Here is a 207,899-nt window from a genome sequence, read left to right on the forward strand (position 1 = left end):
ACGCAGCACAGGCCTGGGGTATTCTCTGGTCGGGGGTCGCATGATCGGACGGGAAAGCGTTGAGGCTTCGGAATGCTACTTCTAGGGAGGTAGCTAATTTTATCATCTCTTCTAGGTCAATGGGGCCTTTCTCGAGCAAGTGCTGTCTGACGTAGTTGGATCTGACTCCAGCCACGTAGGCATCCCGGACGGCGAGTTCCATATATTGAGAGGCCGTGACAGCCTGGTAGTTGCAGCTTCGCTCGAGGACATGGAGGTCGCGTAGGTACTCCTCCAGCGATTCCCCGGGGCGTTGGCGGCGAGTGGTGAGTAGATGCCACACGTACACTTTGTTCACCGGCCTCACGTATAAACGCTTCAGCATCGCGAGGGCGTCTGCGTATGTGGCCGCTTCCTCGAGTTGTACGGAGATTCGATGGCTCACACGGGCGTGGAGGAGGCTCAGCTTCTGTTCGTTGGTGACGGTGGGCGAGGAGAAGGCGACGAGGTAGGCCTCAAAACATCAGAGCCAGTGTGAAAAAATCCCTTTGGCTTCCGTGACCTGTGGGTCAAGTTCCAGTCGGTCAGGTTTGAGGGCTATTTCCATAGCGATGTTGTAGTTGATTAAATTGATGCAACCATCAATTCACACGAGACAGAGTTGAAGTGAACAGTGGCTTTAATCAACTAGAACAGTGCCTGTCTGCAACTGCTCTGCAATGAGAGCCGCCTACAGGGCAGCTGCTCTTTATACCTCCCCTCAAGGGGGCGGAGCCCACAAGTTCACCAACATGATACAATCAGTGTAGTACAGTAAAATGGTCCATAGGTGGAGCCCACATGGGCAACAGCGTGATACATTGTAGTACAGTGGTGAATGGTTACTTAAATGCATTCACCACAGGCCACCGCCCTTGTTCTAGTGCCGAAACATGAGTGAATGTTTCTCCTCCCCTGTCCTTCCTTACCTGTTGTGGGTTTCTCTCTCTCAGGTGTGATTCCTGCAGGAAGGCTATGTCCACCCTCAGACTCTTGAGAAGGGCAAGGACTCAGATCGGTTCACCGTCCCATTGATGCCCCTCATGTTCCATATAACTATCTGGATGAAGGGGGCAGTTATTCACCCCCCTCCCTCACCCTCCCCCCTCCCTCACCCCCCCCTCACCCCCCCTCACCGCCCCCCTCACCCCCCTCCCTCACCCCCCCCCTCCCTCACCCCCCCCCCCCCCCCCCCCCTCCTGTGATGTTAACCATTCAGACATTGTGGGCCCAGTCCTGTTTGATCGGGCCTGTTCTCGATTACGGGCCACCAATTACTTCCTCTTTGCCATCTCCACGTGTTGTCTGTGCAACCAGGGCTCTCCCCTTCCCCTCCCCCTATCTCGCTCTGTTTCTCCCCCTGTACCACCTTACCTTTGTGCTTCCTCCTCTTGGTCCCCCCTTTCTTTTGCCCTTTGTTTCCCCTGAATTTCTGTCTTTCCGCTCCCTTCTGCCAGACACACTCTCCCCTGGGAGGCACACTGCAGCCTCCTCCTTCACTGTACACCAGCTTATTCGCTAGTGTAGCGGCTCCCCTCTTGGTCAGGTTCCTCAATTGAACTCCTGTCTGCCATTTTTCCCCCACCCCACCCCAGCCATCTCCGCATCTCCGCCCACATTCATTCCTGTCACTCTGTGCTCTCGCAATTCGCATTCTCGCCTTTGTGTGCTCTCACTGCTTTCCCAGGCCATTATTCTTGACAAATTCCTTGGCCTCCTCCGGGATGTCGACAAATACTCTTTTTTCCTCTGGTGTGTGACCCACAACTTAGCAGTGCAAAGCAGACCAAATGGATGAGGTGGTTAAGAATTAACCTGGGAAGATTAAGGTGAAATGGGAAGCGGAGTTGGGAGGGGAGATCAATTGGGGAGTATGGAGTGAGGTACTGCGTACGGTAAACGGGAACTCCTCTTGTGCAAGGATGAGCCTGATACAGTTTAAGGTGGTTCACAGGGTGCATATGACTGGGGCGAGAATGAGTGGGTTCATTCAGGGGGTAGCAGGTCAGTGTGAGAGGTGTGGGCGGGGGCCAGCGAATCACGCGCACGTGTTTTGGGGTTGCGAAAAATTGGGAAGATTCTGGGCGGGAGTATTCGCGGTCTTAGCCAGGATAGTTGAGGAGGAGGTGCACCCGGACCCTTTGGTGGCAATATTTGGGGTCTCAGAGAAGCCGGAGCTCATGGAGAGGAGGAAGGCCGATGTAGTGGCCTTCGCCTCTCTGACTGCATGGCGGCAAATTTTGCTGGAGTGGTGGTCAGGGGTACCGGGTTGGTTGGGTGACCTGTACGACTTCCTGTGGTTAGAGAAGATAAAGTATGAGTTAAGCTGCTCTGCAGGGGGGGTTTTTAGAAAAGGTGGGGGTTGTTTTTGACCATGTTTGAGGGGCTGTTCGTCGAGGGGGGGGGGGGGGGGGGGGGGTAAAAAAAGAAGGAAAAATCTATACAGACAGTATAGTTAATTGCTGGGAAGCATGTTTCCCAGGGTGTTTATTTGCTGTATCCTGTTTTGATAGATGTTTGTAATAAATACATTTTTTAAAAAAGAATGAACCTGGGAGACTTTATCATAGATTATCATAGAATTTACAGTGCAGAAGGAGGCCATTCGGCCCATCAGTCTGCACTGACCCTTGGAAAGTGCACCTAACTTAAGCCCACACCTCCACCCTATCCCCGTAACCCAGTAACCTCACCTCACCTTTTTTGACACTAAGGGCATTTTATCATGGCCAATCCACCTAACCTACACATCCTTGGACTGTGGGAGGAAATCGGAGCATCCGGAGGAAACCTACGCAGACACGGGGAGAATGTGAAGACTCCGCGCAGACAGTGACCCAAGCCGGGAATTGAACCTGAGACCCTGGAGCTGTGAAGCAACTGTGCTAACCACTATTCTATTGTGCTTTTTTTTAAGTCAAGGCATAAAACGTAAGGCAGAGAGGTGATGTTTCAGCTGCAGAAAATTTTAGTTGTGCCACAGCTGGAGTACTTTGCACAGTTCTTGTCACCACTAATGGAGAGTAGCTACAGAATGCTGTGGTAAAAAGCAATCTGGGTGTCCTCTTACAGGATCACAAAATGGTAGTATGCAGGTACACCAAGTTATTAGGAAGCCAAATGGGATTCCAAAAGGGATAGATTACCAAATTAGGGTGGTTACAACCGTACAGCGTGTTGGTGAGACCATACCTAGAGTACTGTATATAGTTCAGGTCTCCTTACTTGAAAAATGATATACTTACTTTGGAAGCATAGAAGAATGTTCACGTGACCGATTCCTGGAATGGAAGATTGGGCTCTGAGGAAAGGTTGAGCAGGTAGGGTCTATACTCATTAGAGATTGGAAGAATGAGGCACAATCTTACTGAAACACAAAAGATTCTGAAGGAATCAAAACAGAAAATGCTGTAAAACCTCAGCAGGTCTGGCAGCATTTCTGGAAAGAGAAACAGAGTTAATATGTTCTATGGACGATAAGGGAATCGTGTAGAGGGACTTTAGAAGGGTATCATAGGACGGTGCAACATCGTGGGCCGAAGGGCCTGTACTGCGCTGTAATGTTCTATGACTGTTCTTCCTCATTCTGAAATAGAGTAATGTGATTCAAAATGGTAGCTCTGTTTGACCCTGCACAAATGCTGCCAGATCTGCTGCGTTTTTCCTGCCATTTCCTGTTTTTATTTTGGATCTGTCAGTCCACATGAATCCACCAGGACATTGGGGGCGACCAGGCCAAACGTCGAGTGGGCTTTAACAAGGCCAAGCCGACGCCCTTTAGGAGCAAAGTTCGATTTGGGACGCTCTACCCGGCAAAACTATGGGTTACATTCAAGAAAAGTGAACACCATTTTAATAAGCTGGAGGAGGTGAATGACTTTGTGAGAAAGACTGATCTGTGGGAGAATTAATGGCAATAGAACATAGAACATAGAACAGTACAGCACAGAACAGGCCCTTCGGCCCTCAATGTTGTGCCGAGCCATGATCACCCTACTCAAACCCCCATATCCACGTAACCCAACAACCCCCCCCCTTAACCTTACTTTTTATTAGCACACTACGGGCAATTTAGCATGGCCAATCCACCTAACCCGCACATCTTTGGACTGTGGGAGGAAACCGGAGCACCCGGAGGAAACCCACGCACACAGGGGGAGGACGTGCAGACTCCACACAGACAGTGACCCAGCCGGGAATCGAACCTGGGACCCTGGAGCTGTGAAGCATTTATGCTAACCACCATGCTACCCTGCTGCCCCTGTACAATGATGTACAGTTTTGGTGTTATTGTTATTTGGAGGTTTTACATGTTCATGTGTTGGTTCTTCACCATAGTTGTTGTTGGGATTGTTTTGAGGTGTGCATTTTTCTCTTGTAATAATAATCTTTATTAGTGTCACAAGTAGGCTTACATTAACACTGCAATGAATTTACTGTGAAAATCCCCTAGTTGCCACACTCCGGCACCTATTCGGGTACACTGAGGGAGAATTAAGAATGCCCAATTCACCGAACAGCACGTCTTTCAGGACTTGTGGGAGGAAACCGGAGACCCCGGAGGAAACCCCATGAAGACAGGGAGAACGTGCAGACTCCGTACAGACAGTGAATCAAGCCAGGAATCGAACCCGGGTCTCTGGCACCGTGAAGCAACAGTGCGAACCACTATGCTACCGTGCTGTACAGAAGTTTAGGGTATTGATCACCGTCAAGGGGAGTATGGGTTCGTTCTTCCCCATTTCTACTAGTTTGAAATGAACATTCTGCCAAGGTTCCTATTTGTTTCCATTCCCTCCCGATCTTTGTATGGGCAGATATTAATGTTCTACAAATTTAATGTGGTGAATATTAAGAAGGTGGGAGGAGTAGGGTGGGGGCAAATGGAAGAAATCTCCTGTGTTTGGTCTTGTTTAAGGGGACTGGTCACTGTCCCTTTCCTGTTTTCCCTGGACAAATTCACAACAAATACAGTAGTGGTGGCATTCCTTGACATCTGGAATCAGTTTAGGTGGCACTTTAGATTGAGGGGCATGTCGGTATTGTCCCCAATCTGCTGAAACCATAGATTTGCACTGTCAGTGATAGGCACAATCTACAGGATTTGGATTTGATTTGGATTTAATTTATTTTCACGTGTACCGAGATACAGTGAAAAGTATTGTTCTGCGTACAGTCCAGACAGGCCATTCCGTCCATGAAAAACGAAGGATAGATATTGGGTGAAGCATACGGAGTGTAGTACTACGCGGTGGAGAAGATGTGTGAAGAGATTAGTTCAGTGCATAAGAGGGTCATTCAGGAGTCTGACAACAGCAGGGAAGAAGCTATTTTTGAATTCGTTAGTGCGTGTTCTCAGATTTTTGTATCTCCTGCCCGATGGAAGAGGTTGGAAGAGAAAATAACCCAGATGGGAGGGGTCTTTGATTATGCAGCCAGCTTTCCCAAGGCAGCGGGTGGTGTAGACAGTCAATGGATGGTTGGCGGTTTTCTGTGATGGACTGGGCTATGCTCACGACTCTGTGTAGTTTGTTACGGTCTTGAGCTGAGCAGCTGCCATGCCACGCTGAAATACAGCCAGATAGGATGCTTACTACGATGCACCTGTAAAGATTGGTAAGAGTCAATGTGGACATGCCAAATTTCCTTAGTTTCCTAAGGAGGAGTGGAGGGGGTCAAGAGGTTTAGGGATCTGTTTGTGGAGGATAGGTTTGTGGGACTGGAAGAGATGACGGAAAAATATCAACTCCCGAGGGGGAGTGAATTTAGATATCTCCAGGTGTGGGACTTTGTTCGGCAGCACCTCTCTTAGTTCCCCCAGTTAATGAATCACACATTGATGGATAGGATTTTATCTTGTGATGAGTTGGGGGAAGGGAGGATCTCAGAAATATATGGGTGGTTGTTGGAGCTGGGGAAGGCTCCTTTAGAAAAGATAAAGGGGAAGAAGAATTGGGCCTGGTATTGGAGGGAAGGGCCTGGAGTGAGGTATTATATAAGGTAAAGTCTATTTCCTTTTGTGCTGGGCTGAATCTTATACAATTTAAAGTTGCCATAGGGTGCACATGACTGGAGCACATATGAATGGATTCTTCCCGATGTGGAGGATAGGTGTGAGAGGTGTTTAAGGAGGCCAGTGAACCACTGACACATGCTCTGGTCCTGTCCAAACCTGGTTGAATTCTGGGCATCAGTCTTTGAGCCCATATCAGTGATTGTGGGGGTGAGGTTGGAGCCATGCCCATTGGTGGCGATTTTTGGGGTGTCAGATTTGCTGGAGCTTTCAGAGGGAAAGAGGGACGATGTCTTGGCCTTCGCCTTTCTGATTGCCCAGTGACGAATACTGCTTGGATGGAGACGTGGCAGAATTTCTGTGACTGGAAAAGATTAGGTTTGCCCTTGGAAGTCAGAAGGAGGCTACTCAAGGTGGAGACCATTCACCATTGTCTTTAAGGATCTGTTTGTTGCCAGCAATGGGGGGGGGGGGGGGGGGGGGGGGGGGGGGGGGGAATGGGGCGGGGATTAGGTTGGGGGGGCTAGGGGTTCCAGGATTATAATAGATAGTCTGCAAAAACAAAAAATGACAAAAGTGTGATTAATACTGACATCTGGGATCAGAAAAGCAATGGGGATCACAGATCAAGGGAGGGAATTTAACCTGAAAAATGGGTGAGTTGGGGCTGAGTGGAATGTAAACCACTTGTTTAAAATCGCAAATCCAACTTCAACACATCTGCTTCCAGGTTTACCAGCAGGGTAGAGATTGGACAGCTAACTTACTCTAGCGCCTGTATTGTGATGAAACTCAAACATGTAACTTAATCTGAGTAACTCCAGTTCCCAGCGAGTCTCTGGCCTTTTGATCACGCGTCGGTCGTGACATGGCAGTACATGCCTTGTTCGCGGTTTTCAGGCTGAGAGCCGGTTGTACATGCCTGCACAGAAAAAAAATAAAGTGGCATGAAATGCTGGTCAAGTGACTTGAACTGGAGCATCATTCCAGAAAAGGTGTCCCAAGGTGCAGGACACTGGGAGGGGAATAGGGAGAGGTCCCCGAAGAAAGTCCCAGGCATGGACAAAGACAGAGGCCAGGTGATGATCCTGGAAGTCAAGCTGAAAGAAAAGAGCAGAGCAGTTGGCTCCGAATTAAAGAGAGTTGTGTGGGGAGGATTTTGGAGGGGGATGAGGTTCTCTATGGAGGGAGTTAAGGCTAAGTGGGAGGAAGAGCTGGAGGAGGGTCTGTAGTGTGAGATACTGCGGTGGGTGAATGCCTCGACTTTGTGTGCGAGGCTGGGGTTGATGCAGCTGAAGGTCGTGTACAGGGTGCACTTGACAAAGTCAAGATGAGCTAGCTGTTTGAGGGAGTAGAGGATGACTGTGAGAGGTGTGAGAGGGGCCCTGCGAACCATGTACAAATGTCTTGGTCTTGCTTGAAGCTGGAAATGCTCTGGAGGGTAATTTTCAGCACCATTCTGCATGTCTATGAGAAGCCCGGTCTCCTGGAAGACATATTCGGGATATTGGACCAGCTGGAGCTGCAGGCAGGTGCGGGGGCAGGGGTAGATGTTTTAGCCTTGGCCTTGCTAATTGCTCGTAGGCGGGTCTTGTTGGGGTGGAGTTCAGCTTCTCCACCCTGTACTTCAGCATGGCGGGGGGACCTTCTGGAGTTTCTAGTCCTGAAGAAGGTGAAATTTGTTCTGAGGGGAGTGAGTAATGCGTTCTACAATAGTTGGGATTTGTCTATTTTGCATTTTGGAGAGTTGGTTGCTGTTGGCTGCTGAGCGAGGGGGAAGGGAGAGAAGGGGAAGGTGGGGTTAATGTGTTGGGTGTGTTTTGTTACTGTTGTAAATTGTAAAAATATTGAAAATTTGGAATAAAAATACTTTTTTAAATAAAGAGAGTTGAATGGACAGACCTGAAGTGAAATGAGTGTGCTACAGTAGTAGCCTTGAAAATCTGCGAAGGCAGCTGAAGATTGGACCTTATGTGGGCCTTTTGGTATTCTATTTGGCATGGCCAAGGGTCCAAACTTCTGCTTGGAAGGTGAAGTCTGAATGTATCAGAGGTCCAGGGAAAAGGAATCTTGGAAGGCAATATCAAAACCCTGTGACGTGGGACATTGTTGTAGCCATCCAAGTGATTTTTGGAGAGAATCCCAAAGTGAGTTCCTCAAAAGTGAAGGTTATCTTTCTAGGAACGTTTTCCAAATTTTCATTGAGAATGATTGGCTCACAATATGACAAACATCTGGGTGGGTTGGCACAAAATCCAGGGGGCTGGATTCTCCACCCAGCTATGCCACATTTCTGCCCCGACCCGCCGGCGGGATTCTCTGTTACGCCAGCCGGTCAATGGGGTTTCCCATTGTGGGGCAGCCCCACGCCGTCGGGAAACGCCGGACGCCGGCAAAACGGAAAATCCCGCCGGCAGAGAATCCGGCCCATGGAATCTGTTTTGGTCATATCTGTCATTTACTTTGGAGTGTTGTGTGTCTGGTCACAGTTTGTCTGTTAATTCACATGTGCCTCATACTTGCCTTGAATATTAGAGCATAAAATAGATATTGCAAGTGGTGTTATCAATCTGCATGTGTCTGTGAAGATATTGCTGGGATAAAAGGAATAGTGTGAGGTTTGAATCAGTATCTTGTGTTTGTAATGAGGGGCTGGATTCTCCCCTACCCGGTGGGGCGGGGGGTCCCCGCGGGATGGAGTGGCGTGAACCACTCCGGCGTCGGGCCGCCCCAAAGGTGCGGAATGCTCCGCATCTTTAGGAGCCAAGCCCTCAACTTTAGGGGCTAGGCCCGTGCCGGAGTGGTTGGCGTGCTGCCAGCCGGTGGGAAAGGCCTTTGGCGCCAGGCCAGCCGGGGCCGAAGGGACTCCGCCAGCCGGCGGAAGTCCACGCATGCGTGGGAGCGTTAGTGGCTGTTGACGTCATCCCCATGCATGCACGGGGGGGGTCACCTCCACGTCGGCCATCGCGGAGGCTGATGCTCGACGCGGAAGGAAAACAGCACAGGCCCGCCCACGGATCGGTGGGCCCCGATCGCGACCAGCTCCAGATCTTTCCAACTTTTTGTCTTATGGTTCATTTTTTATTGTTTAATAAATGTTATTCTTTGTTAAAAATCCATCAGCTGACTCCTGTGAATTTGTTCTGTAACTTTCCTCCTCTGTTTCTTACAAAAAGTCTGGGATCTACCTTGTCCAGTATTAACATCAGCTGGGATCATAACAATACTGAAGCTGGGAGCCTCACACTTATCTAGTTTTATAGCTTTAAACTTGGCTGGCTGGATTTCTTAGGCCACGGGACAAAGAAGGTGAGAGAACCTGATGAAAACATAACTGCCCTTACAGCACTGTTAATGGGCTAGAAGGTGCTTGACTGGGAACACCACCCAATCCACCTTTCCTGCCATTGGAGCTTTCCACCCAATCCAAAGAGTCTGGTTCCGGACCCATGCTCACATTAATGCTTTTCCTACTTTTTTCCTATTCAGCAGGTCCAGCCTCCTCCAAAGGATTCCCCACTTGACAGGGAAGGCCATCGAGTTTCTGCTAATTATACCTTTTTGAGCACCTTCCAGGAGGCTCTTGAAATGGTGCTTGAGGGCACTAATAGGCATATTCCTAAAGGTTTTTAAATATATATTTAATATGGTGGTAAACTGACTACGGGATATGAAAATCTCTTACATTCTTTAAGTCCCTTTTTTAAAATCAAAATCCAGTTACTCACAGGTGGTGGACGAGACACTTATCAAAAATGCATACATTTTTGTCATAAATTGATTTCTAAACGGTATTCATGCACTTAAAAAAAATATTTCAATATTCTTTTCAAAAAAAATAGCCAGAGGGATAAAATTACATCGTGAAACGCTGCCTTGGTTGCACTGGTTCATGGAAGATTTTACACTTCGTGATATGAAAATACATTTGAGCAAAAACTACAGTAAAAAGTTGTACTTGTTAAAAGTAGCCCAATTTTACGAATTTACGGCTGCATTGCTGATTGCACTTAAAGCGGAAACTCGACCAAGTATTTTAAGAATACTGTAAACTTGCTTTTCCTGCTTTTGTCACTGTTTCCATGGTGCAGTATTGTTGTCCAAATGAGTGCTGAGCATTTTGCATATCGAATTCTTTTAAACCCCTTGAGCTAGAATCTTTAACAGTTTTGAGTTTTAGAATGATAAAAAAAATAACAATGTGGATCTTCACACGCTTGAATAATCCCTGCAGGGCAAGGTTGTTTTGTTTTTAATGCCCGTGAGTTTAATTCTCGAGAGGTCTTGGTAACTTCTGTCTTTTTTGATTTGATATCACATGTGAGTGGACTTTCAGCTTTATTTCCAGTTATTAAGTTTAGCATTTGGACCATGTGATGGATTATACTGTTAACATTGCCCTTTTGAGTCCTGGCGCGTTGGAACTTCACATGTTGCAAGAAAGATGCGCTTTAAATTGAACTCTCTACTGCTTCATTAGTTTCTCGGCCAAGTAACAATTAGATTACAATCCCCCGATTGCATCTCAGCCAATACTGTCAGTGTTTGCATCACAGTTAATGTTGGGCCTGGAAATTATTGTACGGTCATGCAAATTGCGTGCTAGTCTGGGCAGGGAGGTCATTTGATTTATATAAACACCAGGAAGTAACACACACAAAAAAAACCCCTCAGCAGTTAGTTCCTTAATTTGAGCTGTGTGCAGGGAGTGGATAAGGCAGCTGTAAATTTTCTCCGACCTGCTTTCCGTTCGATGTGCAAAACACTTAGGCGTGTGTCTTAAACGTTCAGGAATCTACATGTAGAACTTTCCCCTTTGGATTGATAAAACGTTGGTAAAGCAAAAATACCAATTCTATCTGATTCCCGTTTGGATACTGGGAAAGGTAAGTGATTTCAAGTCCCGGAACTGTGTTTGAGTGAATGAAATGGACGGGGGTGTTGAAATTTGTTCTTTGTGCATATTGTTCTGTATTTTTTAATTTTAAGAATTAATAGCCATGTCAACGTAGTCCAGAAGTAGTTGGGAATGTGTTTACCAGAGGTAATAAAATGCCTTGGTGCTTTTTGAAATGGCGAAGTAGTCTGGATACGAGGTTACAGGATGTTTTCCCTGCCAGTGACCAAATTCTTCTTTTACTTGGTGGATTTTCCTTTAAAATGTGCAACACTGTAAATATTTGCCAGCATGTAGCACTCCGAACTAAATGGGTCTATTGAATTGCAAACAAGACTGAAGATGGTATCACTTTTCAAAGTGTCTACTTAGTTTTATCTTAATCTACATCTTGTGTACCAGTAAAGTGCATTGGGATGTCTTGCCATATTAAGGTAAAGTCGCCAGAGTCCCAGATGACTATAGGTTGCTTTCCTCCTTTGAGGGGCGAGCTGATTGGGGTTGGTTTACCCTCCCGATCACCACACCTCCGGTAAGGGGAGGGATTCAGAAGGGATATTAAGGATGCTGTATAAATAGAGTTCTTTGGTGGTGACCAAGTGCTGCACTTTGTTTTGTAAATCAGTGGATTTCCCTTTAAAAGGTGGATGAAAATGCAACTATTCTGCTTCTATTTACTCCTCTTCTAGGTTCATATTTAATTTCTTGTCTTATTACTGCTGCATGTATTGTCATACCTTTTAATCTTTCCTCCTTTCCAGCCTGAAGATGTTCCTTTTGTCCTTGCCTCCATATTACATCTCAAATCTTTTTTCAGTTTTAATAAAGAATCATCAACCTGAAATGTTAACTTGGTCCCCCTGGCACGTGTTGGCAGATCTGCTGAGAACTTCTTGCATGTTTTATTTACGATTCCCAACATCTGCCGAATTTTCCTTTTTCATTATTTATTCATGGGCCAGCATTTATTGTCCGTCTGTAATTGCACTTGCGAAGGTGGGGCCAGCGTCCTCCTTGAACCACTGCAGTCCATGTGGTGTAGGTACACCCACAGTGCTTTTAGGGAGGGAGTTCCAGGATTTTGACCCAATAACTTTGAAGGAACACTGATATATTTCCAACTTGGGATGGTGAGTGCCTTGGAACAAAACGTTTAGGTGGTGATGTTCCTATGTATCTGGTCCCCCGTCCTTCTAGATGGTAGAGGGTGTGGGTTCGGAAGATGCTGTTGAAGGAGCCTTGGTGAATTGCTGCAGTTTACATTGTAGATGGTACATAGGGCAGCACGGTAGCATGGTGGTTAGCATAAATGCTTCACAGCTCCAGGGTCCCAGGTTCGATTCCCGGCTGGGTCACTGTCTGTGCGGAGTCTGCACGTCCTCCCCGTGTGTGCGTGGGTTTCCTCCGGGTGCTCCGGTTTCCTCCCACAGTCCAAAGATGTGCGGGTTAGGTGGATTGGCCATGCTAAATTGCCCGTATTGCCCTAAAAACAAGTAAGGTTAAGGGGGGGGGGGGTTGTTGGGTTACGGGTATAGGGTGGATACGTGGGTTTGAGTAGGGTGATCATTGCTCGGCACAACATCGAGGGCCGAAGGGCCTGTTCTGTGCTGTACTGTTCTCTATGTTCTCTCTCTCTATATACTGTTTCCACTGTTGGTGATTGAGGGAAGGAATATTTAAAGTAGTGGATGGGTGCCAATCCAGTGGGCTGTTTTGTCCTGCATGGTGTCAGGCAGTGTTGTTAGAGCTGCACTCTAGAGCTGCAGGGAAATGGGAGAGTATTACATTGCACTCCTGGCTAGTTCCTTGTAGATGGTGGACAGGCTTTAGGGAGTCAGGAGGTGAGTTACCTCCCATGGAATTTCCAGCCTCTGACCTTGCCTAACCACAACACTTGTGGCTGGTTCAGTTCTGCCTCTGGTCAATGATGATGCTCAGGATGTTGATAGTGGGGGATTTGATGGTGGAAATGCCATTGAATGTTATGGGAAGATAGTTAGATACTCTTGTTGGAGATGATCATTACTTGGCTCTTTTGTGGCAAGAATGTCACTTGATTCAGGCCCAAGCCTGAATGTTGTCTGATTCTTTCTGTATATGGACACAGACTGACACAGTATCTGTGTCATGAGTCACAATAGTGCTGAACAGTGGTGGTCATCAACAAGCATTCCCAATTCCTGACCTGTGATAGAGGGACGGTATTTGGTTGGACCTGTGACATTATCCTAAGGTACCCCTGCTTTGATGTCCTGGGACTGAAAGGATTGATCTTCAACAAACATTACCATCTTTCTTTGTGCAGTTAGGTTTTTCCCCTGATTCCCATTGACTTACATTTCACTAGGGTTCTCTTCTGAATCCCCCCCCCCCCCCCCCCCCCCCCCTTACTCAGTCAAATATTTTCTATATAAATGCAAGTTGTTTGTGATTCAGATCATGTCAATTAATCATGAAACACCTTGCTTTGTGTAAACTTTCATTTGATGCTGTCATCGGTAAAGTTGTCCAAATGTAATAACTTTAACATTTGGGATTAAAGTGAAATCAGTCACCTTATACTCTTACTGTTATCATCTTAGATCAACATTTTCAACACTACTCTGCTATCTTGAACTGACAACTGTGAAAATGACAACTTTCATTAAATTATTTTGTTCCTCTAATTAACAATTAACCACATTGACCTATATCCTTGTTTTGGGGAAGAGTGGAATGCATCATCTCCAATAATGTCTTAGATGATTTCAGTGCTGCTCTTGGGTGGTACAGGAAGGAATCTCCTGGCAAGCATTTCCATCCTTGATGGGCAGTTTGAGATTGGCAAATATATTCATTCTTTTTTTTTAAAAATGTATTCAGGAATTTATAAATAAACATCAAACAAAACCACAACCAGGATGCAAAAAGATAATCAACAGATAACAAACAGGAGAACAAGGCATAACTCAACAAATAGCCAACAACTGCACCCCACCCTCCCACTCTGCCTCCACGTTTTCTAGTTAACACTATCTCTCTTTCTCTTTTCCCCCCGACCTTCCCTGCTGACTTAATTGTCCTTCCATCTACCCCCTTGAGGTGAATTTAATTTTTTCCAATCAAAGTAAATCTGTGCGTTTGCTCACCCATACCCCTGGCTTCGGAGGCTCAGAGTCCCTCCACCCCAACAAGATCCGTCACCAGAGAGGCAAAGGCCAGGACATTGGCCTTTCTTCCCCCTGGACTCCCAGGTCTTCTGACACTCAAAACACAGCCAATTCTGGACTCAGAACCACCTTCACCCTCCATACCTCTGACATCACATCAGTAACCTGCCAAAATCCCTGCAACTTTGGGCAGCCCAAAACATGTGACCGTGATTTGCGAGCCCACGCACTGCCCACGCCTATCCTCCACCCCCTCAAAGAACCTACACATTCTGGCCACCATCGTATGTGTCCTATGAACTACCTTAAATTGAATGAGACTCAGCCTGGCACACAAAGAGGACCCATTCACCCGCAAGGCTTCCTCCCATAATCCAGCCTTCAGCTCTCCCCCAGCTCCTTCTCCCACTTTCGCTTAAATACTCTTATGGGGTGCCCTCCAAGTCCATCAATTCCTTGTACATCTCTGACACCCTGCTCTCTCCTACTCCCTACTTTCGACAGCACCTTGTCCTATAACCCCGGGTGCGGCAGATCAGGAATGGCAATTGTACTCTGAAGAAGAGAATGTGAATCATTGACAAATTGAAATTGGGTTTTTATCCTGCTATCCAATTTGAGAGGCTGGTGCACTAAATGTGCATGGCTTCCTTTAAAATTAGAGATGGCGAAAATGTGAGGAGGCTGCAAAAAAGCAAGATGGAGGTAGTCTGCTCAGAGTTTTAGATTAGTTTGAATTTAAGTTGTGGAACAACAAAACCACCTCCATTTTTATTTATTAAATTGATAATATGAACTATTTCTTTCTAAAATATTTTTATTCTCTTTTTTTCACATTTACATCAAATATACGCCCCCAACAAATAACCACCAATAACAAATAGAATGGCAATCCCCTGGCCAACAACCCCCAACACCTTAAATACAGAACGAGAAAGAAAAAAATAAATCAAAAATCCAAAACCCATAATCATCCTAAACATAATCACCAATAACCTAGTCCCCCAGCCATGCGAGGCACAGGGCGGAGAAGCTGACCTCCACCCCAACAGGATCCGCCTTCGGGCGATCAGCGAGGTGAAGGCTAAGACATTTGCCTCCAACCCTGGCTGATCCGACACTCTGCGCACGAGGTTGAGGTGTTCACTCTCTGGAGCACCTCGCACCACATCTCCCTCCTCCATGCCCTCCCCCAACTCTTCTCCCCACTTCGCCTTAACCCCTCAAATGATGCCTTGTCCTCTCCCAGAATCACCCCATAGATCACTGACACCGCCCCCCTCTCCATTCCCCCTGCCATCAATGTGGGGGCTGGCACCATCAGAAAGCTCTGTACCTCCTTCCTGGCAAAATCTTGGACCTGCATACATCACTTTTTTTTAATTGAGTACCCAATTCATTTTTCCAATTTAGGGTGGCAATCCACCTACCCTGCACACCTTTGGGTTGTGGAGGCGAAACCCAGGCAAACACTGGGTGAATGTACAAACTCCACAGGGACAGTGACCCAGAGCTGGGATCGAACCTGGGACCACGGTGCCATGAGGCTGCATTGCTCCCCACTGCACCACTGTGCTGCCCCGACCTGCATATATCTAAACAACTCCCTACTACGCCTAGTCATATTGCTCCTTCAGCCTTGCAAACCGGCCCCCCAGAAACAGATCCTTTAATACCCTCGGTCCCATCTCCGATACCTCCCATCCCACTTCCCTGGTTCAAACCCGGGATTCCCCCGAATTAGCATCTTCCTTGACCCCGCCGCCAACTTAAAGTAATGCCTCCAAATCTTCAACTTCGCCACCACCACCGGACTCCCCGAATATTTTCTTGAGGCCATCGGGGGCGGCACTGTTGCCAATGCCCTCAGCCCCGACCCCCTGCATGGGCTCCTCCATTCTAATCCACTAGGAGTCTACGCCCTCCCTCACCCAGCTCCTCGCCTTCAGCATTCGTCACCCAGTAATAATATAGTAAATTCTGGAGACCCAACTCCCCTCTGACTGGTGTCTTCTCTGCAGAAGCACCTTCCTATCCTAGCCACCTTTTACACCCATCCCCGGGCAGGACACCACTAAATATTCTCTTGTGTCCAAATTGAGCTTATACCCAAAAGGATCCTAACACTCGGAGCATTTCAAGTATTCCTCCTATAGACGCACTAAAATGAAATGAAAATCGCTTATTGTCACGAGTAGGCTTCAATGAAGTTACTGTGAAAAGCCCCTAGTCGCCACAATCTGGCGCGTGTCTGGGAAGGCTGGTACGAGAATTCCATCATGTACAATAACAAATCATCCGTTTATAAAGATACCCTATGTTCCAACTCCTCAATGCGATGGCCAAAGGTTCAATCGCAAGTGCAAACAACAGGGGGAACATAGGACACCCCTGCTTGGTCCATCGGTGCAGAGCAAAGTATCCCACACTCAAACAATTCAAGCGGACACTCTTCTTCGGCACCCTGTATAATAATTGTACCGACTCCACAAATCGCAGTCCAATCCCAAACCACTATAAAATTGCCATCAAATCCCCCGACCCTACCTGGTTCAATGCCTTCTCGGCATCTAACGCCACCACCACCTCTGTCTCCCTCTCGTCGGCCGGTGCCATAACTACATTCATTACCCTGCTAATATTCAAAGAGCTGCCTCCCTTTCACAAACCCTGCCTGATCTTCCCCTATCACCTTCGGAAAGCACTCCTCCAACCTACCTGTCAATACCTTCGCCAACACCTTAACACCCACATTAGAATTGTGATATGTGCCTACTAGACCCACACTCTTGTTGGATACTTACCCTTCTTGAGCAACAAGGAAATTGATGCCTGTCCCAAAGTCTATGGCAACACCTCCCCTATCGCCTCCTCAAACATCCCCACCATCAGCGTCACCAACCTATCTTTAAATTTCTTGCATACTCCACTGGAAACCCATCCGACCCTGCTACCTTCCCGACTGCATCCTCCCAATTGCATCCTTTATCTCCTTCTCTCCTATCGCCCCTCCATCCCAGTTAGGGCCATGCATGCTTGCCAATGCCACCAACCTCCCCTCCAATGCCCTGTCCTTCTCCCTCAACCTTGGGTATTCCAAACCATTCAGGAATTGCTGCATCTCCTGATCCTCCCTGGTGGCTGTGAGTTATACAACGTCTCATAAAACTCCTCAAACACCCCATTAATCTGGTCTGGGGCCACCACCAACTATCCTGTCCTATCCTGCACCTGAACAATTTCCCTCACTGCTGCCTCCCTCTGAAGTTGGCCTGCCAGCATGCACCCCGCCTTCTCCCCATAATGATGGACTGCTCTCCTCACCTGCCTCAATTGGCACACTACCTTCTTTGTGGACAGCTGATCAAAGCTAGCCTGCGACTTCTTCCTCTTTTCCAACAGTGTTGGATCCACATCCTCTGCATACCTCCTATCTACCTCCAACATCTCGTCTATCAACATTTGCCACTCCACCCTCCTGTTTTGTCCATCTTTTCCTTAAACGATATCACCTCCTCCCTCAACACTGCTTTCCGAGCTTCCCATACCACCACCTGTGAGACCTCACCCATACAATTAAACTGCACATATTCCTCAATTACTTTTCCAATGTTATCACAAAGCCCTCCGGCCCCAACAGCCCCAAATCTAATCTCTACCCTGGCCTCTTCACTACCCCCTTCTCTACTACCATGTCCACCCAATGCGGTGCATGATCCAATGTTGCAATTGCCGAATATTCAGATCCGTTAACCCCGGCCAACAGCGCTAGCCCCACCGACTGGACAAGCAACCGTGACCTGTCCAATGTTGGTTCCTGCACCAAGTTCGAGTCACCACCCACTGTCAACTCGTGTGAATCCAAGATGGGGATGGCCCCACATACCTTTTTCATGAACCTGACATCATCCCAGTTGGGACCGTACATGCTTGCCAATGCCACCAACCTCCCCTCCAATACTCCCGTCACTATCACATGCCTACCTCCCTTATCCGTCAACATTTTCTCTATTTGGAACCTCTCTTTTATTAACCAGGACCACTACCCCAAGCGCCTTGCCTTCAAAACCTGAGTGAAACACCTGACTAGCCCAGCCCTTCCTAAGCCTCATCCAATCCTTCACCCTGAAATGAGTCTCCTGCAGCATCGGCATTCAAACTCTTCAGGGGCGCAAGCACCCTCTACCTCTTCACTGACCCTCCCATAATATGAACTGTTCCATCCATGAATAATTTTGATTTATTACTTTTTTTTATAGCAGTTATATCCATGAAAAGTTGTTATTGTAACCAACAGTAAGCTTTTGTTATGGTATCCTAGAATAGATTGAATCTGATGAGTTTCTAACACTTGTAAAGAAACTCCTAAACATTGGCACAGATATTGGGATGTCCTTGTGCAAGAAACACAAACATTCAGGTAAACGAGTGGGGGAGGAGGAGTATCTGGACATAGTTGGCAGCTCCTGAAAGAGCCAGTATGTGGTTCCAGAGCAGACTGACCACATTCCGAAGTGTGACATCATAGGGAGACAGGTAATTATTGGTGAGTATTTATCTTTCACAACTCTGGCAACATAAGGTTTCATTAGTTGTGGTAATGTTTACTAATGGTAGTAGATCATTAGATTGGCTGGTGAACTTTTAAGTAGAACATTTATGGAAAGAATGCAGGACTCGAGACCTTCTATTTGACTTGAAATCAATAAAATATTAATTAAACACCATTAAGGTGGCTGGGCAGGTATATGTGGCAGTAGTGGGAGCTCCAATATCTCCATAGTCATAAATCTTTGCAGCACAGATAGAGGCTCTTCGGCCCATTGTGTCTGTGCTGGCCATCGGCCATCAAGCACCTATCTATTCTAGTCTCATTCCCCAGCACTTGGTCTGTTGCTTTGTATGCTATGGTGTTTCAAATGCTTCTTAAATGGTTGGGGGTTCCTGCTTCTGCCACTCTTTCAGGCAGTGAGATTCAAGGCAAACATGCTTACACTAAGTGTCTGCGGCTGGGTGAACTGAAAGCCAAGTTACTGAGCAGGAGATGGGGATGCTGTCACTGCGGCACATCAGAGAGTGGGAAGGTCACCCAGATACTTTGTTGCAGGAAGAAGTCACATAAGATAGGCTTGTCTGATTTGGTTCATGGTCAGGGAAAGGAGGGTGTAACTGAGCATGAGGCAGGACTGGGGATAGAGAGGTAGAAGTGGAGAAGACTTGGCCTTTGACATTGTCCAACTGGTTTGAGGTTCTTGCAGCCTGTGTGTGGGGAAAATGGGGCCTATAGGAAGGGACTGAGCATGCAAACATGCATGCCAGAATACAAGACTGGTGGTTGTGAAAATAATTTTTAAGAAACAGGACTAAAAGCACTCTATATATTGTGAGGTTGGGATGGCATCAAATGGGAAATGTGCAGTAAGGGTATAGCAGTTGTTGTGGGTGACTTCAATCTGCGTATTGATTGGGCTAATCAAACTGGTAATAATGTGATCGAGGATTTCCTGCAATGTATAAGGTATGGTTTTCCCAACCAATATGTCGAGGAACCAACTAGAGAGCAGGCCATCCTAGAAGGGGTATTGTGCAATGAGATGAGGATTAATTAGCAATGTTGTGGTGCAAAATCCTTTTGGAAAGAGTGACCATAATATGGTAGAATTCTTCATTCAAGATGAGTGACATGGTTAAGTCTGAGACTAGGGTCTTGAACTTAAAGACAGCTAACTTTGGTGGTATGAGATGTGCATTGGCTAGGATAAGTTGGCAAAGGATACTTAAGGGGTTGATGGTGGTTAGGCAATGGCAGACATTTAAAGAACACCTGGATGATCTTCAACGATTGTGCATCCCTGTCTGGCGCAAGACTGGAAGGTGGCTCAACCATGGCTAGCAAGGGGAATCAGGGATAGTGTTAAAGCCAAAGAGAAGGCATATACATTGGCCAGAAAAGGCAGCACGCCCGAGGACTGGGAGAAATTTAAAACTCACCAGAGGAGGACAAAGGGTTTAATTCGGAAGGGGAAAATAGAAAGAATGTGAGTAAGCTTGCAGAATACATAAAAAACTAACTGCACAAGCTTCGATAGATATGTGAAGAGAGTTGTGGAATTCTCTACCACAGAAAGCTGTTGGGACCAGTTTGTTGGATATATTCAAGAGGGGGCTAGATGTGGCCCTTGCTGTTAAAGGGCTCAAGGGGTGCGGAGAGAAAGCAGGAGTGGGGTACTGAATTTGCATGATCAGCCTTGATCCTATTGAATACAGGCTTGAAGGGCCAAATGGCCAAATCCACCTATTTTCTATGTCTTAAAAATTAGGAAGGATGGGCAAAAAGGTAGTGGGGTAGCACTGTTAATAAAGGATAAGATCAGTACATTAGTGAACGAGAATCTTCAATTGAAGGAACAGATGGAATTAGTTTGGATAGAGCTAAGAGCAGCACATTGGCACAGTGGGTAGCATAGTTGCTTCACAGCTCCAGGGTCTCTGGTTCGATTCCTGGTTTGGGTCACTATCTGTGCGGAGTCTGCATGTTCTCCCTGTGTCTGTGTAGGTTTCCTCCGGGTGCTTTGGTTTCCTCCCACAGTCCAAAGATGTGTGGGTTAGGTGGATTGGCCATGATAAATTGCCCTTGGGTGTTCAAACAAAAAAAAGTTAGGTGGGGTTACTGGGTTACAGGGATAGGGTGGGCTTAAGTGGGATGCCCTTTCCAAGGGCCGGTGCAGACTCGATGGGCCGAATGGCCTCCTTCTGCACATAAATTCTATGAACAGCAAGGAGCAGCAAACATTGATGGGAATTGTTTGCAGGCTGCCAAGCAGTAGGTCTAGTGAAGGGCATGGTATAAATCAGGAAATTAGAGGTACATGAACAAAGGTCATTACAATAATCCATGGGGGACTTCATTAGCACTAAGGCTGTGGAGCACAAATTCCTGGGATATATACAAGATGGTATTGAATGGAGGGTATTGGGCAATGAGAAAAGGCTAATTGGTAATATTGTAAAGGAGCCTTTAGGGAGGAGTGACCATTAGTTGAAAGAAGTTCTTAGTTCAACTTTAGATTTATCAGGAGCAAATTTGGAAACACATTAAAAGGATTGATGGTAGACAGACAATGGCTAGCATTTAAAATTAATACATGGTTTACAACAAATTTGTTACTTTTTTGAGGCACAAATCCCAGCAGGAAAACTGGTTAACAAGAGAAGTTAAAGATTTTATTCGATCAAGGGAAAAGGCCTATAAAGTTGGCAAGAAAAGCAGTAAGCCTGAGTATTGAGAGCATTTTAGAATCTAGCAGGAAACAACCAAGAAACTGATGAAGAAAGCAAAATGGGAAAGTAAACCAGAAAGAAACAAAGATGTAATGCTTATGTAAAAAGGAAAATATGGCAAAATCCAATGTAGGCCCATTATATACACAGGAATTTATAATGGTAGGATTGGGCAAAGTAACATGAATTTGTGAAAAGGAAATACTGCTTGACAAACCCGTTGGAAGTTTTCTTTTGAGGATAGCTAAGGGGGAATAGGTGGATGTGGTGTATTTGAATTTCCAGAAGCTTTTGATAAGATCCCAAACAGGGGGTTGATCAGGAGAATTGGAGCCCATGGATTTAGGGATAATATACTGACATGGATTGAGAATTTGTTAATGGACAGAAAACTGAGTAGGAAATAGCAGGTCATTCTCGGGTTGGTGGGCTGGGACTAATGGGGTACTGCAAGGTACTGGTCCCCAGTTTATCACAATCTATGCAGATGATTTGGAAGTGGGGACCAAATGTAATATTTGGAAGTTTGCTGATGAGACAAAACTAGCTGGAAATGTGAGCTGTGATGCTTTGAGGGGATTTAAACAGGCTTGTTGAGTGGGTAAGAACATGGCAGATGGCGTATAATTGAGAAATGTTGCATCTATGACATTATAAATAAATGCCCAAGTCACCCTCCATGTGTTTGGAGGATGTGTGTGTCTGTATATTTTCTTGCCTGCAGAGTAAGAAGTTCAATTATTAACCTAGCAGCAAAGCCTGTTTTTTAAAAAGTTGTTTATTTTGCTGTATTAGCTCTAAATATATACTAGTTACAGATGAGATTTTAAAAATTGGATCAGTTCAGTCCCCCTCTCGTTCGGTACAGGTCTGATGCAAGTTGTGTTCCCTGAAGTGTAGGCTGACTAGACAAATTCTGGGAAGAGAGGGTTGTTTGAGAAATGTGGGTCAAGTTGTCAGAATAAGGCCATCTCGGACTGAGATGGGGAGACGTTTCTTGATTTGGGGCTATGAATCTTTGGTATTAACTCCTCCATAAAGATTGTGGCTATGCATCAATTGAATGTGCAAGGTTGAGCTTGATAAATGGTACAGGAAGTGAAGACCAGATCAGGTATTATGCTATAATGGTAGGGCAGGCGTGACGTCTTATCGCTTTGATCCTTCTTATGCTCTTGGGAGTTTCTGTCTACTGTGAAAGGCAACTGTTGGCATACTACCAGACCTTTGTTTCGGCACAATCTAAGATGTATACAAGGAAGATTGCTCACAAATGCAATGACGTACACAAAGGATGCTACATTAGTTAAGGCATGGGGAGTGAATGACAGGAGGTTAGGGTTAGAGGGCTGCTTTTTTTGGTTTGATTTACTCTTTTGCTTGCAAGTACCAGAGAACCAAGACTGGCCTTTCACATAGCCAGACTCTGCATACTGCAGCCCTGTGGCTGCTTCCAAACTCAGATTTTTCCCCAACTCTGTGCTCCCAACCCTGGAATGACAAATGTCAATTCCAGACACTGAACTGCGTTATTAAGAAAGGTCAATAGTAAATATCCCAGACAGAAGGCCTCTAGCATGTTCAGAGACAACTGGAAGAACGGCTATGCCAGCGTTTACATGTTAACAATTTACGAAAGACTTAATCTTTTCACAAATCTATATTTCAAATTGCCCCAAGACAGAATGTGGCCAGTTGCACTGGACTTTTGTAAGTTGTTACACTTCAAATGTCCTTGGCTCAATGGTCAGCTCTACTGTAAGTTCATGTGTAATGCCGAAAAAGGGCTACATTGCCAGATCTGGTGGATTTTGGTAGCAACGTTGAAGTTTTCATCTACCTGAAAATATCCCATCTCACTTAACAAAAGAATTCTTTGGTAGTCGTTCTTCCAACATGCATCACATAACTGGTTGTCTTGTCATTCATCTCATTGCTATTTGTGGGACCCTGTGGTATAAAAATTGGCTTTTCATGCAAACAGTTCATAACAACATAGTACGGGGCAGCACGGTGGTGCAGTGGTTAGCACTACAGTCTCACGGCGCCGAGGTCCCAGGTTCGATCCCGGCTCTGGGTCACTGTGTGGAGTTTGCACGTTCTCCCCGTATTTGCGTGGGTTTTGCCCCACAACATAAACATGTGCAGGATAGGTGGATTGGTTCTAAATTGCTCCTTAATTGGAAAAAATTAATTGGGTACTCGAAATTTAATTAAATCTTTTGAGGAGCTAACTCGCTAATCTTTGCCTTCTGCTGCCCCGAGTCCTCCCAGAAGTATGGCGCTTGAATTGAATATGATACTTAACTCACTTTTTTTACTACTTTAAATTTGTTTGTTTGGCATAGGATACAAAAGCAAAGGTAGCACAAGTGGATAGCACTGTGGCTTCACAGCGCCAGGGTCCCAGGTTCGATTCCCCGCTAGGTCACTGTCTGTGCGGAATCTGCATGTTCTCCCCGTGTCTGCGTGGGTTTCGTCTGGGTGCTGTGGTTTCCTCCCACAGTCCAAAGATGTGCAGGTTAGGTGGATTGGCCATGATAAATTGTCCTTAGTGTCGAAAAAGGTTAGGAGGGGTTATTGTGTTACGGGGATAGGATGGAAGTGAGGACTTAAGTGGTTCGGTGCAGACTCGATGGGCTGAGTGGCCTCCTTCTACACTATGTTCTATGTAATCTAATTTATGTAATTCAAGACTGTATATATTTAAGATTTCTCAATTTGTCCTGCCACCTTCAATTATGTATATCTACCCCCAGGTCTCTTTGCTCCAATACCTTTTTTTAGAATTGAGCCTTACGTTTATGTTGCCTTTCCTCATAATACCCACAAAAATTCATTATATCGTACTCCTTTTATTTCAAACTGTCCATACCCTCGGTCTGTAACTATTCACATTGTTTACTAAATTTCTCAGTTTTCTGCAATCTTTGCACTTGTGTCCTGTAAGTCCAGGTCATTAATATATATCAAAAAGAAGAATAATCTGGGGTGAACAGCACTGCATATACTTCTCTCCAATTCGGAAAAGAACCACTGCTCTCTGATTTCTATCCCCTAGCCAATTTTGTACCCATTGTGCTGCTGGTCCTTTCCCAGGGCCTCTAATTTTGAGAACTTTATTATGTGGTACTTAAACTTTCAAAAGGCGATTTTTAAAATATATTATACACCAACCATTTCCTCCCATCAGTCCTCTCTGTCACTTCACACAAGTTACTCAAATAGAACTTGCATTTAACAACTCTTTTTGGAGCCCACATCCATACATTATCAAGTTTCAATTTTGCTCTAGATTATTGTCAGTAAAAGCTTCTCCAATGCCCTGAACTGCCAAATTTTCCCCTCCTTTTTTGTTGCAACATTTCCATTCCACTGGCACTGCCCCCACATCTAAGATGGAGACTCTGACTAATATTTTCTAATCATCAGTTTCCACCCTGACTTCTCCCACTAACCCAGAATGTAACTTGACTTTTCTTACTTTGAGCACCTCCCCTTTTTGAAGTTGGAGGAATGTCTGTGATGGTGAAAGCCTTATTTTCAGCAGCCTGTCTCTGTTCTCACTCTGATCACTGTCAAATAAAGAACAGCAATTTATCTTTTGGTTAGGCACTTTTATGGCTTTCTGAACTCAACATTGATTCAGAGTTTCTGTTCACAAGCATTGCCCTCTTGTCAATGCTTTTTTTCCATTTGCACCATCTTTAGACCCACTCTTTCTTTGTGGCTTACATTGCGATCTTCTTTTGCCTTGCACCATCATCCCTTTTATCTGTTAATCTCTCCTGCCTTCCACCTCATCAAATACCTTCAGTGTGCTATCCCTTCTGTATGTGACTAACTCTTTGAAGAAGGAAATTAATGGCAGCTAATCTGTGGTAGAACCCCTCAACTGATCCTCTGATGGTGCACATATAATTTCTCCAGATGCAGAAATTCATAAGGTCAGCCAATCACACTTGAGGCACTGGATGGTATATAGAGGACCTCCAACCCAACAGAGCTCCCCTCTGCACTACTACACGGCAATGGTGAGGAAACCCTCCTTCAGCCCTGACACTCCAAAAATGCCACAGAAGGACAAGGCTCCAGATCGATGTTAAGAATCACTGACATAGTGTTAAATAAGGAGTCCCAGAAACTTGCCATGACCAGAACGTATGGGTGTGATTAGCTGGCCCCCAAGAACACCACTCACTCTTATCTTCTACCCCAGAAAGAAACCACTCAATCTGGCTTTAATTGGGTGAATCCTATGTACCACTTTCAGCTGGATCAGGCTGAACCCTGCACAGCAGGATATGGACTTTACCCTGTGAAGGGCTTGACTCATTACTTCCTTATCCAAATTGGGTCCCAATTCCCTCTCCCATTTAGCCTTCACGCCATCCACAGAGGCTGACTCCACTGATGGGATCTGCTGTAGATGCCTGAAATGCTCCCACCACCAGATACTGCTTAAAAATAAAATCTTCCTCAGCAGGGACGACAGTGGTTCCGTGGGAAATGACAGAAAAGCCTTTCGCACAAATTAACAAACTGTATCTGAACACCGTTCCAGTGAGTAGTAACTTCATCGACAGCTCCTTCAAACCTGCAAATTGTTCTCCCACGAATAAATCCCTAAATCTCTTCAGACTCTTCTCTTTATCTCGACCCCCCCCCCCCCCCCCCCCCCTCCCCATATGACCTAAACATAGAATCCCTACAGTGCAGGAGGAGGCCACTCGGCCCATCGCATCTGACCCATCGAAGGCCATTTTTACCCATGTCCACTCTGCCCTATTCCCATAACCTACCCTGCATCTCCCTGGCCACTAAGGGGCAAATTATCATGACCAATCCACCTAACCCGCACATCTTTGGATTGAGGGAGAAAACCGGATCACCCGGAGGAAACGCACGCAGACATGGGGGGAACATACAAACTCCACGCAGAGAGTGACCCAAGGTTGTAATTGAACCCAAGTCCATGGTGCTGTGAGGCAGCAGTGCTAACCACTGTGCCACTGTATTGTAAACCTATCAAAGGGGGCAACAATAACATGGATCTAAGCCCAAAATGATGGAATAGGCAAGAAATTGATGCTTCTCTTCCTGGGGGTAGTTTGGTTGGCAGGCAGGAGGATGATGTGAAATTGAGAAACTTGTTAGTAGTATCATCTGTGGCAGGGAGACATCAATTGGATTGCATACCTGTGTGCCAATTGAGGTCCTTGTGGCCAATTAAAGGACACCTCCCACTGGTATCTTTATGGGGGAGGCCATCACCATGTGCACAGGCCACCCAGTTAAATGACTAGCATTGTGGCTAGGTGGTGTCTGGCTGGATTCCAGAGATGGAAGATTCTATTTGCTTGGAAATCTTCCTCCTTATCTGAGACTGAACTTTGGATTTCGGCAGGGATCATCTTTTAAGAACAACTAGACTAAGTTGATCTGTTGGTTGGCTTAACCAAAAGAGAGACCTCCGTTTACATCCCGTGATGTTGTGAACGCATTTCATTTCCGCTTAGACTTTCATTTCCCCATCTCCACACTATTTAAAGATTGACTGCAGTGAACGTTACTTCTCTGGAGATTAAAGTATATATGACATCCTTTTTTAATTTTCTTAATAAAACAAATAGCTCATATTTACTTTGACTTGTATGTTGTTAACTGTGGAGCTACCATTGTTTTAATTGTATTATGTTTCTGCTCTTCTAATATGATTCACTGTTTTATATTAAATCACATGGCTTTTTTTCCCCAAAATTCTCCCCTTTCCTTAAACCTCCTTTTAGTGCCATACAATTTGTTTTGGCAGAGGAGCTAGGAGGCAAGGTGTTCTTGTGGTGAGGTTTGAGGTGGCGTGTGGAGTCTATATTTTTTTTGCCTTCACCCATCTCCACCATATTACTCCTGAAGCATGTTGTTTAAATAGTATGAAAGACTGGCAAGGGCCGAATTAGCACTTACAGAATTTTTTTTGTTTATCTGTGTTATGCAAGGAGCTGTTGAGTTCCATCAACTGGGGACAAAAGCACCCATTAAAGACTGGGTTGTTTGTCAGTTTTCCAAATGATCCCGGTTCAGCAAGCACATTTTCATTTTTATTTATTCATCAAATTTTCAACAGTTTTACAATATAAGCCCCCCCCCCCCCCCCCCCCCCCCCCCCCCCCCCCCCCCCCCCCCAACAGTCAACAGTAACCAACTCTCCCCAAAAAACAGTAATAACTCCCAAAAATGAATGATGAACAAACCCCAACAATTGTACAACCCATCACTCTCTGCCCTCCAAGCAAACATCACCTTTTCCAGGATAAGAAACTCCAGCCGGTCTGACATCCCGAATATGGCTTCTAAGGGAGCAGGCTCCACGTCCACCTGTAGAATCGTCTAGATGGTGCTAAACACCATCCCAAATCTTTCCTGCTTCAGGCAGGACCAAAACATATGTATATGGTTTGCAGGGCCCCTCCCACATCACTCACAGACATCCTCCACCCCTTTTAAAAGCTGGCTCAGCATAGACTTTGTGAGGTGTGACCTCTACACTACCTTCAGCTGCATCAGCCCCAGCCTCGTGCACAGCCTCGTGCACAAAGTCGAGGCATTTGCCCTCCGCAGCACCACAAACCCTCCTCCAGCACCACCCCAATTCTTCTTCGCACTTTGCCTTAACATCTTCCATGGACACTCTGTCATCCTCCAAGATCCTCCCTGTAAATTGCCGAGACAACCCCCTGCCGACAGAACCACCTCCCAACAACAAGGAGGCAGGTGTGGTCGGGAAGACCTTCCTTGTAAAGTCCTGCACCTGCATATACCGAAAGCTTTCGCCCTATTCCCGCCCAACTCCTTCAAACTCTCAAATCATTCTCCCAGAAATTAATCCTTAATTTCCTTAATCTCGATGCCTGAAACCTTGCATCCATACTCCTCGGCTCAAACCCATGAATCCCCCTGATGGCATACTTACCCAGCTCCCAACCTATAAACTGCTTCCAGATCTTCAACGTGGCCACCACCACCGGACCCGCCATATACTTCTCTGCAGCCGTTGTCAGTGTTGCAGTCCTGACCCCCTACAAGAGTCTGCCTCCATCCTCACCCACATAACCCCTCCCTGCTCCAACCTTGAACCTTCTCTGCATTTGCTGGCCAACAATAATACAACAAATTTGGGAGGCCTAACCCTCTTGCCTGCTGTCCCCTCTGCAGTATCACCTTCCTTATCCTGGCCATCTTCCCCACCCAAACAAAAAAGACCAGCCTGTCCACTCCCCCTAAAAAATGCCTTGGGCAAAAAGATCGACAGGCGTCAAAACAAGAACAGGAATCGCAGCAAACATTCATCTTTACTGCCTGCACCTGGCCCGTCAATGACAGAGGGAGATTGTCCCATCTCAGCAAATCGGCCTTCACCCTCCCCAACAAGTTAGCGCAGTTAAACCTCTGAAGCCCTGCCCAATAGCAGGCTATCTGCACCCCCCAATGACCTAAAATGAGATGCAGCCAGGTGAAATGGCAGCGCCCACCCCACTCCCACTCCTGGAGGGGAGAACACCAAATATTCAATTTATACCCCAAAATGTCCCAATTCTCTGGAGCAATCCCTTTATACTCTCCCACTGAAGAGCTCGGCACCGAGCAACAAATCTGCATATAAGGACCCTTGTGTACCCTCACTATTCCCTTCCAGAACCCTGAGCTCCTCAGCACAGTAGCGAAGGGATTATGCACAGGCCAGGAATTTCCTTGGAGCTACTCCTGCCTCATCATGGTCATTTTAGTGACTAATTTACGGTCGCAAAGCAGAAACAGCTCTGAGGAAATTATTTTTTAAATAAATATTTTTATTCTGATTTCATTTGATATAAAACATAGGCCTCCCCCTCTCCCCACCACACTTCACACATTATTTTCTTTTGGCTGGTAATAGCGTTGTTACATTTAAGTGCTTAAACATACAAAAAACAAGTATATAAGTAACACAGGATCTATTAGTGTTCAGTACAAAATATAGTGCAAACTGGGAATTAACTTAGTTTGTTGCCAATACCTGAAAAACTTAGTGCCGGTTTGGGCGGGGTGCATTTTTCCTTTGGGCCCCTGGTGGTCGGGTATCCAATCACTATTCTACTATTTATTTGTGACACCCTGGTATTGAAACATTCCAATGGCATGCTTATGGTCCCCCAGGTATGCCCTTCCTGTTGCTATTTTAAGGTTTTCTTCCCGGGCTGTCCTCCTTGTGCTCTTTTGGCCCCTCTGCCCTATGTCCCCTCTGTTGCAACTGAAGTTCCTCAGTTGCACGTGTCACAACTCTCTGCCTTTTGGGAGCTGTAGCTGGTCAGTCAGTTCCATCCCGGGTCGCTCGCCTGCCATATATTTACAGGACTGTCCATGTCTCCACGTCCTGTCTCCAGCTTCTGAAAGTGGCAGTAGTCCAGTGTCGCCAGGGTGAATTTGGGTTCTTACAGTCTGGGGCCATGGTCGACATTACTACCTATCTGTCGTGTTGTCTTATTTGGTTCCACACAGCGTGGCCACTACCACTGAATTTTTGAGTATTTGGCTGGGTGAATGGGAGCGCGTGCTTGGAGGGATGTCTCTGTGAAGGAGCTTTCTTCCATTTTGCTCCTGGGCCTTTGGCCCAGCCTTGTGCTGTCTCTCTGGTAGCTTCCCAGTGGTAGAACTGGAAGCTCGGGAGGGCTAGCCCAGTCTGCCATGGTCTTCCTTGCTGTAACGGTAAAGTTCATGCTCTTTATTGAGCAATATTGACACCCCCCCCCCCTAGCCCTCATGCCATAACACACTTGGTAGGTCTGCCCTGTCCATCCCTTCCTTACCCTAGGTTGGTCCTTCTTCCTCAGGTGTGTCTCTTGGAGGAAGATTACATTGGCCTTCAGGCATTTCAGATGGGCCAGACACTGGTACAATTTGAATGAAGAAAGCACTTCAGACCATTTGGTATCTCCAGTCTACCTATACCAATATTTCTTCAGATGCAAGGCCTGCTCTGGGGCTGACTCCTGCCTGAGTCCGCCTCGACCAACGCCCACATGTCTAATATGGGCAATCTCCTTCAACCAAGGCCGGTGATGTCACACATCTCGGAGGCCAGAGTTACTGGGTGTTTGGTCCGGACCATGGGGATACCAGGCAAGGGGCGATGCCCCATAACCTCCTGGACCTCTCCACTGAATTAATACAGTACCATTAAACCGATTATGTGGCATAAGCTGGTTGAACAATTGTCTGGCACCACCGGGTGGGTATGAGAGATTCCGGATCATCCTAAACTTGTGCTCTCTGCAGGCCAGCATGAGTATGACCGTTTGGTGCTTGTTTTTAATGATGTTGCCCCAGAAGAAATATCACATCCTTTCTGCGTATTGGTTCTAGTCTTCAACACTGGTGTTGATGTACCATCAATTGAACGCGAGACAAATTGCTGTACAAAAGTAAGGCTTTAATAAGCTAGATGTTAGCCCTGCGGTCGACTACAGTAAATGGACGACCGCCGGGTGTACTGGGTATTTATACCCTGCCCTGGAGGCGGGGTTAACTCAGCCTCTCAACCAATCGGGGAGCCGTCACATGACTGGTCTCAACCAATCGGTTGAGAGGCACATGACCGACCAGGGCCAATGGTAAGCCGGTGTTCTGCACCAATGGCAGGCAGCTATGTTAATCATCCCACCACAGGTGTCAAATGCATTTTACTGCCAAAACCAAGGCATTGCGAAGTGGGTACAGAAAATCATAGGTGAGTAGGTCGGAGCAGGTCCAGAAAATCACCGCCAAGCAGGTCACAGTATTGACAGCAAACCAGTTTACTCCACATCGCTAGTCTTCACTCTATGCTCTCACCTGATCTACCCAGGGCTTTAGGATCTTAACCCCTTTGTCTCAGAAACCTTGGGTGAGCACTGTTCAGTGCTGGTCCCCACAAACTGGGATCGCACCCCTGCAGGTGGGTGGCACCATGGTATGGCTGGTGCCACCCAGTCACCTTGTCCCTGGTACCATAGCAGTGCCACCAGGGTACTAGCCTGGCATGAAGTGTGCCCAGGTGGCACTTGTAGGGGAACTAGGGTCCTGTGCTGACATTTTGTTTGCACCATGGATTGGGCTCGGGGGTGCCCTGCCCATGGGTGTAGGGTGGCCTGAGGACCCCCTTGTAGGTTTTGGGGCATTAGGAGATCCGGGGGTCACTTCAGGAGTCTAGAGATCGATGCACCACATAATGAAAACATCCCAATCTCCTAACTGAGGAGCTCCTCAGTGCAGGAAATGTGACGGCAGTCTCTGGGGGGCTTTCTCCACTGGGCCACAAGAGTGCCGATACATAGTGGGGTCATTCCTGCCGCTACAAGTGCCCAGAACAACCCTCGCTTCCTGCTCAGAAAGGACTTTTTTTTTTGTTAGATCGCACTTTATTCCATGATAGTCGATATGGGAGAAATGTGTTTAAAATTTGATGCCCAAACAAGATCTAGTAAGCAGTTCGGACTAAAAGTCTTAGGAAAACCTAAGCAGCTTTTAGTGTTTCCCATATAAGAGCAGAGAATACATGAGTAAATAAGTAAGTAATGAAGAATCTGTAGAAAACCTTGATTAACTGTAAGTTGTTACTGACACTTGCAGAATTCTCGGACAAAGCCTTCATGCCAGCTGACCAGTGGGTGCATTGCAAGTAGCTGTTAGCTGTCAAGGTGGCTATCACTTACAGCCCTCTGTTTACTACCTCTTGCTGGAGTGAGCCTTTGGCCCATTGTTTGTGTTGGTCAAAAACAACCACCTAACTCTTCTAATCTATTTCCAACATTTGGCCCATAACCTTGTATGCCTTGGCACCGCAAGTGCGTATCTAAATACTTCCTAAATGTTCCTCTGCCTCCAACACCCTTTCAGGCAGTGAGTTCCAAACTTCTCCACCCTCTGGGTGAAAAAACAGTTCCTCACATCCCCTTCGCTTAAATCAATATCTCCTGGTCATTTCTTCCTATCAGTGTCCTTAATTTTATATATCTCAAATCGTGCCCCCCACACCCCCTCCATCTCCTCTGTTCCAAGGAGTGAGTAATGCTTGCTCTTCTGTAAGGAAAGAAAGCAGAGTTGTGACAAAGGGACTGTGCAGAATGACGGAAGTTTGAGACAATCACTCTGAACATGGCTGCAAGATGACACCAACCATGAGTGCACGTGCCTGTTAATTGTCTCAGTGGGAATGTGAGGTTTCCGGCAAGAGAGGAATGTAGCAGTCAGCCAATCTGAACCCAGCTGGGCTCTCCAGGGCCTCTTAATTCAGAAGTGGGATGTTGGTGCTGTAGTTGACCCACTACCAGCTTTCTCACAGCATGAAGGTCTGTCCAAAATACAATTTAAGCCCATGAAGCACATAAAGAATGAACAATTGAAAGGAAAGGACAAAATTCAAACTATTTTTACTGGATGAAAAAAGTTAACTCTGTTACTCAATAGGGAAAGACTATTTCCTCTGGTTGAGATATCAGTGATAATGAGTTATTCGTTTACAATCAACACCCTAGTGTAAGCCCAGTTAACTCATTTCAGCTTATTATGTTCCCCATCCACAGTGCACTTCCTCCATTCTCACATATGTTCTTTCGTGTTAGGGCAGGAAAGGTCCCAGAGTAATTTGATCCCTCTAGCATACATTGTCTTACTGTTTCCTTTCACTTGGCTATTTGTTAAACTGCATTTGTGTTGTTAACTGCATGCCTTGATTTGTAATGGAGTCTTTCATTTAAAATTTTCAAAAACCAGTTTGTAAAGTCTAAAAATGCTGTCACGTGGCTCTGTTACGTCACAGACTTCCCTCGGTCAATGTGAAATATCATTTCCTCAAAATAAAATCCACAGTCGTGTCTGCGTGGGTTTCACCCCCACAACTCTTAAGCATAGGTGGGTTGGCCATGCTAAATTGCCCCTTAATTGAGGGGGAAAAATGGAATTGGGCGCTCGAAATTTATATTTAAAAAAAATCCAATTAGTCAAACTAGAGTACAAGCTTTTTGTTTTACACTGATTACATAACTAACAAAATGCCATCAAAACTGAGGTTATGGCTGGAATTCTTGTGTTCTCGCCGATAGCACCCAGTGTAGGGCAACTTGCTGGCAGCGGACAATAAGCAGGTCACTGCCTGAGCCACCTCCAGTTGAGGACAACTGACCACTCCTGATCCGTGATCAAGTAGTTTAGATTGTGCAATCCATAGAGGTGAATCATCGAATTTACAGTGCAGAAGGAGGACATTGAGCCTGCGCCAGCCTTTGGAAAGAGCACCCTTCCCAAGCCCACGTCTCCACCCTATCCCTGTAACCCAGTAATCCCACCTAACCTTTTTTTTGGGCACTAAGGGCAATTTAGCATGGCCAATCCGCCTAACCTGCACATCTTTGGACTGTGGGAGGAAACCGGAGGAAACGCGTGCAGACTCCGCACGGACAGTGACCCAAGCCGGGACTCTAACCTGGGATCCTGGAGCTGTAAAGCACCAGTGCGAACCACTGTACTACCGTGCTGCAGATGGCTACTACTAAGGCTGCAGGAAGAAGGGGGGGGTGAGTTTATTTTTCATCTAATGGGGCGGGGGGCACTGTACACCCTCCAATGGCAATGCAGTAGGAAGATGTGCCCCTTCTCCTTCGGGAATCAGCTTGGAGGCTGCCAGGGGTTGCCTCGTGGTCTCTCCATTAGATGGCAGCCCTTCCCAATGTCAGTAAAATGCTGATGGGGGTCAAAAGCTATTTTAATTAGCCTTCCGCCTCCAGTCAGCAGGTGAAACTTCTTGGTCTCCTTCGTGAAAATCCAAATTCCTCCAGGAGGTCTACATTCCTCCAATTCTGGCTTATGACCAATGTCTTTCACCCCAGCATAAGTGGCCATGTAGAGGTTCCCACTGCTGTGAATATCAAGGTGACAGGAAGATGTTTGACTCTCCAACTGCAACCTTCTGCCACTATTTAGAGGTCTCTAAATGGCTGGTAAAATCAAGCCCAATAACTTAATTTGAAATGTACCTGGTTAAATAATTGGATCTGAAGAAGACAAAGATGGAATGGGTATGAAATAACACCATCTAAAAAGATCTCATTGGTACAGCACAACTGGTTGTGTGGTTTTAGTCATGATTCCTGATGGACTCCCATGACCTGAGTCCAGAGATCCCAAATGTAAGCTGCTTCTGTATATCCTGAAGCTAGTCTGTATTGCCGAATGATTGCTAGAAAATTAAACCAAACCATGTCTGCATTAAGTCTTTCCATTTTTTTCTTTATATTTTTGTTATAGCTCTGATCCGTCGCAATTTAATGTTTTGGAACTATTGGCTTCATTTTTATGTAGCATCTGTAATACAACCACTTCCCAAGGTGCATTTCAGGAATATCATCAGATTAGATTTGACATTCAACCAACTTTTGAGGAGATGTTAGAATGGGTGACTGGTAGCTTGGTCAAATATGTACATTTTGAACAGGAAGTTAGGGGATTAGAGACTAGTTATAATGTGGAGAGGTCTTGGGGAGTGAATTCCATTACTTGGGGCCTAGAAACCTGATGGCATGGCCACTTATGCTGGGGTGAAAGAGATTGGTCATAAGCCAGAATTGGAGGAATGTAGAACTCCTGGAGGAGGTTTGCAATGACAGATTTGGATTTTCATGAAGGAGACCAATATTGGGAGACTGGAAAGTTTCAGAATTCACAAACTCTCTCTGCTAAGGCAGTCCTGCCGACCATTTTTTCATATCGGGGGGGGGACGGTATGGAGTCAAGTCGGCCACCTCTGGAAAGGTCCGAAGTCGCAATGGCGGTGAGCAGATGGTGAGGCCAGAAGGTTGGAACATCTGCCTCCATTTACTGGAACGTCAGCTCAATCGCAAGTTGCATTTCTTTCTCTTTGTCCCCAATTATCCAACCTTCATGAGCCATTAATATTCCCTAAGCCTCATCAGTAAGGGTTATGGGGGGGGGGGGGGGGGGGGGGGCAAAAGTGGAGTTGAGACCACAATTGGGTCAGTCATGAATTAAATGACTAAGCAGATTAGAGGGACAAAAAGAATCAGTCCTGCTCCTAATTATTGTGTTCTTGTGAAATGATCCTGAAACTGGCAAAGTTATCTAAGGCTTTGAAAATATATTTTTGGGGGGGAAGAAATGTCCCAGCTGTGGAGAGAACATTTTGTTTCATGTCCCTTGTTACCTTTAAGCTGTGGTCTGTTTTTTCACTGCTTGTGTTTCGTTGCACAAGATTGAGGTCTGAAATAGATTATTAAAACTCTGACATTGTATGATTGATATACCTTCAATTCACAGCGAGGAAGAGAGAGTGAGTGAACATAAGGCTTTATTAGTCATGAACTTGCCTAGCCAGAGTCGGTAGTACAGATGAATGCTGCCCAAGAGGCTGCCCTAAATATGCCCCGATGTGGGCAGAGGCAGAGCCATACCGGGTTTACAGGACAGTACCTGGAAGCAGTTCATATCACCACTTCCAGGTCATAGGTCACAGGTTATGGTATCATTCATGCATTATGGTGAATACATTCACCCCCTGTTTTAAAAAAAAAAATAAATAAAAAATAAATAAATCAAGACCAGCGGGGGTGACGTGGGGTAATTACATAGTCAGTCTATCTGGAGGCCGGATCGTTCTCTTTGACCTCTGCAGCTCTGGCGTTTGCGGCCGGCACAGTTGTCGCAGGTAGTGACTCCAGGGGCGTTGTGTCTGGAGCTTGTGCCTCAGTCTGGGGTGTCTGAGGCAGTTGGGGTGGGGGGTGATGGGTGGCGGCAGTGTCAGCACAGGACAATACAGGAGACCCGGGGGGGGGGGGGGGGGGGGGGGGCTATGGGGCACTGTGAGTGGCGGCAGGGAGGGGGGGTGGGATGTTGGCAGGGGAACCAGCTGGCACCAGGTCCCGTAGGGAGACCGTATCTTGACGTCCGTCCTGGTGCGCGATGTAAGCGTACTGGGGGTTAGCGTGGAGCAGCTGGATGCTCTCGACCAGGGGGTCGGTCTTATGGCTCCTATTGTGCCTCCGGAGAAGGACTGGTCCCGGAGTTTTCAGCCAAGATGGAAGCGAGACCCCGGAGATGGACTTCCTGGGGAAGATAAACAAACGGTCGTGAGGGGTCTTGTTCGTGGCTGTGCAGAGGAGCGATCTGATAGAGTGGAGGGTGTCAGGGAGGACCTCCTGCCAGCGGGGGATCGGGAGACTTCTAGACCTAAGGGCCAGAAGAGCGGCCTTCCATACCGTCGCGTTCTCCCTCTCCACCTGCCCGTTTCCCTGCGGGTTATAGCTTGTAGTCCTGCTCGAGGCGATGCCTTTGTTGAGCAGGTACTGACGCAGCTCATCGCTTATGAACGATGTGCCCTGGTCACCGTGGTCATAGGCAGGGAAACCGAACAGCGCGAAGATGCTGTGCAGTGCCTTTATTACGGTGGCTGAGGTCATTTTGTGGCAGGGAATGGCAAAGGGGAAGTGTGAGTACTCATCGATGACGATGATAAAGTATATATTCCGGTTGGTGGAAGGGAGGGGCCCTTTGAAGTCTATGCTTAGGCGCTCAAAGAGCCGGGAGGCCTTTACTAGGTGGGCCTTGTCCGGCTGGTAGTAGTGTGGTTTGCACTCCACGCAGACTTGGCAGTTCCTGGTCATGGCCTTGACCTCCTCGGTGGAGAAGGCCAGATTGCGGGCCTTAATTAAGTGGGTAAGCCAGGTGACCCCTGGGTGGCAGAGATCATCGTGGATAGCCCGAAGTTGGTCATCTTGTGTGCTGGCGCCGCGGAACAGGGCATCTGGGGGCTCGTTGAGCTTCCCAGGACGATTCTTAATATCGTAGTTGTAAGTGGAGAGTTCGATCCTCCACCTCAAGATTTTATCATTTTTTAATTTTGCACCGCTGTGCATTGTCAAACATGAAGGCTACCGATCGTTGGTCGGTGACCAGGGTGAACCTCCTACCAGCGAGGTAGTGCCTCCAGTGCCCCATGGCTTCCACTATGGCTTGCGCTTCCTTCTCGACCGAGGGGTGTTGAATTTCGGAAGTGTGGAGGGTCCTAGAGAAAAATGCTACTGGCCTGCCCGCCTGGTTGAGTGTGGTGGCCAGCGCGATGTCTGATGCATCGCTCTCTACCTGAAAAGGGATGGATACATCCACCACGTGCATTGCAGCCTTGGTGATATCGGCCTTGATGCGGCTGAAGGCCGAGCGGGCCTAATCCGTCGGAGGGAAGATGGTGTTTTGAATCAGTGGGCGGGCTTTGTCCGCATAGTTGGGGACCCACTGGGCATAGTATGAGAACAGCCCCAGGCATCGTTTCAGGGCCTTGAGGCTGTGGGGAGTTCTGTGAGGGGGCGCATGCGGTCGGGGTTGGGCCCAAGGACTCCGTTCTCCACGACGTAGCCGAGGATGGCCAGCCGGGTAGTACGGAAGACACACTTTTTTTTTTTCTTCGTTGTATGTAAGATTGAGGGATTGGGCGGCTTGGAGGAACCTCTGAAGGTTAACGTCATGGTGCTGCTGATTATGGGGGGGGGGGGGGGAATTGTGAGATGGGGTAGGTGTGGAGGGAGCAGCGCCTTGCCGTGTTGGGGTGGACAAAGTTCTCTGTGCTCCCGGAGTCGAAGAGGCAGGGGGTCTTGTGCCCGTTGACCCAGACTACCATCATGAAGTTCCTCCATGGTTTTGGCTGCGACTGGTTGAGGGTCACCGCACCCAGCTGTGGGTAGTCTGCGTGGTCGATGGAGTTGCAAGATGATGGCCCCATGTGTCACATGTGTCGGTCGGGGTTGAAGATGGCCGCCCCCATTGTCGCATGTGTCGGTCCTCGTTGGGGCCGGCGGCCAAGATGGTGGCCCCCACGATTCGCACGATGCCGAAGACTCATCGGGGGGAACGGAGCATTCCGGGCAGGCACGCAGCCACATTGTGGGGCTGAGTCCATGGGTCGGGCCTGGTGCGCTTTCAATTTCTGGGCGCTAGGTCGGCCCAGGCAGACTCGCGTGTAGATCATGGATCATAGAATTTACAGTGCAGAAGGAGGCCATTCAGCCCATTGAGTCTGCCCCGGCTCTTGGAAAGAGCACCCTACCCAAGGTTAACACCTTCACCCTATACCCATAACCCAGTAACCCCACCCAACACTAAGGGCAATTTTGGACACTAAGGGCAATTTATCTTGACCAATCTACCTAACCTGCACATCTTTGGACTGTAGGAGGAAACCGGAGCACCCGGAGGAAACCCACGCACACACTGGGAGGATATGCAGACTCAGCACAGACAATGACCCAAGCCGGAATCGAACCGGGGACCCTGGAGCTGTGAAGCGATTGTGCTATCCACAATGCTACTGTGCTGCACATGTAGTGCCCCTTTTTCCTGCAGTTGCAGGGTGTGTTGGCTGCAGAAGTAGCGTTCCGGTTCTCCGGGCTGGGCTGGCAGACACGCGGCGCAGGCCTGCGGCATAGGTGGGTCTGACGGAGGCCGTGACGGTAGTGACCAGGAGGGGGCTGCCGGGCCTGTGGGGGCTGAGGTTCTGGTAGGCCACCTCTCGTGAGGTAGCTAGCTTTACTGTGTCCTGCAGGTCGGAGGCCCAGTTTTCCAGCAGGCGCTGCCTGATATAGTTCGAGCGGACCCCGACATGCAAGTGTCCCGGATCTGTGAGTTCATATGCTCCTCCTGTCACATCTCTATAGCTGCAGTTTCTTGTGAGCAGGGTCGGGGTCTCCAGAAACTCGTTCAGTGATTCTCCTGCGTGTTGACGGTGAGTAGTGAGGAGGTGCCTAGCGAACACCGGCTTCACAAAATGCGCCTTGAGGGTTGAGGGTTGCAACCACTTTCGGAGACATGGCCACTTTCTCAATCTCTTACCGAGATTTGATGGCTCACCTGAGCATGGAGGAGTCGCAGTTTGAGGGTCTCCGAGGGAGCCGTTGCTGAGGAGGTGTGCGTGTGCGCTCACTGTTATCGATATTGACCAATGAAGGGGTGGGTGCCTTGATGACTGGGCGTCTCTTAGGTGGCCGTTGGCCTGGCGCTACTCATCGTTTAATTCTTCTTTTATCCTGTTTTACATGGCACATAGTTCTTATGGAGTATTAATTCCCTAATCCCATGTCCCTAGAAGACTATTGGTTGGGTGTTGGAAGAAAGAAATATTGAGGAATCCCAAGAGTTGATTTAAAAGGGAGCACTCTGATGCAACTGGGGTGAAGCTGACTCCTCCAATATGGTGACTTAACTCAAGCGGGATCTCAACCCAACGCGTCCTAAGACACTGCAGACGACTCATAATGCCGACTGGAATATTAGTGCTCCTGAGATAGAGTTGCATAATACTAATAAAAGGCTCTGACACTTAAGGAAAGAATCCTGAACATAAAAATGTTGCTTCCTGTGCTGAGGTCCACATTCAGTCTTTAGAAAACCAGTTACGTGATGTGTCATAAATCCTGGAGAACGAAGGCCGGAAGTAAAATGTCATGGAGGTTGGTTTGCCAGGAGGAATGGAGGGTAAGAACTCTTTTTTTTTTTTTTTTTAGAGCTCTCTACAATGCTTTCTTAAGCTGGATGCGAAGGCTGGGCATAAATTGGAAAGGGCCCAGGGACTAACTTCATAGATTGCCAGAAAATACTGGAAACAGAAAGGTGTGGTGGGACCTGGCTCCATGAGGGGCAACGGTCTCATTTTTCCAAGATTTTTCAGCAGTGACGCAACAGATGTGAAAGAGGCTTCGATCAAGTTTGAAAATGGCGAAAGGCACCTGGAGTGAATTATGCCTCTTTATCCTGCTACTGAGTGTGATATCCGAAAACTCGACATTCAATAATATGGCTAGAGCTTTGGCTTTTGTAAAGTCCATAGAAGGCAATAATTTGGTGTAATAGTCTGCAACTCATTGAAATATCTGGACTTTCTCCCTGTCATAATGCCTCTTGTCTGATCTTTGTTGCTATTTATCATTTTTGCCTGGAGGTGTTAAAAATTGAGCTCTTTACTGAATGTTTTATCCTTTTTGGAGGACCTCCATTTACTAAATGGAAAATGCTCTTCAGCGTGCTTCTTCTAGCTAAGGTGTGCGCTGTGTATGGTAATTGGATCACGTGATAGATACCCGTCTCTTCACCACCTTATCATGTTTTTATGATAGTAATACTGGTTGTTTAATATCCTTACTTTATTGGTGTGGGTGAGAGGTTGAATCTTAATGTGACGCTTGGCTCCCATTCTCTTTCTGGTTTATCTTTTCTCTTTTTTTTTTATGGAGTCTCTGGTGTGACTAGAGATGCGGGAGGTCTGTTTTGGCGCACAGCAATAGCGGTAGCTAATTTAAAACTGTTTCTGGAATGTGCAGGGAGTTCATCCTATTTAAAAAAGAAAAATCCTTCTTTCCTTGAAAAAGTGGATGGGGTGGGGCAGTTTTTATTTTGTCTAGTTTGCCCATCAATAGTGGAGGGATGGGGAAGGCAGTGTAGCAATGTTCCTTTTTTAAAGTAGGGAAGTGTAAGGGGTTGATGTGATTGTTAAGGGACTTTTTATATGGAGAATCTGTTTACAGCCCACCAAATCATTGCCTGCAGTTTGTTACTAAAGTCTTTCATGGATTTTGCAGAGTTGTTGTTGACTAATTCCTTTGTTGGTAGGGACTTCAATTGTCACCTTAAACCCCTTGGTGGATGAACTCCCAGTAACCAGAAATCCAATTTTTGATGGATCCTTCGGAAAAAATCCATTACTATGTGCTTTTAAGAAGGAATTTAAACTCTTTACGCGGTCAATGCTCCCTCCATTTTATGGGAAACATGTAAGGCTTATGTTGGGTGCTAGTTAATTCGGGCACAGCCAACAAAAAGAGTAGAATGCAGGAACGTCAGCTCTGGCATTGGTTGGGCAGAGGGGATTATGGGAGGAACCCTAACACCCAATGTTTGAGAAAAATTAACCCCTCCTGTGCATCTCAATTCATTGCTACTCAATGTGCTGAGGGGTTCGTAAGTTGGCGAACAGGAACGAGCAGAGTAGATACCTAGCCCTACTAGGAGGAGGGCCGACGCTATGGCTATCCTCTCAGTGCTAGGTTCTAAGGGAAATAGAATAATTTAAAACTGTGAATGTTAATATACATTTGAGGTCATTCATGCGGAGTTATACAAGATGGGGCAGTTTGGGGATGCATTAACACTTGGTGGAGCATTTCTTCTCCTCTCTTCCCTTGGCTTTGAAGGACACCAAGGTTGGTCCTAAATGCTCTCATCTCCAAGGAAATAGATTTGGCCATTCTGGAGCTCCAACCTGGGTAAGGCCCCAGGGCCTGATGGTTTTGGTTGTGAATTTAAGGACTTGCCATAAATTTGACTTGTCATTTATAGTCATTCATTCAAAGCAGGTCTGCTGCCATGAACGCCCAGAAGCAAATGTTTCTTTGGAATGCGGCACGACATCTTATAGGCCAATCTCTCTTTGTCTGAAGTGTTGGCAGAGTGCTTAGAGGGAAATCTCTTCCTGATCATCTGGTTATAAGACTGGGATCCTATAAGGCCGGAACTCTTTCAGCAATGTTGGGACATTCCTAAATGTTTTTTCGGGTCTTTCAAAAATGGGTGTCAGCTGTGTTGGTGATTTCCTTAGACATGGAGAAAGCTTTTAACTGGGTGGAATGGAATTGGTTAATATGCTGCAGAGATTTGAGTGGGAGAGGAATGTTGAATGGATACAGATACAGGTGCTGTATTGAAGTCCTCTGGCATCCATGTTTACAAATAGTTATGAATTTGAGCAATAACCATAGAGCCATTGGAAGAGGTAATTAGACAAGCAGAATCATTTGAGTTTTGGGCAATACTTTGGAGGGATGCTGCCTAAAATCATGCTTTACATGGACAACATGCTGCTATATCCAAGCTGGACGTTTCAGTTGCCACATTGATGTAGTAGATTGAGTATTTTCTCGGGTTACAAAGCCAATTTTACAAAGTCTAAGGCTATGCCAGTGGGTAGTCTTACGAGGTGGTTCCCCCTCTTGAGTTTACTTACCTGGGTGTTGTAGTTACCCCATTCTTTAAGCAATTGTATGGGGGAAATTGCCATTGCCCGGTCAGAAGGGTAAATTGAAGTTATCAAGAAAAAATTGCAAATGCAGAAACCCATGCGATGTGACCTTGGGCAGAATTGGTGACTTGGGGTTTCGCCTGCTGATTGGCGAAACAGCAGGAGCCCTGCATTTCCTGCATTGGGGATGGTCCAGCAGAATGAAGATCCCATCATGCACTTAACTGGTCCTTTGCCAGGATTTAGGATGACTCCCCACTGGCCATCAGAGCCTGCAGAGGTGGAGGCTGCTTCCAGCAATGCACTCACCAGAGCCCTTGTATCAATGACGGACCCAGGTCATTGGCGCATGAATGTGGGATAGGGGTATGGGAAGATTTCACTGGCTTGGGGGTCAAAAGAAATGGAAGGGAGGTGGCTCTTGGTGGCTTCCCCTTTCCAAATGCCAGGTCCTTGATCAGGCACTGCCTGACGATGAGGGACAGCACCACTCCCCACCCTTGGGAGCCGAGCAAACGCAAGCAAAGTTTAGTTTCTTTGGGTTCCCTAGACAACCCCTGATTGAATATAAGCAAGAAAGGCCCTTAAGTGAACACACATGTTCTGTTTAAGGGCCTCAATTAGCATCTGGACAAAAGTCCGATTACAAAATTGCTGGGGTACAGGAGAGGCCCATTCATCTTGTTAAATCTGCACTGACTCTACGAATGGGTAATTCTTGCCATTCTCCTGCCTTCTCCCTATAACCTTGCACATTCTTCCTTCTTAGAACATGGGAACATAAGAATTGGGCATAGGCCCTCAAGTTGCTCCCCCCTTTATCTAGATTTTTAACTGACTGATCATCTAACTCAATACCCTGCTATCCCCATATCCCTTGACCGCTTTAAGATCTATCTGGCTGAGCCTCTAGCTTTCTGGGATAATTTACCTGAGTATAGAATTCCCCATCATCTCCGTCTCTGAATAAGAGGTAGGCTATTCAGGACTGCCCCCTGGTTCTGGGAGATGCAAAACTATACTAAATACACTCAAGTGCAACATCACCGAGGTTCCATATAATTGCAGTAAGACTTCTTTATTCCTGTACTTTAATCTTATTGAAATAAAGGCCAACTTGCCATTAGCTTTCCTAATTGCTGCTGTCCCTGAATGTTGGCTTTCAGTGATGCATGAACAAGGGCCTTCCGTTCTGCCTTTGGACATCACTTGTCAATCTCTCGCCATTTAAGAAATGCTCTGTATTTTAATTGTTTCTTACCAGAGTGGATAACTTCATACTTTTCCACAATATATTCCATCTTGTGTGTAGAAAGGGGTTATATTTTTTAAATAATTTTTGGTCTACTGTGGTAATCTCTGAAGTTGGCTTGTGGGGGCTGCTGTGTGTGCATGACTAATATAATTAAACTGGAGACTGAATATCTATAAAGCTGGGTAGGAAAGGCAGGCACTTGGAAGCGAATATGGGCAATGTAAATGTTCTGCCGGTAAATAAGACATGGGTAGGGATTTGTATTGGGAGATAAAAAAACCTTTTAATATATAAAGGGGTTTATACGTTTTGTGGGATGTGGGCATTTTTGGAAGGGGCAGTCCATGAACTGCTTACTAGGCAATTTCAGAGTGGGTCTGGAGTCACCAGGTCAGGGTGCCAGATTTCCTTCCCTGAACGGCATCAGTGAACCCGATGGGTTTTTGCAACAATATATGTTGGCTTCATCGATTACACCACCTGCCCTAATCCCCGGAGCATTACCCTTGGTCTGTGGATTACTAGTCCAGTCACAATACCTTGCGACCCAGAACATTACTGTCCCAGGAGAGGTAATCAGAAAATGTTGGAAATACTCTACACCAGGCTTCATCTGTGGGGAGAAAAAATAGTTAAATGGCTCGCTGTCTTCTGTTCATTTAAGCAATTCTCAATCCATGCCAGTATATTACCAAAGTCTCACGAGTGTCCAGCTTCATAATAAGTTTATACTTTTATACTGGATTCTAGCATTTCCCTGTTACTGATGTCAGGCTAACCAGCCTGTAGTTCCCTGTTTTCTCTCTCAACACTACAATCGGTCAAAGGGATTTATTAACTTCCAGATCCATTAATTAATTCAGTATTTCTTTTTTTTAAATTTATTTCAGTTCTAAATCTCGCCATCCCTTGGGTCTTTAGTACTTTGGGGAGCTTTTTTGTATCTTCCTCTCATGAAGACAGACAGAAATGTGTTTAGTTTCTCTACCATTTCCTTCCCCATTATAAATTCCCTGTCCCGTGTGCAATGGGCCCACATTGTGCTTGCTTATTCTATTTTCTCTTCCTGACTAAATTTCATGCCCCCACCCCTGCTCAATTCTAAAATATTCCCAATCCTCACCCGTACTATTTGGCAACTTTAAGCCTCTTCCTTTTGATCTAATTCAATCCTTAACATCACTTGATAGTCATGATTGGATCACCTTTACTGCTGGGTTTTTGCACATCAAAGGGATGTAAATTTGTTGTAAGACATGTATGTATTCTTTAAATCCCTGTCTGCCATACCATTTCAATGTTGTTTACTAATCTACCGCAGCCAACTTGCCCCCCATACCTTCATAGTTTCCTTAGTTTAGAGTTAAGGCCCTCGTTTTGGATTGAACTACATTACTTTAATTGGTTCCCTACAGGCTCCTTTTACAACAAAATTATTAGTTAGCCCTTTTCTCATTGCACAATGCTAAATTAAAGTAGCCCATTCTCCAGTTGGTTACTCGACATACTGTTCTAGAAAGCTATCGCCATTACGCCCCAGGAATTTGGCTCCAAAGCCTCACTGCCAATTGGGTTAACCCAAAGTACATGATGATTGTGGTCTGCCATGATTATTGTATTTCCCTTGATACATATCCCTCTGTGTAGCCGAACAGGCGCCAGAAATTGGCGACTAGGGGATTTTCACAGTAACTTTATTGCCGTGTTAATGTAAGCCTACTTATGACAATAAATATTACTGTGTAAAACAAACATTTTTAACACCAGATTAAGCTACAGTGGGAAATGGTGGCATAGTGGTATTGTCACTCGACTAGTAAACCAGAGACCCAGAGTAATGCTCCGGGGACCCAGGTTCAAATCCTGCCACTGCAGAAGGTGAAACTTGAATTCAATAAAAATCTGCAATTAAAATTGTAATGACCATGAATCTATTGTCTTAAAAACCCATCTGGTTCACTAATGTACTTTAGGGAAGGAAATCTGCCATCCTTAACCTGGTCTGGCCTACATGTGCCTCCAGGCCCACAGCAATGTGGCTGGTTTTCAAGGGCATTTGGGATGGGCAATAAATGCTGGCTCAGCCTGCGATGCCCACATCCCATGAATGAATTAAAAAACAAATTAACATTAAAAATAGTTTACAATTAACATTAAACAATTAATAATATATCTTCTCTATCTCCAATTAAACAAACCCCAACACAAGGCAAATGTTAGCAAACACAGGGATATTTGCTGTTCTCTGGATAGAGACTATTTGAAATACTGCTTGAAGAGTGAGCCATCCTGTCGGGGAACAGCCCGCAGATTCTTTTTATTATAAAAGCGTTTTAATTGGGTTTTCGCATTTTGTATTTCACACAAATTACATATTGCATAACAGTGCAAAAAGGAAAATAAAAAGAAAGACAAATACAAATCCGATATATTTACAAGCAATTGTCTTTCCTCCCACTGTGGCCATGGTCCCCCTTTTAGTTGGTGCATATCTGTTACATTCTCTGGCCACACCGGATATTACAGGTGTCTACTTACAGTTTAATTTGGGCTTAAGCTTGCCCTTGGACCAGTCCCCGATGGCTTTGTTTTCCCCCCTCCTCTTCCAACCCCCGGATGGTGAATGGTATTTTCTCCAGCCTGAAATTCCGCCAGGTCAGACAGCCAGTCTGCAGCGTTGGGGATGCTGCTGATGACTAGCCGAGCAGGAATCTGCAAGTGATCAGGGATGTTAAGTCATAGCGCCCCCCCCCCCCCCCCCCCCACCCCCATGAAGAGATCTGGCTGGTCTGATACCCTGAAGGCCATCACTTTGGGCATAGCTCCACCCTCACTCCCAGGGGAGAGCATCCCACCTCCAACAGCCACTCATATAGGTTCCCCCAGTTTTACCTTCCCTGGGTCTCCTGAGTACAGCAATTCCTTGATTAGCAATGTTCTGGTATCTGGGGGTATGGGAAATTTTAACGTGGATTTGTCTTGGTTTGTTTCCTTTTGGTAATTGGACGGTTATGATGGTGTCCCCTCGCCCTGTCTCCACCTTTTTGAGAAGTTGGTGTCCATTATTGCAGGAGTAAACCTGTGGTTGTTGCAGATGGGAGCCATGGTGGACTTTCGGTTAGGCTGAGTTGTCTCATCTGGTACCACATTCGGAGCATGCCTATTTAGATCCCCAGGTAGTGGAATTTGGTCTGGGTTTGCAGAACCCCCTGTGGAAGATGTCACTTTTGGTTGAGTTTGTAGCCCGAGAAGGCTCCAAACTCCTCCTCGGAGTTGGCTTGAGGGTTCAAGATGTAGAGGAGCAGATCATCCTTGTAGAGTGAAACTCTATGCTCTCTGTCCTCACTCTGGATACCTCTCCACCCTTTTGCCATTCTGAGGGTGATTGCCAGTGGCTCAATTGTCAGAGCAAATATCTGCATCCCTGTCTTGTGCCTCTGTGCAGCTGTAAGTATTTGGAACTGGTGGTGTCTGTCTGTACACATGCCATGGGAGCACTGTACAGTAGTTTCACCCAGGAGGGGAAACCTGGCCCTAACCCAAACTGTTCCTGTACCTCTTGAAGTACTTTCTTTCCACTCTGTCAAAGGCCTTTTCTGCGTTCAGGGAGATGATCACTTCTGGTTCTCTCCCTGGATGGGGTCATTATGTTCAGCAGGCGCCTGATGTTCAATGTTTGCTGCCTGCACTTGACAATACCCATCTAGTCTTCCGCGACTACTCTCCGGTGTTTTGCCAGGATCATTGTGTCTACATTGAACAGCAAGATGGGCCTCTAGGATCTGCTCTCAGTCGGATATTTGCCATTTTTGGGTATCGGTGATATTTGGGCTTGTGACGGGGAGTCCCTTGCTGGGGTTGGGGGGGGAGCAGTGCAGGCATTATGCCTGGCCTGTCTCTAACCTCGGTGTGGAACATGTTCGGAGATTACGATTGCAGAGTACTCCCTGGAAGCCTGGTTTTCCCCACTATGGTGATGTCGATCCTGGTGTACCTGTCTACCTAGGGGAAGGAGAACTCTTTTTTTTTTTTCTCCCCTGGGTGTGTGAACCTCCGTTGGTCCACTGCCCCCATCTGTTCTATGAACATGTGCAGTTCCTTTGCCATATTTACTCTTTCTCCAACCAGCCACCTCCCCAACCCTCGTCCTGTAACACAAACGGTGAGCCTGTCCCACCTACAAACTAAACCGCCTCCCATCATTGACTCTGACTGCACCTACCACTGCCTTGGGAAAGCGGGCAGCATAATCAAAGATTCCTCCCCCACGCCAGCTTATTCTCTCTTTCAGCCTCCATCGGGCACGAGATACAAAAGTCTGAACACCGCTTCTTCACTGCTGTTACCAGAATCCAAAAGGACTCTTGTGGACTGAACTGATCTTCTCTACTAAGTGGTACTAAGCTCTGTATGTTTCACCCTATGTCTGTATTTACATTGTGTATTTATGTATGTCCTATATTTCATGTCTGGACTGTACACAGAACAATACTTTTCACTGTACCTCGGTACACTTATCAATCAATCGATGTTGGTCCTTCTCCCTCCGGTGGTTCTCTTGGAGGGAGACTGTCGGCTTTCATACTTTTCAGGATCAGCCACACTTGTCATGTGGATGTGCCCCTGCACTCTTTGGGTAGGGGGGCTCTCCAAAGTGGCTGTGTTGCTTGCCACCATATATTATCTTTTGCCAACTTAGCACCCCCCCCTCCCCCTCCCCCTCCTCCTCCGCCCGGTGAGTGATTCCTCCTTTGCGCAGTTCCCCTCTCTATCTCTCTCTCTCTCTCTCTCTCTGCCCTCCAAAGGATCAATCTATAATTCCAGCCAGTTTGCCTACTATCTGGGCCTTATGCTCCAAAGGGTTCCTGCCCTTGGTTCCCTCCGGTAGGCCCACAATGTGGAGGTTCTGGCGGTGCGATCAATTTTCTTTGTCCTCCACCTTCCTCTTGTGTCACCACCAACCTTGCCATCTGTCTCCAGTGAAGCGATCAGATCGCTTTGGTCCAGCACTTTGATCGTCACTTCCTGCGTCTCTAGCCACCTTTCTGTCCTTTCTAACGCCTCTTGCAGGGTAACTAGCCTCCGCTACTGCAACTTTCACACTTCCAGTTTGATGGTATCCTTGGGCTCCTGGGTTAGGGATTAGCCTGCTGATTAATGGCCTTTTGCAAAAGCTGCTCCTCGGCTCCAAGCTCCCAGCAAACCTAAACTGCCTGCGACAGACATGGGTCCTTCCATTAATTACATCATCTTTATCCAACTCTGATCTGCTGACCTGCTTACACCAGTCTAAACATTTCAAATTATCTACTCACCAGGGAATCTTCAGGAATCGTATCAGAACTCCATTGAGCCTCTTTTTACAAACACGTACTTGGTTGGAATGAATGACAATCTCACTTTTATGACTACTTAATTGCACCTTCTACACCCAGTGTCTGGAAACCGTAACCTAGTTTCTTTTAATGATATTACTGCAACAGATATATGCAAGAAATTCTTCTATTCATCACAGCTGTCAATTCATCTATCTTGTTATTAATGCTGTGTGCTTTCAAATAGTGACTTTAGTTCTGTCTTTTTATTATTGCTACTACCCCTCTAGTCTCGTCTTCTGCTATGTTAGTAAGCTCTGTCCATGCACTTATTATGATTACCCTTACTGTTACCTTGCTGATGGGTGTCCCAACAATACAGCTCCTACTATCCCCAGTACTGGTGCCAGTGTTTCCTGAGGCAAAACCCATTTCTCCCACGCCAATCTTTGAGCCATGCTTGTATCTTATTCAACCTACCTCATCCATAAATATTCACTCCTCCCATCATTGACGCATTGTAGCAGCAGTGTCCCACCTACAAGATGCACTGCAGGAGCTCCCAAAGCTCCTGAGACGATGACACCCACGACCGGTAACATCAAGAAGGACAACGGCATCAGATACATTGGAACACCACCACTGGAGGTTACTCACCTTCCCAGCCACCATCGTAACTTGGAAATATTTTGCCATTCCTTCACAGTCACTTGATCAAATCCTGGAACTCCTTCCTTAATAGTGGATGGACCTACACCATGTGGATTGCAGTGGCTCAAGTCGCTCTCGCTCTTCTAGTCGAGTTAACTCGTCCACCCTTCAGTTTTCATCCATACAGGCTGCAAGAAGCTCAGACCTGTTGGACAATTGGAAAGGTTGAAGCTCCTCCACGTCTACTTTTCCTATCCCCTTACCAGCCTCACACTCAGTCACTGATCAAACTAGCTGTGAAGGGGCATTAAATTCAGCCCTTTGAGAAGAAAAGTCATGATCTCCTTTCTGGGCTCTCTACTGTTCAGCAATCTGTTGCCAGATGACTCCAATCTTTGAATAATACTATTTAAGTTCAGCAAATTCCTTTTGCTGTTCTTGTGCCTCAGGACTTCCATTGTACCTGCCTGCAGGTAAGGATCTGAACATTTAGGCAAAATTTTTGTGGCACTCGCATGGAAAACATTTTGTGGACATTAAAAGGATTTGTCTTTTAAACATTTAAATTTATAAAATACATACGACTTTAAATCAAAAAGTATAAAGCCACTGATCATTAAAAGGAAAAAATACTTCAGTCTAAGTGATCGAGACATGTTGCATGTCTTAAGTCTCTATTTTTAAATATGACCACAAAGATTGAGAAAGAAACAGATTTTGTATTTTACTCAAAAGACCTTTTTTGGAATTTAGTGAGTATTGTTGGATAGCTTTTCGTTTTCAAAATTAGACTATTCCACTCCTCCATTTGTATGAGCTAAAGAATTTGAGGTCCTAAATCAGACATTTTAAGCCATTTGAGACTATCTACACTATCTACTATTCCAGTATCCAACAGAACAAACTTGAGGCATTAAGAACTTTATGTAGATTGTTAAAGTAAAGCAAGGAGAATTCTGTTATACAAATGTTGTATTATGCGTCAGCAAGGTTGCTCGACAGCAAGAGTTAATGTGGGAATGAAGATCAACAATTCCAATGATATGATGTATGGAGTCCCATGGTAATTAGACTTTTGAAAGCAGAATACTCTGGAAGCAACCTACCTGGATGGCGACAGCACCATGCAAGCCTGTGATCTGTGGATAATCAAAGACCAACAATAAACTGTTCATGCTTAAAGTTTCAAGATCCTGTCGTTGAGACACCTTTTAAGATATTACAACATGGTTGACAGTGATAGGATCGTGCAACATAGTGATCAGCAATGATAAAGATGGCATTTGAAACGACGAGTCCAGAACAATGCCCCAAGGTATGAAACATAAGCTGAACTAGAGACATGTACATCTAAGAAGAAAAATTTAAGACAAAATTTACAGACTTGAAATTGAGAAATTCATCAGTGAGTGGCCATCTATTGTGAGACCACTTGAGTGACAGCAAGAAAACTGCTCCGATCGCAAGATGGGTAAGTAAAATGAGACCCTGAGTGAAGGTACTTGGTTAGATCACAAGATGCTGAACAAAAATTGCAAGATCCTGAGTAATGCAGTGTGAAGAATATTGAACAGTTCACAAGATAGTAAGCAAATTCCCCAAAACTGTACTTGTATATAGAATACTTGGCATCTCAAGGCTTAACATATCCACAGAGAAGCTGGAAGACACCTGCAAAACTGTAAAGATTACATAGATTACATAGAATTTACAGTGCAGAAGGAGGCCAATCAGCCCATCGAGTCTGCACCGGCTCTTGGAAAGAGCACCCTACCCAAGGTCAACACCTCCACCCTATCCCCATAACCCAGTAACCCCACCCAACACTAAGGGCAATTTTGGACACTAAGGGCAATTTATCATGGCCAATCCACCTAACCTGCACATCTTTGGACTGTGGGAGGAAACCGGAGCACCCGGAGGAAACCCACACGCACACTGGGAGGATGTGCAGACTCCGCACAGACAGTGACCCAAGCCGGAATCGAACCTGGGACCCTGGAGCTGTGAAGCGATTGTGCTATCCACAATGCTACCGTGCTGCCCTCAAGATTGGTTAGCAGAATCATAACGTTTAAGAAACCTGCAGACACAAGAAGTGAAAAGTGCTGTACTTTTTAAAGGCTCCTGGCCACGAAGATCTCAATCATTGAGACGTCTCAATATGATTTGGTGGGCAAGCCTGCCAAAATCGTTCATTTCTTGTGTCTGCAGGTTTCTTAAACTTTATGATTCTGCTAACCAGTCTTTACAGCGGCTAATTGCTGGACAGTCTGATGAAACCAGGGAGCCCAGCAAAACATTAAAATCATGGGCAACTTGCGACAAAAAAAGCTGACGGCCTGAGTGTGGGAGAAAAAATGGTTACTGCACTCACAATCTAGGAGGCAACAATATTAAAAGCTGTAATTGCAAGTACAAAAAAGCCATGGATTGAAATTAAAAACAGGGCAACTCCCGAAGGGTAACCGGAGACACTTGAGGGAGTTGAGCAACTCCAGAGGGGGGCTATGATCCACGTAAACACAATGGCTGCCATCCATGCCAGTGCAATGAAATTTACAATTCAAACCATTTGGTGTAGAAGCAGCTGGGAACGGCAATGCGGAGTGTTGCAGATGGCTATGAATGAAGGAAATCTGAGGTAACTCTGAAGAAACAAATAGTCAAATGCTGTTTCACAAGAAAATTCATTCAGTTTATTTGTGTTTCAAATCTTAGAATTCAGCTCAATAAGATTTTAAATGCAATTAAATTGAGTGAGAGGGTGTGCTGAAATCCAGTGATTTGCCAGGAGATCAAGAACGGTTTTCCTATATAAAAGCAGAATGGAAGCAAAGCAGAAGAAACCCTGATTATCAATTGCACAAAATACTTGGATTGGTACAACAGAGGCTTTATTACAGTCAGATGCGTGGCCTCCTACTGCAGCTGGCAGAATGGCTGATCAGGAGGAGTCATGCATATTTATACGGCTCCTTGTGGGCGGAGCTAGCCGGCAGGGGCTACCGGCGAACCTGTAGTATAGGTGCTACCGTACATCCCCTAATACAGGTGCACACAGTGGATCACCACAAACCTGAGGGCTAAATTACAGGAAAACTGTTTCACAAAAAACCTGTTGACACCTTCAAATGCTATAAGAATCCCTCCGGTCAAAGTTTCTTCCTCTGGAAAATTACAAAGGGAAACAAATTGAATTTAGCATAACGCTTCATAACGCTTAATAAACTGAAGTGCAGAGTAGACTAGGCGTTCAAAATTCCAGGAATAAATTTTAAAGCTACAGAAAAGAGATTAAGAAGCAGTTGAATGTAAACGGGAAAAGTACAAGGCTTTCCAATCTGCAAGCGAATAATGAAGCCATGAGTAGTGCCTACAGTGAATCCAAAATGGAAGGACAAAGACAAGAGATTGAGGAGGAAAAGATGGAAAGGAGATGGGGAAAATGCAAATCCAACACTGAACCCAAGGCACTAAGAGGGTGGGGGTGGGTGACATTCCAAAATGTGGAAGAACCATCGAGCCTCCACTCTGTCTGAAGTCTGATTTTGAGATGAAGAAGTAAGGATAGCAAAGCAAAATTGTATTGAAAATAATTAGACTGTCGCCATTGTAATGCAAAGGTGCTCAGCAAAGCAAGGTTAACATGGGACTGGAGATTAGTGCATCCATGGCAAGATGTGAGTTCCATGTAATAGATTGGCAGACACATGGAAGCTGTCTACCTGCATGGCAGCAGAACTATGCATGCCAGTACCTACAAGTCTACACTGGCTTGCCAAACATTGGTGACACTACCCTGCCTTTTCCCTGTACCCCTGAACAGATTTCTATTCATGTAATCATTAAATACCCTTATTGCCTCAATTGAACCTGCCTCCACCACACTTCCAGGTAGTGCATTCCAGACCCAAACCACTTGTTTGAAAAGTTTTATCTCTCATCAGATTTGCTTCTTTTGCACATACTCTATCCAGCCTCCTCCTACTTTTAAGCGTTTCTATATCAAATCTCCTTTTCGCCATCTTCTCTCCAAAGAGAACAGCCCCAATGTCTCATTTGTGGTTTCTCACCCACCCATTCTTGTAAACTCTCTACGCTCAGTTTCCCTCATGCAATCATGTCCTTCCTATAGTGTGACACCCATAACTGGACCACATCATATTCCAACATACAAGGCTCAAGATCACATCATTGAAACATCAAAAGAACCCATATCAAAATAGGTTCAGGTGAGATCACGTGAATAATTTGATTTTGGTAGGAGTTGATCAATTGAATCTTCAGAAATGGTTTAACAAAGCTTCTGATTATATAATTCATGGTTCAGTAAAGGAAAGGTGAACAGGCCAGTTATTTCGGTGGTTGATTATTGTATAGAAAGACAAGCTAAATACTGTTGGCAAATTCAAATGATGAATTATTCAGCGAAAGGAAAACAATTGTCTTGTGAAAAGTAGTTAGTCATTTGCTAGATAGGCTGGAATTGCTAACTACACTGGCCTGGGTGATTGCTGGAGAATAGAATGAATTGAACAAATTAGTGCAGCTCCATGCATGCTGAGGCAATTGTCAAACAACAGTTTGTGGTCACATCTGCAAACTGTTTTTCATGAGGGACTCGCAAATGTCTGAAGAAGTTATTTTTGAACCTATTTGGTTGTGGCACCATTCACTTCTCTCTTGTCCTTTCCGCTCAAACACACTCCACAAAAGCACAGCAAAGTGAATGTTCATTTGATACTTGCATCACTGAACTACATGTCTCCCCTCAATAATCAAAGACTTTTTGAATTGCAGCCCAGGCACAACCACTATGACCGAACAGCAATTCTGGGTCGGACAGAGATTTTATCTATTTTCCCACATCAACCAATGTGATAAATGTCTAGTCCTGCAAAAAAACAATCTTTTGGCAGGCTGCATTCATCAACTTAACTTGCAACTATGCCATATTTATGAGAGATGTACGTGAGGCTCAAGATTATGCATGTTAGTTAATTAATTACACTTTGCCAGATTGGAAGGTCACAGAGTGATAGATGTTTACAGCATGGAAACAGGCCATTCGGCCCAGCTTGTCCATGCCACCCAGTTCACTAAGCTAGTCTCACTTGCTAACATTTGACCCATATCCTTCTTTACTCACGCTGCCCATGTAACTAACTGTTTCTAAAGGAACAAAATGTACCCGCCTCTTACCACTGCTTCTGGCAGCTCGTTCCAGATGCTCACCACCGTCTGAAAAAAATTCCCCTCTGGTCTCTTTTGTATCTCAACCTTCTCACCTTAAACCTATGCCTTCTAGTTCTAGACTACTCTACCTTTGAAAAAAGATGTCGACTATCTACCTTTATCTATGCTCATTATTTTATAGACTAAATGTTTGCCGGTAATACTTGGTTTACTGGCTTGTCTCATAAATATATGCAAACTAACTTGAAATTTCTCAATAATATCACTCCTAACTTTCAATCTCTTCCAAAGATAGTGGGCTGGATTCTCCGTAACCCTGCGCCAAAATTGCGTTCGATGCGGGGGCGGAGAATTGATCCCGACCTATTGGGGCCTGTCGCCACAGAATCGCCTGTCCGCAAAATACGCCACGCAGCTGGGGGGCCATTGCCAGAGGCCCTCCCAGCGATACAACGATCCCAACTGATTGAATTCCCGACGCGTGGAACTAATGTGGTATGGCTGGTCTGATCTCAGTCCACGGCCGTCCTGGTGGGTGGGGGGGGGGGGGCCTTGTAGGCGGCCGGGGCAGCGATCGGGCCAGTCCGATGCAGCAGCATGCGGCCGATTTGAGGGGGGTGGGGGCCTTGTTTGTTGGTCTTGGTCGGTGATCAGAGTCTGCCATTGCGCTCAGCATGGCTGCTGGTGGCCGCCGTCATGTACCTGCGCAGACTTGGAACCAGAAGTGCGGGGGCCCATATCTGCAGCAAAAGCTGCATGAAGATTCCCAGGTCCCTGCTAGCCCCCAGAAGGTAAATGAATCAACCTTTATTTTTTTTCAGGAAACTGGGGAATGAAATGCCAGCGTTTTTACGCATACCTTGCCAACAATCGCTTGGCTAGTGGATCACCATGTGAAATGGTTTACACTTGACAAAGGTTCTCCAATATTGTACTTTAGCACATGGAATGAAACTGAATTTTGTCTTTGGCGTTTTAATTTGAAATCACATGGCAATAAATTGCTTGCGTCCAGGTATATTCTGTTTCTTAATTTTTAAAATATTTGTTCATGTAATGTGGGTGTCACTGGATAGACCAGCATTTATTGCCCTTGAAGGTGATGGTGAGCTGCCTCCTTGAACTGTCCATGCTACACAAGTATCAGACAATGACCATCCCCCAACGAGAGAATCTAACCATCTCCCTTGACATTGAATGACATTACCACTGCTGAAACCCACATTCTGGGGTCACCATTGACCAGAAACCAAACTGGACAAAAAGTACTGCCTAGGGACTTCCTGGTGGGGTAAAAGTAGGGAAAAAGGCGCACAATGTGTGTCATACATATGTACATTCAATTTACAGTGCAGAAGGAGGCCATTCGGCCCATCAAGTCTGCGCCGGCTCTTGGAAAGAGCAAACCTATCCAGGCCCACACTCCCACAACCCAGTAACCCCACCCAACACTAAGGGCAATTTAGCATGGCCAATCCACCTAACCTGCACATATTTGGACTGTGGGAGGAAACTGGAGCACCTGGAAGAAACCCATGCACACACTGGGAGGACGTGCAGACTCCACACAGACAGTGACCCAAGCCGGGAATCTAACCTGGGACCCTGGAACTGTGAAGCAATTGTGCTAACCACTATGCTACCGTATCCTGCCAGTGTACTGTACTTTTTGCCCTTCTCTCAGTCTCGCACCCACATAATGGGATAATGACCATATATGATTGAAATCTCAAAAGTTGGAAAAGAAGGTGGACAGTGGGAGTTTGTTGAGGTGACCTGAGGCTTCTTGAGTTCTTCGGCAGATAAAATGGCCAAGGCAAACTCTGAGGCTCTGGAAGCTCCACTACAGCCAAAGTGCTTTTGAGTACCTTGGCGAAGGATTTTGATTAAATGTTGGCTGGTTGTGTTGGAGGACCTCCGAGAATCAATGGAGGAGACCTTGGCCCCCATCTGAGCAGCTCTAGAGAAGACCAATGAAACTGTAAAAGCCCATGGAGCCACGATAAAGATATGGAAGTAGCCCTTTTGAGACGGTAATCAGATTGCCTCCCTGGAAGAGATGACTATAGTGGCTGAAGCAAATAAATCATTTGAAGGCCAAGGATGAAGGAGGATTGAGATGCCAAATGGGAAGGCCAAGACATGAGTGCAGAACTGTGAAGAAGATGGCTGCGTTCAAAAAGCCTTGGCACCCTGTACAAAAGTACCGTCTGGTTCGGTGTGGTCTGCTCGGCAGAGTGACTTTGATGGAATATTTATTTGATGTGCCAAGAGAGGCAGACTCCTTTAAGAGCACTGGGCAGTGTGATTGGGTTTTATGGGTGTTTGGGACGGGTATGTTGAATTGCTGCATTGGTGAGGTTACATGTTTGTTCTTGCATTTTCCTATTCTTGCAGAGTTTGAATTTTCAGAGGTTCTGTTGGGATTTAGTTTTTGTGGTGTTCTGTTTTGTTATCATAGAATTTCATAGAATTTACAGTGAAAATATATAGTTCCCTGTTGGAGCCCAATGTTTTATGGCATTTTAGTATTTTGTTTGGAACAATATTTATTAAGCTAACATAAGAGCTAATGGGAGCGGTTTTGTGACCTTGTTTTGTTTAGGTTTGTTAAAAGTTTTGTTTGTTTGCCTTGCGTCTATTTGTATGTGTATTTGGGTGTGGTAGTATTTGGTGGCGGGGTGGGGTATACCTGGTGGTGCCTGCAGGTTTTTCTTTGCTTAGTTTTGTGATTTGATCTGGTAGCCATCTTGGATGGTCTTGATTGCTTGGATGGTCCTGATTGCTGTATCTTTTGGGTGACCGCTCTTGGGGGAAATGGCTGACTCCGGTTTGAGGGGGGGTGTGTGTGTGTGTGTGTGAGACCCCCAACTCATTTGGTCACCTGGAAGGTTGGGGGTTGAATAGCTCAGCAAAAAGGCAGAAAGTATTTGCTCGAGTTAGCGTGTTTTTGTGAGAGTCATTTGCGAGTCAATGAAAAGACAAGGCTGCGAAAGGGGTGGGTAGGCCTAGTCTTTGGGTTTTGATGGTCCGGCTGGGGGTGTGTCAATATTAATTAATAAAAGGGTTCTCTTTTTTTTTTTTTTTGTTGCTTTTTTGGCTCCTATCCCTTGGCAGACATGTTATTCTCCCTAGTGGTTCTATTTAACATCTATGCCCCAAACTGGGACGGTAGAATTTTATTAATAATCTGCTGGCCTCCCTCCCTGATTTTAGATTCACATCAGCTTATTTTGGGTGCGGACCTAAACTGTGATCTGAACTCTAGTCTCCATCCATCCAAGCCCAAAGCTTTGACTCCATCAGGGGTGGCCAAAGCTTTGTTGTTTGTCATGGAGCAGATTGGTGGGGGGTGCTGGATCCTTAGGCTCTTTGTGCACCCAGGTGAGAGGTACGAATCAGATATAATCGGCAGCATGATCCTTCCCTCCCACAGGATCTCCACCTGGCGATGCCACCCATCAGGTGTGCCCCCTCCCTCCACCTGCCTAAGAGAACACCTTGCAGGAGAGCTCAGCGGATGCCACTGTCTGTCATCCCACCCTGCATTTTTTAGATGCAGTCCCGATCTCCCGACCCTCTTTCCCCGAACAATTTACGCCTCCACACCCATGCAGGGCACCCTCGGGCCTGATCCTCATTGTGTGAAAAATGCCAGCTTAGTGGCACCTTGGTAGTACCAGGGTTCCACCCTGCACAGAGGGCATGTCACCTGGGGGGCCTCTGGTACCGTGGGAGATGCCACAAATGCTGTGCCATCTGGTCCCTGTTTTTGGTGACCAGCACTGAACGGCACGCGCCCAAGGTATCCAAGGCAAGGGGGTTAGATCCCATGCCTTGGTCAGATAGATGCCAGGAGATCCCCCTTCTCGGATCAATCTGCCGTGGCGCTTTTTAGGTGCAACACAGCTGGTAGATCTGGGTATCCTGCTGGTGGTTAACTCCCCTTCTGACTTCCCAAAGCTTGTCCACTATCTACAAGGACAAGTCAACTGCTAGGCCCTGCTTGGCAGTTAGTGCAGCTCCGAACAATGCAAGAAGCTCAACACCATCCAGGACAAAGAGTGCTTGATTCGCATCCAATTAAAAAATCTCTTAAATATCACTGCTGCCACTTTGCATTTGGTGGTGGAGACAGTGTGCACCATCTACACGATATACTGCAGTAACTCACCAAGGCTCCTTCAGTAGCAACTTCCAACTTTAGTGTGGCCAATCCATCTACCCCGCTTGTTTGGTCATGGGGGTGAGGAAGAATGTGCAAAATCCATACAGGGCTGGGATTGGGATTGGGATTGAAGTTCTCGGTGCCATGAGGCAGCAGTGCTAACCACTGCACCACCTTGATGCCCTAGTTTCCACTTGTTAAGGGGAAGTCCCGCCCCCAATTACCAGGGGAGTTCATACTCCGCTGTGTAAGGGGGGAAATTTATGGCCCCCATTGGGGTTGTAACACCTCTTTCCTCTTAATTTTAACTGTGGACAATAGTCCAACAAAGATGGGATGGGTCTGGCAGTGTGTAATGCACTTGCGACTGGTTTAAAACCGGAGTGCCGAGGCAGGAGTGGTGCGGCTGGCTATGGTATCGGCCCAGAGGGGCGGCTGGAGGACTACGGCAGGCGGGCCTGTGGCCATATCCAAATTGGTGTTGGAGCCTTTTGATCAGGTGCCTGGCCCCCTAGCTTCCTGGGCTTCGGGTGGAGGGGACGGTGATCGGTGTGGTGACCCAAGTTCCTATGGGAACCACTGACGGACCTGGACTGGCATATCCAGAGTTTGTTATGGAGGCTCCTGTGTACGGCGGTGAATGTGGCCCAGGTGGTTGCTGGCTTCCCGTCGTGCGACTGGACCGAAAAGGAAACTGGCCCAGAGCACTGTGCCCGGGATCAGTATAGCGCCGGCGCTGAAATTGCACACGTATACAGCTTCCCTCGGTTTGAAGTCGGGCCTCTGCATGGTTGACGTCTTGGAGCGGTTCTGTTGCTTGTGGATCCGAGCACTAATGTGGCGGGTCCGAAGCCAATGTCGCATCAGCCACTCTGTTGGTGCCAGCATGAGGGGCCATCTGGTAGCTGAAGAGGAACCGGCCCAGTCGCTTCTACCAAGATCCTGTGGTCAGTTTCTTCATTGCACCCCCCTTTTTTTTTTTGAAGTCTTGGACTGCCAAACTGTTTGAGGCTGGGTGATACAGGTTGATCCATACATGCAGATAAGTTTGTTCTGAGGCCATTCAAACTCATTGTTCGTGAACACACCACCGTTATCTGACTCCAACACTTTGGGTATTCCATGGGTGCTGAAGCCTAGCCACTGTTGTCAGTATTAAGGAAGCAGGGGGACTGCAGAAGGACTTGGACAGGCTCTGCGGGTGGGCAAATAAGTGGCAGATGGAATACAATGTGGAAAGGTGTGAGGTATGAAGAATGGAGGCAGATTATTTTCGAAATGGGGAAATGAGGAAATCCGAAGCACAAAGGGACTTGAGTCCTTGTTCACGATTCCCTTTCACATGCAGCTTCTGTCAGCAGTTAGGAAGGCAAATGCAATGTTAGCATTCATGTCGAGAATATCGAGAGGGCTAGAATACAAGAGCAGTGGGGTGTACTTCTGGAACTGTATAAGACTCTGGTCAGATCCATTTGGAGTATTATGAGCAGTGTTTTTTTTAAAATAAATTGAGTACCCAATTATTATTATTTTTTTTCAAGGGGCAATTTAGTGTGGCCTATCCACCTAACTTGCACATCTCTGGGCCGCGGGGGCGAAACCCACTGGGAGAATGTGTAAACTCCACACAGACAGTGACCTGGGGCTGGGATTCGATCCCTGGCCCTCAGGGCCGCAGTCCCAGAGCTAACCACTGTGCCTCATGCCATTGTGAGCAGTTTTGGGTCCCGTATCTAAGTTAGAATATGCTTGGAAAGTGTCCAGAGGAGGTTCACTGGAATGATCGCTGGAGTAAAGAGCTTATCATGCAAGGATCATGTGGGTAGCACAATGGCAGCATGAAAGCATAGTTGTTTCACAGCTCTAGGGTCTCTGGTTGGATTCCCGACTTGGGTCATTGCCTGTGCGGAGTCTGCACGGTCTCCCCGTGTCTGCGTGGGTTTCCTCCAAGTGTTAATCCTGGGACCCTGGTGCTGTGAAGCAACAGTGCTACCCATTGTGCCACCGTGCTGCCTCCCCCAAGAGTCAGGATCCAGCTGTAGGTACGTTTGGCTCCTGTTGTTCCCCAACTGAGCTTGGCATACAGGTCCTCGCTGTACAAGACTGGGTAACGATCAAAGCAAGAGATCTGTTTACCATCCTGTAGTCCCCACACAAACATATATGGTCCTTTCGGGCTTTAGAACTTAGACCACTGGTGAAATGGGCGAATGATGGCCAAGCATTCCAACTGATGCAATTCTGCGTTGACCTTCGGCTGCATTGCATACGATACTGGGCGGGTGTGAAAATAACCGGGTTGTGTGTCCATGCTGATTTATTGGCCAACAGCAAAGCTTGGAAACTTCACCACTCTCTTCTGGGCCATGGGGGTAAAAGCGACAGTCACGTTGCCAATTTAAGTAGCATGCCAGTAAGCTGGGGGAAACCTCTGTGGACAACCAGCAAGGGCAAACATGTTGACTCGTGCATGGTCACTGAATGGCCAAAGGTTCTCTGGTATATGTCGGCAATCAGACATCTGTGGTCCGAAGTCTGGAGGCCAGACTCTCTCTAATGTAATGAATGTCTGCCAGCTAATCACAAGATTGCCGCTTTGGTAGTGAACTCTATTTCAGCGGATGGCCATTACTGTTTCATGCAATCCTGAAGGGTGTGACCCTGGGGCTGTTACATAGTGCGACTGTGGTACTGCTCCTCCTGATCTTCCACATAATATGCTTGGCCTGTGGGGGGGGGGGGGGCGCATGTGTGGGGATTCGGCAGGGAATGGCACCCTCACTAGCTTGTCCAGTGTCCCGGTCCTGTTTGAGTGTCCAGCCTGCAGTCACCATCTTGGTGTTTGATGTACCATCAATTGAACGCGAGACGAGTTGCTGAACAAAAGTATGGCTTTAATCAGCTAGATGTTAGCCCTGCGGTCGATTACAGTATAAGGACGACCGCCGGGAGTACTGGGTATTTACAGGGCAGGGTTAACTCAGCCTCTCGACCAATCAGGGAGCAGTCACATGACTGGTCTCAACCAACCGGTCGAGAGGCACATGACCGACCAGGGCCAATGGTAAGCCGGTGTTCTGCACCAATGGCAGGCAGCTATGCTAATCATACCACCAGTGTTCCATTTTGGGGCAATTATCAAGGTTGCGCCAGGGTGCACCGTAGCGATATCCTTGGGTCCAGTGGTCTGTCCCGCTTTATGGAAGCTTGTACTATTCGGGCCTGGGAGCGTTGGTCAATGGTCGCTTCGGTGACCAAAGGTTAGGAGTGATAAACCCTGCAACTCCTGGCTTCCGTGATCTCCTGGGAAATGGTGATGTCCACCACCTGCTGGAGGGTTAAGTGGGCCTCCATAAGTCCAGTCATCGAATTGTTCCAGTTTCCCAATGTGTGACATCCGCCATTTGGAGTGGAGGCCTCGGAGCTCGGAGTTAGCGTAGAAACAGCAGATTCATTATGGTATACACTCGTCTCCCCGAAGGGCCGACCTCCTTGACCTGTACCCAGGTCAGGATTTTTATACAGAATAGTTTCCCCTTGTTAAGGGGAAGCCCTGCCCCAATTACCAGGCAGTTCATACTATTCCTATGGAAGGAGGAAATGTATGGAGCACAGTCCTTGGCCCCTGAAGGAGTTGTAATACTACACCACATGGACTGCAGTGGTTCAAGATGCCTGCTGCTCACTACCCCCTCGAGGACAGTTGGGAATGGACAATAAATGTGGCCTAGGCAACAATGCTCACACTGTGTGCAAGAATACATTTAAAAGAAAATGTCTGAATTGGAGCGGAATAGTTATTTCTGAGGGTTGTAGAGCCGGAGGAGATTGCACCGAGGCTTTGGGAGGCTTTTGGAAAAAGTGGATGAGCATTTCATTTTAAAATCCCAAAAAAAAGTGATTAACCAAGTTTTTTTTTTTTAAAAACAGTGGTTAGTATTTGATGAACCTGAGTGAGGAGACGTGGTACAACTGTATGTTCCGTTAGCTGGAAGTCAGATCTTTGGAGACTTTAGTGAACTTGAAAATCACACATTTTCACAGCCAATTTATCAATTATTAATTAGGATCAAAGCTTTCCATCAGGGTTCGGCAACCTTTTTAAACCAAAGATCTAATTACATCAAAATTCAGAACAAGTGGTCAACAAAGAGCCAGTATAGGAATACAACATGTATTGGGATCTCTTCTCTCTCTTCTCTTTCCCCCCGTGCAGCTTTTGAGTTCTCTCCTCTTGCCTTGTTTTTAATAAAATGTGTGTATTTTGGGAATGAGAGCCATATTTGGTTCCATACTGAGACTTGTTAGGCTCTCGATCCATCGGTTGCAGACCCCTGCTTTACAAAGGCAATCTTTGAGATTATATTCTATGATCCCATCAGAAGACTGATCCAAATAATTATTTAACTGAGACTGTTTACCTGCTAACATTCAAAGCAGGTTTGAGGAGATCTCTCCTCTCCTCAAACATGAAAGAAGAAGTAAACTGCATGCCCTGTCACAATTGTGGGCTGACTTGCCTATTTTTGGTACTATATATTTTTTTCACACTTCACTATCCTGAATCTTTTGGCTTTGTGCTCCAAGCACAGGGCTGTTTGCCAAGGTCTGTTGTTTAAAACCCCTCTGTCCATGTTGATCTTTGTGTCTCCAGCAGCGGGAGGAGTGTGATGTTGATTTCCTTTGCGTAATGATTTTCCGGCTGGCCTGTGAATATAAGCTCCAACCTCTCCTCCTCCTTCCTTGGGCTGTGATTTATTGCGCAGCCGTCTCCTGTTCAGGGGCCTGAACTGAGATTGTTGACTGTTGTGTCAATTTGGAGTGGGCAATGAGTCACAACATTTGGCAAACTGCAATATATCTAATTTAATGGACATCTTTAACACATGCTCCCTGTGACTTCCACATATTTTTAAACTTTTTGAAATTCGCTTTTCTTTCTAAACCATGTTTAAGCACTGGGCGGGATTCTCTGATCCTGAGGCTAAGTGTTGACGCCGTCAGAAATGCTATCGCGTTTCTCGACGGCGTCAACATGGCCTCCCGCTGCTGCTGCCCATGCCGCTCCAGGCGTGAACTGGGGTCCGCGCATGTGCGGTGTTTCCCTTCTCCGCGCCGGCCCCGACGCAACTATGGTGTAGGGGTACAGGGGCCGGCGCGGAAGAAAGGAGGCCCCCAGCCAGAGAGACCAGCTCGCTGATTGGTGGGCCCCGATCGTGGACCAGGCCACATAGGAATCCCCCCCCCCCTCCCCACCCTGCACACACACAGGCCACTCCCCGACCCCTCCACGCCGAGTTCCCGCCAGCTGACAGCAGGTGTGAACTGCGCCGGTGGGACTCGGGCTTTTTGCGACGGCTGCTTGGCCCATCCTGGGCCGAGAATCAGGGGGGGGGGGGGGCCCTGTAGAGAGGCACCTGACCATGTAGTGCCAACCACGCCGGTGCCAATGGTGCCGATTCTCCCCTTGGCGGAGAATCGCATCCTGACGTCGAGGCGGCATGGCGCGATTCGTGCCAGACGCGGGGATTCTCCAGCCAGGCCCCGGGCTGAGAGAATCCCGCCCACTATGTCCTGTGGAGAATACATCCATCTGTTCTGAAGAGAAAATCCAATTCCAAATGTAAGGACGTACAAAAAGACAGGAATGAATGGGACCTGCTGTGCTATCTAACCTGCTCTGAACAGTTGCGATGCCATGTGGCTCAGGATCCAAATCTTTCCCATCTACCCAAGCCATGTTTAAAAGAAGCTGATTTTCTTTTTGGCCTGTTGTGGGAAACTAAAAGGCAAAATTCCTCTTGACCATTTTTTAAAAAAGAAATTGAAATACATCCAAGAGAGAACTTTGGGCTTGGTTTATGTTCCAGGAATACCTACTTCTCTGCAAGAAATTGATCCAGGAATGCAGCAAATCAGTCTTGCTGTCATAAACTAGCAAGGTTTTCCATCCGACCCTTGCTCTGAGATTTGACTAATGCTGCCTGTTGAGTTTTCTGTTTAATGGCGCCATTTCCACACACACAAATACATACATCTACACAGTACATCAGTGGGAAGCTAGAAGTATATTTGTTTAATTGACTGCCTAATCCAGGCGCCTTCAAGGCTGGAAAGAGGAAATAATTACATTGCATGTTATTTGTTTACAATCTTCATTCTGAACTACATTTAAGTTCAACTAATTACAATTAGAACTATAATTATTCTGTATCTTGACTACTGTAGCATGGCTAAATGATAACGTCAATGCACATGTTTTTTTTTTTTAAACTGCCTAAAAATGGATTTATCAGGGTGCTGAAAGACTAAAGGATGTGGATGTGAGAGAGATGTTCTGTTTTGAGTAAAGTGATCATACTATATCCGTGTTCTTGTTGCTCTGTAATTGAACAAGCCGCAGGAGTTAATGTTGCACTTGGAAAAAGCAGGTCTGAATCTGGAGGTAGTGGCATTAAATGAGACGTGGTTCAATGAAAGGATCATTTAACCAGTATTACAGAACTACACAGTTGCCTTCTTTTGTAAAATCAATTAGTATTTCAAGTTTAGAATTCAACTCTGAAAAAGCCGGCTGATCTGTTGTGAAACTGCATGATAATAGTTGGTTAATTACTAATGTTGATATCCCAGTCTTTTATCCTTACCTGGCGACTTCAGGTCACACTGTATAAATTGTGGTAGTTATGATGTATGTTACCTTGACAAAATAAAACCGTTCAAGCTTTGGGGCTAAAACTGATTTGATTTTTGGAAAGGTAAAACCATTCACCGTTTATTCCCTGACTGCATAGTGCAAAAATTAAACATTGAGGTACTTGCCATCTATATTTCTTGATTTGAATACCCTGTTGTGAGTATATTCATTTTTATGGAGGAGTACGGAGTAGGAACAATTGTTCCAGATAAAAATGGGCTCAAAAAATGGGAACACGAGGCTAGCAAGGTGTGAGGGCATGCTTTGATTTTGTAGAATTTAAATTGCCACTTACACAAGATCTGTTGCTGAACTAGCTTCAATAATAGCATTTCAATTGCTGTATCTTTTAACAGTAATTTTGAGGTTGGGGAAATGCAAGCATATAGTATCTGATTAGAAATTTTGTTTGAGCAAATATGGTAGCATGCACTCTTAAAACCGAATGCAAAACTTTGAATTATTGTAACTGGTAAATCTTTGGTTCTTCGCATATTAGTAAAGTGTCTTTAATATACCAAGATGGTGAAGTTGATTCTCGGTAGTAGCACAAAATAGTAATCTTTATTAGTGTCACAAGTGGGCTTACATTAACACCACAATGGCGTTACTGTGAAACGGTCCAAGTCGCCCTACACCGGCGCCTGATTGGGTACACTAAGGGAGAATTCAGAATGTCCAATTCACCTAACATGCACATCTTTCGGGACTTGTGGGAGGAAACTGGAGTACCTGGAGGAAACCCATGCAGACACAGAATGTGCAGACTCCGCACAGACAGTGAGCCAGCTGGGAATCGAACGCTGGCCCGTGGTGCTGCAAAGCAACAGTGCGAACCACTGTGCTACCGTGGCATAGCCAATAGCTTATTTAACATCCAATCTGATGAGTTCCATTACTGACCAAGGCTAACATCACTTCCAGAATGTTTGGCAAAGAGTGACCATGGGCTTTGAAATAAATATGTACATTTTAGAATCATTGTTGAATGCATAACCACATGTGCATAGCGGTTTGTTTTGTAGAATTTTACCACTGTATTCTCTTACAGAAAATATGGGATGTATAAAGTCAAAGAGCTTCACTGAAGAACCAAAAGAATTGAAGGAAAAACCAGTACGTAAATCTGAACCACCTATTTATGTTCGAGATCCCACATCCAATTCACACGTGCCAGTAAGTAGTGAAGGGAAAACCTCATGGCACAAAGCTGGATAGCTGCATGACTGACCTATTGGAAAATCCATTGTCCTGATCTCAATTCTATGAACTAAAACTCTGAATCGTCTAACTTACTTTATTTACCAATCATCTTTTCATCACTAATAACTGATGCTGTATTTTAAACAAACATCATGAATGTTAATGCATTAAAACAATCTAAATATAAAATATTCCTCTCCTCAAGAGGGCTCCCTTTGTGCTAGACTCCAACATCAAAAATGCATCTTTCTCCATTTCTCTTCATGCCCCTTTCTGAGCTCATCTAATCCATGAGACCCATTTTTTTTTTTTTTTTGTTCCATTGCCCCTTTGCTAACTGAAATGGTTCACCCTCCTTGGATTTTGATACTGCCATTTATCTCCCTGTTCTTAAATAATCCAACCTGTGTTTGAAAATGAAACTCCCCATCCCTAATTTCCCTTCGGTCTACAATTGCTTTTATCACCTTCCATGATTTCCGACTTTACTTGCTCCACCCTGGGTTCTGCCTCTACCCTTATGATAATGAATTAAATGTGACTAACTGTGGACGGGTGCACTATTCTTTCTACAGCCTTCAAAACATTTGACTGAAAATGGAAAAAAAAAAATGAAAATTGCTTACTGTCACAAGTAGGCTTCAAATGAAGTTACTGTGAAAAGCCCCTAGTCGCCACATTCCGGCACCTGTTTGGGGAGGCTGGTACTGCACCACTCACTTCAGTGTTTGGCTCAGTGAGATTGTTTTTTGCTTAGTTTTCCTTTTTGCTATCTTATTAGTTTTCCTTCTAGTTATCTATTCGGGTCTGGTTTAACACAGGGCTAAATAGCTGGCTTTTAAAGCAGACCAAGGCAGGCCAGCAGCACAGTTCAATTCCCGTAACAGCCTCCCCGAACAGGCGCCAGAATGTGGTGACTCGGGGCTTTTCACAGTAACTTCATTGAAGCCTACTTGTGACAATAAGCGATTTTCTTTTCATTTCATTAATTGTAAAACTGAAGTGGGTAATACAATGCCTCCAGTTTGCTCTGCCATTTAGTTGGGTCATAGCTGCTCTGTACCTCAACTTCATTTGACACCCCTTGAACCCCTTAAGCAGCTAAAGTCCATCAAACTCCAACTCTTCCAACATCAACAGCTTTTGGTGATATTTCTATATCTTGTATAATAATATTATAAAAGCTTCTGGAATTTCCTCCTAAATGCCTTGGCTCTAATTTTAAAATGATGTCTCTGTGTTCTTGATTCTTTCAACAGAGCAATCAGAATTGCTGTGATGTAGAAGGATACCACTTGGTTTATTGTGTTTACACCAGCTCTCCAAATGAACATGACCGAGTGTTACTCCTCTGCCTTTTCCCCATACGCTTGCACATTGATTCTATTCAAGTAATCATATAACGCCTTTTCAATGACACTATCTAAACCTGCCTCCAAACCAATTCTAGGCAGTACATTCCAGACCCAAACCTTCCCTTGTCTGAAAATTTTTTTTTTCTCTCATTACATTTGCTCCTAAATCTGTGCCCCTCCTTTTCTATCTGTTGAGTAGCAAGAACAGCTTCTCCCCATCTACTCTGCCCAGCCCCCTCATTAATTTGAGCTTGAAAATCTCCTGTCCGCCTTCTCTCCAGGGAAAATCGTCCCAATCTTCCACTGAGAAGGCAATGGCATGGTGGTATTATCACATGATCCAGAAACCCAGGATAATGCTCCTTGGCAGATGTTGAAATTTGAATTCAATAAAAATCTGGAATTAAAAGTCTAATGATGGCCATGAAACCTGGTGTGCGCTACATGTGACTCCAAATCTACAGCAATGTGGTTCACTCTTTAATGCTCTCTGGCCTAGCAAGTCACTCAGTTCAAGGACATTTAGTGATATATGTTGGCCCAACCAGAAATGCCCACATCGCCTGAACAAATTTAAAAAAACTATCCTCATGACTATGATTTCTCATCCCTGAAACCATTTTTTATAAACCTCATCTATCGACTGGTTTAGAGACTAACGGCTGGATTCTCTGAATCTGAGGCTATGTCTGCAGGATCCGTCTGATCTTGTGACCAAAACATCGTCATCACCTCCACCGCCCGGTGAAGGGCTAGCAGCTGCACCACGTAAAGCCCCACCTGCCTATAGAGACGCAGAATGGCCAGGTCTGTGACCGTGCACGGTGGCAGCCGTGTGCCGTACAACATGGCTCTGGCTGCGCGCGGATCCAGCCTGCCAAAAACTGCTCCCCCCCCCCCCCCCCCCCCGGTAACACCACCAGCTCTAGTGAGGGGATATGCTACCGACGAAGTTAGATCATCGGGTGAGGGTCTGGGGTGATGTCTTGAGGGCGTACCAACAGCATAGTGTACACCTCGAGTACGCCGTTTTTGAGGGGGTGGAGCATCAGCAAAATAGCACCGCCCCTGATTTCTGAGGAAAAATTGATTCTCTGGCCGATCGCCGAACGAGATGTTGACGATCGGAGAATCCGACCCTCCTAAGTACTCTGCCCAGTAGCGAATCGGGACTGACCCACTGGCGCGAGGAGCATCACGAGTTTGGATTCCGTACCATGCTCAATAACTCAGTGGTGAGCACACCAATCTCCCTGCAATTACCGGTCTTGGGCTGCCATTGTGAACTATCGCCCCCTACCCCACAACAACAATCCTGACATCCACTGACAAAGGGGAGTACCGCAGGACCTCATTAAGGAGGGGCACTCTTTTCCCCCCCCCCCCCCTCCTTTCACACCATGCATGAGGGTGACCTGACCCTGCCCCTCTGGCATTGCCAATGGTGGACAGTCCCCGGCACCATGGCACTGACAGCCTGGCTTGGCACGATTGACCTGCGGGGGTGGGGCGGTTTAAGCCCCTCTGCTTTGCTGCTGACAAAAATGGAGGAAATAGTTTTGGGTCCCTTTGGCCCTCGTACACGCTCCTCCGATGGAACTTGTTGGATGAAGGTGAAGCCTTCCGGTGTCGGAAAGTATGGAGTCTCCAACTGTCCAAAGTTCTGCATTTTTTTTTCCTGTAAGATTTTATCAAATAAACCCCCCAACTTGTTTAAAAAAAAATGAAAATGAAATGAATAAAATTAATGAATAACGCCCCCCTCCCCCCCCCCCCCCCCCACCCCCCGAACTTGTAAAACAAAAAGCTGCGACCATTTATAAAAAGAAAAGCGGCCGCATGCTTTCCCGATTATCGGCGCACAGGCGAAGTGCGGCCACATTTGTTTTACATGTTCACGGCCATTTTGAAGGCCGCTTGCAGCCAACGTTATTAACAGCGGCTGTTGCGCGTAGATTTGCGCGATCGGGTGCACCGTGACGGATGGCTCCACGACCCTCCCGACACCCACCCGCGAGTCGCACCCCTGAGTTTGACCATGCCTGTCCCAGAGAACCCACATCACTTAAAGCTTTTAAATCCACTGAGATCCTTTGAAATGCTCATCAGTGTTAGAATTCCAGATGAACCCCCAATTTTAGACAGACATAAACATGGAATTTACAGTGCAGAAGGAGGCCATTTGGCCCATCGAGCCGGCACTGACCCTTGGAAAGAGCACCCTACCTAAGCCCACACTTCTAGTAACCTCACCTAACCCAAGGGCAATTTATCCTGGCCAATCCACCTTACCTGCACATCTTTGGACTGTGGGAGGAAACCGGAGCACCCGGAGGAAACTCAGACACTGGGAGAAGGTGCAGACTCCGCTCTGGGACCCTGGAGCTGTGAAGGAACTGTGCTAACCACTGTGCTACCATGCTGCCCCTAGACATGAACCCAACTCTTTGCAATTTGTAAAACTTGAGGAAATGTTCTGCACCACAGGAATGATAACACTGAACAATTGATATCTTTTATGTCAAATCAAACTTTAATTTAATCACAAAATTAGCCACATTAGCAACAAGAAATAGCCTTACAGTTAGCATTAACAGTTACAACAGTTCTTTCTCAAGTAAAAGAAGAAACCTTATTTAACTTCTTAAACCTGCCACTATGTTCCAATAAGCAGACCAAAATATTAAATACCACTTTATTAAAGACAACAACCCGGGTTTTACTTTTCTGTGTAAAATCCTTAGAGAGAGGACACTTTTCAGGACCAAATTGAAGCACCTCAGATGGGTTCTAGGACCTACTGACTCATCAGACAAACATTGCTCCTCCCATTAACTATTATACCCAAAGCACAAGGCATTCTCTTGTTGTCTCTTACAAGATGTCCCTTGACTTATTTAGCCAGGAACAAATGCCAATGTGCAGTGGCTTCCTTCAACGCGCCAACCCTGACTCAACATGTCGCAGGACTACAGGGGCTGGCGCGTAGGAAAGGAAGCCGCCAGCCAGAGAACCGGCCCGCCGATCGGTGGGACCCAATCGCGGGCCAGACCACATTGGAGGCCCACCTGGGGCCGGACCCCCTCTTCCCCGCCCCCACATCCGCCACAGGCTGCTCCCCGACCGTTCCACGCCAAGGTCCCGCCGGCTGAGAGCAGGTGTGGACGGCGCCGGTGGAACTCGGCATTTTGTACCTCGGCCCCCGACTGGCGCTGTGCCAACCACGCCGTCGCCAATGGCATCGATTCTCCGCTCTGTGGAGAATTGCATGTCGGGGCGGCGTGGCGCAATTTGTGCCGGTCACGGGGATTGCCCGGCACCAGGCTGAGAGAATCCCGCCCATCGTCTTTCGGGACTTGTGGGAAGAGCACCCGGAGGAAATCCACGCAAACATGGGGAGAACGTGCAGACTCCGCACAGACAGTGACCCAAATCAAACCTGGGACCCTGGCGCTGTGAACCCACTGTGCTACCGTGCTGCCCTTGAAAGGCCAAAGCGAGAATAATACCTCGAGACCAATGAGCCACCTTCTAGTAGCAAAACTGAATATAACGCAGTTTCTTCAACTTTTACTTGCTGCTTCAGTTATACCTCATAAACTATATATACAAATGATTTTTCACATCAAAGACCTCTGTACTGCTCAGGAAAAAGCTTCTGGTGCTCCCGTGAAGGTCTCATTGATTTTTGGAATTTCAGATAATATGTAACCATTTGCTTTATGTTGAAGTGTTGAGCATTTATATGCTAATAGATGATGAGCAGTCTTTTTTTTATTCTTTAGTTCAGAGATTTCTCCTGGTAATCTTTTGAGCTGATACAGTGAAATGATTTACAGCACCAATTCATCCACATTACCCATGATTTGACCATCGATCCAGAATCAAGTATGCTGTGGGGACTAAAATTGCCTTAATATTTCTACATTTCGGTTGTTCTCTGGGGAACTTGGACGAGAAATGCTTTTAATCAGATCAACAGCAATTGAAACACAATTGTTTGAAAGTTTTTGGGTGAATAAGCAAACTAATCAATTAATGCTTTGAAAAGTATATTTTTCTAAATAATAAAATGAAGGCATTTAGAGGTATATAAAAGCCTACTTTTCATGTTTTTCCAATGCATCTGTGATATTTCCCTTTTAATATTTATCATGGATAAAATGATTGAGCTTGTACAACTGTGAAGCCATGGACTTTAATTCTTCCTTTTTAATTCTCACTCTAGTTTGAGGACAGGTTGTTACTTTTTGCACCTCTATTGAAACCAATAAACGTACTGAACATTTGATTGCATTATTTTTCTCAAAGCAACATACACAGCGTTCATTGTTTTAGATTAGGGAGGGGATAATGAGCTACATAAAATATATTTTTACATTTACAATGCTGAGTTCTTTTCAATACTTGTCTTGTTTCAGAATCCAAACCAGGATTCTCATCTTTTACCCGGCCAGAAGTTTCAGAAGTTTGAAGGTAAACTTATTATCGGTTATGTAAGCCTTCGGATTCATTCTTTCTTTTCTATTTGACTTTGCAATCCCATTAATATGCCTTCTATTGTGCATGACAGAGACTGATGGCAAAATAGTCATTGCCTTGTATCCATACGATGGAAACCATACAGATGACCTGAACTTTAAGAAAGGGGAAAGGCTGAAAGTGCTTGAAGAGTAAGTGCTTAATATTTATCTCATACTCATTAAGAATATAAGTGCAATGTTGGCATTAAATTAGTCACACTTCAGTGAAATTGTCTTATACCTACTTGCAGCAGCTGATGGTAGACAGGTGTTCAAATTACCTTTGCAACATGGGGGGAAAATGCTGAGTGCACAGGGATACAAATGGAAGCTGTTGTTAGTAATGATTAGGACCAATCGTTTCCTGGGACGGGCTCCATGCAAGAAGCGTAAGACCGTTCTTGCCTTCCAATAAATTTGAAGTACCAATTACTCAAATCCGCTCCGGATGTGGTTCCTGTCCAATCAAAGATACTTCAAAAGATCAGATGATGTGGAATCTGCTCTGCAGACAATATTGAGATTGAAAGTAGCCCAAGGCAGGGGAGGCCTATTCCTGATCCTTTTTTGGTCCTCTCGGGACCCTGCTTGCTCCCAGATATCTCAGGTGAGTTTGGTATCCTGTGTGACGCACGTGATCTGGTATTAAATCATGTTGGTGTCCTATTGCAGTGTAGAACCCTGACTTTTGCACAATTTAGAAGCCCTTGCCAGACTGTGGCTAGTGTTCCCAATGCTTCCTGAGGCTTCTCTGCTAAAAATGACAGTGGGGGTAGCTTAGGTCAAACTGCAAGGTAAGTATTCTGTCCCTATTTTAATCACTTGCCCACTCTGTTCCCATTTGTTGTTTTGTTCCAGCAACTTTCCTCCGTCTGTTAATTCTGGCTCTCTGAAATTGCTGCAGATCACCATTCAAATCCCAACTGAGCTTTTCCCTGAACTGTTCAGCATTGTCTTTTGGCCGAACCCATTCTGAATAGTTGATTTGCGAGGCATTCCTTCAGGATCGAGGGTGAATTGCTTCCACTCTGCTTTGATTAGTTCTAAAATGGCTGCTTAAGTTAAATGCTGAATTTGCAGACTCTCCTGCATATGAGGCAGGTGCAGTCCCTTCAATTTGCCTTTGTTATTTTAGGACTGAGATGAGGAGAAACCTTTTTCACTCAAAGGATTGTGAATCTTTGGAATTCTTTAACCCAGAAAGTTGTGGATGCTCCAGTATTTACTACATTTAAGACTGGTAGACATATTTCTGATGTCTCAGGGAATTGAGGGACAGGGAAAGCAGGCAGGAGAGTGGCGTTGGAGACCAAGATCGACCATGCCAGTGTTAAATGGTAGAGCAGGCTTGATGTGGCCACATGGTTGTCTGGTGTTCCTATTTCTTAAGTTCTTCATATTCTTTGTATGAACCTTACAAAATTTCTTGATGTTTCGTGTCTTCCTGAATTAACCTTCTCCATTTTGGTTGCTCACGAGCCAGGTGCTCCCTCGAGGGGATGTTTGACCTTATCAGAGACACTTTGAAGATTTCCTAAAGTGTTTCTGCTGCTCCTGGAAGTCTTCTGCCATGACTGGGTTTTGAGTAGAACAGCTAGTTTGGTAATCTGGTATCAGGCATATGATCATCATGTCCTGTCCAGCACAATTCTGGATAGTACGGTTCCTAAAGTTGCTCGTCTTCCCTGATATCAGGAGAGTGGCTGCTGAAGGAGAGTTGTCCTTTTTGGTCCAGAAGTTCAGGGTTCTGAAACAAGAAATGCTGGAAAAACGCCTGTGAAGAGAAAAATAAGAGTCAATGTTTCCAGTCCCTCCAGCCCAATGTGACCTCTTTGGAATGGGAGAAAGTTAGAAATAGAAGAGTTTATGCTGTTGAAAAAGGGAGGTAGGGACAGGTGGAGCAAAAAGAATAAGCTAGCGGGCAGGAGAGAGAAATGACAAATGTGTCATGGAATACAAGACAAAGAGAGTGTAATGATAGTATTTTAAAATATGATACTGAGACTTTCCAGCTGTCTGAAAGCAACAATATGGCACCCGGTTCATGATCCGAAGTTGTTGAACTCCCCAAGTTGAGTCCAGCAGGCTGTAGTATCTGAGGCACCGTTCCTCCTGCAGCGTTGCACTTTCCAGAACCACTGTAGCAAGTCAAGTACAGTAATGTAAGCAGGAGAACAAAATGGTGAGTTGAAATGGCAAGTGGCAGGAAGGTTGGGGTCATGCTTGTGGACCGAGCAAGCAAGTTTCTGAAACTGGATTGACTGACATCCTGTGGTGGCTGGCTTATCTTACTCCATAGCCATTGACATTCCCTATGTCCTAAGATGATACTAGTGTCTCATTGTTTTATTTAACTATACTGGGTGCCTATATTTCCAATGTTCACGCTGCTAAACTTGGTAATTCCTTTTTAATTTGTACTTTGAACATTACACTCAATTACTGACTGCAGTCAACTCTATATTATCCTTGTGCTGCCTTGTTTTGGATTTGAGTTATGCTGAACCTCCTCAGTGGTTCTATTTCAGTGACATGCATAACTGTTTCTGTTTAGTAGCAGGACTTAGTTTTCACATATTGCTACTTGTCCTCCATAACACCTGTAATTAGAGTTTGTGCCCTGTGTTTGATCAGGAAAGGCATGCTACTTTTGTATGTACTACTTTTGTCTGTTCTACATCACAAAGATTGAATAATTAGATTTTACAATTTGATATTATTACAACACCCTGGGCTAGTCCACAGAATTCCAGCACCATTTGACCTGGAGACACAACAGTGAAACTTGTTTATTTAAATACCCAAGTCATTTATTATGAACACAATCTTTAATTAAACAGGCAGAAAATGTAGCTGTCTATCTACTACCCATTTCCCTAACCCATCCCTTTTCTAATTATTCCCCACTCTTTTTTTTCAATATACCGACAGGCAAACCAACACAAACACTGAGACAGAGGGGAAAGAGGGTTTAAAGGGAAAGAAAATATTAATAAAATAAAAGGGTAGGCATCTTTGATTCACAGGGTGACTTTCGGTTCAATGTCTTTCTGAAGTTCAGGCTTTCAGTTTGATACTTTCTTTCTTCCAGAATAGACCTGATCTGGCAGACTACACATTATTTCAGGTTCACAGCAAGGATATGCTCCACACACACAGCTTTCAAAACAATAGATCAGTTCTTTTCCTTCAGTCCCTGAAGAGCAACAAGCTACTGGTTTTGATACACTTAAGACCTTGTTTCCACCTATAGAAAGAGAAAACGGCTCCCTTCGCTTCTGAGGTCTAATCACTTTTGTGGAAAGTTTTCTTGGAAACCTCACCCAGCAGGAACACATCACTGGCTGTTGTCAAGCAGAACACTGTCCCTGGCCAACTCATTGGTTGCAGTTAACCAATCAAACTGATTCCCTCCAAAACCAGTTCCTCCAATCTACTTGGTGCCGAACAGTCTGGCTTCTCCTTCTCCCAAACATATCTTGACAATACAAAATCCTGCCAAGCAGGCTGTTTTGGGGTCTTGAGCTTTCTTCTCTGTACTTAAAGGCACATTCCAATAATTGACCTACAGACCAAAACAAAATAAATGGGAATGAAGAAAATAGGCAGGAAGAACTCTTTTGCTACTTATTTTTCATTTGGAGTAATCTTACCAATACTCGTTACTGTACACATGGAGAAATACTGCCCAATTTGTGGAAAGACCAGGGAATTGCTATTTTCTTTTCTTTTGTTTAATGTATTTTTATTAAGGTTTTGCAGAATTTTTCACAATAAAACAGTAGTAACCATAATAACAAAACAAACTAGAGTGAACATTAACATAGTGCAAAAAGACAATATACACTAACAGTTAAATAGACATTACCCCATGTGACCCAGTCTTCCCGCACCATCCTGATGAAACACTCATTCTTCCCCCCCCCCCCCCCCCCCCATGGATTGCTGCTGCTTTTGACATTTTAATTTTCCCTGAGGAAAGTCGACGAACGGCTGCCTCCTCCGAGAGAACCCTAGCGTAGACTCTCTTAAGGCAAACTTTATTTTCTTGAGGCTGAGAAACCCAGCCATGTCATTAACCCAAGTCTCTACACTGGGGGGCTTCGAGTCCCTCCACATTAATAAAATCCGTCTCCGGGCTACTAGGGAGGCAAAGGCCAAGACATTGGCCTCTTTCACCCCCTGAACTCGTGGGTCTTCGGACACTCCAAGGATCGCTATCTCTGGACTTGGCACCACCCGTGTGTTAAGCACCTTGGACATTGCCCTTGCGAACCCTTGCCAGAACACTCTGAGCTCCGGGCATGCCCAAAACATGTGGACATGGTTTGCAGGGCTGCCCTTGCACCTCATACAACTGTCTTCTACCCCAAAAAACTTGCTCATTCTCGCTGCCGTCATGTGTGCCTGCTGGACCACCTTAAATTGAATTAGACTGAGCCGGGCACATGATGAGGAGGAATTCACCCTGCCCAGGACCTCTGCCCACAGACCCGCTTCCAACTCCTCACCTAGCTCCTCCTCCCACTTGCCCTTGAGCTACCCCACCGGGGTTTCCTCCGCCTCCTGTAGTTCCTGGTAGAAATCCAACACCTTCCCCTCCCCCACCCAGGTGCTGGAGACCACCCTGTCCTGTATCCTCAGTGGCGGCAGCGTCGGAAAGGTCACTACCTGTTTTTTCAGGAAGGCTTGTACTTGCAGATATTTAAAGGCGTTTCCTGGCGGCAGATTAAATTTGTCCTCTAGCGCCTTCAAACTGGGAAAGCTTCTGTCTATGAACAGATCTCCCATCCTCTGATGCCTGCCCTCTGCCAGCTCTGGAACCCACCATCCATCCTACCCGGGGCAAACCTGTGATTGTTGCATATTGGGGTCCAGACCAACGCTCCCTCCACCTTCTTGTACCTCCTCCACTGTCCCCAGATCCACAGTGTCGCCACCAGCACCGGACTTCCACTGAAGCAGAATCCTTCGCCGGGCTACCAGGGACGCAAAGGCCAGAATACCGGCCTCTTTCGCCTCCTGCACTCCCGGCTCATCTGACACCCCAAATATTGCAAGCCCCCAGCTTGGCTTAACCCTGAAATTCACTACCCTTGACACCATCCTCGCTACGCCCCTCCAGAACTCCTCCAACGCTGGGCATGTCCAGAACATGTGGGCGTGGTCTGCTGGACTCCCCAAACACCTCACACATCTGTCCTCACTCCCAAAAAACCAGCTCAGCCTTGCCTGGGTCATGTGCGCCCTGTGTAGCACCTTAAATTGTATCAAGATGAGCCTCGTGCAAGGGGAGGAAGAGTTTACCCTTCCCAGGGCATCCGCCCACGTAACCTCGTCGATCTCCTCCCCCAGCTCCTCCTCCCACTTACCTTTTAACTCCTCTGCCGAGGCATCCTCCTCCTCCTGCATCACCTGATTAGTTGCCGAGATCCTACCCCCTCCAACCCACACCCCCGAAAACACCCTGTCCTGGACCCTGCGCACCAGCAACAGCGGAAGCTCCACACCTGATGCCTAACGAACACCCTTGCCTGCATGTATCGGAAGGCATTTCCAGGGGGGAGCCCGAATTTCTCCTCCAGCTCCCCAACGCTCGCAAACTTCCCGTCAATGATCAAGTCCCCCATCCTCCTAATACCTGCCCTGTACCAGCTCCGGAACCCCCCATCCATTTTCCCCAGGACAAACCGATGGTTCTCCCGTATCGGGGACCACACCGAAGCCCCCACCTCCCCCCTGTGACGTTTCCATTGCCCCCAGATTTTGAGGGTCGCTGCCACCACCAGGCTTGTAGTGTACCTCGTCGGAGGGAGCGGCAGCGGTGCCGTCACCAGCGCCCCCAGGCTTGTGCTCACACAGATCGCCATCTCCAACCTCTTCCATGCCGCCCCCTCCCCCTCCATTACCCACTTGCGTACCATCGCCACGTTGGCAGCCCAATAGTACCCGCAGAGGTTAGGCAACGCCAGGCCCCCCCACCCCCCTGTCCCTGCTCCGCTCCAGAAACACCTTTCTCACCCCCGGGGTCGTCTTCGCCCACACAAACCCCATAATGCTCCTGCTGACCCGCTTAAAGAAGGCCTTCGGGATCAGGATGGGGAGGTACTGAAACAAAAACCTCGGTAGCACCGTCATTTTAACCGACTGCACCCTACCCGCCAGGGAGAGCGGCAGCATATTCCACCTTTTGAACTCCTCCTCCATTTGCTCCACCAGCCTCGTTAAGTTGAGCTTATGCAGGGCCCCCCAGCTTCTAGCCACCTGAACCCCCCAGGTATCTAAAACTCCTTTCTGCCCTTTTTAGCGGAAGCTCACCAATCCCCCTCTCTTGGTCTCCCGGGTGCACCACGAACAGTTCGCTCTTCCCCATGTTGAGCTTGGAGAAATCCTCAAACTCCCTAAGTATCCTCATCACCTCTGGCATTACCTCCACTGGGTCCGCCACATACAATAGCAGATCGTCCGCATACATCGATACCCGGTGTTCCTCCCCCGCACCAACCCCCTCCAGTTCCTAGACTTCTTCAAAGCCATGGCCATGGGCTCAATCGCCAGCGCAAAGGGCAGGGGGGATAGAGGACACCCCTGCCTCGTTCCTCGGTATAGCCGGAAATATTCCAACCTCCTCCTGCTCGTGGCCACACTCGCCACCGGGGCCTCGTACAGCAGCCTCACCCAGCTGACTAACCCCTCCCCGAGCCCAAACCTCCTCGACACCTCCCACAGGTACCCCCACTCCCCCCTATCAAAGCCCTTCTCCGCGTCCATAGCCGCCACTATCTCTGCCTCCCCCTCCACCGCTGCCAGCATAATTACATTCAGGAGCCTACGTACATTGGTATTCAACTGCCTCCCTTTCACAAAACCCATCTAATCCTCTGTATGACCCCCGGAACACAGTCCTCGATCCTCATGGCCAATATCTTTGCTAGTAGTTTCGCATCCACATTAAGGAGTGAAATTGGCCTAGACGACCCACACTGTAAGGGGTCCTTGTCCCGCTTCAGAATTAGAGAAATCAGCACCCTAAACATCGTTGGGGGCAGGACCCTCCCCTCCCTTGCTCAGACTAGTACCTTTTACATGATGCCGCCTCCAGCTGCTCCCCCCCCCCCCCCCCCCCCCCCCCCCCCGGACTGCACACCAACAGCGATCTCCTTACTCGCGGGGTCTTCTTATTCGCCCACACAAAGCCCGTAATGATCCTACTCACCTGCCTTGGAGTGAAGATGGGGAGGCACTGGAAGTCAAACAAAAATCTGGGGAGGACAGTCATTTTCACGGTCTGCACCCTCCCTGCCAGTGACAGCGGGAGCATGTCCCATCTTTTGAAGTCCCCTTCCATTTGCTCCACCAACCAGGTCAGGTTGAGCCTGTGCAGGGCATCCCATTTCCTGGCCACCTGTGTACCCAGTTGGCGAAAACTTTTCTCTGCCATCCTGAGCGACAGCTCTTTCAGTCTCTCCTCCTGTCCCTTGGCCTGGATCACAAACAACTCGCTCTTTCCCATGTTCAGTTTGTACCAAAATCCCTCAGGATCCGCAGAACCTCCCCCATCCCCTCCACAGGGTCCGAAATGTAAGGAGCAAATCATCCGCGGCCTGATGTTCCACCTCCCCGAACCAGTTCCTTGAGGCTCTCAGCGCCATAGCTAGTGGTTCTATAGCGAGGGCAAATAGTAACGGGGAGAGAGGACACCCCTGCCTCGTTCCCCGGTGAAGCTTGAAGTACCCCGACCTCGGCCAGTTTGTACATACACTTGCTACAAGCGCCTGGTACAGCAAGTTCACCCAGCCAATAAAGCCCTCGCCAAACCTGAACCTCCCCAGCATTTCCCAGAGGTACTCTCACTCCACCCGGTCAAAGGCTTTCTCTGCGTCCATCGCTGGTACCACCTCTGCCTCCCCTCCTTCTGTGGGCATCATAATATTCAAAAGTCTCCTGACTTTGGTATTGAGTTGTCTGCCTTCAACAAACTGGTCTTCTCTATCACCCCTGGGACGCGATCCTCAATTCTTGTGGCCAGAATCTTAGCTAGCAATTTGACATCCACGTTTAAAAGCTAAATCGGCCTGTATGACCCGCAATGTTCTGGGTCCTTCCCTCGTTTAAGAATGAGTGAGATCAAGGCCTGTGACATTGTTGGGGGGAGGGTGCCTTTCTCTCTCGCCTCGTTGAAGGTCCTCATCAGGAGTGGGCTCAATATTTCTGAAAATTTCTTATAGAATTCTACCTGGCTCTGGGGCTTCACCCGATTGCATGCCCTCTATACCCTTGACAATCTCCTCCAATTCAATCGGGGCCCCCAGCCCCTCCACCAGATCCTCTTCGACCTTTGGCAACCTCAACTGGTCCAAAAATTGCCTCATCCCTTCAGCTCCCGTCAGGGGCTCCGACTCATTTACTACAGAATTCCTTAAAGACTCCTTTCACCCCCCCTGGATCCAAGACCATGTTACCCTCCTTATTCTTTACTCCTCTGATTTTCCCTGGCCGCCTCCCTCTTTCACAGTTGGTGTGCCAGCATTCTACTCGCTTTCTCCCCATACTCATAGACTGCCCCCTTACCTTCCTCAGCTCTGCTGCCGCTTTCCCTGTGGTCAGCAGTTCAAACTCTGCCTGCAGACTCCGCCGCTCCTTCAGTAACCCTGCCTCGGGGGCCTCCACATATCTCCTGTCCACTCGGAGTATCTTGCTATTTTATTTTCATTATGTATCAAAACGATAGGCTTGATTGTCAGTGGGGTGGAAGAGGGGAGGCAAAGCTCCAGACTAGTCCTTCCTGCCTACGTGGGTGCATGAGCAGCTGCAGGGCATTGTTGTAGAGGGGCCCACCCGTCACAATTATGGCCAGTTGGATACTCTGGCTCTCCAGTTTTGAGATCACACCACAGTCCGTAATTGAACGGCGAGCCCATGAATTGGCCTCTCCAGGGAAGATTATGTTTGCAGTTTGCCACAAAGTTCAGAATTCTGGCCAACGGTTGCGTCCGACTGTGGGGGTTCATCGCCTCAGGAAAAATTCTGCCCCATGTTTTTGTGAGATTACTGTCCTCAAACTCAGCTTTGGGAAAGGAGAAAAAGAATTGTTGAGTGCTGGAACAAGCTAACCTCTCTTGCAAATTTACAGAATGCCTTGACCAATCACTATTCTTTGACTGAGCAAAACCTCACCAGTTAATCCCTTCTGGCTGCTACAAAGATACTGCATTGGTTATGTTTCAACATCACAGCAGATTTTCACTTGCTTTAAAGTGCTTTCATGATTTATTTTCCTTTCAGCTGCAGAAACTTTGTAATAGCCTTAAACTTTCCAGTTATTTCATTTTAGGGCTGGTGCAACTTTTCGATATGTTGCCCAGTTGAGACATGTAGGCCAGAGAGTTCCTGGTCTTCATCACCACCCCATCAGATTCTCCTGGGTAAAATATGGAGGCGATATCCCCAATATTTAGTCCATTTTCTGAGAAGAGCATTTCATAAAGCCACCTTTCCCCCAACAGTTGGATGGCAGACAGCTTAATAATCTGGACTGTAAACAGCCCTGTTTTAGTGCAGGAGAGGAAGTCCAAGAGGAAATGACTCCCTTCACAGTGAAAGGTCATCTATCTCTGACACATTAAACTAAACTAATTGTGCCACATTTGCTTGGAAGCAGGCCAGAAATGTACATTGGTACGTTAATTAACGTTAAGTTAATTAGGTAGATTGTCATTCTGTCACCTGGGCTTAATATTACTACTGCTAATCAACCACCTGTTAGTTTTTAAAAACAAAATGCAACTACTTCAATTTGCTTGGGAAAAATCTACCATTTCTGTTTTTCGCCATAGCATGCGTGCATTTCTGGGAAGCAAGTTTCAACCAAAACTATTTTAAGAATGATAGTATCATTGACATTTTTTTTCTACTTCCCTCCCTGCCTTTCGAAAGCTGATAATTCCCACCATAATTCTTTGTCACTTCTCCAAATTCTCCTGTGAGCGATTGGTCAATACTCTCTTATGTGATGTACGTTTGGACATTTTACTGTGCTAAAAATACTGGACAGATAGAAACGCTTTCTGGTTTGGCATTTTCGCACGTGGTTTACAGTTCATCAGTTGCCTCACTTGTTCCAGTGGTGAAATGTGTATATGCACATACGCACATTTTCTGTTTCCTGAGTTGTCAAACATCCTGACGAACATTGTTCTTTCAGACACCAGTTGCCTTTGGCAGACGTCACTGCATATTGAAGAATTTGCATCTGCTATCCATTCAAATTCTGTGCTGAATCATGCACTTTTCCCTTTATCATTTTCATCATATATGTACCCTCCAACAAATAATCAACAATAACAAATACAATGGCAATCCCCTGGCGAACTATCCTACCCACTCCCAAATGGCCCCCAACATTTTAATACAGAACACGAAAAAAAGAATCAAGAATCCACAATCATCTGGTATATAATCACCAATCCCCCACCCGCCCTCTGTTTGGTGTCATCCAATTCTTGAAAATGCATGATGTACAAAGCCCTGTGATTTGTAAAACCCTTCCGTTCTTCCCATAGACTCTAACTTCACTTTATCGAGCACTTTCTCGAGCATAAACTCCCAAAAGGTCCCCCACCATGCCAAGGCACAGGGCGGAGAAGCTGACCTCCACCCCAACAGGACCTGCCTTCGGGCAATCAGCGAGGCGAAGGCTTCTGCCTTCTGCCTCTGCACCCGCCTCCAACACCGGCTTATCCGACACCCCGAATGCGTCTAGGGGATCTGGTTCAAACCTCGCATGTACCACCCCTGAGAGAACCTTAAAAACCTCCCTCCAGTTTCGGAGAGGATCAAAACATATTTACGTGATTTGCAGGGCTCCTCCTGCAGCGTTCACAATTATCCTCCACCACTCCGAGTGGCTCATCCTCGTGAGGTGTGCTCCATACATCACCTTCAACTGTATCAGTCCCGACCTCACGCACGAGGTTGAGGCATTTACCCTCCAGAGCACCACACACCACAACCCCTCCTCCATGCCCTCCCCCAACTCTTCCTCCCACTTTGTCTTAATTCCCTCTAGCGATACCTTGTCTTTCCCCAGAATCACCCCATAAATCGCTGACACCACCCCCTTCTCCATTCCCCAAACAATGTAGGGGCCGGCACCATCGGAAAGCTTTGTATGTCCTTCCTGGTGAAATCTCAGGCCTGCATATATCTAAACTTCTTCACCTGCCCCAACACGCAGCCTCGCAGACCGGCCCCCAGAAACAGATCCTTTAATACCCTAACTTCCCTCTTCTCCCATCTCCAAAAACTCTCATCCCACTTCCCTGGCTCAAACCTATGGATCCCCTGAATCGGCATCGCCTTGACCCTGCCCATGACTTAAAGTACTGCCTCCAGATTTTCAACGTCGCCGCCACCACCACCGGACTCCCCGAATATTTTTCTGGGACGTCGGGAGCAGCGTTGTTGCCAGCACCCTCAACCCCGACCCCACCTGCACAAACTCTCCTCCATTCTAACCCACTTGGAGTCTCTTTTCTTCTTTATAAAATTTAGGGTACCCAATTATTTTTTTTTCCAATTAAGGGTCAATTTAGCATGGCCAATCCACCTAACCTGCACATCTTTGGGGTTGTGGGGGTAAAACCCATGTAGACACGGGAAGAATGTGCAAACTCCACACGGACAGAGACCCAGAGCCGGCATTTAAACCGGATCCTCCTCGCTGTACTCCCAGTGCTAACTACTGTGCCATATGCTTCCCGTGGAGTCTCTCTATTCTAATCCTAGCCACCTTCTTCCCCCAAATAAACAGAATCATGCCCTTTTCTAGGCAGTATAAACATCTTTCTGTTACCAGGAATAAATGTTAGATATTGCATCTTTCCCAAATATATTTTGAAAAATTAAGCTTGACCATATTATAAAGCTATGAAGTATTGCAAAGTTATGCAATCAAACAGGGATTTAGCAGAAATTGCTCCATTTCAAAGTAAGATTTCCAGAAAAAACAAAATTTACGTTTTCAATCTTTATTCGAGAACAGCACCAATCTTTTGCCTTTTTGAAATGTCAGCGCAATAGTGGAATATTGGGAAGCAGATATTAAGAGTTTTCAACATTCCTCCAGAGACCAATATCTAGAATATTTCCTTACTAGGAAAGAAATGGGATGGCAGTCCATGTCAAAATGTCGAACGTCCTGGACAAATCCAGGCTTGGGCAAGTGGCAAGTTGCATTTGTGCCATGTAAGTCCCAGGCAATGACCTGACCATCTCCTAGGAAAGAGTATATAACCATCGTCCCTTGATATTCAATGGCATTGCCATCGCTGAATCCCCCACAATCAACATCCTGGGGGTTACCATTGATTAGAAACTGAATTGGACTCGCCATATTAATACTGTGGCTACCAGGATAGTCAAAGGCGTGGATTCCTTTGGCAGTAACTCGCCGCGTGACCCCGCCCCAAAAAGCCTGTTCACTATCTACAAGGTACAAGTCAGGAATGTGATGGAATACTCTCCACTTGCCTGGTGAGTTCAGCTCCAACAACACTCCCTCAGCACCATCCAGGATTATTACCCCTCCCACAAACATTCAATCCCACCTATATGAACCATGACCAAGATGCACTGCATGAATTCGCCAAGGTTCCTTAGCACTTTCCAAACCCACAACCGCTATAATCTAGAAGAACAAGAGCAGCAGATACCTGGGAACCCCACCACCTGGAGGTTCCCCTCCAAGTCACTTGTAAATATATTGCCATTCCTTCACTTGCTGGGGCAAAATTCTGGAACTCCCTCCCCAACAGTACTTGTAGTTTACCTACACCTTCGGGACAGCAGTGGTTCAAGAATAAGAAGGCAGTTCACCACCATCACCTTCTGAAAGGCAATTAGGGATGGGCAATAAATGCTGGCCTAACCAGCGACCCCCACATAGAATCATAAATTTACAGTACAGCAGAAGGCTATTTGGCCGATCGAGTCTGGATGGGCCCCTGGAAAGTGCGCCGTACTTAGGCCCACACTATCACCGTAACACAATAACCCAACTTAACCTTTTGTATACTAAGGAACAATTTGGCATGGCCAGTCATCTTACTTTGGACTGGGGGAGGAAACCGGAGCATCCGGAGGCAACCCATGGAGACACTGGAGAGTGCGAAAACCCCAAGACTGGAATTGAACCTGGGTCCCTGGAGCTGTGAGGTAGCAGCGCTATCCACTGCCACCCATCTGTAAATTAATTTTTAAAAGGCTCCATTTTACTTCAGGGCAACATTGGATTTATGTCCCACTTATGTTTAGGACTCTTCTATTGTGATTTTTAAGTATAATATTATGCCGATTATAATAATAGTATTGCCTTTCTAGTATCTAGTATTCTAGGGTTCAATTATGTTCATGGGTCGAAATCACCAAGCATATAGGTAATTTGACCATTCCATTCCAGTGTCCAACGAGGTTGTATCCCAACTCCCTACCTCGCTCCATAGTCCACAATACGTTGGGTTAGTAAAAACCCATCGAATACAACTTTTAAGTGAATAATTAAGCTAAAGTCTGCTGTCTTTTGAGAGGCTCCACACCTTTACCGTGTGAAGAGGGTCTTCTAACTTTTTTTTCTCCTTGATCTGATCTGATTTTACAGGTTATGTTCCCTTGTCCCAGACTCCCTACTAGCAGAAAAAAGTTTCTAACTACTTGAACCAAAAGAGAAAATGCTGGAAAATCTCAGCCGGTCTGGCAGCATCTGTAGGAAGAGAAGAGTTAACGTTTCGAGTCCAGATGACCCTTTGTCTAACTACTTTAATTTCTTATCAAAATCTTGAAACGTTCCATTTTTAACTTTAACTATTCCAGGGAATGCAAGCATTGTTTATGTAATCTTGCTTCATAATTTACCCTTTGGAGTTGTGGTAATGTTCTAATGAATCTTCATTGCAGCCTTCCAAGGTCAGTAAATCCTGCACCCCCTCCTCCAAGGTCAATAAATCCTGCACCCCCTCCTCCAATAAATCCTGCACCCCCTCCTCCAATAAATCCTGCACCCCCTCCAAGGTCAATAAATCATGCACCCCTCCTCCAATAAATCTTGCACCCCCCTCCTCCAAGGTCAATAAATCCTGCACCCCTCCTCCAATAAATCCTGCACCCCCTCCTCCAAGGTCAATAAATCCTGCACCCCTCCTCCAAATGGTCACTCGGGTGGTTTCATCTCAACAAATTAGTTTCATCAGAATAAACTGCAAATAACTGTTTCGTCAAAGCAGTAACATTTTATGAGGGGTGGTACTGAGGTACAAACTCTGTCCTACACTTTCTAATGGTAGTATTGACCGTAATCTACTCAGTTTTCACTGATCAGTTGTCTAAACCAGTTGTAACCTACCTATGTGAATTGGTATTGCCTCTTCTCTCTAAATGTAATTTTTTCTTGCAGACATGGTGAATGGTGGAAAGCCAAGTCACTAGTAACGAGAAAAGAGGGATATATTCCTAGCAATTATGTGGCAAACATCAACACACTGGAAACAGAGGAGTATGTTGCTACTATTTCTTTACGTTAAATAATATACTTTTTGTTCAATAACTTACGAAAATTAAACACTTCAATCTTTGTCATTTTCTTGAGGTGGTTCTTTAAAGATATCAATCGCAAAGATTCCGAGAGACATCTGTTATCACCTGGAAATAAAACTGGTGCTTTCCTCATTAGGGAGAGTGAAACGTCAAAAGGTATGACTTTATAACTGCGACTCAAGTTGTATATCTGATCTGCCTGTACTGGATTATCAGGTTATGTCTGATTATTTAGATTGTTCTGTTCTGGTTAAATCCTCACTGACATCTCTTAAATTCTGTGCAGTTATGCATTCCCCAAATTTCAATTCTAATCTGAGAAATTAGCTGGAAATTATTAACATTGCGCTGAGAAAATCGCCTTCACTATAATTTTGAACTATTTGCTGATATGAAGGATAGAAAAATTACTTTATAACATGAGGATTGAATATTTTTTAATGTTTTTTTGACAGGTGGGTGTCTAGAATACAGAGGAAAATAAACCTCTTATTTTAGGAACCGACAGTTACCATGAAACAATTCCAGGTTATGGGATCTGTTCCACTCAACATTGTGCGTTAATTCCATTCTCCTGAGCTTTACCCATGGGGTTCTTACTTTGCTGTTTCCCACAGCAGCTGTCCTAGATTTAGGCTGGAGTTCTCCAGCTGGTGGGGTTCTCTTTCATGGCAGCAGCGCATGCCTGCCCACAGGATTCCCAGTGGCGTGGGATGGCTTCAATGGGAAATCCACCGCCAGCGAATGAAGCACTGCTGAGAAACACACGGCTGGGGGACTGGAGATTCCTGCCTGTCATTAGATATAATGAATGCAACAGGGGTCTCACCTCATCAGTGAGGAATTACAGAGATCTAACTCTCCCACTGGAGAGTAAGCAATAGCTGTACATCGCCTCTTTTTTGGAAGGCCCTCTTCTCCAAAATTAAGTGCCAGTCAGGCATTTTAACTTGACAACAGTTGGGCCTTCCTGAGGATGATGGACCCCAGGGTCAGAGGTCCCGCCCACTTGGAGTTGCAGCCAATCAGATGCTGCGGGTCAGCAGCAAGGACAGGTTAGTGGCTCTCTGCAGGTATACCTACCCCAATTCCTGATGCCAGGTTCTTCAATCATGCATTTAATGCCTTTGAGCCAAGTCATCATACAGCTACAAAAACTAAGGGAGGGTCACATCTGGTGTACTGTGTACTATTCTGGGTGTCTTGGGATATATTGACCTTGGAGGACAGTGCAGGATTTACTGACCTTGGGAAGTGTGCAATGAAGATCCATTAGAACATTACCACGACTCCAAAGGGTAAATTATGAAGCAAAATTACATAAACAATGCTTGCTTTCCCTGGAATAGTTGAAGTTAAGAATTTCATAGAATGTTTCAGGATTTTGAAAATAAATTAAGGTAGTTAGAAACTTTTTTCTGCTAGTATGGGAGCCTGAGACAAGGGAACATAACCTGTAAATTCAGATCCAAACCAGGCGATTCAGGAGAAAAGTTAGAAGACCCTCTTCACACAAGGTGTGGACCCTCTCTCAAAAGACAATAGATTTTAGCTTAATTATTCATTAGCTTAATTAATTATTTAATTAAATTTGTATTTGATGGGTTTTTACATACTCAATGTACTATGGAATATGGAGCTAGGTAGGGAGTTGGACAGGTGAACAGAATGGTTAAATTACCAAGATACGGGGCGGCATGTGGTGCAGTGGATAGCACTGGGACTGTGGCACTGAGGACCCGGATTCAAATCCCGGTCCTGGCTCACTGTCCATGGGGAGTTTGCACATTCTCCCCATGTCTGCGTGAGTTTCGCCCTCACAACCCAAAGATATGCAGGGTAGTGGATTGGCTATGCTAAATTGCCCCTTTAATTGGGGGGAAAAAAAATAATTGGGTACTCTAAATTCTAAACACAAAATGACCAAGATACATGGTGATTTCGACCCAGTGAACATAATTGAACCTTCTATAATTTTATTATAAATACTATCAAGAGAATACTAGTATTATAACAGTTGTGCTACTAAATTCACTTTTAAACCCTACTCTGTTCCTTTTCTCAGGTAGTTACTCACTGTCGATGAGAGATTCAGATCCACAGATGGGCGATATAGTTAAACACTACAAGATTCGATGTTTGGACAATGGCGGATTCTACATTTCTCCTAGAATTACATTCCTTGAGCTAAATGAGCTAATTAAACATTATGAAAGTAAGTATTTGCATTTGTACAATATATCTGATCTGTGGATTGATGAGTGAATTTTCATTCTAGAGGTGGGTAACAAGTTGGGACATTTCCTGGCTCAGTGCCAGCAAAAGCAAAAATTTCATTTTGTGAGTGGGGGGCAGTGCGGTAGCTGTTTCCACCAATCTGTTCTGTTTGTGTCAGCTTTTGGGAAGGTCAAGTTGGATTCAGACTTTCTGCCGGTTCTGCTTCTGAGGGATTGGTTCTCCCTGCCAACAGTTGATGCATGTCACCTTCAGGTGACATCCATCGCCTCCTTCTCTATTTCACCATCTAATCCAGGAATTTGGATGGTGTAGGAGAAAGGTCCAGTCTATGCTATGATCATGGCAGGAACCCATTTTTCACCCTTGGTATAGTCTCTTGTCAGAACGTCTCGTTCCTGGAAAGACACAGCAATTTTCTTGTTTTCCCGCCGTGATCTGATCCTGTTGCTTTTTCTGGATGATTTATTTGGTCTTGGGTGGTTTTAAGAAGTCGCATGCAGTACACAATTGTTGCTTCATCATCCGTAACGCCAGAGAAACATTTGCTTTTGAGTGAGCTGTGTTCTTGTGCACGAGCAGGAATTGACTCAAACGTTTGGTCAACAAACCTTGTTCCCTGGTTACCTTTTGCTTTTGAGATCTGAACCATGGTCCGTTATCACTCGCCAATTGCTCAGGGAAACTGCTAAAGCTTTTCCCCAATTTCTCAATTGTCTTCTCTGATGAGGTCTGTCATTTTTTTTTTTATAAATTTAGTGTACCCAATCATTTTTCCAATTAAGGGGCAATTTAGCGTGGCCAATCCACCTAGCTTGCACGTTTTTGGGTTGTGGGGGCGAAACCCACGCAGACACGGGGAGAATGTGCAAACTCCACACGGACAGTGACCCAGAGCCGGGATCGAACCTGGGACCTCAGTGCCGTGAGGCGGTTGTGCTAACCACTAGGCCACCGTGCTGCCCCTGATGAGGTCTGTCATAATATACATCTATGTATATAATGGAGTGCAGACAGGTAGTGATTGACACACAGGATGACCAGTGAGCACACACAGCACAGCAGCCAATCACCAGACAGGACACTACCACTATAAAGCCAGAGGGCACTAGGTTTCCCGCTCTCTCTGGACCCAGCCACCGAGACAGTCAGAGTTCTTGAGTTAGCCAGTGCAAACACCATGCGGTACCTAGAAAGTCTGATCAGTCTAGTGCTAGGTCTCCAGTCAAGTCAGTATAGTGTCAACCCACAGTTGAACATGTATATTAGCTAAGACGTTAAATAAAATTTGTGTTACATCTTATCCAGTGTTAGAGGTGTGTCTCTCGCTACACTGCAGCAAGTGCAGTACACGTCGACCCAACCTGCCTTACACATCATGGTACCACGGAGTGATACTGAAATTTGACGGACCTACCTCGAGTGAATCAGCGTTAACCAGCAAGCAGCCATCCGGTGACATGGAAAACGTCCACCCTCCGCAGCCCCGCATCGCCGGCAATCTCGGTGCAAACTGGAAGATCTTCGAACAAAAGTTCCTCCTATACATCAAAGCCACCGACCTGGAGGCAGCATCGGATGCCAGAAGGACCGCACTATTCCTCTCCACAACGGGGGAACCACGCCATCCACATCTACAACTCCCTTACATTCGCTGAAGATGAAGACAAAACTAAATTTAAAACAGTCCTGCTGAAGTTCGACAGTCACTGCGACATTGAGGTGAATGAGAGCTTTGAACGGTACGTTTTCCCGCCGAGGCTTCAGGCTAAGGATGAACCTTTTTGACCCATCTCCGCATCCTCGCGCAGTCATGTAACTATGACTCAACAGCTGATTCCATGATCCGGGATCAGATCGTTTTCAGGGTCCACTCCGATTCCCTTCGCCAGCAGCTCCTGAAAGTCAAGCAGCTGACCCTCACCATCTCATGCCAACTAGGAGTGTCCAACAAATCGATTAAAGCGACGCTGCGATTTGAGATCGTAGGACCTGACAGAGCATCCCTGTTCGGTGCTGGGGTCTGCAAACTCCTGAATCTGGTTCAGCGAGACCACACCAAGTCATCATCACAGGTGACGGCCTCACCTGATGAAAACTTCCAGGCTGATATTGATGACATCATCACGCAATACCACAGCGTGTTCGACGGAATGGGCACGCTCCCATACCAATACAAAATTCTGTTCAAACCGAACGGCACCCCTGTAATTCATGCACCACGTCGGGTGCCAGCACCCCTCAAGGATCGCCTCAAGCAGCAATTACAGGACCTCCAGGACCAGGGCATCATATCAAAGGTCACAGAACCCACGGACTGGGTCAGCTCCATGGTCTGCGTCAAGAAGCCGTCAGGGGAGCTTCGGATCTACATTGACCCCAAGGATCTAAACCGCAACATTATGCGGGAGCATTACCCAATACCAAAACGTGAAGATTGGACCAGTGAGATGGCTCATGCCAAATTCTTTACAAAGCTGGACGCCTCCAAGGGGTTCTGGCAAATACAGCTGGACGCATCCAGTCGCAAGCTGTGCACATTCAATACCCGTTCGGTCGCTACTGCTGCAAACAGATGCCTTTTGGCATCATCTCTGCCTCCGAGGTATTTCGCCGCATCATGGAACAGATGATGGAGAGTATCGAGGGGGTGCGAGTGTATGTTGACTATGTCGTCATCAGCTGGTCCACAACTCCCCAAGAACACATTGCTCGCCTTAAGCAGATATTCCAGAGAATCCATGAGCATGGTCTCCAGCTCAACATGGCCAAGTGCTCGTTCAGTCAATCAGACATCAAATTCCTTGGTGACCACATCTCGCAGCAAGGCGTGCGGCCAGATGCTGACAAGGTCTCGGCGATCGACGCCATGAAGACCCTGAAGGACAAAAAGGCGGTCCTCCGCCTTCTTGGGATGGTCAACTTCCTCGGGAAATTCATTCCCAATTTGGCATCCCACACCACAGCCCCCTCGTCAAAAAGTCAACGGAATTCCAGTGGCTACCCATGCATGAAAAGGAGTAGTGTGAGCTGATGCGAAGCTCACCACCGCCCCGGTTCTGGCGTTCTTCGACCCAATCAAGGAGACCAAGATATCCACTGACGCAAGCCAGGATGGCATTGGTGCGGTGCTCCTCCTAACGGGATAAATCCTCGTCCTGGGCTCCAGTGGTGTATGCCTCCAGAGCCATGATGCCCACTGAGCAACGGTACGCTCAGACTGAACAGGAATGTCTGGGCCTCCTAACGGGAATCGACAAGTTTCACGACTATGTCTATGGCCTGCCAAATTCACGGTGGAGACTGATCACAGGCCACTAGTCCACATCATCCAGAAGGATTTAAATGACTCCTCGGTTACAGCGAATCCTTCTCGAGCTACGCTGCTATGACTTTGTACTTGTCTACACGCCAGGCAAAGAGCTCATTGTTGCAAATGTCCTTTCCAGGTCCAGTACCACACCATGTGAACAAACTAACTTCATCTGCTGCATTGACGCCCAGGTGCAATTGTGTGCCACCAACCTTCCGGCCTCTGATGAGAGGGTCATCCAAATTCATGAGGAGACGGCCAACGATCCTCTGCTACAGCGTATGATGCAGCACCTTACAAATGGCTGGCAGAAGGGACAATGTCCCCAGTTCTACAACGTCAAGGATGACCTGACGGTGGTGGACGGCATCCTCCTGAAGCTCAACAGGATCGTGATTCCGCAGAGCATGCGAGCTATGGTGCTCGGCCAACTCCGTGAGGGTCACCTGGGGGTCGAGAAATGCTGACGCAGAGCTCGGGAGGCAATCTATTGGCCGGGCATCAGCCAGGACGTTGCCAACACAGTCCTCAACTGCCCTACATGTCAGAAATTTCAGCCAGCTCAACCCAAAGAAACTTTGCAGCAACATGAGATAGTGACTGATGTGTTGGGTAAGCTGGGGCTGCCAGGACTGCGTTTACTGCAGCAGTGAGTGAGACAGGCTTCCAACACTTGGAGAAATGCAGCTCTATTTTATTGAACTCTTAACTATCATACATACTTTAACTGTGGGTTGACATTATGTTGAGTTGACTGGAGACCTGAGGCTAACCTGACCAGACTATCTTGCCACCACATGGTGGATGTTCTAGTTGTTTCTCACAGGCTCTGACTGTCTCAGAGGCTGGATCCCCAGAGAGCGGGAAAACTAGTGCCCTCTGGCTTTATAGTGGTCGTGTCCTGTCTGGTGATTGGCTGCTGTGTTCTGTGTGTTCATTGGTCATCCTGTGTGTCAATCAGTGCCTGTCTGTGCACCATCATAAACTGTGTGTGTATATTATGACATCTCCCCTTTTTATTTAAAAAAAAAACGTGTATAGGTCAATAAATAGTGTGTAGGAGCCTGACTATATACAAAGTATGTGAATGTATTTACATGGGAAGGTGTCTAGTGCAGATAGGGCATACAACAAATTAGGAAGAAACAATATGTACAGATGTGTAAACGGATCACAAGGTAATGCAACATTCAGTCTATAAATTAAGTCTCTGTGGCGGGCGACGACTTCTGGTTGACCACATCGAGGGTGGGTCAGGGGTCACCTGCACTGGAACGGGCAGAGCTGCCTCCAATGTAGAGGGCGGTAAAAGAACTGGCAGATCAGTGGCCTCGTGGAAGGGCGCGTCCTGAGGAACCAGCGTGTGAGGCGGGACATCACGTTCAGGTGGCGAGTGTGGGAGCAGCCACAGTGCCCGCCTGTTACGCCGAAGAAAGAAGCCATCATGCATGCGAACGAGAAATGATCTCTGAGCCACTTGCTTAACCACCACAGCTGTGGCAGACCAGCCACCGTCGGGTAGCTGAACGCGAACTCGGTCAGCAGGGACCAGAGCAGGGAGATCTGTGGCGTGGGCGTCATACGCCGACTTGCATTGGGCCCGATAATGTTGCATCCTTTGCAGGACCGGAAAATTGTCAAGGTCCAGGATATGGATTGCCAGTACCGTCGTCCATAGTGTGCAGTTCATTAGTAGCTGTGATGGGGACAGGCCAGCGGACAAAGGTGTCGCCCTACAGGCTAGCAGCGCCAGGTTAAAATCTGAACCCGAGTCAGCAGCTTTGCATAACAGTCTTTTAACAATGTGGACCCCCTTTTCAGCTTTCCCATTCGACTGGGGGCTTGAAGTGACGTGCGTAAAATTGTACTGCCGGGCAAATTCCGTCCACTCCTGAATGAAGAAGCACAGGCCATCATCAGTCATGACCGTGAGTGGAATGCCATGATGGGCAAAGGTCTCTTTGCATGCCTTGATGACTGTTGCTGATGTGAGGTCAGTCAGTCTGACCACCTCTGGGTATTTAGAAAAATAGTCCACGCGGAGGACATAGTCTCGGCCCTTTGCATGAACGAGATCAATACCAACCTTGGTCCATGGGGACGACACCAGTTCATGCGGTTGCAAAGTCTCTTTCGGCTGAGCCGGCTGGAACCGTTGGCACGTTGGGCAATTCAGGACAGTGTTGGGGATATCCTGACTTAATGCATGGCCGTCGACTACTGCCAGATCGTCTTTTATATTATAGAACTGTGGGCACTGCCCCTTTTGCCAACCATCCGTGAGATGTCGCATGACCCGCTGGAGTAAAGGATCCCTGGCCGTCTCCTGACTAATCTGCATGACCCTTGCATCAGTGGCCGGAACGCTGGATGCACAGAACTTCACCTGAGCGTCGATCTGACAGACCAATTCTGACTGCTCGCACGGCGTGGTGATGGATCGAGAGAGTGCATCGGCCACAATGAGCTCCTTGCCCGCGGTGTAGACACGATCAAAATCGTGGTGGTGGAGTTTGAGGAGGATACGTTGTAGGCGTGGCGTCATATTATTGAGGTCTTTCTGGATGATTTGAACCAATGGCCTGTGGTCCATCTCGACCGTGAATTTGGGGAGTCCATACACGTAATCATGGAATTTGTCAATCCCTGTGAGGAGGCCCAGGCATTCTTCTTCAATCTGAGCATATTGCTGCTCAGTAGGTGTCCTGGCTCTAGATGCATATGCGACAGGGGCCCAGGTGGAGGATTCATCCAGCTGGAGGAGTACTGCCCCAATGCCAGCCTGGCTCGCATCGGTGGAGATCTTCGTCTCCTTGGCGGGGTCGAAAAACGGCAGTACCGGGGCCTTGCTGAGTTTCGCCCTGAGCTCACGCCACTCTCGCTCATGAGTGGGGAGCCACTGGAAGTCGCTAGTCTTCTTAACAAGATGATGGAGAGCTGTGATGTGTGATGCAAGGTTGGGGATAAACTTCCCAAGGAAGTTGACCATCACTAGAAGCGGAGGACCGCCTTCTTGTCCTCCGGTGTTTTTATAGCATTGATCGCCGGCACCTTGTCTGCATCTGGCTGAACACCGAACTGCGAAATGTGGTCGCCAAGGAACTTTATTTCTGCTTCACCGAACGAGCATTTGGCTCTGAGTCGGAGGCTATGCTCGTGATTCCTATGGAACACTTGTTTGATGCAATCGACGTGCTCCTGAGGAGTTGTGGACCAGACAATTATATCATCGACATACACTCGCACCCCCTCAATGCCCTCCATCATTTGCTCCATTATGTGGTGGAACATCTCCGAGGCGGAGATGATGCCAAAGGGCATCCGGTTGTAACAGTAGCGACCGAACGGGGTGTTAAATATGCCCAGCTTTCGACTGGACGCATCCAGCTGTATTTGCCAAAACCCCTTGGAGGCATCAGCTTCGTTAAGAACTTGGCATGAGCCATCTCGCTGGTTAGCTCTTCTTGTTTAGGTATAGGGTAATGTTCCCTCATGATGTTACGGTTCAAATCTTTGGGGTCGATACAAATGAGAAGTTTCCCTGACAGCTTTTTGACACAAACCATGGAGCTAACCCAGTCCGTGGGTTCCGTGACCTTAGAAATGACGCCCTGGTCATGGAGGTCTTGCAGCTGCTGCTTGAGGCGGTCCTTCAGGGGTGCCAGCACCCAACGTGGTGCATGAACCACATGTGTGGCATTCGGTTTCAGAAGTATCTTGTATCGGTAGGGGTGTGTGCCCATACCTTCGAAAGACGTAGTGGTATTGTGCTATGATGTCATCTAATTGGGTTTGGAAGTTGACATCTGGCGAGGCCGTTGCCTCAGCGGGCGACATGGTGTGAACCCGCTGCACAAAATTCAAGATTTTGCAGGCCTGAGCACCGAGCAAGGAAGCTCTGTTGGACCCTACTATTTCAAAACGCAGGGTTGCTTTTGAAGAACGATGGGATACCGCAAGCTGGCATGAGCCACTGGCAGCAAAGGCATTGCCAAAGTAGTCGAGGATCTGGCAGGCCGGTGGAAGAATGTTTGGCTTGACGCGAATGGTGTCAAGGTCAGACTTTGAAATGAGGTTCGCTGAAGCGCCGGTGTCCAGCCTGAAGCGTATGCGAGCCTTGTTGACCATAAGGGTGGCACACCACTCGTCATCCGGACCAATGCTCATCACTGGGAGTTGTTTCACCTTTTGACGGAAAGCAGCGTATGCTTGGTGATGATGCCCACCCGGAATGGGGATGTGAAGCCCTTAGTGTCGGGACCTGGAACCATGTCGGAGTCGAAGTCTGCAATGGGTTGCTGTACTGACCGATGTTCCTGCGCTGCTGCTGGGATCGCTGTGTGTTGGGCAGTTGAGCAGATCTGTACAGGGCTGCATAGTGGCCAAGCTTGCCACACTGGAGACAGCATCGAGATTTTGTGGGACATTGCCGCTTTAAGCGGCAGAGCCACAGTTGTTGCACGTCATGGCGCCGACGTCCGGACGCTCCGTGCGCCACCGCGAATGCATGGTGAGGTCGAACGATGAGCGCACCTGCGCAGTTCAGTTGTCAGCCTTGCCGTCCCCTTGGTCATTGCGCACATGCACAGGAGCCCGGGAAAAGTGCACAAAATGGCCGCCCTCATCCAGACTCAGGCCCTGGAGCTGTTTTATGGCCTGCACCCGCTCCGCATCGTGGGGGCCTTGCCGCGCCGTCTCTGCCGCCTTGATATGGGAGTACCGGTTATTAGCGTGCTCATGGTCGTGACAGGGATTCGGCAATATATAGAGTGGACGTTCAGAGACTATTTCCTCGGGTGGATGTAGCTATTACAAGGGAGCATAACTATATAAGATTCAGGGTGGGAGATATGGGAGGGATGTCCGAGGTAGGTTCTTTACTCAGAGAGTGGTTAGTGTGTGGAATAGACTGCCTACTGTGATAGTGGAGTCGGACACTTTAGGAACTTTCAAGCGGTTATAAGGCAGACTATCTCGAAGTAGGTCCGTCAAACTCAAGCATGACTCACTGGTACCATGATGTGTTGGGTAAGCTGATTCTGCGAGGACTGCGTTTACTGCAGCAGTGGGAGAGAAAGGCTTCCGACGCTTGAAGAAATGCAACTCTATTTTTATTGAACTCTTAACTATCATACATACTTTAACTGTGGGTTGACATTATGCTGGAGACCTGAGGCTAACCTGACCAGACTATCTTACTCCCACATGGTGTATGTTCTAGTTGTTGCTGACGGGCTCTGACTGTCTCAGAGGCTGGATCCCCAGAGAGCAGGAAAACTAGTGCCCTCTGGCTTTATAGTGGCCATGTCCTGTCTGGTGATTGGCTGCTGTGTTCTGTGTGTTCATTGGTCATCCTGTGTGTTAATCAATGCCTATTTGTGCACCATCATATACTTGTGTGTGTATATTAAGCGGGAGAATCCAGCTAAGAAGGTTGTGCAGTGCTGGTCCGAGGAGACAGAAGAGCTCTTGCGTGACTGCTTGGAGACAGTGGACTGGTCCATATTTAAGAACTCAGCGACTAACTTAAATGAGTATGTCACCACCGTCACAGACTTCATCAGCAAATGTGTGGACGACTGCATGCCAAAGAAAGCAGTACGTATGTTCCCCAACCGAAAACCATGGCTCAACCGCAAGATTGACTCCCTACTGAAGGAGAGATCTGAGGCGTTCAAGGCAGACGACCCTGTCCTATACAAGAAATCCAGGTACGACCTCAGCAAAGCCATCCGAGATGCCAAGAGAGAATATCAAACTAAGCTAGAGTCACAGACAGACTCTCGGCGGTTGTGGCAATGACTAAACAACATCACGGGTTACAAAGCGAAGCCGAGCAGTATCTCTGGCAACAGCGCACCCCTCCCCGATGAACTTAATGCATTCTATGCTCTGTTTGAGCAGGTAACCAACAATCCGCTATCGAGTGCCCCAGCAACCCATAATTCACCCATACCCACCATCACAGTTTCCGAAGTCAGATCGGCCTTCCTGAAAGTGAACCCACGGAAGGCGATGGGCCCGGATGGGATCCCTGGTCGTGCACTCAGAGCCTGCGCATACCAGCTGGCAGAGGTATTCACAGACATCTTTAACCTATCCCTACTCCACTCCGAGGTCCCCACCTGCTTCAAGAAGGCCACCATCATACCGGTACCAAAGAAGAACCAGGCAACGTGCCTCAATGACTACCGCCCGGTGGCCCTGACGTCAGTTGTAATGAAGTGCTTCGAGAGGCTGATCGTGAAGCGCATCACCTCCATACTCCCGGAACGCCTTGACCCACTTCAATTCGCATACCGTCGCAACCGGTCCACATCAGACGCCATTTCCCTGGCCCTCCACTCATCCCTAGAGCATCTCGAAAACAAGGACTCCTACATCAGACTCCTATTTATTGACTGCAGCTGCGCCTTCAACACCATAATCCCAGCCAAGCTCATATCAAAGCTCCAAAATCTAGGACTTGGCTCTCCACTCTGCAACTGGATCCTTGACTTTCTGACCAACAGACCACAGTCAGTAAGAATAAACACCAACACCTCCTCCACAATAGTCCTCCATACCGGTGCCCCGCAAGGCTGCGTACTTAGCCCCCTACTCTACTCCCTGTACACACGTGACTGCGTGGCAAGACTTGGTTCTAACTCCATCTACAAGTTTGCTGACGATACGACCATAGTGGGCCGGATCTCGAATAACGACGAGTCCGAATACAGGAGGGAGATAGAGAACCTAGCGGAGTGGTGTAGCAACAACAATCTCTCCCTCAATGCCAGCAAAACTAAAGAGCTGGTCATCGACTTCAGGAAGCAAAGTACTGTACACACCCCTGTCAGCATCAACGGAGCCGAGGTAGAGATGGTTAGCAGTTTCAAATTCCTAGGGGTGCACATCACCAAAATTCTATCCTAGTCCACTCACGTCGATGCTATCACCAAGAAAGCACAACAGCGCCTATACTTCCTCAGGAAACTAAGGAAATTCGGCATGTCCACATTAACCCTTACCAACTTTTACAGATGCACTATAGAGAGCATCCTATCGGGCTGCATCACAGCCTGGTATGGCAACTGCTCAGCCCAGGACCGCAAGGAACTTCAGAGTTGTGAATACCGCCCAGTCCATCACACAAACCTGCCTCCTTTCCATTGATTCCATCTACACCTCCCGCTGCCGGGGGAAAGCGGGCAGCATAATCAAGGATCCCTCCCACCCGGCTTACTCACTTTTCCAACTTCTTCCATCGGGCAGGAGATTCAGAAGTCTGAGAACACGCACGAACAGACTCAAAAACAGCTTCTTCCCCACTGTCATCAGACTCCTAAATGACCCTCTTATGGACTGACCTCATTAACACTGCACCCATGTATGCTTCATCCGATGCCAATGCTTATGTAGTTGCATTGTATATATTGTGTTGCCCTATTATGTATTCTCATGTATTTTCTTGTATTTTCTTGAATTCTGTTAAATTCCCTTTTCTTCCCATGTACTGAATGATCTGTTGAGCTGCTTGCAGAAAAATACTTTTCACTGTACCTCGGTACACGTGACAATAAACAAATCCAATCCAATTATGACAGTGACCTCTCCATGGTCCAAAGCCTGTGTCGACCTTTTCCACGCCAAGGGGCGTGACTATGTCATCCTGGTCGACTACTTCTCCAGTTAACCATAAGTGGTGAAACTGTCTGTCCTCGCATCGTAGGCAGTGATCAAAGCCTGCAAAGAAATGTTAGCTAGGCATGGGATACCGCTCACGCTGATGAGTGACATCGGTCCCTGTTTTTACAGCCAGGAATGGTCTGATTTTGCACACTCCTACAACTTCCGTCACATTACCTCCTTTATTATCTTAAAAAAAAAACAACAAAAAGGAAGGGGGGGGGGGGGGGAGAGATGTCATAATATTTATTTATGTATATAATGGAGTGCAGACAGGCAGTGATTGATACACAGGATGACCAGTAAGCACACAGAACAGAGCAGCCAATCACCAGACAGGATAATACCATTATTAAGCCAGAGGGCACTAGGTTTCCCGCTCTCTTGGGACCCAGCCTCTGAGACAATCAGAGTTCTTGAGCTAGCCAGTGTAAACACCATGCGGTAGCTGGTAAGTCTGATCAGGCTAGTACTAGGTCTCCAGTCAAATCAGTATAGTGTCAACCCACAGTTGAACATGTGTATTAGTTAAGACTTTAAATAAAATTGTGTTGCATCTTATCCAGTGTTAGAGGTCTGTCTCTCGCTACACTGCATCAAGTGTAGTCCACGTCGGTCCAAATTGCCTAACACATCAAGGTCGACTTCGTATTGACGGCAATTTCTGGCCAGTTTAAATGAGTGCTGACTGTAATTAAAAGCATGCATCCTTCAAATAGTCCTGTGTAAACAGCATGTACCCATTTACCAACCCTCCCCTGGGTATTCCTATAAATGTAATGGTGGGAGGTTTCACACCTTCACAAGACAAATACATATCGCCTCCTTCTCTATTTCACCATCTAATCCAGGCCACCAGATATAGCTTCTTGCTATCTCATTCATTCTCACAATTCCACAATGGCTGTCGTGTAATTGGTTCCCCACACGTCGTCTTAATGGTGGTGGCATGATTACACTAATTCCCCACGCATCATCCTACCTGTACAGGTAACTAAAATCTTCGAGTGGAATATGACTACAAAGCAAGGTTTACTCCTAAGGTCTTGCGATGCACCTCGGTGAATATTGGATCACTTTGGATTTTCTACTTCACTTGTCCTGAGGTGACTGGAATATTGTCTACCTGTTCAAAGTACAAGATACATCAGCTGAAACTACTTTTTGACAAACTAGTTGGGAAAGCCCATCTGCATTACCATAAATGCTTTACTGGTGATACTTCGTACTATATGTATGTGCTAACAACGATGCCCATCTCTGCATGATTCGGTGATGGAATCCCTGTATGCGGTCCAAAGATTTATGGTAATGGACGATGATCAATTAATAATGCGAATTTCGCCTATGGCCATACTAGTCTGAAAAAATAATGTGAATTTCCTCCTTGATGGAACCTTTAATCGCCAAGATAATTCCAGAGGCTTTTTTGATTTTGTATATTATTTTCCGCTTTACTCATAATTCTGAATGCAAAGGCTATAATTTCTCTTCACCTGAAGGCATGTTGTGGGATACCACTGCCCCAACACAATAGGGTGATGTTTCACGCACTATTGTAGGAGTAGGTTTGGGTCAAAATATCTCAGGACTTCAGACTTGAGCAGTGCCTCCTTGGCTTGCATGAATGCTTTCTCCCATTGATCCACCCATTTCCACTTTTTTATTTTGACACTGTAAGGTGTCAAAATGGCCACTAAATTGGGGACAAACCTTCTGTAGTAATTAAGTAAGCCTAGGGGCAGCACGGTAGCATTGTGGATAGCACAATGGCTTCACAGCTCCAGGATCCCAGGTTCGATTCCAGCTTGGGTCACTGTCTGTGCGGAGTCTCCCCCTTTGTGCGTGGGTTTCCTCCGGGTGCTCCGGTTTCCTCCCACAGTCCAAAGATGTGCAGGTTAGGTGGATTGGCCATGATAAATTGCCCTTAGTGTCCAAAATTGCCCTTAGTGTTGGGTGGGGTTACTGAGTTATGGGGATAGGGTGGAGGTGTTGACCTTGGGTAGGGTGATCTTTCCAAGAGCCGGTGCAGACTCGATGGGCCGAATGGCCTCCTTCTGCACTGTAAATTCTATGATCTAAGAAGGATCGAAGTTGGTTAATATTCTGAGGTGCTGGTGCCTCAGTAATGGTTTTGGCCTTTGAAGGAGACGCTTGGCATTGTTTACATGTCTTAAATATTTAATTGAAGATCTGAAAATTTAGTATTGTCCTTCAGGACTCTTAATCCATAATTCTCTAACCTTTTGTAGTGTAGCATCCAGGTTGCAAAAATGTTCTTCCTCTTCATCTTTACCAGTAACCATAATGCTATCCAGGTAACAATAGACTCCTCTTGACCCGCTTAAAATTTAGTCCATTGCTCTTTGGAACAATGTTGGAACTGAAGTGATGCCAAATGGTAATTAATTCTGTGTCACAATCATCAGGAACTGTTGCAACTCCTGATTTAGGTTCATTTGCAGGTATGCTTGACTTGGGTCAATCTTGCTAAAATATTGTTCTCCAGCCAAACCTGCAAACAGTTCACTAATGAGGAGTAGAGGGCATTATTCCACACAAAAAACAGGATTAATAGTTACTTTGAAGTCACCACCAATACCCATGGAACTGTTTTTTTGCAACCAGTACAATTGGGGTAGGTTCCAAGACTCTGATCTCCACCAATCATCCCAAATTTGCCTCTATTTCCTTTAAGTATTTCGCCTGACTTCCTCCTTTGATCTTCAACTTCACTAAGATAATTAACTACACCAAATACACAACACAAAGGTCCCTGTGGATACACTGGTGATTGATCTCTAAGCAGATCCAAATCCAGTTATAAAAGTAAAGTCCGGAAGATCTGAAATGAAAACAAGCTGCTGGAAAAACTCACCCCCAGTCTTGGCAGCATCTGTGGAGGTTGACGGAGTTGACGAAGATTCAGATTGGACTCCAAACGTAACTGTTTCTCGCTCCACAGATGCTGCCAGGCCTGTTAAGCTTTCCGACACTTTGTTTTTCTAAATCCGTCGATAACTGTTTTCTGACCAGTCTTCCAGCCAATTTTCAAGTGGAGTATGTTACCACTAATACCATATATTCCAATTTTGTAGAGAAATCTGTTGTGCAGAGAAATCTCTTGTGCAGTACGTTAATGAAAGTTTTTTTTTGAGTAATGTGATAATGATTATTGGACATCTTTCAGCCACAGAAAAAGGTGCAAGACATGATTTTATTTTTTATTGAAATACGGGATGTCCCTCTCTATACAAATAATCCCATTTCATCCCTAATATTCCCTCCAGCATTTACCCTATTCCTGACATCACTGGGCCCGTAGTTACCCGGGTTCATTTTATTGTAAGACAGGGGGCTGAGTCTAAGTGCTGACACCAACCGAGGATCCATGGAGTTCCACGTCGGAAAGATCGGCAGGACACCCGCACCAATTACGCTATCAGTGAGGGGCTAGCACCTGCATCATGTGGAACATCAGCAGACACATCAAAAAATGGTGTGGCAATTGCTGTGTCCGAGATGGACACACGCAGGGCTGACGTGATGCACACTTGCCACCGATCGCAGCCGGAAAGGTGGCACTGGTTGTGCCGGACCATGTCTCCATCCACCCTGACCCTACTGGCCATCTCCTTTATATGGTCTGCGATACCAGAGTGCAGGAATGTGGACACAAAAATGTTTTCAACCAATTCCATTCACTCCATATGATGTCAACAATATATTAATGACTGAATACAGCAATGGCCATGGGCCGCAGCAGCATTCAGCCAGTGTTGAGGACTGGTGCCCAAAATTCTGCCCCTCTAATCAAGCTGTTCTCGTACAGTTCCAACAAAGTGGAAAACTACCCAGGTATGTCCTGTCAATAAAACGCACGACTGCTTGTCACATCAGCTTCTACTTTCAATCATCAAGAAAGATGGCATTGAAAGGTATCATCACCAGTACTACCAAATGGTACATGCTCATCAATAACCTGGTCACAGGTATTCCAGACCTCAGTACAGCCTTGGTCCAAACCAGGATGAATTCCAGAGGTGAGGTTGACTGACCTTGACATCAATGCAGCATTTGACCAATATGGGCACTGGGGTGGAGAGAGTATGATTCTTCACTGACTGGAGCCATACCTTGCTCAAAGGTTGTGGCTATTGAATGCTACTCATTTCAGCAGGAGTCCCTCAGGACAATGTTGAAGGCCCAACCATCAGCTGTTTCATCGATGATCTCCATCATACATCAGAAGTGGGGATGTTCACTGATGATTGCTTGGTACTTAGTGCCATTCATAACTCCTCAGATACTGAAGCAGTACGTGCCCGTATGCAGCAAGACCTCGACAATATTCAGATTTGGGCTGATGAGAGGCAGATGGTTTCTAGGCAATAGCTACCTCCAAACAAAGAACCTAACCACCTTCCGATGACTGACAGGCAAAGGCATTGTCATCATTGAATCCCTCACCATTTTGTAGTTCACCACTGACCAGAGAATTAACATACAAACAGTGGCTGCAGGGCCAGGTCATATGCTGAGTACTCTGCAGCAAACAACTCGCCCCTGATTCCCAAAATCCTGTCCACTATCAAGTCTATCAAGTCAAGAGTGTGAACTTGCCTGCAGAAGTGCAGATCCAGCAAAACTCCAAAGCATCTCACAATCCAAGGTAAAGCAGCCCACTTGATCGGTTCTGCATCCACCACCTTAAATATTCACTCCCATCTCCACTGGGAGGGGGTGGAGAGAGGAGATTAAACCCATTGTCTGCCCATTCAACACGCAAATGATACTATAAACTACCAAAACCACCAGCCCATTATGAATTTCTATCATGTTTAAGAAGTACGATTGTGCATAAATATACTGAATATTTTGCTTAATCTCTATCCAAGTTAAATCTGCCAATTCAGTAGGAAATTGGCTATTTATATAATGGCATGATTCACATGACCTTGTGGTGGTCAATTCTGAAGCATTCCATGGAACCCAGAATGATATGGAAGCAAAATTTGCTACAACTGCACCAACAACAACTTGTATAGCACCTGTAAAGAAAAATTCCGCAATGCATGATAAAACAGAGTATAACAGAGCCAAATGAGGTGATACTGGGTCAGATGACCAAAAGTTTAATCAAGAGGTAGGTCTGAAGGAATATATTAAGAGAAAAGCAAGGTAGAGACACAGATGCAAGGAGAGGATTCTAGAGCTGAGGGCTTGGGCAGCAGAAGGCATGGTCATGAATATTGGAGATGCACAATGGGCCAGAATTGGAGGTGTGCAGATATTTTGGAGGCTTGTAGGACTGAGGAGATTAGAGATGTGCCAGTATGTAAAATTCTTAAAAAAAGAAAACCATTATTTCCAATTTACTGCAGTGCATCATGTAATGAACTAGCCTAGTAAAGAATTTTATAATATTGAAGAAAATAAATCTGTTCTGCCTCGTATTTCAGCTTAAACTGTTTGTTTTAATCAACAGGACAGGCCGATGGCCTGTGTCGAAAGCTTGGATCTCCGTGTCTTAACCCCAAACCACAAAAACCATGGGATAAAGATGCATGGGAAATTCCACGTGATTCTGTGAAGCTGGTTAAGAAGCTCGGAGCTGGACAGTTTGGAGAAGTGTGGATGGGTATGTGACTTGAGGTTACCTGGTTAATATTCTAAATATATATCAAACTGAAATTAAATACTGGGCAGTGTTCTCTAGCTTTGTTGCGCTCTTGCTCAAATGAAATGCCATAACTAAGAGATGTTTTAACTTCACCTCTATAATGGCATATTAATTCAGAGGAAGAGGGTTGAATGGGCCAGCACCGATTGGTCTTCAAGTCAGAAGTGTACTCAATTTGTGATCCAGTGTCTTAAATTTGTCCCAAGGCGTGATGCAGTTGTTGACGGCCATGGCAAAATTGGGATTTTTGTTTTTTCGAAAATATTTTATTGAGGCATTTTTGTCGTAACTTTTTAACATTCTAAACCGAGAGATCCAACACACGCAAAAACCCCACAATAGCGTACCCAATTCCCCAAACCCTAACTACCCATACATTAGATTCCCTGCCCGTGTGCGTCACTTTCATCCACCCCCCAGCTGACAGTCAATTTTCCTTGAAGTCGATGAATGGCTGCCAACTCTGAGTGAACCTCTTAAGGCGAACTTCATTTTCTCTAGTCTAAGAAACCCTGCCATGTCACTGACCCAAACCCCCGACATTGGAAGCTCCGAGTCCCTCCATCCCTGCAAAAACCGTTGCCGGGCCACAAGGGAGGCAAAGGCCAAAAAGTCGGCAACTCTCCCGGATCTTCCGACACTCCATATTGCCTTCTCTGGACTCTGAGTCACCCTCCCTTCCAGGACCTCTGACATCTGAAAATCCCTGCCAAAATCCCCTCGGCCGCAGACATGCCCAAAACATATGTACATGGTTCGCAGGACTTCCCCCTCAGTGCCCACACCTGTCCTCCACCTCCTCAGAAACCTGCTCATCCGGGTCACGGTCATGTGAGCCCTGTGGACCACCTTAAACTGGATCAGGCTAAGCCTGACACACAACAAAGATGCATTGACTCTCCTCCTCTGGGCCTTCTCCCACAACCTGAATTCCAACTCTTCTCCCAGCTCTTCCGCCTACTTCCTCCTCACCTCCCCAATTGGGACCCCTTCCCACTCCATCAGTTCCTTGTATTATTTCCGAGACCCTCCCATCCCCAACTGTTTTAGACAACACCTTATCCTGTAGTCCCCTTTAGTGGGAGGCGAGGGAAGCTCGGGACCTGCCTCCGAACAAAATTCCGTACCTGCAGGTACCGAAACCCGTTCAACCCGGCAACTCAAATCCCTCTAGCTCCTCCAAGCTCAGGAAACTCTCCTCCATGAAGAGATTCCCAAATCTCTCAATCCCTGCCCGCTGCCACCTCCTGAAGTCCCTGTCCAGCCCCCCCCGGAACAAACTGGTGATTGTCACAAATCGGTGACCTCACCGACGCCCCCTCCAGTCTCGTGTGCTGCCTCCATTGCCCCCACACTCTCAGGGCTGCCACTACCACTGGGCTTATGGTGTAGCGGGCCAGCGAGAATGGCAGGGGCGCCGTTAAAAAAGCCTTCGTACTCGTGCCCTTGCAAGATGCTGCCTCCACACTCTCCCACACTGACCCCTCCCCCACTACCCATTTCCTAACCACGATATATTAGCCGCCCAGTAATAATGAATAAAGTTTGGAAGAGCCAAGCGCCCCTCGCCCTCTGGGCTCTCCCGTATAGAACCCGAGATCACCGCGTTCATCTTCCTAAACAATGCCTTGGGGATGAAGATTGGAAGACACTGAAACACGAACAGCAATCTCGGGAAACTGCCGTTTTCAGTCTGTACCCTCCTCGCCAGTGACGGTGGGAGCATGTCCAACTACGAAAGTCCCCTTTCATTTGCTCAGTCACCCTGCCCAAATTTAATTTATGGTGCTGCCCCCAGTCCCTTGCCACTGGAATCCCTGGGTACCTAAAACCCCTTCCCGCCACTTTAAACGGCATCTCCCTCAGTCTCCTCTCCTGCCCCCTTGCCTGGATCGCAAAAACCTCACTCTCGCCCATATTCAGTTTGTAACCTGAGAATCGACAAATTCCTCCAGTGTCCCCATAATTCCTGCAATTCCCCCCCAAACGGGTCTGTTATATAAAGGAGCAAATTGTCCGCATAGAGAGAGACACTATGTTCTACCCCTTTTCTCACTATCCCCCACTAAATGTTTGATGCTCTGTGTCATTGCCAAAGGCTCTATGACCAGGGCAAATAGTAGTGGGGAGAGTGGACACCCCTGTCTCGTCCCCCGACACAGACTAAAATATTCTGATCGAACCCTGTTTGTCCTTGCATTCGCCACCTGTGCCTGATATAGCAACCGGTCCCAATCCACAAATCCTTAACCCAAACCTTCTCCGAACATCCCACAAATACCACCACTCCACCTGATCAAAGGCCTTTTCTGTATCGTTGGCCACCACCACCTCGACCTTGTGCCCCTCCACAGGCACATTATCACATTTAGGAGCTGCCTAATGCTGGACGTCGGGTGTCATCAACAAATCCCGTCTGGTCTTCCCCCTATTACCCCTGGGACACAATAATCTATGCGTGTGGCCAAGACCTTTGCCAGCAATTTAGCATCAACATTTAACAAGGAGATTGGCCTATACGAGCCACAGCTCTCCGAATCCTTATCCTGCTTCAAAATAAGGGAAATCGATGCCTGTGATAACGTTTGGGGGGGGGGGGGGGGGAAGGGAGGAGTACTCCCAGGTCCTTTGACTCATTAAAAGCCTTTTACCAAGCACAATTGGGGCACCCATACCCTCCACCAACTCCTCATCTATCCTCAGGAACTCCAGCTACCCCCCCCCCCCAAATCGCTTTATACCCTCTTCCCCGCTTGGGGGGGTGGGGTTCCAATTTATACAATTTACTATAAAACTCCTGAAACACAATTTACCCCCGCCGGATCCAAAACCACCTACACCCCCCCTCCTTATCTCTCCCCTTTCCCAATCTCTTTCGCCGCCTCCTGTTTCCTCAGCTAGTGCGCCAGCATCCTGCTGGCATTTTCCCCATATTCGTACACCGCCCCCTTTACCCTCCCCAGCTGTTCATCCTCCTTACCTGTGGACAGGATCCCAAATTCCAGCTGCAGTCTCTGATGTTCCTTCAAAAGCCCGTCATCCGGAGACTCCGAGTACCTCCTTCCACTTGTAAAATTTTGCCTACCAGCCTGTCCAACTCTGCCCACTCAGCCATCTCCTTATGGGCCCGAATTGAGGTGAATTCCCCCCCCCTAATAACCGCTTTCAGTGTCTCCCAAACCACACCTGCCGAAGAAATTTTCCCCCTCGCCAGCTCACATACCTCCTCCTCTGCCAGCAGCCTCACATCCAACCTCCATTGTGGGCGCTGGCCTTTCCCTTGCTGACTTGCAAGTCCACCCAGGGCGTGGTCTGACACCACTATTGCTGAATATTCAGCATCTATCACCTCAGCCAGCAACCTTTCATCCATCACAAAGAAATCTATCCAGGAATACACCTTATGCACATGGGAGTAGAATGAAAACTCCTTACTCTGCCTCCCAAATCTCCACGAATCGCCCCCCTGCCCCCCCCCCCCCCCCCCCCCCCCCATGCGCTCCATGAACCCCCAAAGCTCCCTTGCCATAGCTGATGCCTTCCCAGACCTAGAACTCGACCGGTCCAACCTTGGATCCAGGACCGTATTGAAATCTCCCCCTATAATCAGTCGATGTGAATGGGGAGTCCCCAGTAATCCACCCTAACATGAATAAACGATCCCCATTTTATTTTGTGCTGGTTTCCAGGAATTTCCACTAATTTTCCATTCCTCCATCAGGAGGACAACCGCAAAGGTTCTACCTCTTTTCTTTTTAAGGAATAGGTACTTGCTGGAATGGCCTGGAGATGTACAACTCCAGCTTGAGGATGGAGAAAGTCGTATTCGGCCTTCATCTCTTAACATACTGGGGCTTTGCCATTGACCAGAAACTGAACTGGAATAGGTCCGGTTGGAAATTCATGAGACAAATAATTCACCACCTGACTCTCCAAAGCCAGCACATCATGTACAAGGCATACATCAGGAATATGGTGGCACACCCTTAACATGCCTGGTTTGAGTGCAGCTCAACTACACTCTAAGCTCAACACTATCCAGAGCATTGCATCTCACTTGATTGGCACACCATTCGCCAACTTAAACATTCATTTCCTTCACCACAGCAGCAGTGTGTCATATATACAAGATGCACTGCAGCAAATGGCCAAGGCTCCTTCAACAGCATCTTCCAAACCTGTCACCAAAGGGCAACAAATACATGTGAACATTACCAAGCCATACACCATTCTGACTTATTATATTGTCGTTACTTCACTGTTGGTGAATAACAATCTTAACTCCCCTCCTACAACACATGGACGGCAGAGTTCATGGTCAATTGGGGATGTTGAATAAAGCTAGCTTTGCCGATAACACCCATACCCCATGAAAGAATTTTTTAAAGAATTGACAGCGACCTGAAATATATTTGTCCCCTCTGCCTATTGAGGTATTTGGAGGGTTGAAAGAAGAAAGTACGGGTGAAGAAAGTACAGCAGCATTTTTTTTGATGGACCAGTTTATTAAATTTTGCTATTTTTGGACCTGGTTACGGTTTACAATATCTTGTTTTCAAGTAGGGCTGTAAAATCAGTGCTTCAAATTTTATGCTGCCAAAAGTTGTGTTGGCACAATACATATTTGAGATTAATGCTTCGTAAACCTTATTGTCCTGTGTTTTAAGTCAATGGAATAATGAGCTATCAATGCACATATGATTTTATGGGAATCAATTAGTAATGTTAACTTGCATAAAACACATGGAAACATTGCAGCCACCTCAATGGGGGAGGGGGGAAGAAGAGATATAACTGTGGGTGGGATTTTGTGGACCCCCTGGCATATTTTCCAGCGGTGGAGGTGGCTCCTCATCGGCTGCCAGCTGCATGTCTGTTGACCAGCGTTTGGTATTGCTTGCCTGTCCCACTGCCGGGGAACCCACCCTCTGACTCATTTATTGACTTGAAGTTTAATGAGCCCTCCCATTCCAGAGGCAGCAAAGTGGGCATCATCAGGATAAAGCAGTTTTACATAAATAAAACTTTGAAGTCCATTGCAAGTGTTGGAGAGATTTACTTTTTCCAGTCTCATCCTCTGCCCTTTCACTATATAACAGTACTCAGTCTCTGGGTCAACAATGTGCAGGTGAGCTGTGCGCTGGTTGCTGAATGCAAAATGAACAGCAGGAAAGCCTTGAAATACCATAAATAATGATTCAACTATTAAATGACTGCTAAATGGTGACACTTGACAGTGCATGGAATTACGAGATGAAAAGTATCATTTAGTTTTCATATTCGTATCACAAAGACCATGGTGAGACTACCATTTCATAATCGTTTCATTCAGTTACAATTTAAAATCTGTGTCGATTAGCCACATATAGAAAGTATTGATTGACATAAATTTGAGAAATTCTATAGATCCCAAATCTTCATTAAAGTGGAACATGGATGGAAGGCATGATGTGGAGATGCTGGCGTTAGACTGTGGTGAGCACAGTAAGAAGTCTTGCAACACTAGGTTAGTTCAACAGGCTTGTTTCAAACACTAGCTTTCAGAGCACTGCTCCTTCCTCAGGTGAATGAAGAGATATGTTCCGGATCCAGATATAAGGGTAACCCCAGGTTAAAGAGGTGTGAATTGTCTCAAGCCAGGACAGTTGGTAGGATTTCGCAAGCTCAGGCCAGATGGTGGGGGATGAATGTAATGCAACATGAATCCAAGGTCCCAGTTGAGGCTGTACTCGTGTGTCCGGAACTTGGCTATAAGTTTCTGCTCGGCAATTTTGCGTTGTTGCGCGTCCTGAAGGCCGCCTTGGAGAGCGCTTACCCAGAGATCAGAGGCTGAATGCCCTTGACTGCTGAAGTGTTTCCCGACTGAAAGGGAACATTCCTGCCTGATGACTTGTGGCGCGAAGATCCGTGTTGCAGGGTCTGCATGGTCTCGCCAACGTACCACGCTTCGGGACATCCTTTCCTGCAGTGTATGAGGTAGATAACGTTGGCCAAGTCACACGAGTATGTACCGCGTACCTGGTGGGTGGTGTTCTTGCGTGTAATGGTGGTACCCATGTCGATGATCTGGCACGTCTTGCAGAGAACATCTTTCTGGAACATACCTCTTCATTCACCTGACGAAGGAGCAGTGCTCCGAAAGCTAGTGTTTGAAACAAACCTGTTAGACTTTAACATGGTGTTATTCTTACCATGGATGGAAGAGGCTAGACGTTCTGCACATGTTATAAGTTTTTTATGTCCCAGCAACTTGCCATAATATTAGAACTTGCCAGAATATTAGTTTATCATCTAGCAATTCAAGTCATGTGTTCTTTGATTCTATTGTTTGTTGGCATGAAATCATTCACTGTATGAAATGCAAACTACATTGTTTTTCACACTGTTGAATGTTTAACCTTTTTTCTTACATGAAACTGATATCAATTCCAGGAAGCTTTTACTTCAGAAATAAAATATGCAGGGTGGACTGAAGTGCAAGATGTTTCCTCTAACTTGTGCAGCTAGTGTAACGTATACAGGGTGAAGCTCTTCCTTTTGTCATTGTTGTTGCAAGTGGCACAGTGCATAGGTAGCAGTGCACATTTCCCCTCTTTCTACTTCGGTCAACTATTCCTTTGCATTGTATCATAGAATTTACAGCGCAGAACGATGCCATTCAGCCCATAATGAGTCTGCACAGGCCTTGGAAAGAGCACCCTACTTTAAGCCCATGCCTCGACCCTACCCTCGTAACCCCACCTAACCTTTTGAGCAATAAGGGCAGCACGGTAGCATAGTTGTTAGCACAGTTGCTTCACAGCTCCAGGGTCCTAGGTTCGATTCCCGGCTTGGGTCACTTTGTGTGGCATCTGCACATTCTCCCCTTGTATGCGTGGGTTTCCTTTGGGTGCTCTGGTTTCTTCCCACAGTCCAAAGATGTGCAGGTTAGGTAGATTGGCCATGATAAATTGCCCATAGTGTCCAAAAAAGGTGAGGTGGGGTTACTGGGTTACAGGGATAGGGGGGAGGCATGGGTTTAAGTAGGGTGCTCTTTCCAAGAGCCGATGCAGACTCGATGGGCCAAATGGCCTCCTCCTGCACTGTTGATTCTATCATGGCCAATCCACCTAACCTGCACATCTTTGGACTGAGGGAAGAACACAGAACATCCAGAGGAAACCGTCGCAGACACCGGAGAGACCCTCAGGCTGGAATTGAACCTAGGTCCCAGGAGCTGTGAGGCAGCAGTGCAAGCCACCGTGCCATCTATTTCTTACTGTGACAGGGCAATGGGAAAATAAGTAGTTTTTGATGGTTAGCATTTGGGGATTTCAGTTACAGAATATCTTCTACACAAACATTTCAATTTTGTACTGTCCCGCTTGAGGCCATTTGCAACAAACTGCAATTTGAAAATGGCTTTAATGTCACAGAAACTTTGATCAATGTTCTTTTACACAGTAAAGAACTAGTTTTGAGGACATGTAGAGATGGGGAAGAGATTTATCTGTTGTCTATTTTTGTTGAAATTGCAAATGAATGATAAAAGTTTGAATTTGCTGTTAATAGGAAAGAGGAATTTTTCCTGCAGATGAATAAACTTTGTACAACTTTTTTGTTCATTGGATGTGGGTGCTGTTGGCTAGGCCAGCATTTATTGTCCATCTCTAATTGGCCTTGTTCCAGAGGGTATTTAAGAGTCACCACATGTCTGGAGTCACATGCTAAGGACGGCAGATTTCCTTCCCTAGTGAACAAGATGAGTTTTTACGACAATTGTTTTGTGGTCATACTGCATTTTTTAATTCCAGATTTTTGTCGAATTCAAATTTCACCACTCTGATGCGGAATTCGAATCCAGGTCCCCAGAAGATTACCCCGAGTATCTGGGACCATTGGTCCACTCACAATACCATTTGTGTCACCACCTTCCTTAGTACTGTTAGGACCATATAACTGTCATCTGGGATTGTTGGTGGTCAGGGTAGATTGTGGTGTTGGTTTATGGCCTTCCATCTAGGGACTTTGAGAAATTTGTCTGTTTGAAATGATTAACAAACTCTAGAAGGAGGTAAATAAGGTGGATCTAGCCTATTATGGTGTAAATTATACATAGCCCATTGTGAAGGAGTGCTCATTTGGTTATTTTCAATTCTTTTAACTTTTTTTAAAAAACGGTCAGAGCTGACATGGCAACTATGAGGGGGATCTTATCAGTAATCTCCCATTGAGATTCAAGACCACTTAAGCAGGAGCTGAACCAACCATTGGCACTTGTGATAGATGGATAGCACAATCGCTTCACAGCTCTACGGTCCCAGGTTCGATTCCCAGCTTCGGTCACTGTGTGTGAAGTCTGCACATTCTCCCTGTGTCTGTGTGGGTTTCCTCCGGGTGCTCCAGTTTCCTCCCACAAGTCCCGAAAGACATGCTGTTAGGTAATTTGGACGTTCTGAATTCTCCCTCTGTGTACCCGAACAGGTGCCAGAGTGTGGCGACGAGGGGCTTTTCACAGTAACTTCATTGCAGTGTTAATGTAAGCCTACTTGTGACAATGAAGATTATTATTCAGGGTTTCATGAATCAATTGTAAACTAACAGGAATCTGGTGAAAGCCTTTTTTATTCCAATGTAGCTGACAACAGGCAACATGAAGTTGATCTGTTTCAGCAGGGGGAAATGTTTAGATACATGCAGGGGCGAGATTTTTCTAGAAAGGAGAGAGAGCTTCCCGGTGGAGCCGGCCTCCACTTTGCTGGAGGAGGTGCTGACGACGGGGAACTGGAGAAGGGGGTAGTGTCGGCTGTTTATGGGGCTATTTTTGAAGAGAAGGCATCACTGGAAGGGATCAAAGCAAAGTGAGAGGAAGAGTTGGGAGAGGGTATGGAGGAGGTGTTCTGGTGTGAGGTGCACCGGAGAGTGAACGCCTCCACCTCGTGCCCGAGATTGGGGCTGGTACAAATGAAATGACAGCAGTGCAGGTCAATTCTGTACCGGCCTTATTAAGATGGTATACAGCACACCTCACAAGGACGAGGATGAGCCGGCTCTTTGAAGGGGTAGGAGATGTGTATGAACGTTGCGGGCAGCGGCCGTAAATCATGTTCATGTTTTGGTCCTGTCCAAAGCTGGAGGATTACTGGAAAGAGGTTTTTAGGGTAATCTCTAAAGTGGTGCACATGAAACTGGACCGGGGCCCTTGGGAGGCCATATTCGGGGTGTCGGGTCAGCCAGGGTTGGAAACTGGTTCGGAGGCAGATGTAGCCTTTGCCTCGTTGATCGGTGTATTCTGATGGGATGCAGAGCAACCTATCCACCCTGTTGCCTGGCGTGGCGGGGGGACCTGCTGGAATTTTTGACTCTGGAGAAGGTCAAGTTTGAATTGAGGGGAAGGATGGAGGGGTTCAACAATTCATGGGCGTTATTCATTATGCACTTTTTCAAGAACTGGATAACATTGAACATTAGTTGGGGTGGGGGGGAGGGGGAGTGTATGTTTTAATGGTGACTGGGTGATTTCTGATTCCTTTTTTGTCATTTGTTTATGTTAACATCTGTGCTAATGTTTGGGGCTTTGGTGGGAGAATTGGATTGTTATTATTGAAATGGGGATTGACATTATATTCGTTACTGCTTATTGTTTATTGGTGGTGTGAAAAAGGAGGAGAATAAAAATATTTTTTTTTAAAAAGTTGATCTGTTTGGATAGATTTGGGTCAGGATCCCAATATCAGTGTCAAATGGCAGTCCTGACACTTTGGGAGTAGTCTGATTTTTGTCTGAATAGTCCAATGGGCTACTTGTCATCCAATAAATATAGCCATTTCCAACCCTCTTTCCCCCCCCCCCCCCCTAGCAAAATGGCGTGCGGATGACATGGTGCCACCATCTGGCAGTGTGAAATTGTGTGCCCGCTAGTGTTCTCTTGTTGCTCGTTGTGTTCTCTCTCTAATTGGCTCTGCTTATGGCGGTTAATATGGTCGCCTTCCTTAATTCTAATTACGTTTGCTCAAGAGTCGCCAGGTATCTTTCGATACCGCTACAAGGTTCAAAACCAAATACTGATCAAAGACTCGATACACCAGTTAGTAAGTTCAAAATCAGTGCTCATTTATTTACACACGCAGTCAATTATACTCATTCACAAACTCTACCAACTAAACTTTCGCTACTACCAAAGCCTATACTTAGCTTTGGGCGCCCACTCAGTCAGAGGAACAATGGCCGTTGTCCGGTTCTGAGGTTGCTGGGGTCGAACTGGTACAGAATAGTAGCTAGGAGCGTCTATCTCGTAGCGTGCATTGACTTTGGACTGACTTGTTCTAGTGCAGCTGCTAGGCAGGCCTCTCGTCGCTGAGAGCCAAGGCCAAGAAGAACGATTCTCTCTTGGGGGCTTCTTCTTGTACCCAAAGGGGCTTCGTGCGCTTTTGGGCGGTCCTTGAACTTGGTCCCAATTAATTGGACCATATCCTGATCATTGGTATTGATTTCCTCTAATAAAGGGGTGGCTGGCCTGATTGCTGGGCGGGGCCGAGGTGGCCGTTGGCCTGCTGTGTTCTAGTCTCCTCTGGTGCCAGGGTGTCTGCTTTGGTATCGTTTGCTTAAATGTTTCTCTTTTGTCGCCAGAGATGGCTCATTAGTATGCTGATGATTTGGCGGTTTGGCAGTATCGGTCTTGTCTGGGAGCTGCAAACTCCAATCAACAGACAACCTTGCAACTGCTTGCTTTCTCAGCATTGTTCATTTTCCCCTTCATTCTCTCTTTGGGGGAGGGGGGGGGAGAGAGAGACTGTGACCGGATTCATTATTGTATTTGTTTTGTCTGCAATGGCCTTAATAAAATACTTGTCTTGTAGGAATGATTACTCTTCTGAAGAGGTAGATGGGATTAGATGGAATTTGTCATTCCTGGTTAAAGAAAAAAAAGTTTGGATTAAGCTTCCTCCCGAGCAGTCTGAATGCCCAAGTTGCTCCTCCCTGTTTGAGATGCCGTAAGTGCAGATTATTAAGAACATAAGAACTAGGAGCAGGAGTAGACAATTCAGCCCTCTAACCCGCCTACCCCCCCCCCCCCCATTCAATACAATCATGGTTGATATCCTCTCGTACTCCACTCCACTTTCCTGCCCATTCTCCATAACCCTTCAGCCCATTACTATTTGAAACTCTAACCATCTCATTCCTTAAATGTATTCAATGTCTTGGCATCTACTGCACTCTGGGTTGTGAATTACACAGATTCACGACTCTGAGAGAAGTGATTTCTCCTCGTTTCTATTTTCAATCTGCTACCCCTTAACCTTAAACTGACCTCTCGTTCTAGATTGCCCCACACCAGGAAGCATCCATTCAATACCATTTATCATCTTGTATAGACCTCCTCTCATTCTTCCAAACTCTAGAGTATAGGCTTAAACTGCTCAATCTCTCTTCAGGATACACTGCCCTCATCATCCCTCATCATCTCTGGAATCAATCTCGTGAATTTCCTCTGAACTGCCTCTAATGCAATTGCAATATTTCTCAAATAAGGGGACAAAAACTGTACATGGTACTCCAGGTGCAGTCTCACCAATGCCTTGTACATTTGCAACAACACTTCCCTACTTTATACTCTAATTCCCTTATAAAGGCCATAATTCCATTTGCCTTCCATATTACCTGCTGTACCTGCATATTAGTTTTCTGCAATTCATGCACAAGGACACCCAGATCCCTGTGCACCAAAGCACTCTGACATTTCTCTCCATTTCAATAATAAGTTGCTTTTTATACATCTATAAAGAACAAGAGTGTAGCCAGGGAAAGGGTTAGCCCACTCCAGGACAGGGGAGGGAATCTATGCGTGTTGCCAGAGGAAATGGGCAAGGTACTAAATGAGTATTTTGCATCAGTATTCACCAAAAAGAAGGACTTGGTGGATGATGAGTCTGGAGAAGTGGATGATGAGTCTGGAGAAGTGTGTGTAGATAGTCGAGGTCACACTAAGATCAAAAAGGAGGATGTGTTAGTTGTCTTGGAAAACATTAAGGTAGATAACTCCTCGGCCTGTTGGGATCTACCGCAGAATACTGAGGGCGACCAAGGAGGAAATTGCAGGGGCCTTGATAGAAATCTTTGTACCCTCACTGGCTATGGTGAGGTCTCAGAGGACTGGAGAATAGCTAATATTGTTCCTTTGTTTAAGGAGGGTAGTGAGGATAATCCAGGAAATTACAGATCGGTGAGCCTTGCATCAGTTGTAGGGAAATTATTGGAGAGGATTCTTCGATACAGGATTTACTCCCATTTGGAAAGAAGTGGATATATTAGTAAGAGGCAGCATGGTTTTTTGTCAAAGAAAGGTTGTGTCTCACTAACTTGATTAGAGTTTTTCGAGGAAGTAACTAAGATGGTTGATGAAGGTAGGGAAGTGGATGCTGTCTACATGCACTTCAGTAAGGCCTTTGACAAGGTTCCTCATGGTAGACTGGTACCGATGGTGAAGTCACATGATCAGATATCTGTGATCCCACACACACGCGCGCGCGTGCGCACACTCACGCACCCCCACACGCACCCCCACGCGCACACTCACGCACCCCCACGCGCACACTCACGCACCCCCACGCGCGCACACACGCACGCACACACACGCACGCACACACACACGCACCCCCACGCACACACCCCCCCACACACACACACCCACCACACGCACCCCCCCACAACCCACCCCACGCGCACGCACCCCCACACACACGCGCACCCCCACACACACGCGCACCCCCACACACACGCGCACCCCCACACACACGCGCACCCCCACACACACGCGCACCCCCACACACACGCACCCCCACACACGCACACTCGCCAATCGCGCTGGGCCGCTCGTAGAATCGCCGCAAACGGCGAGCAGCGATTCTACGGCCCGCATGGGCCGAGCTGCCGGCGAAAACAATTACAGACCCGCCGGCGCCATTCACCCCTGGTTGTTGCTGGCGGGAACTTTGCGGGAACGCTGGGGGGGGGGGGGGGGCTCCGATGGGGTTTGGCCCGCGATCGGGGCCCACCAATCGGTGGGCCGGCCTCTTTTTGTTTTTTTTAAACCCACCCCCCCGGGGCCTACTTCCTTCCGCGGCCGGCCCCAGAACCCTGGAGCCATGCTGGTGAGGGGCCGGCGCGCGTAAGAAGCTCCCCGCGCATGCACAGGATGGTGCGGCCCAACTGCGCATGCACAGGAATGAGCTGCCCCAACTGCACATGCAGGGTTGGCGTGGCGCGAGGCTGGAGTGGTGTGAACCACTCCAGCGCCGTGCTGGCCCCCTATGGGGGCCAGAATAGGTCGTGCCCGGGCCCTGTTTGCGCCGTCGTGAATGTCGTTGTGAAATGCGACGGCATTCACGATGGCGCAAACACTTGGCCTCAATTTTGGAGAATCTCGCCCATTTAGTTTAAAGCCCTATCTACAGCCCTGGTAATGCAATTCACCGAGGCTCTGGTCCCAGCATGATTGAGGTGAACAGCTCATATCGGAACTGTTCCCTCCTACCCCAGTACTGGTGCCAATGTTCCACAAATGTGCACCCATTTCTCCCACACTAACCTTTGAGCCACGCGTTTACTTCTTTAATCTTATTAACCATCTGCCAATTAGCTCGTGGCTCGGGTATTAATCTGGTGATTATTACCTTTTTTGGTTCTGCTTTTTAATTTAGCTCCTAGCTGCTCATATTCCCTCAGCAGAACCTATACCCTTGTTCTACCTATGTCGTTGCTGCTTACATGGACCACGACAACTTGATCTTTACCCTCCCAGTCCAGTTCCTCTGCAGCCCAGATGCGATTTCCCAAGCCTTGACACAGAGGTGGGCAACACAACCTTTGGGACTCTTGATCCTGGTCACAGAACACCACCTGTGCCCCTAACTATACTATTCATGATTTACGAATACATTTCTTCTCTCTTATCTCTCTTCTCCTCTCCCGCCCCCCCCCCCCCCCCCCCCAACCCCACCACTTGAATAGCTCCCTCTATGACAGTGCTGTGGTCAGTTTACTCATCTTCCCCATTGTCCCTGCTCTTCCCGTCCACACAGGGAGCAAGAATCTTGAACCTGTTGGACAAGGGCTGAGGCTACTGCATCTCTACCTCCTGGATCCCTCTACTTACCTCATTCATAGTCGCTCCCTCCTGTCGCCGGCCACTGGCCAAATTCAAGGCAGTTAACCTAAGGGGGGTGACTGCCTCCTGAAACACAGTGTCCAGGTAACTCTCCCCATCCCTGATGTGTTGCAGCATCTGAACCTCAGACTCCAGCTCATCAACTCTGAGCCAAAGTTCCTTGAACGACCAAAACTTGTTCCAGATGTGTTCACTGGGAACCACAGTGGCGTCCACCAGTTCCCACACCATGCAGGTACAACGCATTTGCCTGGTCCTGCGTCTTTATTTTATTTAATAAAGCAGCTATAAACTCTGTACTGAAGCATCACTCATCACTCCGAATTGCTGTCTCTTTTGCTTACAGAGCACATAATTTATACTAGTTAATATACAAAGTGGAATTAAGTTTATTGAAACAAATGTGAAATCTAAAAGTTATTGCGTTCGCCCTTATTCATCTCTGTTCCATCCCCTCCCCGTCCCATTTCCCTCAGCTTCAAGCAAAATTAGGAATTTTGAGTAGTATGCGCTTTAAAATAAATTACTGTACACTGTGAATTTCCATAATTCTAGATCCGTTTTATTTAATACTCAACAATGAATTTCATTTATTTCCGAAATGAGTCCAGAAGGAGAGACATCTAGGGGTTTAAATTTTTGAGATGGCGGAGCAGGTTCTAAAAGTGGATTAAAAAAGACATATGAATGCAAGGAAGTTATGGGCCTATATAAAACTGATTCGACCTCAACAAGTAGTGTCCCTTTCTGGGCAACACACTTTAGGGAGAGGGTACAGAAAAGATTCGCGAGAATGATTCCAGGGATGAGGGATTTGGTTGTGTGGATAAATTAGAGAAGTCTTTTCTTGAAGAAAGAGGTTGAAGAGAGTTTGATAGGAGTGCTCAAAATCATGAGGGGTCAAGACCGAGTAGATGGGGCGAAACTGCTCCCATTGGTGGCAGGGATGAGAACAAGAGGATGCCAATTTCTTTTTTTTAAAATAAATTTTAGAGTATTCAATTATTTATTTTTCCCAATAAGTGGCAATTTAGCGTGGCCAATCCACCTACCCTGCACATCTTTGGTTGTGGGAATGAGACCCACGCAGACATGGGGAGAATGTGCCAACTCCACACTAACAGTGACCCAGGGTCGGGATCGGGATCGAACCCACCAAGAGGACACCAATTTCAAGGACATTAGCAAAAGAATCTCTAAAGACCTGAGGATTTTGTCCTTAGTGTCCAAAATTGCCCTTAGTGTTGGGTGGGGTTACTGGGTTATGGGGATAGGGTGGAGGTGTTGACCTTGGGTAGGGTGCTCTTTCCAAGAGCCGGTGCAGACTCGATGGGCCCAATGGCCTCCTTCTGCACTGTAAATTCTATGATCTATGACATGGTTAAGAACTGTGATGGAGTATTTCAGAATGTGGTGGAGGTAGATACAATTGGGGCTTTCAAAAGGGAATTGCATATAACCTGAAGAGAAACATGTCGACAGCAGAAAGGCAGGGAAGTGAGATTAAATAGTTACTTTTACAAAGACACAATGGACTGAATAGCTTCCTCCTGTGCTGTAATCATTCTAGTTTAGTTAGACATGATTTGCCTTTACGATAATCCACGCTGACTCTCCTTAATTAACCCATGCCTTTCCAAATGTGTTTATTTGGTCTTTATTGACTTCTCCATCAGTGATGTTGAGCTGACTGGCCTATATTTTTCTGATTTAGACCATTCCCTTTTATTGTACAGTGACTTAATATTAGCAATCATCCAATCCTGTGGCACCACTTCAGTATCCATTGAGGATGGAAAGATTGTGATGTTTTCATCTACTATTTCCAACTTTGTTTCTTTCAACAGCCTAGGATGCAGCCAGTAACTACTTTTAGTAGCAATATCTTTTTAGTACATCTTCTCATATTCTGTCCATAAATTCTTCTGCTTTATATTAGTGTAACCTTCACATCATCCATGTTTCCGTTTGTGAAGACCGATGCAAAGTTTAACACTTTTGCATTATCCTCTGCATGAAAAATACCCTCTCTTGAGGCCTTAATACGTCCAACCTTTGGGTAAAAATTCAATTGTGTACAAATTCAATTGTGAAGGTCACTATACAGGTTTACCACCATTATTCAAGAGGCAAAAGCACTGTGGGTCACGACGTGCACAGTTTACGTGCTCTCCATCATTGACATGGGAACCGGCAAATATGTCATTAATCCTGATGTCACACAGCCTAACCAGCTGATGTGATGGTGGGATACACAGGTCCTAGTGACCCAGGAGAGGAATAGGTGAACTGCCGTCACACATTGCAACAGGGATGCGATCACAAGTGACAATACCCAAGGACCTGCGACACTACAGGGAGATGGAGCAGGGACTGCAGTAAGGACAAACTCTGATTCCCTCTGCCAAATTGGAGCCAAACTCCTTCATGCCCCTCAACAATGATAGGAGGCACACTGGGAGGCCACTCAATGTGCCCAGCATCTACTGATGCACACTCATTCAGTGCTCCCTGTGCTGCCTCACTGATGTCCTCATGCATAAGTACTCTGCTGCAGAACTCATCTGCAACCTCGACTTCTGGATGGCTGGCAAACCAAACATCTCTTACCTTGGACACTGGCAGGCCTGAGTTTTTTTTAGCATTATCTGTTTTTGTTTCCGTGGAGAATTAGGACGTTTCGAGTCCATATGACTCTCCTTCATAGTTAAAGAGAAATAGAAATGTGATCAATTATATGCTGTGTAAGAGGGAGTGTAGCAGTTGGAGTGGACAAGAAGGTCAGTAATTGGTGGGGGCTTGGAGAGATTGCAACAAAGATGTTTAGGTCACGAGAAGTGCATGCAATGGGTCTCAGTTAGTCTGACTTGGTAGTGAATTCAGTGCCCACTGAATCATTAAATGAATTAACATTGAATTCCAAGTATCAAAGATCACACAGTGAAGGTATAAATTCATTCTTCCCTACTTTCTTTGTGTTGTAATTGACTCTAACTAGGTATGCTGAAGGGCAAGCTGGGGTACTCTTGTCTGTTCACACCATTTCATTTAGCTGTTTTGGACAAATATCTGAAAGCTCAAGTTATATTAGTCTCTGAATCTTCTTGCTGCTTGGAAATGAGGCGCATTTTCATGAGGTGATGTGTATTGCCGGCTGTGAAATCCTTTGCCATGTCCAACTAAAATCCTTCCCCTTTAGAGCATTGCCCACCGGCCCCTCAATCGTTGTCATCCAGCCATAAGCACCTTTACAAGATTGCACTACATGAAGAAATAGCATGAATATTATGCACAAGAACATAACTTGAGATGTAAAATATGTGACCACGACTTCAAGTAGGGGTTTTAGCATGCTTTGGAATCCATTCACTTGCCCTGTGGATGGCTCATTTTGTTTGGTTTACAGCAAAACCCATAATCTCATGAATGATTTAAAAAAATAAATCTAATAAAAATTTTCATAAAATTCGGAGACATTAATACAGGCAGTGTATTTGTCTGTTTATTCTTGAAACTTGCATAACCTTTTTATTATTTGCATAGATTTGCCTGGCAAATCTTGCGTATACTGTTTATCTTTCATCGCCTAGGCCATTTGTATTTATATTTCTAAACTACTGCATATTTACAGAGGTTCACTTCCTCCACAGTAGCTTATAATATATTGAGAGTACTTGCACTGCATATTGCATAAAGTTTCAATGGTAATGGTCTTTGTTTCCACAGTTCAGTGGCCCAAATGTGTGTATGTTTCTCGCTGAGGTTGTTGGAATGATATTGCATTATCATTCTAATGAGCCTACATGTAATGTAAACAAGTCCGTTTTGTGTCCAATCCCAAACAATGAGGAATGCTCTCATGTAACAGGATAACTTCGATTTGCATAGCAACGACACGTGCTCTAACAAAAGGGATTCACAAAACATTTTGGTAGGTTTTCTTGTTGTACTGTTGGATTATAATGGTCAGACAGATTAAACTACACTTCCAACAACTTGTTTTCATAGCTCATTTTCCATAATGAAATACAATTTCCAATTCCCAGGGAGCAAAACCACGAGGAGAAAAGGATTGGGAGAATGGTTGTCTAAAGGCTGCATTTTCTAGCCCTATGATGGCTGGCGTTGAGGCAGGAAGCTCGTGGGGAAAAAATCAGCTGCCTGGGAGGTGGGCCTTCCAAAGATCTTGTTTGGAGGCAATTTTGTATGCCTTTTTTTGCAACCAGCAGAGGAGGCCCAGCCATGCTTCATGTTTCCAACTGGCAAGTTTGGAGAGATGCTTGGCTCCAGACAGGGCTGCACCTGAACCAGTGGATAGATTCCCCCCTCTGTTGCTATGGACCTACCACTCTGGCCATTGCTCATTTCTACAATGCAGTATCACCCAAGAAGGGCACCTCCATATTGAGAGGCCCTTGCAGTCCCCAAGTTGCCTCTCAACAGCACCCACCTCTCCCAGTGGACTGCTGTGGCTCCACAGCTGCCAGCCCTCTGAGCCAGTTAAAGTCAATTAAGAGGATACTTTACAGAGCCTGTCTCACTGCCGACAACTGCAAGGCCGGGATCCCATTTGGTCCCCCAAGCCCAAGGGAAAATCCAGCCCTTTCACAGGAATGGTTTTGAGGACACTTTTGAAGGGATTGGAGAAAGATATAAACCTATCTTGTGCACTTTAATTTGATTGCAAATCACCTTTTAGCAACTTGATATTTAGGCTAGAATAAATAACAGAAAAATCTTTCTTTTGTTTATTGCTTTACTGGATTTATCCTATGCTTCCATAGGTTCTCTGGTATGGATTGAATAAATCTATTTCACAATAAATAAATAAATGAATGAATAACAGCAGTATGATACATATCTAATAGAAAATATACTATCTATCTTTTAGAAAGGTGAAAAATGAATTTTCCCAATCTCTGTCCCAAGTGTTGTAAATATGTGGAATTAACATTTAATACCCGTTTATATTGTTTACTTATGTTTCCCACCAATCTCTGTCCCAAGTGTTGTAAATATGTGGAATTAACCCATTTATATTGTTCACTTAGGGAGCTGGTACTTTGGTAGGGAAGGATAAGACTGCGAAGGGACTTCTGCCTTTCTTAGGGCTGCATTCAAATGCAGGTCTCGGAAATTAAATTTATCATGCAGTTGTTGCTATTGTTGGAGTAGCTACATTGCACAGCAGTTTTTGATGCAGCGACTTTGATCTCCCATGTCAGAAGCACATGTCGGAACCTCCATTTGTACAAAGCTTCATTGTTTCTGCATTTGTTTTTCCTTTTATTGTTTTAGATCCAAGCAGTTTTCCGTGTATTTCTGTTGTGCTGCATTTTGATTCTCTAGTATTCCGTTGTCTTTTATCTGATCTCTTGCGGAGCTGTCATCTTCTATATCCCCAACTTTCCTCCACTTATTTTATCACATTGACGTTGAACTCATCTGCCACTACTTGCCCATCCCATCGTATTATTGGGTTCTCCAAATAGTTGACTAAGCCTCACATTTTAGTAGCATGTTTAAATATGAACGCCACTTAGTTATAAATTTTTATGTATTAGAACTCAACAGGAAAGCAATACTACTTTAGCAACTATTTTTCATGAAGACACTGGGTGCAAATTTAAACTCTGTAGAACCTCTGGGGCATACCCGGTATTGGAATGGAATTTTCCCGAGAGTGTGTACAGCATATATTGAGCACAGCAAATGCTAGCAGCAGCTAGACTGGATCAACCTGCACTACACACTGGCTAATGTGATACTTTACCAACATCTGACCATTTAGGTTCATTAAATGAATTTGGACGTTGCTGAACAAGTTTCAAATGTCTAGCTGTAAGAGAGTACACGTGTTACTTAAAGGGATAGGCACCTAACTTGCAGGTGAAGTAAATTTGAAGAGATTCTGCTGTAGACAGCAGTGGAGAGTTCCTGGAGTGTTGCTCCATCCTCATAGGGAGGACAGAGGATCAGGTGACTGGTTCACGAAAAGACTGCAAAAATGTCTGGGAGCAGCAAGTGTAGTTTCTCTGGGTCTCTTATATGACGGGGAGATGGAGCAGAAGCAGCAAAAAAGGGAAAGCTCTGCAATGTCTCGTACCCTGTTCCAAGTTGGAGCAGGCTTGTTCATGCTGCCTGACTGTTAAGAGAAGCCTTCCTGGCAGACCAACCAATGTATCTAGCATCTCCGTATGCATGGTCATCAGAGTTCTCCTGAATACCGCCCATCAGTTCATGATCTGAGCCCTCTGGAGAAGGACTGATCTCTGATCACACTACCTGGAGAGTTGAGCAAACCGTCCTTTACCCCCGACCTGGCTACAGCCCACTCATACCCAGTGTCTCACTATCTTCTGATTCCATCTCTATACTACCCTCAAGTACATTATCAGTGCACTGGGCGAATGCACTGTCAAGTCCAGCCGCACTTGACCTGGAGTCGCATCACGGGTGAAATTTAATTTTATTTAAAATACCCCAGGTCCTTGGCTGAGCCCAATACAGTCACCAGGTTTGTAACTTTACAACACCAGGAACCTTATGTACAGTATTATAATTCAACAAACTGAAAATGTAACTGACTACTACCTATCAGGGGCTGCCTAAACAGCTGGCATGTAATACAGAACAAGGCCAGCAGCGCAGGTTCAATTACCCTACCGGCCTCCCCGAACAGGTGCTGAATGTGGTGACTAGCAGCTTGTTTATAACCTGCCTGCTCACCACTGGCTGGGGACTAATGGCAATCCTACAGTCCTTTGGGAGTATGAGCTTCCCCAATGTGGGGGGGGGGGGGGGGGGGGGGGGAGAGAGAGAAATCATAAGCAGGTCCCTACAAAAATAAAGCTGGCCAGTTTCGAACCAGCTAGAGAAGAGTGAGCAGCTGCTGTTGTCCAGAGAAAGTTGTTAGCAGAGCCAACTGGAATCAGACTTTTCAACAGGCCATTCAGATAGTATTGTCCCAAGAGAGCGCAGAACGGGGAATGCAGGAGCTACAGGGAATGGAGGAGAATACCTTGGGGCGCAACCCCTTCCATCCAAAAGCGTCTCCCCGCACCCCTGCCATACCTTGGGCGGGGCGGCATCCGGATCAACACCAGTGGCTGCCGGATGTTCCTCCCCTAAAGGAGCCTTCTCCAGAACCACTGGATGAGGAGCCATGTCAGTGTTGGACTTCTGGACGCCGACCCCATTGTGGACGCTGGTCCCGGGGGCACCAGAGGCGCCGTCGTTCCGACAGAAACAGGGGCCAGTCCAGGGCCCACACCTTCCATTTGGATGAACCTGCGGGGACTACTCCCGAGGACGTGGAGACAGAGGACGACTGCCTGCAGCTGCATTGTGTGGCAGCACCCTGCGTGGCCCCCATTAAGGTGACCGTACGGGTCAATGGTCACCTGCTTGAGATGGAATTGGACACTGGTGCAGCGGTCCCCGTGATCGCCCAGACGACATTCGACCACATCAAGCAGGGGAGACGGTCCCTTACATTAGCCGATACACAGGCCAGGTTGGCCACCTACATGGGGGAACCATTGGACATTGCTGGAACTACGATGACTCCTATTGTTTATGTATGCCAGGAGGGGTGTTTCCCTCTTATCGTGGTGCGCGGCCACGGGCCCATTTGCGCCATTTGCGGCTGCAGTGGCAGCACGTCCTTCAAACAGGTTCTGGAGGGTTGACGCAGGTACTCGGACAGTACCCAGATGTATTCCAGCCCGGTTTGGGGAAGATAAAAGGGGCCGTAGCTCGTATCCAGGTCGAACCAGGAGCCACATCGTGCTATTTCCAGGCACGTCCGGTGCCTTACGCCTTGCTCAAGAGGTAGAAGGGGAGCTCACTCATTTGGAGTCCTTGGGTATTAACAGGCCTGTCCGTTTCGCTGACTGGGCAGCGCCAATTGTACCTGTAATGAACGCAGATGCCACAGATCGCTTGAGCGTCGATTTTCATAAACTTAGTGAGTATGGCTTCCCGGCTCGACCGATACCCAATGCCCCGCATATAAGATCTCTACGCAAAGCTTGCAGGCGGACTCTCATTCACAAAATTAGATATGAGTCATGCCTACCTACAGTTGGAGCTGGACCCAACCTCCCGACCATATGTAACTATTAATACACACGGGGCCCTGTATGAATATACATAGAACATAGAATATTACAGCGCAGTACAGGCCCTTCGGCCCTCGATGTTGCACCGTCCTGTGAAACCCCTCTAAAGTCCATCTACACTATTCCCTTATCGTCCATATGCCTGTCCAATGACCATTTGAATGTATTTAGTGTTGGCGAGTCCACTACTGTTGCAGGCAGGGCATTCCACGCCCTTACTACTCTCTGAGTAAAGAACCTACCTCTGACATCTGTCCTATATCTATCTCCCCTCAATTTAAAGCTATGTCCCCTCATGCTGGACATTGCCATCCGAGGAAAAAGGCTCTCGATGTCCACCCTATCTAATCCTCTGATCATCGTGTATGCCTCAATTAAGTCACCTCTTAACCTTCTTCTCTCTAACGAAAACAGCCTCAAGTCCTTCAGTCTTTCCTCATAAGATCTTCCCTCCATCCCAGGCAACATCCTGGTAAATCTCCTCTGTACCCTTTCCAATGCTTCCACATCCTTCCTATAATGCGGCGACCAGCACTGCACGCAATACTCCAAATGCGGCCGCACCAGAGTTACGTACAACTGCAACATGACCTCATGGCTCCGAAACTCAATTCCTCTACCAATAAAAGCTAACACACCGTACGCCTTCTTAACAACCCTCTCAACCTGGGTGGCAACTTTCAGGGATCTATGGACATGGACACCGAGATCTCTCTGCTCGTCCACACTACCAAGAATCTTACCATTAGCCCAGTACACTGTCTTCCTGTTATTCCTTCCAAAATGAATCACCTCACGCTTTTCTGTATTAAACTCCATTTGCCACCTATCAGCCCAGCTCTGCAGCTTATCTATGTCCCTCTGTAACTTGTAACATCCTTCTGCACTGTCCACATCTCCACTGACTTTAGTGTCATCTGCAAATTTACTCACCCATCCTTCTACGCCCTCCTCCAGGTCATTTATAAAATGACAAACAGCAGTGGCCCAAAACAGATCCTTGTGGTACACCACTAGTAGCTGAACTCCAGGATGAACATTTCCCATCAACCACCACCCTTTGTCTTCTATCAGCTAGCCAATTTCTGATCCAAACTGCTAAATCACCCTGAATCCCATGCCTCTGTATTTTCTGCAATAGCCTACCGTGGGGAACCTTATCAAACGCTTTACTGAAATCCATATACACCACATCAACTGCTTTACCCTCATCCACCTGTTTGGTCACCTTCTCGAAGAACTCAATAAGGTTTGTGAGGCACGACCTACCCTTCACAAAACCGTGTTGACTATCTCTAATCAAATTATTCCTTTCCAGATGATTATACATCCTATCTTTTATAAACCTTTCCAAGACTTTGCCCACAACAGAAATAAGGCTCACTGGTCTACAGTTACCGGGGTTGTCTCTACTCCCCTTCTTGAACAAGGAGACAACATTTGCTATCCTCCAGTCTTCTGGCACTATTCCTGTAGACAAAGATGACTTAAAGATCAAAGCCACAGGCTCAGCAATCTCCTCCCTAGCTTCCCAGAGAATTCTAGGGTAAATCCCATCCGGCCCAGGGGACTTATCTATTTTCACACTTTCCAGAATCGCTAACGCCTCCTCCTTGTGAACCTCAAGCCCTTCTAGCCTAGTTGCCTCTATCTCAGTATTCTCCTCGACATCTTTATCTTTTTCCTGTGTGAATACAGACGAAAAATACTCATTTAGCACCTCTCCTATCTCCTCGGACTCCACGCACAACTTCCCACTACTGTCCTTGACTGGACCTACTCTTACCTTAGTCATTCTTTTATTCTTGACATATCTATAGAAAGCTTTAGGGTTATCCTTGATCCTACCTGCCAAGGACTTCCCATGTCCTCGCCTGGCTCTTCTTAGCTCTCTCTTTAGAACGGGTTGCCCTTTGGGGTATCCTCTGCCTGCGCTATTTTTCAACACGTCATGGAGGGCATCTTGAGAGGTTTACCGCATGTCGCTGTCTACTTAGATGACGTTTTGATTACAGAGATGTCGGAGAGGAACATTTGGAAAATTTGGAGGCTGTCCTTGGACTCTTCTCAGAGGCTGGAGTCCGTTTACGTCGTAGAAAGTGTGTCTTTCAGGCCAAGGAAGTGGTCTACCTGGATATCGGGTGGACCATGAAGGTTTGCACTCCGTCGCAGAAAAGTGCGCGCAATTCAACAGGCCCCCGCCCCGACTGACACTTTGCATCTTCGTTCTTTTGTCGGCCTCATAAATTATTACGGGAAGTTCCTCCCCAATCTGGCAACTACGCTGGCCCCATTGCACCTTCTGCTAAAGAAGAAACACACCTGGGTTTGGGGTCAGCTGCAAGAAACCGCTTTCTGGCGGGTAAAACAACAATTGTCGTCATCGGGGTTACTAACCCACGACGACCCTGGAAAGCCTTTGCACATTACGTGTGATGCAGCCCCATATGGTATTGTGGCCGTCCTGTCCCACAAGATGGAGAACGGAGCCAAGCGGTTATAGCTTTCGCCTCCCGCACATTGACTGCAGCGGAAAAGAAGTACGCGCAGATCGAGAAGGAGGGCCTGGCAGTGGTCTTTGCGCTGAAACACTTCCACCAGTATGTGTATGGGCGCCATTTCGCTATCGTGACTGATCATAAGCCTCTGCTGGGACTTTTCTGAGAGGATAAGACAATACCGCCCATTGCTTCCGCACGGACCCAGCACTGGTCTTTGTTGCTCGCTGCCTACGCGTATTCTCTGGAGCATAAACCAGGGACCCAGATAGTGAATGTCGATGCACTGAGCCGATTTCCTTTGTCGACCGGCCCCATGTCAACCCCCACAACCGGTGAGGTGGTTGCAACCCTAAATCTTATGGACTCCTTGCCCGTCTCGGCATCACAGATCCGCTAGTGGACCCAGGCAGAGCCAGTCCTGTTCGGCACATAGTCCTGTCTGGTGGGCAACATAGACAGCGCCCAGGTGAGTTACGGGCATTTACCTCCAAGCTGTCAGAGTTTAGCGTGGAAGGCAGTATCCTCTTGTTGGGTACGCGTGTGGTCGTCCTGGAAAAATAACAGGATCTGGGTGTCTTCCCCAAACCGGGCTGGAATACATCTGGGTACTGTCCTAGTACCTCCGTCAACCCTCCCATCACTGGGAATGGCCAGGGCGGCCTTGGGAGCGCTTGCTTGTGGATTTCGCCAGCCCTTTTCCAAGATCCATGATCGTTCTATTAATCGATGCCCAGTCTAAATGGCAAGAGGTGCATAAGATATAAGGCACAACGTCCTGTGCAACGATTGAGAAGATGTTTGTCTTTCAGTATGCATGGTTTGTGTATGTGTGTGTGTGTGTGTGTATGTGTGTTTTCTTTGTGGCCCTCACAAAAGAGCTTGTCACAGCAACTTCATTGAAGCCTACATGTGACAAGCTATGATTATTACCTTTCCCCATGCATATTATATCATAGAATTGATTATCATAGAATTTACAGTGCAGAAGGAGGCCACCCGGCCCATCGAGTCTGCACCGGCTCTTAGAAAGAGCACCCTACCCAAGGTCAACACCTCCACCCTATCCCCATAAGCCAGTAACTGTACCCAACACTAAGGGCAATATTGGACACTAAGGGCAATTTAGCATGGCCAATCAACCTAACCTGCACATCTTTGGACTGTGGGAGGAAACCGGAGCACCCGGAGGAAACCATGCACACACTGGGAGAACGTGCAGACTCCGCACAGACAGTGACCCAAGCCGGAATCGAACCTGGGACCCTGGAGCTGTGAAGCACTTGTGCTATTCACAATGCTACTGTGCTGCCCTCGTATGTACTCATGCGTACACACACACAGGCAAAAGGGAAATAAAATATAAACAAAATAAACGGATAAGGATCTTTGATGCAGTGGGATGACTTCCAGTCAATGTCTTTCTGAAGTTCAGCCTTTGGTTTTGGTACTTCCTTCCAATCTCAAGATGATTTTCTCAGGCAACATTGTCGATATTCTCTGCAGACTCAATATAATTTCAGGTGTACAGCAAAGGATGTGCCAGGCACTCGCTGCTTTCAGAACAATACAGCAGTTCTTTCAGTCATCAGGCTTCTCCTCCTCCAATCATGAAATCTGGGAAACCAGTGCCCTGCCAAGCAGGTTGTTGCAACCCGCGTCCCCTGCTTAAAGGCACATCCCGATTATAGGTCCATGATAAAAAAATTTAAATAAATGTGAACTAGGGAAATAAACAGGGTGGATGCTTGCACTATGTAGTGCCAAGAGCTGGTGGTGTGAGTGATTGATCACTTTATTAAAGACGTGGTGTTGTTTCTCTCCTCTTCACCTTGGGAATGCTGTGACTGGGCAATTGAAAGTTATTGGGTGTCTGAAAGCAGAAACTCTGAAGGGGAAAGTTGAATTGAGGGATGAAGGATTGGGGTAGCAGACACCAGGCAGTTCTTCACAGCAGTGTTGGATGACATGGACTCTGCTGCAACAAGTCTCCTGATGCTGATAGCATCTTGTCTGTATGGCTCAGGAGATGATAGCATCCTTGTCTCTGCCATTCTGCTCTGCTGCCTTGAACTTTGTGCAACCTTGTCCTTCAAAGATGATGGCAAAATATCTGTGGTGTAGCACAGTGTTTGAGTAAAGCTGAATACATGCACATTGCAATGAGAGATGGGTGGGAGGCTAACATCATTGGAATGCATATAAGGATAAGATGGGGTTTCTGAATGTTAGATGCAAGTCCTGCTGCAAAAAGATTGATGGGGCTGGAGTACATTGGATAGTATGATTGGCTGGAAGCGCCATGGGTAGGGGATGTCATGTGCAGTCTCATTCACTGACCGTTGCCATTCACTTGAGATCAGTGGACTTATGGCACTGCAGCCAGGTCTATGTGTCCAAACCCCTCTCCCTGGCCATCTGCTCCTAATTGCTTCTGAGAGCAGACTTGAGAATCTCCTAGTAGAAATGTATTGTCTTTTCTCCTGTCTAGCTCTACTACTTAAGGCCTCCAGCACCAATGTTCTGACCCTGAAGCCCTTCCTCTGTTCTGATATTCCATTTTCCATGTTTGACATTGCAGTAGCAATTTCCTGTAATTCAGTGCAGCCTTTCTTTGAGGGGCAGGCTGCCTTTAAAAACAGAAGGCCGGCTGCACCACATACCAACAACACAATGCTACTAGGTTCCCTGCTGAGCACAGGGCCACTTGGCACTACATTACCTCTGTGACAATCTGGTGGCAGCACCAGATTGGTGTGCTGCTCATCTTTACTGGAACCAGTACAGGCAAGTCGCAAATCATTAGCCCTCCGGTCTGATAAAGCCCTATTCAATTTTAGCTGACTGCCTAATTCTTGATTCACAAGCAATTGGAAAAATTACAATTAAAAGTTTTGGGTAGTGCTTGACTTTGTAAAACATTCACAGTATTAATTATAGTTGACTAATATACTAAAATGTTGTACTCGAATCAACTGTGGAAGTGTGTGGGAAGAAATGAAATAATTTGACTGTCGGGTATTAGTTATTTATACCTCAGTGGAAGGCAGGTTGAATGCATTCAAGACATACAACCAAAATTGCATGAAAAATAAATATCCAGGAGTAAAGGGCAAAGAGAAATGAAAATTAATATAGCTTCAAATGTTGAGCACAGCAGCATGAAATCCTTTCACTGCCATGGCAAAGAGGCAGGGAAGAGCAGAGAGTAGATGGGAAAAACCTATCTAGGCCCCTAATTTCTATGCCTCTTCCCCTCCGCAACCTCTGTTCAAAGGAAAACAACCCCAGTCTATTCAATCTTTTATAGCTAAAATTCACTCTGCTTACCTGTGTTTACATCTCTGTAAATCTCTTCCATACTCTCTTGTCTTTCCTATAATATGGTGAATGGTAAACAAATATTTCCTTACCAATAATTAGGAGAACATTTTAACTATATCTGTGCAAGAATAAACTAATAAACAGAACTTAATATAGAACATAGAACAGTACAGCACAGAACAGGCCCTTTGGCCCTCAATGTTGTGCCGAGCAATGATCACCCTACTCAAACCCACGTATCCACCCTATACCCGTAACCCAACAACCCCCCTCTTAACCTTACTTTTAAGGACACTACGGGCAATTTAGCATGGCCAATCTACTTAACATTAATATGATTTTAATTGGACAGGATCCTCCATTTGACACTCATTAGATTTCCTTGTGACAGTGCCATCCCATGTAAGATGGTCCAAATAGCCTTTGATAAAGTTCTTTAGGAAAGACTGTTACTGAGCTGAAGTAGGTAAAATTTCAACGTAAAACCTGGATGAAGATGAGGAAAGAAAACGAGAAGGTGGTGGAGGCAATGAATGTTTTTAAAACTGAGAATGATGGATTCTTGTTGAGGTAAGGGAAGCAAAGGTTATTGGGGTAGATGGGAATGTAAAATTCAAAGCGCGAACCGATCAGCCATGATCTTATTGAATGGTGGAGCATGCTCAAAGGCCGAATCGTCCATTTTGCTCTTGTTCGTATCTTTGTGTAAGAAGCAAGTTCTGAGGCTCCTTCTTTATGTCAAAGGAAAGATTTGCACAACTGCGCTCCATAATCTTAAAAGGAACAACACTAAAACAATCCGACAGGTAATTCACCATGGTCCCATCAGCTTTGAAGTGAATATTGAGTATTCAATTTTGAGTTTGGCAGGATATTGGTGTAACGGTGATGAAAGGAGTTCGCCCCACGACCCAAAAGATGTGCAGGTAGGTGGCTTGGCCACACTAAATTGACCCTTTGATTGCAAAAAATGAATTGGATACTCAAAATTATTTTTTTTTAAAACAGTGTTAAGAGGAAAGTTTGATTGATGTCACAAAAAAAACAGCACAAATGGACACTGACATGTGGGTAGGTAATGGAGGGGGAAACCTTGCCCTCATTCAAGAGTCGGGTGATATAATGGGGGAGTAAGATAATGTAATGGGGAGAATGAAAATCTTTCATTTGAATGAATGAGCTCAATTGGTTTGATCTCCTTCCTATCTATCATCTATTTATGTTGTTACTACAGAGAAGTAAATTGTATATTGAAATTGCAACTCAAAATGGTTTGGAGCTTGTAATTTCTTGATCAGAGATAAATCATATATTTTTATTAACAGCTTTCCTCTTGAAATTTGTGTTCTATTTTAGGTTACTACAAAAATTCTACAAAAGTAGCTGTGAAAACTTTGAAACCAGGCACCATGTCCATAGAAGCCTTCCTTGAAGAGGCCAATCTCATGAAGAGACTTTTACATGACCGCTTAGTACGGCTCTACGCAGTGGTAACGAAAGGAGATCCAATTTACATTATTGCTGAATTTATGGCCAATGGTGAGTATGAATATTGGAATTAGATACTTTGTTTTTAAGCAGAGCTGATGAGTTGACATCAACTCAATGATCCCAAATGCACATAATAACCTGGGTTGCATAATTGTCCAGCTTTAGAAACTTGGCTGGGTCGGAGAATCCCCGGAGGGGCGTAAGAATCGCGTCCCGCCATCGGCTTGCCGATTCTCAGGCGCCCCCGGGATTCCCGCTGCGCCAGTCGGGGGGCTGTTAAAAGCGGCCCACCTTCGATTCTCTGGGCCAAGTGGCAGCTGAGTGTTACTCCGGTCCCACACGGTAGGACCTGGAAGGTGTCTCTGGGGGGGCGGTGGGGGATCCGACCCCTGGGTGGGGGGCCTCCAACCCGGGGGGGGGGGGGGGCGGAGATCCAACCCCGGGGTGGGGGGGCCTCCAACCCGGGGTGGGGGGCCTCCAACCCCGGGGTGGGGGGCCTCCACGGTGGCCTGGCCCGGTTCCGTAGGGGCCTATGTTCCTCCAGGCCGGGCCCCCGTGAGCTCCGCCATATTGCCTGGGGGCCGGCGCGGAGAAGGAAACCCCGGCCATAGCGCACATGTGCGAACTCGCGCCGGCTGGAGTTGCGTGGACCAATCCGGCGCCAACCTAGCCCCCTAGGAAGGGGAGCATTCCCCATTACGGGGGACCGTTGGCGCCAGAGTGGTTGGTGCCGCTTTTCACGTGGCGTGGGGACATAGCCCCATTATTGGAGAATCCCGCCCATGTTTACTGCGTTACAATCCTAGTAGGTTTGGTGAATCTGACACTGCTTGCATTTTGGAATCTAGGATTGAAACTTTATACCCATTTTATCCTCCATTCATCTTCAACTTTTATATTGCCCAAAATGGGACTTTTTTTTGTCATAGCTTTTTGTCTTGTGCTCATGAGGACAATTCACAAGAATATCACTACAGGTATCGGGGAAACAAATTTATCCTGTATGAAAACAGTATACTAATTGGTTGGCAGTTGGCTCTGGTTGGTAGAGATGTTGCCATTGAGAATGCACAAGGGAATGTTTATCACTATTTTGTTTAGAAACTGTCACAATGTGTGTACTTGTTCTGTCTGCAAAGAACAGGGCACTGTGTATTAATGCAAACAGCTTCCAGTACACATGCGCCACACTGTCAGCCCAAGTGACTATCTTGGTTGTCAGCATAATATTTAGCATGCTGAGGATTATTTAGCAAAAGTTGTCCAATTGTGAATCACATTGAATATTGGACACAGTTTTGAGTTTTGCAAGCACAGATGGTATGGGGTATGGTTTGTACCTTGCCCATTGCAAACACTGGAAACAGTATACCACTGTTTTGACACGATTGGCCAATCTTTGGGATGTCAAGGGCAATAAGGCAAACACTGAACAAACTCTTGCTAGTCTGAGGGCAGAAATTGGAATAACCCAAATGCCTAAATTATAAATCCTAGAAGGGATATAATCACGTGCTACTGTATACACTGCCGTCAATGTTGCCGGATTCAATAATTCGGGGGATTCCTACAGAGTTTGACCTCTCAGAAATAACTATTATTTCAGAATTCACTACTTTTAAAACATCAAAGTTTACAGATATCATTAAAATTATTGTTGGGATTTAAAGAACGAGTCTTTTTACGCTTAAATACTTGATTATTCTTCATTTATCTAAGTTTCTTTTTATAAACACAGGTAGTTTACTAGATTTCCTGAAGACAGATGAAGGGAGGAGACTTATATTACCAAAAATGATTGATTTCTCAGCACAGGTAAGTTAATCTACAGATCTGTTCTAACATTTCCATACAGTAAATTTAAAATGGTTTCCCACCATAACACGGGTGCGATTTTATAGCCACCCGGTGGCCGAAAGGCATTGCACCACGGCGGAGTGTGGCTGGTAGAAGCCGGGAGACCCCACTCCTGGGATCTATCCGACTCTCAACTCCACATGAGATCTAACATGATCTCTCGAGGTTACGATGTAAATACCGGCCTTTGTGGGCAGGGTCACTTTTTTAGCAAATATACATCCGAGCGAGACGGCTAGTCTCACTTTAATATGCAGATTCCTGAGGTACCCATGGAATATATCTCCTTCGCTTTGGAGACTTTGGACGAGAGCCATTCAGTTCTAGTCTCCACAAACTGGGACCGGACAGAGCAGCACATGTGGGGGTCTCCCAGGGGATCGGATGCCCCTAGGTGCATGCCCTTTGGGCCGTGTGGCATCCTGGCACTTCTGCCCTGGCAGTGCCATCTGTGTGCTAGCCTGGTACTGGCAAGGTGCCAGGTTGGCACTGCCAAGGTCACGTCAGAGGCCTCGGAGATCGGGGTGCCATTTTAAAATTAGGCCCCTTATCCTGCGCAAGTGGCGTTTTGAAGCCTTGTATCTTTCGGTTGGCTCTGCGAGTACTGGGAAACACGTGGTTAAATGCGCTTGCTGGAGGAGAAAGAGGCAGATGTTCTGGCCTTTGCTTTCCTGGTAGCCAGGATACTATTAGCTTGGAGAGACTCAAAGCCCCCGAAGTCGGAGACTTGGCTATCTGACATGACTAGCTTTCTCTGGAGAAAATCTAGTTCGCCTTGAGAGGGTCACTGTTAGGGATCACCTGGAGGTGGCAACCGTTCGTCAACTCTTTTTTAGGAAATGAATCGTCAGCGGGGGGGTAGTTTAGATTAGAGTACGGGCTCCGTGTGGCGCGCTGGGCCTGGCCTGTCTCCAACCTCACATCCATATAATGTGGAGCGTGGTCGGAGATAACGATCGCGGAGTAGTCTGTTCCCGTGATCCCTGGGAGCATCGATTTCCCCACTGCAAAGAAGTCGATACGGGTCTATACCTTGTGCACCTGCAAAAAGAACGAGAATTCCTTTTCTCCCGGGTGCAGGAACCTCCATGTGTCCACCGCCCCCATCTGTTCCATGAAGGCACCTAGCTCCCTAGCCATGCCAGGTGTTTTCCCCGTTCTGGGGATTGATCGGTCGGTCAGTGGGTCGCCCTCCATAATCAGTTGGTGTGTGTCAAGGTTGGGGATTTCCGCCGTGGTCTTCTTTATGAATTCTGTATCGTCCCAGTTGGGAGCGTACACATTTACCAGTACGACAGGTGCCCTTTCCAGGACACCACTGACAATGACTCTTCCCCCTGGGTCCGTAGCTGTCTTGATTCCCATAAACCTCGCCCTTTTAATAATTTAATATTGCTAACCCCCAAGCCCTCCTCCTATAGCATGAGTAGTATGTCTGTCCCACCCAGCCGTTCCTTACACGCAGTCGATCTTTCTCCCTCAGGTGTGTCTCTCGTTGGTAGATTATGTCTGCTTTTAGGTTTCTTAGGTGGACGAACGCTCTGGATCTTTTCACTGGGCCGTTGAGTCCCCTTACATTCTAGGTAACAATACTGGTGGGGGGGGTTTCTGACCCCCCGGTCCTGCGGGATCACCCATACTTACCTAGTGGACATGCCCCTGCACTCCGAGGTTTCCCTTTGCTAGAAGGCCAACCAAAATGTCCAGGGTCACCGCTCTCACCATGGGGTGGGCCCCAGCGCTCAGGGGTTTCCCTTTGCCCAGGGGCACCCAATGCAGCCACCAGCTGTGTGTACGCCACACGGGTGCGCCCCTGCACTCCGGGGTCACCCTCCGCCCTGATGCCCTCTCGAGTGGCTGTTTGCGGCGCCCTCTTGGTTCCTCGCCCTGCTCCATGCCCACCAAGGCCTATGTCTGTACTGCTTCACTATCTCACCCTTCTCTTAGCTTCTTTTTTATTCTGCGTTCTCCCCCAGATTCCTCTACCCCCCTCCCTAGCCCCTGTCCCTTTGAACCCCCCCAGGTGTTCTTTCCCCCCCTTCTGCCCCCATCCCCTCCTTGTGCCAGGCACTCCCCCTCCCCTGAGAGGGGCGCTCCTTTATTCCTGCCCTCCCGTGCTGGCCCTCCTCACTAGTACGGTGGCCCTCCTCCCAGTATTTGCTCTGTTTAACCTTTCTCCTATTGGGCCTTGTCTCGCCCTCCTGTTTGCTTTCCTCACCCTCATTTCCCTCTCTCCACTCGCCCCCCTCCCCATTGCATTGAGAGAAGAGACGAGCTCTGAAACAAGACAGCACACTCCCGCACAAGGCATAACACATATGTGCACAGTTCATGAGTCCATTGTCCTTGTTTGCGGTCTGTCCTCCGCTCTTTGTTCTGGTTTTCCCTTCCTTTTCCATGCCCATGTCTTTAATTGCGGTTGCGTGTGCTCCTCCCCCAGCTTGTTTGCTCTAATAAACTCATCAGCTGCCGTTGGGGTGTTAAAATACAGCTCTTTCCCCTCAGATGTTACCCAGAGTTTGGCCGGGAATAACACCCCAAATTTTACCTTGCTTTTGTGCAGTGCTGATTTCGCCTTGTTCAATTCAGCCCTTTTTTTGGCCAGGTCCGCCCCAATGTCCTGCTGCACCCTTATGATCTTCTCTTCCCACGTGCTCTGTTTCGTTTTCCGGGTCCACTTTATGATTCTCTCCCGGTCTTGGAACCGGTGCAGCTTCGCAATAATTGCTCTGGGCTGATCCCCGGCTTTGGGCTTGGGTCGGAGAGACCTGTGCGCCCTGTCTATTTCTGGTGGGTTTGGGAATACCTCCTCTCCCACTAGCTTGCATCCTTTGGGTGATGTAGCCTGTTGGGTCTCTGCCCTCTATCCCCACTGGCAGACCCACTATTTTAATGTTCTGCCATCTGGACCTATTTTCCTGGTCCTCCACTTTCCCTCTTAGGCTCCCCTGGGCCGTTACTAACCTTTTGACCTCGGCTTCTGGGGTTATCAACCTGTCGCTCTGGTCCGAGGCGGCCCTTTCCAACTCCAGAAGTGTTTTTTTTCTGCGTCTTCACTTCCCTTTCCAGGCCTTTGATGGTCTGCTGCATTTTGTGTGTCGTCTCCTTCATCATTGCTTAGAGCTCCGACCAGAGCGCCTCCTTTATGCTGGTCGCTGCGTCCTGCTCCTGCTCTGTCCACCATCGTTTTCGCTTTCAGCCTCGCCTGTACCTCCGTCTCGTCTTGTGGGGCCGCCTGCCTGCACGTCTGTTGCTCATGCGCCTTACCCTCGCTGCTGCTGCTGCTGCTGCTGCTTGCGTCTCGCTGTCCCGTCACTTGGTGTTTTTCTTTCCTCCAGCCATCTGTCTGTCTCTTTCTTTCCCCACTGCTGTTCCTTACCCTGGGGTTGCTCTCACTCTTTTCTTCCCCCCCCCCCCCCCCCCCCCCCAAAAAAATCACTAAATAACCATAATTTGAACATCTAAATATCATGCTCTGGATTCTTTAGGAAAATGCAGCATTTTTCTAAAATTCCATGGGGTTGTTTCATTTGGAGAGCAACAGAAAACTAAAGCAACATTTGCACATCACTCTGGGTGTGTTGCTGTAATAACAGCAGAAGAACCCCTGTGGAACTTCAGGGCTTTTCTATTCTGTTACTTGTTAAGTTGCTCATAACTTAAACTGATGCTAACTTCCCAAAACCAATGGTCTATACCACCCAGGACAAAGGCAGTAGTACACATGACCACCATCAGCTCCAGGTCCTACATCATCCTGATTTGGACAGTTGCATTATAGTCATTCCTTTCTTGCTTTGGGGTCAGTATTGTGGGAGTACCTTCACCAAATGAACTACAACAAAACTAACAATCAACATAACGACTACCCAGAGGATTTTTTTTTTTTACATGTAGTTTCTGGAATTCTTTATTTTTAGAAAGATTTGTGGTAATTTCTGCAGAAACCTAATTTTTAGTTTCATTAGTTCAAACACACCAAATTGGAAAAAAAAAATGTAACACTAGTCATATTTCCCGCAAGTGCATCAAAAATGGGAACTGAGAAAATGAACACTTGCTGATCTAAATATTACTGGAGCATAATGTACATGTTTTGAAAACAGATGTGTTTTACCTATTTGTTGGTACCTATTCAACATACAAGCAGCGTTGAAAGTGACTGAAGCTAGACTACACTTGTAGCTGGGGAATCTGGGTCATTGAACTCTTTCCTCTCCTTCACCATACCCCCATATAGGGTTTGTGTCAATAAGCTTCCTTACTTCATAGGATCTGTGATTACTACATTTAACCTTCAGTTTGAATTTAAATAGATTTCTGGCCTTTTAATAAAAAGTATGTATAATTTATTTCAATGTTGTTTTGAATTTAGCACCTTTTCTAAATGCCTTTCCAAAATTATGTACACTGTATTTTAGGTATGCTTGGTAAATTACTGGGTAAAAGTCAATGATGCATAGGTACAGCTGCCTCTGTTGGCTTGGTTCCAACCATCTGGGCTTATTGCATGACTAGATAGCATTCTGACATTAACAAGAAAACCGACATTGGAATCTTGTGGAGGCGAGAGGGTCTCGACTGGCAGCCACAGAGATGGCTAGATCCACCACTGCACCTCCTCCCTACCCCCCCCCCCCCCCCCCCCCCCCCTCATTGCCTCTTTTCTAGAATTGGGGGTGGGGGGAAAAGGAGGATGAGAAAGAGGTGTTGCCCACCTAATTTGATAACCTGCTGGGATTAAGTGAAAAACCCAAGATATTTTATATGAATATGGGGGCAGCAGAGGGGGGGGGGGGGGGGGAGGAGAGGAGGGAGGTTGCGTGTATAATGAGTGTTGAAGGTAAAGTGATAGCTTACAATTGACTGAGCTCATTGTACTTTTCATATCTTTAACATAACACTATTTAAGTTAAAAGGTAGATGCTAAGGTTGGGTTTGGGCCTACCCCCAGTAGTGAGTTTCCTGCGACAAGCCATTGGCTTCCAGTGGGATCTTCAGGCCCCGCCAAAGTCAAGGGGCTTTAGCACACCTGGCTGCTGGGGAACCCACCGCGGAGGTGGGGGGGGGGGGGGGGGGGTCAGCTTCAGCAGGATTGGAAGACCCCGCCGGTGAGGAGGGCTGCCTTAAGCGTTCTGTGATTGTGGTTCAGAAAAATTATTTTGTTTTCAACAGTGAACGTTCAGGCTTCATTCTTTGAATAAATACCCAGGTTTCCAGATTCTTTAAAAAAAACCCTAAAACATGTCATTGGTCTCAACTGAAATCATAACACAATTATGACAATGCCCTGATCAGCTGCCACTGTTCCCCTGAACTGAGTATTTGGATGATGTGATATCAAGAATTTGAAGGACAGTGCAAGCACTGTAGAATTATACCCCAGCTTCATTAAGTACCTTCAGGAGTTGAATGGAGGAAGTCAGCAAACGTACCAAAGTTTGGCAAACAATTTAATGATTTTATCTGTTTCTATATAAATGAGAAAGAAGGGTTGTTTTAACAGTTTTTTGTTATTAGGTGACAGTGCAGGCAAATGTTGCAATAATTTTGACTAATTTAATATTCATTTTGCTGCCACACGGCGCCAAGGACCTGGGTTCGATCCCGGGTAACTATACGTGTGAAGATTGCACGTTCTCCCCGTGTCTGCGTGGGTCTCGACCCCACAAACCAAAAGATGTGCAGGGTCGATTGATTGGCCATGCTAAATTGCCCCTTATGTGAGGGACAAAAAGAGTTGTGTACTCTAAATTTATTTTTAAAACATACTATTCGTTTTAATTTTATCCTTTTTGTTTAAATGGATAACTGCACTCATCATACCGGCCACATCTTGCCACAATTGGAGCAGGGCACAGTAGGTGGATGCGGGGAAAGGCCCCCCTCGGGCTTCCCAACAGCTATTGCGTCTAGCGAGATCTAACCAGATAAGAAGCCACATAACCGTGCTGACACTGGATCTCCCAGGCCATTGGGTCAGGGCAGGAGGCATCCTGGCTCTCCCCTGGCACCTGGGCACCTTAGCACTGCCAAGGTGACCAGGTGGTGCTGCAGGAGCACTGCCATGGGCCACTGCTTGAGGGGGCCATGCCCATGAAAGGGGGTATGGAGGAGGTGAAGGGTGGATATGAAGGGGCCTCCAGAACATTGGGGGGGTGGGGGGTGGTAAAGGGGGGTGGGAAGGCCTGAAAACAGGAGTCCCTCAGCGACCCATAGCGGGTGTCCTCACTTGGGGGGTGTAGTGAGTGACATTGCCCATGGGGGTGGGGGGTTACATTGCCTGTGTGCGGGGGACCCTCAAGCTCACGGGGCACCTTTTCAAAATGGTGGCCCGATCTCTGAGGAGCTGATCTGACCAGTGAGTCAACTCCCCAGTAATGGAAAATATTCTTAGTGTGGCCTGGATTGGGGAGAAACTCACCAGGGCCCAAAAACGTGACATGTGTTTAGGTAGTGGTGGGAAACTCGCCAACAGAGCTGAGGAGAAACTCCCAGCCAAACCCGTCTGAAATCACACCAGAAACCTTTCTGTTAGATCACACCCTGTTGTTACATTTGATTCACCAGTATTGCAATTCCAGATGTATAATTGAATTTAAATTCCACCAGGTTCAAATCCATGTGATTTGAACCCATGTCCCCAGTTAGTCTGGGCCTTTGGATTACTAGTCCAGTGACATACCACAATACCACTACCTCATCCCCACACCTGGTTTACCACCACACGACAAAAATTCATGACCAAAACTACGTTCTAATCTGTGCCCCTTAGATTTCTGGGGAAACAATTGGGTGAATGTGTTTTCATCCTTATTCAGAAAGGGGATACTGCAGTAATTGCAGAGCAAAATGGAATCCTGTGCATTGAAAAAAAAAAACATTGTGTAGCATTCTAATCCTGCTTAATAAAGGTAGTTTGCAATAACTCCCCCATAGTGTGTCTCACTAATAATGTAGCTGACGTAGATAAACCGATGCATGGAATATTCCCCCCCCCCCCCCCCCCCCCCCCCCCCCACCCACATTATACAGAGCAGCATTTTGTTTCTATACATTCACCTACTCCACAAAAATAACTCTTCAATGGCTGTTGTCACTTTAGTGATAAATGGACTCGTTCTTCGGTTATCTCTAACACTCGCATTTTTCTCATAGGTTTAGACCATAGAACATTACAGCGCAGCCCTCGATGTTGCGCCGACCTGAGAAACCACTCTGAAGCCCATCTACACTATTCCCTTATCGTCCATATGCCTATCCAATGACCATTTAGTGTTGGCGAGTCCACTATTGTTACAGGCAGGGCATTCCACACTCTTACTATTCTCTGAGTAAAGAAACTACCTCTGACATCTGTCCTATATCTATCTCCCCTCAATTTAAAGCTATGTCCCCTCGTGCCAGACATCACCATCAGAGGAAAAAGGCTCTCACTGTCACCCTATCTAATCCTCTGATCATCTTGTATGCCTCAATTAAGTCACCTCTTAACCTTCTTCTCTCTAACAAAAACAGCTTCAAGTTCCTCAGCCTTCCCTCATAAGATCTTCCCTCCATACCAGGCAACATTCTGGTAAATCTCCTCTGCATCCTTTCCAATGCTTCCACATCCTTCCTATAATGCGGCGACCAGAATTGCATGCAATACTCCAAATGTGGCCGCACCAGAGTTTTGTACAGCTGCAACATGACCTCGTGGCTCTGAAACTCAATCCCTCTACCAATAAAAGCTAACACACTGTACGCCTTCTTAACAACCCTATCAACCTGGGTGGCAACTTTCAGGGATCTATGTACATGGACACCGAGATCTCTCTGCTCATCCACACTACAAAGAATCTTTACATTAGCCCTGTCTTCCTGTTATTCCTTCCAAACTGAATCACCTCACACTTTTCTGCATTAAACTCCATTTGCCACCTCTCAGCCCAGCGCTGCAGCTTATCTATGTCCCTCTGTAACTTGTAACATCCTTCCGCACTGTCCACAACTCCACCGACTTTAGTGTAATCTGCTAATTTACTCACCCATGCTTCTATGCCCTCCTCCAGGTCATTTATAAAAATGACAAACAGCTGTGGCCCCAAAACAGATCCTTGTGGTACACCACTAGTAACTGGACTCCAGTCTAAACATTTCCCATCAACCACCACCCTTTGTCTTCTTCCAACCAGCCAATTTCTGATCCAAACTGCTAAATCACCCTGAATCCCATGCCTCTGTATTTTCTGCAATAGTCTACCGTGGGGAACCTTATCAAACGCTTTACTGAAATCCATATACACCACATCAACTGCTTTACCTTCACCCACCTGTTTGGTCACCTTCTCAAAGAACTCAATAAGTTTTGTGAGGCACGACCTATTCTTCACAAAACCGCGTTGACTATCTCTAATCAAATTATTCCTTTCCAGATGATTATACATCCTATCTCTTATAAACCTTTCCAAGACTTTGCCCACAACAGAATTAAGGCTCACTGGTCTATAGTTACCGGGGTTGCCTCTACTCCCCTTCTTGAACAAGGGGACAACATTTACTATCCTCCAGTCTTCTGGCACTATTCCTGTAGACAAAGATGACAAAGATCTAAGCCAAAGGCTCAGAAATCTCCTCCCTAGCTTTCCAGAGAATCCTAGGATAAATCCCATCCGGCCCAGGGGACTTATCTATTTACACACTTTCCAGAATTGCTAACGCCGCCTCCTTATGAACCTCAAGACCTTCTAGTCTAGTAGCCTGAATCTCAGTATTTTCCTCGACAACATTGTCCTTTTCCTGTGTGAATACTGATGAAAAATATTCATTTAGCACCTCTCCTATCTCCTCGGACTCCACGCACAACTTCCCACTACTGTCCTTGACTGGCCCTACTCCTACCCTAGTCATTCTTTTATTCCTGACATATCTATAGAAAGCTTTAGGGTTATCCTTGATCCTACCTGCCAAAGACTTCTCATGTCCCCTCCTGGCTCTTCTTGGCTCTCTCTTTAGGTCCTTCCTAGCTAACTTGTAACTCTCGAACGCCCCAACTGAACCTTCACGTCTCATCTTTACACAAGCCTCCTTCTTCCTCTTGACAAGTGTTTCAACTGCTTTAGTAAACCACGGTTCCCTCGCTCGACCACGTCCTCCCTGCCTGACAGGTACATACTTATCAAGGACACGCAGTAGCTGTTCCTTGAACAGGCTCCACATTTCCATTGTGCCTATCGCCTGTAGTTTTCCTCTGCATCCCATGCATCCTATGTCTTGCCTCATCGCATCATAATTGCCTTTCCCCCAGATATAACTCTTGCCCTGCGGTATATACCTATCCCTTTCCATCACTAAAGTAAACATAATCGAATTGTCGTCACTATCACCAAAGTGCTCACCTACCTCCAAATCTAACATCTGTTCTGGTTCATTACCCAGTACCAAATCCAATATGGCCTCGCCTCTCATTGGGCCTATCTACATACTGTGTCAGGAAACCCTCCTGCACACATTGGACAAAAACGGACCTATCTAAAGTACTCAAACTATAGCGTTTCCAGTCAATATTTGGAAAGTTAAAGTCCCCCATAACAACTACCCTGTTGCTTTCGCTCCTATCCAGATCATCTTTGCAATCCTTTCCTCTACATCTCTGGAACTTTTCGGAGGCCTATAGAAAACCCCTAACAGGGTGACCTCTCCTTTCCTGTTTCTAACCTCAGCCCATACTACCAGTAGACGAGTCCACATCAAACTTCCTTTCTGCCACCGTAATACTGTCCTTGACTAACAATGCCACCCATCCCCCTCTTTTACCACCTTCCCTGAGCTTACTGAAATATCTAAACCCTGGCACCTGCAACAACCATTCCTGTCCCTGCTCTAGCCATGTCACCGAAATGGCCACAACATCGAAGTCCCAGGTACCAACCCATGCCGCAGGTTCACCCACCTTATTCCGGATGCTCCTGGCATTGAAGAAGACACACTTTAAACCACCTTCCTGCCTGCCAGTACACTCCTGCAACTTTGAAACCTTACTCATGACCTCACTACTCTCAACCTCCTGTATACTGGAGCTACAATTCAGGTTCCCAATTCTCTGCTGAACTAGTTTAAACCCTCCCAAAGAGCAGTAGCAAATTTCCCCCCAGGATATTGGTACCCCTCTGGTCCAGGTGTAGACCATCCCGTTTGTAGAGGTCCCACCTACCCCAGAATGAGCCCAATTATCCAGGAATCTGAAACCTTCCCTCCTGCACCATCCCTGTAGCCACGTGTTCAACTGCTCTCTCTCCCTATTCCTCGTCTCACTAGCACGTGGCACGGGTAACAACCCAGAGATAATAACTCTGTTTGTCCTAGATCTAAGTTTCCACCCTAGCTCCCTGAATTCCTGCCTTACACACCTATCCCTTTTCCTACCTATGTGGACCACGACTTGGGGCTGCTCCCCCTCCCACTTAAGGATCCCGAAAACATGATCCGAGACATCACGGACCCTGGCACCTGGGAGGCAACACACCAACCGCGAGTCTCTCTCGTTCCCACAGAATCTCCTATCTATCTATATTTGTACAAAAGAATTATGCTCGTGTCATCAGAAGTTCCCATTTTGGATTTAACTGGCTCAGCATAATTTATTTTTATATGTACAGATTTACGAAAAGGATGCTGGTCATCAACTTTTGAATCTTCCCCAAGGCTACATTCAGTTATCTTGTGACTGGGAAGTATTGTGACTGGGAAGTATTGTGACTGGGAAGTATTGTGACTGGGAAGTATTGTGGCTTGTTATCCTAGTCCTTGCGCATTTACAGTAAGTTTGTGAATGAGTACTCTGTATTAGAAAAGACACTGACCAGAAGTTTGCAACGCCCTAAACCCACAAAAGATTCCACGGGTGGCCATCCAGCCACCTGACCTATCTGTAATTTTATGTCGAGCAAGTGAGGCCTAGGGTGGCCCACCCATCCTTTCCCTAATTGAGGCCTTTAAGTAGTCAGTAATGGTTCACTTAATGGACACTTTCCAACTTGGCTCAATTTTGTGGCTGGTGGGAGGATTTTGGGGCAAGGGAAGACTGGCGTGTCACTCTGCGCAGGCCTCTGGTGAGAAGTGGGGTGCCTCCCTTGAGGGTTCCCAATCCACATCGGGCTCCCTTCCCGAATACCTACCCCTGGCGGGTGCTCCCTCTAGTTTACCCTCTTCCCCTCCCCCAATCCTGGGCTTTATGTTCTCTCCTTGCTGTAAGACACCCAGCATGTTCCTGGACTCTGGGACGTAGAAACTGGGGACTACTTGTGGTAGTCCTGACCGCCTGCTGCACTGGCTGCTGGGACTACTGTGCGGAGCAGCCGAGCATTCAGATTGTCTGGTACCTCTCTGAGGCAGGACCCCTGCCCGATGGGTGGGTTGAAATCTTGTTTCAAGTCAATGAGCGTTCAGTGGCTATGGGACTGCCATGATTTTCCGGGTGACAGATTGGGAGATCTCTCCTCACCATCTTAAAAATCTTGCCCATATATATATTCTCAGGGCGGCAGAGAATTGGTTTTTTCTTTGTTCTAGCTACCAGTCACATTTTTGAAAGGAATAGGGAGAGGCTTATTTTCACAATTGAGAGGACACTGTTATTGTATCTAAAATAGGATGCAAACCCTCGAGTGCAAAATGTGTTTGATGCTGAAGCTGTTTGCGTTGATTAAGTGGTGATCCAGACCTCGTGTTTTTCTTTGCATGTTGTTGATTTCCAGAACTGCTACAGCACTGTTTGCAACAAAGTTTCCTGTACCTGTATTTAAAGATGAATAAAAAAAAATTTTTAATCCTCAAAAGGTCTGGCAATATTTCAGGGCGAGGAACAAAGTTTATTTTCCATTGGTTGGATTTCCCCTGCTGGCTTCTGAACGTCACTCTGGGCATCCACAGTTCAGCCTGACACTGTGGAGAAACAGTCAATCATTCTGACTTACCCTAGACTAGTCCATTAATGTTCCAAGAGGCTGGTGCACCCTCCAATTGAGGATACTTCAGTTGGGTTTGAACCTGGAGGGCAAATCCGATGTCTTCCTCTTTGAAAAGTGGAGCAGGATGCATTGGAAATTGAGCGAGGGAGAAGACGCTTCAAAACGGAGGGCCCTTTCTCCACAACTTACACTCAAAAAATTGCTTTTTCAGCATTATGGTGCTCTCCTGGGCAGCTGACATTGGCTTGTGCTGCACACGGGGGCCTTTGGGCCTGCCTGGACTACTGGCTCCCCCCTGCCACTCACCAGGTGGCCTCCCCAGGCAGCTAAACTGCCCTCTGCCATCTGGAATATCCCAGATAGCCACTTTAAGTTGATCTTGTGTGGACTGTAATTTACTTGGATCAGCTACTCGTCACTATCTGGGAACTGGTACATAGGCCAGCATGCTATTTTTAACCCTTGTCTATCTCAAACAAAAGATTAGTCTAGACTCTATGGGAACTGAAAATAGCAACAGAATCGACACCAGCAGCTGCTGTCTGAAATAATGAGAACCCTACTTATGATCTGAAGTCTTTGAGCACAAAGTTGAGACAGGAACGCTGTAAAGTGAAAGCTGATTATCTGAATAGGACTCTCTAAGAGGCATGTCCCACAGAGATCAGAGTTGAAATCAATCAGTCATACCTGCTCTCACAAAAGGTACAAAATATACACTGCTATATAGGAGTATGCGAATAGCCCACGACTGCAAACGAATCCACAAAGGGAACCTGACGAGTCTGGAGGAGGAAGTTTAAAATTTTTAAAAAGACCTGCAGAGATGGGGCATACTCCCACTCTCACTATAGGGAGAGTGCAAACAATCCTGTTCAGATCCCTCCTGATCCACATCCCCAAGGCCTGCCTTCAATACAGTAGACAAATTAATCATGGGAGTTGTGTGTGTGTTGAAGGGGGGGGGGGGGGGGAGGGGGGGTGAACCTGAGGATCCAAGAAAGGTTGTACAAAGGAAAAGAAGTATAAGAACCTACAGTTCTACCACTGGGTGGCCACAGCAGAGTGAGGGGTGGGTGGAGGAACTGGGGGTAGAATGGGTGAGGATGGAGGAGAGTTCTGCATAGGGATATCCCTCCTTCATCACGACCGCACTTCCATCCCCCGACCAAACACAGGCCAGTGGTAGTAGCCACTCTCCGAACGTGGTGTCAAATGAGATAACACTTTGGTCTAACAGAAATGTCCACTATGGCCCCCACCTGTAACAACCACTGGTTCACGCCCAGAATAATGAACGTCACCTTACAAAAGTGGAGACGAGACTAGGCGATACTGACGATTAGCGACTTTTACGACGGCAGATTAGCGACCCTGAGGAACTCGTGGAGAGGTTCCATACACCGAAAGGGAACAAAAATGAGGTACGTACAGGTCAAGAACCTGTTCCATAGGGAAATGACGACATACCCACAGACACCAGGACACGTGCTAGTTGAGGAACTGTTGGATGCGGACGAGCTAGGGAAAGGGAACTGTGGGGACCTGTTCGGACGACTATTGGAAGAGTAAGCTTTCCCCCCCCCCCCCCCCCCCCCCCCGGATGAAACGAGTTTAATATGGGAGGAAGAGCTGGGCACAGGGGTGGGGGGCGAGGGGGTGGAGACTATGGATCGAAGCATTAAACAGGGCGAACTTCACCTCCACAGGCGCTGGGTTGAGCCCAATGCAACAAAAGATTGTGCACAGACCACACCTAACCAGAACGCGAATGTACGGGTTCTTCTCTGAGGTGAAGGCAAGTGCGAATAGGCCAGGGAGACCCAGCCAACCAAAACCATGTGTTCTGGGCCAGCATTGAAATTTTGTAGAACTACCAAGATCATGCAGGGCCATTAAGCACAATACTACAATGGAATAGTAAAATCTGGGCAGAAGTACAGAAAATTTAATTCAGTACAGATCTATTCAATGTGTTAGACATGGGAATTTTAAAAATGCACATGTGACATATTTACTCTGACTGAGTAAAGTAGAATTTCATAAAGAGGGAAACAAAGCAGTTGGACCTGCATCATCTAGGTAGTTTACAAAATTTCAGTGCTGGTCATCCCTACTTCCCCAACTCAGATGGGACCTCGAATAGGGTCGAACACTAGGGACAGCGAGATAGAAGATGCACAGCAGTAGTAGGGGTTAGGGGCAGACAATTACACTTGGGCAGACCCAGTCTCCATTGTAAGTAGGTGCTGGATGTCTGCTGAATGGGACAGGTGGGTTCCAGCAATGTGCCCACATTGGCAGGAGTACTTAACTGACCTCTAGAATTTGTTAACTTTCTATGGTGCCAGTATGGCCCTATGGCTCCATTCTTGGTTCAGTTCTTCTATGGGATTTGCACTGGGGATTGTATTTTAATCAATTTCCAGAAATTACATAATATCCAAATGGTTTTATTTGCGATTTGTAATATTTGATGCTGCAACATGCAAGAGACAATCTAATTCCTAAAATACATTTCATTCTATTGTAGATTGCAGAGGGAATGGCGTTTATTGAAAGAAAAAATTACATCCATCGAGATCTTCGAGCAGCTAATGTTTTGGTATCGGCTAACCTGATGTGTAAAATTGCTGATTTTGGCCTTGCTCGAATAATTGAAGATAATGAGTACACAGCCAAAGAAGGTACATTTAAACAGTCTAAGCGGAATTAGAATTTTACAAAAGTTAATTCCACAAAGCAGAGATGAACTTATGGTTGATGATCAATGGAGAATAATTCAAGCAAGGTGTTTACTTCCTTGGTTGTAAAACAAAACTGAAAGATAGCTGATCTTTTACTGCTCCTTCAGGAATTTGAGGGTGAATTTTCCTTCTCCATCTGTCCTGTTTGACAGAAATGGCATTGACAATGTTCATACTTTCCCAGGGTTTAATGAGGCTAAAGCTTGCTTTACACTTTTCCTGGCTCAGTGAATCTTAAAAGCAGAGAGGAGATTTATTTTTCAGTTCATGTCCAATCCCCCTGAGCTGCTGTAACTTTCCTGTAATCATGCTTCCAGACTCTTTCCAGTTGATTTTAAATGTAGTCTTTTTCAAGCAAGTGTCGTCGGATTTATTATCTAACGATCCAGAAAATTAGTGATATCTTTTCATGCCTGATGTTAGAATAAAAGAACCTTTATCAAATAAGCAACATTTTGTGGTAATGTCAGTTGATAGCAAAACTGTTACGAATTTAGTTTTGGATTAGTAGACATTGTATGAGAAAAATCTTTGTCTTTCCAATTACTCCATCATCCCACGCACCCTGGTAACTCTAGAGTGGTTAGGTATTTGGTGAAAAACTAGTAGCAGTCCTGGGGCAGCTTATTGGCCAGGGTTTAGAGAACCCCAAAGTGTATCATGGAGTTCACCTGACCCACAACTTTTACTAGATTGTGGTATGGGGAGCACACGGCCCACTCTACAGGTGTGGTACAGCAGAAATGGAAAAGTATTTTTTAAAGCAAAACAATGTTTATTCTATGAACTCGAGTTAACCTTTTTAAAACATACAGTGAACATCTTAGCAACCATTAATTCAAATACTTTAAAAAAAAAATTTAACTGAAGCACATCAGGTTAAAGTCACCACTGAGAGCAGTTATTAGTTTTAAATCACCAAAGGATCGATTTACATTCTTTAGATTACAGAGAGAGAGATTAATACCCCTTCTGGCTGTGACTGCAGCTACCCAGCTCTGAAAACGAAACTAAAACACACCCTGCAGCAAACAGCCTAAAACAAAAGTAATAAGCTGACAGACAGCCCAGCTCCACCCACATTCTGACATCACTGATAAACACCCATTTCTTAAAGGTACATTTCTTAAACACCCATTTCTTAAAGGTACTCTCACGTGACAGGCAGCACGGTGGCACAGTGGGTTAGCCCTGCTGCCTCACGGCGCCAAGGTCCCAGGTTTGATCCCAGCTCTGGGTCAGTGCCTGTGTGGAGTTTGCACATTCTTCCCTTGTTTGTGTGGGTTTAGCCCCAAAGATGTGCAGGCTGATTGGCCACGCTAAATTGCCCCTTAATTGGAAAAAATGAAATGGTACTCGAAATTTTTTTAAAAACTAGTAGCAGTCCATATCAGCACATTTGTGATGCATGACAATCATGACTTGTTTTGTTGGATAACTGTTGAAAGTGCCTGCGTGGATTGAAAATTAACAAACTTACTTCAACCTGAATTATCACTTGCATTGTGAGACACTAAACATGATATTTGTGCATCTCTGCTGTTAAATGTAATATAACATATTTTACACAAAATCTCTCTCCGTTTTAATGGAAAGCATGGTATACAATAACATTGAACTGTGTGAGATTGTAAGGTTGGAAATGCACAAACTCCTAGTTTATAATCACTTTGTGATCATGAGGCCTACATCTTTTGTTCTGAACTAGTCTGAAATACTTTAATTATAGCTGAGATGCTGTTCCTGATGCGATAATTGAAGCTGCCCAATTACTAAAACGCTGATTCACATTTGGGACAACAGTTTGAATATAATTTACAAAATTGTGGTTGCATCTAGGTTTAGAAAATGCTGGTGAAAGCATTCATGACATGTTGAAAAATTTAGTATCAATGTGGTATCAGTTTCTCTTGGACAGCAGTACTAGCTCAAACATGTACCCTGTACACAGTAGTTCCTATACGGAATGATTTTCACATTAATGTGATTAATTTTTATGTGATTTTCACATATCGAAGAGAGAAAATTATCAATGGCAGGGAGATTTATCCCCTTTTCAAGCAGTTGTCTCTGATAGCAATAATGACCATAATCCAGAACCACCTTGCCGTGAAGGATTATCATGGAGCCTTGAAAGAATTGGTTAGAGTTATGGTATTATAAGTTGCGACAACATATCAGCAGAAAATTTTCGTTTCAATTTAATTTTCAGACCTTGCTTGATTCCAACACCGTCTTTTGACTCCTTTTGACTCCATTCTACAGATACATTTTCTGTTTCTTGTTAATATCAATCTCTTGTTTCTTGGTTTATTTTCCTGAGCAGTTTATAGGGGGAAGGGAAGATGAGAAGTCATGTTATATTTACACAGAGCTGTTTAATATTATCCTTGTACAATGTCAGATTTCAGGTTACCTATTTCTCACATAAGAGACAGTTGAGTTCCAAAAAGCAAACAGAATTTAAAAGATAATTAAAGTATATTTTATGTTTTAGGGGCTAAGTTTCCAATTAAATGGACAGCACCTGAAGCTATAAGCTACGGATCTTTCACAATTAAGTCAGACGTTTGGTCCTTTGGGATACTCCTGTATGAAATAGTCACATACGGAAAGATTCCATATCCAGGTAAGAAAACCCACATCAAGCAGTTGCTGGCCACTGGTATAATATTACAGCACGCTTTCTTTGCTCTGCATCACTACCTCCAGCAGTGATATTTGACTTGGCTTTAAATATTTTTGTTCAAAGGATCCTTCGCCTTCCATTTTCTCCACTCCCCTCAACTCTTGCTGCAAGATGACAGAACTCTGGTACATTGTCCTAGTCTTTTACCCAGCCACTTGGGCAGGGTCAGTCTACAGTGGAGGATGTCACAGAAACTTATCATATTTTTATCCAACATTCACAAATGCACTCTGCTACAACAGGGATCTGTTAATAGCAATCATCTGCATTTTATCCTTGCTACTGAGGCCAATTGCAATACTCTAGATAATTCACCTGAGGAAGGAGCTGCGCTCTAAAAGCTCGTGTCTGAAACAAACCTGTTGGACTTTAACCTGGTGTTGTAAGACTTCTTACTGTGCCCACCCCAGTCCAATGCCGGCATCTCCACATCCTAGATAATTCTACACTGGGGATCAAACTAGCAGTACATCAGGTGGCATCTGTGACAAGAAAAGAAAATGGTTATTTTTAATAAAGTGCCCTCTACTTTGTCCCTATAATATGCCCCAATTTCATAGCAATCCCATTTAATGAGAGTGACATTTTAAATCCTACATCACAACAGCTACCCTGTGACCAGGCGGGATTGCTAGAATGGATTCTGAAATGGATGCTGTTTGTGTTTTTGTTTTGGTGGAGCAATGACCGCTTACACCATGAGAGAATAATGTTGATTTAAATATTTGCTTTGCAGATGAAGATTATTGAAGAAAATGTTTTTCTCTCTCTCTCCTATTTAGGGATGTCTAACACTGAGGTAGTAAGTGCCATTGGGCGAGGTTACCGCATGCCACGCCCTGAAGAATGTCCAATAGAGCTGTATGATGTCATGAAGGATTGTTGGAAGAATAAAGCTGAAGATCGGCCAACCTTCGAATATCTCAAAGGGCTGCTTGAGGACTTTTACACAGCAACAGAAGGTCAATACCAACAACAACCCTAGAGGAATTTTAAATAAACTGGTACAGACTGTTAAATTGTGTGAAAGTCTTCCATTTGATTGCCACCAGATGTATCTAACATAATTCCAATTAAAGAGGCCACTAACTGAATCTTAATTAGAACATTCAATGATACCGAGTGACCAGTATCACACCAATCACATGGGAAATATTGTGGAGGTTGTTTGTTCGTGGAGCTTGTTTGTTCAGGTGTCTAAGGATAGAAATAAAAGTTAGATAAAACTGTTCTGCTCTTTTCACAAAATAAAAAAGAGTAGAATATATTAATAGTAGTGGGTCATTTTTTTTTTAAAAGCAAGGCTGGTCAGATGGAAGCTTTTGTCCTGAACATAGCCCTCATGCCCACAGGTGCTTAATGATGCAGTTAAAATGACCTGTGGTAGGGGTGGCGCAGTGGTTAGCACTGCTGCCTTGAGGCACCAAGGACCCGGGTTTGATCCCGGCCCCGGGTCACTGTCCATGTAGAGTTTGCGCATTCTCCCAGTGTCTGCGTAGGTCCCACCCCCACAACCCAAAGATGTGCAGGGTAGGTGGATTGGTCAAGGTAAATTGCCCCTTCATTGGGAAAAAAAGAATTGGGAACTCTAAATTTAAAACAAAAATTACCTGTGGTGGTGTCTGAGTTGAGCCGAGATCGACAAGTGATATACAAAGTTAGACCTGCCTGAAGACACTGGCAGTGGAAGATTATTTAAATTCGTAGCTGCACAAGTAGTTAGTTCAGCCATCTGGAGTACAAATATTGATCATAGAGCACATTTAGGAAATTAACAGTTTAAGCAAAATACTGGAAGATTTTGTATATAAGAACCAGAACAACAATTAATCTATCATTAGCAGGTTCACTTAGTTTAAGTCATATTTTTACTATTATATTTTGGTGTTTTCTGTTTGGAGTTAATTTGACTGATCAAAGTCAAATGCAGTTTTTAATTTCACAGGGCTGCACTTGAGATTATATTCCACAACACCATTCATATAAACTGCAAATCAGGGCCTTGATCCTTAGCTAACCAGGCATCTGAATAGTGTGTACTGTAGACTAATTTACACTTGATTCATTTTTAATCCTTGTAACAACACTTCATTACTTTAAAAACACTTCAGTATCACTTTTACTGAAGATGCTGATTTTCACATTTACTACTCAAATCTAATTTGACAGCTTTGAAGAAATGGTATGACTTTTTTACTGTGTGAATTTGCAAAATGCAGAAAATTGTACATGTAGATAGAGAACACAATTTATAAACGTTTTGCATAAACATTGCACTGACTATAGCACAAAGGGTTAAAATGTTAATGCATCACATCCTTTGTTTTAAGATAGTTTATGTTAATCATTTCATCTGTCTGTTGGGATTGGTTAACAATTTCACCGTATATCAAAATATATACCTATTCCAATTTTTTCAAAAAAGCTATCCAGTGGTGTGGCTCCAGAATTTAAACTCCATTGGTGTGGTGAATATTCCATAATAAATATTATGGCTTGAATGCCGAAAAATTGTTTATGCAGTTTTCAACAGAAGTGATTAACTTTTATGTAACCAGGAAATGTTCATTCTTCCTCTCTTGCTGTGTAAATGATATTTTATTCCATGTATTTTGTAAAATAAAATTTTACCATCTATTTTAATGGAAGTGTTAACAGATGCGTACCCTATTTTTGTAAAAATGTGCAATAATTTTTTATTTCTATTTTCATTTGTCAAAAGCAATATACAGTAAATTATGTAACATGAACATTAATCTAGAATAAAGGCATTTATTACATGAGTATTTACAACATAATTCCCTGGGAAACTACAATTTTCAGTTGTTCTTTACCATCTAACAATGGCAACTCAAATTTGGACAGGCTGCAGTAGGCAGTTTCCACTTTTCAAAAAAAGGACTAAAGGCTCAAAAGTAATAAAGTTGTCATTGTTTATTCCTGAAGTGAATCCCAATAAGCTGACCCAGTGACAAACAACTCCAATCGGACCGAGAATCAGTGATTGCCAATCAATAACTACATCTCCACCATGAAGCAGAAGGGAAGGGAGAAATGACTAATATACTAAGTGATTTCAAAGAGTGCTTCTTGTGTTGCTTGTTCTCTCTTTAATTGGCTCTGTTTATGGCGGTTAATATGGTCGCCGTCCTTAATTCTAATTATGCTTGCTCAAGAGTCGCCAGGTATCTTTTCGATACCACCACAAGGTTCAAAACCGAATACTGATTAAAGAATCGATACACCAGTTAGTAAGTTAGAAATCAATACTCATTTATTTACACACACAGTCAATTATACTCATGCACAAACTCTACTAACTAAACTATTACTACTACCAAAGCCTATACTTAGCTTCGGGCGCCCACTCAGTCAGAGGAATAATGGTTGTTGTCCGGTTCTGAGGCTGCTGGGGTCGAACTGGTACGGAATAGTAGCTAGGAGCGTCTATCTCGTAACATGCGTTGACTTTGGACTGACTTGTTCTGGTGCAGCTGCTAGACAGGCCTCTCATCGCTGAGAGCAAAGGCCAAGAAGAACGATTCTCTCTTGGGGGCTTCTTCTTATACCCAAAGGGGCTTCGCACGCTTTTGGGCTGTCCTTGAACTTGGCCCCAATTAATTGGACCATATCCCGATCATTGGTTTTGCTTTCCTCCAATAAAGGGGTGGGTGCCCTGATTGCTGGGGGCCGTTGGCCTGCTTTGTTCTAGTCTCCTCTGGCGCTGGGGTGTCTGCTTTAGTATCGTTTGCTTAATTGTTTCTCTTTTGTCCCCGGGGATGGCTCATTAGTATGCTAATGGTATTGCAGTATCGGTCTTGTCTGGGAGCTGCAAACTCCAATCAACAGACAAACCTTGCACCTGCTTGCTTTCTCAGCATTGTCCATTTTTCCCTTCATTCTCTGCAAGTGTCCATTTTGTAATCGGGGCATGGCCACCCCAGGTGGCTACACTCCCTCCTTGTGATCCTCAAAGCGAAGCGTGAAGGATCACATTACCGCATTGTCTTCATTCTCTGACCAAGCGGGGCACCCATGACTAGGCTCTACACTGTCCTATACTATGCAACACTTTTTCCTAAAATTATTATACATACATTATCAAAAAAAACTCTACGGGGCGATATGGCATTAAGGCATGCATTACAAAATTTAAAAAACTGGAACCTCTAACTATTCTTAATAAACTATCCTCACTCAAATAATTCAAAAATATTCTAACATCTTAACTGTACAAAATAGCAGCACACAAATGTCTGGCTTGGCAGTCCAGCACAGAGATTACACGTCTTTATTGAAACACAAACAAAACACACACAAAAGAAAGATGCACTTTAATTCATGTCAAGGGGTTCGGGGGTCTGGTGAAATCCAAAAATAGGAGATCTAAATCTGTATACTGGGGTGCTAGAGCGGTAGGCTCTCCTTCGCCATTTTCTCATTCTGATTGCACGACACTGCAAAGTATCGCCAGTGCTAAGACTGCTTCTACAACGTATGAAAGTGAATACCAAGTGATAAACTTATCACACCAGGTCGGGATATTGTTAACTGTCGCTGGGCTCTGTGTACTGCAGGGGTGGGAATCATTGACAGCCTGTGGGGTAGGGGTGAGGGGGTTAGCGTACGCGTGCAATCGAAGGGATCCTGCTAAGATCCATGTGACAAAGATGGAGGTCATCTTCATCTTTCTTCTCCTCTCCTCTTCTTTCTTTTCTTCTTGTGGCTTCCTGTGGTTCCGGAATCCTGTGAACACAAGCATAATACCTGTCATTATCTTGCTTAAGATCTCGTGTGTTTGTCTGTCTGTCCTTTATGGCCAATTACCCTTTAAAATTGGTCACCATCTGTGACGCTCTCATTTTAAATAAAACCGAATTGCTGGACAAGACATCCTAGAAAAATACTGACAGTGTGAGCCGTCTCGCAGCCTGTGCGATTTACCATCCCAATGTTTGAGGATGTAAATAGCATATGGAGAGCAACCTAAGGGTCGCCGTGAAACAAACAAAAAAAATTTGAACTAAAAGAGCCAAAATTAGTTGTATATGGGCTGCGGTGGGTAAGAAATGGATGGAATATCCGTGTAGGACAGTGATCAGTGCCGTTTGTGCTCTGAGCATAGCTGACCAGAGGGGGGTCCTCAGGCAGGGCGTGGATTAGTGCCGTTTCTCCACTGCCTGAGCAACCAGCAAGAACGGGTATGAATGTGGTCGTCATGGGGGTTGCAATAATGCCTCTTCTCTCTCGAATCAGAAGAGAAATGATGAAATGGTGTCTGGGCAAACATTTAAGTTCTCAGAGGTTTCTGCAAACAAACTAGTTGGTTGTCCATGGACAGACTTGTTCCATTATCTGCCAGGGGGCATTAAAGGAGTGGTGGCGTGGGGCCGTGAAAACGTGCAAATTCTAAACAATCAACACTTAACAGTAACACGAACAAACAAACATGCAACAAACATGGTGCAGGTTCCATCAGAAAGGACACCGTATCTCTCCATCGGTTCCTTTTTACCATCATCTGGATACCTCATTGCTCAATAGCAAACAGAGTTGCAAAGGGATTCGTTTGGTGGGAATCAGACCCAATGTCATCATCTTCTCCCGGCTGCCATACTCTCGGATGGAGTAACTTTGCCAAAGCTGCATGGTGCGAGTGGGGTCCATCTCATCGTTCAGGATGAGTCTGAACGAATTGGCTCGGTGCCAGAGTCGTGTGTCAAGTTCGGAATTGTTGGGGTTCAATTTGTAGTCGTCAGGCAGTGGGTCTGGGTCAGGGGCTTTTATGTACGTGATCTCGAAGGGGTCACTAGAATCATGCTCGTAACTGCTGGGAGTGGGGCCTGGTACAGGGGGATAGTTGTAACGTGGTGTGCTGTGGCTGTCATCAGTGCTGTCGCAATCACTGCCGCTGTCGCTGCTGGTTGTGGGCGGGGAGAGGCAGAGTCGAGTCCCTGGGGGTGGAGTTGAAGTTGTGTCTGAGGACGGGCTGGACTGGCTGGGGGAGGGTAGGAATGCGTCATCTGTGGATGGGGCGTACTCATCTGCTGCTGCGAACAGGATGTGGTGTGTGTGCTATTCTGCGAGCCATAAGCCTTGAGCTGGTTTATGTGAAACCACGCAGACTTTCCATTGAGATATGTGATCTTGTATACTGAGGGGCTGACTTTGTCCGAAATGGTGTACGGTCCTGAGAATTTTGGGGAGAGGAATGAACTTGGGTTGTACAGGGAAAGCATCACTTGCTGCCCTACTGCAAACTCAGTGGCATGTACTGTCTTGTTGAAACAAGCCTTGCTCTGTTTCTTCTGTGTCCCAAGTCTCACAGCTGCTGCGAGTTGGACTGCCTTAATGTTCTCTATTAGCTGCTGTACAGCGTTTTCGTGTGTGAGGAATGTGACTGCGGGGCTGACCAAATCCAGTCCTAATAAATACTCTGTCCCTTTCATGGGGCGTCCAGTCATGAGTGTGGGGGGTGTATCCTGTGGACGTGTTTCTTAAAAATATTAACGCAAATGGGAGAACTGAATCCCAGATGCTGTTATTCTGCTGTACCATTTCCCTGAGGGTGGCTTTTAATGTCCTGTTCATCCTCTCTACAATACCACTTGACTGGGGGTGGTGTGCAATATGAAACTTTTGTGTTATCCCGAAAATTGTGAGGACGTTTTTCATAACTTGTCCTGTAAAATGGGAGCCCTGATCAGACTCTACAGTCCCCATCTTGTAAAGATGTGGTGGGTTAGGATTTTTGCCATAGTTTACGCTGTATTCGTTCACGATGGAAAAGCTTCCACCCATTTTGTGAAGGTGCCGATGACCAGCAATACATACTTGTATCCATTTCTGCAAGGGGGTAGGGGTCCTATGAAATCTATCTGGCGATTAGTACAGGGGCCATTAACGGGGCGGGTATGACTAAGTTGAGCCTTTTTTGCATATCTGTCAAGATTGTTCTGGGCACAGATCAAGCAATTCTCTATGTAGTGGGTAACATCAGCTTTTAAATTAGGCCACCAGCAGAGCGGTCTGGGGTGGGCTAAAGTAGACTCAATTCCTTCGTGTCCATGATTGTCATGGAACTGACAAATGATCTGGTTCCTGTCCTGCCTGGGAACTACATAAATGCCTTCCTTCAGAATCACACCATCATGTGTGGTTAATGAATTTTTAAACTTGTCATAAGGGGCTGGGAAGGTTCCCTTTAAAACTTCCCTGAGTTTCCCATCCTCTTTCTGGGCCTTCGCTAAATCCTGTATGTTTGTCTGTGAGACCTGAACTGTGTGTACTGGGGTGGATTCGGGGGGGGTTCCAAAAATAACCATGCCTGGAACCAGCCTTTGCTAGGGCGTCTGCTTTAACGTTACCAAGGGGGAAGAACGGTGATGACTGTGAACCTTAATGATTCCATACTTTCTGTCTTTTGCTCTCTCTAAAATATGGCGGAGTAATGGGGCTGATGGTAGGGGTTTTCCGTCCGCGGAAACAAATCCTCTTGTTTCCCACAGGGGTGGGAATTCCGTCAAACTATTACAGACATACAAGCTGTCCGAATAGATGTCTGCTGGGGTAGGGAATGAGTCGGGGTGGTCTATAATATATGTGATCGCTAACAGCTCTGCTGCCTGCGCGCCCAAGTGTCCTGGCAACTTTAGGGAAATCTCTTCCAGGGCACATCCCTGCGTGTACTGTACATAAATTCCGCAACCTGTTATTCTTTTTCCATTAAAGACTGTGGAGGAGCCATCTACATAAATCTTCAGGGGTGTGCACGTGTCTGTGGGCTGGGGTCTCTGGGGTGTACTACCTATTTTCTTGGGAGGTGTCCTCGGAATAAATGGGCCTGTGTTGTGTTGTGTGGTGATGATCTCACACTCATGAGGGGTGCCTGGGTACTGTAAATTATCGGCAAGGAAAGTGTGAGTCTTGGTTTGTTTAACTGTAATGTCCCGTCCCTGTAAAAGAAGGGTCCAACGGGCTGCGCGGATTTGGCTGACTGTCCTATCTGGGGTGTGTTCAGTGAGGATGGTGATGGGGTTGAGTCCTGTTATGTATGCGAAGTATTGCACTGCCCAAAAAACTGCAAGCAGGTGCCTTTCACAGGCAGAAAATCCTTGCTCGACAGGATCTAAAACGGGTGAGGCATATGCTGCGGGTCGTAACTGGTCATGGAGTTCCTGGAGGAGCACGGCCGAAAGGGTTCGGTTGGTGCTTGCTACATCGATAGCGTACGGGGAAAGTGGGTCTGGGACCTGTAGGACGGGGGCTGTGCTGAGTGCTCTTTTTAAAGCATCCACGGCATCCGTATGCTGTGGAAGCAATTCCCAAGGTGCCTGCTTCTTGAGAAGTTCAGATAGGGGGCGCTGCTTTCGTGGCAAAACCGTCAATATAGTTTTGGCAGTAGCCAACCAGTCTTAGAAATGACCGGAGGGCTGAGACATTGTGGGGAAGGGGCAATTTGACAATCGAGTCAATTCTCTTTTGCTCGATCTCACGTTTGCCATGAGTAATTACTGTACCCAAGTAAATCACTTTTTCTTCCAAAATCTGGGCCTTTTTGGAATTAACTTTACAACCAATCTCTTTTAGGAGTCCTAGGAGTTCTGCGAGAAGTGAAATGTGCTCTGCCTTTGTGTCTGTCTGTAATAGAAAATTCCCCAACTTGGGTCTGCGACACCCTTTGGGACATGTCCGGTCGACCAGTCGTAGCAGGCAAAGCCCGGGGACAGCCCATAGAATTTCTTTGAGACACAGGAGGGTCCCGCACCACACTCACTAACTCCATGATGTTTCAGATGGATGCGTAACCCACAACAGACACCATCACACTCAGCGGCTTTACAGGTCATTTACAACAGGGACACATCACAGCCCCTGTAGCGGGAAAATTTAGCTAATCCATTCACCAGCTGTTGGTGGAAAATGGAGGGGGAGTTGTGGAAGCCTTGTGGAAGTCAGGTTGATGTATACTGCTGTCCTTTGAATGTGAAGGCGAATTTATACTGGCACACTATATCCAATGGAATGGACCAAAAGCCGTTACTAATGTCCAAAACTGAGAAAAATTTCCACTCGAGTCCCTGTTTGAGCATGGTCTCGTGACTCATGGCTCTGGTGGGGCTGCTGCTGGGGTTACTTTGTTCAGTTCCCGGTAATCAATGGTCAGTCGCCATGATCCATCCGGTTACCTGATGGGCCAAATTGGGGCATTGGTTGTGGAGGCTACTGATCTCAGTATGACTTGGTCTCGTAAACTATCTATTACTTTCAAGATTTCTCCCTCTGCTTCCTGAGGAAACCCGTACTGCTTCTGGGGTCTAGGGTGAGGACCTGTGATATGCACAGAGCCAACCAGTTTGCCACAGTTGTGCTTGTGCTGTGCAAAGGCTGCTTTGTGTTCCTGCAGGACTGCCCTAACTGCAGGTCTGTCTGAACTAATGGTTCAAGGGTCGAACCAGAAGTCTCCTACTGAGCTTATTCTGTTCTCGTACTCTCCAACTGTGAGTGTGGCAGGGGCTCGTGCTGCCTTTACCATTCTCCAAACACACTTGTTAACTGGATCAATGGAAATGTTGAGGGAGCTCATGAAATCGATCGCTAATATATATTCTGCTGTCTGGGGCAGATCAACTAACACTATGGGGTGCTTGGTGGTTATGTTTCCTATCTGTATCGCTACAGGGGCTGTGATGTGTCCCTGTTGTAAATTACCTGTAAAGCCGCTGAGTGTGATGGTTTCTGTTGTGGGCCACGCATCCCTCTGTAACATCGTGGAGGTATTGAGTGTGGTGCGCGACCCTCCTGTGTCCCAAAGAAATTCTACGGGCTGTCCCCGGACTTTGCCTGCTACGACCGGTCGACTGGACTTGTCCCAAAGGGACAGACCCAAGTTGGGGATCCCGAACACCGTCAGTCGGTGCCGCTCATGTCTCCATTGTCTGAACGGGCACTAACGCTATGAATAGGCTTTGCCCTATTCCTATTTAGGGGGCCTGTCTGTTGGACTCTCTGCTGTTTCTGTGGCATGTTGCACTCTCATGCAAACTGCCCACAGTTATAACACTCCTGTGATTTGGGCTGGGGTGGGCTGTTCCTACCCTCATTTACCCATGCGGGGTTCTGGTGCGCTTTTACTGGATCCATGTCTGCATCTGCCTGCTCTTCCTCGGGTTTGATAAATGCGGTTTTGTTGTTACGAACTGCTCCCAAGCGCGGGACAACCTTTTCAAAACTCGTTTTTCATTGTGGGCCTCGTCTGAGGGGCCATAATTTGCGCAAGCTCTCTGTCCTGCCTCTGTTGCATGAGAGACTAGGATTCGAGTCCATTTGGCCATATTATCTGCGGACAAATGGCCGCGGGCTAACTCTCCAAAAACTGTGGTAAAGTGAATCCACAAGCATCCAGCAAACGCTGTGGGGTGCTCTGTCTTCTTTTGCCTACATTTGTTTAGGCCTTCTACCGGGTTTCCTCTGTTGTAGCCGATCGCATCAAGGATCGCTGTGTGCATCTCTTGGAGTGTGCCTCTTCCTACATTCTGTGGGTTGGGAAGGGCTGCCATGACTGAAGGGTTGAGGCTTAGGACAGTGAGCTTTACCTGCTCTCTCTCGTCCAGGATGTACATGGTGGCCTGCTATTTAACGTTCGTGAAAAACTGGTGTGGGTCTGATGTGGGAAGGAACGGTGTAATTTTTCCACACGTGTCCCGTAATTGGGTTACGGTAAACGGGATTGTGCAAAGAAAATCTGTGTCTCCTTCTGATGTGTTGGGTACTCTGGATCCGTGGAGACTGCGTCTACCTCAGTAGTAACACATACAGGCTACCAACTAGATCAACATTATACACAGACCAGAGAAATTATCAAACAAAGCAACAAAATAATTCAGAGAGTCCATAAATTCGAAAAGTTCATAAATTTAGTCTCTGACGTGAGCGACGAATTCTGGTTGACCGCCTCAAGGGTGGGTCGAGAGCCGCCGGTTCAGGTGCGGGCTGGACCGCATCAGGGTCAGGGGGAGACAGAGCGACAGGGAGCTCTGCATAGTCCGTGGCAGAGTCGTCATGACGGCGAGGTGATGCCGTAGGATCACGTGGCGAGCGTGGAATGAGACGAAGGGCGCGTCGATTGCAATGCAGAAGAGAGCCATCCGGTAGACGAACCAGGAACGGGCGGGGGCCACCTGCCGAAGGACAACAGCGGTTGCAGACCAGCCACCATCCGGAAGATGGACGCGGACGTTGTCATCTGGAGCCAGAGCAGGGAGATCAGCTGCACGGGAGGCATGAGCCGCCTTGTGCTGTGCACAAGACAGCTGCATCCGGCGAAGGACCGGAACGTGGTTGAGGTCTGGCACATGGATGGATGGCACCGTCAGCCTCAGGGTGCGATTCATGAATAGTTGGGCAGGCGACAGGCCAGTGGACAGGGGGGTAGAGCGATAGGCCAGCAAGGCAAGGTAGAAATCAGACCCAGCATCGGCAGCCTTGCATAGGAGCCTTTTGACGATATGAACGCCCTTCTCTGCTTTGCCGTTAGATTGGGGGTACAGGGGATTGGACGTTACCTCGGCAAAATTGTACCGCCTGGCAAAGTTGGACCATTCTTGGCTGGTGAAGCAGGGGCCATTGTCGGACATAACCGTGAGCGGGATGCCGTGTCGAGCAAAGTTTTCTTTACATGCACGACTGACTGCAGACGAGGTGAGGTCGTGCAACCATATCAATTCCGGGTATTTCGAAAAGTAGTCCACGATCAGGACATAGTTTCTACCCAGCGCGTGGAGCAGGTCGATGCCCACCTTGGCCCAGGGTGACGTGGCCAACTCATGGGGCTACAGGGTTTCACGTGGTTGGGCCTGCTGGAATCGCTGACAAGTGGGGCAATTGAGCACTGTGTTGGCTATGTCCTCATTAATGCCGGGCCAGTACACTGCCTCTCGAGCCCGCCAGCGGCACTTTTCCACGCCAAGGTTGCCCTCGTGCAGTTGTTCCAGGACAAGCTGGCGCATGCTATGGGGATGACAATGCGGCCCAGTTTTAGAAGAACCCCGTCTGCTACCGCCAGATCATCTCTGACATTATAGAATTGAGGACATTGGCCCTTGAGCCACCCGTCCATTAGGTGGCGCATGACACGCTGTAGCAAGGGGTCGGCAGCCGTCTCACGACGAATTTGGACGAGGCGTTAATCCGAGGCAGGTAGATTGGAGGCCGCAAATGCCACATGGGCGTCAACCTGGCAGGCAAATCCCTCTGGGTCACATGGAGTGGTGACTGACCTGGAGAGAGCGTCAGCCACGATGAGTTCCTTGCCTGGGGTGTATACCAGCTGGAAGTCGTATCGCAGGAGCTTGAGAAGAATACGCTGGAGGCGAGGCGTCATGTCGTTCAGGTCTTTCTGTATGGTATTGACCAGCGGACGATGGTCTGTCTCGACGGTGAACTGAGGAAGTCCGTAGACATAATCGTGGAATTTACCAACACCAGTCAGAAGGCCCAGGCACTCCTTTTCTATCTGCGCGTAGTGCTGCTCCATGGGGGTCATCGCATGCGATGCATATGTAATGGGAGCCCATGACGAGGCATCATCACGTTAAAGGAGCACTGCTCCAATGCCGTATTGACTGGCATTGGTAGAAATGATGGTCTCCTTGGCTGGATCAAAGAAAGCTAAGGTCGGGGCCATGGTCAGTTTTGCCTTGAGTTCCCTCCATTCGTGCTCGGGGGCAGGGAGCCATTGGAAGTCTGTCGTCTTCCTGACCAGGTTCCTGAGAGCCGTGGTATGAGAGGCGAGGTTAGGGATGAATTTCCCTAAGAAGTTGACCATGCCCAGAAAGCGGAGGACCGCCTTCTTGTCCTCCTGCTTCTTCATAGCTGTGATGGCAGCTACCTTGTCCGCATCCGGCTGCACACCCAACTGGGAGAAGTGGTCCCCGAGGAATTTAATTTCTGTCTGACCAAAACAGCACTTGGCTCTGTTGAGGCGGAGGCCATGCTCATGTATTCGTCTGAATACGCGCTGGAGGCGATTAACATGCTCCTGCGGGGTGGTGGACCAAATGATTATGTCATCGACATGGACGCGAACACCTTCAATACCTTCCATCAATTGTTCCATAATCCTATGGAACACTTCTGATACAGAGATGATCCCAAACGGCATCCTGTTGTAGCAATATCTTCCAAAGGGGGTATTAAACGTGCAGAGTTTCCTGCTGGATTCATTGAGCTGGATTTGCCAGGATCCCTTTGAGGCATCGAGTTTGGTAAAGAACTTGGCGCGAGCCATCTCACATGTGAGCTCTTCGCGCTTGGGAATGGGATTGTGCTCTCTCATAATATTGCGGTTGAGATCCTTGGGATCAATGCATATTCTTAGTTCGCCAGAAGGCCTTTTTACACATACCATGGATCTGACCCAGTCAGTCGGCTCCGTGACTCTGGAAATCACTCCTTGGTCCTGGAGATCCTGCAGCTGCTGCTTGAGGCGGTCCTTAAGGGGTGCTGGGACCCTGCGAGGTGCGTGCACCACAGGCGTGGCATTTGATTTTAATAAAATCTTATAGGTGTACGGGAGCATGCCCATGCCCTCGAAGACGTTGTGGTACTGGTTAATAATGGCATCGAGCTGCGCCCTAAAATCAGTGTCCTGAAAGGCAGACGCGTCAGCAGGAGAGAGAGAGTAAACCCTCTGAACTAAGTTCAACAGCTTGCATGCCTGCGTGCCAAGCAGGGAGGCTTTCGAGGATCCCACGATTTCAAAGGGAAGGATGGCTTTGTGTGACCTGTGCATCACTTCAAGTTGGCATGAGCCACTGGCAGCAATGGCATTGCCATTATAATCTAATAGCTGGCAGGCTGATGGCAGGTTGGCTGGTTTGACACAAAGGCTTTGGAGGTCAGACTGCGCAATGAGATTGGCGGAGGCACCGGTGTCCAGGCGGAATCGGATTTGGGACCGGTTGGCCATAAGGGTGGCACACCACTCATCGTCCGGATCGATGCTGTATACCGGTAGAGGCTGGATTCTTTGCTTCGGGGACATCCTGTTTTTGGAAATGATACCGACTCGAAAAGGCGCCTTCGGGTCCTCGGTGTCAATATCGGGCAGCAGGTCTGAATCGGGTTCAGTGACCGTGGGTTGAATGGCACGGACATCCCAGCGAGGCTGGCTGGAGCGACGAGAGTTGGAAGGCTGAGCTGACCTTCATAAAGCAGCATAGTGGCCAAGTTTGCCACATTGCAGGCAGCATCGGGATTTGGCAGGACATTGCCGCTTTTTAAAAAAAATTTAGAGTAGCCAATTATTTTTTCCAATTAAGGGACAATTTAGCGTGGCTAATCCACCTAACCTGCACATCTTTTGGGTTGTGGGGGTGAAATCCATGCAGTCACGGGGAGAACGTGCAAACTCCACACGGACAGTGACCCAGGGCCGGGATTCGAACCCGGGTCCTCAGCGCCATAGGCAGCAATGCTACCCACCGTGCTGCCCTGGACATTGCCGCTTTAAGTGGGCGGAGCCACAGTTGCCGCATGTTGTAGCGTCAGTACGCTTGCTGCGCCACCGCCCTGCGCGGTCATACGTGGTGTGCGCCTGCGCAGTTCGTTCGTCGACATCACCGTCCCCTCGTTCAGTGTGCACAAGCGTGGGATTCCGCACAAAAGCGCGCGAAATGGCCGCTGTCATCCAGGCTGAAGCCCTGGAGTTGCTTGATTGCTTGTACCCGTTCTGCCTCGTGGGGCCCTTGCCGCTGTTGCAGTCGCTTGGATGTGTGAATACCGATTAGTGGCGTGTTCATGCAACACACAGGTCTCGATGGCAATCGCTAGGGTGAGCTGCTTTACCTTGAGGAGCTGCTGGCGTAGGGGGTCCGACTGAACACCGAAAACGATCTGGTCGTGTATCATGGAGTCAGAAGTGGACCCGTAATTACAGGACTGCGCAAGGATGCGGAGGTGGGTGCGAAAGGACTGGAAAGGTTCATCCTTACCTTGTAAACGCTGTTGGAAGACATAGCGCTCGAAACTTTCATTCACCTCGATATCGCAGTGACTGTCAAATTTGAGGAGGACCGTCTTGAATTTTGACTTGTCTTCACCATCAGCAAAAGTGAGAGAGTTGAAGATGTGCATGGCGTAGTCACCGGCCATGGAGAGTAAGGGAGCGATCGTCCTGGCATCTGAAGCAGCTTCCAGGTCTGTTGCTTCAAGGTAGAGCTGGCAGCGTTGTTTGAAGATCTTCCAGTTGGCCCCTAGGTTACCGGTGATGCGGAGCGGTGGCAGCGAGCGGACACTGTCCATTTTGCAGGATGGCTGTATGCTGGTGGAAGGCAGATCACTTGCAGGTAGGTCTAAGAAGTTCTAACATCAACTACTGGGACCATGATGTGTTGGGTACTCTGGATCCGTGGAGACTGCGTTTACCTTAGCAGTAACATATACACGCTACCAACACTTGAAATAGTACAACACTATTTTATTAAGCTAGAAACTGTTGAACATACTGTCACTGTGGGTCGACACTATGTTAGATTAAACTAAAGACCTATGCCTATCCTAACCAGTCTATGCACTCAGCTCATGGTGAAGATCTGTGCTGGAAGCTGTGAGCTCTGTCCTTCTGAGAGGCTGCATCCTGAATGAGCGGGAAAACTGATGCCCTCTGTCTTTATAGTGAGTGTGCTCTAACTGGTGATTGGCTGCGGTGTTCTGTGTGTTGATTGGTCTTGCTGTATGGCAAGCAGTGTGTGTGTCTGCACCATGATATACTGGTGTATATTATGACACCTTCTGTTGTGGCCCTGCGATGTGTGGTTACTGGGTTCATGGGGGTATGTTCTGCCTGTTCAGTGGGGGGTTGGGGTGCTCTCCTTTTCTGGGGTTTCTCCTGCGTACATGTTCCATGTCCGTATCTATGGGCCGTTTCATTCAATTCCTGCCAATCGGGGCCGTTTCCCTGATCTAATTGGGGTCCGAATGTACTCTGAAATCCATTTTGAACGGAAAGCAGGGATTGCAATTCTGCAATTTGCTTCCGGCACTTTGCGTGGTCTACGGAGCTCTGCCTTTGTTCTGTTGTGGAAGCATGGGGTGCTCGTAGGGCTGCTTTTAAATCACTGCACTGTTTCTGCAATTTTTCTACCTGCTGCTCGGTTTCTTGTCTTACCAAGACCGCAAGTTGTGTGTCCTGGTAGATCTTATCGTACTGCGTCTGGAAGCTACTTAAGTGCATGAGACAAGACTGGTGTGCCCTCTTGGCATCATCCACCACTCTGTCCTTCGCTGCTAACTGCTCTCTCAACTCTTTATTCTCCTTCTTTATCTCACTCATGTCTACCTCACTGGTTCTATCTCTCTCCTCTATCTCTCTACGGAGCGCCCAAACAACCTCCTCTGTGCCTCGCAATTGTGCCAAGCAGGACACGATTGCCATCAGCTTGCAAGCTTTTCCCAAGCTCTTCTTGTGTTTCTCTGTCAGGTTCTCCCACCAAGTATGTCCTATACTCCCGGGACCTGTTTCCTCATTAGTGCAGAATCCACTCCAAAGGGGCCATCCTTTCCCTTTGAGATATTTCCTGATCTCTTCTTCCCAAAAGAGACAATGTCCTACTCTACGGGTTGCTGCGACATCGAATTTGTGGGGGTTCATAAGGCGATCCATTGCCTTCATTGCCATCTTTCCTATCTCTGGGTTCTCTACTGAATTTGGAACAGGGGGTGATAAAGTGGTGATGTAAACACGGGTACGGCTTACGCTAATTTCCGGCCTACAAAACTCCCGACAGTTTTACACAACAAAATCTCTCAGGTTTAGCTTATATCCCTGTTAGTACGCATGCATTAACACACTTCCGAATCTCGGAGACTTGATCAGTATTGTTCAAATGCTTGTGGTTTTTCTGTTTCTAATTGGATATCTAATTCAAAGTTTCTCTTGGAGTGGTGAGGCCACTTCTAAATCGAGTCCCGTCAGATGTCGCCAATAAATATTGCTCATTATGTTGTCTCTTTAAGATTTCCGGTTGCAGCTATGCAGAGCTAAGTCGCACATTCGGCAGCTCCCACTAGGAACGGACTTTTGGGCTCTTTTTAGGGCCCCCAATGGTACTTTTTCGATGTTTCCCGGTGTGGGAAGGAGACAGCAACATTTCCCCAGTAGCGTATGGCTTGGACCATGAGTGGGGCGATTAAAAGTGGTAGTGAAGCCAAAGCAGGTGCGAGGGAAGAAGCACAAGATGGCGGCGGGTGGAGACCAGGCAGCGTGGATGCAGTGGGCGCAGGAGCAGCAGGAGGCTCTCCAGGGCTGCTTCTGGGAGCTTAAAGCAGACCTGCTGGAGCCGATGAAGGCTTCAATTGACAAGCTGCTGGAGACACAGACGGCCCAGGGGATGGCGATCCGAGAGGTCCGGCAAAAGGTCTCTGAAAACGAGGACGGGATCTTGGGCGTAGCGGTGAAGGTGGAGGCACAGAGGCGCTCCATAAAAAATGGCAGGAGAGGTTCGAGGAGATGGAGAACCGGTCGAGGCGGAAGAATCTGCGGATCCTGGGCCTCCCGGTGGGGCTGGAGGGGTCGGACGTGGGGGCCTACGTGGTCACCATGTTCAATTTGCTGATGGGAGCAGGGTCCTTTCAGGGGCCCCTGGAGCAGGAGGGGGCCCACAGAGTATTGGCGAGGAGGCCCAAGCCTAATGAGCCGCCGCGGGCGGTGCTGGTGCGGTTCAACCGGTTTGCTGACCGGGAGTGTGTGCTCAGGTGGGCCAAGAAGCAGCGGAGCAGTTAGTGGGAGAACGCGGAGGTTGGGATCTACCAGGATTGGAGCGCGGAGGTGGCGAAGAAGAGGGCCGGGTACAACTGGACGAAGGCGGTGCTACACAGGAGGAGAGTGAAGTTCGACATGCTGCAGCCGGCGCTTCTGTGGGTCACCTACAAGGACCGACACCTCTACTTCGAGTCCCCGGAGGAGGCGTGGGCCTTTGTTCAGGCTGAAAAGTTGGACTCAAACTGAGGGTTGGGTACGGGGGATCGAGTGAAGGGGTGATCAGGGATAGTTGTGTTGCATTCTGGGGGGGGGGGGGGGGGGGGCTCTCTGTTTATTTTTGGCTCTTTGTTGCTTTGAGCGTGGGTTGGGCACTGTTTTTGCTTGGGTCTGATGGCGGGGAGGGGGGATGGGGTCCCGCGGGGGGGGGAGAGGTCTAAGTTGGGGGTGAGGGGACTGGACCTGTAAAGGGAGCTGCGCCAGAGGAGGTGGGGTCGGGCGAGGAAAGCGCAAGCTTTTTCCCGCGCTGAGGGCTGAAGGGGGTGGGGTCGGAGCTGGGAACCATGGGCTTTTTCCCGCGCTGAGAGCGGTAGGGGAGGAGGAGAGCCTGCTGGTGGCCAATGGGGAGGAGGAAAAGCCCCACACTGGGAGGGGTTGAAGGAGTGCGGGAGTGGCCGGGGTCAGCAGGAGTCAGCTGACTTACGGGAGTGCAGTGGGGGGAAGCAATACAGCTACAGGGTGTCCTAGCTGTGGGAGGGGGGGTGGGAGGTGGGGGTGGGGGGGAACCGGGTTGCTGCTGGAATGGCCAAGAGGGAGCTGGAGCAGGTAGAGGGGGTTGGGATGGGGGTCTGCCGCCGTGGGGAACATGCCGAGCGGGGGGCGCGGGCACGTGGCTGGCTGAGGAAGGGTAATGGCTAGTCGGCGGGGAAGGGGGTAGGTAGCCCCCTGATCCGGCTGATAACCTGGAATGTAAGGGGACTGAATGGGCCCGCGTGTTTGCGCACCTGAAAGGGCTGAAGGTGGATGTGGCCATGCTTCAGGAGACGCACCTGAAGGTGGCAGATCAGGTTAGATTGAGGAAGGGGTGGGTAAGCCAGGTGTTTCATTCGGGGCTGGATGCAAAAAATCTGGGGGTGGCGATCTTGGTGGGAAAGAGGGTGTCGTTCGAGGCGTCGAGCATTGTGGCAGACAATGGCGGTAGGTATGTGATGGTAAGTGGCAAGCTGCAGGGGGAGCGGGTGGTGCTGTTCAAGGTATATGCCCCAAACTGGGATGATGCGGGTTTCATGCGACACATGCTGAGCCGGATCCCAGACTTGGAGACAGGGGGCCTGATAATGGGGGATGGATTTTAACACGGTGCTGGATCCGGCTCTAGATCCAGGACGGGTAGGAGGCCGGCTGCGGCTAAGGTGCTGAGGGGGTTTATGGACCAGATGGGAGTGGTGGACCCATGGAGGTTTGCGAGGCTGGGGGCCAGGGAATTTTCATTCTTCTCCCACGTTCATAAGGCCTATGCTTGTATTGATTTCTTTGTTATGAGTAGGGCGCTGATTGCGAGAGTGGAAGATACCGAGTACTCGGCGATAGCCATTTCCAATCATGCTCCGCATTGGGTAGACCTAGAGCTGGGGGAAGAGAGTGACCAGCACCCTCTTTGGCGCTTAGAGGTGGGGTTGCTGGCGGACGAGGTGGTGAGCGGGCGGGTCCGAGGATGTATTGAGAGGTATCTGGAGGCCAACGATAATGGAGAGGTCCGAGTGGGGACGGTCTGGGAGGTGCTGAAGGCGGTGGTTAGGGCCCACAGGGAGAGGAGAGAGCAGAGAGAGAGGGAGAGGTTGGTGGGGGAGATGGTGAGGGTGGACAGGAGGTACGCGGAGATTCCGGAGGGGGGACTGCTTAGGGAGCGGCGATGCCTCCAGGTCGAGTTCGACCTGTTGATTACCAGGAAGGCGGAGGCGCAGTGAAGGAAGGCACAGGGGGCGGTGTATGAATATGGGGAAAAGGCGAGCCGGATGCTGGAGCAACAGCTTCAGAAGCGAGATGCAGCCAGGGGAGTTAAGGATAGGGGAAGGAACGTGGTGCGAATTGGGGTAGGCATCAATGGGGTCTTCAGAGAGTTCTACAAGGAACTGTATTGGTCCGAGCCCCCACTGGAGGAAGGAGGGATGGGTCGCTTCCTGGACCGGCTGAGGTTCCCGAGGGTGGAAGAGGGGCAGGTGGCGGTTGGGTTGGAGGAGTTGGTCAAAGGGATAGGGAGCATGCAACCGGGGAAGGCACCAGGGCCGGATGGGTTCCCGGTCGAATTTTATAAGAAGTATGCGGACCTGCTGGGCCCTCTGTTGGTTAGGACCTTTAACGAGGGAAGGGAAGGAGAGGCTCTGCCCCCGACGATGTCTCGGGCGCTGATTTCCTTGATCGTTAAGCGGGACAAGGATCCCCTGCAGTGTGGGTCATACAGGCCGATCTCACTCTTAAATGTAGACACCAAGTTGTTGGCGAAGATTTTAGCCATGAGGATAGAGGACTGTGTGCCGCAGGTTATCCATGAGGATCAGACGGGGTTGGTGAAAGGGAGGCAGTTGAATACTAATGTATGGAGGCTATTTAATGTCATAATGATGCCGGCGGTAGAAGGGGAGGCTGAGATAGTGGCGGCGATGGATGCGGAGAAGGCCTTTGATAGGGTTGAGTGGGGGTACTTGTGGGAGGTGCTGAAAAGGTTTGGGTTTGGGGAGGGGTTTGTCAGGTGGGTGAGGCTGTTACATGAGGCACTGGTGGCGAGTGTGGCCACGAATAGGAGGAGGTCGGTGTATTTTCGGCTACACCGAGGGACGAGGCAGGGGTGTCCCCTGTTCCCCCTGCTCTTTGCGCTGGCGATTGAACCCCTGGCCATGGTGTTGAGGGAGTCTAGGAATTGGAGGGGGCTGGTGCGAGGTGGGGAGGAACACCAGGTGTTGCTCTATGCGGATGACTTGTTGTTGTGTGTGGCGGACCCGGTGGGAGGGATGCCGGAGGTGATGAGGATTCTCAGGAAGTTTGGGGATTTCTCAGGGTACAAGCTCAACATGGAGAAGAGCCAGTTGTTCATTGTTCACCCAGGGGACCAGGAGAGGAGAATTGGTGAGCTCCCGCTGACAAAGGCGGAGAGGAGTTTTAGGTACTTGGGGGTCCAGGTGGCCAGGAGCTGGGGGGGCCTTGCACAAGCTTAACCTCATGAGGCTGGTGGAGCAAATGGAGGAGTTTAAGAGGTGGGACGTGCTGCCGCTGTCCCTGGCGGGTAGGGTGCAGTCAGTCAAGATGACGGTGCTCCCAAGATTTCTGTTCCTGTTCCAGTGCCTCCCCATCCTTATCCCGAGGGCCTTCTTCAAGCGTGTTAATAGGACCATTACGGGGTTTGTGTGGGCGCACGGGACCTCGAGGGTGAGAAGGGTGTTCCTGGAGCGAAGTAGTGATATGGGGGGGGGCTGGCGTTGCCCAACCTCTGTGGGTATTATTGGGCCGCCAACGTGGCGATGGTGCACAAGTGGGTGATGGAGGGGGAGGGGGCAGCATGGAAGAGGCTGGAGATGGCGTCCTGTGTGGGCACGAGCCTGGAGGCACTGGTGACGGCGTTGCTGCCGCTCCCTCCAACGAGATATACCACGGGCCCGGTGGTGGCGCTACCCTCAAAATGTGGGGATAATGGAGACGACACAGGGGGGAGGTGGGGGCCTTGGTGTGGTCCCTGATACGGGGGAACCACCGGTTTGTCCTGGGGAGAATTGACGGTGGGTTTCAGAGTTGGCACAGGGCGGGTATTAGGAGGATGGGGGACCTGTTTATGGATGGGAAGTTTGCGAGCCTGGGCGAGCTGGAGGAGAAGTTCGGGCTCACCCCGGGAAACACCTTCAGGTATATGCAGGTAAGGGCGTTTGTCAGGCGGCAAGTGGCGGGGTTCCCACTGTTGCCGCCGCACGGGGTCCAGGACAGGGTGCTCTCGGGGGTGTGGGTTGGAGAGGGGAGGATCTCGGCATCATACCAGGTGATGCAGGAGGAGGACGAGGCCTCGGTGGAGGAGCTGAAGGGTAAGTGTGAGGAGGAGCTGGGTGAGGAGATCGAGGAGGGGACGTGGGCGGATGCCCTAGGGAGGGTGAACTCTTCCTCTTCTTGCGCGAGGCTCAGCCTCATACAATTTAAGGTGCTGCATAGGGCACACATGACCGGGACAAGGATGAGCCGGTTTTTTGGGAGTGAGGACAGGTGTATTAGGTGCTCAGGGAGCCCAGCAAATCACACCCATATGTTCTGAGCATGCCCAGCGTTGGAGGACTTTTGGAAGGGCGTAGCGAAGACGGTGTCGAGGGTGGTGGGATCCAGGATTAGGCCAGGCTGGGGGCTCGCAATATTTGGGGTTGCAGAGGAGCCGGGACTGCAGGAGACGAAAGAGGCTGGTATTCTGGCCTTTGCGGCCCTGGTAGCCCGGCGAAGGATTCTGCTTCAGCGGAAGGATGCGAGACCCCCAAGCATGGAGGCATGGATCAATGACATGGCGGGGTTTATTAAATTGGAAAGGGTGAAATTTGCCATAAGGGGATCGGTGCAGGGGTTCTTCAGGCGGTGGCAACCATTCCCTGACTTCCTGGCAGAGCGGTAGAAAATGGCCAGCAGCAGCAACAACCCGGGGGGGGGGGGTTGGTTCGTCTCTTCGTCTGGTTTGGAATGGGCGTGTATATTTGTTCAATGTTGATGATGGGTGCTAATTTATTTCTTTTTTGTATACACCGGGGGGGGGGGGGGGGGGGGGGGGGGGGGTGTTGTTTCTTCTCATTGTATTTTGTTATTGATATTTTGTGAAAATTTGAATAAACATTTTTTTTAAATGTTCTCTCTTTAATTTGCTCTGTTTATGGCGGTTAATATGGTCACCGTCTTTAATTCCAATTACGTTTGCTCAAGAGTCGGCAGGTATCTTTTCAATACCGCCACAAGGTTCAAAACCGAATACTGATCAAAGACTCGATACACCAGTTAGTAAGTTCAAAATCAATACTCATTTATTTACACACACAGTCAATTATACTCATGCACAAAACTCTACTAACTAAACTATCACTACTACTAAAGCCTATACTTAGCTTCGTTGACTTTGGACTTACTTGTTCTGGTGCAGCTGCCAGGCAGGCCTCTCGTCGCTGAGAGCCAAGGCCAAGAAGAACAATTCTCTCTTGGGGGCTTCTTCTTGTACCCAAAGGGGCTTCGCACGCTTTTGGGCGGTCCTTGAACTTGGTCCCAATTAATTGGACCATATCCTGATCATTGGTATTGGTTTCCTCCAATAAAGGGGTGGCTGCCCTGATTGCTGGGCAATAGGTGGCCCTTGGCCTGCTTTGTTCTAGTCTCCTCTGGTGCCGGGGTGTCTGCTTTAGTATCGTTTGCTTAAATGTTTCTCTTTTGTCCCCGGGGATGGCTCATTAGTATGCTAATGGTATTGCAGTATCGGTCTTGTCTGGGAGCTGCAAACTCCAATCAACAGACAAACCTTGCACCTGCTTGCTTTCTCAGCATTGTCCATTTTTCCCTTCATTCTCTGCAAGTGTCCATTTTGTAATCGGGACGTGGCCACCCCAGGTGGCTACACTTGTTAAAAGGGACTATTTCAGATGATAGATCATAACCTTGATCTTCATGCCATCACTGAGTCAGTGGAAATTATGAACAATGCTGCACAAAAAATTTGGTTAGAGTTCTATTTTCCAGGAAGAAAACCACAAAGCCAGGCCCCTTTTGCAACATGGAACACATTTCCTGCAAAGCAACTAATGGAGGAACCACCCTCTTGAAACAGGTGCAATCTAGTCAGAAGCGGTACCACTTGCAACTCCCAAGCTGTTGAAGCCGTCTGACTATATGCAGCAAGCCATGACAACATTCAGGCGCAGACTGATAGGTGACAAGTAACATTCATGCCACAAAAATTCCAGGATTATACTATCTCCAAGAGAGAATCTAACCATCTCCCCTTTATATTCCATGGTATATCCATTGCTGGAAACCCACTATCCATATCCTGTGGGGATTACTATTGGCCAGAAGCTGAACTGGACCAGCCATACAAATACAGTGGCTACAAGAGCGTGAAATTCTGTGGTGAGTAATTCACCGCCTGACTCCCTAAAGCCCGCCCTGTATGATGCAATACTCACTACATTCCTGGAGGAAAGCAGCTCCAACAACAACAACCAAAAAGCTTGATTCCAGCCAAGACAAAGCAGTTTGCTTGGCCCCCCATCCATCTCTTAACCAACCATTTCCTCCACCACTAAAGCAGTGGCAGCAGTGTGTACCATCTAAAAGATGTACTGCAGCATCCCAGCAAGGCTGCTACAGCACCTTCCAAACTGGCCACCTTTACCTCCTAGGACTGGAGTAGCAGATGCAAGGGAACACCCATCGCCTGTAATTTCCCCTCCGAAGCCACACATCCTTCTGATTTGGAACAACAGGGGCAGCATCGTGGTTAGCGCCGCTGTCTCATAACACCAGGGACCCAGGTTGGATTCCACCCTGGTGACTGTGTGGAGTTTGCATGTTCACCCCAGGTATACGTGAATTTCCTCCTGTTTCCTTCCACAGTCCAAAGCTGTGCAGGTTCGGTGGATTGGCCATGCTAAATTGCCCCTTAGAGTATACAGGATGTGCAGGTTAGGTTACTACGATGGTGCGGGGTGGGCCTGGGTAGAGGGCTGGAGCACACTGAATCTGGTGAATGGTCCCCTGCACTGTAGGAATTTTATGAATCTGGCCATTCCTTAGTCTTACTGGATCGAAACCCTAGAACTCCCCAACAGCATGATAGAAGAACCCATACCAGATAGATGGCAGTGGTTGAAACACACAGTTCACCACTACTTCAAGTGAATTAGGAATGGGCCAATGTTTCCCGTGAGAATTTTCAAAAACTTTAACACGAGCATGGATGTGACCGTACCCGTTCATTTTTCAACTATATGTGACAACTTTACCCGATGACATAATCAATCTCATCACCCAGAGTTTCTCAGAATCAGATTTTTGTATCCCAATGGCAATACATTAATTCCTTAAGATGTCAGCCCATACATCAGATGCTAAGTTGAACTATAAAACCTCCAAAAAGGGAAAAGAAAAATTCCAAAGATTGTACAGGTATTTAGAATTGCGTTGTGGCTTTCATTGGACAAGTAATCCAGACACACCAGCTCAAATCCCTCCACTGGAGTCAAGGAGTTTAAATTCAATTAAATAAACTGGAATTTAAAAAATAGTATCACTGATGGATTGCTGTTTGATGCACGATCAATTGAACAAAGATTAGAGTTGGATACAACTGAGGCTTTATTGCTCTAAGATGTGTGGCGAAAATGGCTGCTGCATGGAATACATACATAATTATACTCCGCCTACTGGGCGGAGCCAGCAGGCAGGGACTACCGGTGAACCTGTAGTACAGGTCCTACCATATATCACCTAATAAAGGTGTAACAATGGTTCACCACATTCACTCCTTGTTAAAATTAAGTCCGTCGGGGGTGGTGGAGAACTATATACAGCAATGAATTTATATTTACAATATTTGAGAGCGAAAAAAAATGTCTTTTGAAATCCAGTGGACCGGTTAGAGGTTTAACCGGTCCGGGGCTTCCGCAGGGAGCAATGTAATGGAGGCGGCGATGTTGATGCTGGCCTGATGTGCGGTGACTCCGGGAGCGGGCCGAAATCCTCTTCATCCTCGGGCGTGGGCAGGGGGAGGACGGATGGTCTTGGGGGGGGGGGAGGGGGGGGGGAGGGAGGGGGGTGCTGGTGGGAGCCCCGGGGAGGGGAGGGTGGCACCGGGCCAGAGGGGTGTGTGTGTGTGTGTGTGTGTGTGTGGAACCTGCTGGTGCCAGGTCCCCGAGGGAGACAGTATCCTGGCAGCCGTTGGGGTACGCCACGTAGGCATACTGGGGGTTTGCATGGAGCAATTGCACCCTCTCCATCAACGGGTCCGCCTTGTGGAGTTGGGGGAAGGCAAATAGACGTTCATGGGATGTGTTGTTAGTGGCGGCGCACAGTAATGACCGAATGGAGTGTAGTGCATCAGGGAGGACCTCCTGCTAGCGAGAGGGCCAGCTGGACGGCCCTCCATACCGTCCTGTTCTCCCTCTCTACCTGCCCGTTTCCCCGGGGGTTGTAGCTGGTCGTCCTGGTGGAGGCGATACCCCTGCTGAGCAGGAACTGACGCAGCTCATCACTCATGAATGAGGATCCCCTGTCACTGTGCATGTAGGCGGGGAAGCCGAACACAGCGAAGATTGTGTTGAGGGCTTTGATGACGGTGGCAGACGTTCATGTCGGGGCATGGGATGGCGAAAGGGAATCTGGAGTACTCATCGACCACACTGAGAAAATACGTGTTATGGTCGGTGGAGGGGAGAGGCCCTTTGAAATCCACGCTGAGGCGTTCAAAAAGGGCGGGACGCTTTCACCAGGCGGGCGCTGTCCATCCGGTAGAAGTGTGCCTTGCACTCCGCATAGACCTGGCAGTTCTTGGTGATTGTCCGTACTTCCTCAACGGAGTAGGGCAGGTTGCGGGCCTTTATGAAATAGTACAATCGTGTGACTCCCGGGTGACAAAGGCTGTGGTGAAGGGTCCAGAGTCGGTCTACTTGTGCGCTGGCACATGTACCTCGGGATAGGGTGTCTGGGGGCTCGTTGAGCTTACCGGGTCAATACAAAATCTCGTAATTGTAGGTGGAGGGCTCGATTCTCCACCTCAAGATCTTGTCGTTTTTGATCTTGCCCTGCTGTGTGTTATTAAACATGAAGGCAACCGACCGTTGGCCAGTGAGGAGAGTGAATCTCCTGCCGGCCAGGTAATGCCTCCAATGGCGCACAGCTTCAACAATAGATTGGGCCTCTTTTTCGACGGATGAGTGCCGAATTTCTGAGGCATGAAGGGTGCGGGAGAAGAATGTCACGGGTCTGCCTGCCTGATTGAGGGTGGCGGCTAGGGCGACGTCTGATGCGTCACTCTCTACTTGAAAGGGCAGTGTCTCGTCTACTGCATGCATCCGGGCCTTGCCGATATTGGCTCTGACACGGGCGAAGGCCTGTTGTGCCTCGGCCGTCAGGGGAAAGAGAGTTGACTGTATGAGCGGGCGGGCCTTATCCGCATAGTTGGGACCCACTGGGCGCAGTATGAGAAGAACCCCAGGCAGCGTTTGAGGGTCTTTGGGCAGTGGGGAAGGGGGAGCTCCATGAGGGGTTGCATGCGGTCGGGATCGGGCCCCAGAACTCCGTTCTGGGCCACATAGCCGAGGATGGCTAAGCGGGTTATGCCAAACACGCACTTCTCCTTGTTGTAGGTGCGGTTTAGGAGAGTGGCGGTGTGAAGAAATTTGGCACGGTTGGCATCGTGGTCCTGCTGGTCATGGCCACAGATGGTGACGTTGTCTAGGTACGGGAAGGTGGCCCCCAAACCGTTCGGCCCATCTCCCTTTGGAAGACCGAGACCCCGTTAGTGATGATGAAGGGAACCCTGAGGAAGTGATAGAGGCGACCGTCCGCCTCGAAGGCAATGTATGGAAGGTCCGATTTATGAATGGGGAGCTGGTGGTAGGCGGATTTGAGGTCTACCATTGAGACGACCCGGCACTGGGCAATCTGATTGATCATATCAGATATGCGTGGGAGGGGGTACGCGTCGAGGTGCGTGTGCCGATTGATGGTCTGGCTGTAGCCCACGACCATTCTGTTTTTCTCCCCAGTTTTAACGACTATCATTTGGGCTCTCCAGGGGTTGTTGCTGGCCTCGATGATGCCTTCCCGAAGCAGCCGCTGGACCTCGGACCTGATGAAGGTCCTGTCCTGGGTGCTGTACCGTCTGCACCTGGTGGCGACGGGTTTGCAATCCGCGATTAGATTTGCGAAGAGGGAAGGCGGATCGACCTTTAGGGTCACGAGGCCACACACAGTGAGGGGTGGTAGGGGCCCGCCAAATTTTAGGGTTAGGCTCTGGAGGTTGCACTGGAAGTCCAGGCCTAGTAGTAGGGCAGTAGTTAGGGAGGACGTAGAGACGGAAGCCGCTGAATTCTACGCCCTGAACCGTGAGTGTGACCATGCAGAACCCCTGGATCGCAACGGAATGGGATCCGGAGGCCAGGGAGATTCTTTGGTTGGCGGTGTGTACCGCAAGGGAGCATCGCCTTACCGTATCTGGGTGGATGAAGCTTTCGGTGATCCCGGAGTCCAGCAGGCACGAGGTCACATGGCCGTTGATTTTCACGCTGGTCGATGCAGTGGCCAGGTTGTGTGGATGAGACTGGTTGATTGTCACTGAGGCGAGTCGTGGTCAGTCGTCACTGATGTCGGATGACGTGGAGCCCAGGTCCTGAAATGCTCTCGGTGTCCATGTGCCTTGGGGAAGACAAGATGGCGTCGTCCGAAAATCTTGAGGGGGACAAAATGGCGCGCCCATGGGCCACATGTGGTCTGACGGGGGAGACGATGGCGGCGCCCACTGGCCGCGCGTGATCCGGGGAGGTGAAGATGGCAGCACCCATTGTGCGTAGACTAGGTGGGTGGGGCGACAGCGGCAACTGAACAGGCCTGGCACACCGTGGCGAAGTGCCCCTTTTTACCGCAAGCTTTACAAAGGGAAGCGTGGGCCAGGCAGCGTTGGTGAGGGTGTTTCTGCTGTCCGCAAAAATAGCATCGGGGGCCCCCGGGGTGTGATGGCTGGCGCGCGGCGCAGGCATATTGGCTAGGTAAGGGCCCCGCTGGGGCGGCCGTCTGTGGGTCCACGATGCGTAGAAGGGGTGGGCCGCGCGGCTGGGGGTGTAGGCCTGAAAGTTGCGCGAGGCGACTGTCATGGAGAACGCTAGCTTCTTTGTCTCAGCTAGATCGAGCGTGGCCTCCTCTAACAGTCTTTGACATATGAGGTCCGACCCAATCCCCTTAACGAATGCGTCCCTCATAAGGAGGTTTGAATGTTCGGTGGCCGTAATGGCCTGACAAGTCACAGTCCCAGACGAGTGGGATTAGGGCCCGCCAGAAGTCTTTGATGGACTCACCAGGGAGTTGAGAGCGAGTGGCGAGTGCGTGCTTGGCGAAGAGCGTGTTAGTCTTCTGCGCATAATTTTCTTTGAGAAGCGTCATGGCTTCGGAGTAGTTCGGCACGTCCTGGATCAGCGGAAAGATGTTGGAGCTCAACCTTGAGTACAGGATCTGTACCTTCTGAGCCTCCGAGATAGCGTTGGGCGTCGAGTTGATATACGCCTCAAAACAAGCTAGCCAGTGATTAAAGTCCTTTTTGGCGTCGCTTGATCGTGGATCCAACTGCAGGCGATCTGGCTTGATACGGAGGTCCATCTTTTGAAAATCTTAGAGCAATAAATTGATGCACGATCAATTGAACAAAGACTATAGTTGGATACAACTGAGGCTTTATTGCTCGAAGATGTGTGGCCTCCACAGCAGCTGGCGAAATGGCTGCTGCATGGAGGACACACATATTTATACTCCACCTACTGGGCGGAGCCAGCAGGCAGGGACTACCGGCGAACCTGTAGTACAGGTCATACCATATATCACCTAATAAAGGTGTAACAGCGGCTTACCACACCATTCAAACCCTTTTCAGGAAGGAAATCTACCATCCTGCCAAAAAGAGCAGGAGGTGGCCATGCAAACTGCTCTGCCATTCAATAGAACATACAGTGCAGAAGGAGGCCATTCGGCCCATTGAGTCTGCACCGACTCACTTAAGCCCTCATTTCCACCCTAATCCCCTTAAGATCCCCTTAAGACCTAATAAAATCACAGCTGAACTGATTATGGCCAAACTTCACTTTACTACCTGCTCCACAGGTCTCGACTCCCCTGTGGATCTGTCCACCTCAACCTTGGATACATTCAATAACTCAACCTTCAATGCTCCTTGTGGAAGAGAATTCCAAACCCAACACCAGAGAGAAGGACATCCCTCTTCATCTATTCTGTATACGAGAATTTCAATCAACTCTTAGCATATAGTGGCAGCCACAATCTCCACTCATTTAAGCTACTTTTCTAAAATTCATATTCATGCCTTGGTTAAAAAAAATACAAATTGGATGCTTTATTACCCTCCGTTGTGCAAATTTTACATGAATTTGAATGATGCAGTGGGTGTTCAACTTCCCTTCCTGGTCCCCTCCAAGTCACTCACCATCCTGGCTTGGGAATATATCGCCGTTCCCTCACTGTTGCTGGGTCACAATCCTTCTCCCACAGCAGTGTGGGTGTACCTATACCTCAGGGTCTGGAGCAGTTCAAGAACGCAGTTCACCACCATCACCTTCTGAAGGGCAACTGGGGATGAACAATAAATGCTGGCTTGGCCAGCAATGCACACATCCCATAAATGATTATTTTAAATTCTGTTAAGCAGCTTTAGAAAATACAGAGATTGGGGCACAAGAGAAAAGGCCAAGCATACAGTGCTTTATCATCATCAAGCGAATGAGGTTGGCACACAGTTGAAAATTGTCCCCTCACCCTAAACTCTCCCTTCTGGCCCAAGAGATGGAAAGGCCTTCAGATCAAGGGCTCACAGCAGTCTGAAAGAGGCCTTTTGCCAATCGTTGTCTTCAGGGTATTGGGGTGAGGGGGAGGGGGGGAATGGTCCATGCCAGGCCTGTCCTGTGAAACAAGTGAGAAAAGAAGTGGAAAAGATCATTAACAGCTGCAGAGTTATAATGCCACATGGCGTTTACGGACTGTGTTGCCTGGACATTGGCTGCTCAGGCAGTCAGCAGCCATACTCAGGAAAGTCCTGACTGCAAAGGCAGAGATCTTGGAACTCAGCACGGTAGCACAGTGGTTAGCACAGTTGCTTCACCGCTCCAGGGTTGCAGGTTCGATTCCTGGCTTGGGTCACTATCTGTGGGGAGTTTGCACATCCTCCCCGTGTCTGCGTGGGATTCCTCCGGGTGCTCCAGTTTCCTCCCACAGTCCAAAGATGTGCGGGTTAGGTGGATTGGCCATGATAAATTGCCCGTAGTGTCAAAAAAGGTTGGGTGGGGTTATTGGGTTACAGGGATGGGGTGGAGGTGTGGGCTTAGGTCAGTTGCGCTTTCCAAGGGCCCGTGTAGACTCGATGGGCTGAATGGCCTCTTTCTGTGCTTTAAGTTCTATGATGATTCTATGAACTGTCCCAAAGCTTTCTGATGTTTACATGTTGTTTTCGATCCCGCCTTCCTCACCCGGCAGCTTATGCACTGGCACCACATTCAACAAAGCCACTGCACACACATATCCCCCTCCACCAGAATCAATAGTACATCCATTCCTGTTCTGTTGTGCTTCTTAAGTGTGATATTTCAAATACAACTTTGCAGGAGCAGTTATCAGAAACAAAACCAAAAGGGCAAAATGCCATAATCCCACCAAATGGCAGGAATTTCTCATCCCTGCATCAGCTATCCAGACTCCTCAGAATCATGTATTTGAAAAAGACCACCTCTTGTCCCTCTAAACTCCAATAAATATACCTGGTCTGGTCTAAATGTGACACCAGACACAAAGCTATGGGCGGGATTCTCCGCTCCCGGGAAAAATCGGAAAGGCCATCGTGAACTCAGCCGAGTCTCACGACGGCCTCGGAGGCCGCTCCTCTCACCGTATTCACCCCCACCCGGGGGGGGCTAGGAGCAGCGCTCCGTTATTCTCAGCGGCTGGGCTTGGGCGCTTGCGTCAAGACGGCGCGCCGAGAGTGACGCGGCCGGCGCACCTAAGTGCCGTCAGCCGCGCATGCGCAGGTTGGCCGGCTCCGACCCACGCATGCGCGGCTGACATCACGATGGCTGACGGCTCAAACCCGCGCATGCGCGGTGGCCGTCTTTCCCTCTGCTGCCCCGCAAGATGTGGCGGCTTGATCTTGCGGGGCGGCAGAGGGGAAAGAGTGCATCGCTTTGAGATGCCGGCCCGACGATCGGTGGGCACCGATCGCGGGCCAGTCCCCTCCCGAGCACGGCTGTGGTGCTCACTCCCCTCTCCGCCCCCCACAAGCTTCAAACGGGCATTGGCGCCCATGTTCACGACGGCAGCGACCAGGTGTGGTTGCTGCCGTCGTGAAACTGTCGCGAACGGCAGGCCGCTCGGCCCATCCGGGTCGGAGAATCGCCGGTCGCCGTGAAAAACGGCGAGCGACGGTTCTTCCGAGCAAGGTGTGGGAGAATCGCGGGGTGCGCCAGGCGGGTGTGAAATGAGTCGCCCGGCCCTCCCGCGATTCTCCCACCCGGCGTAGGGAGCGGAGAATCGCGCCCTATATATTTGACTTGTAATTGCCCTCAGAAAGAGCCTGAAAATCACTCAGCTCACTGCTACTTTCTCAAGGACAATAATAATAGGCGATATATACAGGTTGTGATGCTCACATGTCAAACAACAACAAAAAAATAGCATTTTACACACCAATTGTTATTGCTCAATCTTTTCACAAAAGTAGTGCGGATTATTGTGACTACACCACCCTCTAGTGGTGCAAAATAAAATAAACAAGCTGCAAAAATATACGGCTATCTGCAGTTGAAATAGATATTAGAGGCTGCTGCCCTCTGCTGGCAGGCAGTATTATTTTATTCATGAAGAAATAGGAATTAATTATTATAAAAATATAATTGTGCTATATTTTACTAAAAGCAAAATATTGCAGATGCCGGAAGGTGGAAATCTGACATAAACACAGAGTGCTGGAAACATTCGGCAGGTCTGGCAGCAAACACAGAGTTAACATTTAGATTTGAATTAGCTTCGGGTATGCAGATCGGGGGAGGCTCCTTAATGCAGTGGAGGCCAGGGGGGATGTCCTGTTCACCCGAGGGTCCCGGAGGGACAGCCATAGTACGCCAGTTCTGCCTGGGATGAGGTGGCGGCACTGAGTGCCGGGAGTGTAACCAGGAGGACTGGCCTCTCGTGCTGGCAAAAGGTCAACGACCTACACCGGACACCACAAGTGAATAGACATCAGCCCCACCCCCAAAAGACCTTTCCGCCCCCACACTGGTATCTACCCCCAACTCTCCATGCGATCCCCAACCCTCTCTCCATACCACTTCTCCCTTCATCACCCAGAACCCTTCCTACACACCCCCCCCCCCCAATTCAACACCCTCAAAGCCTTCCTTAACAGCACCCCCCCCCCCCCCCCCCCCCCCCCTCTCACCACTGTGAACCACACGTGTTGCTAATGATGCCCTCTGTGTCTCTTACAATCTCCAGGAAAGGGCCCAGACCTGGCGGTGGTGTGCCGGACACAAGAAGCCTCACAACCCTTCGAGGCTCTGGAAGTGACTGGGGTGGTCGAGGACAGAGTGGTCATCAACGCAGAGGCTGGCGGATGCTGCAGAGGTGAGGAAGCACTGGGCTCCACTCAGAGGACCTGTGAAACGTGAATTGTTATTGCCTTACAGACTGGCCCATTGCTCCCACTGACTACATGTCCATTCTCCCGCAGCTCCGACAGCGCCAGCCTATCCCGGGTGGCCCTCTCCAGCCTCCCAGGAGAACACCTCAGAGGAGAGCTCTGAGGAAGACACGGTTGTGGCATCACAGCTGTCATCCCCACCCTCCACCAGTGCAGAGACATGCATCTTGGTAGGAAATGTTAGTGGTCAGGGGCACAATCTGGTGAGCACCACACTGCTGCTGATGTACATAAGGTGGAGGCAGGAACCCCCCAGCGAGACAGCAGCCGGAGGTCTGCTGGATCCCAGCCTGATGCTGAGCCCGAGGAAGAGGTCATCTCGGAGATGGTGGAGTCGTCAGGGAGCGGCTGGGAGCATTCAGAGGGAGATGTCAGCGGCTCTCCATCAGGTCCATAGTTGCTTGGAGGTGTCTCAGAGGCTACGGGTGCAGGAGATGTAGCCAAACATGTGTAGCACCAAGGCCAACACAGCTAGGGTGGCGACCGCAGCGGAGAGCCTGGTGCACGACGTCAGCACCATTAGTGAAGGTGTCCAAGGCGACACGCAGTTGGCGATGACCATGGTTGAGGGTCTCAGCAGAATGGCCGACTTGCTGGGGCATGCTGAATTCAATTTATTTTTTAAAGATCAGTCCGAATTAGTACCAGAGAGAGGGAGAAGGAAATGAAAATGTGCAAAAATGAAACAGCCAATGCCACAATAAAGACACAGCTCCAGCCCAGGGTGAAATGGGAGGCTGATGATATCTGGGAAGCACTTACGAAGTTTTTTTAAAATGTGCTTCAACCCTCAGTGTCAACTCCTTCATCCCAAGGTTTACCAAGATCGGTTGCAGCCCATGCCCGATAGTGGCGGTCTTCGGGGTTTCAGACCAGCCAGATCTATTCCTGGGGAGGAGGGCGGACGCCCTTGCCTTTGCCTCCCTGATTGCCCGCCGTAGAATCCTGTTTGGCTGGCGGTCAGCAGCACCACCCAGAGCTGCAGACTGGCTGTCCGACCTCTCGGAATCTCTCCAAATGGAGAAAATCAAATTCGCCATCCGAGGGTCGGACGACGGCTTCCACAGAACGTGGGAGCCATTCATGCAACTGTTCCGGGACCTGTTTGTGGCCAACGTACAGGAGGAAGAATAGTCGGGTGGCCAAGAACCAGGGGAAAATGGACGGGAATCGGGGGAAGGTAGCCGGGGGGAGGGAGGGGGGGGGGGGGGGGGGGGAGCTACGGGCTCGGTATGGGGGTTTGATGGCAAGCCAAGGCCCAAAACCAAACTATAAATAAATGCCTATAAACATGTGCCTCGGCCATATTGGGGAATGTAAAATATGTATGCTGGCTAAAGGGGGCGGCCACAATTATTGTTATGAAGATGCTTACCTGTAAATATTCATGTTAAATTTTTGTGCTTTCCTTTTTTTTTTCTCTCTCTCTAATAACTTGTAATTTGTCATATATAAAATATGAAAACTCAATAAAAAAACATTTAAAAAAAAAAAGATCGGTTGCAGCCGCATGCTGTGTATCTCTAAGCTCAACTTTTGTTAAGAATAAAGACATTAATGCTTTCTGAATTACTATATCCTCTGCCTTCTTAACTGATTGGCTACTCTAAGGTCTTCCATCCCTTAGACTCCCTTGCTGATACCAGATGGGAACTAATCTATTTCAAACTATATTTCAAGTTATTATAGGATTCCAAATCTACAAAGAAAGATTTTAACTCACTTACCACTCAATATCCTTTAAAGGTCTGGATCTGTTGGGGATGTATAGGTGAGACTTTCAGGTAAACCACTATTTCAGGTTTAGATAGTTCATAGAATTTACAGTGCAGAAGGTGGTCATTCGGCCCATCGAAAGTGCACTGGCCCTTGGAAAAAGCACCCTACCTAAGCCCATACCTCCAACCTATCCCTATACCTCCACCCTATCCCTGGAACCCCAGCGAACTTTTTTGGACAATAAGGCAATTTATCATGGCCAATCCACCTAACCTGCACATCTTTGGACTGTGGGAGGAAACCGGAGCACTCAGAGGAAACCCACGCAGACATGGGGAGAATGTGCAGACTCCGCACAGACAGTGATCCAAGCTGGGAATCGAACCTGGGACCCTGGAGCTGTGAAGCAACTGTGCTAACCAATGTGCTACCGTACCACCCTGATTTTGAATAAACCTCTGTTTCAGATTTTAATTTGGAATAAACCACTATTTCAGGTTTTTAAAAAAAAAAAACTTATTTTATTTGCTTTTGCAAAATCTTAATAAATTACTTTGTATTTAAAGATCTCTTAGTTGATCAGACTTCAGGAGCTCTCTTGAACAATTCTTCTTCTGTCTTGATACCTTGTGGTTGTTCTTCTTCTTCGGTCGTCCAGTGTCTTCCGTTTCCCATGGACCGGTGAGCTGACTCAAATCGAATCCAAGAATAAATTCGAACTGAATGGGTGACTTTATACTTTTTAATTCGCCTTTCCAGTGCATGTCAATCACAAGAGCATTGTCTCACTATTTTACGTTTATAGATATGTCACATTAAAAAAAAGTTATCTCACACCTTGCTTAGGACTGCCATTCATTTAAAACCACTTGTAGCATTTTACCAAAACAGACATGTCCTGTTCTCAAGATTGCCACATTTACAAAACCTCATTTGTTCCCTTTTTCTCAAAGGATTTTTGAAATTTTTAATGACTGTTATTCTTAAACTAATTGACAGCTATATCCTGTCTATTTTAGACTCTCACGGTTTTCTTAAACATCCTTTTCCATGCCTGCTGTTTTTCTCAAACTTTTAACCACTTCTGTGCTTGCTAGCTTCAAGCTTTTCTTTTTGTTTTATAAAGCGCTTTGACATCCCCTCATGTATGTTCCTTTACCTATATTTTTATATGTTTCTTTTACTGTTTATTTTGTTCCAAACTACATTCTCCTTTCCCATTTTCATTTACAGCTGCCAATCAGTTTAGTTTCACAGGTAAGCAGGAACAGATTCCATATTCAATCTACATTTGAGCGACAAAAGTAGAAAAGATCATTAACAATACCAGCAGCATCACGAAGTAGGGACATAACATCACTAACAAATAATGCAACATCACCAGCAAGTGGCATTAGCACCATTAAGTTCGGCTCCTATAACATCAGGAGCAACATGCACATCGTGCAGCGATGGGAACTAATTGCACATCCAGGGTGCCACGTTTTACTGCTGTACTGCAGTCAAGTGCTGACCAATAATGCATCAGAGAGAGAGAGGGGGTGTGTGTGTGTGTGAGGGACAAGGTCGAGAAGGCTTTCATGGTAACCTAGAAGTTACAGGAATTGAACCCGCACTTTTGGCATCACTCTGCATCCACACCAGCTCTCCAGCCAACTGAGCTAACCAACCTCGAGATATACAATTGATGAAGCTCCAGAATTTCCATTTTGAAACATGATTATTTCTAACCTATGGAATCAGTAGACAGGAGTCTCAAAATTGGCAAACTAATTATAATACATTTACGCAAGTTTAGATAAATTGTCTTGGTATATACTAATTATGTTATTGGACTAGTAACAGATAAAAGGTACTAAAAAAAAAAGTGTTGACAAATCAGGAACAGACAAATTATCCAGTTAGGATGGGATGCACCCAAGACCATCGAGATAAGGAAGAGTGGACATTGCAGAGGCTCTGACCAAAATCTTCCAACCTTCAATAGAGCATTGCAAGAGGACTTTTGGATTACAAATGTTACACCTTGAATAAACCCAGTAATAGAGGCCATTCAGCCCGACATCAGTGGTGGGGAATGTTGCACAAACAATAATCCAGGACATAATTGACTTTAGGAAAATTAGGAGCCAATAACTGAAAGGCAGCACAGATTTATTAAAGACAATATTTGCTGGACTATGGGTTTTTGTGATGAGAGCTGATGAGTGCAGCATTTGATTTATTCTTTTCATGGGACGGGGTATTGCTCGCTAGGCCACTTTGATAGTCCTTCTTTAAATGCCCTAGAGAAGATGATTCTGAATGGTTGCTGTCCCATCGTGCTGCTAGGGAGGGCATTCCAGGATGTTGACTCAACAACCGTGAAGGAACAGCCATATAGTTCCAAATTAGATGCTCAGTGTCTTGGAGGGATACTTGCAGGCCGTGTTCCTACGCATCTGCTGCCCTTGTCCTTCTAGGTAGTTTGGAAGATGCTATTGAAGAAGCCTTGGTGAGATACTGCATTATATCTGGTAGATGGCACACACTGCTGCTATTGTGGTGTACCAATCAAGTGGGCGGCTTTGTCAAGTGGACTCCGGGTCACAGGCTGGTGTAGGGAGGGTCGCGGAGCGATCGGTTGTGGCATTCCTGATCGCGGGAAGAAGTCCCCATCTGCCCTGACCTGCTTTTAAGAATCCTGGCCGCAGGCAGTCCCCAATTGGTTGCAGCATTTGAGGGGGCAGGTGGCGCACATTTGGGCTGTGTGTTGGTCACCACGTGTGCGCAGTGGTTGGGGGCGGGGTGTCATGGGCTGATGGGCATCCACATGATGCTAACAGTGGTGGCCCCAGCTTGAAGCTCCGCTCTAGTGCTGGCCCTTAGCATGCTGCTCGGCTCACCCCCTGCCTCCGATCTACAATAGGCGATCTGCAGCTCTGTGATCAATCTGTTCAACAGCCAGTTGCACCCCCACAATGGTAAGTACTGGTCGGGAAGTGGTCTGTGACTGTGGTGGATGCCGTGAGGGGAAGTTATGCCAGGCCTGTCGGTGAGAAGCACTGATCAAACGAGACCAGTCAATAGGGCTGCCATGTGAAAGAAACCTACACAGTCATCACTTTGTGTCGCCAGGAAACTAGAAAGTGAATGCTTTTCGATGAATGGAGCAGGAGGCGATCTGGTTGTTTGGAAAGTGCAATGCATTGGAACCAGTACGAAACACCTTGGGCTGGATTCTCCACCCCGCCGCAGCACATTTCTGCCTCAACCCGCCAGAGGGATTCTCCGTTACTCCGACCAGTCAATGGGGTTTCCCATTGTGGGGCAGCCGTCAGGAAACCCCCGGCCTCCGGCAAATGGAGAATCCCACCAGCGCCCATTGTGTGTGTTTGACAAGTTACTTCATCTCCTCTAAAGTCATAGTTTGTAAAGTAAAAACAAGATTGCACTTTTTTTCTATAGTTGTTTAAATATCTAAATATATTTAAAACAAAGTTTGTGTGTAAATATAAAGGATGCACAGGTTCAACTGAAATTGTTTAATTTTCAGCAGTAAAAAGTCAAACTTGGAAAAATCAGGTATTGCAAATAAAGTTTCAAAGTAAGAAAAAAAGCATGCCAGCTACGACCGGCCTTTAAATATGAACAAAGGAGTCTTTTCACCAGAGGCAGCAGCAGAGAGAAGGTCACATGCCTGGCATGTACACTGAAGTACCCTGTATGTCAATGTCTCACAATCGTGGAAGTGAGAGTCCTCCATTTTGTAGCTGCCAGCAAGCAAGCAACAGGATTTTTTAATAAGGAAGAGAGGACCAGAGATACAAACACACCAGGATCTCACAACTGAATCTGCTGGAGAGAGCTTCGCAGGAGAGTCCATGGAAGGACAAAGCAGTGCTGGTGTGAGCTGTATGCCGAGCTCCAGGGCCTCTGGTGAACAAACAATTAAGAACTAAAATATCGGAACAAAGCAGCATAAAGATGATTTATTGAGGTATGGCTTTAATTGTGCCAATGCAAATCAGGATGCAAAGCCCATTTGTGTTAAATGCAGGGAAATACAGGAAAATTAAGTTGAAAACCTTCAAATGCATTTGTGGATTCGTGGACAAACCTCTTGATTTGTTTCAAAGGATGCAGCGAGAACTTGTCATCAGCTGAAGTCCTGAGCAGAAATGTAACATTGAATGACAAAACAAGAGAGATCATGAGGACCAAACAGGCTCACCTGTCACATTAAAGGTAAGCGAAAATGGTGTGTCGGGAAAGTCAGCCGACATGGGTCACTAATGTCAGCCGGCATGTCTCACTAATGTCAGCCGGCATGTCTCATGATCATTGGCTGGCGTGGTCTGTGGAAGATTTCTGGCGTGCCTGCTTGCCCTGGTGAGAGACTGTGATTGCCAGGCCGTTTCGGCCGCTGAACATTCCAATCTGCTAATGAGAGTCGCATTCGTTATGGGCATAGGATCGACGAATATTCCCAATTCCCCTTCACCGTCCCATGCCCTGATATAACGTCTGCCACCGTCATCAAAGCCCTCAACACCATCTTCACTCTGTTCGGTTTCTCCGCCTACATCCACAGCGACCAGGGATCCTTATTTATGAGCGATGAGTTGCGCCAGTACCTGCTCAACAGGGGCATTGCCTCGAGCAGGACAACCAGCTACAACCCCCAGTGAAATGGGCAGGTGGAGAGGGAGAATGGGACGGTCTAGAAGGCCGTCCAGCTGGCCCTACGGTCCAGAGGTCTCCCAGCCTCCCGCTGGCAGGATGTCCTCCCCGACGCACTTCACTCCATTCGGTCGCTCCTGTGCACTGCGACTAACGAAACCCCCCCCCCCCATGAACGTCTCTTTGCCTTCCCCAGGAAGTCCATCTCCGGGGCTTTGCTCCCAATGTGGCTGGCAGCTCCAGGACTCGTTCTCCTCTGCAAGCACGTGTGGCTCCACAAGGTGGACCTGTTAGTTGAGAGGGTACAGCTACTCCACGCAAACCCTCAGTACCCCGACGGCCGCCAAGACACAGTCTCCCTCAGGGACCTGGCACCAGCTGGGTCCCCACACAGTCCCCCCCCCCCCCCCCCCTGCCCCAGGAGCCACCCTCCCTTCCCTCGGCGCACCCCACCACAGCCCCCACTCCTGGACAATTAGTCATCCCCTTAGTCCCACCCAGGGATGAAGGGGATGTCGACACACCCACTGAGTCACCGACGACTGAGCCAAAGCCTGACTCGCCATCAGCACAGCGGCGCTCTCAATGATAGATCAAGGCGCCCCATTGTCTAAATTTGTAATCTTCTCTGAAATTTTAAAGACAACCTGTATGCAAATAGTTTTTCCACCACCGTACTACCGGGGGTGAATGTGGTAGTCACCACTGTTGTATTGTATATACTGCACTGCATACGAGGGTATTACGGTAAGGCTCCTGTACTACAGGTATGGGGGTAGATCCCTACCTGCTGGCTCCACCCAGTAGGTGGAGTATAATTGTGCGCGCTCTCCGAACGGCAGCCATTTCGGCAGCAGCTGTAGGAAGCCACACATCTCTGTGTAATAAAGCCTTGATTATTCGCTCGTCTCGTCGTAATTGATAGTGCATCAAATGTCAAGAAGCAATGCTTCTATTTTGGAGAGTACAAAACCAGTTTGGCACAGCAGTCTTACAGGTTCCTCACTATGCTCAGTTGGAAGCATACTAGCCTCCGAATCACAAGATTCCAGGTTGCACTACAGAACGTGAGCTCAAAAAGAAAACACTCTGTGCAGTGCAGTACTAAGGAAGCTTTGCACTGTCTGAGGCGGCGTCTTTCAGATGAGACGTTAAATGGAGGTCCCATCTGCCTGTCCTGGTAGATAAAAAAAATTCCATTCAATGGCACTGTTTCATAGAGTAGAGGAGTTATCATCGGCTCCAGGCCAAATTTATCTCCTCGCCCAACACCACAAAAATAGATAATTTGTTCATCATCACATTGAACTGTTTGTGTAAGAGTTCAGAGTGTAAATTAGCTGCTGTGTTTCTGACATTACAACAGTGATTACACTTCAGAAAGTAATTCATTGGCTGTGAAAATGTCTGGTCGTCGTGAAAAGTGCTGTACAAACTGATGAGCCATCAATTGCATGAGAGACGAGTTGCTATACAAAAGTTAGGCTTTAATAAGCTAGAACTTAGCCCTGTGGTTGACTACAATAAAATGGACGATCGCTGGGTGTTCCGGCTATTTATACCTTGGTATGGAGGCGTGGTTAACTCAGCCTCTCGACCAATCGGAGAGCCGTCACATGACTGGTCTCAACCAATCGGTCGAGAGGCACATGACCGACCAGGGCCAATGGTAAGCCGGTGTTCTGCACCAATGGCAGACAGCTATGCAAATCATACCACCACACAAACACAAATCTTTCCAAAATGTTGAGAAACCTAAACTGGTTTGATAACATCCTTTAAAGAAAACTCAGGGCCTTCACTTACCTTCCAGGAGCAGAAATAGACAGACCTGCAAAGGCGCCTCTACTGGGCCGGAGGATAATACAGCAGGAGGCTCAGGGCCTTCACTTACCTTCCGGGAGCAATGACAGCCGGACCTACAAGAGACACCTTTACTGGGGCAGAGGATAATACAGCGCGAGGCTCAGGGCCTTCCGGAAATAATGACAGCAGGCCGAGTTTGAAAAACAACCAGGAGTGATGTCACAGGAAAATGGAAGTTCATAAGCTGTTAAGTAACTGCTAATTTGTATTACCTGTTCTAAATTGCTTTCAGTTCAGATTAAAAAGGTAAAAAAGGAAGAATATTTCACAGATTACAAAAACTAAAACCAGTTGCGATTTAAAAAAAATTAAAACTAATTAATTAAAATAGAGATGCAGGGCCAGGCGATTTGTTGGACCTGCATGATGTGGGAGCTGTTGAACCCCATTGTGATTCCCAATGAACACATTTGTAGCAATATTAGTTGCTTGAGGACTTTCAGCTCGGAGTTGAAGAGCCGGAGTCTGAACTTTGGATGCTGTGACACAACTGGGAGGGGGAAGTGTTACCTAGGCGCGGTGTTTCAGGAGGCAGTCAGTCAGTAATCAGTGACTATGAGAAGGCAGAGAGTCGGGATAAATGGGTCTTTTTCTGGATGGCAAGATGTAACTAGTGGGGTGCCACAGGGTTCGGTCCTCGGAGCCCCAATATTTACAATATATATTAATGACTTGGATGTAGAGATAGTAGGGATCTAGCCAAATTTGCAAATGACATTAAAATAAGTCGGATAGTAAAGTTGCAATGAGGAAATAAGAAATTTACAACGGATATAGATAGGTTATGACAGGGTGGTGAATGTATTGCGTTAACCATTCACCATGTATATAACTGTATCACGCTATTTCCCATGAGGGTTCCACCTATGGACCATTGTAAGGTATTACCTGTGATGTATCATCATGTTGGTGCCGTTGCGGGCTCCGCCCCGGCTCCTCCCCTTGAGGGGAGGTATAAAGAGCAGTAGCCCTGAAGGCGACTCTCAGTAGCAGAGCAGTCGCAGGCAGGCACTGGTCTAGTCGATTAAAGCCACAGTTTACTTCAACTCCTTGTTTCGCATGAAATCAGACAGTGGCATCGGACAGTGAGCCAAAATTTGGCAGGTGGGGTTTAATGTGGGAGGATATCCATTTTGTTCTGAAAAACGGAAAGACAATTTATCCAAAATGGGGAGAAACTTCAGAATGTTTCATTCCAGAGGGATGTGTCATCATGCAGGAATTGCAGAAAACTAGTATGCAGGTACAATAGGTAGTAAGGAAAACAAATGGAATTTTGGCCTTTATAACAAAAGAAACAAAAAAACAAATAGAGTATAAAGAGGCCTCACGGTAGCATGGTGGTTAGCATCAATGCTTCACAGCTCCAGGGTCCCAGGTTCGATTCCTGGCTGGGTCACTGTCTGTGTGGAGTCTGCACGTCCTCCCCGTGTGTGCGTGGGTTTCCTCCGGGTGCTCCGGTTTCCTCCCACAGTCCAAAGATGTGCGGGTTAGGTGGATTGGCCATGCTAAATTGCCCATAGTGTAAGGTTAATGGGGGGGGATTGTTGGGTTACGGGTATACGGGTTACGTGGGTTTAAGTAGGGTGATCATTGCTCGGCACAACATTGAGGGCCGAAGGGCCTGTTCTGTGCTGTACTGTTCTATGTTCTATGTTCTATGTTCTAAACAAGTAGGGAAGTGTTGCTGCAACTGTACACTGCATTGGGAAGACCCCACCTCAAGTATAATGTATAGTTTTAGTCCCCTTGAGGAGAGTTGTATTTGAGGCAGTTCAGAGGTGCTTCACTAGATTAATTCCAGAGGTGAGAGGTTTGCCTTGGAGACTAAGCACTTTTAGACCTATGCTCTCGAAGAATGAGAGGAGATCGAATCGAGGTATGCAAGATGATAAACAGAATTGACAAAGTAGACTTAGAGTGATTGCTTCCTCTTGTGGGGCAATCGAAAATGAGAGATTATAGTTTTAGGATAAAGGGGTAGCAGATTTAAAACATAGATGAGAAGAAATTATTTCTCTCAAAAGAGTCACGGAAATCAGTGTGGTGGATGCTGGAACTGTGAGTAAATTTAAGAAGGAGATAGACAGATTTTTAATTAGTAATGGGTTGAAGGTTATGGAGAACAGGCAGGAAAGTGGAGTTGGAGATCAGCCGTGATCATACTGAATGGCGGAGCGGGCTCGAGCAGCTGAACTACCAACTAACGTTTATGTAATAATCTGGCAGGTGGTAAATGTCGTGCAAACCAAATTCCAAAGGGAAGCCGAGCAAGCTATCCCTACGCTTTTCTTTTACCGTGTACAGAGGTCAGGAGCCATAAATTCCAGGAACAGGTTTTCAATATTTAATCAAAACATCATCAAAAGAAAGCTCAACACATTATGGGTGGGATTTACCAGCTATTCATGCCAGAGGGAAATTCTAGTCCCACACCGTGCATGGGTTTTTCAGCGATGATGTGTGCAGCCAATGGGAAATCCCATGGACAACGGCGGGGCCAGTTGATGCCACTGGCGAGCTGCCTCCAATCGCCAAAAAACATGCAGTGGGCTGATGGGAAAATACCACCCTATATTTACCCAGTGAAAATTAGTCTTTAACATTCCACCAAAAGATTCCTACTTGGTTAGACTCACAAATAAACACCCATTTAGGCCACAATCCTTAGATATTTAATGCATTAAAAAATTCCGGTAACACTACCACAAGACAACCGCACTTGTTATAGCAGAGATATGCCACAGGGCTTCTCTCTCACTGCCACTCTGCTGTGGAAATTCCAACGATCTTTAAAACACAATCCTGCTTTCTGGAAAAACATACACTGCTCTGGGTTGCTGGAGACTGCTTCAACTTTGCTTCTTTACATAGCTCTCTTCCATCACAGAGCACACTGTAGGAACTCTTACAATGGCCAACCCCAACATTTTCTTTTCCATCTTTTCCCATTGTCCTTCTTTGAAATTGATCTTTTCCAGAATTAAAAAAAATATTTCGTGCTCATCCTATTGCCACCACTTTCAGGTAAAATCAAATTGAATAACCTCACCATATTTGGTAAACCCCATTTTACTTCCTTTTGAAATTCAACAACTAAACAAGAGACTTCTTGATCTCATATTGCAAATTTCTACTCATTGCTTTTTTACTTTCAGTGAATATGGCCAAGTTGGATTTTTTGCAAGTGCCTGCCTTTCACACTTAGACCCCTTGATTTCCTCAACTTTGTAGACAGAGTTCCCAGCTTAATTAAATTAATCACATACCACCACAAAGCCTGCTTCAAATGAATAATACTGTAGACCACACCTGATGTGTTAAGTGAATTAGTTCAACGTTGATTGCAGCTGGATGCAGTGAAACTAGAAACAGGCTTCCGACACAGGAGATGGTCCAACACTGTTTTATTGAACTTGCTGATTGCTGGACATAATCTGCTGTGGGTTGACACTCTATTAATCTAACTGATAACCTCCGACTGGCTTGACCAGACTAGCTCTCTACCACATGGTGATGATGCTCACTGGCTTGTGCACTCTAACTATCTCAGTGGCTGTGTCCTGTGAGAGCAAGAGAGCCTTAATGCCCTGTGGGCTTTATACTGGTGGTGTCCTGTCTGGTGATTGGTTGTTCTGTGTCGTGTGTGTTCATTGGTTATCCTGTATGTCAATCACTGCCTGTCTGCATCTCATTATATACATGAGTAGATATTATGACAACACCCACCCCCCAAAAACTCATCTTCACAGAAGGAAACCTGCTACCTTCACCTCACCTAGCCAAAAACAACTTTAGTCCCAAGCTAACATGGCTGATTCTCAACAACCCTTTGAAAAGGTCTATTCACTTGCATAAAATTACAAAAAAAATAAAAAATACCTTCAGCATAATGACTACAGCAATTCATAAAGTCAGCGCCACACCACCTTCATGCAAACTGGGATGGGATATTCCCAGCACCAGCCAACTGGGAGGCTACCATCCCAACTGCCAATTAAGTGTGGCAGCCCACCTCCAAGGTGCCAGCCCAATCAGGTAAAATATTCTGCTATGGAGGTTGCAAGGAGGGGGCACCAAATGACAAAAGATAATGTTTTAATGTTTTGAGTCCAACAGACAGGCTATGGCAATTGTAGGGGTGAATCTTGCAGCAGTAGTGTTTGGGGTTGGGGGTTTTTCGCAGCTGCTTCCATGGGCTGAGTTTCAAAAGGAATTTTAGCAAGGATATGGAAAGTCCACACCGAGCAAGATTAAAGAACTTCGGTTCATTTATAGCAGTGGTTCTCAACCTTTTTTAACCCATGGACCCCTTTTCCTCTTAATTTTTTTTGTGGACCCCCATAGTGAGTAATTAAGAAAAAAATGCAGATTTATTCAATGAGATCCCTGTGGTTGATGCTGCTCAGCGAGTTTTTTTATATTCGGCTCCATCGAGGTCAATGATAGTCGAAGATCACCCTTTTTCACAATGTCGAGTCTATTACGAGCTTTTGATAATAAGTGGAAAAACACGACTAAATCCTGATTCAACAAGGTAAGATTATGGAAAAGCTATACCGTAGAGCTGTGCTTTATCCCAGAGTAGTGGGTACTTTTTAGCAGTGTCATTTGTTTTCCATATATTATGCTTCCCATCTTTGAATTTTGCGTGCAATATTTCATCACTTTGTAATTCAATGAGGGTCTCCTGTAAATAACTGTTATTCATAACTTGAGTTAGGATGAAAAATCTGAAAGAAAAATAGTTTGAATCAAACTATGAACTTTATTAAACATATGAAAACTGCGTTCCAGGCAAAGCAAGGCATATTCTCTTTTCCCATAAATTTATGAATCCCAAGGGAGATTAGTGGGACAATTAGGGCCACAGCAAATGCACCTTTTTGGTTCTGAGCCCCTTCAGCCCTCAAGGTAAATTAGATAGATTATAATCTCTCTTTGACCTTTGTCAGTGCGAGAGAGAGAGAGAGAGAGAGAGAAAGGTGAATATTCATCATGAAAACAAACATCTAAGGTCGCTGCCTGCTACCTGAGAAAAGATGGGTGATTTCCACCTCCGTTTGTTCTAGGTAACTTTAAATTTACGACACTGTCAAATGTAAAGTTTTTTTCTTCTACTTCATTGCCATAAAAAATTCATAGCTACATGAATATTTCTACTTTTAGTATTTTAATATGGCGTAGATTACTGTAAAAATTTTATTCTCAGTAATAACAATTGTTCTGAAGTAGAATTGCTCTATGGACCACTAAAATATCACCGTGGACCCCCAATTCGGTATTTTTTTGTGTGGACCCCCAGTAATGTTACATGGACCCCCAGGGTCCATATGGACCCCGGTTGAGAACCACTGATTTATAGTTCAGTTATGTTCAACTCCCAGTAGATCCCAACCGGGTCTCTCCTCGGTCAGGGCCTGACTGGTCAACCTTTTATACATAGCTGAATGGAGTTCCCCGCTTCTCAGCAGGGGGAGCTTATTCCCCTCGAGAACCATGGGCAAGATAATCATTCCCACTCCGTAGGTCCCGTATGGGATATGACAGGAATGCTCCACAGGACGTTGTTGGGAGGATACCTTGCCAGTATCCAGATACAGCAGGTGGGGAGGCTTTTAAAACCATGGCATTAATGCACCAATTAATTGGCAGGTTGATGACCTACTGCCATTCCCACCATTAGTATCCCCTTTGCCTGCAGAAAGATAACTGGGGACCCCTCCCAAGGACTTTTTTTTTAAATTTTTAAATCACAAGTCGGCAACATTCTGGCCTACAAAAGTTTAAAATTTTCTTATTTAATAAGTATTTATTTTAAATTAATTAACCAGTGCTTAAATGTCACTCAAGCAAGGTGAACATAGAACATAACAGCGCCGACATGTGAAACCACTCTAAAGCCCATCTACGCTGTTCCCTTAACATCCATATGTTTATCCAATGTCCATTTAAATGCCCTTAATATTGGCGAGTCCACTACTGTTGCAGGCAAGGCATTCCATGCCCTTACTACTCTGAGTAAAGAACCTACCTCTGACATCTGTCCTATATCTATCTCCCCTCAATTTAATGCCATGTCCCCTCATGCTAGACATCTCCATCCGAGGAAAAAGGCTGTCACTGTCCACCCTATCTAATCCTCTGATCATCTTGTATGCCTCAATTAAGTCACCGCTTAACCTTCTTCTCTCTAATGAAAACAGCCTCAAGTCCCTCAGCCTTCCCTCATAAGATCTTCCCTCCATACCAGGCAACATCCTGGTAAATCTCCTCTGCACCATTTCCAATGCTTCCACATCCTTCCTATAATGCGGCGACCAGAATTGCATGCAATACTTCAAATGCGGCTGCACCAGAGTTTGTACAGCTGCAACATGACCTCATGGCTCCGAAACTCAATCCCTCTACCAATAAAAGCTAACACACCGTACGCCTTAACAACCCTCTCAACCTGGGTGGCAACTTTCAGGGATCTATGTACATGGACACCGAGCTCTCTCTGCTCATCCACACCACCAAGAATCTTACCATTAGCCCAGTACTCTGTCTTCCCGTTATTCCTTCCAAAATGAATCACCTCACACTCTTCTGCATTAAACTCCATTTGCCACCTATCAGCCCAGCTCTGCAGCTTATCCATGTCCCTCTGTAACTTGGAACATCCTTCCGCACTGTCCACAACTCCACCGACTTTAGTGTCATCTGCAAATTTACTCACCCATCCTTCTACATCCTCCTCTAGGTCATTTATAAAAATGACAAACAGCAGTGGCCCCAAAACAGATCCTTATGGTACCCCACTAGTAACTGGACTCCAGGTTGAACATTTCCCATCAACCACCACCCTCTGTCTTCTTCCAGCTAGCTAATTTCTGATCCAAACTGCCAAATCACCCTGAATCCCATGCCTCTGTATTTTCTGCAATAGCCTACCGTGGGGAACCTTATCAAATGCTTTACTGAAATCCATATACACCACATCAACTGCTTTACCCTCGTCCACCTGTTTGGTCACCTTCTCAAAGAACTCAGCAAGGTTTGTGAGGCACGACCTACCTTTCACAAACCGTGTTGACTATCTCTAATCAAATTATTCCTTTCCAGATGATTATACATCCTATCTCTTGTAAACCTTTCCAAGACTTTGCCCACAACAGAAGTAAGGCTCACTGGTCTATAGTTACCAGGGTTGTCTCTACTCCCCTTCTTGAACAAGGGGACAACATTTGCTATCCTCCAGTCTTCTGGCACTATTCCTGAAGACAATGATGACAGAGCTCTAACGGAGATGTGGGAGATACATGACACTTCCAGCATTCCCGTCCGCTACATCTGCAGGAAGTGTAACGATTGGCATGGTGGTGGAAAGCGAGTTACAGAGACGTGGTCACACCCAAGGTGTGGGCAGGCAGGCAGTGCAGGAATCCCCTGTGGCTGTCCCCCCCTCTATAACAAGTACACCATTTTGGATACTGTGGGGGGGGGGGGGGGGGGGGGGGAATAGTCTATCAGGGGAAAACAACAGCAGCCAGAACAGTGGCACCACAACAGCTCTGCTGCTCCGCAGGTGAGGGCAAAGTGCAGGAAAGGGATAGTTATAGGGGACTCTATAGGAGAGCACAGATAGGAGCTTCCTTGGATATGAAAAAGAGAGACTCCAGGCTAGTGCCAGGGTCAAGGATGTCTCTGAATGAACACAGGACATCCTGAAGGGGGAGGGAGAACAGCCATAAGTTGTAGTGCACATGGGTACTAACGACATAGGCAGGAAGAGCAACAAGGTCCTACAGAAGTTGAGCATAGGACCTCTAGGGTTGTAATCTCCGGATTACTCCCTCGGCCACGTGCCAGTGAGGCTAGAAATAGGAGGATAGTGCAGCTAAATACGGTTGGTGTCCAGGGCAGGTGGGACCTGTACAAGGATGGGTTGCATCTAAACTGGAGGGACACCAATATCCTGGTTGGAAGTTTGATAGAGTCACTCGGGAGGATTCAAACTACTTTGTCACGGGGGTGGGAACCAGAGCATTACTGAAGGGGAGATAGAGAAAAAAAAATAGAACAATATCACCCTGTCTACTCCACAGTGGTCTGAAGTGTATTTGTTTCAACGCCAGAAGTATAGCAGTAAGGGAGATGAACGTAGAGCATTATTAGTACTTGGAATTATGATGTTGTGGCTATCACAGAAACATAGTTAAAGGAAGGGCAGGATTAGCAGCTGACCGTTGGAGGATATAGATGCTTCAAGAGAAATAGAGGGAGATGTAGCATTACTGGTTAAGGAAAATATTATAGCCGTACTGCGGGAGGTCGCCTCGGAGGGCTCATACAATGAGACAATCTGGGTAGAGCTCAGGAACAGGAAGGGGGCAATCACAATGTTGAGGGTTTATTACAGGCCCCGAGAGATAGAGGAGCAGATAGGTAAAGAGATTTTGGATAGGTGCAAAAGTAACAGGTTTGTTGTGGCAGGGGATTTTAACTTACTCTATATTGACTGGGACTCACGTAGTGCTAGAGGCTTGGATGGGGCAGGGTTTGTAAGATGTATCCAGGAAGGCTTCTTGATGCAATATGTAGATAGTCCAATTAGGGAAGGGGCAGTACTGGATCTGGTATTGGGGAATGAACCTGGACATGTGGTTGAGGTTACAGTAGGGGAATATTTTGGGATTGGTGACCACAATTCCACAAGGTTTAGGGTACATTTGGATAAGGGTAAAGGTGCTAAACTGGAGAAAGGCAAATTACGACAAGGTTAGACAGGAATTGAAGAATTTGGATTGGGGTCAGCTGCTGGAGGATAAATCAACATCGACATGTGGGAGCCTTTCAAGCAACATTTGATTAGGATTCAGGAAAGTCACGTTCCTGAGAGAATGAAGGATAAGTATGGGAAGTTTAGGAAGCCTTGAATAACGAGGGATATTGTGAACCTCGTCAAACAGAAAGAGGTTTATGCACGGTCTAGAAGGGTGGGGTCAGCCAAAACCCTTGGAGGAGTATAAAATAGGAAGGCACTTAAGCGGGAAATTAGGAGGGGGTCAAGGTCATGAAAAGTCCTTAGCAAGTAGGATTAGGTAAATCCCAAAGCTTTCTATTCATATATAAAAAGCAACAAGATGGCCAGGGAAAGGATTGGAGCATTTAAGGATAGTGGGGGGGGGGGGGGGGGGGATCAATTTGTTGAGCCAGAGGAAATGGGGGAAGGTACTAAATGAATATTTTGCATCAGTGTTCACCAAAGTAAAGGACTTTGTGGAAGATGATTCTTGGGAAGGGTGTGTGGACAGTCTGGGTCATGTTGACATCAAAAAGGAGGTGGTATTAAAAGACATTAAGGTGGAGAGAGACTCCTGGGCCGAATGGGATTTACCCCAGAATACGGAGGGAAGCAAGGGAGGAAATTGCTGGGGCCTTTGTATCCTCATTGGATAAAAGGGGAGATCCAAGAGGACTGGACTGCTGTTTAAAAAAGATAGCAGGGATAATCCAAGAAACTATAGGAGGGTGAGCCTCAAGTCGGCAGTAGGTAAATTATTGTTTCTCTGAATGAAAGGTTGTGACTAGTGTTGTTACACAGGGATCAGTGCTGGGGCCTCAGTTGTTTGCAGTATACATAAATGATTTGTAGGAAAATGTAGCCGATCTGATTAGTAAGTTCACGGATGACACCAAAGTTGGTGGAGTGGCAGATAGTGTTGAGGATTGCAAGAGGATACAGAAAGACATAGATAAGTTGGAGACTTGGGCAGAGAAATAGTAAATGGCGTTTAATCCGGACAAATGTGAGGTAATGCATTTTGGCAGGTCTAACAGAATGGAAATATACAGTAAATGGCAAAACTCCTCCGAATATAGAAAGTCAGAGATCTGGGCGTACAGGTCCACAGATCCTTTGAAAGTGGCAACATAAGTGGCCACAGTAGTCAAGAAAGCATATGGAATGCTTGCCTTCATTGGACGGGGCATCAAGTATATAAACTGGCATGTCATGCTAAATTGTATCGAACCTTGGTAAGGCCACACTTGGAATATTGCCCACAATTCTGGTCGCCACACTACATAGAACATAGAACAGTACAGCACAGAACAGGCCCTTCGGCCCTCGATGTTGTGCCGAACAATGATCACCCCACTTAAACCCACGTAACCCGTATACCCGTAACCCAACAATCCCCCCATTAACCTTACACTACGGGCAATTTAGCATGGCCAATCCACCTAACCCGCACATCTTTGGACTGTGGGAGGAAACCGGAGCACCCGGAGGAAACCCACGCGCACACGGGGAGGACGTGCAGACTCCACACAGACAGTGACCCAGCCGGGAATCGAACCTGGGACCCTGGAGCTGTGAAGCATTGATGCTAACCACCATGCTACCGTGAGGCCCTGGTCTGGAGGGCGTTAGCTATGCGGAGAGGCTGAACAGACTCGGACTGATTTATTAGAACGATGGAGGTTGATGGGAGGTCTACAAGATTATGAGAGGCATGGATGGATAGTATGGATGGGCAGGCACTCTTTCCCAGGGTGGAGGAGTCAGTCATGAGGGGTCATAGGTTTAAGGTCTATGGGGGAAAGTTTAGAGGAGATGAGCGAGGCAGGTTTTTTTGTTTTTTTATTTACGCAGAGGGTGTCGAGTGCCTGGAAAGCGTTGCCAGGGGAGGCTGTGGAAGCAGATAGGTTAACTGCGTTCAAAAAACATGGATAGGATGGGTATAGAGGAATACGACAACAGGAAGTGCTGAGGGTATTGGCCAAGGGTGGTATAATGACCAGTACAGCATTGGAGGGCTGAAGGGCCTGTTCTTGGGCTGTATTGTTCTTTGCCATGCTCCCATTTTTAAAAAAAATTTTTTTGAGGTGGGGGGGGGGGGGGGGGGGGGGGGGGGGGGGGGAAGATGGCTGCTGGTAGTTTTCCCCATTTACACCTCCTCTAGGCAAATCTTGTTTCTTTAGTCGTTCTATTACCAACCCATTTTACTGTACAACAATCCTTTTGATCAGTTATTGCTCTCACCTTCCACCCCATCAACTTTTTCTTTTATCCTCCCCTTTTTAAAAAACAATTCAGAGTACCCAATTCATATTTTCCAATTAAGGGGCAATTTAGCATGGCCAATCCACCTACCCTGCACATCTTTGGGTTGTGGGGGCGAAACCCAGGCAAACACAGGGAATTCTGCAAACTCCACACGGACAGTGACCCAGAGCCGGGATTCAACTTGGGACCTCGGCGCCGTGAGTCAGCAGTGCTAACCACTATGCCACCATGCTGCCCTACTTTTATTGT

The 207,899-nt window shown here is 47.0% G+C and overlaps 1 protein-coding gene across 2 annotated transcripts; it reads left to right on the top strand.

Moving 5' to 3' along the window:
• Nucleotides 1-10,556: 10,556 nt before the first annotated feature.
• lyn (LYN proto-oncogene, Src family tyrosine kinase) lies at nt 10,557-157,906 on the top strand. Of its 2 annotated transcripts, none has more exons than XM_038809384.1 (13): nt 10,557-10,917; nt 66,777-66,841; nt 72,705-72,759; nt 72,857-72,956; nt 87,256-87,354; nt 87,448-87,551; nt 89,461-89,610; nt 106,100-106,252; nt 135,745-135,927; nt 137,618-137,694; nt 152,221-152,374; nt 154,932-155,063; nt 155,906-157,906. In XM_038809384.1, exons 2-13 carry the CDS (start codon nt 66,782-66,784, stop codon nt 156,106-156,108), a joined length of 1,470 nt encoding a protein of 489 aa, XP_038665312.1. In that variant the 5' UTR covers nt 10,557-10,917; nt 66,777-66,781; the 3' UTR covers nt 156,109-157,906. The 2 variants fall into 2 exon arrangements, with proteins under 2 accessions (XP_038665312.1, XP_038665311.1); XM_038809383.1 differs by having other exon boundaries at nt 10,558-10,917; nt 66,777-66,901.
• Nucleotides 157,907-207,899: the final 49,993 nt, after the last annotated feature.

Source organism: Scyliorhinus canicula, chromosome 10, assembly GCF_902713615.1.
Source record: "Scyliorhinus canicula chromosome 10, sScyCan1.1, whole genome shotgun sequence".
NCBI classification, from domain to species: Eukaryota; Metazoa; Chordata; class Chondrichthyes; order Carcharhiniformes; family Scyliorhinidae; genus Scyliorhinus; species Scyliorhinus canicula.

Coding starts and splice junctions, on each gene's coding strand:
- lyn (XM_038809383.1), top strand. CDS start 66,782: ATGGGATGTATAAAGTCAAAGAGCTTCACTGAAGAACCAAAAGAATTG. Junction 152,375..154,931: donor TGAGTACACAGCCAAAGAAG/GTACATTTAAAC, acceptor TTTATGTTTTAG/GGGCTAAGTTTCCAATTAAA. Junction 155,064..155,905: donor CGGAAAGATTCCATATCCAG/GTAAGAAAACCC, acceptor TCTCCTATTTAG/GGATGTCTAACACTGAGGTA.